At 42.5% G+C, this 216,875-nt stretch overlaps 77 protein-coding genes and 1 non-coding gene across 78 annotated transcripts; 42 read left to right on the top strand and 36 right to left on the bottom strand.

Moving 5' to 3' along the window:
• Positions 1–3,929: 3,929 nt before the first annotated feature.
• BDB00DRAFT_836322 (acyl-CoA N-acyltransferase) lies at positions 3,930–4,552 on the bottom strand. Its single transcript, XM_053124478.1, has one exon. The coding sequence runs from the start codon at positions 4,488–4,490 to the stop codon at positions 4,005–4,007; it is 486 nt and encodes a 161-aa protein (XP_052977113.1). The 5' UTR covers positions 4,491–4,552; the 3' UTR covers positions 3,930–4,004.
• Positions 4,473–5,930, top strand: BDB00DRAFT_836320 (ATP adenylyltransferase-domain-containing protein). Its single transcript, XM_053124477.1, has 4 exons — positions 4,473–4,492; positions 4,602–4,796; positions 4,900–5,092; positions 5,189–5,930. Exons 2-4 carry the CDS (start codon positions 4,689–4,691, stop codon positions 5,839–5,841), a joined length of 954 nt encoding a protein of 317 aa, XP_052977112.1. The 5' UTR covers positions 4,473–4,492; positions 4,602–4,688; the 3' UTR covers positions 5,842–5,930.
• Positions 5,926–6,561, bottom strand: BDB00DRAFT_915573 (uncharacterized protein; the record flags this gene model as incomplete). The annotated part of the gene is made up of 3 exons (XM_053128702.1): positions 5,926–6,176; positions 6,247–6,371; positions 6,452–6,561. 3 exons carry the CDS (start codon positions 6,559–6,561, stop codon positions 5,926–5,928), a joined length of 486 nt encoding a protein of 161 aa, XP_052977111.1.
• Positions 6,562–7,440: 879 nt separating this feature from the next.
• BDB00DRAFT_960582 (heme peroxidase) lies at positions 7,441–8,659 on the bottom strand (the record flags this gene model as incomplete). Its single annotated transcript, XM_053129714.1, has 5 exons — positions 8,514–8,659; positions 8,233–8,421; positions 7,867–8,101; positions 7,736–7,785; positions 7,441–7,678 (listed from the first exon to the last, which is right to left on the bottom strand). Exons 1-5 carry the CDS (start codon positions 8,618–8,620, stop codon positions 7,441–7,443), a joined length of 819 nt encoding a protein of 272 aa, XP_052977110.1. The 5' UTR covers positions 8,621–8,659.
• A 3,755-nt stretch (positions 8,660–12,414) lies between these two features.
• BDB00DRAFT_930978 (uncharacterized protein) lies at positions 12,415–14,147 on the top strand. Its single transcript, XM_053129025.1, has 4 exons — positions 12,415–12,601; positions 12,720–12,770; positions 12,845–13,809; positions 13,917–14,147. The coding sequence occupies exons 1-4, from the start codon at positions 12,499–12,501 to the stop codon at positions 13,989–13,991; spliced, it is 1,194 nt and encodes a 397-aa protein (XP_052977109.1). The 5' UTR covers positions 12,415–12,498; the 3' UTR covers positions 13,992–14,147.
• Positions 14,148–15,149: 1,002 nt separating this feature from the next.
• Positions 15,150–16,037, bottom strand: BDB00DRAFT_836315 (uncharacterized protein). Its single transcript, XM_053124476.1, has one exon. It carries the CDS (start codon positions 15,912–15,914, stop codon positions 15,357–15,359), a length of 558 nt encoding a protein of 185 aa, XP_052977108.1. The 5' UTR covers positions 15,915–16,037; the 3' UTR covers positions 15,150–15,356.
• A 187-nt stretch (positions 16,038–16,224) lies between these two features.
• Positions 16,225–17,825, top strand: BDB00DRAFT_836313 (uncharacterized protein). Its single transcript, XM_053124475.1, has 3 exons — positions 16,225–16,327; positions 16,414–16,961; positions 17,057–17,825. Exons 1-3 carry the CDS (start codon positions 16,270–16,272, stop codon positions 17,735–17,737), a joined length of 1,287 nt encoding a protein of 428 aa, XP_052977107.1. The 5' UTR covers positions 16,225–16,269; the 3' UTR covers positions 17,738–17,825.
• A 1-nt stretch (position 17,826) lies between these two features.
• On the bottom strand, positions 17,827–19,299 carry BDB00DRAFT_940772 (P-loop containing nucleoside triphosphate hydrolase protein). Its single transcript, XM_053129355.1, has 7 exons — positions 19,231–19,299; positions 19,008–19,146; positions 18,783–18,905; positions 18,597–18,694; positions 18,394–18,520; positions 18,227–18,312; positions 17,827–18,149 (listed from the first exon to the last, which is right to left on the bottom strand). Exons 1-7 carry the CDS (start codon positions 19,285–19,287, stop codon positions 17,892–17,894), a joined length of 888 nt encoding a protein of 295 aa, XP_052977106.1. The 5' UTR covers positions 19,288–19,299; the 3' UTR covers positions 17,827–17,891.
• Positions 19,300–19,395: 96 nt separating this feature from the next.
• BDB00DRAFT_836309 (uncharacterized protein) lies at positions 19,396–20,355 on the bottom strand. The gene is made up of 3 exons (XM_053124474.1): positions 20,161–20,355; positions 19,981–20,069; positions 19,396–19,919 (listed from the first exon to the last, which is right to left on the bottom strand). The coding sequence occupies exons 1-3, from the start codon at positions 20,212–20,214 to the stop codon at positions 19,574–19,576; spliced, it is 489 nt and encodes a 162-aa protein (XP_052977105.1). The 5' UTR covers positions 20,215–20,355; the 3' UTR covers positions 19,396–19,573.
• Positions 20,356–20,381: 26 nt separating this feature from the next.
• BDB00DRAFT_836307 (armadillo-type protein) lies at positions 20,382–25,037 on the top strand. Its single transcript, XM_053124473.1, has 11 exons — positions 20,382–20,745; positions 21,112–21,439; positions 21,519–21,667; positions 21,761–22,312; positions 22,393–23,094; positions 23,175–23,453; positions 23,542–23,649; positions 23,713–23,850; positions 23,914–23,979; positions 24,067–24,421; positions 24,494–25,037. The coding sequence occupies exons 1-11, from the start codon at positions 20,662–20,664 to the stop codon at positions 24,703–24,705; spliced, it is 2,973 nt and encodes a 990-aa protein (XP_052977104.1). The 5' UTR covers positions 20,382–20,661; the 3' UTR covers positions 24,706–25,037.
• Positions 25,038–25,482: 445 nt separating this feature from the next.
• Positions 25,483–29,005, top strand: BDB00DRAFT_836305 (kinase-like domain-containing protein). The gene is made up of 15 exons (XM_053124472.1): positions 25,483–25,612; positions 25,709–25,850; positions 25,991–26,081; positions 26,181–26,263; positions 26,354–26,371; positions 26,529–26,640; positions 26,725–26,744; positions 26,822–26,940; positions 27,076–27,181; positions 27,292–27,403; positions 27,485–27,596; positions 27,688–27,755; positions 27,839–27,941; positions 28,020–28,321; positions 28,400–29,005. Exons 1-15 carry the CDS (start codon positions 25,540–25,542, stop codon positions 28,880–28,882), a joined length of 1,944 nt encoding a protein of 647 aa, XP_052977103.1. The 5' UTR covers positions 25,483–25,539; the 3' UTR covers positions 28,883–29,005.
• BDB00DRAFT_836285 (uncharacterized protein) lies at positions 28,992–30,035 on the top strand. The gene has a single exon (XM_053124471.1). It carries the CDS (start codon positions 29,258–29,260, stop codon positions 29,735–29,737), a length of 480 nt encoding a protein of 159 aa, XP_052977102.1. The 5' UTR covers positions 28,992–29,257; the 3' UTR covers positions 29,738–30,035.
• On the bottom strand, positions 30,036–32,542 carry BDB00DRAFT_768242 (uncharacterized protein; the record flags this gene model as incomplete). Its single annotated transcript, XM_053119723.1, has 8 exons — positions 30,036–30,104; positions 30,183–30,276; positions 30,595–30,734; positions 30,943–31,293; positions 31,388–31,656; positions 31,730–31,840; positions 31,994–32,057; positions 32,174–32,542. The coding sequence occupies 8 exons, from the start codon at positions 32,540–32,542 to the stop codon at positions 30,036–30,038; spliced, it is 1,467 nt and encodes a 488-aa protein (XP_052977101.1).
• A 4,990-nt stretch (positions 32,543–37,532) lies between these two features.
• On the top strand, positions 37,533–38,590 carry BDB00DRAFT_531050 (uncharacterized protein). The gene is made up of 2 exons (XM_053117751.1): positions 37,533–38,218; positions 38,327–38,590. Exons 1-2 carry the CDS (start codon positions 37,616–37,618, stop codon positions 38,441–38,443), a joined length of 720 nt encoding a protein of 239 aa, XP_052977100.1. The 5' UTR covers positions 37,533–37,615; the 3' UTR covers positions 38,444–38,590.
• A 459-nt stretch (positions 38,591–39,049) lies between these two features.
• Positions 39,050–40,305, top strand: BDB00DRAFT_531037 (Orotidine 5'-phosphate decarboxylase). The gene is made up of 3 exons (XM_053117750.1): positions 39,050–39,323; positions 39,425–39,536; positions 39,628–40,305. The coding sequence occupies exons 1-3, from the start codon at positions 39,144–39,146 to the stop codon at positions 40,128–40,130; spliced, it is 795 nt and encodes a 264-aa protein (XP_052977099.1). The 5' UTR covers positions 39,050–39,143; the 3' UTR covers positions 40,131–40,305.
• An 808-nt stretch (positions 40,306–41,113) lies between these two features.
• On the top strand, positions 41,114–43,381 carry BDB00DRAFT_875002 (uncharacterized protein; the record flags this gene model as incomplete). Its single annotated transcript, XM_053127287.1, has 11 exons — positions 41,114–41,303; positions 41,550–41,635; positions 41,832–41,927; positions 42,010–42,147; positions 42,244–42,338; positions 42,425–42,529; positions 42,610–42,889; positions 42,962–43,022; positions 43,124–43,188; positions 43,266–43,286; positions 43,358–43,381. The coding sequence occupies 11 exons, from the start codon at positions 41,114–41,116 to the stop codon at positions 43,379–43,381; spliced, it is 1,161 nt and encodes a 386-aa protein (XP_052977098.1).
• Positions 43,382–46,463: 3,082 nt separating this feature from the next.
• Positions 46,464–47,012, bottom strand: BDB00DRAFT_768221 (uncharacterized protein; the record flags this gene model as incomplete). The annotated part of the gene is made up of 1 exon (XM_053119720.1): positions 46,464–47,012. One exon carries the CDS (start codon positions 47,010–47,012, stop codon positions 46,464–46,466), a length of 549 nt encoding a protein of 182 aa, XP_052977097.1.
• A 224-nt stretch (positions 47,013–47,236) lies between these two features.
• BDB00DRAFT_734334 (uncharacterized protein) lies at positions 47,237–47,719 on the bottom strand (the record flags this gene model as incomplete). The annotated part of the gene is made up of 1 exon (XM_053118361.1): positions 47,237–47,719. A coding segment is annotated over one exon (483 nt), but the record flags the coding sequence as incomplete, so codon positions are not given.
• A 1,379-nt stretch (positions 47,720–49,098) lies between these two features.
• BDB00DRAFT_530946 (uncharacterized protein) lies at positions 49,099–50,049 on the top strand. The gene is made up of 4 exons (XM_053117749.1): positions 49,099–49,214; positions 49,285–49,378; positions 49,454–49,570; positions 49,671–50,049. The coding sequence occupies exons 1-4, from the start codon at positions 49,179–49,181 to the stop codon at positions 49,934–49,936; spliced, it is 513 nt and encodes a 170-aa protein (XP_052977095.1). The 5' UTR covers positions 49,099–49,178; the 3' UTR covers positions 49,937–50,049.
• A 121-nt stretch (positions 50,050–50,170) lies between these two features.
• On the bottom strand, positions 50,171–51,510 carry BDB00DRAFT_874998 (S-formylglutathione hydrolase; the record flags this gene model as incomplete). The annotated part of the gene is made up of 7 exons (XM_053127286.1): positions 50,171–50,356; positions 50,435–50,599; positions 50,672–50,722; positions 50,793–50,828; positions 50,898–51,007; positions 51,108–51,155; positions 51,252–51,510. 7 exons carry the CDS (start codon positions 51,508–51,510, stop codon positions 50,171–50,173), a joined length of 855 nt encoding a protein of 284 aa, XP_052977094.1.
• Positions 51,511–52,109: 599 nt separating this feature from the next.
• BDB00DRAFT_790066 (uncharacterized protein) lies at positions 52,110–53,562 on the top strand (the record flags this gene model as incomplete). The annotated part of the gene is made up of 3 exons (XM_053120921.1): positions 52,110–52,243; positions 52,311–52,482; positions 52,564–53,562. The coding sequence occupies 3 exons, from the start codon at positions 52,110–52,112 to the stop codon at positions 53,560–53,562; spliced, it is 1,305 nt and encodes a 434-aa protein (XP_052977093.1).
• A 184-nt stretch (positions 53,563–53,746) lies between these two features.
• Positions 53,747–55,917, top strand: BDB00DRAFT_874996 (M28 family peptidase; the record flags this gene model as incomplete). Its single annotated transcript, XM_053127285.1, has 8 exons — positions 53,747–53,996; positions 54,116–54,582; positions 54,711–54,883; positions 54,974–54,985; positions 55,062–55,162; positions 55,266–55,277; positions 55,356–55,492; positions 55,582–55,917. 8 exons carry the CDS (start codon positions 53,747–53,749, stop codon positions 55,915–55,917), a joined length of 1,488 nt encoding a protein of 495 aa, XP_052977092.1.
• Positions 55,918–56,904: 987 nt separating this feature from the next.
• Positions 56,905–58,730, top strand: BDB00DRAFT_836266 (histidinol-phosphate aminotransferase). Its single transcript, XM_053124470.1, has 3 exons — positions 56,905–57,682; positions 57,776–58,035; positions 58,141–58,730. Exons 1-3 carry the CDS (start codon positions 57,182–57,184, stop codon positions 58,592–58,594), a joined length of 1,215 nt encoding a protein of 404 aa, XP_052977091.1. The 5' UTR covers positions 56,905–57,181; the 3' UTR covers positions 58,595–58,730.
• Positions 58,731–60,388: 1,658 nt separating this feature from the next.
• BDB00DRAFT_836265 (cytochrome P450) lies at positions 60,389–63,088 on the top strand. The gene is made up of 9 exons (XM_053124469.1): positions 60,389–60,750; positions 60,836–60,909; positions 61,000–61,083; positions 61,170–61,365; positions 61,504–61,819; positions 61,920–62,125; positions 62,249–62,513; positions 62,593–62,688; positions 62,758–63,088. Exons 1-9 carry the CDS (start codon positions 60,497–60,499, stop codon positions 62,815–62,817), a joined length of 1,551 nt encoding a protein of 516 aa, XP_052977090.1. The 5' UTR covers positions 60,389–60,496; the 3' UTR covers positions 62,818–63,088.
• A 1,201-nt stretch (positions 63,089–64,289) lies between these two features.
• BDB00DRAFT_836262 (carbon-nitrogen hydrolase) lies at positions 64,290–65,848 on the bottom strand. Its single transcript, XM_053124468.1, has 6 exons — positions 65,649–65,848; positions 65,479–65,579; positions 65,156–65,391; positions 65,030–65,077; positions 64,868–64,954; positions 64,290–64,765 (listed from the first exon to the last, which is right to left on the bottom strand). Exons 1-6 carry the CDS (start codon positions 65,832–65,834, stop codon positions 64,386–64,388), a joined length of 1,038 nt encoding a protein of 345 aa, XP_052977089.1. The 5' UTR covers positions 65,835–65,848; the 3' UTR covers positions 64,290–64,385.
• Positions 65,849–65,869: 21 nt separating this feature from the next.
• BDB00DRAFT_960543 (protein-tyrosine phosphatase-like protein) lies at positions 65,870–66,977 on the bottom strand. The gene is made up of 2 exons (XM_053129713.1): positions 66,627–66,977; positions 65,870–66,519 (listed from the first exon to the last, which is right to left on the bottom strand). Exons 1-2 carry the CDS (start codon positions 66,927–66,929, stop codon positions 66,130–66,132), a joined length of 693 nt encoding a protein of 230 aa, XP_052977088.1. The 5' UTR covers positions 66,930–66,977; the 3' UTR covers positions 65,870–66,129.
• Positions 66,978–68,725: 1,748 nt separating this feature from the next.
• On the top strand, positions 68,726–70,251 carry BDB00DRAFT_729516 (P-loop containing nucleoside triphosphate hydrolase protein; the record flags this gene model as incomplete). Its single annotated transcript, XM_053118289.1, has 8 exons — positions 68,726–68,827; positions 68,965–69,166; positions 69,256–69,383; positions 69,423–69,533; positions 69,669–69,791; positions 69,851–69,998; positions 70,064–70,125; positions 70,207–70,251. Coding segments are annotated over 8 exons (921 nt in total), but the record flags the coding sequence as incomplete, so codon positions are not given.
• Positions 70,252–71,834: 1,583 nt separating this feature from the next.
• Positions 71,835–72,745, bottom strand: BDB00DRAFT_930960 (uncharacterized protein; the record flags this gene model as incomplete). The annotated part of the gene is made up of 4 exons (XM_053129024.1): positions 72,352–72,745; positions 72,025–72,273; positions 71,932–71,949; positions 71,835–71,860 (listed from the first exon to the last, which is right to left on the bottom strand). Exons 1-4 carry the CDS (start codon positions 72,548–72,550, stop codon positions 71,835–71,837), a joined length of 492 nt encoding a protein of 163 aa, XP_052977086.1. The 5' UTR covers positions 72,551–72,745.
• A 1,729-nt stretch (positions 72,746–74,474) lies between these two features.
• On the top strand, positions 74,475–76,020 carry BDB00DRAFT_836251 (snare associated Golgi protein-domain-containing protein). The gene is made up of 5 exons (XM_053124467.1): positions 74,475–74,917; positions 75,015–75,143; positions 75,253–75,346; positions 75,446–75,689; positions 75,827–76,020. The coding sequence occupies exons 1-5, from the start codon at positions 74,634–74,636 to the stop codon at positions 75,991–75,993; spliced, it is 918 nt and encodes a 305-aa protein (XP_052977085.1). The 5' UTR covers positions 74,475–74,633; the 3' UTR covers positions 75,994–76,020.
• On the bottom strand, positions 75,993–77,783 carry BDB00DRAFT_836250 (uncharacterized protein). The gene is made up of 4 exons (XM_053124466.1): positions 77,660–77,783; positions 77,344–77,582; positions 76,841–77,236; positions 75,993–76,750 (listed from the first exon to the last, which is right to left on the bottom strand). The coding sequence occupies exons 1-4, from the start codon at positions 77,720–77,722 to the stop codon at positions 76,192–76,194; spliced, it is 1,257 nt and encodes a 418-aa protein (XP_052977084.1). The 5' UTR covers positions 77,723–77,783; the 3' UTR covers positions 75,993–76,191.
• A 332-nt stretch (positions 77,784–78,115) lies between these two features.
• On the bottom strand, positions 78,116–79,425 carry BDB00DRAFT_874987 (uncharacterized protein; the record flags this gene model as incomplete). Its single annotated transcript, XM_053127284.1, has 6 exons — positions 78,116–78,322; positions 78,399–78,467; positions 78,541–78,649; positions 78,734–78,891; positions 78,984–79,200; positions 79,400–79,425. The coding sequence occupies 6 exons, from the start codon at positions 79,423–79,425 to the stop codon at positions 78,116–78,118; spliced, it is 786 nt and encodes a 261-aa protein (XP_052977083.1).
• Positions 79,426–80,317: 892 nt separating this feature from the next.
• Positions 80,318–82,010, top strand: BDB00DRAFT_836230 (uncharacterized protein). Its single transcript, XM_053124465.1, has 3 exons — positions 80,318–80,491; positions 80,614–80,673; positions 80,763–82,010. Exons 1-3 carry the CDS (start codon positions 80,389–80,391, stop codon positions 81,827–81,829), a joined length of 1,230 nt encoding a protein of 409 aa, XP_052977082.1. The 5' UTR covers positions 80,318–80,388; the 3' UTR covers positions 81,830–82,010.
• Positions 82,011–84,939: 2,929 nt separating this feature from the next.
• BDB00DRAFT_836226 (uncharacterized protein) lies at positions 84,940–85,869 on the bottom strand (the record flags this gene model as incomplete). Its single annotated transcript, XM_053124464.1, has 1 exon — positions 84,940–85,869. A coding segment is annotated over one exon (465 nt), but the record flags the coding sequence as incomplete, so codon positions are not given.
• A 155-nt stretch (positions 85,870–86,024) lies between these two features.
• Positions 86,025–86,268, top strand: BDB00DRAFT_836225 (uncharacterized protein). Its single transcript, XM_053124463.1, has one exon. The coding sequence runs from the start codon at positions 86,043–86,045 to the stop codon at positions 86,259–86,261; it is 219 nt and encodes a 72-aa protein (XP_052977080.1). The 5' UTR covers positions 86,025–86,042; the 3' UTR covers positions 86,262–86,268.
• Positions 86,269–91,505: 5,237 nt separating this feature from the next.
• BDB00DRAFT_874984 (uncharacterized protein) lies at positions 91,506–93,124 on the bottom strand (the record flags this gene model as incomplete). Its single annotated transcript, XM_053127283.1, has 4 exons — positions 91,506–91,801; positions 92,491–92,609; positions 92,680–92,895; positions 92,958–93,124. The coding sequence occupies 4 exons, from the start codon at positions 93,122–93,124 to the stop codon at positions 91,506–91,508; spliced, it is 798 nt and encodes a 265-aa protein (XP_052977079.1).
• Positions 93,125–100,275: 7,151 nt separating this feature from the next.
• Positions 100,276–100,348, top strand: BDB00DRAFT_t80. Its single transcript has one exon. It is a non-coding gene; the product is annotated as a tRNA-Arg (tRNA).
• Positions 100,349–101,874: 1,526 nt separating this feature from the next.
• On the bottom strand, positions 101,875–103,670 carry BDB00DRAFT_960537 (aspartic peptidase domain-containing protein; the record flags this gene model as incomplete). Its single annotated transcript, XM_053129712.1, has 2 exons — positions 101,875–103,375; positions 103,492–103,670. The coding sequence occupies 2 exons, from the start codon at positions 103,668–103,670 to the stop codon at positions 102,214–102,216; spliced, it is 1,341 nt and encodes a 446-aa protein (XP_052977078.1). The 3' UTR covers positions 101,875–102,213.
• Positions 103,671–104,070: 400 nt separating this feature from the next.
• Positions 104,071–105,063, bottom strand: BDB00DRAFT_768262 (uncharacterized protein; the record flags this gene model as incomplete). Its single annotated transcript, XM_053119726.1, has 3 exons — positions 104,071–104,580; positions 104,653–104,756; positions 104,925–105,063. 3 exons carry the CDS (start codon positions 105,061–105,063, stop codon positions 104,071–104,073), a joined length of 753 nt encoding a protein of 250 aa, XP_052977077.1.
• A 1,035-nt stretch (positions 105,064–106,098) lies between these two features.
• Positions 106,099–108,333, top strand: BDB00DRAFT_979235 (carotenoid oxygenase). Its single transcript, XM_053129960.1, has 3 exons — positions 106,099–106,390; positions 106,504–106,941; positions 107,060–108,333. The coding sequence occupies exons 1-3, from the start codon at positions 106,237–106,239 to the stop codon at positions 108,211–108,213; spliced, it is 1,746 nt and encodes a 581-aa protein (XP_052977076.1). The 5' UTR covers positions 106,099–106,236; the 3' UTR covers positions 108,214–108,333.
• A 454-nt stretch (positions 108,334–108,787) lies between these two features.
• On the top strand, positions 108,788–111,220 carry BDB00DRAFT_979233 (cytochrome P450). Its single transcript, XM_053129959.1, has 8 exons — positions 108,788–109,004; positions 109,080–109,142; positions 109,230–109,430; positions 109,541–109,999; positions 110,090–110,600; positions 110,682–110,706; positions 110,798–110,996; positions 111,072–111,220. The coding sequence occupies exons 1-7, from the start codon at positions 108,836–108,838 to the stop codon at positions 110,978–110,980; spliced, it is 1,611 nt and encodes a 536-aa protein (XP_052977075.1). The 5' UTR covers positions 108,788–108,835; the 3' UTR covers positions 110,981–110,996; positions 111,072–111,220.
• A 2,739-nt stretch (positions 111,221–113,959) lies between these two features.
• On the top strand, positions 113,960–115,108 carry BDB00DRAFT_768112 (kinase-like domain-containing protein; the record flags this gene model as incomplete). Its single annotated transcript, XM_053119712.1, has 1 exon — positions 113,960–115,108. One exon carries the CDS (start codon positions 113,960–113,962, stop codon positions 115,106–115,108), a length of 1,149 nt encoding a protein of 382 aa, XP_052977074.1.
• A 351-nt stretch (positions 115,109–115,459) lies between these two features.
• On the bottom strand, positions 115,460–116,500 carry BDB00DRAFT_884046 (peptidase M50B-like-domain-containing protein; the record flags this gene model as incomplete). The annotated part of the gene is made up of 4 exons (XM_053128294.1): positions 115,460–115,506; positions 115,570–116,020; positions 116,138–116,248; positions 116,333–116,500. 4 exons carry the CDS (start codon positions 116,498–116,500, stop codon positions 115,460–115,462), a joined length of 777 nt encoding a protein of 258 aa, XP_052977073.1.
• A 294-nt stretch (positions 116,501–116,794) lies between these two features.
• Positions 116,795–117,309, top strand: BDB00DRAFT_836201 (uncharacterized protein). Its single transcript, XM_053124462.1, has one exon. It carries the CDS (start codon positions 116,837–116,839, stop codon positions 117,254–117,256), a length of 420 nt encoding a protein of 139 aa, XP_052977072.1. The 5' UTR covers positions 116,795–116,836; the 3' UTR covers positions 117,257–117,309.
• A 112-nt stretch (positions 117,310–117,421) lies between these two features.
• On the top strand, positions 117,422–119,056 carry BDB00DRAFT_836199 (uncharacterized protein). Its single transcript, XM_053124461.1, has 5 exons — positions 117,422–118,069; positions 118,142–118,323; positions 118,413–118,563; positions 118,625–118,717; positions 118,785–119,056. The coding sequence occupies exons 1-5, from the start codon at positions 117,479–117,481 to the stop codon at positions 119,016–119,018; spliced, it is 1,251 nt and encodes a 416-aa protein (XP_052977071.1). The 5' UTR covers positions 117,422–117,478; the 3' UTR covers positions 119,019–119,056.
• A 37-nt stretch (positions 119,057–119,093) lies between these two features.
• On the top strand, positions 119,094–119,714 carry BDB00DRAFT_884045 (uncharacterized protein; the record flags this gene model as incomplete). The annotated part of the gene is made up of 3 exons (XM_053128293.1): positions 119,094–119,131; positions 119,235–119,368; positions 119,434–119,714. The coding sequence occupies 3 exons, from the start codon at positions 119,094–119,096 to the stop codon at positions 119,712–119,714; spliced, it is 453 nt and encodes a 150-aa protein (XP_052977070.1).
• A 1,366-nt stretch (positions 119,715–121,080) lies between these two features.
• On the bottom strand, positions 121,081–121,707 carry BDB00DRAFT_790047 (uncharacterized protein; the record flags this gene model as incomplete). Its single annotated transcript, XM_053120920.1, has 1 exon — positions 121,081–121,707. One exon carries the CDS (start codon positions 121,705–121,707, stop codon positions 121,081–121,083), a length of 627 nt encoding a protein of 208 aa, XP_052977069.1.
• A 648-nt stretch (positions 121,708–122,355) lies between these two features.
• Positions 122,356–123,282, bottom strand: BDB00DRAFT_836195 (uncharacterized protein). Its single transcript, XM_053124460.1, has one exon. The coding sequence runs from the start codon at positions 123,224–123,226 to the stop codon at positions 122,516–122,518; it is 711 nt and encodes a 236-aa protein (XP_052977068.1). The 5' UTR covers positions 123,227–123,282; the 3' UTR covers positions 122,356–122,515.
• Positions 123,283–124,410: 1,128 nt separating this feature from the next.
• BDB00DRAFT_915496 (alkaline-phosphatase-like protein) lies at positions 124,411–127,271 on the top strand (the record flags this gene model as incomplete). The annotated part of the gene is made up of 7 exons (XM_053128701.1): positions 124,411–124,583; positions 124,654–125,029; positions 125,143–125,208; positions 125,287–125,891; positions 125,985–126,264; positions 126,360–126,409; positions 126,492–127,271. The coding sequence occupies 7 exons, from the start codon at positions 124,411–124,413 to the stop codon at positions 127,015–127,017; spliced, it is 2,076 nt and encodes a 691-aa protein (XP_052977067.1). The 3' UTR covers positions 127,018–127,271.
• On the bottom strand, positions 127,126–130,324 carry BDB00DRAFT_530151 (uncharacterized protein). Its single transcript, XM_053117748.1, has 3 exons — positions 129,980–130,324; positions 129,393–129,906; positions 127,126–129,312 (listed from the first exon to the last, which is right to left on the bottom strand). The coding sequence occupies exons 2-3, from the start codon at positions 129,846–129,848 to the stop codon at positions 127,234–127,236; spliced, it is 2,535 nt and encodes an 844-aa protein (XP_052977066.1). The 5' UTR covers positions 129,849–129,906; positions 129,980–130,324; the 3' UTR covers positions 127,126–127,233.
• Positions 130,325–131,416: 1,092 nt separating this feature from the next.
• Positions 131,417–134,250, bottom strand: BDB00DRAFT_836188 (beta-lactamase-like protein). The gene is made up of 7 exons (XM_053124459.1): positions 133,748–134,250; positions 133,389–133,584; positions 133,039–133,288; positions 132,765–132,942; positions 132,429–132,658; positions 132,056–132,345; positions 131,417–131,938 (listed from the first exon to the last, which is right to left on the bottom strand). The coding sequence occupies exons 1-7, from the start codon at positions 134,179–134,181 to the stop codon at positions 131,768–131,770; spliced, it is 1,749 nt and encodes a 582-aa protein (XP_052977065.1). The 5' UTR covers positions 134,182–134,250; the 3' UTR covers positions 131,417–131,767.
• Positions 134,251–134,375: 125 nt separating this feature from the next.
• On the top strand, positions 134,376–134,669 carry BDB00DRAFT_768156 (H/ACA ribonucleoprotein complex subunit 3; the record flags this gene model as incomplete). The annotated part of the gene is made up of 2 exons (XM_053119715.1): positions 134,376–134,429; positions 134,529–134,669. 2 exons carry the CDS (start codon positions 134,376–134,378, stop codon positions 134,667–134,669), a joined length of 195 nt encoding a protein of 64 aa, XP_052977064.1.
• A 392-nt stretch (positions 134,670–135,061) lies between these two features.
• BDB00DRAFT_530039 (tRNA-histidine guanylyltransferase 1) lies at positions 135,062–136,619 on the top strand. The gene is made up of 6 exons (XM_053117747.1): positions 135,062–135,467; positions 135,549–135,680; positions 135,809–136,023; positions 136,087–136,172; positions 136,259–136,366; positions 136,442–136,619. The coding sequence occupies exons 1-6, from the start codon at positions 135,364–135,366 to the stop codon at positions 136,568–136,570; spliced, it is 774 nt and encodes a 257-aa protein (XP_052977063.1). The 5' UTR covers positions 135,062–135,363; the 3' UTR covers positions 136,571–136,619.
• On the bottom strand, positions 136,618–138,431 carry BDB00DRAFT_768162 (cytochrome P450; the record flags this gene model as incomplete). The annotated part of the gene is made up of 3 exons (XM_053119716.1): positions 136,618–137,547; positions 137,660–137,908; positions 137,994–138,431. 3 exons carry the CDS (start codon positions 138,429–138,431, stop codon positions 136,618–136,620), a joined length of 1,617 nt encoding a protein of 538 aa, XP_052977062.1.
• A 553-nt stretch (positions 138,432–138,984) lies between these two features.
• On the top strand, positions 138,985–139,765 carry BDB00DRAFT_940742 (uncharacterized protein). The gene is made up of 2 exons (XM_053129354.1): positions 138,985–139,291; positions 139,583–139,765. Exons 1-2 carry the CDS (start codon positions 139,007–139,009, stop codon positions 139,748–139,750), a joined length of 453 nt encoding a protein of 150 aa, XP_052977061.1. The 5' UTR covers positions 138,985–139,006; the 3' UTR covers positions 139,751–139,765.
• Positions 139,766–143,077: 3,312 nt separating this feature from the next.
• BDB00DRAFT_836177 (uncharacterized protein) lies at positions 143,078–144,708 on the bottom strand. The gene has a single exon (XM_053124458.1). The coding sequence runs from the start codon at positions 144,576–144,578 to the stop codon at positions 143,535–143,537; it is 1,044 nt and encodes a 347-aa protein (XP_052977060.1). The 5' UTR covers positions 144,579–144,708; the 3' UTR covers positions 143,078–143,534.
• Positions 144,709–150,239: 5,531 nt separating this feature from the next.
• BDB00DRAFT_836171 (asparagine synthase) lies at positions 150,240–152,679 on the top strand. Its single transcript, XM_053124457.1, has 8 exons — positions 150,240–150,386; positions 150,463–150,551; positions 150,630–150,686; positions 150,772–150,866; positions 150,944–151,056; positions 151,148–151,309; positions 151,407–151,624; positions 151,749–152,679. Exons 1-8 carry the CDS (start codon positions 150,307–150,309, stop codon positions 152,621–152,623), a joined length of 1,689 nt encoding a protein of 562 aa, XP_052977059.1. The 5' UTR covers positions 150,240–150,306; the 3' UTR covers positions 152,624–152,679.
• On the bottom strand, positions 152,680–154,437 carry BDB00DRAFT_836166 (uncharacterized protein). The gene has a single exon (XM_053124456.1). It carries the CDS (start codon positions 154,259–154,261, stop codon positions 153,029–153,031), a length of 1,233 nt encoding a protein of 410 aa, XP_052977058.1. The 5' UTR covers positions 154,262–154,437; the 3' UTR covers positions 152,680–153,028.
• A 3,004-nt stretch (positions 154,438–157,441) lies between these two features.
• BDB00DRAFT_836155 (uncharacterized protein) lies at positions 157,442–158,526 on the top strand. Its single transcript, XM_053124455.1, has 3 exons — positions 157,442–157,540; positions 157,606–157,793; positions 157,854–158,526. Exons 2-3 carry the CDS (start codon positions 157,635–157,637, stop codon positions 158,205–158,207), a joined length of 513 nt encoding a protein of 170 aa, XP_052977057.1. The 5' UTR covers positions 157,442–157,540; positions 157,606–157,634; the 3' UTR covers positions 158,208–158,526.
• Positions 158,527–159,187: 661 nt separating this feature from the next.
• BDB00DRAFT_768201 (uncharacterized protein) lies at positions 159,188–159,463 on the bottom strand (the record flags this gene model as incomplete). The annotated part of the gene is made up of 1 exon (XM_053119718.1): positions 159,188–159,463. A coding segment is annotated over one exon (276 nt), but the record flags the coding sequence as incomplete, so codon positions are not given.
• Positions 159,464–159,652: 189 nt separating this feature from the next.
• BDB00DRAFT_836151 (uncharacterized protein) lies at positions 159,653–160,912 on the top strand. Its single transcript, XM_053124454.1, has 3 exons — positions 159,653–160,102; positions 160,189–160,431; positions 160,512–160,912. Exons 1-3 carry the CDS (start codon positions 159,769–159,771, stop codon positions 160,883–160,885), a joined length of 951 nt encoding a protein of 316 aa, XP_052977055.1. The 5' UTR covers positions 159,653–159,768; the 3' UTR covers positions 160,886–160,912.
• Positions 160,913–163,053, bottom strand: BDB00DRAFT_836149 (P-loop containing nucleoside triphosphate hydrolase protein). Its single transcript, XM_053124453.1, has 5 exons — positions 162,638–163,053; positions 162,216–162,553; positions 162,048–162,108; positions 161,862–161,984; positions 160,913–161,751 (listed from the first exon to the last, which is right to left on the bottom strand). Exons 1-5 carry the CDS (start codon positions 163,023–163,025, stop codon positions 161,099–161,101), a joined length of 1,563 nt encoding a protein of 520 aa, XP_052977054.1. The 5' UTR covers positions 163,026–163,053; the 3' UTR covers positions 160,913–161,098.
• Positions 163,054–165,770, bottom strand: BDB00DRAFT_836139 (uncharacterized protein). The gene is made up of 9 exons (XM_053124452.1): positions 165,413–165,770; positions 165,304–165,322; positions 165,139–165,230; positions 164,737–165,057; positions 164,214–164,615; positions 163,865–164,109; positions 163,593–163,778; positions 163,464–163,480; positions 163,054–163,287 (listed from the first exon to the last, which is right to left on the bottom strand). The coding sequence occupies exons 1-9, from the start codon at positions 165,539–165,541 to the stop codon at positions 163,283–163,285; spliced, it is 1,416 nt and encodes a 471-aa protein (XP_052977053.1). The 5' UTR covers positions 165,542–165,770; the 3' UTR covers positions 163,054–163,282.
• A 2,155-nt stretch (positions 165,771–167,925) lies between these two features.
• Positions 167,926–169,854, top strand: BDB00DRAFT_836126 (mitochondrial carrier domain-containing protein). The gene is made up of 7 exons (XM_053124451.1): positions 167,926–168,066; positions 168,176–168,279; positions 168,368–168,426; positions 168,515–168,555; positions 168,648–168,799; positions 168,964–169,244; positions 169,331–169,854. The coding sequence occupies exons 1-7, from the start codon at positions 168,036–168,038 to the stop codon at positions 169,581–169,583; spliced, it is 921 nt and encodes a 306-aa protein (XP_052977052.1). The 5' UTR covers positions 167,926–168,035; the 3' UTR covers positions 169,584–169,854.
• A 1,137-nt stretch (positions 169,855–170,991) lies between these two features.
• Positions 170,992–172,054, top strand: BDB00DRAFT_884036 (proteasome subunit beta type-6; the record flags this gene model as incomplete). The annotated part of the gene is made up of 6 exons (XM_053128292.1): positions 170,992–171,018; positions 171,116–171,315; positions 171,416–171,600; positions 171,678–171,767; positions 171,847–171,957; positions 172,038–172,054. The coding sequence occupies 6 exons, from the start codon at positions 170,992–170,994 to the stop codon at positions 172,052–172,054; spliced, it is 630 nt and encodes a 209-aa protein (XP_052977051.1).
• A 730-nt stretch (positions 172,055–172,784) lies between these two features.
• BDB00DRAFT_836119 (WD40-repeat-containing domain protein) lies at positions 172,785–175,678 on the top strand. Its single transcript, XM_053124450.1, has 9 exons — positions 172,785–173,403; positions 173,508–173,604; positions 173,704–174,006; positions 174,143–174,265; positions 174,371–174,446; positions 174,544–174,854; positions 174,950–175,093; positions 175,218–175,336; positions 175,425–175,678. Exons 1-9 carry the CDS (start codon positions 173,056–173,058, stop codon positions 175,542–175,544), a joined length of 1,641 nt encoding a protein of 546 aa, XP_052977050.1. The 5' UTR covers positions 172,785–173,055; the 3' UTR covers positions 175,545–175,678.
• Positions 175,679–175,811: 133 nt separating this feature from the next.
• Positions 175,812–178,030, bottom strand: BDB00DRAFT_874957 (uncharacterized protein; the record flags this gene model as incomplete). Its single annotated transcript, XM_053127282.1, has 5 exons — positions 175,812–176,101; positions 176,166–176,487; positions 176,596–176,631; positions 176,727–177,491; positions 177,572–178,030. The coding sequence occupies 5 exons, from the start codon at positions 178,028–178,030 to the stop codon at positions 175,812–175,814; spliced, it is 1,872 nt and encodes a 623-aa protein (XP_052977114.1).
• Positions 178,031–181,054: 3,024 nt separating this feature from the next.
• BDB00DRAFT_874956 (S-adenosyl-L-methionine-dependent methyltransferase) lies at positions 181,055–183,007 on the top strand (the record flags this gene model as incomplete). The annotated part of the gene is made up of 7 exons (XM_053127281.1): positions 181,055–181,516; positions 181,603–181,634; positions 181,718–181,802; positions 182,049–182,330; positions 182,435–182,474; positions 182,561–182,677; positions 182,805–183,007. The coding sequence occupies 7 exons, from the start codon at positions 181,055–181,057 to the stop codon at positions 183,005–183,007; spliced, it is 1,221 nt and encodes a 406-aa protein (XP_052977049.1).
• A 1,268-nt stretch (positions 183,008–184,275) lies between these two features.
• BDB00DRAFT_836112 (transmembrane amino acid transporter protein-domain-containing protein) lies at positions 184,276–187,046 on the top strand. The gene is made up of 4 exons (XM_053124449.1): positions 184,276–184,912; positions 185,110–185,210; positions 185,313–185,770; positions 185,861–187,046. Exons 1-4 carry the CDS (start codon positions 184,513–184,515, stop codon positions 186,579–186,581), a joined length of 1,680 nt encoding a protein of 559 aa, XP_052977048.1. The 5' UTR covers positions 184,276–184,512; the 3' UTR covers positions 186,582–187,046.
• A 158-nt stretch (positions 187,047–187,204) lies between these two features.
• On the bottom strand, positions 187,205–188,832 carry BDB00DRAFT_768211 (Mov34/MPN/PAD-1 family protein; the record flags this gene model as incomplete). Its single annotated transcript, XM_053119719.1, has 7 exons — positions 187,205–187,429; positions 187,547–187,740; positions 187,830–188,055; positions 188,136–188,224; positions 188,297–188,425; positions 188,504–188,580; positions 188,732–188,832. The coding sequence occupies 7 exons, from the start codon at positions 188,830–188,832 to the stop codon at positions 187,205–187,207; spliced, it is 1,041 nt and encodes a 346-aa protein (XP_052977047.1).
• A 946-nt stretch (positions 188,833–189,778) lies between these two features.
• BDB00DRAFT_836104 (caffeine-induced death protein 2) lies at positions 189,779–190,616 on the top strand. The gene is made up of 4 exons (XM_053124448.1): positions 189,779–189,895; positions 189,990–190,141; positions 190,242–190,337; positions 190,430–190,616. Exons 1-4 carry the CDS (start codon positions 189,841–189,843, stop codon positions 190,544–190,546), a joined length of 420 nt encoding a protein of 139 aa, XP_052977046.1. The 5' UTR covers positions 189,779–189,840; the 3' UTR covers positions 190,547–190,616.
• Positions 190,617–190,808: 192 nt separating this feature from the next.
• Positions 190,809–192,777, bottom strand: BDB00DRAFT_768227 (ATP synthase subunit alpha; the record flags this gene model as incomplete). The annotated part of the gene is made up of 4 exons (XM_053119722.1): positions 190,809–191,358; positions 191,435–192,234; positions 192,328–192,561; positions 192,712–192,777. The coding sequence occupies 4 exons, from the start codon at positions 192,775–192,777 to the stop codon at positions 190,809–190,811; spliced, it is 1,650 nt and encodes a 549-aa protein (XP_052977045.1).
• Positions 192,778–193,705: 928 nt separating this feature from the next.
• On the top strand, positions 193,706–195,197 carry BDB00DRAFT_768176 (CRAL-TRIO domain-containing protein; the record flags this gene model as incomplete). Its single annotated transcript, XM_053119717.1, has 5 exons — positions 193,706–194,011; positions 194,216–194,302; positions 194,410–194,683; positions 194,799–194,819; positions 194,917–195,197. The coding sequence occupies 5 exons, from the start codon at positions 193,706–193,708 to the stop codon at positions 195,195–195,197; spliced, it is 969 nt and encodes a 322-aa protein (XP_052977044.1).
• A 1,481-nt stretch (positions 195,198–196,678) lies between these two features.
• BDB00DRAFT_768114 (uncharacterized protein) lies at positions 196,679–198,168 on the bottom strand (the record flags this gene model as incomplete). Its single annotated transcript, XM_053119713.1, has 3 exons — positions 196,679–197,116; positions 197,261–197,350; positions 197,431–198,168. 3 exons carry the CDS (start codon positions 198,166–198,168, stop codon positions 196,679–196,681), a joined length of 1,266 nt encoding a protein of 421 aa, XP_052977043.1.
• Positions 198,169–199,381: 1,213 nt separating this feature from the next.
• BDB00DRAFT_930923 (rho guanine nucleotide exchange factor) lies at positions 199,382–202,201 on the bottom strand (the record flags this gene model as incomplete). The annotated part of the gene is made up of 7 exons (XM_053129023.1): positions 199,382–200,265; positions 200,376–200,621; positions 200,719–200,880; positions 200,980–201,075; positions 201,163–201,300; positions 201,383–201,562; positions 201,668–202,201. The coding sequence occupies 7 exons, from the start codon at positions 202,199–202,201 to the stop codon at positions 199,432–199,434; spliced, it is 2,190 nt and encodes a 729-aa protein (XP_052977042.1). The 3' UTR covers positions 199,382–199,431.
• A 3,879-nt stretch (positions 202,202–206,080) lies between these two features.
• Positions 206,081–206,838, top strand: BDB00DRAFT_874948 (uncharacterized protein; the record flags this gene model as incomplete). The annotated part of the gene is made up of 3 exons (XM_053127280.1): positions 206,081–206,242; positions 206,332–206,546; positions 206,637–206,838. The coding sequence occupies 3 exons, from the start codon at positions 206,081–206,083 to the stop codon at positions 206,836–206,838; spliced, it is 579 nt and encodes a 192-aa protein (XP_052977041.1).
• Positions 206,712–207,872, bottom strand: BDB00DRAFT_528225 (HIT-like domain-containing protein). The gene is made up of 5 exons (XM_053117746.1): positions 207,737–207,872; positions 207,619–207,623; positions 207,451–207,509; positions 207,172–207,282; positions 206,712–207,065 (listed from the first exon to the last, which is right to left on the bottom strand). Exons 1-5 carry the CDS (start codon positions 207,841–207,843, stop codon positions 206,874–206,876), a joined length of 474 nt encoding a protein of 157 aa, XP_052977040.1. The 5' UTR covers positions 207,844–207,872; the 3' UTR covers positions 206,712–206,873.
• A 72-nt stretch (positions 207,873–207,944) lies between these two features.
• BDB00DRAFT_836074 (uncharacterized protein) lies at positions 207,945–209,641 on the top strand. Its single transcript, XM_053124447.1, has 9 exons — positions 207,945–208,128; positions 208,236–208,425; positions 208,624–208,727; positions 208,801–208,877; positions 208,951–208,981; positions 209,065–209,132; positions 209,213–209,263; positions 209,342–209,405; positions 209,482–209,641. The coding sequence occupies exons 1-9, from the start codon at positions 208,016–208,018 to the stop codon at positions 209,552–209,554; spliced, it is 771 nt and encodes a 256-aa protein (XP_052977039.1). The 5' UTR covers positions 207,945–208,015; the 3' UTR covers positions 209,555–209,641.
• An 823-nt stretch (positions 209,642–210,464) lies between these two features.
• On the top strand, positions 210,465–213,212 carry BDB00DRAFT_790018 (uncharacterized protein; the record flags this gene model as incomplete). The annotated part of the gene is made up of 7 exons (XM_053120919.1): positions 210,465–210,673; positions 210,869–210,941; positions 211,083–211,170; positions 211,686–211,917; positions 212,059–212,721; positions 212,807–212,850; positions 213,091–213,212. 7 exons carry the CDS (start codon positions 210,465–210,467, stop codon positions 213,210–213,212), a joined length of 1,431 nt encoding a protein of 476 aa, XP_052977038.1.
• Positions 213,213–216,875: the final 3,663 nt, after the last annotated feature.

Raw genomic sequence — 216,875 nt, 5'->3', positions numbered from 1 at the left:
TAGACCCCAACTAAATATACTGTCTTTCTCTTCTCTTTTAGAAAATAAGTTTTCGAACAGCAGTCGCACTATGATCACGCACTGTTACATTTTGTTTATGCAAGACTGGACGACAGATTTTTGACTGGTGGCACAGTACAAGCTATCTTTTTTGTGGCGTTTGAAGGGGCCGTTGTTTGTTTATCAAGTGCAAGTACGGTAAATACTTGGCATCGATTGTTGTCACGCGTCATAAATAATATAGTACCACACACATAGTGTCATAGATAACCGATGATATGTTGCTGTTCTTGTTACGAAAGATGGGCCCTTTTAGGTTTCGATGAAAATGCCGCAATCTATCAGAGACAATGACTCAGCGTTTACATCCTAAATTACCATGTCTTCTCTGTTCTCCGTTTATCTTTCTTTTTACATTCGTCACCATTCTTTCGTACTGTTTTCTTTTCATCCTTCACAATCATCGTAGGGTCAGATCTTTTTGACACTCGATGAGTGAAAAACCCGCTCTATACGACGCTCAGTTGTCATCACATCAAACGACTGTCCGTACACACCCTAAGCCGACCAGCACCAGCGTCGTCAACCATGTACTGTGATAGTCAACCAATTTAAGGTGTGTTCGAGCTTTTTTGGGCCCCTTGTTGTGGATGTGCTCACTGAGACATTGATAGCAAAATGACGAAGATTCGGCCACTCACTGTTGTTGATATAGATTCACGGTCCTTCATATTACATGCCAACAGCGGTTCTCAGATCTTCCAGCTGGCATATCTATCTAATTACAGTCATGCAGTAGGGTCGTCGGTATGGCGCAGGTAAACAGACTACATTGCTGCTTGGATTCGATGTTCTGTTCAGCCGCAATGACATTTAACGCGTCACCATTCAAGTATGACTTGTATTGATATGCATCATTAGTTGGGTTGGTTTAAAAATGAATTTGAGCGCTACATAATTGGTGGTTTACTCACAAGTTTGTGTACATCAAGGACCAACTCTGTACCAAAGTCTCTATATCCGTTGTGAATTCAAAGTAGATGTCGTTCTGCACTTGCACCCAGTACCTTCGACTAGGGTGCACTGACCTTGATCGGATAACTTGATTACTGTTTCTATGTTATAAGTACTCATGCTTATCGGGTTGTCACGGTGCCTATGCTGTCATGGACACACAGCTGTTGCTGGCCAGTTCCCTGTCGCTCGCCTTTACGATGGTCAATGTAAGCTCGTTGCTGGGCTTCCGTTTTTTATGTCTCGTGACGATACCATGGATGCGCCATTGGTATCTCTGCTTTAGCTGGCTTCTTTCTGTTCATGTCGCTTTCTGGCCTTATTTGCTTGTAGATTTTGATTTGTCCATAGTTGTCTTCTTTCTTTTCATGAATAAAAATATAATTTCACTCGTCGTACAATAATATTTTTTTGTGTCTGTCCCATAATCTTGTACACGTTGTTGGCCTCTATCATAGACATCAATGCCATTTCTCAATCATTGCGCCTTTGCTCTCTTCTTCCACCCAACCTGTTTATAATCACAATACAGTATACCCCCTTTCATTGCACATCCGTTAACAAAATTTTGGGAATGGAAAAAATAACATGGTAACTTTCAAACCCCCGTTTATTTCATTTTCAATGTATCATCCAGGGATGATCGGGTTATAATACAAAGTGCTCCTCCATATATACTTTAAAGAAATTAAGCACTGCACATTATTAATTTCGGTTGACTTTCGGCGAATATTATAATAAACAAAAAAGAAAGCTATCTAAAGAGCTTTGTCTAGCAAACAGTTTTTCTTGAAGCTTGCCGCGTAACTCTCGTAGTTTAGAAGGGAGACTAGGTATAATCTCTTCATCTCCATCGGAGGTCAAGAATCCAAAAAGTTAGTTTGATTTTTATGAACAAGATATCATTATATTTATAGAATATTTCAATAGAAAACAAATATTCACCCATCTCCTTATGACTTCAAGTTCTTTTATATGATAGAATACTCAAAAGGATATAAGTAACAGAGATATGGCAATCCTTGTATATAACTTTTTTTCTGATTTTCAGTGATACTACTGAGCGGCAAGCAGTCGCTGTTTTACTGAATGCTTCTTGGTCTCCAATTGTCTCTTCTCTTGGTGTATATTTTACATATTACGTATGTGGAAACAAGGTCAATCCAGCTAGAAAATGTATTGGGTACTAGGCTAATGTGGATTACGGTTTCTAAATAGTGACAACTTCTTGAGCGTTGGTAATCTATGTAGCATTAAGATGCGTCTTGATAAAGAATATCCGTACACAGATATTGGGTCCTAGCATCCGTTATATTTCACAATCCATCATTTAGGAATTTCAAGTTGGAAATTAACGGGTGTCCTGATATCTCGTTCCTATATTGTTTCCGCTACATGCTACATATCCTCTTATCGCCCTGTCAGCTCCTCATCATACACATTCACGCTCTCGAAATAAAAGCTCCCGTTGCCTTTCTTCATAACTCTCGCTACAAACACTATCTCTTTTGTTTGCCATACGCCGAACCTCTGCCGCTTCGTCCTGACCACCGCCTATAACGTCATCCCCCCCCCCCAATTCTTTTCACTTAGTGCCTCCACTCAACTTCCCAAACTTCCTAAGTCAACTTTGCTCTGCTCTTCTTGTACTTCATTTTCATCTTAGTAACTTATCCAACCTCATTTTTTTCTAAAACCACAAGAAAATCGGCTAAGATATTGAACATTTTCCTTTCATAGTAATCATCTCGACCATTCTCTTGTTTATGTTTATCCATCCTTCCAAAACAATTTCGCTTCTACTGTTTTTCCACTGCTTCAACACTTTTGCCGATTTGCTAGTTGGGGGACCACTAGTGTGTCTCAAACATTAAAATTTTCAAAAATCTGAAGATATCTGCCAGAGTTCCGATATCTGCAGGGAAGGAATCTGATTGGTTTGAAAATCCACAAATATTCAAATATCCTGATGTAGATCACGATCTTTTGACGAACAGATCAATTTTTTTCGCTTACAAAAGAGAAAGAAAGATGCGTCTGTTTAGACCGTTTTATAACTTGAATTGGATATATGTTTTTACAAGTATTACATTACAGTAGTTGAGAAGTTTAGTAAAGTGTCTCAGGCGATTTCGTTCCCTATTGGCTACTTTCGAAATCCGCTCAGATCTGTTCATCAGATATCTGATGTTTGAGACACACTACTATGCCTTGACCTGATGAACTTCCTAGTCGATTAAATAAGATTAGTGATACGGCTAATTTCTTACTCGTATACTCATATAGTATGTATAGAGAGCGCTGCTGTAAAATATCTATGTGTCACCACTGCGAAGAATATTTTATTGCAACGACCATTTTACTGCAACGAATAATACTGCAAAAGTGCAGTACGGCAAATTACTTTTTGAGGCAATTGACAGTACGATATTTACTAAGTGGGTCCGGGGAAACGCGCGGCATTTGTTCGATATCATAGAGTCCGGCAAATACTGCAAAATTACCCAAGCCCGCTATATGAGATCTAACAACGCAACCACTTTGAAACGCTACTTAGAAATCTCGTACCTGTAGCACTTCTCTTGAAAGATATGATAACTCCATCGATACACCGAAGCGAGGTACTGATTTTAAATTACCGTTATATGTAACGATAACTGTCGCATACGCGCCAGATGCTTATTTGTTATGCTAAATCATTGTCAGCAGCAGCAACTTCAAGTATCCACTTGCGAAATGAAGTGATTGCAAATAGTGTACGTGGATACATGTTCCGCCATGGCCTCCGACATGACTCAACTTCCTTAAATTTCTATTTTCGGTTAATATCATATTTTTCTGGCTACCTTACCCAACCCCACAAAATGACATGCCCTTTTCGATCCAATAACCAGTACTTCATACAAATATGTACACGGGCATTCTAGCTACTAAGTAGTAAATTTATTCTTAAACTTAAATTACATATACAAAATGAACATCCATTAATTTTACATGGAAGCAAGATCATCCAAAGACTTGCCCTCGGCTCTATAAATGATCCATTCTTTTTGAGGCTTTGCACCCATTGCCTCATAGAACTTTCTTGATGGCTCGTTCCAATCCAAGACAACCCATTCGTATCTACCGCATTCGCGTTCCTTGGCAATATGAGCAAGCTGAATCAACAGCTTCTTGCCGATGCCGAGGCCTCGGAATTCAGGGCGCACGAACAAATCTTCCAAGTACAAACCTGGTCGACCTGTCCAGGTGCTAAAGTTGTGGAAAAACAACGCAAAACCAGCAGCCTTGTCCTCGACATACGCCAGGATCACTTCGGCATAGGGGCGCTCGCCAAACAAGTTCTTGCGCAAGAGTTCTTCTGTAGCAACGACAGCTTCAGGTGCCTTTTCGTACAGGGCCAAGTCCTTGATAAACTGAAGAATGAGAGGAATGTCGTTGGGTGTGGCAGGGCGAATGTCAACGGCAGCAACCATGGCTTTTTTTTTAAATGGGCGACGAGGAAGAACGAGAGATAAGAGGGGACGACGAGTTTGTGAGAAAGAAAGAGAGAGAGAGAAAAAACTTGACAGACCCAGCACACTTGCCACTTTGAACATTGATCGGAGAAAACTTCAATCTCCCCCGTCTCTCGTCCGGTTGTTGGTTGCTTTGTTCCTTCCACCTGAAAAAAAATGACTTTGCACAACCAAATTCAAGAAAAGTACGACGCGGCATTGAACAGCAAAGAATTGCTCTTTTTTGAAACCACCAAAGTTCTTAAGGAAGTCGATGGGCTCAAGGTAAATTGCAAGTCGTTTGAACATGGAGTTGTAGCAGCAGTAACAGGAGCTTGTGGTGTACTGAATTCCCCGAAATGGTGTTTCGTAAACGCGTATGGAATAGTTTGAAATCACGTACGCACCGTCGCTCGCCAAGAAACCGAGCAGCGACCCCACAATGGAAGAAAAAAAAAAGATCAAAGTGAACCCTTTTCTGCCGCCAAACCCAGCACTTTTTGTGCAAGACCTTGACGAGCATTCTGTTGTTCTCAACAAGTTTTGCATTGTACCTCATCATATCATCGTCGTCACCAAAGGTATCATATAACGTGGATACAAGAATGAAAATGAGAATGCGCTAATGTGGCGTGTGTGTATCAAAAGCTGAAAGAAGACGCACGTTATTCTTGCAGAATTCAAAAGCCAATCGCAGCCCTTGTTTCCTTCGGATCTGCTTGCCGCTTGGCAATGCATGATGACTGCATTTGGTACCACTCCGGCGCTGGCATTCTACAACTGCGGCCCATTTTCAGGTGCCAGCCAGCCCCACAAACACATGCAGATTCTTCCTCTGCAAGGCCAACAGCCACAGCCGCCTATCAAGGCCCTCTTTAACCAGATCCAAGACCGAAAAGCCGGCCAGATCTATGTCATGGATAAGCTGCCATTCGTCCATGTTATCACGCCACTCGATCGCAACTTTATCGACTCTAGCACAGACAACGAAGAATTGGGCGACTATCTGGCACAAATGTTCTTTGGCTTGTTGGATGCCATGTTCCAGCAACTGCGTAAGCACGCCACACCCGATCGCGAAATCTCATACAACTTTATCATGACGGATCAGTTCATGATGCTTGTGCCCCGCTCGAGAGAATTGGCCACCTTAGTCCAAGAAAATCTTCAGGTGTCGATCAATTCGCTTGGATTTGCGGGTATGCTGTTAGTAAAGACGCCCGAGGAGTTGGCGGCATTAGAGAATCATCCGGATTTGATGCAGGTGCTCAAGGATGTGGCATATGCATGGAATCCGAATGCTGACGTGGAGGACCCTATGGAGCAATAGTAGCTTAATGAAGAATTATCCGACATAGTAATAGAAATGATGAATCCAAGGCAGTTATTATATAATAGACAGGTTGAAGTTTTATTATTCATCACCAAGTCGCACTCCTTGGCCGGGAAAGCCACCAGAAACATTCACATTATGGGATGCTGGTGTGCTACTGTTGCTAATGTGGCTGCTACTCGTGTTGTGGATGGGTAAATAAGCCTCGGTAGCTGAGTCCACGGAAACGTATCGGGAGTTGTTAGTGACGCGTTCCAGCCACGGCCGACTCTCATAGTGTTTGTAGAAATCACTGGATGGCAGTATTCTGGGCGGTATCTTGTTTTTCATAACTGGAAAAGGACGTTGTTTACATAGTTAAAAAAAGGGACCGCACTGTCAATCTTAAAAGAACATCCTTACAGAGATATGCAGTTCCAGCAGCGAGTAGATGAAGTACCAGCGACGTGTCGGGTACGAGAAAGAAATAAAATCCAATGATCATGTACGGCATAACCCGACCTGGGATCCGAATCACGCCAAACAGCCTAAAATCAAAGCATGATGACAGGATATAAATTATCAGAAGGACGCTCTAGCTCTCCTTGATCTGCTTCCCAAAACCTACATCCGATCATTCGTTTGTCCTTCGGCTTCTTCTTCCATAGCAGACCATGCAGACAATGCGACTACCCAACCCGATAAACCGGCACAGACAGTCGTTTCTGCTGTCAACATATGCGGTCTGAAGATCGCCAGGAGAAGCACATAGAGAAAGCCAATTCCACACGTGTAGAAGCTTGTCAAGAGCCATGCCAGTTTCAAGCTACCGTGCTTCCGTTCCATTGCAGCCATGTATGGCAGTGCCAATAGAGTATTTGTGAATAATAAAGAGAGTTCAGGTGATGCGAGTGGGTAGAGCAAAAGACGGTGTCCTAAATAATGATAATAATTGGTCGAGTCTCAGTCAGTTCACTATCCATCCCGTAGTGTATGCGTACGCCCACTTGGTCGGAAACCACTCTCAGAAAAGTTCTGTGTCTATCTTTTTACCTTGCCAGTGATACACTACTTTGGAAACGCTGAGGTACAACCACCGGCTGACAAAAGGCTGGTGCGATTGATTTATGCGGCCCGGGGCATCTGCCAAAGCGATCAGCCAAGAGATGCCAATGACAGACAGTGTGAATAACGGTAACGATGCAAGGTACTGTTTGACATGGGAGAAAAAGATACGAGTGCTTTCGCCTGCTCGATCTGTATAAGCTGCTGCTTGTCCCGCGTTGCTGTTATTGCTGTTGTTATTATTGCCAGACTCCATTTGTATTATTCTGTTCGTGAGATAGAACAAGGAAGAGGAGCAAAAAATAAAAGCCAAGCAAAGAATTTGAAGATCAAGCAGGAACACGCGCGCCCAGGCTTCCATGCAAAGACACGTGACACGACGTAGTATGTTTACATAACTCGAATAAGTTGGAAACGAATTCTAAGGCTTTATTTTGTGATCTATTATAAGTATGAGGGAATATATATGATAGTAATGATGGTCGAAAGAAAAGAGAGAGAGAGAGGTATGACACACAAAGAAAAAGAGGGATGGATTTTTAGGAACATTATTTACAACTTTCCTCTCTTGCTGAAGCCCAATTCGACCAACTTTAAGAAGGAAGCGGAGAAGTCATCAAAGAACTTTTGCTTGTCCTTGGCGTACAATTCAACGTACTGGCGGAAGGGTTCTTCCAAAAGAGCCATGTCGGTAGGCAGCATCATCAGTTCGCCATCCTCGGCGTCGACAAACTGTCTGGGACCGTCCCACTTCTTCTCGACCCATTCGTTGTTCAAGAGTTGCTTGTAGCTATTGTTTAAATTAGTCTCAAACTGGAGCAACGAACTCAATAGTGGTTCCACTTACAATTGGTTAGAGAAACGGGTGGGAGTTTCAGTCCATGGCCCTTCAAAACCCTAATTCACATCAAAAAGGTCAGGTCATGTCAGTATCAGCAAAATCGCGTATAGTCTACTAGAGCAGAAGCAACGACTTACGGAGCGGTTGGAATGGCAACGACCCACAGTATGAGCACCAATCAAGGCAACGGTTTCCTGGACAGTGAAGCCCATACGGCCAACGAACAGATCCAAAATGTGATCCTTGCCCAAAGCACCGTCGGGAAGACGGTTAATAGGTGGGTTCTCAGACTCAACCTGCTTATCGCGACGACCGCCAGTCCATTCAATGTGGGGACCGCCCATGTGTTCAACGGCAACACAGCCTGCAAGGCTACATGACATTCGATGGGCGAGTCCTTTGTTAAGATCTGTTTCACCCGCTTTTTGTTTTCTCCATTCCAAATCAACGGATTCAACTGCATTTTTTTTCTTCAGTTCAGGATCAAAAGATCATCAACTTACGTCCACAGATCAGCGTAGGTGATCCAAGGGTGCTTGGCCTTAATCGGTTCAAGGAACTCACGAGCTACTTCCAAACCGGCGTTGGCACCATCCGAAGCTTCGGTCTTGAAGCGCATGGTAGCACCGTCACTGCCACCGTCCTTCTTGTGTTTGTCGTACGTACCGCTGGCGTGCCAGGCGAGACGCAAGCTATCGTTGTTTTGTGTTTGTCGATAAGTTTTATCGTTCTGGGCCCGAATGCATATCCTAACAACAGATAAAAAAAAACAACTATTGCTTACACAACGGGGGCAAAGGAACCATCGTCGTAGTCTTCGTCAGGGAATGCCTTGATAATGTCCTTGCGGACTGCATCGTACTTATCAACAGAAGCTTCAGTGCTTGACATAGTTAAAAAAAAAGAAAAAGAGTAGGGAGTATGGAAGAGAAAGAGAAGGGAGAACTGAAAAGAAGGAAAGAGAAACCAGAGGTTCTTTACGATTATAATTGTGTGTGTTATGTGGGTGCGTTGCTGCTTATGCCATTCGAATTCACATGTAGGGCCGATGGCGATAAAGAGTCCGATTTCGTTATCCGCGAAAAAGAGCCAATCAATCCCCGGCACAAACGTTTCTCCACTTCTTGTAAATAACATTACACAGCAAAAAAAGGTTCGCCTTCCGTCAGATTTTACGCGATCACATAAGAATCGTGCCTATGTGCCTCTCACATCCATCACAAAGAGGTTTGATTTGGCAGGTGCGTAGCTCGCCTATCAAAAACGGCTCAGTTTGTGAATATCTCATGAGCCCGCCTCTGACCTGTCATTTTGCCTGCAGTTTATGGGCGATGTGGGAAGTTCCCTGCACCTTTTCACATGAAGAAAAACAGATCAGCCTCCTTGCTTGTAAGCAGAAAAACTAAATTGCCGAATTTTTCACATGGCCGCTTCAGCATCTTTCCACTCTTCCTTATTTGTATATGAGCCGACGACTTATCTCTCTCTTTCTCTCGCTCTGCCATCATCATCACCTGCTCGTGATCGTTTCCAGTGTTATGGAGTCACCCTGTTCTGGCGCGTCTGTCATACAGGGCGCTGTCCACACATAACTCGCATAATGTTGGCCGATAACGATGATGCTTTCTGGCGTCGTTCTTCCTGTATTAAATGTCCTTTTCTCCGGAAATAAGGGTTTAGCTTGGTGGCGGCTCAGGTCGGATAATAGACTACCCCACACTACGGGTGAGCTCAACATCGGACAGAACTTCTCGAGCCAATCAACTACCTACAATCAATGGATCTTCTACAAACTTAATACGCCCCTATGATATGGTACATTTACACTGTATCATCATTAGGATTATCGTTTCTCCATGTGTGCTAGTAGCATAATATATTACTTTCTTATAGATGACGAATAAATGATATGTTCAAGCCGATCATCATCATGATATCAGTAGAGCGCGGATGGTTTTGTGTACCTTCGGCCTTACAGCTGTAAAAGCAAACGGTGGAATATGATATGTTGTGACGTATAACTTGCATACATACATTTACACAAAATATCGAGCAAAAGTAATATGCATACTTGGTTGACTGGAAAAAAAGAAAGCATCCGTTATTTATTGCTAATCTGATCCAATGTCAGTATACAACAACCACAAAAAAAGGTACATATTTATCTGATCCGTTCTTCAAGTATGACAGTAAAAACAGCACCCGTTTGCCATCGAACTAAGAGGCTGTTCTCATGAACCCTGTAGCTTATTAACAGCCAATGATGGCATGCTTGTGTATCAATTGAATGTAACTCTGTATTATTTGATTTTCCCATAGGCTTATTTTTTAAAAAATATACCCAAGCTTCCGAAAACATAAAGCGTATAAACATTTGTTGCTGCTAATTCATGGAAAATTGTAAGCGAATTAGGCCCACGGCCTGATTATTTTTAAAGTGCTACATATAACTAGTAGAATGGCTACATATGCTATTTTAGAAATGTTTCTGCTGCTGTTGTTGTTGTACAGTTAAAGTCCAAGATGGTATCAACAAAGATACTCTTTTCTTTATTTACTGTAACAAATGGTTCACCACCTCGGGTGTATGTTTATTGCAAACTGACGTTGCTTCCGTTTCCTCCCCTCTATTCTCCTGATCCAAAAACGTTCCATGGTAAAAGCATAATGACCATCATGTAGTTTATGCTAATTCAGATGATGATACATATCTATGTTCGGTTTCACCATCCCCAATTATTATCATTGAAAAATATGATATCCATTTATAAGATTGGCATGAAGACAACCATAATCATGGGGCTGAAGGTAAGTTATTTTGATCACAATGCGCAGTTCATCATAGTATATGATAGTTCCAAGCGATAAATTACCATAGCCTTATCATTACTTTAAGTACGAAACGAATCGTTCCCAGCATATACGTATGTAAATTGTAGACGCATACTATCATACATAGATGTGTTGCGTTCCTTGTAAACTTTTGCATCAGAGGAAAGCACATTCTATCAAATATTTGCACTGTTATAATAATTTAGTTACATATAAAGATTAGGTTTGATGGTGGAATGTAGTAATAGTTTTAATGATGGAAGTTGTATAATACTCATATCGTCGTGTGTTATACGGGGTCGGTATGTTACTAGGGAGTCATAATATGAAACACTGCACTTTGGAAGCGACGTTTAACTTTTTTATGAAAAAATATAGTGTACATAAGTGAATTTTCTTTATTCAAGACGAAGTGTATATCATAGCGAAGAAGAAAACGATTTGCTGTGCTGTTCCATTGGTTATAAAAACCGACTGGAACATATGATGAGTATGGATTAACCACTTTGCGTTTAGCTTTTGCTCTACTTGATGTATTTCTGGACGGCAACCGTTTGCCGTTTATTCAAGAAGCGGATAGCCTTTTGCTTAACGTTGACAGAGAAAAACGAGGATAAAGAAGACGTTTCTAACTTTGCAAAAAAGAAGCCCACGAGAAAGTTTGAATATCTTTTCTTAAATTAAACATTTTGTATGTGTGTATTTATGTATAAAGTATTGAAATAATCGAAAGAAGCTAACGTTTGGAAGTGTTAGAAAAAAGACTTGCTTTCGATCCATCCATTCAAAACAAATCATCGATAATTTCTCCTTAATTTAGTTTTCTTTATACATCGGTTACTACAGTCATTTGCTGTTGACATAGCAGCTCAACGTGACTTCTCTTGACGGGACATCAGGATCATACGTCTTTAAAACACTATAGATAAACAGCAAAGAGCCACATATCAGCTACGTTAGCGCCTTGTGTACGATTTTGAAACAAATAATTTCTTGATTTCAAGACCATATGAGCACAGTGCGTGCAAATTCTTAAACAAGGAAAAATATGCACGGTAGGTATCATATAAATGTAACGAAAAGACACAGTGTATGTAAGATGGAGGCAATCGGCAATGTTATCAAAGATATATTGGTAAATATATTTGAAAGAAAAACGAGCAAATTAATCAAACCATCATACTCTAGCTTCAAGAATAAAAAAAGGCATACAATTGAACTTGGCAGCTATATCATAATTCCTAAGCGCTTTGAAGTGGGCACACGCCGCTTGGCCATGTGCCTTGTAGGAAAAAGAAGAAAAGTGTAGTTCGGAATAGAAATATAGATAAGTAGCTGCTTCGCTCCCCTTTTCTCATTGATTCGATCTAAGCGCACCAAACGCGCATAGTCGAAATCGAACGCGTAGCATACATCGTGCACATTAATATCACTACGTAGGAAACTCTTTGCATTACGAATTTTAAAGATTCAGCGTGCTTTATTTGCCTACCTTTTATTTTTCCATTTTATACCTTTTTGTTTCATACTTTACACATAGCACATTATTCGTGCCATATTTTGGTAAATACGGAGTATCTCACCTGCAATCAAGGAGCAACGCTGAGCATTACGATAGTTGCTGCTTATAAACGTGCTCTTATCAAATCAAAATGATGCATGTGCCCATTTATCTACTCACGATAAAATGCATACATGAAAAAGCACAAACGTGTAACAGTTGCACAGAAAATTTCTTTTCGCTTCCAAGTATGGTGATTCTTTGTGCGTAGTAACAATCATTAAAAAAATGGAATACAGTAAGCGTACGAGTCTTCTGTGATGTGTTTAATTTCAAAATGCTCACCACAAAGCCACAGTTTACAGCTCCTTTTTCTTTTTTACTTTCTCCCATTCTCACTTGTCTAATTCAATTTTGCAAAACGTTTGCACAAGCGATGGAACCAGAAGCTCGACATAGACGCTCTGCTCTTCACGAACAGACAATGATTGATGAGATATCATCCGAGCCAAAAAGCGATTATGACAAGCGTCTGTACGGTGAGTCAACTACATAATCTTTTGCTGCTACGAACAAAACAGAGCATTATCATCAATGATAAATGCATATTCCTATCCTGAATATGCTTTTTCGGGCTACTTATTTTATATAATTTAGGACGCCTTTATCCGAACACATTGCGTGATCCTCGCAAACTGCTAGCTGAAGGTATTTACCATCCACAGTAATACTCTTTCCCTTAGCATATTCCCTGGTAAACTAATTGTGCACCTTCAACGAAGAACCATTGTACAAACACTACGGTCTATTTGTCTCGCAAATTCTCAGGCCAACATCCATCTTAAGACTACTTGGTCAAGAAGGAGATCGAATTGTGCAAAGGCTTTCCAATCAGTTTCCGGCAACACTATGCGCCCCTACTATCATTATAATCAACATTATCTACCTTGCACTTGCTTTTGTATTCATAATTCTACTGGCGCGTAAGATTGAGTCTGATACAAAGATTACGGTGATAGCAACAGTGTCATCATCCGCACCAAGTTGGACAGCGGTTGGCGTACCTCTTTGGATAGCAAACGTTTTAATGCTTCTCATTACCGCACCGTTCACACTCCGACACGTCGAGACATCGTTTTCTGGGACCCATATCCATGTCGTCAGCGTGAGGGCAATGTGTCGGTATATCATGTTTACACTGTTTATCACCTTTCTTAGTGTAAAAGTAATGGGCCAAGTTGATTGGGCAGCTCGCGTCATATGTGTACCGTACTTTGTTGGTGAAGGGGTCTTTCACTTACCGCACGTCTTGATGGCTGAATGCGATACTGTGACGTATCCAGAAAGAAATGGTGTATACATGCCGCTTGTCAATTTTCTAACAGTATCTCAATACCGTATCATACTATGGAAAATTATCGACCCTTCATGGGTTACTCTCATGACGACGCCGTTGCCGATCTTGCGAATTGCCTTTGTCGCTCTTGCTGCATTAAAAGTGGATGGTGTTCTTGGTGATGACAAAGACTGGCGATACATTTTTATTCCTATGTTCATCTATGGTGCATTGCGATCTTATTCACCACGTTTGGGTTGGTTTTACGACAAGAAATTACGTGCCTTTGATATTCCTGCAATTGTGCGAGTGGTGCTGTTTTATCTCTTTATTGCCTTACTCGTACTGCGATTGAATGGTATCACACAGATTCCGATGCTGGTGATTTTCATACCTGTGTTGGTCATCTTGGTATGTATTTTGTATATCCCATCTAACACTTTTTAATTTATATTAAATCGTCTCTCAATAATGATATTAAAGACCTTCTATTAATCATGTACATTCCATCCATATAGGTCATTTACTCTTTGGCTACTCTTTTCTGCATTCCTTATGTATGGTCTATTCTGTATCATAACAATGATTTTTAAAATAAGGCAATGTCAATATTGATTACTTGATTACTTGACATAATTCATTTAAGTGCAGAGGATATACATATGTGATTTATCTTCCTCCTCACTTCGCATCATGTACGCAATTGGTTTTTTCCAATATTGATAATCAGCCGAAGTTTCTTTTTTTTGACAGCATCACTAAATATAAATGTTACTATCGTTGTAAACTTATGAAATACACTAGCCTTTTTTTTGGCTGCATGTATATGTTCGCTGATTTCTATTGGTAACATTTGTTTGATGTATGTAACCAGCTCGGGCCCCTTACATGTTGTGACACCATTGACGACAAAATCTATAAGCAATTGTGGGAGATCTTCATCTTTCGTTAATGAGATCATTTAAATTGTTTTAAGTATACATGCGAAACAGTATCCTATTGGCTCATTAGCTTATTATGGCTTACTTATTATCTACGTATGTTTATCAGGTTGTATACATACAGGAATCAGAATGACTTATCAATATTACTGTCCTGCACTCAACAAAAACATGATTATGTGGCTACAATTCAATATATGATGCATTCAGCACACAGTGAAAAGGATCTCCTCATTTACCATAGAGTAATCTTTTCGTGCTAGATATGTAAAAATGTATCTGACACTGTTGTACTAACCCCAGATTGGGGCATGGAAAGGTAACACTCGCCCGAGTAGGGTCACCGGGCCAAAAAGAAGATTGAAACGACGCTCTTTTGTTCTATACTACAAAAAGGCTAATCACATTCAACTGCTTAGATTACTAGCAAATTTAAAGAGAAAAGATAATTCAGGCTAGTTTATTGACGATCAGTATCGTCACTGGTAATTATTGTATTTCTTGTACGGGAAAAGCAACAACAGGCGCTTTTGAAGAAAGGACCATTCCGGCCAACAAGACTGGCCCCCGGTTGGTTTGTTTCTTTTGTCTGGTGACAATGTGAAAGACATTCTTTGGCAAGAGCCACAAACATAGTACACTCATACTACAAGTTTCATCACCATACTTATCAGCCCACTTGATGCTCATATCAGTGAGCGGCAACCAGTTATAGCAACCAGCACATCACCAAATGAATGAACTCTCATTGTACATTTAAGCATGTAACAAACAAATCATTTGATCACGGTGTAAGGAAAACGGTAGCAATAAGAAAACTTAACTACACACACTTATTGTGTATTGAATTTTATTAAAGGTATACAGGAAGAATACATTTTCACAGTGGTAGTAGCAGTGGCAGTTATGAAATGATGACAATGAAACGCGTGCGTTGCACACATGTGAAAAGGCATGATTTCTCTACTGCTTGACGCGCTGGTAGTAGAAGGAAGAGAAGGTAATTAGTTTTGCATTTTACCAAATAAATCTTTTCTTCTTTGGAGGGAATCTTTTCTTTTTTGGAGGAGTTGTGGGTTTTTTTTTCTGATCACTAATGCTATTCTTTTCATCAATAGTCTGCTTTACCAGAGGAGCCACGACTGGTTTTACCAAAGCGGGTTCGGCAGCAGGAGCTGGCTTGTTTACTAGAAGAGCGGCTGGCTCTTGAACAAAAGGCTGACCGTTCTCATAGAGAATAACCAGTTGTGGTTCGTGCGTTGACACACCGAATTCATTCTGTTTCATCAGATCGTCTTGGTTATCAAGGAGTTCGTCAATACTATCATCGTCATCGGAGCCGCTGTTTTCAGGAGTCAAGCGGATAAACCCATCATCGCCGTTACGGGCATTTTGAAGCAACTCGGCCGTGGAAATACCTGGCTCAAAGTAGAGCAGGTCGACCGATTCGTGTGTAGACCAGTCGCAGCCATGCCAACGACGCTCCATATCTTCATGCATCATGGAATGGTCGTGCTCATGTTCAGGAACATGGTGTTCCGAGGTAAGTGAGAGGAAGACGCTTGGTTCCATCATTTTTTTTCTTTGTTGATTTTCTGTTTGGTATATGGTAGAGAAATGAAGAACAAGGAAGGAAATAACAAAAGGTAGAGAAAGAAGGAGAAGAATACAAAGTTCCCGGTCAATTTTTATATTTCGTAACAAACAAGGTGCTTTTCTTTTTATTATGGGACGGAACTCACCACATGATCCCATATTGTTTGCTCGGAATAACCTATGTGCAAGCTGCTTGGTTCCGTTTACAATTTTGGAGGGAATTATAAGGTATATATATAAACGTCTGCCTGGTATTGGAAGGAAATACATTTCCTTTCTACTGCTACCTCTTATCCTTAGCCCGCTCTCTCTAATTACACTATAATCTCTAAAGATGGTTGCCAAGGTTTCTGCCATGGTGCTTATTTCCATGGCCATCATGGCCGCTCAAGGTAAAGTTGCATCAAAGAGAAATAAAGTTTCCGCCTTGTGTCACCTTGCGTTTTGATGTGCTAAATCCATTCATTGTATAAAATAGCACAACAACCAGCACAGCAGCAGCCAAAGAGTGTCTGTAACCAGGATATCACTGGCACTGGTCAGGGTGATTTGGATGCTATCAGAGGCTGCAAGCAATTCTATGGATCCATCACCATGGATAGTCCACCTGTGGATCGACTGACACTGGACGGCGTCGAGCAGATCACTGGCAATGTTTTGATCAAAGGAAGCAGCTCGCTTAGAAGCTTCAGTGCACCCAACTTGAAATCTGTCCAAGGCGCCTTGACGATCCGTGAGCACACAGCTTTGCAGCAGCTGGATCTGCCTGTACTTCAAGAAGCCACAAGCCTGACGCTGGGCGTCTTGCCAGAGCTCGAAAAGATTGATTTCCCTGCCGGTCTTAGCAAGGTTCAAGACTTGACCATCGAAGATACGCGCGCATCTGTCATTGGTGGTCTCAAGCTTGACTCGTTGAATAAGTTTACGCTTACCGAAAACAACTTGATGAACTCGTTTGATTTCCCAGTTAAGGAGGTGACTGGTGAGCTTTATGTGGTTGGCAATGGCAATAATATGGAGTTCAAGGCAAGTATATCCAGCGTCTGATGCTTAAAAGAGCACGTTTGTTTTAAAAATTTGACTAATTTCTTGAATCGAACCATGCGTTTACATACCTTTAGGCCTCAGAACTCGCCAGTCTCCAGACGGGTACATTCCGCAATTTGGGTACAATCAACCTGTCCGGCCTCAGCCACGTGGTCTCTGATATCTCGTTCCATCAAAATGAGTTTACCTCACTTCATCTGGACAACTTGCAAGACATTGGCGGTACGGTGACGATTGCCAACAACAACAAGTTGAGCGAGACTTCAATGAAGCAGCTGAGCCTGATCGGTGGCGCCTTGTCTGTTGGTAACAACACTCAGCTGACATCCATTAGCGGCTATCCGAAACTTTCTGCTGTACATGGTACGGTCGATCTCGCTGGCGGGTTCGATACCTACGAGCTGCCTGCATTGCAAGACGTCCGTGGTGGTATGCGTATTCAAACCACCAGCGCCAAGTTCCCATGCCCGGATGCTGAGAAGAAGTTCAAGGCCAGCAGTGTTGTCAAGGGTAGTATCTGGGGCTGCAAGTCCAATATGGATGCCAATAACATGGATCCTACCATCGGCCAAGGCGGCGGTGGGTCTGCAGGTGGCCCTACTGGGGGCATGACCAACAAGAAGCAAAATGGAAAGTCTGGATCATCTGATTCTACCATTGCCCAGTCTGGCGCTACCACTACTGCTACGGTATCCATGATCCAGGGTGCTTATTTGGCCGTGGCCGCTGGTTTGGCTTTCACTTTCGGCCTTTAACTGTTTTTCCCACTATAAAAATCAACCTATGCCTTTTTAAACAATGTTCAACTCTATGTTTACCTATAGAACAATGGATATATCGATCTATTTTTTTTTCTGCTTTCTTTTTATTACTTGATAAATAATAATTATATGCCAAAACAAATATACATTAAGAATTGAGTTTCTCAAGGATTTTCGAGGCTATGTTTCGATAATGACCGGCAAATGCGCTTTCCGGTTGTGATACAACAATGGGTTTGCCAGCATCGGATAATTGACAGATGTCAGCATGGAGCGGGACCTCGCCCAAAAAGGGTATGTCCATCTTTTTTGCCATATCTACCGCCCCGTCATTACCAAAGATGTGTGTCTCATGATTACAGTTGGGGCAGACAAACAGCGACATGTTTTGCACCATACCAAGAATCTAGTGGTGAAGGGATGCGTTTAGTTTGTCAGTGTGCCCCTCCTTGTGATTGTGACAACTAGGTTTTATATACTTACTGGTATATTCACTTTTCGGAACATGTTGGTTCCTTTAACAGCATCAATTAAGGCGATATCCTGAGGCGTAGAAATAATAACAGCGCCTGGTAGAACGCATCATCAGTACCTTGCTCTTTTTCTTCCTACTCTTCATCTACAAACTCGGCACTAAAGGAGCACCTTACCATTTAATTCAACTTGTTGACTGATAGTCAATTGTACGTCACCCGTGCCTGGTGGCATATCAATCACGAGTAAATCCAAATGTCCCCAATCTACTTCATGTAGCAGTTGTTGCAATGCTTTCATCACCTAATTGAAGGATATCAAACAACTGTTGTTATAATGCACACACGTGTACTTCCATCTTCTACATATGAGCACTAACCATTAATCCTCGCCAAACAACAGGCGCTTCTTTATCTACGAGGAACCCCATCGACATGCACTTGACACCGTAGTTTGTCAGTGGCAATAGTCTGTCACCTAGTGGTTTTTTTGTATACCATTAGATTTGTCACGTTCAATGAGGATCAAATATACCATTCTCAATTCTCATCCTCCTTTAGCTTACCTTTTTCCGTCACTTCCGGCTCGCCCTTTAGATTCATTAGCGAGGGGATTGAAGGGCCAAAGATATCAGCATCCAAAATACCCACACGCTTTTTTAATCCAGCCGCCGCAAGTGCAATGTTCACTATGTAAAACGAAAATGTCGGCGTGTCACATAAACCCGTCAGCAAATGTATCTTGACTAAACCCCACAATCTCTAAAAGGTTTATTGTCCTCGACGATTACCTGCTGTGGTAGACTTTCCAACACCTCCCTTTCCTGATGCGACAGCCACGACGTTCTTCACGCCAGCGATCGGCATCTTTTTTGGTAATCCTCGCTGAGCGCGTGGAATCTTAGGTGCTTTATTGTGATTGGGTAGACCCTGTATGTAGAAACTTTATAATGAGACTCAATGAGCAGCAAATGAAGGGAACGAATCAGTAGAGAGACTCGGTCGAAGTGTTACCAGTGGATTCTCATGGGCAAGAACACGACATGTTGAAAACAATCGACGTTGGAGCATTTTTGTGAGTATTTTAAGAAAGAACTAAAATGTGGTCAGCTGAAGGTCCGGCAAGTTTTGTCAGATTTACGGTGACACAAGGACACCGTGATTATTGCTATGCTACATGTTTCATTGTTGCGTACACATTTATTTGTTTGGAATGATATTTATGGTGACAATGGTTGATGTATGGTATAAGCTGATATCGGACGGAAGATCGCAGAGAGCCAGTATGTACAATTATGGAGAGAATATACAAGAAATGTTTTATAGACGCGAGGAGAACAAGAGGAGCATACTGCCCTCACATGAAACCAGGTGTAAGTTTCTTTTTCTTCTTTTTCTTGTCCTTGTCCCTGTCCTTTTTCTTTTTACGCGGCTCGTCTCCTGTTGGTTGGGAAGCAAAGACAGTTGGCGGTACAATATCCTCTTCAGGTTCGTCGTTGATTGCTGCTGGTGCTGATGCTGTTTGCGACGGCAGCTGGCTTGTGTAGAAATCCCAATGCTTGGATGACAGTTTGGATGCTTCAGTGTGTCCTTTCTCGGCACGAAGTTTGCTCAGGTTTTGAGTGGCCTCTTTGAGAAACGTGTCATAATCATTATATGGCTCCGTTGCGCTAGGAAACATGGCCCGTGCCAGATCGTAGATCCTAACGTATCCAGGTTTTCGGTTAGAGATACTGATATGATAGGTAAAAATCATAAACGTACGGGTTACTATCAGCATCTGCTTCTTCAGCAGATATTTGTGTGTTTATATGCGTTTCTTGAGAGTCCACATCATATGAAGAGGGTAGCACCTTATGTTTTGACATTGTTGTCAGTCTAACGATCGTATCCAAGGTTACTACTCTGAATCTAACTTTCCCGTTAAACTGTTGGTGAAATTACCTGCAATGACGAGAGTTGTGAATTTGAGGGATCGGACGGTGAGGCACTCCTCATTTGAGAGAAGTGATTAGCTGTAAACCAAAACAGTGAAATGAAGAGGATAGGAAAGGCGCGTGCACTTTTTTTTTCTCTTTGCTGCAATATAATGAAATATGAAATAGGAGAACGGGGAGCAAGCGTCAAATTCAAATAGCCAAGTCACAAGCACTGTGTGGTAGGTCAAAACGAAACCTTTCAAGAGCCCGTCGGGTTCAGTCTAGCCAAGTTTTTTTTTTTTCCTTACTGGTTTCCCATTCCCAGCAACAACGCTTTTGACTTTGAGCTTCTATCTCTGTGGCACCCCTCTCTTAACGCATTCGTAGCCTTTTGAGATTGGAGATAGACAAAAGCAATAGCAATAGCAACAAAGCAACCCCCTCACCCTCCAAAAAAGCTACGGTTCTGTAGTCTTTCTTTTTTCCCTTTTTTTTTCCCGCAATCCATCTCCTAAAGTAACTGCAGATGTTGCCACGCCAATCCTTGTCGCCGAACGCGCAGAAATCCGATTTGCACCAGCCCAAGGCCAAAAACCAACCCCAGGGTCAGGTATGCAACTTTCTTGTTACATTCTATTGGAGGGATATAATAAAGGAAGAGAACCGCATTCGCTTCTTTTTTCCTGGGCGCACGTACCCACATGCACATATACGGGATTGTTCCAATGCGCAGGGTTACTTGTTCTTTTGGGCCCATGTGGGTGGGATAAGGAAAAAGAAGTAGGAGGGAGGAAGGAGGGTTCTATATAGTATGTGTGAATTTGCGTGTGTGTGTGTGTATATGCGTCTGCGTGATGTTGTTAAGCGTTTTATGTGTATTTGTCTCCTTGGGAACCGAGACAGGTTTCAACCAAAGCTGTGTAACAGCCTCACTATACTGCACTTAATTAACCATGGTCGGCTATCTCTGTTATAGCTGGCTGCGCTTTTACACGGCAAGTTGGATTACGAGTACGATATGATGGGATCACCGAGCAGCGGTGCAGCAGGAGGACCAAGTCGCACGGGTTTGTTTCCTGATGATCAGTACTACAATCGGTCAAGTAGCGCTCCACCGACACAAGTGCTGGCACAACGTGCAAACAACAACTCCAGCACGTCCATGGATGGCTTTGCGAACCCGGCAGACCCACGGCACGATCCGGAATATTTGAAATATTACCATGAGCATTCGAGACTTGATCCACGCCTACCTCCGCCCGCCTATGAACCGGGCCAGTCGTGGCAGCTTTGGAAGGATAGTGGTATGTTATTCTTAATGTAGCAGTACCAGTATTAGGACCAGTAAGCCATGCATCACTTACCCATACAATAATTATCCAGAAATGTCCGCCTCTCATCAGCAAGGCTATGGCAGTAATGGAAAGCATTTTCGAGCAGCTGATACAAATGATATCAGCGCATCAGCAACAGCAGGACCTTCATCCGGTGCTAGTCGACGCAACAGAAATCTTGTAGATCTGATTCAAGAGGTATGCCTTCCTTTTCGTATGTAGAAATAAAACCTCCTGCATCCGTGTGTTTGCTGATCATTCTTTTTCTGGTGCACCTGTACAACATAACAGGATTTCCCGCGTACTCCATCCCCTATGTATGCACTTCAACAGCAACAACAACAGCAGCAGCAACATCAAGCACGACTACGCAATGCCGCCACGGGATCGACGACACCCCTCGATGCGGACGAAAGTAGCAACGATATGGACAATATGTTGCACCTGAATGGTATGAGTGGTTATGATGGTTTGTTCTCAGGGCAAAATCGGGATCCATCGTATACCACGTTGTCACCATTTCAACAACAGCGACCAGTGATGGAGGATAACATGAACGATCACATACCGTCAACGCTTCAAATGTCTATGGATGATGGCTCTGGGCACCATCATCAGCAACAGCATCACCATCGTGGAGGACCTAGTGGGGCACGTGTTCATGCATTACGTGCTATTTCCCCGCCGCTGCAGAGCAAATTCTCCACACCACCACCTGCTCGTTCGAACTCTACGCCTCCCGGTCGTCATCTCGGCAAGTACGATGAGCTAGACTATGCCAATATGGGTTCTGATGAGGAACTTATGGCTAGACAATTTGCCGCATTTGGTTTGCGGGATAAGGTATGTACTGGCAGTTGGTATGATATAAGATCCGAGTCTTATTCAAAGAGGTTCTCATACAATATCCGCTTTTTTTATAGCCTGACGACGCGAATGTAATGGAGCAAGCACGTTTTCTGCAACAACAAGCTGTTCAACTGCAACAACAACAACATCAGCAGCATCAACAAACTGGATACTACGATGAAGCACTATATAACGATACTGCTCAAATATATCAGCAACTTCAGCAATTACAACAATTCTCAAGACCGTCTTCTGCACACGATCATACGAGCGAGTCATCAGATACCAGAGATAGTTTGGGCGGAACGCCCGTATTTGACCCTAATTATTCACGTTGGCCAGCCACGAGTAGTGGTGGCAGCAGCAGCGGCAGCAACAGACCAGCACCCGGTGTACCATCTTCGAGATTTGGCGGTAACCCGAATAGCGGAGGAATGATGGATATGGGTTTCAATGATCCGGCTTTGCCAGACATGACGGACAAGAAGCTGCGTGCTCTTCAGATGCAGCAACAACAGATTCTTATCCAGCAACAGCAACAGCAACTCCTGGCTGCTAGACAACAGCTATTGCTACAGCAACAAATGCAGAATTTCGGTGCTCATCAACATGCCGGACGCTCAAGAGCTGCAGCAGCAGCAGCAGCAGCAGCGGCACTTGCGCAACAGGATACTTTACGACCAGCACAACCCACACCGCAAGATATGACTTTGAGTATCCGCAGTCCTTTGCTTGAAGAATTCAGAAATTCCAAGAGCAAAAAGTATGAACTCAAGGTAAATATCACAAATTCTAGGTCTCTAATATTATTGAAAAAGACAAAACTTACAATTTGCTTTGCTATCCATTATTTTAGGATATTGCTGGCCATATTGTCGAATTTAGCGGTGATCAGCATGGATCTAGGTTCATCCAGCAAAAATTGGAAACGGCCAACAGCGAAGAAAAGCAAATGGTGTTTGAAGAAGTCTTACCAAATGCGCTTCAACTGATGACAGATGTCTTTGGCAACTATGTGCTGCAAAAGTTCTTTGAGCATGGCAATCAAGCCCAAAAGACAATTCTGGCCAAGCAAATGGAAGGTCATGTGGTTTCACTGTCGCTGCAAATGTATGGTTGCAGAGTTGTACAAAAGGTAAAAAGTGGTCTCTTACAAATAGGAAGCAATAATAGTTTGTATACTTACATTGTTTTTCTTTTTTCTTAAATGTACATTTGTTCAGGCTTTGGAACATGTTTTGACGGAACAACAAGCACGCCTTGTCAGTGAACTTAACGGATGCGTGCTGAAATGTATCAAGGACCAAAACGGTAACCATGTCATACAAAAGGTGAGTAAAGAAACTCTTATATTATTAAAAGTAAAGTTACTGACTGGAACACGAAACCAATAGGCAATAGAGCGTGTGCCTGCTAAGCATATTCAATTCATTATTGACGGATTCCATGGCCAAGTATATAACCTGGCGACGCACCCCTACGGATGCCGCGTGATCCAACGCATGTTTGAACATTGTACAGAAAATCAAACTGTAAGTATTGCTATGCTCAAATGGCGTTGAATCATATTCAATAACACAAGATGCAATATATAGAGTCCTCTCCTCGATGAACTTGACCGATGTACTGGTCAGCTTGTGCAAGACCAATATGGAAACTATGTAAATGATTCCTCTGATATGATCCTGTACGAGGGAAAACATACTGGATGTCTTGTTAGCTGAGTCTAACATGAAATTGTACTTTAGGTTATCCAACATATACTCGAACGCGGCAAGCCTGACGACAAGGCCTCTATTATTAATAAGATTCGTGGCCAAGTGCTGCACCTCAGCAAACACAAGTTTGCCAGCAATGTCGTGGAGAAATGCGTTGATTATGGCTCCAAGGAGGAGCGCCAAGCACTGATCGAAGAGGTTTTGCAGAACCGCCCGGATGGCTCGTGCCCTCTCGTTATTATGATGAAGGACCAGTACGCCAACTATGTTGTACAGAAAATGCTAGATGTCGTCGACGACGGCCAGCGCGGATTATTGGTGAGCAAGATCAAGCCGCATATGCAATCCTTGAAGCGCTATACATATGGACGTCACCTTCTTTTGAGTAAGTACTCGTATCAACATATACCCTGATGAAGGTAATACTGATCCACCATTCTTTCTTGTAATATTACAGAGGTTGAAAAGATATTACCACTTGTCGAACAAGACAACGGCAGCAACGGTGTTAGTGGTGGTGATGAGGCAGCTACTACCACTACTTTTACCACTATTACTACTACTGATGCGGATACAGATGCGGATGCGGATGCGGATGCAGCCAGTACCGCTGCAACTGTTCATACTATTGCTCGTAGTACTACTACTACCAGTACCGAGACTGCCTAAGAGAATCGTGGACATAATGCTGATTAGGGTCATTGGCCTTGTTATCATTTTTGTATATAGATATAGGCCTTTCTTTGAAAGGATGTACATACAAAATTGGCCTTATATTTTTTCTTTCTTATTTCTTAAAAAAACATGAACAAACGCACACATAAACCCAAAGAGTACATTTAATCCCCTCCCCCACCTCAGCCTTTTGTAGTTCTGTTTCAACGCAGAATCAACAGAAAAGATGTTTATATATTCTTCCCATGATATTGACATGGTTTTCGTTTTATGTCGATAATAAAAAAAGCCCAAAACCCCCCGTAACCAGTGAATATAGCTTTTAATAATAATATGAAATAGCTAGCATTCATGTATTTAGTATGGTTGTTGCTGTCCGGCCTGTAAACTGTTATTCATGGGTTGTCACCTAGTGGGTTTTATCACGTTTTCTTCCCACACTTGCTGTAAACTCCTTTTCATACCGTTGGTCGATGCGTAGGTCACATCTAGAAAAGCTTATCTGCTTTTGATATGCACGGACTGCAATCTCTTTTTGTCCGCAGTGCCTGCAAAGGTACTTTATATATACTTTCCAAGCTCGAATAAGCTTGGAATATATATGCGGCTTATTATATAGTGAGTAACCTGGAACCTGGGCCTCTTGTTCACCAAGACTTGCAGATGGGAACGAACTGGATGTTGATGCAAGTGATATACTCAAACAATATCACGAGGGAGTTTCAAAAAGTCCAAATTGAGTTTTTGATTTACGCCCCCATCATCTTTCTTCATCAGCTGCTTGGTTCAACTTGTCTTCATACAACATAAACTAGCTACACCACTACAATGTCCAACATTAAGCTAGGACAGTACACCATCATTAAAACCATTGGCACTGGCTCATTCGGCAAAGTCAAACGTAATTTGTCCTACCTTTGAATATGTTTTATCATTCGGTGGCTGTTATTATTCTTATTAATAATATCCCTTAACTTACCTTTATGCATCTCTCTAGTGGCTGTCCATGGCATTACAGGTCAAAAAGTAGCACTTAAATTTATCAATAAGAAAAAGATTGCGAGTATGGATCTCGGCGGACGAGTCAAACGTGAAATTCAATATTTAAAACTATTGCGGCATCCACATATCATCAAGCTGTAAGTAGTGTTAACAGCTTCTTGAGCCTGGGCTCGGAAAAACTTCTCACACCACCTGCAGAATATGTTGCCACGCAGTGTTAGTCTTTCGCTTTATCCTTTTAACTAACAGCAAAAGGACATTACTATGTTATTTACAGATATGAAGTTATCTCCACGCCAACGGATATCATCATGGTCATTGAATATGCGGGAGGAGAGTTGTTTAACTACATTGTGGAAAAAGGCCGGGTATGTTAGAAGAGTGAGATAAGATAGCGGTTAGTTGCCGATGGGTTTGATTGGCTGATTGATGATTTCTTCTTTTCGTGATGACAAATATTATGTTAGATGGCTGAAGATGATGCACGTCGATTCTTTCAACAAATTATATGTGCCGTGGAGTACTGTCATCGACACAAAATTGTCCACCGGTAAGTGAAGCGATTAAAAGATCGATTTAGGTCGTAGTTATTCATATTAACTTTTGTATCTTTGATATGTGTATGCTTATGCGACCATAGAGATCTTAAGCCGGAAAAGTAAGTTTTGGGACAAAGATTGGGGAAATGGGGGAAGGGGGAGGGGTCGTTGCGCAGAAAGAATGCACCAGGTGCAACAACCTATTTACTTACACAAACAGGAGGAAGGGATGGGAAAGACTTATTAACTTTTGGTTCATGGATATTTAACGCTTAGTTTGCTTTTGGACGCCAACAACAATGTAAAAATTGCAGATTTTGGTCTATCGAATATCATGACGGATGGTGACTTTTTGAAAACGAGCTGTGGCAGCCCGAATTATGCTGCGGTAAGCTAAACGAAAGATTATTTGGTCTTGATGCCGCTTATTTATCGTTATACTAACTGCTCCATGCTTATTGTCATTATTCAGCCAGAAGTGATTTCTGGGCGGTAAGCAAAAATTGGATTAATAATGTAGATCTTAATTTAGTAACAACTTCTAATTTAATATTTTGCATGTTTAATAGCTTGTATGCAGGTCCGGAAGTGGATGTATGGAGTTGTGGCGTGATTCTCTATGTAATGCTATGTGGACGATTACCATTTGATGACGAGTACATTCCAACGTTATTTAAAAAGATCAATGGTAAGGTTTCGGTTGGAGTCGGATGACGCGAAGGAAAGGGAAGAAGTTTGATACTCGGTTTTTCGTTGGGAAATGAGAATTGTGATTAGACCTAAAAACTAAATGTTTTCCTTTTTCCTCTCTAAAAATCAACAGGTGGTATCTATACTATGCCTTCGTTTTTGAGTCCAGAGACAAAGTATCTTTTGACATCCATGCTAGTCGTGGATCCGATGAAGCGAATCACTATTCAGGAAATAAGGTATAGTATACCAATTCTTGATTGTCCCATTGATGGTACTGGGGGCTGAAAGAGTATAAGTGGGGGAAAGGGATCCTCCAAACCTTAGAAGCTAAATGCTTATCAAATAGACAAAATCCGTGGTTCAATGCCAACTTGCCTGCATATCTATGTCCGCTTCCACATACCGAAGAAGAGCTGTGTCATCCTATTGATGATAGAATAGCTCAGGAGCTGGCTGAGGTACGTTCATGGTTTAAACAATGTGGTTACTTCCAAATGGGTCCTCTAACGTTGTAGAAACCCATTTTTCTTTCTAAATAGAAAATGGGATATCCGGATGAGAAAATACATCAAGCATTGGAAGCACCTGGAAACAATCAGTTCAAGGTCGCATACCAGCTTGTCATTGATCATAAAAGAATGCTTAAGGATTGTAAGTACAGGCTCTAAGTTTTTCCGGTTTTTTGTTCGACCAAGTAGAGCAGTGCTTGAGATATAAACACTTGTATTGTTTCCTTCGATAGCAGCGGAGCATAGTAATATTCAAAGCTTCTTCGCAACATCTCCACCGCCATGGAACACCACATTTAATGTAAGTTTGTCATTTTTTATGCTAAGCTTCCTAAATCGAGACTTTAAGAGACGCTTAACAATGATGTTTTGTTGATCCTACAGCAGGACGACCTAGATAGGCGAAATACGGATGGTGCAGAGGATGCCGCATCATCTATCTCAGTACTCAGCTCAAGTTTACCAAAATACGAAGAAAGCATGTCAAGTAAGCAAAGCTCGCGCTAATGCCAAATCAAGCTGTAGTAACTAGACATGTGTACAATCTTTCTGTCACAAAAAATAGCACGTCCACGCTCATCTTCACGAGCATCCATGATGGCAGGAGGACAGCCTATCGCGCCAATAGTGGGTACGCCACCACCAGGAGCGATGGCACCTGTTTCCCCGGCACCGCGAGACTTTGGATCTGGACGAAGACCATCACAACATCGACTATCAGCACAACAACAGCAGAATATGCTTCCAGGCAGCAGCAATCGAAGGTCACACAAGCCCCGATCCAAATGGCATTTTGGCATTCGAAGCAGATGTCCTGTTTGGGAAGTGATGCTGGAAATATATCGCTCACTACAGAACGTAGGCATTGTAAGTTTCGAAGAATTTGCTCCCATTCTTTTCCTCTTAGTGCATACTCATTCATGTACCAAAACTTAATCACATCAGGAATGGCGCGTCATTGATTTATACCATACCCGTTGCCGGTACCGATACGAGTCAGTAGGCCTTGTTGTCAAGTTTGATCTGCAGCTATACAAACTCGGTAACAACAGCTTCTTAGTGGATTTCAAGAACGTGGCTACAACATCATTGAACGGAGACAAACAACAAAAATCATCACCCTCACAAGAACAGCCGATACAACAAAGTCGTAACAGCAGTAACAGCAGCAATGATAACATCAGTAATATGAGTCCAATATCAGCGGAACACGGCGACCCATTTGGAGTACTGCAGGGCGAATTGGCGCAAAATTTGGACAAACTCCAATTGAATGAAAACGAACAAGCAGATCTGTCAAGTTGGCAAAATAATGTCAATGTTGCCAAGATAAATGAAGAGGTGGCGCAAGCAGCATCACGAGAGAGTATTTTGAGCGTGTATCCTTTCCTTGATATATGCAGTAAAGTGATCACCGATATTGTGTAGTCCAAGCTGTATTATTAACTTTATCCGTCTCCAACCTTTACTTATTGGCAATAAATAAGCTTCTGTAAATATAAAAATGCAGTTGTTTGTGTGTGTGTGTATATCATTGCTCTTGTACTGCTGTCATTCACAGAAGAGAATCGCTTACATAATTTGCTTGCATCGTGTAATTTAACCGATATATACGGCTTAGTATAAATAGCAAGAATATACTCACTATCGGATAGCATTGACAACTTCAAGCGTTGTTATATGAACAAATAATTTTGGAACACGTGACATTGATGATTTTTACGTGTGCCTGTGAAATTTAACTTTGGCCTCTGGATTCTTCTTCTTCCTCTTTTGATACACTTAGACGCGACTTCTTTTCCTATGGAAACCACAACCATTAGCAACGCCAGCTTTGTCGCCTTCGAGTCAATTGGCAAAATCTATGTCTTTTGCTACGAGCAATTGCGGCATGTAAACGTTCCCGTTCCTCCACCCGAGTATGTTCAGCAAATGTTTTTCAACATGGTTGGAACAGCTTACAATTACGCGCCTCCAGCCTTACAACAATTCTTCTCAACACTCGCACAGTTGCCCATCCAAGCCAATATTGTGCCGGTCCTCTTGGCATTGGCCGTTCTTTACGTTGCTTATAGTGTCGTTGCAGCCTTGGTTCGCTCGGTGGTTCGGGTTGTGATTGGGTTTATCCGCTTCTCGTTGATCGTCGCTGCGTTTGCATCTGTACTCATTCTGCTGCAACAATACTACGATATTCCGTTTTTGCAGAACGTTAACGAATACGTGCAACAGCACCAGCATCAGGATTATCAACAGCAACAGCAACAGTTCACCTATCATGCTTAAGAATTGTAAAGTGTATATTCGGGCCCCCCTCTTTTCTGCTTTCCTTTCCTGCTTTTATCAGTATTACTTGTAGTGCACACATGTTGTCAATTGTATATCTCCTTACTTAAATGTCCCCATTCCTTCTCTGCTTTTCACATGATGTTTTTACTTGTATTCGAATAACTCATCATCTAGCGAGCTCTCATATTCTAATGACTTTTTTATGTAAAAACACATGTACCTAGAAAAGAACGAAAGCATGCTGAATCAATACCATCCTTGTCATTGCCTTGTCTATTATACTGTAAAACTCTACTTACGCTTTGCTGTCCAATACATCTTTCTGGAATGCCGTGGTAACATTGTGATCTTCAAACTTGAACCACTGTTTTTTATTATTGCGAAATAATACAATGAGGAGACAGGGTCAAGCATGTATGTTGGTCTTCATTCCGTTACTTACCTCGCCCCGATGCTTCGAGAACATTGTGTAATGGCCCGTGTCTATTTTACCTTGGTGGTTGATCACAGCAAACAAGGTGTACAGATTCGAGTGGCTATGATTGGTACTACTGTTGATATATGAACAAGTCAGTGAATGCAACAGTCAGTTTCTTATGCGTTCTTACCTGGAGTTCTTTGCTTTTTGCTGCTGTTTGCCATGCGAGGTATACGGCGTCATGTCCAGTTCCACAGGAAATTTAATTTTGGCTTCAATTTTGCTAGCTGATATTCCGTGTTCAAATCTTTTCAGTTGGAAGCTGAGAACGGGTGGCAGTTTTTTCACTGATAGCTGCTTTGTCGCTTCCTAAACGATAGGTGGGTTAGAGCGTCATGGTCATACATACATCCGATACTAGAGAAAGACAACATACTTGGAAGGTGTTGCCGCATTTGCTGCAACTGTACTCCTTGGGACCCAGCTTTTCGGGATGCGTATACCTTTTTTGTGTGTATGTGTAATGCGCATGCGCTCTAGCTTTTTCTTTCTTTTTGTCTTTCCATTTTCCTTCCCCTAAAAGCTTCCATCCTTTCTGTTTCTTGCTCGTGATATCTAACAGAGAAATAAAAGAATTTTACCTGTCTAAACAGTCCATCAAAGTCCCCTGCTTAGTTACCCGACGATTGATAGAAGCAGGATTATTCCTGTTGTTAGTATGTTGCTGGATAGTAGTACTAATAGCATTGTTGTCTTCGCTGCTCCTGTTGCTGCTGCCTTTTACTGCTGCTGTATCCGCTACCTTGTTATTCGACATAGGCGACCCCTTCTTCTTCTTATCGACAGATCGTAAGCTCAAACTGATGTCCAGCATTGGATCGACCGTGCTTGTCACGTTGCCGCATTTTAAACAGGTCACGTTGGATTGCAAAAGACCGGCAAATGTCCTGTGCACTATACATGTGCAGTTCGTCGACAACGAGTGACCCTCGCATCCGGCATGGATATTGTTCAACGCACTAATGAAGAATTCATGCGCATCTTGTTGGGCATAGCCTGCAAGCTCTTTCAGGCTCATCCACATGGATTGCAAGAACGTGCACGGACCATATGGTTCTTTTTTTCCAGAATAGACCTGTTTACATACCTACATGAGTCCCATTTTTCTACATCGCCAAGTGAAAAAGAGCCGTGGGGGTTGGGGAAGGGGAGAAATTCAGCTCACTGACCTGAGCAAAGAGATTGTCCATTTCGCAGCAGAGGCAGAATTTGTTGTTACACCGGCTAGGATTATGCTGATCGCTTAAAAAATACGCCTTCAATAGCGGATTGTGGATAAAACTTTGGAGGATGACGTTCATGAAGCAAGTGTTTCCCATATTGCACAAACCCCGGATGCCTCTGCATGACGGCACTGTCGAGTTCTTAACGATCGCACTGATATCCTGACTTGTAGGCTCCCAGCTTGTGTTTGCTGTACGTGCTCGTTTCCGTCGTCCTGACAAAAGACAGTCTTTTTAAACTTTGCTCACCATGGCAGCCTGTAAAAAAAGGATAGAAATGGTATTTACGTGTTTCGCTTTGGATCGTTTCCTGTCGTACAATAACGTCGCTCAGTTCGTTGTCGTAAACGTAGTCGTCGCACTCATTACAGTAAAGCGTTCTGTGGCCAAAATCCATGGCTAGCAGTAGTTTTTTATATCGGATGAGGAACAGAACCCTGTTAAGGCATGATGCAACTTTCGTGTATTATCCACTATATTTACCAAAGACATGGTGCTTGTCTCGCATGTGATCTTGAATGTGTCCTTTGCGCCAGCACCCCATGAATACACAATGCAAACAGACATGTAATCGGGATAAGGGGTCGTGACAGGTTGAGCATTGCGGTAGTGGAAGCTTTTGGTCATGCCGTTGCCATAGAAAACAATTGATCCTTTTAATATGAGATATTTCCATGCAAAGAAGAACTTTAATGGAGCATCCGTAGAGAAAGATGAAGTCGCTAAGATTACCTCTTTGTACTGTTTTCGCTTTCTGTCACTTGTATTACTGTTGTGCAAATGTTTTCGGCTTTTATGCCACGCAAGGGAATACCGCACAAGTGACCGATAACTATTGAATAGATCCCATCGATCGTCATCATCAACAACGACTTCGTCCTCCAAGGATCGCCGTCGCTGCTTTTTGAAGTGTGCCAAATGACTGCAGCCGGATGTGACAAGCGAATGCTGTTGTTCTTTATGGTCTTTGCTGCTGTAAAACTCGGACGGGGTGTTAGAACTATGCAGTATATCGTAAACGGTCGTTTGAGGGTTGCGATTTGACGACGATGGAAAGTTGTCCGGGAAACTAGGCGATGACGGTGAGGAGAGGGAGGACATTGGTGAATCGGTCAGGCCGAGTGATTGTTGATGGGGTGACAGACTCGACATGAGGATATACAAACGCAAAGAAAAGAGGAAACCGAAGAATGAGAAAAGAAGAAATGTTTTTTTTTTCTAGTGTGCTTGTAGGAGTCCAAGGTGATTGATTACACTAACGGCCTCCTTCATCACACTGCACTGTTGTACATTTCAGATGCCGCATACATGAACGTTGTTCGTGTCAAGTAGGGATAGTTGGGAACTGACGAGAGTGCCTAGCAGTGGCCATCTATTTCATGTTATGAATTTACAACAACCTTACTATTACTATTAATATGACAAATTAATCAGCTACTATGTTTTTAAATCCAAAGTATACCTGTCACCCAATATGATGGAAACGATCAAATGCTCTTGCTTACGCGGCCAGTGCGCTTGGACTTCTCGAACTCCGTTTGCACCCATCGACCATCTTGTCACACACTGCTGTCATCTACTCAAAGAAGAAAATCTGCATAGATCATCCATAACACCGATCTTTTTTTTTTGTTTAGCCTTAAACTTACATACGCTCTAAAGTGCTAGCAGCTCTAAAAATCCCTTTTCATCATGAATGTATAACACTAGCAAAATCCCAGATAGAATATAATTTATCGTTTGCGCGTCATAATAGTAGTGCGAGGTTTGGGTTAGATATTATTACCATTGATATCAAAGTACAGTAGGCATGTCCAAAAGCAACATAATGCTGGCAGCTTATATTTCATCCTGACGTGCGACACGACATCCTCGTAACTGGCATTATCAGCTCCACTAGCCATTCACGTAAATCATAACTCTCAAATCCTTCTTGGTTTCAGTCTGATTACAGTGCTGTTTGCACTGATAGCCAGCAACGAAAACGAGGTCAACAACGGAAACAGACACAAGCGCCGAAAACTTCTGATTACGAAGGACATCCGTGGTATTTTGACAGTAATCCTAAGGAAAGATGTTGAAGTGTGTCATCATTATGGCTTACCCGTAAAACAAGGCATATAGCATCGAGTTCAGATAAACAGGGTGAGCTGGCGCATCAATCTATGATAAAAGATTGGCACACCCCAACTGAGCACATTGATCTTCATCTTCCGAGTGATAACGAGCTGCCACTTTGATAAAACTTCATCAAGCTCTAACAAAAGTATGGGCTTCAACAAAGTGGCAAAGAACAAGATGATGATTTTGGAGAACATGTGATACTGTTGCCGTCCAAAGCTGGTGCACTTTTCTCAAGAAATAAGTAATGGCAAGGCGATTCTCTTCGGTATGGGTGGAAGTCTGTTTATATACATTATATTTTCCACTCTCTGCCGATAAGACCGTCGGATCCGTGCGACACGAAGGATTACGCGATTGTCGGATGCTATGATAAAGGTTCCCTGTAGCTCTGGCCACTACTACAGAACAAGCCTTGAGAGAAGTGAATTAAATCATTGAAGCCGTGAATGCTATGGTAATTATCATAGCAATTCGGTATCACTGATCAATAATAGGAAGAATAAATATCAATATAACCAACATACTCACCTTTTTATCATCGACTATACAATACCTTATCCGAAGATCATATCAAGTTTTTCACATACTATGACCTTCTGCATGTTGCCGGATGGACTCCGATTTGCCGTGCTTGCCCACGAAATACAGCAATCGTCAAAATCCTTCGCGCCCGGGAAAACTTGCGCGGAACTGCGGCCATTTTCAAAACTTCTACAGTACTGTAATACAACTATATCGGACAACATGGTACATTTGACGTAAGCGCTTTTACTGCAGTAATTGCATGAGCACGGCAGCATATTTTCTTGGTAATGAAAACAATAGCCAAAGAGTTCAAAACCGCGCCAGTAAAACACTTATTCGTCGATCGACTGAACAGCGTATATAACCTCAGTAAAACCTATAGGTTAGATGCTTGTGCAGAACTATCTAATTTATCTTCCTTGGGCTGAACGGGCTGTATATTTTGCAGACCTTGGAGTGGTACCCAAACATTGGAGAACGCTCGAGGTAAGCTGTATCGTGAGTTTGGTTTACCCTCTATCTGGTGTATTACGGACAAGCAGTACTGATACTAACTCGTTCTTTATTGACGCAATAATCTTTTCTTTTTCTCTGGATCTAGATCTTTATCGTTACAAGTAGCAAAATGCTGACTTTTAAATGCGAAGGAAGGCACAAAAAGGGTACGTTGCCTGTTACTTCTCTTATTATAGAAGATTACTCTCTTAGTAGGGCTGAACAAAAAACAATCGAATTATCATATAGATATCCATATCGTTCTATAATGCTCTCGATGCTTGCGGTCACTGTCTTAACGAAGGAAACTGAACGATCAATTTAAAGCTGAACGGAACAATCTGGACTCTGGTCCGTAGACTCCACCAATAAGGAATCAGGGGATGCGCTATATAATAGTTTCATTATCATCAACATTCAATGGATGATCAAACGAAACCGAACAAACTCCGTTATTTAATAAACAGCTTAACCCAACACATTTCCTGATGTACTATTCAGTGTAACCGGTATATACGCTATCAATGAAGTACCGACCACGGCCACAACATCAAAGTTTATTATTAAATGATCAATGTCAACCTTGATTCGCTGCTCGCTGGTCACTGTTCTTCCCCAGAATAATCTTTAGCATCCCATAATGTTTCGAATTGCTCATAACGTCACGCTTCCAAATAGTAGTACCTAATTAATTATAATCAGATCAAGAGGAATGCCGCTTGAGTATTGAATAAGAAAAAAAAACAATAGCTCCAGTTCCCTCACATGCCTACAATTGGAAAGCATAAAGAAAAGGGGGTACAGTAGTAGCTTGGCTATCGTAACAAAGTGATCGAGAAAACAAGTAATGGGCATTTTTGCAATTGCAATCAGCTATTTCGATCATGTCCTGTTTTACAACATTTGTTGAGTAGGTTGCTTCGTTCTAAAATAGTGTTTATCGGTTATTGTGCCAATCTTCCGTGTGCGCCTCGCATGTTGTTTTAACCGAATTTCTTGTTGATGTGTATAACAGAAACTGTAATCGTGTGTTTCACTGGACATATAAAATCAAAACAAATTCTTCTGAGTCCTGTGATATTTCATACTATCGATGCTGACGAAGTTTTACGTACGCTGTCGTACATCAATTTTAAATAACCTCTGCATACAGCCATTGTTACTTATTGAAAAACACAGTTGCAGAAGTAAACATATTAGGAGGTCAATTTCTGAAACTCTTATGTTATTACGCTGCATATACTGTTTTCTTGACACACGTTCAGATGTTCTATGCTTTATGAGATGCAATCGTAGTAATGTCCAACCTCATTTGCAGTAATGTAGTAGGGCTATGCTAATAGTGCAGTTGCTTAAAGAAACGACTGTTTATTTTTGAAAAGCTCCATCCCCACTTTCCTCGCTCATATCATAGCATTAGTTCTGCTTTGAAATCTACGCGCACCTAAAGCGAAAAGAAGTAGAGTAGAAGAACTAGGAATAGTGTTTTGTCGTATTTCCGGATATACTTCTTTTCCTCGATTATTGTACGACGATTTGCTTTATTCAATCATTACTAATTTGAGGGGCACTGTATCGCAAAACACCTTTTGCACCAAGCGTTCGGGTCATCTCGACATATATGGTTATAACCCAGGATCTCGATTAGCGGCTCAAATATTACATGTGCCTTGTAACCCCAAAAAGTGGTTCATCCTCATGTTTTAAAGTAACGAAAATTCTTCATTTATAGCAAGGCCTTAGTAACGTCTACTCTTTACATAAATACACTGCCAGAAACGAAAGTCGACTATACGATAAAGAATTTTGGACTCATGCTGACAGTAAAGGGCGAGAAGCGTCGACAATTGCATGTGAAAATCACCGTTCATTCTAGAACGGCCGGGACGGAATCAAAGCTTCCCGTATATACTCAAATCGAACATATTGCCTAGTTTGGAAAGTTTACTCATCACCGCAACCAAACCGTACACCAATGGTAGGCAAGTTTTACTACGATTACATCTTCAATCATTTAGTGCTATGGTTTCAGGTCAAAAACCCTTTCTGTGATGCTTACGAAAGTAGGCAGTTATTCCTTTAGTAGCATTGCAGCATATGGTATACCGGCCACAAAGAAGAGATTCTCGCAATTAGGTTTGGACAACAGCAATTGCATCAGTTTCACACGCTTGTTGATCTATTTAATATGTTTATGGCAATGCGTACCGCAACCAAGGGAAGCGGAGATTAAACAGGACGTTTGGACTGTGGAAAAGCTCTTAAACTTGAAAAGGAAATTTTTCTAGAACATTTCACGTTGCCGAATAGAGGACCACTGGTTGTGGCTGGCAACCTTTTTGAGCGCACTCTGGACCCTCTGACTTATATTAGCAGGACCCAAAAAGTCCATACAGCAGGCGGCCGGCAACCACCGACCCTACTGGCCCTTAACCAATCGAAGCATTACTGATGTGTAAAAGGATAAAGGGGGAAAGAAAGAAGTAGCAACTAAAAGAGGGGACTTTTATACGTATGGAGCGTCATGAAAAGCGTCTACAAAATGCAACATGGAAGTTTGGGGAAGTTCTTATGGACGCGAAAGGAAGGTAGCCTTGTGTAACCGAAACATGGGGTATGGAATATAAGGTTGTTCGAAAATCATGGAAAGAATATCATTTTAGGGGCTGCCGTCTCTTCGTCTGACAGACCAGAGCCACACCATACCCGCCTTCTTTCCAGGCTCTTTTTCTTTTCTTTTCAATTCCTGTACTCCTTTTCTTCCGCGTATTTCCTACTTTACTATTCTTCGCATAACCTTGTTGTAAACACACTTGTATGTCATCGAGTGAATCACCAGCATCATCTCCGTCAACCGATCTGAAGCGAGCGATCTCCTCGGGCAACTTTATCAGCAAGCTATGGATGTAGGGCATCGTTCATCGACATGTGGGGACGAGGAGAGCCGATCAAAACAGTCCAGCCTACGTAGCGCACTAAACTGACACGAATCGTCGCCACTGTGATTTTCTTTTTTCTTTTTCTCTTAGTATGCTGAACGAAGCCGATACAAACAATCTGATCCGATGGTCTGACGATGGACGTGCTATTTGCATCCCTGACGTTGCCACGTTTTCGAAAGATATATTATCACAGTATTTCAAGCATAGCAACTGGCCAAGCTTCATCCGCCAACTGAATCGTACGCTATCATGCTCACGACCATTAATATTGATGTCGTCTAACCTTCTAACTGATATATTCGTCTCTCCAGTTTATGGATTCCGCCGTGTCAATTTGCCAGATCCCTCAGCCGGAAACGAGCCACGGCAAACGTACTACTTCATGAACGAAAACTTTATACGGGACGAGAGCGAGCTCTTGCGTCGAATCAAACGACGGTCAAGCGTCAGAGTTCCTCCCGATGAAAGATCACCAGAAAACCGACAGAGACGCCGGTCGCCATCGTCATCCCGTAGAGGATCCGATGACAGGGAACATAGCAACGATTATGTCGAGTTTGCAAGTAATGCGGACGCAGCGGAAGCAAGGATCCTGCAACTCGATCAAATGGTCAAATTCACTGAAGAGCAATGCTCAAATCTTGCAAGCAAAGCCGTAGAGCTGCGTTCGGTATACAACAAGCAACAAGAGGTACGTGTATACTATTTTAAGAAAGACGTGCTGTATCAGCCTCATGTCGAGCCACAGAAAAACAGCATAATAAATATAAAAATCACAATCATCTATGATAAATCATAGCTGCTGTCGACGCTTTTGGAGTCTGTGCAAACATTGTCCTCCATTGTCAACCCCAATTCAGGTATAACAGAGATATTTTTTTGTGTTGTAAAAGATTGGCCTGGCCTGGTCAAATAAGGCTGTCCATATTTATATCTTTTTCCAGAACATACCGACCTTTTGGTTCAGGCAGTTCGGCAACAGAATCAGGTTATCAACATAAGCAATAGCAGTAGCGGTAGTGGTAATATTGATGGTAATCGCGGCTTTGTACCGCTGTCAGTAACATCAGCGGCTCCAGTATCATCAGCAGCAGAGCCCATTTCTACAATAACCAGTACTCCCGACATCACCTCGTTGTCAGGGAATACACATAACAGCAACAACAGCGACACGACCTTTCATGCTAGCTATGATGGTTTGTCGGTATCTATGGACATTGCAAACCTCCAGACACGGCAACTGGTATCGACTGAACATCGACAGCAGCCTTTCGCTAAACCACCTTTTGAACAACATCAACAACAACGTCCTCCTCCTCATATTGTCGAAGCAAAATTAAAAGCTCAAGGCCAGCTCTCGCCTATGTTGGACTCCATGATGGTCACCGGTGATGATGAAGTCACTCTCCCCCCTTTAAAAAAAGCCCGTGAATAAAGCAAAATGTAATAATGCTTACACTCTTCTTGATTATACCATCCGGATTGTATGCAAAAGAATTAATAAAGTCGCCTCACGGCATGAGTTGGTTTCAGTCCCAGCTGTTAAGGCAAGCAAAAAAAAATCTTTTCTTTCATTGTTGTCAAAGAACACCCTCCCCAAATTAACGCTACCGATCATGAACACCTACAAAACGTACGCTGAACGCGCTGCACGACACCCCAATGCATGTGCACGATCGTTGTTCGAACTTATGGAACGTAAAAAAACTAATTTGTCGGTAGCCGCTGATGTCACCACCAAGAAGGAACTTTTGGCCATTGCCGACGCGGTTGGACCTTATGTTTGTGTTTTGAAGGTATGCACATTAAGGCTCTAGAAGAACTCTAGAGATTCCATGCGAAAGAAATGCTAGTGAATGAAGGAGAAAGCTCAATAAGCATAATTTAATTTGACTAGACCCATATCGATATCGTTGAAGATTTCGACCAAGACCTCGCGGATCAGCTTGTCGAACTTGCAAAGAAGCACGATTTCCTTTTGTTCGAGGATCGCAAATTTGCTGACATTGGCAAGTTGCTCGATTTATGCTCAACAAACTTTCTATTCTGGGAGTTAATGAAAGAAAAAGCTAACGCGACCAACGATATACATGTATACAGGTAACACCGTGAAGCATCAATATGGCAAGGGTGTATACAAGATCGCGTCATGGTCGCACATCACCAACGCTCACACTGTTCCCGGTGAAGGCATCATCTCGGGTCTGCGTGAAGTCGGCTTGCCTTTGGGTCGTGGTCTCTTGTTGTTGGCCGAGATGTCATCCAAGGGAGCATTGACCCAAGGATCCTACACAACCGAGTCTGTTGCCATGGCACGTCGTAACCAGGACTTCGTGTTTGGCTTTATTGCCCAGCACAAGATGAACGAGAGTGACGACGAGGATTTCGTTGTCATGGCCCCCGGCGTTGGATTGGATGTTACTGGTGATTCACTGGGCCAGCAATACCGTACTCCTTATCAGGTCATTGTTGAAAGCGGATGTGATGTCATTATTGTCGGACGCGGTGTCTATGGTAAGCCAGATCAGGTTGAAGCCCAAGCTACGCGGTATCGCGAGGCAGGTTGGAACGCATACCTTGAACGCGTTCGTCAACATCAGTAAAAGATGATAAGCACCCTTGTCCTTTGTACCAATATTTCAACATGTCCATTTTGTTTCTCGCATTCCTTGTCTTTTCATTAAAGCATCCCATCACATTGTATATTCTCGCCATCTTAATGCATCGCTTTTAAAAAAGGAAGGTTGGAGTTTGTGTTGCAGTGGCTTCTACGTTTCGTAATGCATCCTAGAAATCAGTGCTTAAAGCTTATTTGTTCGTTGGGGTCCACTGATCCTGTAGCTTCTTTTCAAAAAATTACTGATGGTCATAGGATGGTCGCTCTCTCTCTCTCTCTCTCTGTGTGTGTGTGTGTCCGTCTATCTTTTTATCGAATCTAGAGAAGTATCTAAGTATACAGACAGTACCAAAAAATACTTCTACCTACATTTAACTGTGATGAATCTGTGTAGTTGAGAGGCGATGTTGCTGACTTGCTGTTAGCGTGAATGACAATACATTGGGCAGATCTAAACCTTAGGTACGCGTTTATGCAAGAAAAGTTCTTTGAGCAATTATTTGTAAACTGTTTGAGAAAGGGCCGATATAAAGCAGCATTTTCTTAAACTGTCTTTCTATTCTTGCAGGATGTACTCTTCACATAACCATAATTGTTATCGCTGACTCCACATGCTTATTTTCTCTTTCTTTCTCTCTTTTCCTTTTGCTTCTCGAGCTTTATACTGTGAATCTCCTACATATTGTGCTTTTAAAACGTTGCTTTGCATATCACATTTATCATGTAGTTCGAGAGAAAGCCTCGTTATGAGCATGTATGCTGAGCGTGTAAGTCGCAGCAGCAGCGATGGTCGTCGCTATCGAAAAATGAAATAACACATTAATGAATGATCATCATTAATGCAAATTTTCATAAGCAGCCTGTTGATCGGTGCGCCTCAAGGAGTCGGAAAAAGGACTCCAAAAAAGCTCATTCAACTCACAATTATGCTTGCAAAAAGTGCATTTTAAATCACATTATCAAGAATAAATGGCTAACAACAATAGTAGTATCAAAAGCAATCCTGTATCCACCGTTGTCCTCGATAGCTTTGCTACAATGACCCGCCACAATAGCTCCAGCAATGAAATTGTTAGAAACAGTATCCGACTAGCTAGCGTCTTCACTGATCCGATGCTTCCAGAAAAGCCTCGGCCACCACATTCCAATTTTGTGAAACGTAGCGTTGACACGGTTATGCGGGGCACGGATCTACGATTAGACAAAAATGCTACATATGCCTCGATTAGCCATTTTAATGGGAAGAGATAATTCATTTGCACAAAGCGGGACATAATGTCGTTCTTTATATAACCAAACATTTATCTTCGGCGTGAGCTTTTACTGACGTATATGATCGCTGTACTGTAGGAGTGCTATGCTTACGTTCAAAATGTAAAACGCATTTATTATTAAATACTGCAAGTTAACGTGGAGTACCGTTCCAAACAAAAGTTCAACCGACAAAATGAATTCAAGCTCAAGAAGTGGATGGTCGAAAAGCAACGCACGGTAACAATAATATCTACACTTTTTTTAGTGCCATATGATTAATGTTGCTACTATGTGATGAAACAAGCTATAGCGATAAGACTTGTGTATTGGATCCATCTGTGGATGACATGGATCAATATGTCAATATCATGGATGGTTGGATAGGACTTGGTTAAGTTTTAAAAAGGATCCAGCGAATTATTTTTGCTTACAGCTGCCAAACAGATACAAGCGATGCGCCCAGCTTGAAAACAACGACGGACTTAGCGACACGGAAAGTGTCGAGAATTGTACAGGCGAAGAAAATGAGGTAGAGCAGTGATTAATTGTGTCGATTGAAGAGTATGTAATACATGCTATAGTAGAAAATGTTTCGTTGTTTGTTATCGCAGTGGGAAAACGGCATGCAGCACGCCAAAAAGCCGAGGAAAACAATTGACGAGACAGAGGAGCATCCGACGTTAAGAATATCGAAGTCGATCTTGAAGAATCAAGCGATGAAGAGGCAACACCTTCCTAGACACAGTCTGGTTCTTAGAAAGAGGTCAGCACGGAGAGAAACAAAAAAGAATACTTCGACGCGCGCACGTGTCCATTAAAACCTTAAAATATGTGTTATATCGTAGGTGATCCTGTCGGCAGGCACTGATTCCCGTGTTGAAGTTGTAATTTTGACGTGTCATAAGTTTCTCCGTATCGATCTTGGCCAAAGATCAACTTTGTCATTGGGGCATAACGGAGATATGTAGTCAAGAGCGGCACTATATCCCTTGTTTTTACTTATTGATATTAAGTATATATAAAAAGGCGGCAAAAGTGTCATTTAACAACGATTACGGTTGCCTTGGGAGCAAAGGCTAACTCGACAAACCGTGCCAAGAAGCTGGGCTCGTTGATTCGTGAGGGTGTTGAGTAAGTTATCATATTGTTGCAATGATATGAATGGCATGCGTTGTCTATCTGAAAGTGACTAATCAGAGTTTGTCTGCTAGCGCAGCTATGGTGACAGTGCACATCACCAACAAAGGTCACGACGCTAACCGACAAGACATTTACGGTGATACCATCACTATCGAACGTAAAATTTTGAAAGATGGTGTCGGCCACTACCGCATCAAAAGCTCTACAAACAAGATCATCTCGAGCAAGCGAAAAGAATTGACAGCCATCTTGGATCCCATGGTCAATTTAAGGGATAATCCACTCACTATCCTCTCGCAAGATATGGCACGCGAATCCTTGAATTTAAGCTCGTCGAGCGAAAAATACTCGGTACATAATGCGCGAGTTGCTTACATATTGATATAGTCAGGTAAAAAGAAAACTAACCCCTCGCTTATATAGCTTTTTATGCGCGGCACGCAACTGGTACAACATTCTCAAGACTACGCCGTTTTACGAGAAAGTATTGATGCCATGGCGACAACTCTGAAACGCAAAAGCTATTGTCTACAGACTTGCAAAAACGTGCAAAAGATGCAGAACTAAAATGCAAACAACTCTTAGCCCTAGAAGATACATCACATGAAGAAAAAATCAAAGTGCTCAGCAACGAGCTAGCATGGGCACAGGTCATTACAAAAGAAAATGAAGCACAAAAACAAGAACTCTGATAGCTGAATCTGCAGATAACGTCGCCGCTGCCTAGGAAAGCCTTGCAGACGCCAAGGTAAAAATACACAACATCATCACTGCACTTCCGGTTGAAAATGAATCTGATATTTCACCATCTTCATATAGGAAGCGGTTGGTCAAACCAACTGAAATAACGGAGGAAATGAATACTCACGGATCCTCTTTTGCGGCGAACGCTGCAGCAAAGCAGGCATTTGAGAACGAAAAGATAGGAACAGAACGTAACCTTAATAATATCAAGGTAAACTTGCTTAAGTGGAGCAATCTCAATAAATTCTTGATAGTCTACCAACATGACAATCTTGCTTGCCATATAGGATGACATTTAAAAAGTCAACTCTCATGTTCGAGGTGGAGTGAGCCAATTTATCAATGCTTGTCCAGGAGTTGGATCTTCGTATTGTTGTTGGTTGCTATCTGGATGTTGGTGTGCGTCAAGTTCCGCTAGAATTTGGCAGAGTGTTGGCCAAATTTTGGTGAGAGACTGTATGCGGTTGGACGATCGTGGTTTTGATCTCGGTAATTCGTTGAAGATCCAGCTAATGGGATCCTGGTGTAGTTGTGCAGATACATTTAGCCGCTGATGCATGCGCAAACAGTATATGGCATGTTGTTTGGTGTAATCTGGCACGTGACAGCTTTTGCAGGCTTTCTTACGTCCACCTGGCAGCCATCCAATCCGCCATGTATACAGCGACTTCTTTCCTTGCGAGTCATGGGTAGCCACATAACCGAATCGATGCCAAGTGTTGGACGACAACATTTGAGGAGTTTGGTGCGCGTTGGCGACAAACGGAGTGTATCAAGATTGTTTCTGAGGTATTGTCGCATGAGTTGTTTCAGGGCCGTACGGGAGAGATCCGGGAAAGGTTCAGTGCATAGAGGGATGATTGGTGATTTTCGCTTTAATTTGCTCCAGTAGCTACTCGCTTGTGCCTCCAGTGCTAATAGGAGTGTTGGAAGAAGTGCGTCCTCTGGTAGATAGGTTGCCCGATGTATGAATTTTGCTTGGAGGATTGCTATGCGTTCTGTCATACTGGGTAAGTTGGCGAGGTGACGCATGATCTTCGTTTCTGAGTTGGGGTGTGCGCCATATATCAGACGGAGGCATGTATTCTGTGCCTTTTCTAGGGTATCTTGTTGTTTTTTTGTGAAAGGGGTGATCGCTAGACCGTATTCCAATTTCGGTCGTATAAATTGAGCGTACAGTCGGCTGGCCAACAGACGCGATAGGCCAGACGGTTTGAGGCCTATGTTGTTGAGGATTCGCATACTGGTGATTCCTGATGCGGTATTGTGTTCGATAAGCTCTTGTCCATCAAGAGAACCGCGGTTGTTGATTGGGACTCCGAGATATTTAGTGTATCAAATAGTTGAAATGTGGTAGTTGAGTGTGTTGTTGGTTGTACAATCACACATTTTGTCGGGCTCCAACGGTATCCTGAATCGAGACTGTGTTGCTCACAAAGATTCAGTAGGTGTTGCATGTTGTCGTCTGAGCTGATAAGTACTACGTCGTCAGCATATAGTAAACATGGTAGATTTGGTAATGAGCTGTTGAGCTGCTGGGTTGAAGGGCGTCCTCGGCGTCTTGGTGCTGGTGGTGGTGTCTGGAAATCATCGTCATCTTGGTGGTTTAATGATGGTGTAGGTGGTGTCAATTGGCTCACTCCTCCGCCGCTAAGCAATGGTGGTAGGCTATTGATGTATAAGGAATATAGGAAAGGGGATAAAATGGATCCTTGTAGGACCCCAGTAGTAGGTGAGAAACGGGGTGACGCAGCATTGGAGATCACAACTTCGATAAGCACATCGTTGAATAGATTTTGTATCAATAAAAGGAGGGGTCGGGGGATATTGTCTTTTAATACTTCCCAGATAATCGTGCGATCAACGGTATTATATGCCGATTTGATATCAAGGAAGGCTAATGTAGGTGTTACGCCAGTGGTAGCTTTATGGATTCGACAAAGTTCTTGGAGGCAGAATGCTTGGTCGAGTGCACCGCGTGCTTGTCTGAATCCTCCTTGGGCTATATCCAGGGGGGGCTATATTGCTGTAGAGGCTCTTAGAGGCAATATTCCAGGATTTTCCTTAGTACAGATGTAAGACTTATTGGGCGGAAATTCGCCGGGTCATCGGGTGTGCCCTTCTTGTATATGGGTAGTACTTGTGCTACACGCCATGCCTCCGGGGTATACGATCCCATCCAACATAATTGGAAGAGATGACATAAGAAAGGTGCAAGTGTCGCGGCGATAGGCTTTAGCATTTCACTTCGTACATGGTCGATTCCTGGGGCTTTCCTAGACGGTAGTCGTGCAATAGCAAGGGCGACGACGGCAGGCGTGATAGGACAATCGACTGTTGTCGGTGTTGATGTTGTATGGTTGTTAGATGTTGACCTTGTGTGATCATTTATGATTAGGTGACCGTCATAAACTGATGTAAGGTGTTGGGCCATAAGATTAGCTGCCTGTTGTGGTCCGTCTTGATGACTGAATGTCGGTTGTACTGTGCGGCGATGCCGGATTTTTTTTGATTATTGCAGTTGTTTTGCTGTACTCCTCGGTCTCTAGTCGAGAGCAGAAAGTGCGCCATCTTTGCCTGCTTCGCTTTGTCATAGCTTTGCGTGCTCTTGCAGCTGCCTGTTGGTGTTTGAGCCACCATGTCAGTTTATTCATACCATATGCACGTCTCCACTTCCGGTAACACAGTTCTCGGTGCTCGACGAGGCGCTGAAGTTCTACAGTCCAGAATTCAGTGCTCGCTTGTCGTCCTCCAGTTGTTGCACCTAAGGTCGTATCTAGGGTCTCGTATAGTGTGTCATAAAATCGATCCGAGATGTCGTCGATGATAGTTGGCAGTTCTATACGTTGCGAGGTTTGGTGGGTGGCGCGTTCAATGCAGTTTTGCAGGTCGTTGTTGAGTGGTTGTAGCTGTTGTGCAAATGTTGTGGTGTAAGTTCGTCGAAAATCAGCGTCTGCAAGTTTACTGAGTCGCCATAATCTTCGATGATTCGCAGTTTGTTGAGTTGAATCCCTTGTGGTGAGGCGGTCAGTCTCATAGCTGAACTGAATCATTTTGTGGTACGAGTCTAATGAGAGATCGTCGAAGATAGTCATTTGTGGATTTGTGCAGTTTTGTATACTTATGAATAGATCGATAATACTACTACCCGGGTGGCGGATTAATGTCGGCTTCCCGTGTGTCAATGCCGCATTCCAGAGCTTAAGATGATGGTCTTGAAGCCAGTGCTGCATTTGGGTGCCACGTGCATTGAAGCTGTGTCTCCAGTAATCGTACTAAATCTGGCATTGAAATCACCACAAATAATATTATTGTCAGTGTTGGGGTGATGTAAGGGAAGTGAGTCTAAAATTGCTAATGCGGTATCGTTTGACATAGAAGGTGCTGGGGGGAGGTATACGCAATGGATCAGGGTGTTGGCCACTATACATGAGAGGTGATAATCTGGATATGATGATGCTGTATTTGGGAGGATGTGTACGTGATAGGGGCAGGTAGGGTTAATGAGTAGAGATATTCCTAGGTGACCACGCGTGGCCGTCGGTGTGGGGCGGTTACCATAAACATGATATTGTTTCCATGAAGTATAGTAGCGATTAGGGGATAAGAGCCAAGTTTCTACAAGGAAGAGAAGATGGGTATCGGGTATGTGATGTAAGATAGAATCAATTGCCTGGCGACGCAGGCCAGTTGTGTTAAATATGTTTAGGATGATATTGTTATGGCTCATATTAATTAATCCTTTTTTTTGTTGGTTTTCTCTTTTTTCTTCTCTTTTTTTTTAATATGGGGGTTGTGGGTTTAGTTGGATCTTCCTGACACGCTGTCAGAGTCACCAAGTTTGCGTTTCCGGTTGTCGTCACCTACTTCTGCGTCCTCCATGAAGTCGTCGTCGTCTGTCTGGTCCTCGAAGCGATAATTTGCTGCGGCTTCTTCGGGATCATCGCGATGAGGTCGTCGCTTTGCTAGGATTTCTTTCAAATCTTCAGTAGCTATCCAGCCGCAGTCGTGGAAGGCTCGAGCTACTGCGTATTTCACGGGCTCTCGGATGTACTGTAGCGAGCGTAAAGCTCGTTGATACTGTAGTTCAAGTGCTATTTGGGCTTTTGTGTCTCTTGATTCATCTTTGTATTTTGGGTCGTGGATGTTCTTAGGATCGAGGGGGTCGAAGGTAGTTGTTTTGATGTTGATGGACTGTAGTTTTTCTTTAACCGTTGGTGCATAGTCGTTATGGACTAGAATTCCGACCAGTTGTCGGGCCGGATATTGGATGTCGAGCACTCGGCTGTTGCCAATACCAAAGCGACGGAGATTGGCTCTGATTTGTCCTGCTGGTTGGCGGGCACGCGACGGGACATGGATATATTGGAAGCCGTGGGTTTCCGATGGAAGTTGAAAGCTGCGTGCGGCTGCTGCAAGCCGGCGTTGTTGCCTTTGGGGGGAAACAATGGGTTGACGTGGGTGGGCGCGTAGTGGATGTGCCCAGTCACTTGCAAGGCTGTTTGTAGGTGCTTCTGTTTGCTGTTTGTTGTTCGAGAGTGGAGGGAAGTCCTGGTTGTTGGCTTGGGGTGATTGTTGGGATAGCTGGTGACGGCGGTGCTGGTTTGTTGATTCGAGCTGCGCTATTTGTGCATTAGCTGCATTAAGTTCGTGTTTCAACCTCTGTATCTCTTCGCACATGGTCTCATGGCGTTCCAAGCGTTCTCTTTGTGCTGTTAGTTCATTCATGATTTGGGTCATCAGATCTGTATTTTGGGAGGGGGTATCTTCAAGCTGCATTAGCCCTTGGGTATTACTGGGGTAGGGTAGGGTGTTGTTACCGTAGTCTTCGAGCTGCCGGAGGACTTGTTACATTTCCGATGCGGTAAAGGTCCTGGTACAGGTGCGACAACGAAATTTCGTTTGTGGTGGAGTCGTGTTCTTTACAGTTCCTTGGCGCTGGGCAAAATTGGACCGTATCCAGCAAAATTGGACCGTATCCCAAAATTAAGGACCGCATCCGGACCGCATCCAGCAAAAATTGGACCGTATCCAGCAAAATTGGACCGTATCCCAAAATTGAAGGACCGTATCCGGCCCGCATCCAGCAAAATTTATTGCTGGTCGTTCCTACAGCAATTGTTGGTGCCTCCGGTTCAGTCTCCGTAGTAGTGGTTATTGGCTCTTTCAGCCGCGCTTTATTTTCCGTCTATTAGTTCAAATTTTTTCATTGCTGTTATAATTCTCTAGTTCTTTCTAAGCCGCGCATCGTGGTACATGGATTTAAATTAAACAATTAATGACGATCTCTGGGATTTTTGGCAGTGGCCATTGTTGCAGTTAATCGATTGTTTCTTTTTGTCGAAGAGTTTGTCGAGAGATTTCAGTTCCTCTGTTGTAAACATGGTAACTTGTGTGGACTGGGTCGTGTTGCCAGACAACATTTTGGTCGTCTTATTCAAGGACGTTCGAGACGTTGCTGTGGACAGACGGGTGGCTGATTTTATAGGGGTGGTAGTTTCTTGGTTTTGTTAAAATATCTGAAATATTGAAGTGGTGATATAGCTTAACTTTTACACACTATTGGAGAAAGTGATGAATAGCGGAAAAAGCCTTGTTTAAGAATAATACAGTTTATGCATGGCATATCTCAGAGTGAGTGTAATGATCTAGCACTGGCGACTGTGGACGCAAATAACATGGAGCTACGTCCCTATGTAAAAGTGTATCGACTGGATGATCCGAAAACTCAAGCTAAATAGCCATGAACACAGATCGTCCATGTATACCTTGTACACAATCGTCGTGATAAAAACAATAGGATCCGAATCCTCAACAGCAAAGTTTAATTTCAGACATATCCGACTTCTCTTTTATTTTTGTTCTTTTTCGTGTGGTATCATACCAACCAAGCATAATGAGCGACAATAGTGACGATGAATACGAGGAGGAGGTAACAACCGAATATTTGCTAACAGATCACTTTGTTATTTACAATAAAACTAATTCGGTTGCAATTCAAGACTGTCCACATGGTGGTTGATCTAGGCTCGGAAATTGCACCTGAGCTTCTGGAACGCCTTGCGCGAGAAAATTCTGAAATGACATATTTGGCAAGTTTTTTTTTTATTTTCGATCGTAGCTCTGCATTTAAGAGACGAACATACTAATAAAATACAACAATATAGGGAGCAGAGGACGGTGAACAATTTATTCAGCTGGGTGGAATCACCTTTCGTGGTCAACTGAACGAAACAGTGTGCACTAACCTGCTTTTTGAAGTTCACGAGCGGAAACGCGAAGGCTCTGGTAAGATTGTTAGATGGCCTATCCGGAAAATTGGACTACATATGCGACAGATAAAAAAACGAACATTAAGATATCTAACTAATGCGAATATGATAACTAGGTCTTTTGCCGATTTTGTCTTCGATAAAAAAGGAAGGTGAAGAGAACGACGAGACACGAGCACGGCGGCAGCAACTACCATCGCATTCTGAGTTAACTTTGTCTGTCATGACGGATAACGTTACCATGTGCGAGCGAGTGACGCTTCTAGAAAAAAAAGGAAAACAAAATACAAGTGTTGATACAACTAATACACCGTCAGCCACACCACCACAACCTGGCAAAGCAGAAAACTACGGTGTTCTTTTAGCAGAACATACCGATTAATACCACATGCCCTTCAATTCTACATATGCAACCTGCCTCCTTTTAACGTACATCCATCCTCAACTGATTCTTATAACTGCATCAAGTCATATCTTTACATTTTATTTTTCTTATATACACGATGAATATATAGCATTCTTAGTCCAAAATTCCACACTTCTTACATTTTGAAATGTCCAAAGAAACAAAATAATTAGTATATATTTTATTTTATTTCAGACCACAATGCAGTTTTCAAGCTTTCAAAGACTTGACGTGGTGGTTGATGTGATCAGCAATAAAGGTCGAAATGAAAAAGTAGCTGTGGTCATAGCCATCTTGGAAACGTATATTCCACTCAGAATCACGGCCGAGTTCATGGACGGCCTGTTGCAAAGCGGTGACCTTCAATTGGTTTTCTAGGAATCCATCAGCAGTACCCTATAAAATGAATAATTGACAAATGTCAGCAAACCTTACAAAGACTGATGATAATCCAGTAACAATAGCAAAGCATACCACATCCACCAGCACATCGAGTTTTTCGTTCATGTGAGACTTGATCAGCTCAATAGTATCGTACTGCTTCCATGTGGACTCATCCTTGCCCAAATAGTTGCTAAAAGCCTTTTGGCCCCAAGGGCAATTGATGGGGTTGGCAATGGGCGAAAATGCAGATACAGTCTAGATCATTTGAAGTTTTTTAGAAGTCGAAATCGGATAGATGTTTAGTTCTGAGGGACTTGTGATTTTTACCTTGTACTTGGTGGGGTTTCTCATATAGATCGTTAGAGCACCATGACCACCCTATATTAAGTTCGATATTAGAACAGTAAGAAGGAAAAGATTCCGTACAATAGTTTCACAATTATCTTACCATTGAGTGACCCATAATAGAAATGCGCGATTCGTCCTGTCCAACAACCGGCTTAGTAAGCATGCTAACTCACTTAGACATCGAATCAATAACACGAAAACTCACAATAGGCAGCTGGTTATGCACCAAAGAAGGTAATTCCTCGACAATATAGGAGTACATGCGATAATGCTTGGCCCATTTTGGCTCCGTAGCATCGAGATAGAATCCGGCACCTAAGAATTAAGATCAATACATAGGCCCCTCTTTACATGTGTGCATACACACACATGCACATTCAAATACGCATAATCTGATCCTTTTTAAAATGCATACCAGTGCCGAAATCCCACGAATCGTTATCGCCTTCGATTGAGACACCACCTTTATAGAAAAAAGCAAAACCCATGCGTTGAGTAAGTGTACCATATGTGTTCGTGGGAAAAGAAGGCAATCGATAATATCTTCAGAAACACTTACGAGGAGAGGTATCTGGGGCAATCAAAGCAACACCATGCTTGGCAGCTTCAGCCAAAGCACCGCTCTTTTGGATAAAGTTGTCCTCAGTGCAAGTCAAGCCTGACAAAAAGTAGATACCCGGAACAGCTTGACCCTCGGCAGATTCCTTGGGCAAAAAAACATTGAACTTCATGTCGCACTGAAGTTCTTCAGACGAGTGCTGGTACTTGACCAAATGACCCCCAAAGGCCTTGTTGCGCGAAATCTCGGTGAATGCCATGACGAAGGATGGCGAAGAACGTACAGAATACTGGAACAAGCGCGTTGCCACCATCATTTATATAGTCAGTCGGTCGGGAATAGCTGAGTTTGCGCTTGTCTCTGTACGTGAGCGTTTATGGATGTGTACAACAAAAAACACTATCCAGTTATCTTTGATTTGATAAGTGTGCTAATATGACACACCCTACCGTGGGACGCGTGTGCTCATGTCAAAGATCCGAAAATCTTAAAGTGCGAACCGTCGTATCGGTTTACCATTATTCCGGCTCATATATAGACGTAAATGATTTTGAACACCCACGGATCGACAAACATGTTAACTTTGTTAGCTCATATTATACTCGCGTATAGCATATGTATCCGTCGAGCCTGCTTTTCAGTATACAAAAATGAATGCAATTGAATGAGGACTGACTGTTGCCATACAACACGCGAAAGGTTACTTTTCATGCTTTGCTGTCAGGCAACTGTGCTCAAAAAGAGGTAAGCAGTGCCAAACGAAATTTCGGTTGGCATTATAGAAGCCCGCTTGAGATTTTTTTCCTAAAAAACATATGCCGCAGTTTCTCTCTCTCCTTATCACCACTACATATCACCATGGCTATTTGTAAATTCTTCCAAGAAGGACGATGCAATCGAGGCAATGCCTGTAATTTTGACCACGTCCGACCGAATCAGCAATCCTGGGGCAGAGGAGGACAAGCAAATGCCGGGACACCAGATAAATACAAGTACGTGTATATAAGATTACGGTTTTTGGAATCTTTCTGTTTAGCTTAACTGTAAAATTGTTACTAGTGAAAGCTCCTTAAAAGTTGGTTTAAAAGAAGAAAGACCACTGTGGCAATTGAGTGTCTTTGGACCAGCAAAAGAAGAACCCAATATGGTGGTAGGCACTGATTACAGTCCAGAAGAAGATCGGTTGCAGTATTATTCTAGCATGCAATTGTCAGGCAACCCCAATCAATATGTACGTGAGCGAACAATACGTTGTAGTGTAGATAGTATACGCATTCATACTTAACATATACTTTCTCTTACGCATAAATAGCTTTCACAGCACGAGCAAAAGCTCAAAGAAATGTCGAACCAGGTGGACGCAATCCTGGGAAACACACGTGCAGCACTACAGCATTACGAAAAAGAAAAGACCAACAGTACCAGCGCTTTTGGTGGATCCGATTCAAATAAGCAATTTGCACCGTTTCGAGGCACAGGTGGTGCGTTTGGAGGAGCAAGTGGTGGCGGGTTTGGTGGCGCTGGTTTCGGCGCTGGTGGATCAGCTTTTGGTCAGCAGAACAGTGCATTTGGTGCGAAACCCTCAGCTTTTGGATCTACTACTACATCTTCAGCGCCTGCGTTTGGAAGCACATCAACATTCGGTAATACATCAGCGTTTGGCAGTACATCCACACTAGGCGCCAGCGCACCAGCTTTCGGAAACTCTGCATTTGGAAGCACATCGACATTAGGAGCTAGCGGTTCTACGCCTGCCTTTGGTAGCACTTCAGGGTTGGGATCGACTTCAGGCGCACCTGCTTTTGGAAGCGCGTCGGCACTTGGATCTTCTGGCGCAACAGCATTTGGGAGCACATCAGCATTGGGTGGCGGTGGTGGGGCGCCGGCTTTTGGAAGCACATCAGCACTAGGGTCTGGTGGCAGTGCACCTGCGTTTGGAAGCACTTCTGCACTTGGGTCGGGTGGATCAGCATTCGGTAGCACGTCATCTTTGGGCAGTGGAGTTGGAGCATCAGCATTTGGCAGTACTTCAGCATTGGGCGCTGGCGGGCCAGCGTTCGGTGGCACATCAGCATTGGGTGCAAACAATACCAAGCCAGCCTTTGGAAACACATCTGCATTAGGAGGATCAGCACCGGCATTTGGCGGCGGTCCAGCATTTGGCTCAAGCACGACAACACCAGCATCTACTGCTGATAATACAGCATCATTGTTATCAAATATATCAGCAGAGGACAATGCAGCCTTTGCACAAGAGAAGTTTACATACATGAAGATTCCCGAAGTTGTGCCTCCTCCCCAACTCCACTAATTAAACATCTCTTAGTTTCGGAATAAAGTTCCTGAAACTGCCAAATACGGGCTTCTTGCCGTGTACTTTAAAAGAGCCGGAGATATCTTGCTGACTCTTCTCTTTTATTCATTTCTTCTTTTTCTTTATGCGGAAAACTCTTTTTACTATAACTGCTGCAGCGTTGCTCTTGTGCACCGAGGCCATGCCTGCTTCGGTGACAGTAGAGTTACAGACCGCATTCATGCCGGACTCTAAGACGTCGTCATTGTCCTTGACTGATCAGCTCCAAGACAGCTTGACCGTTGACGGCCTCTTGCGTCATTCTCGAAAACTTCAAGCCATTGCTAATGAGAATGGTGGCACTCGTGTTTTCAGCTCAAGCGGTCATAACGCGACTTTACATTATATTGCCGAGTCCGTTCTTCAGGATGGGTATCACACTTGGCTGGAACGTAAGTCCTTTATTTTACTTGCCAGAGTTTGGAGCCATAAGAAGGGCGAAGAATCTTCCTTTCCCTTAGCAACGCGAAAATTGTAATAACTAATATTGACATGATATTTCCTACAATAGCCATGTATTTGAATTATACTGAAAAGGTCAAACAAGAGGTGACGCTCGTCAGTCCTTTTGAGCAAGAAATACCCGTGGGTCTGATGACCTTCACCGAGAGTACGCCCTTGGATGGAGTTACGGCCGAGCTCGCGTTGGTGCCTGGCTTTGGTTGCGAGGCATCCGACTATCCAGATGTGAACCACAAGATTGTCCTTTTATCTAGAGGCTCATGTGCATTCGGCCAGAAGGCATACGCTGCTGGGCAAGCAGGTGCAAGCGCATTGCTCATCCACAACAATGAGAAGGGCTCCTTATCAGGAACACTGGGTCAGGATTTCCCACCCGGTGCGCCGACTGGCGGAATTTCCGACGAAGATGGCGCAAAATTGATCCAGCTGCTGGAGCAAGGCATTGTTGAGCTGCAGGTTGCTATCGTCGAAAAGCGCGAAGAACGCCTCACATACAACGTCATTGCGGAAACCAAGGTACAAGGACATTTAACCAAAACGTTGCTTCTGTCAACTGTTTCCATGAGAGTAGCTGCTATAAAGCTGTTAAATGTGTTTATTGACTGTGAATGTTCGCGTTCTGCATGCCGTGTTTTAAAAAATAGGGCGGCGATAAGTCGAACCTGATTGTCATTGGTGGCCACTCTGATTCAGTAGTTGCTGGTCCAGGTATCAACGATAATGGATCTGGTACTGCTGCATTGTTAGAGCTGTCGCATTTGTTTCGGGATGTCGAACCTGTCAACGCTGTTCGCTTCTGCTGGTGGACCGCAGAAGAGTATGTTGATCAATAAGATAATAGCTAATTCGCTTTCGCTCAACATTACTAACGGAATCTCGGTTGGCTTTTTTTCCTTCTACTATCTAGATATGGTTTATTGTAAGTACTAGAGCACCGTCAAATATTCTGAAGTATATAACCGTTGTCTAAAATATCGTTCGCGTACATACGAAAGAGGAGCAAAACATCACGTTGATAACTTGTCCGAAAAGGAGCGTCACTATATCGCTCTCTATCTTAACTTTGACATGATAGGTAGCCCCAATGCAGTCAACGGTATGTGTTTACAAGACCTGAGATATCTGACTATCTACAGAAGAAAACTTTACATACCGATTATATCACTAAACGACTAACTGACTGGTTCAACAATTACTAGGTATCTACGATGGTAAGTTTCATGATATACTGTTGTCAGCATATGGATCTCTAATAGAAGCAATGTGATCTCTAACACTATCATTAAAAGGCGATGGATCTGACAGCAAGCTCGCTGGTCCACCTGGTTCGGCTGCTATTGAAAAATTGTTCCAAGATTTCTTTGCTGACAAGAAAGAACCCTATGATCCCTCTGAATTCGATGGAAGAAGTGATTATGGCCCGTTCGTGAGTCTACTGCTTCGTTTAGTTAGCTCTTGACATTCATCAAGTACGTTTTATTTACCTGTCTGTTCATTTTCCTCTTTATTTGATAGATCCAAGTTGGTATCCCATCTGGCGGTCTTTTCACCGGCGCAGAAGTTCCCATGACCGAGGATCAGGCTAAACGGTATGGCCGTAAGGCTGGCCTCGCCTATGATCAATGCTACCACCAAGCCTGTGATACCATCGATAACTTGAACCATGATGCCTTCTTGCTCAACGCCCGCGGTGTTGCCCATGCACTTGCTACATTTTCGCAATCCACTGCGCTTGTCGACAAGCAGCGCGAAAAGTTCCGCACTTCTTTAAAGGAAGAAGAGCAACAATCAAAGATTGACATCGAGTCTATTTGGCCTTCTGGAGCTGAAAAGCATGCTCATTCTATTTAAGAATATTGTAAAGTAAATAACACACATGTATATTTTCGGTAGCTTGTAGGCGGAAAATAAACATTGAAGATAAACGACCAAGAGCGACTACATTGTTTCTTACATTAAATAGTGGTATACGCGTTGTTGTTGTTTTTGTCATCGGCGGCCCCACGATAGTATCATATGAAAAGCACGACAGGTATTTTATATATGTGACTATATGAATATACATATATCATCAGACACTTAATTGCAGCACAGCACTAAGTTTGAATGCCCGTGTACGACGAGGTTTTAAATGTCTATGTTTTCTTTGCGTATCTTACTCAACTCTTTACTCCAAAAATATACATAGTAATTTTCTAATAGATTGGTCACATATTGTTGCGTTCAACGCATAAAGCGCTATGCAAAGCAGCTTTTCCCAACCTCGAGTTGCCTCTCAGTCGCAGAAGCAGGATGGATAGTGCAGTCAATGAGGTTCCCTTCAAGCGGCATGTTCAGTGATACACCGGAACACGGTGGCCAAATATACATACGCCTTGCGGATCGCCAACTGCGGAGACATCAAGCTGTATACTTGCTTCGAAGATATCACTTTAAAGCCTCTATTGGTTAAATTGCACTGCAGATTTGCATTTCTCACGACATCAATTGAGTAGGCTACGGTTATTTAAGCGAGTAGCACATACACGAAGAGACAAAAAATGTAGAATTCGCATCACCGTACGCATAATAATATGCATCGGGGACACGCACCTTTAACAGCTGCTGAAAATGTACTAGTTTGACATTACTTTGGGAATTAGACTGGCCCGTGCAGCAGTATTCATCCGTGTGTTATAAGTCGAGCATGCGCTTTTGCAAGCCTAGGTTCAACAAGTAATACAGCTAAGAGCAAAGATTTTTCTTCACCTATATCACTACAGTAACACATGACTTAAAGTTTGTAAATGACAATGACATGAGGTATCTAACGATAGCTGTGTCCTTATCAAATATTTTTCTAAATCTGAGAAGGATTTGTGTTGTGAAACAACCTCAGAGTCTCATAGATACGGGATATATAACATTGATACAACGGGATGTAGATGACAGCAACAAGAGGATCGAGAGGTATAGCATCAAGAATTAAACGAGATCATGTATATTAAATTTGATAACCTTCAATCCATGTACAGAACTGGTGGCAGTTGGCAGTAAGTATGAGTAATGCGTGGAGGATGCACTACAGCTTTTTGGACAGCTCGTGAGTCACGACCGGATTTCGGGGTGCGTAAAAATGAAACCAGCATCAGTCCGAAGGATTCCTTCTAACATACACTGTATACTGCCAACACAACAAAAAAATAACAATATGCCATTCTCCCTCGAAAAAGTTATCCGTCCCAACATTTTGGCCCTGACACCATACCGATGCGCTCGTGACGATTACAATGCAGGCATTCTTCTGGATGCCAACGAAAATGCCTATGGCCCTTCTCTTGTCAAAGACCTTGAAGGCGACCTCAACCGATACCCCGATCCTTACCATGTCCGTGTCAAGGAACGACTTGTCAAGTTTCGCCAACTCCAATCTACCAATAACTTGTTTTTGGGTGTCGGCTCCGACGAAGTGATCGATCTCCTTATCCGAATTTGTTGCGTACCCGGCAAGGACAAGATCCTGATCACTCCTCCTACATATGGCATGTACTCCGTCTGCGCTCAAATTAACGACGTTCAAGTAGTCAAGAGCAACCTCAATGTCGAAAATGGTGTTTTCCAATTGCGCACAGACGATGTAATTTTTTTATTCTCTACAAATGATATGACAACAGCAGCAGTAGAAAGGATATGGAGGATAGGATAGCACTGACAAAAGAAGCATATTTAGATTGCCGCATGTGTTAAAGCCAACCCAGACATCAAGATCATCTTTTTGTGCTCGCCCGGTAACCCTACTGGCACTTGCTTGAAACACGATAGCATCCGTGAGGTGCTCGAATCTGGCTACGAGGGTATCGTTGTTGTGGATGAGGCCTACGTCGACTTCGTCGCTGGCGAGAACGGATCTGTTGGTACCTGGGTCGACAAGTATCCCAACCTTGTTGTTATGCAGACACTTAGCAAGAGCTTTGGTTTGGCTGGTATTAGGTAAGAAGAGAAAGAAGAAGGGGAGATAGTTAATCTAAAAAATAATCCACACCACAGTACTATATGTAAGCACGTAGAACTGACCACTGCTTAATATAATGTTAGATTGGGTATTGCTATTGCAAACCCAGATCTCATCCAGATTTTGAACAACACCAAAGCACCTTATAACATCGGTACTCCCAGTGCCCAAATCGCCTATGACGCATTATCGCCTGAAGGTCTCGCTAAAATGGAAGAATACAAGTCGAGATTGCTGGCACAACGCAACGTCTTGTTGGAAAAATTACAAAACTTTCCTGTCGCTGGCGTTGGCAAAATCCTTGGCACAAATGATTCCAACTTTATCATGGTTCAGATCCTCAACGGTCAAAGCGAGCCCTGCAACGTTCGTGCTGATAAGGTATACAAGTTGTTGGCTGAAACACGGGACGTCGTTGTTCGCTTCAGAGGCAAGGAATATGGCTGCACTGGCTGTTTGCGTATTACCGTTGGTACTGAGCAGGAGAACGAGACATTGCTTGCTAAATTGGAGGAGGTCTTGAAGGAGTCTGCTTAAAGAGCTTGCTGTACAGTTTTTACGTTTTTCTTTATCTCTGTTGAACGTTAGAGGCCTAGAAGCATAAAAAGTCCAAGGATTTATTCGTGATGATAAAAAAGCTGTCATTATGCAGTCTTCATATGTATATCAAAGCTACGATTGCTTTTTTGCCAAATATTTGAACATTTTTAAGATGATGAAGATTAGGAACGAACGGGTAAGTGGGATGGTGTATACACTGGTATACGTCACAATTACGACACGAAGCTCTACAAAGATGAATATTACATAGTTGATGGTATCAAGAGGAAACCACACAAGGATTCGCGCTCTCTGTATTCATGCTAAATAAGGGTTGTCAGCGTGGGGGATGCTAGGAAATTGGATCAGTTAATAAACTGCCACTGTTACCGTTACTGTAGCTCTCATTAACAAACAACATTTCTGTTTCAAAAAGGATTTTGCGTTAACAAAATGCTGCCGGTAATTGCTGGGCTAAATTGTCAAGGGAAGCATCCGCATGAGGGCGGTAATCGTCACGTGTTTTCTCCCACTTCATCACGCTGTCAATATCGTCTACAAAACAACAGACTCTTGTGACGATATTGCTTATATACTTTTTTCAGTATTGTGACAAGGAGCCCTCCCTCTTGTATTCTTTATCAGCCCTTCTGATAAATTGCCAAAAAAAAACACCCTTTGTATGGAACATGTGAAAGATGGTCGTTGTCAACTTAGCTGCGTGATGGAATGGGGATATGCAGTCTGACAAAGCACCATGAGCATAACGAGAAAGTTCGGTATGAAACTCGGTAAAAACTAAAGACTAAACAGCGAGATGATGGTGCTCTGTTGCACACAGAAGCATACATGAGATGCACTGTACACGCAAGCAAACCACATAAGCGTATTTTTATATTTTCTTCGCCAATAAACGGTTATGTGATCATTCATGCTGTTGTCGTAGAAACACCATGATGTTCCGAACCAAAAAGAACTCCTCGGAGATGATACCGAAGCCCCTGACTCAATATATGTTCATTTACGGTGCTCTCTGCATTTTATCTTTGCTAGAAACGCAAGTTGGGAGCTATAAGATGGAACAAGCCCCGCGTAGATATACGGATGTTGGGCTTGAAACACATTAGGACAAAATCAAGAAATGGATGGGGCAAACAATTGTGCTTCTTCTTTCTGGCTGGGGATCTGAGCTATAGCATGCGTTTATGCTTTATTTCATACCGAATACACTGATACTTGCTTTTTAGTTAAAAAGTGATTTTGTAAGCGGGAAGGGAGGAGCTATTATTTCATGATCGCGGCTTTTTAGAAAGCATGCGGGGTCTCCTGTCAGTCAGGAATAAGGGAAACGGGCAAACCGAGTTTCTATGCGCACATGCATTAAAAAAGATGTTCCTCTGATTAGGTGCCAACCCGAATCTGTTTACCGCATTAGCAATGAAATTTATTCCAAAACGGTAACTTTAACGCTTATTCAGTCAAAAATAAGAAAGAATTTCTTTACTTTGTTGACGAATAATGCAACAAGCTCTTTTTTAATTTAGCAAGAAAGCACTGTTGTGATGACAACAGATTGATAGGGCTGCTCTTACCAAATACTCGCGTCTATAGCATATAGGATAGATCGGCTACTTCATTTCTATACGTTTGGCGATTGTTAACGCAATCTATGAAAAAGGCGGGGTAAAATTTCGTGTAACGTTCTGGCAGTACATAACATGCGTGATCACCGATAGGTAAGTTTATAAAAGCACAGAGAAACTTTCTTCTTTATTTTTCAATTTTGATCGTGTTGCTGTTACTTTACATCTCTTGCCAGACCTTCCTTCTTTGACAACAGGTTACAGCCATAACTACTTCCCACCATCCGACGTCAAACAACGATAACAACAACAAACGATGTCAGCTTTCGGTGATAGAAAAAATAACGCAATACTACAAAAGATTGGGGTGGTCGGTGGTGCGACGGCTGCTGTGCTCGGTTTATTAGCCTTAAAGTACCCTGATCGAGCTATCTTTGACGAACACCGTGAAGGCATTGTAAGACAACCTGGCTGGCCGCTGGTTGGCGGCTTGCCTAGCATTGTTGGCAACAAGGAACAGATGCACGAGCTGTTTATGGCAGGATTCGAAAATACGGGTGCTTTGACAACGTATGATAAAATATTATCCAATCTATTACTTGTCAAAAAGTATCAAACCGGATATTAATCTTTCCTGCGCCATTATATGATGTAGTACGACCTCAGCATTGGGCATCCCTCGTACTATTATAACCATCAACCCCAAAAACGTCGAACATATACTTAAAGGTAAAAAGTTACACTACACTGCTCTCTAGCAAAACAGCTACCAGTTCTTCTTAATGAAAACTAAGTATGCATTATTTAACTTTGTGCCAGATAATTTTGAAAATTACGTCAAGGGTCCGCAATTCCATGGTGCTACAACAGACCTATTTGGCCATGGTATTTTTAATGCTAATGGTACGTATAGAAGACAAAACAAAGCATAACGAATATACAAGAAGTCACCATGCTCATTGTATTATATTATCTCTTTAACTAATTAGGCGAGCAATGGAAGTATCAAAGAAAGACAGCTAGTCTTGTTTTCAACGTCAAGAATTTCCGTGATGAATTCACGAAAGTCTTCGTCGAAGAAATCGACTACATGAACGAGCATATATTCAACAAAGCATGCGAAAGCGGTCAGCCTGTTGATTTTCACGACATTATGTTCAAATTTACTTTGGACTCATTCATTCTGTAAGTGCAACTGCAAAGTGCTTGTAATACTGGTTCTGTTGTTGCCATCATCGTTTCAGCATTCAAAACCGCATGAATTATGAGAAGATAAATTATCTAACGAACTATATCGTTGTGTACGTCTAAATTTGATATTAGATTGGGCTTTGGTGCACAATTAAATGCCTTGGACAGCGAAGATAAAGTACCGTTTGCTGCCAGTTTTGATGTCTGCCAAGCAAATTCATTCCAACGTTTTGTCAATCCTGTTTGGCGTATTACTGAAACCGTGCAAAGCATCTTGCAGCCATGGAAGATGTCCATCTCGGATCATCTTAAGGTAGTCGACTCCTTTGCAGATGACGTTATTGATCGTCGACGTGCTCAAATTGCCAACGGTGAGACTCACAGGGACTTGCTGTCCCGCTTTATGAGTGCAAGTAACCAGTTTGGTGAACCCTTGAGCAACAGAGAGGTAAGCAGCTATTCATATCGGAATTATGTTCTTTATTTTCGGTTTTTACAGGGTTGTTTCTTTAAAGATATTTAAGATGCCTTAACCATTACATCATTAGCTTCGCGACATCATTTTGAACTTTGTCATTGCCGGTCGTGACACTACCGCTCAAGCCCTTTCATGGACGTTCTATAACTTGTGCAACCATCCCCGTATCGAGAACAAGCTGCTGGACGAAATAAATGAATATATTACGCCTGAAATGGAACGCGATCCTGTTGCTCTTTACGAAGCTATCAAAAATATGAAATATGCTCATGCAGTGTACGTTTACTTCCGCTCCTTTTTTACAATTACTTATGGCACAGAAATTGTATTATTGGGACTTAGTACTCTTATATACCAGCAAAAAAAGCTAACGAAAATTCTATTTACAACGAAAATTAGGTTCTATGAAGTACTTCGTCTTCATCCTTCTGTCCCTAGCAATCAAAAGTACGCGTTGAAAGACGATATCTGGCCTGATGGCACTCAGATTAAGAAGGGAGATTATGTAATGTGGTCGCCATGGGCACAAGGCCGCAACGAGCAGATCTGGAAGGACGCTAAGCAGTTTAACCCTGAACGTTGGATTTCACCTCAGGGTGAACTTCGTCGTGAAAGTCAAGGTCAATGGCCAGCTTTTCATGCAGGACCAAGAATTTGTCTGGGAGTAAGCTACTTTATAGAAATTTTGGCAGTTTTCCGCTACTTAGTGATGCATCATAACTGATATTACGTACATCTTAAAGCAAAACTTAGCAACACTTGAAGCAATTGTAGCCATCGTTTTCCTCGTGAAACGCTATGAGTTCACCATTGTTCCTGGACAGAACATAACTTACCAGGTTAGTACAAAAACAAAAGCGGTGCATTTTCATTGAAAGCTAACAATCATAATGATGGTACGTTTCTAGGTTTCTTTAACGTTGCCCATGAAGTATGGAATGAAGGTCTATGTCAACAAGCGCCAGTAAACAGACAACAATAGTTCATGACAAACCTGTTTTTCTTTTCATTATCATGTTAATTCAATCAACAATCACATATGTAGAGCTTTTCTGGTTCATTTTACTTTTTGTTTGCCTTTTATGTATTCGCATATGCCCCTGTACATTTTCCATATACTTCACATAAAGTTTCACTAGCTTTTTTTGTTTAAAATCTACTATTCGCTGACATTAAGATGTCATGCCCGATGGCTACAAAGTAACTTTTTACCCTAACAGTACTTTATATTTAATAAACAAGAAATGTCGTATTCAATTCAAAAAGTGTCAAATTGCTTACATGTGCCTAAGCTTATCAAATTGATGATCTCGGTGAAAGTGGTTTAACTTTTGTAATTTCTGTATAAAGTAATCTTGCGGTGAGACGGGTCAAAGAAAATAATGCACTGCTGTCGATGCAAAGGCAACAGATTAAGCTTTAGTATGATATTCTGGATTGGTTGGCCGCAAATCAAAAGCAGGCACTGTGAGGCTACAACAGGGCGCTGTAATTGATATCTACGCCCTGCAAAACCGTCATTGTACATTGAGGCTGTGTACAACTGACAACAAGATAAGAAGCTAGCTGCGGTATAAGAAGCCCCACACTTTTCAAGTCGGCCGTTACCCTTACACGTTCATTAATAATCTACTGTCTCCCAACATGTTTGCTTCAATAAAAGAAAACTAATTAGCACTATCACAAGTACAGGGCATTGGAATTTTTAACAAGAAAATACAAGATATATAAGGAATGCAGGAATGGTGAACGAGCTCGCAAGCTGAATATTCTAGTTTGTTTGGTTTTCTTCCTTTGGTAAGGTACAATAAAATTAGTATAGGTGTGGCATGTCGGCTAAGAACACACCAAACTGTCATTTGTCTTTTCTATGAACTATTGTCCTCTACAGTATATTTTCTAAATAAAGATGCATTGATTTCTTGTCATTCTTACTTATAATCTTGCATTCTTTGTTGCACGTTTTCTAATTTGTCGGTGGGTCGTGGTGGTGATATGGAGCTATATGTGATCTTACTGGCATCATCCATCTGTTTGAAATTTACCTAGTGATAGCTGCATGCAATCATCGTACTATAGATTTTTGTATAGCAGGATTAAACAGAAAAATGTCGAATTTTTGAATCTGTTGATTCATTCATGAACTTCTGCTTACCTTTTCATTGAATAACCTCAACGCTAATCCTTCAACACCACAACAACCATACTCACTCTCCTAAAAAAATTTGGCCCTTATCATGATACCAAGCAAGGATTGCGTCGTCTCATCATCACTGCTTGAGCTTATAAGAGTGAAAACATGCGATAACCGTTTGATTCATCGAAAAGCCAGGAAGTTCGGTGCATCTACAATTATAGCATGATGTTATCCGACGATGCAAACTTAGGGAGGTACTACAGAAGCTGGAAATGATGTATCAGAAGTGTATAATATACACAATTGCTTTATATTGATTACCATCATTTATTAACAGAAATAGGTACATATCCTCTTCGTATTCAAATATAATTATTATGCATCTATTCACATGCAACTTTAGGGAATGATTGTCTCAACCTCATCCTTGGATTTGCCACCAAATATGTAGCCCTCGGCCCAATCCTTTCGGATTTTATAATTAGCTTCTGCATCGGCTGTCAGCTCGTGCACATCAATATCAGCAATGATCATCTCCTCTGTGCGATTTTTGCAATGGGCCACACAGCCTTTGAAAGGAACTGTAATCTGTGTACAACCTGCCAGGGCACCCGATGGCGGTTTTTTCTGACCCTCCGCGGCATCCGCTGCATTACAAAATACCATGCAAATTTCGTTTTCAAAGGCCCGAGCCGTACATACAGAATCAAGAAACTTGACCTCACTGAGCGGGTCATATTTCAAGCTTTTCGGTCCAGCGTCTTCTAACACCCAGTACGCTTATTGCAGATAAAAAGAACGATAAAGATTCAGTGTAATAAATATATACATGACCTTCTCAACACTTTACAAATGAGGACTTTTTGCCATGAGAAATTTACCTGGTGCAATAATAAGCTGAGCATTATTTTCCATGGCCATGTGCCGGAAAATTTCAGGGAAAGCAATATCCCAACAGATTGCCAAACCTTTTGAGCAAGTATAACATCGTTAGCAGAGATGGCGTGTTTGCTAGTACAACTACTTAATTACTGTCACCTTACCGACAGTGATACCAAACCGATTCTTTACAGTACCGAATCCACGGTTTCCTAGTTGCTCGCTTTTTTTATAAGCATTACCAACAAAAAGAGCAATATAATTTATGTTATAAGCATATATCTCCTTACCTCGACGCACATGGTCTCGCTCAGGATGCCATAGATGAACCTTGCGATATTCCATTAACACAGTACCATCGTTACTGATATAATAGCAGCAATTATAGATTTGTCCATCGTCTGGATCACGCTCAACGATGGTGCCTGCGACAATATCAAGGTTATGTGTAAGGGCAAGTTGGCAGTATCGTTCGCACGCGCTCTTGTCCAAAGCCAACATAGGAACTGGGCCGCCAATTGAATATCTTTTTTACTTGAATAGTCAATGATTTCATCTTACTCTTTCCCTCCCTCCCTCTATCAACCTTGTGAATTACCAATTGTCAACTTACTCAGGGAATACTAACAAGTCCACGCCCTCTTTGGCTGCCTCTTCAACAAATGCAGTGATGCGATCCCAGTTGGAAAACCTGTCTTCGTGATTAACGTAATACTACAAATGGCGTTGAGTTCTTTTTATCACTGCAAAGAATCGTTCTGCCCGTCGACAACCGAATCTTACTTGAACAGCAGCGATTTTCATTCCAGCCACAAAAAAATGAGAAATGACGAGCGAGGGAAAGGATAAAGCGGGGGTGAGATCACCGGTCACCAGCGCCACCTTCATATATGCACAATGTATTATCAGGGGTGGTGAAAAAGTAGGTAGGTGGTGGCTGTCAGCCTGGTCTCGTGAGAAAACACTCATATAAACATAAAAACGAAAATGGCGATGTGCTGCTGCTTAGACATGTAGTGCTTGTTTCTTTTCATGCGTGGAGGTCAAAGGTTCTCTCCCACTTATGCTTATTTCCTTCCGATTAGCACGCTTTGCTTAACCACAAAGTTTTCCTTGCGAAGAGGAGATATCCCACCTTATATATAAAATATCTCTATCAATGTTTTGATATTTACAAAGGAAGAAGGCAAAAGAAGATAACTACATCTACAGAAAGATAATGAATGTAAAAAAAAAATCATATGTAGTAGCGAGAAAGGTTTTTCTAAACCGTAGGCACTGTGTTTTCCACATATTCTCCTTCGTGCCCAACGTGTGCCGCGTCAATCGGGTGTTGCTGATGGTACGCCACATACGCCGGATGATAAGGATCAAAGGTGTAATCCATTTCCCGGTATAGCCGTAGTTGATTCATGAAGCCTTGATTAGGGTTTACAAATGGACGTGTCTGCTTGATGATAGCTAATGCTGCTTTGGGATGCAGTTTACGCTTGTTCATTAAATACGCCGAAACAATTGTTGGACTTCGCGACACTCCTGCCAAACAATGCACCAATATCCGTTTTCCTGACTCAAATGCCTCTTCTATAAAGTTATTTGTAATGGGAAAGAATTGGATAATGTTCGCCTCTCGGTTGTCGGCAATGGGTATGATCTATCGATTTTTGATATCAATGTCTGTACTGCTACTAACAAGTGTACACTTTTTGTCAACACCCGCCCTCACACACATAGTAATATATCCAGAAAAATAAAACTTACCTCATGCTTAAACTCTTCGGGCGGGTACTGTTGCTTAAAATGTCCAAGGGTCAGAATTGCTTCGATCTTGTTTTTGCGTAAGAATGCACGATCTTCAAAAGCCTTGTAGCCACCGATCCAAAGCCCAGGAATGACCTGTTGTCCAAGACTTGTTATAAGAATTCCACCAGGTTGGCCGTCCGGCCCACATTCCAGAGTCTGATAGAGTGAAGATTCGGGCATTAATAGAGTGGTTGGCTTCTCCTTCACTTGATGACCAGTTTTGGACACATCGTCAGTACTCGTTTCGGCATCGAGGCCCATAGCAAACCGGTTTTTTTATGCATACACGAAGCTACGGAGAATGTTCCGAATACAGCTTGCCCGCGTTGCGGAGATGGAGGGGTTTTGTCCTGTATGTATCAGGACACTAAGCCTAAGCCAATAAGACTCGAAAACTCGCACTTTGATGGTAATAGCAACAAATGGCACAGATATACACATTATACAAGTAGATGTATTATTTGCTAGAGGATTACATATTAATGCTAAAAATATAAACTTGAAGTCAGCCATGCGATATATACCCTGTGGGAAGTACTTGTTCATACTGCTCATAAATTCTATAAACAACACTATCTGAGTGCTTTCAGTAAATGGCACAGTTTCTGGTGCTAATGATGACACCTAACCTCATGTTGTAAGATTAAAATGGGTATCACTTTATGCGCACAAGAAGTCATGCTTTCAATTAATCGTGTTCATGATGGCTGGTGTGAGTTATGTATCAGCTATATTCTATTGCATCACAATTCGACATACTCTTTCCTCTTCCCACTCGATATCCAAAAGCTGACAAACTGATGCACTTTTTTCTTCTTTTCTGTCTTTCTTGCTTTCTCTTATACTCCTCTTTCTTCAGCTCCAACAGTATGGTTAGCTGCGGATGCAATAAGCCTGCGCGGCATCTTGTGAGCAAGAAACATAACCATAATCATGGTCGCTGGTTCTACAACGTATGCGCATCTCAGTATTTATTCTCATCTCCATCTTGTCATATTTTACTCAACAAATAAAACGGCAGAATACTATTCGTTTTGATATCTAACTGACAAGTACCTACATTATATATACCATTATACTAACATTAGTGCTCAAGCAGCAAATGCGGTTTCTTTCTTTGGGATGACGAGACTCCGCGTCAGCCTCAACCAGAGCCTTCGAGCACCAAAAACACTCGACAAGGTGCAGTCGCGTCTGATCCGTATCCTACTACTGATGGTGCTAGTACTCGCGGACGTCGTGATGCTGGCACCAGTGACTCCGAGCCGACAGTGGTTCAATTTTCTGTCACTTCAGCGACACAAATCACGATGGATATCCTGGGACACAACCAACAGGTCTCAAATCTTGCACGCACTTTTGCCACATTCAAGGACAATGCGTTGGTGATTGCAGCCACCAAGAAAGCATACAGCTACGCGATCCAAGTTTTGAACAGCGAACAGTCGCTGGGCTCCTCGTTTACCATCAAACCACTGCCAAACTGGGCGGCTGACAACCTTCTTCTTAATGATGACGATGCTTGTACTACTACTATTACTCATGCTGACAAGAATATTCGAGAAAAACAGTGCGATGACAAGGGCAAAGCGAAAAAAGCTGTCAAGATCAAAGAGGAGCAACATATACCAGATAAAAAGATCAACAACGATGACGACAACGACAGCCCCAGTGAATGTTTACAGCGTCTCCAAGACTGTCAAATTTGGAGACATCTCAGATTGTTCCAGCGGGAAAGCGTCACTGAAGCTATCAATCGAAAGGGCCGCATACTGCTGGGTGACGATATGGGACTCGGCAAGACTATACAGGCAATCGCCATCGCGCATGCATACACGGATAATTGGCCGGTCCTCATTGTTTGCCCAGCCTCACTTCGATCAATGTGGAAGAACGAGCTCATGCGCTGGACCGATCTTGAAGAACATGAAATTGGCGTGATAACCAAGGGAACACAAACAATCTTTCTCCCCAAGCCCTCCTACTTTCATGGCGACGAGCATCATGATAGACGGCGCAAAATATATGACTCGACTTACGACGATGTCAAGTTTTGGATTACGAGTTATGATCTAGTCACACGGAATATCGAGCATATTGTTAAGGCTGATTTTGATTTCGTCATTTGCGACGAGAGTCACTACTTGAAAAATATGACGGTACGCAATAGGATTTTGCAACAAGGAGGTTCGATATATACACTAGAGAGTTGTGTATATATTCGATTGAGCAATGTATAATGAGCTCATCACACTACTATAATTGTGTGTTGTTTATATATATTCTTTGTATGCAGGCTAAACGGACCAAGTCTCTTTTACCTGTTTTGAAAGAAAGTAAACGCGCCCTGCTTCTTACTGGAACACCTATGTTATCCAGGCCAATTGAACTCTTTACCCAAATCAGCGCGATCCGCCCAGACCTGTTTAATTCCGAAGAAGAGTTTGGCGAACGTTACTGCTCACCGACAATGACACCGTGGGGTAAAAAGTATCTTGGTATGTATTACTCTTCTTAAAGATATATAGGAATGTACCAGCTTTTATGCACAGCTGCGGCAAAATAAAATCAAAGTATAACAACGAAGGTTTTTCGACATGTATAGGTGCACAAAATCTGGACGAACTCCATTTGCTCTTGAGAAAGACTGTTTTAGTACGTCGACTCAAAGATGAAGTTGACGAGAAACTCCCTACCAAGTCCCGCCAAATTGTGGTCATGAATGTGGAAACTCCCGATATGAAAGCGACAAAGAAAAGATTGCACGAGATACAAGAGAAATTTCTTCAACAAAGAACTGACAAACTTGATAAGAAGGATCAAAGTGAATTAAATGCTGAATACCGAAACACAATGTTTAACTGGGTAAGAGCAGTTGTTGTTGTTGTTGTCTTTTCGCGCATTTTATACAGATTGTACAAAGAATACGGTTGGCACGGTGTTTATTACTACTCATGATTGACTTGTATGCATTTGTAGTATCCGGACACTGCTTTTGAGAAAATACCAGTCATACAGGAGTATATCAAGCGCACAATCGCAACCACTGACAAAAAGATGATCATTTTCGCTTATCACCATTCGATGCTCATTGCCATTGAAGCATGCGTTTCCGAGCAAAAGGTACTACATTGTATGACTGTATCTCTCTTTGGATAACGTTCCAACAACACAATATAAAGATTAGATATATACGCATTGATGGAACCACCAACCCGGCGACGCGTCAAATATTGTGTGACGACTTCCAATCGGATAAAACAGACATACAAATTGTCATATTAAGCCTTTCCATCAGTTTCGGATTGACATTAAGCGCAGCTGATATGGGTAATCAACGCTATCAACTGTGTATTTCTCTTTTTGTGTTATTTAAAAGTGGTATTCTTTATAAGTTTTGTTTGCAGAGCTATACTGGAATCCCTCTCATCTATTGCAAGCAGAAGATCGGGCTCATGTAAATATATCTTCTTTTAGCGATACTACCTGTTCATTATGCTGTGCTCTCTAAAGAACATTTCATGCATTACACTTGTAGCGGATTGGAAGAATTGGCCCTGTGCACATTGTGTATCTTCTCTCCATGGATACAATTGGTGATTAATACTGTTTTCTTTTTCCGTTGCATGTTGCTCTCCAGTTGTATGTACGTGGTATTTACTAATTGACTATTCACTGCCAAAGCAGATGGTTATATTTGGCCACTTGTAAAAGAGAAGCTAAAAATTGTTGAAGCAGCAATTGGTAAGATATCTAACTGCAAAGGCATAATAATATGCTACTACTACGCCCATCATGTTATACTTTTAATTAATCTCATGGTATACTAATACAAACTAATACGACAAATTCACTACTATATTGGTTACTAGACGGATCTTCTACTCGACTGACCATCGATGAACAATCGTCATCGATCCCCGAATGGTTTGAAAGAGACAAGTTCTTTGCAGACTTGGCTAAAAAGGAAGAAGAAAAGCTTTCGGAAAAAGCCTAGTGGAAGAAAGGATGTTTTTGCACATTGCCACTCGTTTGCTTACGCCTTCTCACGTTTACCCACTCCTATCAAATTTTGCAATACTCTTATTTTTGAATCTCATATTTCAGCTCATTTTATATTTACCATTATGTACCGCTTTTTATCATCTCTCACATTAGCAATATCGATTACCCATTAATGCATAACAAATATGCGCTATGCGCTTCAGTGATCATTTTACCGTGAATTTTCATACACAAATGTGGTTACTTGCTCCCCCTCCCCCCATTTTTTTTGCATGTGATAGTTGTTTAATGATACGGTATCCTTCAAAGTTGTCAGCCATTCTCTTTTTGTTATCACTGAATCCAGTGTCCATTTAAAAGAAGAGCTTTGTCCAAAAATTCGCCACTTTTACTGCTACAGTTGACCGTAAAGCATTTTGCGAAAAGAAAAATTACGTCGTCATTGTGAAAAAACATACGAGGATCTCGATAGTAGGATGCGTATACTAATTGAATGGTAGTAGACAACAACTCCCATTGCAAGAGCGTTGCGCGTAGAATGCACTTTTGCATTAAAATTCAGGTCACAAATTTAAATCACTCGTTCATCAAGCTTTAAAATGAAGGATACCATAATCGAGTCGTATATTTTCTCCAAAATCGCACGCTCATCTTATTACATGTATCTGACGTTCTGTGCTCCTTGTCAGACGTTGGATCTCCGCGGCCTCGGATTCTCCATATGTGTTTGCGTCGTTAAAGATGACGCCACACACTTCTGGAATGAACAATACATTAAGAGAAGGTGTTGTTGTCAGTTTATATGACCAGGCATACAAGTGATGGTAATGATGATTATGTACGGCATCGCTCAGAAGGGAGTACAGTTAGATTTTTGTTCATCGCTAAATGAGTTTTTCTCGCTTTCATTTTTATGACATTTCTTAAGCTATTTTCTGGTATTGTAACTACTTATAACCGCGTTATCCATTGTCAGAAAAGCTATATCTTCTGGTCTCACCTTCAAAATTAAGTTTTTTTCCGAGAGTTTATTGACAGGAGAATACTCATGGCATCCGCGAAGGAATGGAAATTTGGGATCGTGGTCATTGCGAATATGGCTGTAGACAAGGCCGGGAGTGCGTAAACTTACACGGTAATTGCATAATATGCAAGTAAGTATCAAATGCGTGTAGCTGTAGGTTTGTCTGTGGTTATTAGATATGCGTATGCAGTCATGTAAAATAAACATCGTGAATACCACATGCTCACATATTACCTGCTGTTGATCCCAAACCTGTTAAAACGTATCTTGTTATTAGTATAAATGCACATTCCTTCTACACCCCCCCCCATCAAAAAGCCAACTTACTGCGCTTGATTACTGTGGGCTTGGTAATCATTCCGGAACCCATCCGTTTTGCAACTGCAAGCTTCGATCGAGTTCCCGTATGCAAGGTCCGACGCTTGTCATCGAGCTTCTGCGGGGTAGTATCGGACGACGCATGGTAAATTTGATTTTCTTCTTTGTCGTCTTCTAAGATGATCACTGTCTCCTTTTCGGTCGTGCACGCAGATGGTTCAGCTATAACTACAGTGCTGGCTTCGTCATCATGGCGATCTACATGGATTTTGCGTTTGTTAATAGAAACTGAATATTGACTCATGTACTGACAACAGCAGATTATTTAGCAATAACCTTCATCACCCTTGTCTTCACCGTTCACATCAAGGACAATGACAACGTGTGATAATATGCAGTCTTCCTGGATTTGGCTGTTGCGTATGGTAACGTCGTCACCATCCTCCAAAACTTGCTTCGTAAGAGTTGACGGCTTTTCGTCGTCGTCGTCAATCGTATCAGTATCAGATATTTCAAAGTGGTCTATCCTTTTCATTTGTTTGTCGTCAGAATTTACTTCAAAAAAACTGCATGATGTGAGAAAAAGGGACGTTTGATTCCCGAGACAGTAAAAATAATTTATACAAACGAGTCGGGGTGATCATTTACCTCACATGTGTCATACTTACTGCTATCCAGTGTATTACGTATGCTAAGAAATATCTCTCAAATCATGGCAGTGGCAATGTTTTCTTATTGTACTAAAACAAACAACGATCATGTTGGTGATTTGTTTGATCGCTATACTTCTTTGTAAACATTTGACTTTCTTAAACGCTTATAGTCCTTCTAGCAGCGATAATCGACAATATATGAACCCCACTTTAACAGTATAAGGTAATCCGGTATTTAGGAGTGGAAAGGAAGAGAGGATGCTTCCTGTGCTGCAACAATATTATGCTTGAGTTCAACAATAGCAGTAAGATTTCACTTGATCTGTACTTCTGTACGATGATTGTTTCCTTACTAGAAATTGAAAGCATCTACTCCAAGCGCAGTCGTTATCCGGTCTACTTATTTCCACTACTTGTGCAAAATGGCTCTTTTTTGTTCATCAAGATGTGCTTTAATCACCGGTTTCGATTGAGTTGTTGACCCATGACTGGAAGAATAAAACGCCTGTTACTTTTTTGGAATGCACCATGCATATTACACACCACAGAGAATAGAAAAGGATATGGATAGCGACAGTTTGTAATACATCTTTTTCCCGACGAGCAGATTTCTGATACGCCAAAAGTACTCTCTTTATCCAGTTGTGTCGGCAATTCCGGTATCATTCCGAACTAGGTCGGCATGTTTCCTGCTATGGTAATCCATCACGATGCTTGTGATAGCAAGCCTCTGCTGATATGTTACCATTGCAACGACGAGGTCCTAGTTTTACTACCTTAAATCTAGAGGAAACGTGATGTCGTAGAATTCCACCAACCACGTAGCCTAATTCATTGATAAATTTGTGGGCCCCAAAATAATGAAAGAGAAGACTTCTTTTCTTTTTCTTGTTCGTGGTCACATGCGCGCACAGACTTTTCCTCTCAGCTTTCTAGCACTGAGACCATCTGATAGCTCTGGTGGATATCGATTAAGATCACAGACTAATGTATATGCTCTTTGACGTATTCACTATTCATGCGCGTCAGCAACAACGTGGGATTTAGGTTATATTTCGCATGAATTTAATTGTTTTGTACGCCGCTATCTCAAAAAAGATTATCAGAAAGCCACAAGGAAGATCTCGTTACAAGTTACTAGGTAGAGAGAGTTATATGAAGTTGAAGGCAATTCTGCTGCTACATCAATGACATTGCTGATGACGATTTCGCGATATATTGCAAAATCGGGTTTTCTATAAAAATGACGCTAAATATATGACCAAAGCACCGCTCGAGTAACTTGAAAGTAAAACAGCTTGTACGACTATTCAGACTCTGTTTAATAACAATAGCAACAATAAGTAATGATACAGGCTCGAAAGAGCTGTTGGATTGAAGCAAAGGTTGGGAACGTGATATTTAAGCGATGTTCGTAGCACAAGAAATGAGGCAGCTGAGCCTTGGACCTCTCCCAATTGCTCCTCTGAGTGAACATCACATGCACCAGCTCTCGCTTGAATCCAGCCCCTGCTAACACGGCGATGAGGTATGCGTAATTCAACCATGAATTCAAGGCATCGTAATATGCCAAGGAAACTTAAAACAGACGTGGATGAATAATTTACCGGCTAGACTGCCGCCCTCTCTTTCAATTGCTGCCAAATGCTTGCATAAGCTTCTAAGAGCATGCACAGAGATCGCTCTTCAATGTCGCTTAGATACATTTGGTAAGAGGTACCAATGAGGATACTTTGTTGAGGGTTTACTTTTGACGGAGAAACCCTGGTCCATTCACGGAAAAGAGAAGCATAGCGTAGCAAAGGCGGAGAGTCGGCCCGGCGCTAATGAATCTCCGGAAGTGTTAATTACTTTCTCTCTTTCGCTTGCAGTAATCCTGTTACCTTGCATTCGGCTTTTCTCCCTTTCTTTCCCTTTTTCCTTTTTTTACCTTTTTTGCTCAACTTCTCACACAACAAGCTCGGAATGGCAAGCGATCGCACTCCCCTTCTAGGCACATCACCTCAGGAAGAACAGCGGATTCAGTCCTACGTCACCGCTACTACAACAACACAAACCACTGACGACAATGGCGACATACAAAAGACGGTGGACGAAGAAGAAGTAGTAGTGCAACATTCGAGAAGAGGCTGGCGATCTTGGCGAAGTGATTCCTACCTGCGATCGATAGTCATGCTTGTTGTGATTTTTGTCATATTTACAGGCTTGGAAATTGCACTGTTAAAGCTCAATTTGCCAGCTGTGGGCCCGTATGTTGTTTGCGTCTTTCTTTTCAAAGTGGGGTATTGTTTGTTTGCTCTACATTGCCTTTTGACTAATGATCATTTGCATAATATGGATTATTAGAGAGGACGAAGATGCATTAAAATTTCCCAAGAATCTTAAAGAACTGCGACGTCTGAACGAAATTCTATCCAAATATATCGACAACCATTTCGTGAACGTATACGTCACATACTTTGCAACCTACGTGTAGTAAGTCTTCTGCTGTCTCTGCTGTTGCGTGCACGAAGTTTGCGACAAGGAGGAAAGACAAGAAGAAAAGGGAGGCGAGTCAGCTAATAACCTTGATACACACTACTAGTCTTCAAAGCTTCTCAGTTCCAGGCTCCATGTGGCTCTCCATTCTAGGCGGTGCGTTATTCAACTTTTGGCTGACCTTATTTACTGTTTCCATTGTAAAGTATCATGGCCGATTTTCTATTGTTTTGCTTTCATGCAGGAAAAGGGATGATCTACTGACAAACAACAACAACAACAACAATTGCGCCTTGTAGTGCTCTGCAATCGGCTCAACAGTAGCATACCTTATCTCGGCCAGTCTGGGCTCTGTGGCGGTGGTACGCCTTATTGGCGATAGAATTGCAAAGTGGAATGAGCAGCTTGTGAACCACAAACAGCACATGCTCAATTACATGATCGTTCTGCGCATTGCGCCGCTTCCGCCCAATTGGACAATCAATTTGGGGGCGCCCCATCTTGAAGTTCCGCTCGGGGCGTTCTTTTGGGGAACGTTCATTGGTGAGTTGGATTTGGTTTTTTTTTAAGCTATGCGAAGCTTACTACCCCATAGCAACGCTTTTAATGCTCTCCATGGAAACGCAACTAAAACTGACTCAACAAAATGTGTTTGTGTGTGTGTGTGCGTATTTCTTTAGGAGTCGCGCCTCCCTCATTCATCCACGTGCAAGCAGGTGCTGCCTTGGATAGACTATCGTCATCTGACGAACTACAGCTTGTCACTCCAACAAACGTTGCCTGTCTCGTCGCAGTAGCCATTGTGGCCCTTATTCCCGTCTTTGTAAGACGACATTACAAACTGTGATATATATATATATATATATATATATATTGGGTCTGTGTAGTGTAAATAGAATAAACAAATTTATGAAAAAGAATTACAGGAAATATGATAAGAGTGTCGTGAGAGTGAGAGTGAGAGTTGGAGAGCGAAGGGGAGAAGAGTGAGAGATATGGAATCTAGTAGTGTATTGAAGTTGCATGAATATTATATGGAATTTGTTTATACAGATTTGGTGGATGATTCAAGAGCAGCAGCGGCCTTGTCTACTGCTGGGATGCCTTGCTTTTTGTTCTTGAGCATGTTGCTGATGTAGAACTCGCCAGCCTTGTAACTAGACCGTACAAGGGGACCACTGGCGACATACTTGAAGCCCAATTCCATACCCTTCGTTTCCCAGTGCTTGAACTTTTCTGGTGACACATATTCGTGCACCTTCATGTGTCGCTTTGTAGGCCGCATGTACTGGCCGAGTGTCACCACATCCACACCTGCCTTGCGCAACTCCTCTAATGCATGAAGCACTTCCTCGTCCGTTTCGCCGCATCCAAGCATGATCGACGACTTTGTGAGCAGCTCGGGCTGCACTTCCTTGGCACGCTTTAATACGCTCAGAGACTGGCGGAATCCGGCACGGCGGTCGCGGACATAGGGCGTCAAGGCTTCGACCGTCTCGATGTTGTGTGCATAAACGTCTAATCCGGATTTGGCGACAGTCTCGACACAGTCCAATGAGCCACCAAAATCACCAGTAAGACATTCGACCAAGATATGCGGTGCCCTAGAGTTTTTTTTTATTTGAGAAGAGTTTTAGTAAAAGCCTACACACTCTGCTTATGGATTGCTGATGCAGCAGAAAGAGAAAACATACTTTGCTTTGATCTTTCGGATCGTTTCTGCAAAGTGGCTCGAGCCACCATCGACGAGATCGTCTCTGTCCACACTGGTAAGCACAACGTAATCAAGACCCCACCGTCGAATTGCCTCGGAGGTATGTTCAGGTTCATGTGGATCCAATGCTTGCGGCTTGCGGTTCGTCTTTACAGAGCAGAAGCGACAGCCTCGAGTACATTCGTCACCCATCAACATGATCGTTGCCGTTGCCGTCTGATGCTCTCCACCACCCCAACAGTCGCCAATATTTGGACACCGGGCCTCTTCGCACACGGTGTGCAACTTCAAACCACGCAGATCCTTCTTGATACGAGAGAAATTTTGTCCAGCAGGAATGTCCGTCTTTAACCATTCTGGCAGGCGAGGTTGCTTCCTAATGATTGACAAGTTTGACAGCCACAAGCACAACAAAGAAAAAATTAGTCTCTTTTTAAATATTTAACAAACACTTTTTCTCTCCAATGACGCTAGTTAACTCACAATTTGGTCGTCTTGACTTTTTTACCGGCTTCAACAACCGTTTCCTTCAACTCCAGAGCTTCTTGTGGTGTCAGTTTGCCCGCATAGCCCGGGTTCACAAACTCGTCTAACCCGGCTTTGGCATCCTCAGTGGCCAGACGTTCTCGAAGTTTTGAAAGCTTAGACTTTGATGATTGCGACGATGAGGGAGGTGAGGGTGAATCGGAAACTGCTGTAGCGTGTGTTCGCAATTGGTGGAACTGGTTGCATAATATAGTTTTCTCGTTAATAAATATTCCAGCTTCTTTGGTAGCTACAGTGTTCGTTCGTTTTTTACCAAGGCTGGCGCAGCTCGTCGAGCTACAGGTGACCGAGTGTATATTTGGGGCACTTTAAGCATATTGCGAGCGTGTATGTGTGTGTGTGTGTATGTATGGAAAGGGAGAAAAGGACGGAGACGGATGCAACCGGCGGAATTTTCCAGGATAAGGATGGGATGAAATAGCGCGGGAGCAACAGTCACACGCCATTTCACCGTGTAAACCCTCCACCGAGTTCTTTCACCGTGTCAAGAAAAAAAATTAAAGGGTGGGAACCAATGCGGATGTACCCTATAAGAAGCGGAACACTTCTTCTTTGGACAAATATAGCTCTACTCTTTCAGCTTTGATCCTTATTCTCTCACTCCTTCTATAACCTTTAGCTGTTTCTCATCTTTTTCCATCAAGACATAGTCCTTAGCGAACATTCTGATATCCCAAACAATAAAATGCGCGATCGATAGTATATTCTTTTAAAGATACAGTCGGTTTACAGCACCAGATTGCTCCGTCTTCAACAACGCCTGCATGTCGGCCGTCTGATACACCAGCTTGTCCAAACCAATCTTCTTCAATGCAGGGATATATGCTTCAACGGTTTCGAGGGTAACAATCGGCTTACCGAGATAGTACTCTTGCATAGTAACCAATGTGTAACATGGGACATTCCGCACTTCGCACTGTTCCAGATGATGGCGAGGGTTGATTAGGGTTGACCACCTTTTTCTCCGTAATCCCAATAAATAGTTAACCTACCAAGGACGTGAATGCAGCTGATAATCCTTTGAGCATGTTGGGTACCTCCAATGATTCAAGACCAGGCACCTAGTGAAATGAAAATGGTTCTTTTACTTTAGTTCTTTTGCAACAACACAATGGGTCATCGTTTGAAACTTACAGATGAGGCAGCAGATGACTGTAATATCCGAAGACATGGTGGAAGGAGATCATCACGATCACCGGTATGGAGATACTCGGCACTTGGAAGAGCATCCAGCACAACGACGCTGCAACAGATGGATTTTTAGTAACGTACATCTCTTCATGGGTTGCAGCTGCTGTCAAAGAAAGAAATCTTATCGTCGTCGTACCTTTTTACTCGATCCCCGACCAACTCAAAGATAGGTTTCACCACTGCATACACTTGATCATTCTCCACAACATCTTGGAACGAGACGCCAAGTACATCTGGTGATAAAAGGAAGATGGGATGTTCCTTTGTTTGTGTAGGCTTATCTTTTTCTTCTGTCTACAGAACAAAATCATTATATCAGTTACGCCTACCCGAAACTTTTGACGCGTAACCCCTCTCTCTCTCTCTCTCTCTCCCTCGTATTATACCTTGATCGAAACTGTGCCTGCAGCACTCACGCCGTTTTTTAACGCTTTGACATATAGGCTACCGGGTCCTTTTAAGCCAATGACCAAAGTGCATTTCTCTGAGGGGATCGGTGTGGTCAGACCAATGTCAACGGATACTGCTTTGTTGCTGCTAGTAGTAGAAACTTCGGCTTCGGAATCGCTTTCGTCATCGTCAAAGGCGTAACGCACTGGAGCACTTGGAAAACTTGAGTCAAAGTCCTTTTTTCCAATACAGTACAAAGGTTGTTTAATTCAACGGCATGACTGATTCCCATTGTAAGTGGGTTTTCTTCGTTAATGGTAGTAAAGAGTTGCTCACCATAATGTACAAAAGGAGATCTTATATGTTGGAAAGTGTAGGTTAAAGCTGGCGCGCTCCTGTCCTTTTTTTTTACCCCGCTGCTTGAATTTCCCAATCCATTGCCCGCGACGCGCAACACCACTCACGCCTTGTGCCTACGCAATGTCGTTCTTTGTAGTCGTCAATAAGCCATAATTTCGGTAGGCTTGTGGATACATCCTATTTGAGCATCCACCCAAAGGTACAGAAAGGGGAGGCTCTTTTGAATCAACTCTGTCTTCCTGTGGAAAAGGCTTGTAATTGCTCATCATACGGAAGTCTACAATATTACCGCTAGCCTACAGCCTGGATTCAAGTACAGCTAGACAATACAGAGGGTTGACCTTCTTCTCTATATAGTAGCATTCACTTATATATCCCTCGACTGTGCTCTGGTAGTGAGCTTATACGCTATGCAGAATTTAGAGTTTTTTAAAGACGAGGTTGAGACAACGATTATATGACATCATATCCAAAATTAGGAACAAAATATAGAGAAGATCAGGAAAACCTTACGTGAATGTTCAATTTTCAAAGCTATAGCTATAAATAAGCTCGCATGCTCAGCATTATCATACATTTTTGGGTAGATAAAATATTGATGATCGACTATAGATCGCTGGACAAGGAAGCGATGCAAAATATTCGATGGCTCAGCTATAAAAGCTGTATGCTTTAAACTACTTGCCAAAGTATCTCTTAGACTATATGCCGTAGATTTCAGTAGTAGGTAGTTCACATTTCTTAATGATCACTTACTGCCAGTAGCAGCAAATAGCCGCAGTAAGAGTATCATCTCCCAATGAGTACCTAATAAGTGTATAGGTGAGGCGCTATCGAAAGAAGGCATCACGCATTAATGGCTCTAAAGTGAACTTGAGAAGTTGCGACTTCCGTGTTACCGTTTACAAAAAAGGTAATTGCTGCAAAGAATAAAAGCTCTTGTTCCTTTAATCCGGTTGCACAGCCGCCTCTCTCTCTTTCTCTTCTTTCTTTTCTTTAACCACTTTACAGCACACTACAGATAGCTTATTTATCAGCCAAATGGTGTTGATACGATGCGCTATAGAAGAGGAACGTGTTATAGAAAGATTATCATACCAGCCAGTGAATGGAAAAGCATTTTCTAGAAACTCAACAGCAAAAGGTAAACACAATCAGAACTTGAACTGGAAGGAGACTTAATATGATTACTTTTGTGTATTTGAACAGAAAAAAATCTAAAAAAAAGACCATGACTTTTTTGCATGCGTGTGTGTAATTATGTAGCAGTAGAAGAATACTACAAGTTTCTTCACACCAGTGCTCCTACCTTGGCAAACGAAGGAGGCATGATTCCATTGTTCATAATAGCCATGCCCTGGCTCATACAAGTAACCGCGTCATTCTAACAACCCATACCTGTGCTGGAAATGTAGATTATCTGTATAAAGAGTATGGACTCGCCGTGTCCCAACTGTTGAAAAGCACCAGCGTTCTCAAATATTTTGGAAGCGAAGGCGACAATACCATCAAGTTTCTTGCCAACACATTCCCAAAATCCAGCGGACCATTACTCTTGCTCATCAACGTCGTTTTGCTCGGAATGCTGTCTGCGTTTTTTATATTGTTTGCCACGGCAGTCGATCACTTGGAAAATGAAAACGCCAACAACGAAACCCAGCAAGCAGAAATTATTTGGAATACGACTGCGACAGCTTCTGGAATATGTTTATGGGTCCTCGGTGGCCTCTTGCTCTGTTCAGCTGTCTGGCTCAGCACTAAACGTGACGCCAGCTGGGATCGCATTGTTGGACGACTAGCACTCGCTCGATTCGCACTCGTCATTCTATTTTTCCTGTTTCTCAGCCTGCGCGTGTTAGGGATCATCGAGTGGGGCGTTGGCCTCGTCTGCATTCCGTATTTTTTCGCAGACATGGGCTTTGCTATTCTATACACTATCAAAGACAGACGTCTAGAGTACTATAATCCACAATATAAGGAGCATGTCTATAGACCAGTGGTGAACAAACTGTTTCTATACTATCGTGTCATCGTTTCGGAATTTGGTGGACCCAACATCCTCTCACGGATCCTGTCCCCCTTTCTGCGTACCGTCTTTGTCTCCCTGGTAGCTGCCAAACTGGACGGCACGCTTAGACCTGATGACTCGCCATGGCGTCTGGTCTTTGTCGTCGTGTTTATGTATGGGTTCTTTCGTTCATGGACGACTTCAGGATTTATATATGACATGAGCATACGAGCAATTGATATAGCGGGTCTCGTTTGGTTTCTGTTGTTCTACGCATTTACCATTTCGTTAGCAATGCGGCTCGAAGGTTACAATATTCCAATGATGTATATCTTCATACCTTTTTACATATCTCTGGTAAGATATCAAAGCTTTCTATTTGATGTTTGCAGTCAAAGAACGAAAAGGCTGGTCAAATTAAAAGAAATCACTCATTCCAATATAAACTTGTACGATAGGCCTATTACTGTTTAGCTACACTTTTTTGCATTCCATTTGTATGTTCAGTTCTCATAAACAAAAAGATAAAGTAGAAAAACCATGCAGCTCTGCATTTCTTATGATACGACGTATTATCATTGAATGTTTTTGCGCGTAGCTTAAAATCAACCGGCAGGTCCGGTTTAAACTGATTGAGTAGACCCGTGGAGTGGGTACTTTTTCGCCCGACCCCTAGCCCACTGATGGACCGAACACTGTATGTGAAGAGCCTATATAACGTGCACCAGATCCCCGCTATTCATAGTTGAAAAATCATGTTTTAGTTTTATGCAAGACTAGTTGACCTGTGTCTGCGGTTCCTTCCTTTTGGTAGTAGTTGTTTAATGGTACAAAAACGCGGCATCTGGTGCCATCACTGAAAAACCCCCAGTGGGAAAAAAGTGTAACCGGAGAAGAGAAGTGAAGGTGTATATGACTAATATAAATGTGGGTTTAGAGAGGCAGAGGAAGAAGTTATATGATGAGGTACTGGATGCGAACACGCTGCATCGGGAATATCATAATGGCTGTTTTGAGAACAAGCTGGTGGTGACAGATCGCTTGAGAGAGCATCCTCATTTAGAAGTGATTTCTAAGGTATAGATACTTTATATTATTGGGACAATGAGCCCTTGACTATAATCTGTGTTACTTTTGTGACAATGATGTCAACCAGTCTTTGTATATATACTCTTGATGCCCAAGTGGACTTCACATAAAATACAATGTATGCACCAAAAGAGATTTATACTGCGTACGACATACTCACTGTTTTCCTGAATGCATAGTTCCTTTGACACGACGTACATTGACCTGCTGAGCTGCTGTATCAAACAGATCGGATTGGGCTAAGCATTCATTAGGTGACAGCGTGTTCATGACCCAGATACTTGAATTACATTTACATTTCCAAATTGGTATATTACAGCTGCTTGTGTGTATTGTACACAGCAGTACATGTAATCACACTGATTCTCTTCTTGTTTCAATATCTTGATGTGATAGGAATGATTCTGCTGTTTACTAGCAGTGCCCCTTTCATTTGGCACAATCGAATTGTAACAACCTGAGTAAGAGAAAAAATCAATAGACTCCACACCAAACTATACTCTACAGTGATGCTACCTTATCTGTTGCTGTTGGTCGTTCCTACATACAGCGATTGTCGGTGCTTCCGCTCCAGTCAGCAAAGTATGGTTTTGTGGACAATTCGCTGTTTCGCCTAGCATTATTCTACTCGACACGAGTGTAAAACATTACGATTTAAGCGGCGATCATGACACGGCTGCATATCAGCATGTCAAAAAACACATTGAGCATCCATGTGTAAATGTATGCTCATAAACTACAGTGCTACCATATGTCATGCTGGCTCTAATAGTTTTAAGCGACGAGCGGCGAAATGCTTGAGTGTGTTCCACGATCAATGTGTGTATGATCGATCGAACAAACGAATGGAAAGAAACAGCTCATCCATAAAGGACGATTAATAATGACACGCTTGTTTGAAGCACTGCTGCAAGGCTGTTATTTTTAAATTCGAATTGCGGGAGGCAATCGAGTGTGATCAGCGTCATTCGTTTCGAATTGCTGTCATGCGGCAACATCGACTCAGGTTGTGTCTCTCTCCACAAGCACTGACGACACCCACAACTACTGCTTTTTTTATATCATTTTCTTTGTTTTTAAATTGTGTCCCCAATGACAATGCGCTTCTTTTGAAAAGAAAAACACACGTCATTAGGAATGAAAGTGGTGAGATCTTGCCCCCAAGGGCTTATTGAGGAGAGATATGGTTTTTCACACACACAAACGTGTATCTGCTTGCTTCACTCGCGCCGGAGGGGGACCATCCAGGGGCTTTCGGGGTGCCCCAGAGTAGAGTAAAAAAGGAACTGTTAGTAGCCGGGTACTTTCTATCCTAATTACAAAAAGAGTGACAATGAACGATAAAGAAAAGGGAAAAAAGGCGGACAAGACAGGGTGCGGGAAAGGCAACGAGTCGGCGTAGTGGAGGTATAGTTTTTATTAGCAGTTGTTCTTCTAGCTACTTTGTGGGAGCCGGTTATACTCGCATATGCAAAAGGCGCAACACTGCACTGCCAATAGCCAACCCTACCAACCTGCTCCTTTTCTCTTCCCCCAAAGAAGCAGTCGTAGGCGTCCCCTGAAGGATGGTTGAGGGAATCTAGGGGATTGGGCGAGAGTGAGCAAGCAGCCGTTTGTGTGTGTGAAAAAAAGTTGGAGAGGAAAGGGAAAGGAAAGGAAAAGAGTGAGATAAGAAAAAAAAGGACCTGGACCAGTTCTTTTATCTTTGGTTTTTTTAGCCCCCGCCCAACCGCCGCAGCATGCTCATCACATGGCTTTCTCTTTCAAAGCGTAGTCATAAAGGGCAGTGACTTGCATGAGATGGTGATGGTTGGTGTTGCCTATGAGCACGGCTCACTGCGATACTGGAAGTGTGTGCACCTTATGCTGCTCATTGTTCTCTCTAGATTCTTTTTAAGACACCGCCATGTCAATGCGACGCGACCTTTGTTGCCTGTCAGTGTTCGGGCAGCATATCCAAATGAGTATTTACGCTGATGTCGATTGGTTTTATACAGACTGCCCGTACTGGGAAATAATATCGACTATGGTTTTGCCCTACTTGTTCTCCGCTGTTGCGATAGTTCTGTCCAATAAAGAGCCTAAATCTTTCATGTGAAGATATGTACTTGTGTATTTTTTGATCCGCTACTGTCCAAATTGTCACTGGCTGCATTTCCAAGTCAAGAAGCAGTTGTCGATGGGAGCAGCACACTGCGTACGTTGACAGGCGGTCGACCTTGTTTCAGCATGTAATGGTTTATTAAATTACGACGCATTGCTTTTTGAAGCTTCAACGGAAGTTTCGATCAATAGACGCGCCACCCAAACGGATACCTGATATGATTGATGAGTAGCTTACAGAGCATGTACCAGCAAAAAATTTCTTTTCTTAAAGTTGCCAAATGGCTATCAAGTATGCGTGGCTGGGAACGATGTGTGTCGAGTAAAGCGCCTCGCGAATAAAGGCTCGATGGCATCGATAATGATTGCTGTCGATTTTTCCAAAAGAATGGCTCTGATATGCAGTATCGCATGTGATTGTCACGGGTGTAATTAACCAATGTTTATTGATAGATACTGCTCTGATAAGAAATAGGGGCTGTACTACTGATTGGGGGGAGATGGGAGAGATGGAAGGGGGAGCTGCGACTATTACATCACAATTGCGGATATCATAGCTAGTCTAGCTTTTACAAAAGAAAGGTCTTGTCTTGCCTTGGGTGCGCGCATCGTGAGATGCAGAAAACCGCTCACTGACCTTTTTGCTCGTTATTTCTGTATGCAAGGTGAACGCGGTCAGCCTTTTTGAAGCTCTACTGAAAGAGAGAAAGAGAGAAAGAGAGAGAGAAAGCAAGAGAAGGAGAGCCACCACTAGTTCAGCGATTCAGTTCCCAACAGCTTCAACATTAGGGTGTATGCTAATTAGCTATATCGTCGTCTTCAAGCTATGTCTCAAGTGATTTACATCGATTTCCCTATCATAGTCCCCAGGTGAACTTGCCGGCAGCCTCCTCCGGAAATCTTTGTACCGTTGTCGAGATCATATTGTAGATGCGGCTGGCATCGAAAGGTGTGTCATCAAATATATATCGCCAATGTGATGCCCAAATGAGGTGGACGGCGATGATGATCGTGTGTGGTGGGATCGTGGCGGTGGTCTTGGACCGAGGTGGATCGAGCGTGTGGCAATAAGCATTGAGCTCTTGAAAATTATAGGAGCAATGATGGTGTCGGAGCATGCGTTGCCAAAGCGGTTGTTTGGAGGGACAAGTAAAGAAAAAATGGTCTACTACCGTCTCGGTGACATGCTGGCAGAGGCGGCGTCGCGCGTCGTCGAACCGGTCAGGCATGTGTCGATGCGCAGAATAAGCAGGCGCCACCACGTCGTCCGTGCATAGTGAGGTAGTTGCATCGCCCAGAAACGCCTCCACGGGATAGAAGCGCTGAGGGTGGGGGAATGATGGTGTGTGGAGACGGTTTCGCGGAGGATAGAAGTTGTGAGGTTGTTTAGTGAATGATTGTTGACCAATGGAATTAGGGAGATAAGAGGCCCCTCATTAATGACCGTGGTCGGTCCGAAGCTCAATACTGTGCAAACGTTTGCTTAAAATTCAACATGGAGCTTGGTGGTTTGAATGCTTGTTTGCCAGCAGAGCAAACCCCTTTCGTCTCCCAGCGACCGACAATCGTATTTGGCGCCGATGTGACACATCCATCACCTGGTAACATGAACCAAGCCTCTATTGCCGCCTTGGCGGCTTGCATGGATATGCGAGCCACGCGATACTCGAGTGCCATCAGAATGCAAGCTATAAAACACGGGAATTACAAGTGATTCGAAGGGTATGGTCAAAATGCTTCAAAAGACGCTTCATCAATCATGCGGTCAGAAGCCGCTACGGGTGTTATTTATTCATGACAGAGTCGCCGACAGTCAGGTTGAGACTGTTCGAATTGAAGAGATTCGGGTAATCCACAGTGTATGTGAGGAGCTTGACTACGGGTACAAAACCACAGTGACATTTGTGGTGGCTCAAAAGCGACATCATGTCCGTTTGCCGCTGCCGGTGCACTTTTGACTCGATCAACGTCCGTACCGCTTTGCTCCATAAAAAAATATGAAATCTCGAGCCCGCTCTTGTGTTAATAAATTGAAAAAGGATTAAGACTGCTTTCAGAGAAAAGAATATATAAAATTAACAAATGTAAAAGGGTGTAAGCTGTAAAAATACTGATAAACAACAGCTGTGTGCGTGAATTATACAAGAAGAACGGGAAATTCAAAAGAGGCTATACATTACGTGCTTTTAGAAAAAGTAGAACGCGGTTTCCAAATGTGTTGGATTGCCCGTCGAGAGCGACTGGCTTCTTTCAAAGTTCGAACAGCGATAGCCAATATGCAAAATTTGCTTAGCAAACATTGTAGCCATTCCCGAATACGTGCCCTTCTTCATCATAGCAATTAAAGTGTCAAGTGTAGAACATGCAGTAACGCTTTCAGGAGACATGATTGAACTCTAAATATTCTTAAATAAAGGATATGCAAGTTGGGAAAACCTGAAGGATACCCGTGATAAAATTGATGATGCTGTGTACCAGTTGATACATAATAGATCAAGCGGGTCGTTTCAAGTCTTGACTTCATCTCTTGCTGGAAAACGCTCTTCTTTATCCCGTTCTCATTATCTTTATTTTGAATCGACGACAATCAAAAAGTTTTACGAGAATGTCACTGGCCTTGACTGATCTTGGCAATGCGTAGAGCTGATGCTGGCAGCCACGGAACATCTAGACACCTACACACATATTCGTTTACTGTACAATGCTCTCGTTTCTCTCTGACAACATCCATATACCATTATGATATTACGGTTGGCCCAGTGGATAAAGCATCATACATGTTTACAAGCAGCATTCCACCAGCCATAAACCGTAAAGGTTCGAAAACATTTGTGGACATTGGGGGACTAATGTTTCCTGAACAAACACGTCCAATTTACGATGGCCGTAAGAATGTATTCACTGCCGCCCCACTACGGCTCGGCGGTCCAAAAGAAGGTTTCGTTTCTGTTGTTCTACGCATTTACCATTTTGTTAGCAATGCGGCCCGAAGGCTACAACATTCCAATGATGTATATTCTCATACCTTTTACATATCTCTGGTAAGATATTAAAGCTTTCTACTTGATGTTTGCAGTCAAAGAAAGAAAAGGCTGGTTAAATTAATAGAAGTAATAACTCATTCCAATATAAACCTTATACTATAAGCCTATTACTGTTTAGCTACATCTTTTTGCAGCTCAGTTCTCATAAACAAAAAGATAAAGTGGGAAAACCATGTAGCTCTGCATTTCTTCTGATACGACATATTATCGTTGACTGTTTTTGCACGTATGTAGCTTACAATCAACCGGAGGTCCGGTGTAAACTGTGGGCTGGGTTACGGATTGAGTAGACCCATGAGGTGGGTACTTTTTCACCCGACCCCTAGCCCACCGATGGACCGACCACTGTATGTGAAGAGCTTATATATTGTGCACCAGATCCCCGCTGTTGATAGTTAAAAAAATCATGTGAAATTCTAGTTGACCTGTGCCATGGGCATGCGGTCGCTTCCTTTCGATACTAGTTGTTCAAGGGTAGAAAAACGCTGAATGTGGTGCCATCACTGATAATTCCCCAGGGGGAAAAAAGTGTGGCCGGAGAAGAGAAGTGGTGGTGTTATATGACATAAAGGTAGGTTTAGAGTGGCAGAGGAAGAAGTTATATGATGAGGTAACGGATGCTAACATACTGCATCGAGAATTTTAATGGCTGTCTTGAGAAGAAGCTGGTGGTGACAATTTGCTTGAGAGAGCACCCTCATATAGAAGTGATTTCTAAGGTATAGATACTTTATATTATATGCAACAATGAGCCCTTGATTATAAGTCTGTGTTACTTTTTTGTGAAAAGGACATGTCAACCAGTCTTTGTATATATACTCTTGATGCCCAAGTGGACTTCACATAAAATACAATGTATGCACCAAAAGAGATTTATACTGCGTATGACATACTGTTCTCCTGGATACATAGTTCCTTTGACACGACGTACATTGACCCGCCGTACCAAATAGATCGGATTAGACTAAGCATTAATTAGGCGGCAGCGTGTACATAGACCAGATACTTGACAGCTGCTTGTATGTATAGTACACAGCAGTATATGTAATCGCACTGATTCTCTTCTTGTTTCAATATCTTGATGTGATAGGAATGATTCTGCTGTTTACTAGCAGTGCCCCTTTCATTTGGCACAATCGAATTGTAACAAGCTGAGTAAGAGAAAAAATCAATAGACTCCACACCAAACTATACTCTACAGTGATGCTACCTTATCTGTTGCTGTTGGTCGTTCCTACATACAGCGATTGCCGGTGCTTCCGCTCCAGTCAGCAAAGTATGGTTCTGTGGACAATTCGCTGTTTCGCCTAGCCTTATTCTACTCGACACGAGTGTATTGCATTACGATTTAGGCGGCGATCATGACACGGCTGCATATCAGCATGTCAAAAAACACATTGAGCATCTATGTATATATGCGTGCTCACAAACTACAGTGCTACCATATGTCATGCTGACTCTAATAGTTTTAAGCGACAAGCGGCGAAATGCTTGAGTGTGTTCCACGATCAATGTGTGTATGATCGATCGAACAAACGAATGGAAAGGAACAGCTCATCCATAAAGGACGATTAAAATGACACGCTTGTTTGAAGCACTGCTGCAAGGCTGTTATTTTTAAATTCGAATTGCGGGAGGCAATCGAGTGTGATCAGCGTCATTCGTTTCGAATTGCTGTCATGCGGCAACATCGACTCAGGTTGTGTCTCTCTCCACAAGCACTGACGACACCCACAACTACTGCTTTTTTTATATCATTTTCTTTGTTTTTAAATTGTGTCCCCAATGACAATGCGCTTCTTTTGAAAAGAAAAACACACGTCATTAGGAATGAAAGTGGTGAGATCTTGCCCCCAAGGGCTTATTGAGGAGAGATATGGTTTTTCACACACACAAACGTGTATCTGCTTGCTTCACTCGCGCCGGAGGGGGACCATCCAGGGGCTTTCGGGGTGCCCCAGAGTAGAGTAAAAAAGGAACTGTTAGTAGCCGGGTACTTTCTATCCTAATTACAAAAAGAGTGACAATGAACGATAAAGAAAAGGGAAAAAAGGCGGACAAGACAGGGTGCGGGAAAGGCAACGAGTCGGCGTAGTGGAGGTATAGTTTTTATTAGCAGTTGTTCTTCTAGCTACTTTGTGGGAGCCGGTTATACTCGCATATGCAAAAGGCGCAACACTGCACTGCCAATAGCCAACCCTACCAACCTGCTCCTTTTCTCTTCCCCCAAAGAAGCAGTCGTAGGCGTCCCCTGAAGGATGGTTGAGGGAATCTAGGGGATTGGGCGAGAGTGAGCAAGCAGCCGTTTGTGTGTGTGAAAAAAAGTTGGAGAGGAAAGGGAAAGGAAAGGAAAAGAGTGAGATAAGAAAAAAAAGGACCTGGACCAGTTCTTTTATCTTTGGTTTTTTTAGCCCCCGCCCAACCGCCGCAGCATGCTCATCACATGGCTTTCTCTTTCAAAGCGTAGTCATAAAGGGCAGTGACTTGCATGAGATGGTGATGGTTGGTGTTGCCTATGAGCACGGCTCACTGCGATACTGGAAGTGTGTGCACCTTATGCTGCTCATTGTTCTCTCTAGATTCTTTTTAAGACACCGCCATGTCAATGCGACGCGACCTTTGTTGCCTGTCAGTGTTCGGGCAGCATATCCAAATGAGTATTTACGCTGATGTCGATTGGTTTTATACAGACTGCCCGTACTGGGAAATAATATCGACTATGTTTTTGCCCTACTTGTTCTCCGCTGTTGCGATAGTTATGTCCAATAAAGAGCCTAATTCTTTCATGTGAAGATATGTACTTGTGTATTTTTTGATCCGCTACTGTCCAAATTGTCACTGGCTGCATTTCCAAGTCAAGAAGCAGTTGTCGATGGGAGCAGCACACTGCGTACGTTGACAGGCGGTCGACCTTGTTTCAGCATGTAATGGTTTATTAAATTACGACGCATTGCTTTTTGAAGCTTCAACGGAAGTTTCGATCAATAGACGCGCCACCCAAACGGATACCTGATATGATTGATGAGTAGCTTACAGAGCATGTACCAGCAAAAAATTTCTTTTCTTAAAGTTGCCAAATGGCTATCAAGTATGCGTGGCTGGGAACGATGTGTGTCGAGTAAAGCGCCTCGCGAATAAAGGCTCGATGGCATCGATAATGATTGCTGTCGATTTTTCCAAAAGAATGGCTCTGATATGCAGTATCGCATGTGATTGTCACGGGTGTAATTAACCAATGTTTATTGATAGATACTGCTATGATAAGAAATAGGGGGGAATGTGGGAGATGGGAGGGAGCTACGATTATTACATCGCAATTGCTAGTCTAGCTTTTACAAACAAAAGGTCTTTTCTTGCTTTGGGGTGCGCGCATCGTGAGAGCCATCCACTCAGCGATACAGTTCCCAATAGCTTCAACATCAGGATGTATGCTAATTAGCTATATCGTCGTCTTCAAGCTATGTCTCAAGTGATTAACATCGATTTCCCTACTATATGCTATTATGATGCGGTCGTCGTCATCGGCAGGGCTACGCCAAACGCCTGTACTTCTATTGAATTTTCTGTATTGAAATGATATCAAGCAAACCCCCCACGTACACCAGGCGCTGAAGAGCTTGACAAGGCATTTGTCAAAGCACTTTTGAAGCTCGAGGAAGCGGGACATAACTGGAAGAAAAACTAGTCGAGTCACCGCAAGCTGCAATGCGTTAAAGATCGATCAGTAAGTCAAACATGTAAGAAATTCTAATTGATTAGTTATCATACGACTACAGACTTTAGGGGACGACTCAGCCTTGATGTTAAGCGACTTGTCACCACCAGCTTCTTCTCGATGCGTTGTGTTTGTATCCATTCCCTCATTATATATCTCCTTGCTCTCCCGCTTCAAACCTACCTGTGAGATACGCTATCTATAATGAAGCACTGCTGTCTGCCCATCGCTCAGTTGGCCATACAGCACGTGTCATGACATACGGAAAAGTATTGTCCGATGAGGACCGCGAAACCTGGCTTCTTGAGCTAACGCGGTCCAAATATGCCACGGTTTCGAACGGATATACATACAGCCCTTCTTCGACAGTTGCAAGCTGAAAAAGTTCAGTCCTGTTGAAGAGTAGTCGTTGATGGAGCTTGAATACTCTAGAACGGTGCAAGAGCCCGACAGGATACAACGACGATTCTTGGATGTAAGGCCCTGATCGCATAGCTGCGGCAAAACAAAAGAGTAAGCACGGACCATCCGGGCAGGTCACACAACTGATCATATTGTGTATCAAAGCAACATTGCCGAAGAACATGGGGAATCTGCGGCAGACTGTTTTGCAGATTATTTGAGAATAAACATAATATAGATGTGGATGTCAACGGTAAAGCACGATGTGTAAAGGTCAACATTGATGGCATCTTCGATTGATGGTTAAAAAGGAGCTGCAATGATTCCTCAGCCAGCGCTACGTTTTGTTTATATTACAATTTTTTTCAATACCTTCTCGCTTGAAAAATTACAAACGCTACAAGCATCGAACTTTTTTTAAAAGCCAAAACAGATTGTTAAAGCGATCGCACAGTGTTTCGATGGTGAGGTTCGAGTAGTCTTTTACATGGGTAAAAGTCTTCAGGTACGCGTCTAGCACTTTATTAAAATAAAAGCACAAGAATAAATTGCAGCAATCAAACTATTGTGACATTGTATTCATTGAGATTAACATTCTAATAGATAAAAGCATTAGTTTGACAAGTTTGGCAGCTGATTAAAAAATTAGGAATATATGAAGGAAGGCCCGGGGTTCCATTACTCTGTACAATGATGGAGCGAAGATAGGATCGTTGGTGCTGTTCTGTGAGCGTTCATTTGCTTTTGCGCTAGATATCATATAAAAAATCGGCTGCTGCAACCTTGGTTGGCCTTGTCAATGACCATATTAAAATCCAAATCCATGTCAGTGACCGGAAGGACGTTCTGCTGGTTGGGTTCACTATTGGGTGGCGACCGAGGTTGCGGACTGAGCCCTTTCCTGTTCCAATTGGGCACGTCGTTGCTTCAGTTCATATCGTTTTTATCTTTCTTGCTTGCGCTCGAGATACCCTTTGTACTCGTTACCATCTACACGAATTCGGCCGCAAAACCAGCAGCGTTCTTCATCGACTTTGGTTCCGGCCCGTTCCTTACCTTTGTCTCTCTTTTGAGAAAAGGACTCGGGCTTGCTCGAGAAACATTGACCATTGGTGTGGTTAGATGTGGGGTGGCGACGGCACTGGTCGACTCGCGACTCTTGCTTTCTTGGCAGGTCTGCGGTCGTTCTGATCACCATCATCGTCTGAATACGAGAAAAGGTTAACGTCTTGGCCCGGCATCTTTGTACCCATCGTACACAGTGCTCAGCAGTTCGGTCGCCTTCGCAACATTGAGAGGCTGGTCTTTGGCTGAGGCAGCGCTAGCTACCTTCACAGCCATTTGAAGCTCTGGAGTGAGCGAGCGGACAAAGATTTGACTCCAAGTCTTGCTGTCCTCCTCCTCGGCATCGTGCATGAGCTTGTTGTACTGTCAGTGTACTTGATCAAGCTCTCTCTCGGTTTAAGTTTCATTGCATGCAACTGGTCTGAGATGGCTGCTTGCGAAGCACCACTATATTTCAGGTTGAATGCTTTCTTGGCTTGCGACCAAGACAGACGTTTTTCGGACAAGTGACGTTGAAACCAAGACAATTTCTCAGTCGACAATGTTGGCAGCATGGTGGTTTCCCAGCAATCCTCTGGCGAGGCATTGTGGTGGCGAGCTACGATCTCGAATTTGGTGAGAAATTTGTTGACAAACGAGAACACTTCTTTGGCTTTATCTCATTACTGTTCTTAATTTGAGAATGGGAAGTGTAGTGTACGTACGATGGATAAAAGCAATAAACACTCATTCAATCATAAAACAGCTGTCCATCTATCCTATGTGATTACCACCTTTTTATATTGTTTCTTTTATTATTTAATTGTGTCTGATGTGACCGATAGTTTTATGATTTGATCCAAGATATTCTAGGTACGTTGTTGACATTCCGTTGTCAAGAATGACGTTATTTAAACTTGAACTGTTATCCTTTTCTTTCATCATAAGACTTAGCTATATATCAGACGCGCCAGGAAGGTCCTGCAAAGGAATTTTGGTGGTGGCATTCCGTGGCTTGATACACTCCATGATGGCACCAACATCTTTATACACATGGGCTCAGTCAGTGACAGCGGCAACAAGTCATTGATGGTATGCCTTTTGCTCAGCAGGTGCTTTCGCAACCTCGAGGCAAGGTGCTTCCAACACAAGTTGCTCCGATCGAGCCATATAGACTTCAGAAAATTTTTAAAGCTACAACCTATGGGTCAGCATGCTTGGACTCTAAACCTCGTAACATGACTGCGGTGCTGGATGCTACAGGCGGTTGAGAGTGAATGTCTTTTTCCAACATTAACAATAGTGCAGGAGCCTTGGGACGAATCGGCCACTTCCTCTATGGTGATGTCCTTGGTAACTGGAATCTTCTTACTGAGATCGATAGTGGTGTGCTTGCTCGTAGTGAGTAGGACAAATAACAAAGCTCGAAGAATAAAATGTAACAAAAAGAGAATTACTACGCGCGCTGCAAAATCGGACAAAATACGCTGCAGAAATTTCGTCTTTTTAGCAGCGTTTGTAGCCAGGGTATTACTTGAGCTTTAGGCAGCATTATACATCAAGGACGATCAACTGATAGAAGTATATTCAAAAGCTTTAAATAAAAACGATTATCGCAAATAAGAAGAAATCTATGTGGGAAGAAGGCGGAAGCGAGTGTAAAAAACATGATCGAACAAGGTTTAAGAGGAAAATGTAAGATAAATATGAGATAGAATTTTCAAAGAAAAAAGATAAAGAACTACTCATTGCTATCACCATTTTTACTTTAGTCCGTAGGAGAAAGTACCATCCTAAACTCTACTGTCATCTAGTACTTATATGCTCTAGTATAGGATACATCAAGGTCTTGTTAAATAAGACGCGCAGCCACTTCGGGAACAAGGACTTGTTGATTGAAATGGATTGGTTGTATTAGATGCGCGTGCTGTACATAGAGTAAGTTGGCCTATCATTGCAAGCTCGATAATCATGACATTAAGGATCATGGTCGCCCCTTTGGCGCCATAATAGTCAGTCTGATTACCATAATCTTCATCAATAATTGTCAATGCAAAATACGTTAATATCTGTATTATAGTTTATATATATTGTAACGCCCTTTCCCCTTCCCACTCATACACACACACACTCACACAATTCCCTTTAATCTAATATTATTATTATTATTATCAGTATCAATGCAGTATCAATATCAACCTTTATAAATATATCTCCTTATTCCTCTCATATACTCAACAGTAACAAGTTCAATGACATGAAGACCGGTGTAACCAAAACCAGAGAACAAGCATCATTTTAAGTTAACTTAAAGGTTTATTCGACCAATCAGATTGCCCTAAAACGGTCGAGCTTGCACGAATGCAAGATTGCTTGTAGCTTCTCACGATACCTTGTGCTAATGCCCGAATCCCTGTATACCTGTATGATTCCTCGTATACTTGTATGATTCCCTGTATCCTCACAACGATTCTTGTATCCCTACATTGATTCATGCAACTCTACATAGTTGAATTTAGTATAAATAGAGGATCATCAATCTTTAATAAAGATCAGACAATAAGACTTTTGCTCTCACATATTTCTCTCAGGCTTATTTCGCCTTTTCGGACTAGTTAGTCTCAGCCTATCTAAGGACATTCTTGTCTCTTTACCCTTCAGGATTTGTTCCTTCTATAAGATCCGTGTGATCTCCTTTTACTCTAAATCCACTTGGATTTTGTATCTCTCCATATATTGGAACTGAACCTTTTCGCCTATCTGGCTTATTCATTGATCTTCTTTTCATAAGACTACTCATTTATCTTCTCCTCTTTATTTCGTTACGCCAACAAGACAGGCCGTAGCAATATATTGACGTTACATGATTTTTGGTAAAGTAACCCATGATAGAATGTGCTTGCTCAAAGCTATGCTTTTGAAAGAATCTTTCTTCAAAAGATCGAAAATAACTTGTTTTGGATCCTTGTATGAAACTAAGTATGTCGGGGAAAATGTTTGCAATATCGTGTTCGTAGTAACCCTTGACTCTCCCTTCTGACTTAGCCACCAACTCTTTACGATGGATTCGAGAGAATAGAAGTTGATTCTTGAATGGGACACAGCGGTTTGAAATGTGTAAAGCGGCTAGGACATCTATTTGTTTGTTCTATACGTTTCGTCTCGCGGCGTTCGTGTTGTTGTTCTTTTGTGGTATTGTTTTCGAACAGCAAGAGCCAAAAAATGCTTCACAAAAAGAGCACCGTGCCAGCACCTTCTATAACATTGTGAATCATATAGTCGAGAGAGTATTTAGCGTTGAATGTTTATTTGTAGGCCTAATTTTACTACTCGTGATACAATATTTTATTTCACTTATCTAGGTTTCCTCGCTAACAGAAGCATCAAGTGTATGCAGTCGTCCTTTTGTATTTTTTTCTGGTGTCAGTTGAGGCAGGATCAAATATAATGGGAATACTCTCAAATGTGTCACCATGGCTTTTTCATATGCAGATAAATCCAATGACGCTTGTATCCCGCTGCAACACCGAGTTTTCCCCACTGCTATCTATGATTCATCGGGATATAAGGCCGTTCCATTCAGATCGATGTTTTACTGATGTCGCCTCTTAATAGCTTCCTCGTACGAACGAAATACTTGATGACTGGCTGATATTGCTTAGCATAGACTGCGTGAGGGAGATGTACGACCGATTCGTATGTGGCAGGCTTAATACCCTACCCTGATGAATAACAAGCAATAGGTCTTCTCAAGAACGTATTTGCGGCTGCTTGTATGTCGACACCATCATCAAACCAGAGCGATCTCAGCATTTGTAGTCGATGATACATCATAATCCATTCGCTTGACCAGTTTCTTGTATACTAATTTATGACCATTTCAGATGATATAGGTCATGGGCTTAAGACGTGGCTATGGTAAGCTTACAATTTGTGACAATATAGTAGATTGTAATCCACACAAATGACACAGCAGGCACAGCTCTAGATTAAATAGGCATTAGATCTAGTATCGATCAGCATGACTTTTGGGGATTGTTGGCTTGTAGCTAGCTCACTACATCATTGGTGGGAGATCACTACTCACTTTGTAGCCTCTGTTTTATATATCTACTTCATGGCAGCGTATAGTATATATCTATGATGAAAAAAAAACTGCATGATCAACCCCAATTTCTCCATAACTATGTCGTTGTAATATACTTCTTAGTAATGTTGTTGAACATTATATATATCTTTGATTAAATACTTATTTGCTCTACATGTGTTTCCAAAAATATGTAATAGCTCTATAAACTATAATTGTCTTCTTGATGCTATACCTGCTGGCTGCTGCTATCTATATAAACAACTAGCCCTTTTTTGTCTATTCATTTAGTAGTATATATAGTATATTTTCTATTAGAGCTCATTAGGATGAGTGTGGCTTCAATTAATAGCCAACATGATGCGTCGTATCTTTCAGAAATAATCAACTCTAGTCTTTTGGAAATGTAAATCTTCCAAGGTAAAATTATATAATAAAACAAATCTTATTATATATGTATATTCTGATTTTTTCTTATAAATAACTTTCTTAAATTACTAGTCTAATATTGAATGGCTGCTAAAAGTTCAGTACTAAGATTTGCAAACATTCAGTTATTTATTTATGTTACTACTACTATTTTTCATAAGATTTATTTTGAAACATATTTAATAAAAATATTAATACAATCCACTGGGAAAAAGGGTGTGTGTTAAACGTTTAAAAGTGGTTGAATATCAGTCGAATATTAGCTAATATTCAACTAGTATTCAACTGATATTCACCAAAAACACAAGCAAATATTCTACCGATATTCAACCTTACTTTGCTCCGACATTCACCTAGTATTCACCTAATATTACACTGATATTCAACCATCATTTTGTGCCGACGTTTACCTAGTGTTACCCTACTTTCATCCCAATCGTCATCATCGTTACTTCCGACACCAACCTAGTGTTACCCAATGCTTTGGTTCCAACATTAACCCAGTTGTATCCTACTATTCTGTATCCTCCATTCTTCCATCAATGATCCGATTCTGTTGCTCCAATTGCTTTCATTCTTACTACCCAATCGATTCGCTCATTACAAGCACGTTTACGATGTAGATAGTACAAAAAAACCTTTTTATTGGTTTAAAAAGATGCTCACTTATATACATCATCTATACTAATTGACGATCTAAACATTTCAATGGAACCAAAGCAAAGCGCATTTGTTCTATTATTGCAAGCAAAACCTATCAGATGAAGAAAGTTAATGAGAATCTTTATCCATACACATACACGAACGGGAGAAATCATTAATTATACTTACATGTGTGATGGGAGTATGGTAAGCGCCTATATAAGAAAAAGAATGAGATGCTACTACACTACCACTTCCGACTATTCCTCATCTCGCCCACTGTCAGTCAGTCAGTAGTAGTAAACAGCACTATCTTCAAACCAGCTCAGTAATAACTGTGGTAAACTAAGATCCGGTACAGACAGATGTCTTGATAGAATGTTTCTCTTTACCACACCGGGATCCAATAAGGGACACGGTTGCGCACATGCACCTAGCTGGATTGAAATGTGAATCCTTTATATAACTCAGTAAAGAAACCAAGTATGAAACAACCGTCTAAGAACACATCTCAAACCATCATAAAAGTTTTTATTCGTTCTTACAGCAAAGCACCAGTAAGGTCCTTGCTGACAAAGAAGTTGATAAGCTTTCCACCTTCAGATCTGTTTCTCCGTTAAGACCGAGTTCTCAAACAATGTTTGAAAGTTAGATATAAAAGAAGATAGTTTCTATAGCTGATATTGTACTTGGTTCAATCTTTTGAATATAATCCATTCTCAAACGACTTATTTGTCTTTGTTTTTTTCGATTTACCACAATAACGCTACATACCATATCCTGGCGTGTTCCTCAGTGATGGCTTCAATTGTCTGAATCATCACGTCATATTTAGGAGCACGCTTTTACCCCTCTGAACATTTCTTACTGGTATTGCATCCATAGCGAGTAGGTGCGATGATAGTAAATGAAACAATGGAAGAAGTGGGGGCTTACTGAGGCATTGGTATTATAGCATCCATGTTATCACTGTTTAAAACAAAGGTATAAGGCGATGATGATATGAGTACATGTGACATGATGACATATGTAGAGATAAAGAGGCATATATGTGTTGCTTACCATTGGCAACCATCGTATTGGGATTGTATAAAAAAAGCTTACTACATTCGTTAAATGAATTGCAAATTTGGTCTTTTTGAATCTTGTCCGAATTATATATTGTTGCTTGACCGCCCTTGAAATCGAATAAAGGAGCTTGGGAGATTGCAAAAGGATATAAGACCACATTGTACCTTACAAATTGCTAATTCGTACAACTTGTTTTTCTTACGTTATGAATGAAAAATGAGCATCAGTTAGAATCTTTGAAAGTAAATGACGTTATGGGATGGTCCAGTGAAAAAAAAAACAGAACTGAAAGAGAGAGGTACAACGAGCACAAAGTGAAAACGAACTACTGAATGCACGAAAAATTGAATCTCTTACTGTCGTGTCTTCAAATTCATCTTTGCTGCAGATAAGGTTTTTTGGCTGTCACTATATAGTTTATGTAGTGTTCATCCACATAAAAGTATTACTGCCTTCTTCCTCTTGTCGCCTTGTGAGAAGAAAAGTAAAAATAGAAAGAACAACATTTGATCAATGTATATGCTGCCTAAACGTTAATGATGTTATAGCGTTATATTATAAAGCTTGAGGTGCTCAACTAGCTCTTGGTCGTTCTTGAATGAACCTTTTTGGAGCACTCGCCTGAGCTAAAATGTGGTCATACCACAAAGAGGCTTGATGATTGCCTGTGTACTATAGAGAATGAAGTCCTATTATGTTATAGAAGATCTTATGTTTTACAGGCGGCGGCTATCTTAAATTGTAGCCTCTCTATCGTCTCTTGAATCTCCTCTTCTTTTTTGCTCTCACAGTCGATTGTGCAATGGCAACAGCAATCTTTAGAATTTGACATTATGGAATTGAGTTTTTTATTTAAGGGGAGGCATGAATAAAACATTGCTTTAGGCACGGTGGTGAAACTGAGTTGCTCTAACACAGAACATTGAGAAACAGCACGACCATCCTCATATGCAGTATGGTTGAAGTCCGATGATAGTTTAATCGGCAAACTTATTCATGATGGTGGGTAAGCAGATTTGCTGTTAAACGGGTTGAACAATAATTACACTAGGTGAATACGTAAAGAGTTGAATATTAGTTGAATATCAGTTGAATATTAGTTGAATATCAGTGTAACACGAACATAGTCGAATATTAGTTGATTATCAGTTGAATACGTGCTGATATTAAACGTGTAAAAATGGTTGAATATTAGTTTAATACACGCCGTTTTTTCCAGTAATCATAATTAAAAAAAAAATACTTTGTAATTTAATGCTTTATATAACGCCGCAATTTACAAGAGACATCAGCAGGTTTCGTGGCCTAATGGATAAGGCGTCTGACTTCGAATCAGGAGATTGTGGGTTCGAGTCCCATCGAAATCGGATTGAGTTCTTCTTTTCATATTCTAAAGAATTATATTTTTCCTCTTTTTTTGTCTTCTTCTTCAGGAGGACTCGTTTTAATTTATTTTACTAATACGCGCATATTGCGAATACCATCTACTAGCTTTCAATCCTCTGCCGCTTATCATTTCTGATAATAGTGCTCTTGAACGCTCTGTCACACTATTGATATAAAAGAAATATAAATATTTTTGCTAAACGTCTAGTATAGTGGCTGACTATTACTATTGCCTACATATAGTACACAAAGCTTTTGTCTATGAGCTAGGATATACATCTGTAGGAGGATCCACTACTACGACAGCTTTGTTGCTAGTTAGGTAAAGAGACTCAGACAAGTTAGAGAGACAAAGTATTGCTGGTGCCAGTATTATAGTAACAATTTCTAGATACTGCTACTGCATATATTATGTCTTGATTTCTAAGATTACTTCAGCATATGATACCGACTCTATTAAAGTGTTGATGACGACGATGATTAGTAAAGAGCTGTACCAGATTATGTTTAGTGCAGCTTGTGATATTCTAGGTATAGTATTTTGTGCTTTTTTAAGGAAAAATAAACAAGACAGTATAGCCAGATCCTCGACGATATGGCTTAAGAATACTGTGGTATTATTTTCAATAAGCACAATAAAAAAGTTTTAACGCAAGAATCATTAATCGACAGTAATTCTGCTGATACAGCATACCAATACAGCTATCATGATAATTAATGCTACTGTACTTATCGATCAAACAGCATAACACAAAGTATAATTCGTCGGGTTCTTGTTGTAAGCATCGAAATTAAAGATACGGCCTCATTTGCAGAGTATTTCTCTCAATGGCCGAAGCAGCTTTGGACTTTAGACGTAGCTGCTGAGAAAATGTTTCTGCCTTCATCATAAAAGGAAACGAGCAGCAGCATACCGTTGGTGGCAAAATCACTCATTGGGTATAGATGAAACTGTCATAAACGGTGATGAAACGGAATCAAAAGGAGATGTGAACTAGACGACGAATTCAGTAAAAGAGGAGGAAGAAGTAGACGCATTTTTGCTTGTATCATCGTGCTTGTTTTAAAAGGACGTGCGTTTGATCGACGCAATGGTCTAAATACCAGTATGCGCGAAATTAAGCTTAAACTTGAAAAATGTAATGAAGAACGCAGAGAACTGTGGCGATGAAGCGGATGCTAAATGGTAATGCGCAGCCAAAGTTTCTAGTATACCCCTGTAACCGATGTCTTTACCAATGGGAGGGGTGTATAACTGCCTGTGAGAGTACCACACAGCTCTAACAAGTAGTACGGTTAATTGCGCTTTGTTGTACGAGCAATTATCCGCTTGATCATTTGGCATATTTAATTCTGCGCATCACTTTGTTGCCCTATAGCATCGCTACTGGTGGGTAGCTTCTTTTTAACCGGGCCATCGGTATGATAGATGCATGGTTAGAAGAATGCTGTTGAATATGCTAAAGCAAAAAAGGACATATACCAAACGGTGTATAGAAAAGTGGTTGTGGCATGGAAGGTCATCAGACCATTTTGTTGCAGGTGCACGGGCCTTTTACTGTGTTTTGTTCGTAGCCAATCGCGAGCATAACCATACATAATCGTTGCGACAGAAAAAGTGACAGTGTCCATCATTTACAGAAAAAAGATTCTTATACTGGATTGTAAGTTTGAAAAGGTTACAAAAAAAAAGATGACAGCGAGATAACTCACAAGTAGCATTATTAATAATAGTATAAGATATACAGTAAAAGGTAATATATGTAGAGTATGTAAAACAAAGTAAGAAAAAAAAATAACAACAATAATAATGTTATAGAAGCATCAGAAAGGAACGCTTTTTTTTTTAGAATAGCATCAGATTCGCGCTAGTGGTGATGGCGACAACCACAGCCACCGATCCCAATGACCGAATAAGGCTAAGGCCAGCAGCGGCGCTGCCATTGGAACCATTGTCCTCATTGGCTGAGTCGTTATTATCACCACTTGGTATAGAAGAAGCAATTCCAATACGACGCAGGCCCATATCATGAACGGTGTAGAAAGAACGTAGAACGGACTCTCCGAGGATAAAGTTGATGGGGGAATCGGTCAACGATTGACTAGGGAACGGCGCAATACCAAAGGCACATTGGCTGGCTTCTTCTGGCGTACTTGCGTCGTCAAGTGGGATAATCAACTCCCGAAGGGGCACCGTCAGATTCAGCGGATTACTGGTGGGGGATTGGAACGATGTAGCGACCGTAAACTCGACGTACTGGTCTGCTTGAGACGCCATTGAGCAATCCACACGATAGACGCCATTAAAGACATCATAGATGGTCTGTGGATCCTGTTGGGTGATGTGCTGGATCAAATCATTCGCGACCGTATCTGGAACGTACGTCAGCGTAGTGCCCGTGTCCAGAACAAACGCTTGCACCGATTCGAAGTTTCCGTTGTAGCCTGCTGAGGACCGGATGCCCAGACCAGCAACGGTCCAGTAAAGGTATGCGCTTTCAATCACTTGGCCCGCATTGTCAGCAACTGTAAACGGTAAGACTGGGGCGTATTGGATCTCGCCAGAATATTTTGAATTGTCGATACCGCCAAACATGATCTCGCCCGAATAGCCGTAGTGAAACTGACTGTTGAGATAGATCGAAAAAATTGCTTCAGGGATCAGGTTGTTGTTGGCCAAATTGAATACAAAGGGCACGTCTTCGCTGTTGCCGCGCAGTGAGTTCATTTGAGGGAACGCAAAGCCCATGATGCCGTTGCTGTAGCCTTCCGAAAAGCTGCCAAGTATATCCTCGGTCTCGTTGGCCAAACCAATGGCCTGCTCTTGGACGGTCAGGCCTCCGACACTGACAGTATCCATGGCATACGTGCCGTTGGCCATGCCTATGCCGTACTCGACCTGCAATGCTGTGCCGGTCAGCTGTAATGTCGATGAGGCTGATGCGTTGTATCGTTCGTGAGGACAGGTTAGCATGGAGCAGTTGGTGGAAGGTACCCATAGTGTTGCACTACATACACACAGACAGGCAGATGAATGTGCATGTAGTAGAGTGGAAGGTTGCTCAGCAAACAGCACTGCTTACTTTCTTTTCTTTTTTTGTATAACACTAAATGTCGCTTATACCTTCCTGTATCCAAGGTAACATTGAACCGCTGCGCAGGTGTTCCTATAGCAACCTCTATCAAAAACTCACGACCAGCAGAGTTGAAAAGTCGTTCAGTATGCTCTTGTCGCTTTTCTTTTACGGATCTCCTGATTCGAGCAAGCTGGCCTGCTTGATTTCGCACTAAAGGAACGGTCATTGGTTTGATCTCCGAGGCTGCAGCTGTTATTGCTGCGATTAGCACAAGTCCGATGGGCGGTAATAGTAGCATGAGGACAATGAAAAAAGGAGAAAGGAATGTGGATGGGTGCTTAGTCGATGTTTGAAGAGCTGGAGCTTTGCCGCAGAAAGAGAAGAGTGGAAAGGAAAACAGAGAAAATACAGAAACAGAAAGAGAAAAGAGCAATTAAATAATTGCACCGTGTTACAGTATCGAAGACGAAGAAAGTAAAGCGACCCTTCGGAGTTACAATAGTTACAATAACATAGAATCCTTGTGTACGGATTTCCTACCCAAGGATCTTTGTTTGCTTGCTGATGGGCACACAAGAGGTTCCTGCTTTTATTTTTCGATATGAGAGAGACTGAAATAGTGGTAGTTATACATCTCCGTCTTCCTCCACAACCGCAAAACCAATTTCGCTTGCAACGGAAGTCTCCAACAGTTTATCGGCCAACTCCACATTAGCGCCCATGATTCCCTGATCCGACTCTTTCAACCGCGCTTGGTTGAAAGAACTGCGCCTCCGTCTTGTAATTACCCAAAGCAGCCTTGGCACAAAAGGCCGCAGCTTGCGCACAATGTCTTCTCCATCATCCAGCTCCCAGCCGCCTTCAATATGGACAGCAGGTTCGATGTGTCGAATCATGTGGATTTTTCCTTCCTCGGTTGAGCACCAGAGGATCTTGCGGGTATCGAGCACGCCCTTTTCCAGCAATCCTGCGTTCTGTAATAGTTGGTTGATTTGGTCCTTTTCGTCATCGGAGCTCACGTGGATAATGACATGCACATCAAACAGTTGTGTCAAGCGGTTCAGGAAAATGGCAGCGTTTTCGTGGAATGCATGATTTGGTGTGTCAACATCCGAAGATGGGTTCCATAGCACAGTCTACCAGTCGCGCGTCATTGACGATTAGCACTTGTATATGTCACCATCGAGCATATAGGAATAGATACATACATTCTTCAATGAAAGTGTCAAGACACGCTTCTTTCTGCTACTGGCAACACCTCCTAAAAGTCGAGTACCCCAACCAGCGCTGCTATTACTTGCTGTCGTCGGTCCTGCCGATCGAGACTGGAATATAATAACCATTTCCACGGTTGGAAAAAAAAGTTCAGTCTCAAGTTGCTATTCCTAATTACTAATCTTAGTTTTCCGCCCGGAACAAATGTATACCTGTTGCTGATTACGTCCTTGCACAGTAGGACGATTAGAGCGACGTGCGCCACCAGAAGAAGGAGGGAAGCGTTTGTACCAATAGACGATGAGACTAAGGATAGCTGCAGCCAATGACGAATATCCAAGGAGGCGAACGATCCAACGTGGTAATAACGATGTTTGCTTTTGTACAATTGCGTTTGTAGCCATCAAGTTCTTTTTTTTTCCCTTTTGTAGTTTCAAAAGATTATTTTAAATTAGAAAGAAGTATAAAGATAATAAGAAGAATGAGGTGGTATAAGAGTAAAGAAAGGAAAACAAGTCTATAAACAAGAGAGAGTAGTATACGGTATAACAGCGTCAGAAGGATAAGGAGGCCGCCGCACAGCTTAGTTAATCATATGAAAATTACGGCTAAACTTTGGATTCCCCAATCAACCCCGTGGGGTTTCTTTCAAAGGTTGTGTGTCATGTGTGGCAGCATCAACTTGGCTCGCATTATGCACGATAAATAAGGATTTGCCCCGCCCATCCAATAGGCAGCTCACTCAATGAGTCGCTTATTCGACTTTGTCGTATGTACAGCTCACTACTTGTATTTCGTTTGTTTTTCCTAGCTGATGATGAAAGAAACCAAAAGCCATGGTTACATGTGTGCATGGGAACGGTTTGGTCAAGAAGCATTCTGTACTTGCATGATGCTTCAGTCGATGCTATAAAGCTATGACTTTTTCTCCAGCAAGATCCCTTCTATTAACAACGAGGTATAAATGATCAGTATTTGCTGTCATTTGTATTATCCTGTACATCTGCAGTACGTCTGATACAGTAGTAGTGTTGTAGTACAACAGCACAGTATACTTCGTTATGTGAGCGTGTGTATTCACTTTGAAGGCTGTTTTGATGTCCAATCCTGCACCATTTGTAACAAGAATGTGCAGTTCTTGGGGAAACACCACGCATAAGAGTATCTAAACGATATATCTAGCATGTAGCGAAAAAAACGCCTATTTTCTCTTCTCGTATGGGAGCTTGTATTAAGCGAGCATTTTGATTTATAAGCATTGGCTGCGGTAGCCAAGATTAAAAAACATTATAATGAACCGGCATAAGTGAGAAGGCAGTAGTAGCAGTAGCTATCTCAGTGTGTTTGTTTGGTCAAGGGATAATGCGTCAGCCCACTTCTTTCCATGTATAGATATAACTAGCCGGTACTCTTTACCTTTTATGGGGGAAACTCCCCAGCACACGTTAATGCGAACTGTTTCTTTCACTGCCAGCCACATTCTCCCAAAAAATCAAAAAGATTCATAACAGTACATAAAGAGTGAAGCTTCTCCTTTTAACTTGACTTGACTCACGGCGAAAAACAACTTGCAGACTATGGGTTTTATCGAATACATTAACTTGAGCAGCAGAATTCGCGCTTTGCAATCACTCAACAAGTTTCCCAACACAACTGAGGTTGCCAATCCCATATGGTGTCCCATCGAAGGTTCAATTCCTCCTTGGGTCAACGGTATTTTGTACCGTACAGGTAATTTCTTCAAGTAGATGACAGTACAGCTCGAATAGTTGGTCTTATAGTTGAGAACTTCGCACCACAAACAATATATCTTGTTATACGGATGCTAAGATTGCCATGTGTAGGGCCCGGCAAATACAATCTGGGAGATGACAAGAAGAAGCAGTATGTTATTCAGCACGCATTCGATGGGTTGCCCTTTGTTCACCGCTTCGAACTCTCATCCGAGAGACAAGCGGTGCGCTATAACAATCGGCTCATTTCAGACGCTGTGGAGCGTCGATTGGTCGCCGATCCCAATGCAAACGAGATATTTTTTGGCCACATACCCAACCTGTCCACTTGGCGCAGCTTTACCAATTTGCTTGGCCGTATTGCTGGGATGGCCACTTCCACACGAAAGAGTGAAATGGACCCTTCTGATGACACGGTGGGTGTTACGGTCACACCGAATTTCCCGTTGCCTTCCAAATTTGGTTCAGTAGCCAACAGCGACAACGATCATGTCCTGGTAACCAAGACGGATGCCAATATCTTGCAGCAGGTCCATTCAAACACTTTGGGTAAAGTATATCGGCAGATGACAGTACTTTATTAAAGCATGTGATGGCGAAAAAAATACATGGTTAAAAACGTGTTTACTAAATAAATGCTGTTGTATTATCACTTGTTTTGTGCTAGAACCCAAACGTCTCTTTGATTATGGCGAGTACGACGAAAGGCTAGATGGCATACTTTCAGCAGCACATCATCAAAGAGATCCCAAGACGGAAGACATCTTTAATTTCTCGATCAACTTCGGGCGGAATCCAGCCATGAAAGTGTTTAGGATTGACAGCACTGGAAAAGAGACTCAAGTTCTTGCCACCATTAGAGAACGTCTCTTGCCGGAAGGTCAAAGATCCACTTATCTTCCCGCTTACGTGCACTCGTTCTGGCTCACCGAAAATTATGTAATCATCCCAGAGTCCCCGCTACATTATGCCAACAACGGTGTCGATGTCCTGGTCCACGGTGCAGTAGCTACAGCAATGGCGTGGAAAGAGGACAGCCCAGCCTATCTACACATTATCAGCCGCGATCCAAGTATTGGCCATGTCGTGTCATTACCTGTCGATCCCTTCTTCACGTTCCATACTGGCAATGCCTGGGACTCACTGGACAGTGACGGTAACCCGGTAATTGATATGGACTGCTGCGCGTTCAGCAACGGCGACATCTTGTACCAAATAAACCGCTATGGCGACATGGAACGCTTTGCTGGCGAATACAAAAAAGCACACAATGGCTCTTATCCAAATGGTGCTGGTAAACAGCGCAATATCTCGCTTGCTGGTGGTCCGTTTCAGTTTGGTGACCTTCGTCGCTATCGTGCCACATGGAGCAAAAACACCGGTAAAGCGACGTGCCGAGTCATTGCCAAGAACATGGAGTTCCCACGGTTTGCGCCCCAGTTGGCTTGCCAAAAGACACGATACCTTTGGGGATGTCAGCATGAGGACGCCACAGCAACACACAGCGAGCGATTCAGTCTGATTAAGGTTGACACAGAGACTGGTGACGTTATCAAGTATGACCGTGAGTCGACCATGTTCTCGGAGCCAGTGTTTGTGCCGAACCCACGTAGCAAGACCGGCGACGAAGATGATGGCGCGTTATTGAGCTTTGCAAATGTCTTTGATCCTAGGGGTCCCAGCTACGATCGCTGTATCCTATCCATTGTAAACGCAAGCACAATGCAAGAAATAGGTCGCTGTAATATTGGACAGTTCGTAACTAACACCTTCCATGGATCATATGTTGACGTTGACTTTGTTAGCGTCGCTATTAACTAGTAAATGATGCTGTAGTAATTCAATTTATACACTATATGTAGCAGAATTTACAAGTAGCATCAGGTATTGTCGATAACCTTTTTGAGTTCAAGTAATAAATTTGCATACTTACATAACCTGTACACTCTATTTTTACCAGCCTTACATTTTCATAGAATCAAAGAAACTGTAGTGCTGTGGTGACATATCGATCAGCAGCCTTTATGTTCCACTCTAATTTCAAAAAAGAGTATTAAATAAAGCGCCAGAATTCTCTGCATATTATGCCATACGCAGAGAGCGTATAGGAAGAAGTACCTTTTCCATAACAATTATCTGTTGCTAATAGAGGGGACGGTCTTGTAAAAATAACGAGGCTACCTACCATTCAATTTTGAGGCTTACGTGAGCTTACCGTAGCTTTCTCTTTCAACAATGCTCAAAAGAGAAAGTTAATTCATCACCATAGGGTATGAAAGAGGTCACGCTGTCGCTCATACTGTGCACCAAGATTTTCCTTTTCTGTGAGAAGGGTTCTAGGATAAAAAACACAGGAACGGGTGGTTGGATGCAGGTTGAAAAACAAATATGCCGCCTAAAAACAAAAAAACCCAGTTTCTTTTTCTTTCTTCGTTTTAGCTCAATGACTTTTTTCCCCTTGAATAATGACCGGTCGCTTTTTATAACACTGGCCCTTACGGGCGGTGGGCTAGCAGCTTATTACTATTTTATGCGCACTGTAGCAAATCCAGACAGCAAACAGCGACCGTTGGAGAATATACCTGTTCCCAAAGGAGGTGTCCCGTATTTTGGTATGGGAATCTCTTAGTTATCAGATATTTGAATAGCGTTTCCTGAACACAATTTATACACAAAAACCTGTTTAGGACATTTGTTCGCATTGACAAGCTCGCCTTCAAGTCAAATAGCTAAATGGCAAAAGGAACTTGGTAAGAAACTAGAACACCAATGAAGCAACGTGGCGTATACTTGAAAAGAATTTTTCGATGTTTGACGATGCATGGTATATTTATTAGGCCTGATAATGTGTGTGAACATGGGCGTCAAACCATGGATCTTTCTGAGTGACCCTGATCTGGCACATGACTTGTTTTGTAAGAACGGTAGCGCTACTTCAAACCGTCCATTCCAAACATTTACGCATCACTATCATTCGAAGAATCGGGGAATCGCATTTAACAACCCTTCTTCTCAGTGGAATAAGACACGTGCAGCAGGTATTGAGCAAGTGTATTATTTTCTTCTTCTTTCAGCGATTTCCTCTATTGTTCTTGGCCGTATAATGTCATCTGGCTCATGATCCATCACTAATTCTTCTTTTGGATAGTATCACAATACATCTCATCCAAGACCGTTTCCGGCTTGTCCCATGTTCTTGAACTGGAAGCGGATGCGCTTGTACAGCGGCTATTGGATACTTCAGCCAAAGACGGCCAAGTTGATATCGTGGAACCATTGCAGCTTGCTGCCATGAACGGTATTTTGACGATTGGATTCGGAAAGCGTGCATCATCCATTAATGATCCACTCTTTCAAGCGGTGATGGGTAATTTAAACGAAGCTATCCGGCATGCTAATATGGTGCGGGACATGCGAGTATTTTTGCCGGCATTCTCCTTATTCGATTATCTCTTTCGGCCGGGAATGCACGGATTTGTCGAGAAGGATACCAATCCTTTGTATCGTCGGTTGATCAAGGAAGGACTTGAAAGTAACGCGGATTGTCTCGTGAAGCGATTAAGCCAGCTCGACTATTTAGATGAAAAGGCACTGATCGTCACAATGAGTTAAGTAGTGGTTCTACCTTTTTTTTTATTTGACTATGCATTTGCACACTTGCACAATAGCTAATAATCTTCTTTTTTTACAAAGACAGACGATGTCATTGCTGGAGGAAGTGACACGGTAGCAATAACAGCAGCATGGGCCATGGTCATACTATGTCGCCACCAAGAAACACAGCGAGCAGTAAGAAAAGAAGTGGATGAATTCATTGCTATGCACAAGCGCATTCCGACATTCGCGGATAGAGATCAACTGCCGCTTTTGGTTTCAGTGCAAAAAGAATGCATGCGTTATCGAGTGACCAGCGCGTTTGGAAGGATTGTAAGTATGAATTTGCTGGTTGTGGCAGTGATAGTGGCGGTGCTGGTTTTTTTAATTAAACATTTACGATGCCATCTTTTGACAGTGACATGTCGCGGGTACTTTATACCAAAGGGGACTACTCTCGTGAGCAACATGCGCGCAATTCATATGAACCCTGACGTGTACGACGATCCTGAGAAATTTATACCTGACCGGTTCATCAATCGATCAAAGCCAATGTACGCATGTGCAAATATGAATGTTCAGGAGCGAGATCACTTTGTGTTTGGATGGGGCAGGTAATATAACAGCAATGTCGAGTACCATTAATAGTTTAATGCTCTTGATTTAATCATTAACAAATGATGACCATCATGTAGGCGAACGTGTCCCGGGGTCTACATGGTAAGTGCATCGCGGCAAGAACTGGATAAAACAAATGACTTTCCTATCAGAAAACCAAACAGTTTTCTTCCTTCTTTTCAATGTGAAATAGGCTGAAGTAGAAATATACAACATTCTCGTACGGCTACTGGCAAAATCAATCATTGCACCGCCATTTAGCCCAGACGGGAAGCTGATATATCCTGATCTGGACAAACTGGATGATGTTGGCGTTGTCATCTTGCCAAAGGACCGAATTCTTCGCATTATTGCGCGGAGTGATACTCTTATCTGATAACCTAAATGCGCTGGTATATATTCTTGTTGTTCTTGTTGTTAAATATTACGAATGAGAAGGAACCTGATCAATCTGTTAATATTCTAAGAAAATATGCCCATCCCGATAGAGAATTAAGACTCGGTTATCTTATCTAAAAATTATATATTGTCCGTTTGCTCCTCATTATCTATCTCTACATAAAGAAGCGAGATCAAACATTTATATGCACGGTCTCAAATAGTTTGACAAGCAGGAAATGTGCTTTTTCGTTTTCCGTACCTTGGATTGGCATTTTGGTCTTTCATATGCAGATATGTAGATATGTGTTAAGGAACCATACCATGTTGGTTAATTTACTAGTTACCGCTTAAAGAAAAGCCACATATTATAGCTACTGTTTGTGTGTCTTGGTCGCGCGTTCCTCGTACTCGATTATCTAATAAAAAGAGACGGGGGCACGACGATCTTTAGTAATAATAAATTAATTGGAAGAATGAAGAACCAAATAGAACAAAAGAAAGGCGCGATAAATTTGTAAAGGGAGTCTGTAATCTAAATTTTTAGCTCGCATTATTCAGGGAAATCATATGAAGAACGTTCTAAGCGGTTCCGTAATATAAATTTGTGACGTAAAATACGGGGTGGGACAGAAATTTGAAGGAGCAATTGGAGCACAAATTAAACTGAACAATGTGTAAAAAGAGCATTGGGAGATAGAGTCATCGCAAGGGAATTTGTCAGTGAAAAGAAACAATTTATTGGCGACTGGTACCAAAATAGTTGACACATTTAGCGCATTCCGGAACGCGTGGCCCCATCTTCTTGCGGTCGCAGTAACGATTTTCCGCTGATCGGAGCACATCTATTGCTGCGAGCAGCGTATCGCTGCGTGTGAGACAGATCTACTAAGCCAACTTCATTGTCAGGCATCAACAGACGCAGCAACTGACAGCCAATGTGAGTCAGGGATCGATAAGTGGCCCGCAGCACCAGCAGCAACAACAGCACCAAAGAGGCTAAAAGATTGTGTTTGATTTCGCACTGAGATGTCTGGTTTTCTATCCATTGCTCATGAAGAGGGTCATCATATCTTGTACTTGGTTGTCCGCTTGGTTCAAATAAATAAACAGTATCGGTAAAACATTTCAATCCGAACTGATACGGAGGAATGCAACAATTAGCAACTACGGAACTGCAACGTTGTCGTGGGTTAGCATTTGAATAACTTTTCTCCTTTACGACAAGATGATCAAGATGACAAGAAAACCCTGCTTCGTTTGGAGATAAGGATGTGCAATGTAGCAACAAAAGGTACTTTGTATAATGGCTTGAGGTGCTTCTTGTGCTTGTTGTTGTTGCGATAAGGGCGTCGTATATGGATCCGAAATCACGGTAACGTTGCGCGGCATTTAATGTAGTCAGAAAGAAATGTTCATGCAGATTAGATAGTCTATAATACTTTCCGAGTTTGTTGGATGTGTAAACAAACCTGCATGTTTACGTAGCATAACACGTTCTTCTGCGTGTCTGTTACTTACTATATAGATGAGCTATATGAGCAAGCCTTTTCCCCACATATAAGCAGCAATACTACTAGCTAATTTTGCTACTTCTGTCACCGCCACATGCAATGTGGATGATAGTAGTAGTGAGTTACTTTAACATCCCTTGTCCCTCGCCCTCCCCCCCCCCTTGTTCTTACATCATCCTGCACCGTGTGTGCATAACCATCGAAAGCGCGGTTTGCAGTGGCATTTTTTGTCCTGGCTGTGACAGAATGTATCAGATTAGGGAAGAATGAAACGCCATTGCATAACTCCAAAACGGACCGTGTTTTACCGCGCTTTGCAAAGCCGTGGCATCAGCAAAAATCGAGTTGTTACTAAGAAAAAACTGACAAATCAATGTGAGACATTTTGGGGCAAACACCATACAAGAAGCATCAGATTTAGTCAACCGCGGAAAGACCGCCGCGGGCCACTAAAACAACAAAACTCGGCAGCTACCACCACCGTATAACTTATACTCTGTGTGTGAGGGCGGTCATGATTTTAGCCTGACCAATCACGACATGCCATTTGGAGATGATGTTTTCCCATGACCCGTTTGAGTCATCCGTAAATGGCAAGCGGCGTGGACCAATCCAATCACGTCATTTCCCCGCCTGAGAAGGAGCATCGTATCAAGATGAAAGAAGCTCTGGTTGATAAGCTTCAGCAAGTTGATAAGAAGACGGTGGAAAAGCTTCGTGTGTGATCGTGTAGAAAGAGCTGCCCAGTGGCCGTGGCAGCGCTGTCACGGGCTAACAATTTCCTTCGTTCATGCTTTCTAACTTTCTATGGAGAAATTTTTGGGGCTAAAAAAAAGAGGTGCAGGAGGGCACTGTTCATTGCGTCATTTTTAGCAAGAAGCAGCGAGAATCTACAAGAATCAGTGGATAAAAAGTCCGCTCATACCTATAAAAAGAATGCAAAGTCCCCATCACCCCACGTCTTCTTCTTCCTCTTGTTCTTTTGCTATCGTTCAACAACGCAATCTTGCTCCATCTTAATTAATTATCTTTACAAAACCTCTTTTAAACTCTTTTCTTTTCTATATATCCCTTCTTCTCCCCCACACTATTCGTTTTTTCAAGATGGCTGCTACTACCATTTTTTGCTAATTCGAGCAATTGAACTACCTTACTTTATATTATTTATATATTTCTTTTCCCACAAAAAACACATACAAAAGAGCTTCTTTTGAGCCTTTAACTGTTATTTATCATGCTTGATCAATACCGCACTCGCACTCGCACAAGTATCATTATCGGACCAACGGTTCCTATTTCCATACACCTTTCCACAATCGTATCGACTTCCTGAAAACACCAGAACAACAAGAACAACATTATCACACCATCCAACAGCGATTTTACAAGTAAAAGTTACGCAAACCATGTCAAACTCCAAACAAGAAACCAACAGCGATTACTGGTCCCAGCTTTCGGCCGCCATGGTCGATCAAGTCATCGGTGACTACCAGCTCCTCGAAGAACTCGGCCACGGTTCGTACGGCTCGCTCTTTCTCGGCCAATCACTCAAGGACGGCGGCTATGTAGCTGTCAAGATCCTCAGCAAGTCCGGTTTGGACCACGAGCAACTCAAACTCCAACAACTCGAAGCCGACATCCAGTCCGAACTCAAGCACGCCAACATTCTGGCGCTCCATTCCGTCATTCAAACCCAAGACCACATCTTTATGGTGATGGAACTATGCGATCAAGGCGATCTTTTTGACTTTGTCGTCCGCGACGACCCCTTACGCGACGAACAGCTCGTCAAGACCATGTTCATCCAGATCCTGGATGCAGTGGAACATATGCACGCTAACGGTGTCTATCATCGCGACATCAAGCTCGAAAACATTCTTTTGAAATCCGAACAAGACGACGAAAGCGACTTGGTGTGCAAGGTCGCCGACTTTGGCCTGGCGACGCGCGAGCGTCTCTCGATGGAGTTTGGCTGTGGCTCGAGCACCTACTTGGCTCCTGAACACTTTGATGACTCTGCCGATCACGAAGTCGTCTCTAACATGAACAAGAACGATATGGTTCCTTACGACGCTGCCATGTCCGATGTCTGGAGCTTGGGTGTTTTGTTGTTGGCCCTGTTGTTCGGCCGCAACCCTTGGCAAGAGGCCACTTCCTTGGACCCTGCCTTTGCCGAGTTCAAGCGCAACCCTGTCATGCTCAAGAACCAGCTCTTTGAGCAAATGTCGGTGCCTTGCTTCAATTTTTTAAAGTCGTGTCTCAGCTTGGATGCTGCTGATCGCCCTTCTGTCGCTGACATGAAGGCCCAGTTCTTGGCCATTCCGTCTCTGGTCGAAGACTCGCCCCAGCCTCTCGAGCAAAACCCCATGGATATCCCAGTCTCGACCAAGCCAACCGAGCGCGCAAGCTTCGACTCTGCCATCTTCAGCGCCACTGCCCCCGCTGGTGCTTCCTGGTCGGATATGGTTGAAGAAGACGAGATGCTCGAAACTTGCTATGATTACAATAACACTGGTCTCCCATCGCCTCCCTGCTCTTTGGAGGCCGTCGATGAGGACGATGACACCGATATGTTCGTGCACAGCGATGAGAAAGAATCGTGGTGGCTCTAAAAAACACATTTCTTTTTATGTATGCTCCTCTCCTCTCTTTTTGTACATCTTCTTTCTCCCCCGATATATATCAAACTTCATAGTACTTTTTAGCCCTTCCTATCATTTAATAAAAACAAAAGTTCTTGCTTTTCTCCTCCAAAAACTCGATCCTTGTATGTTGCTATTCCATCTGTGAGAATAAATTTACTTGGTATAATTAACACGATCGCAGTATTTCATATAGCACTACGACATAGTGATATCATATTGTGTGTAACGTGATGAATGTATTGAGAGTGTTTGAAGTAGTAATGTAGTGTTAAATGCAGTGAATAAACAATGTTCCAAATTGAGTAAGAGCTCCTTCCCTCACCATCCAAATCCTTCTGCCTGCCGCTCCTGCGTTTCACGGTCCTCTAATTTAATTGTATTCGTTAGTACCGTCTCGCTTTTTAGACGTTGGCAGAACTAGCAATTACCTTTAAATGCAACTAGGCCGACTATGATGCCTGCAGCAAAGAACAGGACGCTGATCAGAAACCAGATGACGCCCCACGCTCGGCTTGACAAGCCATACAGCTCGGCAAACTTGGATGCATCTGATTCATATGCTTTACGAAACACCAAGTCGTCCAATATATCCCATAAGCAATAGAGACACGACATGACGCCCATGAACAAAACAAAGTATTTCAAGCCGACGCCGTGCGCAATGTACCAAAGCAACAGCATGACGCCAATAAAGGCAATCCCGATGCCGCGTGTGAGCCAGTTCTTCGCCCACCACAGTGTTAATAAAAGACAGGTGCCAAGAAAGATGGATGCGATTTTGGACGCCAAGATGTTGAATCCACACATGACAAGGATCGCCCCGATAGCGGATGATCCCAAGTAACCTGCAGGCAGTGTGCACATGGCATTGCCGCCTTGCTAACAATATACGATGATGATCTTCAGTATCGATAATAGCAGTAGTAGCAGGGTAACCGCTGCTTTAATTACATGTAATCGCTCCATTTCGATATGCAAACCACTCATTATCCGTACCATTCTCGTAGCGCCACCTTCGTCAGGGTCAATTTCTATGGATTCGATCCGTGCACACGTCAAACAGCCAACAAACGCATGCGAGAATTCATGTAATCCAACCGTTAGCAGCTAAAAAAAGTTCAACGGAGTGTGTGTGAGGGAGGTTAAAAACCAGCTACTATCGACTTTTAAATCCTACATTTTACGATGAACCTTGAACGGTGCAAGGATGATCTTGACAATAGGCATATTCCATAATAGCAGGATGGCGCCTGTGTACCCAGCTATAATAATCAAGATTATTTTCTGATCCTCGGTTGGAGTGAATGCATCGCGTATAGTGTCGTTTTCTGTCTGTCGAGCTATCAAGAAGGGTGCCATCGAGCCGTCGTGTGTGTGTAGAGTGTATGGTGATTAGTATATGTATAAGCTGTGCTATGTGTATATACAGTATGCTATATGTACAGATAAGAAATAACAGAAAGAGAAAGGAGTGAGTAGAAAAGAAGCTCGTTGACGATGGGCTTTTCGTAGCTCTACTACCATTACATCCATTTTGGGGTCTTGTTGTTTTGCTTTATGTTTTAGGTACCCAATCCCTGAATTTACGGGTTGGATGCCGCATAGCAAGGCAGCAGCTTCTTTTCCCTCCGCCCCAGTCTTAAACCCACCAACACAAACACACACACACACACACACGCGTGCCGAACCCTAAAAATGTCACTAAAATCCTACAATGAATTAAAACAAGACGTACGCAAAGCCGATCACGAATTAGAACTGTTAGATCAAGAACTAAGCAACACCAAAGACGAGATCACGCTCGAATCCACCAAACAACAAAAGCTAACCAAGGCGTTAACTGATCATCACAACAAACTTATTGATCTGACGCACCGTATTAAAGATATGGCCAAAACAAAAATGGACTCACAACTACAAGAGACGGAGGCACAGACACGTCTGAAAGAACTAGAAGGACTGGTTGCAGAGTGTGGTGCGTCACTCGAGGAGCAAGAGCAAGAGGATCAGAAGCAGCAGGAACAGCTGGAAAAGTTAAGGCAAGAGCTGGCTCGCGTCACTGAAACTGTCAAAGAACTTGAACAGCGCGCTACTGACAAACAGCAACAGCAATAAAGGAAAGACAAATCCATCCAATGTATAATCGCAATAGTAGAATAATAAAGACATATTGTATATATGGTTTTCGCATTCATCTGTAAACTGAACGTATCGTGTACGGTTGGATTTTTTTTTTGCTCCGGTTTCTTTACTTTTCTTACCCTATTTCCAGTAAATAACCCCACACCCCCCCCCCCACTCTTTGTTTTCTTATATCACAAAGCACAGCTGAAACTCATGCGTCTTGCAACAGTAATAACACAACGAACGATTCAATACTGCGTTCGACGATCGCTTTGGACTAGCGCCACAGCAACAGCTCGCACAACAGAGGAATGCATCCAACAAGCAGCCAGCAAGTTGTCCATGAAGGATCCCAACGTGTGCGTCGCGCTTGTGTCGAAAACATTCCCCGATTACCGCGCGGTGACCAAACAACTCGCTGCCCATTTCAATGCAAAGTACACGATTGGATGCGTTGTAGACCATGTGCCCGGCGTCAAGCACGGCATTAGTCTCTTGTTGGGTGACACGGACTGTGTGCCGTTCCATATCCCTGACAGCCAACAGCGCGAGAAAGTGCGGACTATCAGTGTGGGTCGCTGGGGCCGTGTCGAGGATTTTGACAGATTGCGGTTTCAGGGAAATAAACTCAATGACGACGGCTGGGACGCCTTTAATACTATCAGTCGTCCTGCACACCAAGTGGCTTTACCATCCACCTTACAGACGCGATCTGAAACACCGTCGTTTGTGTTTATGGCTTCAGATAATGAGCCTGATCAGTTATTGCACGCACTTGACCATCATTTCCCAGATATACCCAAGGTAAAAAAAAGAACGTAGATCTTGAACTTAAATGACATATTGTTCGCTAAAGCCACGCACATGTATGCATAGATCGGCGTGATCGGTGCATCCACTCCATTCATTACCGGTGAACCCTATGCATTGTTTTGTAACCAAGAACTGCTGGGCGGCGGTATTGTTGGATTTGCTTCTTACAACGACCAGCCGATCAGCGAGATTCAAGTGGAGCATTCTGCTTTGGAACCTTTGGGAGAACCTTTGACTATCACACGGTAAAAACTGGCGGTGGAATTAGAAAAAGCTTGCAATTGAAACAAAACGAAAACTTACAATCTTTCTCTCTCTTCCTCCTTCTTGCTAGATGCCGCGGTAACATCATTTTGGATTTGGATCAGGCGGGTGCAACAGGATTGTTATTAGCCTTGATCCAGCAAGGACAAAGTGCTCGGATAGCCAAGGATCAAGAGTTCTACTTGGGTGTCTATCCACCGTGTAGTGATGATTCAAGCAAGGTATAGTAATGCGTTTCGTCATGTCTTGATTTACTGGGTAACTAAAATCTATGGGTTACAGATGGCAGTGAATCGTATTACAAGCGGTGATCCATCACGCGGCAATATGTCCGTAGATACCACAGCTGATCTACAAGTTGGACAGAGGGTTCAGGTAATTACCAGGATATGTACTGGAAAAAGACAGTTAGGTTCAGTAAAAGTAACAGCAGCAAAACTAGTTTATGAAACGTCGGCCTTGTGATGTCAAACATGTAGCAGCAGAGAAACTGGCGTTTGGTGTAGTGGATCAGGACCATACCATTGATGCCAAACCGCTCCAAATTTCTGATACACCCAAGGTCCTGTCTGATGTTTTTGGAGCAGCAAGCGAGAACGGAGTCATAGTAGGACGACCAGGACTGTCAAGTCAGATTCTCGATGTACCTTATTCTGTAGTTAAACTCCACAACTAGTGCTATGTACAGCAGTAGAAAATTATTATTCTCCTTTCCCTTGTATACATAACTATCCAAAAATTTATTATAATAATGACACAAAGTTTAATAACACCCGAGACTCGTATCAAGTGTGTGTTTGACTATGTATCTATTTTATTCAACATATGTTCCGTATAGTGGGCAAGGAAGCTGATTGCACATTCCTCACTGTAATGATTCTTTTCCTTACAGAGTTACTTCAGTTCTCAATCGCGACACAGCGACTTTTGGCAAACAGCACCTGATTGACGGCAGCGAAGAAACATGTTGGAATTCTGAACAGGTAATATACAGCCTTTCGATCGTACAATATACAATAATCTCACGTATAATGGGCAGTGGGTTAATTTTCGTCTTTATCTTTAGGGCCTACCACAACATATTCTTTTAGACTTTGGAAGTGAGCCTGTCACGGTTGAAGCGATCCTATTCACGTTCCAGGGCGGATTCGTAGGCAAAAAATGTCTCGCACTTGCCAGTTTACCTGACACACCGAACGATTACAGCATCGATCTTGGCGCCTTTTATCCAGAGGATATCAACTCGACACAAAAGTTTCCCTTAAGCTCAGTCGATAGCAAGATCCAGCGACTCAAGATCGTGTTTGAAGAAAGCACAGATTTCTATGGACGCATCACGGTTTATAAAATGGATATTCTTGGTCATCATTAAATGTGCCTCATCGGATATGTATTGTAACAAATTTTTTTCCCGCATGATATCTTGTGGTGGATGGGATGGCCAGTAAATGTGTGTGGGTATACGTCGAGATGAGACTATGTAAGAATACTCCACCAGGTGGGTAAGGGGTTGAATAGAAAAGCAGCTTCACTAGCTTTATGAAGTTTCATCGATGGATAACGCTCTATGATACATAGATATACAAATGAACGTTCAGACGGCATAACAAGTGTTTATTTTAAAAATAATAAAAGTACAAAGAATGAAAGGGTATATAAACAACAACAGTGAATGAATAACAATGATACTTGGTGACGGGTGGGCAATTTTTACCAACGAGGACGATGATGTTTGCCGTTGGTTATACGTAGAACCGCAGGGTGTACAGCATCATATACAGATGTCAAGAATGAAATTGTTTCAAGGATGTTGGGTCCGTGTTTTTCTACAAAGCCCAAACTTTTGCGCCATCCGCGTCGGAATGGATTCATGCTGATATTGTTGGCAGAGGGTACGACCTTCAACTCGACCGCTTCATCTTGATTTAAAATATGAGCAATGTCGTGGTCGCCAGACATGCTGATCCATCGTGTAACTACGGCTGACTGTTGCAGGGCTTCTCGGTCATCATGCCCAGCTTCTACTGTTTGCTGATCACAGCGCATTGGATACGCGAGATCAAAGCTTTGTTCTAGCCCAAAACCTTTCCGTACCTTGATAGAAAAAATACACGTTTTATGAGTGATACCCAGAGACTCACTGCTGGTATTCTTGGTGCTGTCCTTCACTTTTGTCTGGCTTGGAAGTATAGCGAGAAATATCATTGATTATCAGATGTGCGTACCTGACGATGTAACCGTTTATATTTAGTCCGTCGGTTGATTGGGAAACGTCGCGTTTCTGTTTGCAGTCCTCGTCCCTCAGGTTGTTCATAATAACTGATCAAAACCATACGATCACAATTTTCGGGTGGTGCCATGGAGATTAATTGACGGGATCGCTTCTTGGCTGCTGCTGCTGCTATAAGTAACGAAGAAAGAAAGAAAGAAGAGCAACGCCGCCTTGTGTGGCGTGCATTCCGGAACACCCAACAAACTTGTGTGCTGGAACCCGGGACTGACAACGCAACTGTAATCCAGCCACATGATCAGTGGTTGCACAAGAGTGGCTGCCAAGAACATTCTTTTTAGCAAATGGGTTACTCGCCATCTTGCCCATTTTTGTGAATCTACATGATGATAGTAGGAACAGCAGATGCTGTATTGCCGTCGTAAAAGAGAAATAATGTACATGATAGAGGGGTAGTATATAGTAAGTATATTTACATAGTAGTATGTATCCGTGGGGTGGGGACGTCTCAGGCTAACGATGCCGAGGATGTAGTAAGTTGACGCTGCTCCTGCTGCTGCTCTTGCTCCTGCGACAAGGAGGAGGATGACGACTGCTGTGATGCAGTAGTGATGGCAGTAGCTGCAGCTGCAATCGCTGCAATTGCAGCCACTTGTGGTACAGGTAATAGCGGAATCAATGGAGCAACGAGTGTAATGACCGATGCTGCTGTTATTAGAACGACACGGCCCCCCTTGGCAACCCATCGAACGGCCTTCATGATCCATCGTTCTCCCAGATTATGCGAAGGTACAATCACCATCCATACCAGCGGCTCGCCACGATTATGATGCTCTTGCTCCGGCTGGTTGTGGCAAGTGCTGTTTAACTGAAACTCGCGCTGCGATCGCTCTGTCACATGCCGCATATCTTGATCGTCAGTCATGGTGATTGTTGTATTGTGCTCGTCGAATGCCAGGTCAAATCCGCTGGTTAGACCAAATGCTTTGCGCACGCGTCGATGAAGTTTTCGGTAGCTGATGCCTTCCAACACTTCAAAACGTCGTATTTCTTCGGCACCGTGAAGTTCGGGTCGTGGTCGTTTGATCATGAAAATGATGCTTCGTTTCTCTTCAACAGGGGTCTCTTTAGCCATGGTGATAAATAAACAGAAAAGGTACTGTCTGTTGGAGAGAGGGCAAAATCAAAAGATACAGGCCAGACCGAGGGAAACAAAGGCAGAAGAAATGGTTGAAAAAGTCACAGCCAGGTTCTTGGCTTTTGCATCAAGTCTAAACAATTCTGCAACTTGATGACTATCACCACCAGTGCCCCCATTTTCTCGTGAAACGTTGCAGAGTATTTCCGGATGGATGTCCGAAAAACAATGTGATTAGTGTTGTTGCGCCCAAAGAACATACTCCTTAGAATAGCGTAGGTTGATGAAGCATCGAGAATCCGTTATAACGTTAGCAAAATTAGCAGGTTGCAGCGATAAAATAAAGCTTTCGTGATCAACAAAAAAGTGTGTTTGATGATAATCAATGCGTCAGGTTCCCGACCCATCTGCAAGCAACAAAAATAGTGTCCCGGACTTTTGAGTGCCGCACTAATTCACTCATTCATCCCAGTGCTACGCGATGATTACCTTAATAATAATAGTAATGTAGCGGCACGATGAAATGATCAGACTGTATTTACAGGATACATATAATCGACCAATATCACAGTGACACTATCGTATAATCGAAAATGCTTTTTAATGATAGTAGTAGAATGAGAGGATATAAGATATAGACAAGGCATACATATATATATATATATATATATATATATAAGAGGCAACGGGTTGGGGCACGTTTGATGAGAAATGTATGAATGCAAGGAGCATGGATGGTTGTGGAAGAAAGAAAATATGTGCAAGTCCAGCACAGCAACATGGTTGTGTCTACACTATAAATATATCATTGCTGCTGCTCGCCTGCTGCGGATGATGTTTTTTGTTCTTGATGATGCGACAGACGGTTTGGCTTTGTTCTCGATAAAGTAGAAGTAGTAGTGGCAAATGCAGCACCAGCTGCTAATAATGCTTGTGAGAACGGATGACCTAGTAATTCTGGCATCTTTCGCGCAGCAGCTGTGGCAGCCAGCACAATCTGTGCATACGGTGGTGGCAGTCGCTCTGCCAAAGCTGGTCCAAAGACATGTAGAATCGGTACAGCGACAATCATGATCACCCTGCCTGCACTAACAATCCATCGAGCTGCTTTAAGGTACCACTCTTCTTCTTTTTCTTGGGTTCTACTATCATCATCATCATCGTTCTCCGCTGACAGAATAACAATCTTCATCCAGACAACGGGATCGGCTTGATCTTTATTGATGACAAAACCCGTCTGTTGTTGTTGTTGCTGCACCAGATATTTAAGATCATTTGTATCTGTCATGGTAATTGTCGTATTATGCTTGTCAAACGTGAGGTTGAATCTGACCCTGAGCCCAAAGGTATCTTTGACTCGTCGGTGAAGTTCGTCATAGGTGATATGGTCTGTAGCGACCTCGAATCGGCGGGTCTCTTCTGGTGAGCCGTCTAAGGCTGGTTTGAGAATAAAGAAAACCAGCGTTGGCTCCGACTTATGGTTCTGGTTCGTCGGTTGTTGTGCTGCTGCTTCCATATCGAGCACAAGAAATGGAAAAGATGAAAAAAAAAAGAGGGCAAGGGCTTGGCAAGAGAGGAAAAAACGAAGGAATTGCACTGTTAGTGTGCCCACATCGGAGCTGTTCCAAGTCACAAGGGGTTGTTACACAGATCTACGGACAAACGCTTTGCCCCAATGCCGGTGCATTAAGGATGCACTGAGTGCAGAAGCAGCTCCAAAAGCCTTAAGAGTGAAGACCGCTAAGTTTGAATACATCTTTTGAGAACCGTGCTCAGCTATGTAAGCTGCACGAATACCGTTTAGTATGGTTTATATCAACGGAAGCGGTGGACAGACAGTTTATACTCAATTCGTATTTTTCAATTTAGAAAGTCTGATTCATGCATCAAGAATGCAGTCAACAGCTTTCATCCATCACTGAAAGCAAGCGAAGCAAGGGGACAGTATGATGGCTGCTATTATCACATTTTCTACAAGATAAAAGAGAATTGAGTTACCAGCGTATTCGCCCCTGTATATAACAATGTAGCAGTTGTAAGTTACTGGATTATAGAATCGCGACCCTTTTCGAGATTAAAGCTACCTTGACAATTCTGTGTTCTCGAACTTTTTAAACACGAATATAACTTTCAAGGGAGAAGAATCCAGGTTAGTCATATTGTTTGCCATCATCTCCACATGTGACGCAGTAATCAATGCTGTACTGATGTTGTGCTTCTGTTGCTGATGAAGGGATGCGTAATAGCTTAGGTGCATCCTGCGCTGTAGTATTAGATTATACAGACTGTTTTTCAGCACCAGTTACTAGCTATTACGCATCTGTTCTTAAGTGAATGGTTATATTAATCAAAACCATTAACAAGCGGCTAGAAATTTAAATTTATTGTTTACTGTGGTTACTAATATTATTTAAGGAACTAGTGAGCTTTCACTATCGACTACATGCTTTAAGCCGTATCTCAGTGTTACTGTATAATACCAGCAGTCTTCCAAAAGAGTATTTACCATGCACAAGCTGTTTGCTAATTTTGTAAGACTCTCTACAGCACAGGTATTAGTATCTGTAATATACAGATAATATGCACCCCCTACCATGAAAATGCAGATCCTTCAATCAATCAAAAATGACACAGATTTTTCGTGCATGCTTACTCTTTTTTGTTGCTTCTTGATCTTGTCATTCCACATATCTTACTGACATGAAAAAAGTAGGAGCTTTCTTCTTGTCTCTGACAGTAATATCCATTACTACTATCAGCAACGTTCTAGCTGGCCGGCCTGGTATTTATCAACGTCTTCCTGACCCTGAGGGCCAATTTCCTCGCCTTGGAGCCTGTCCAGATGATCACGCATGCATTTTCCCACCGGATGTGTAAGCTACTATTTTATCTGGCTTCATTTGAGATCATCTAATGATAATGGTAATGACCCTCTACTACTAGTTCGCAATTTCTTCCAGGTGCCTATTTTGATCTGAGGGTAGAACTTCATGCGTACGACAGAAACACATCCAATCCGGCACCAGAGCCTTATACGCAATTCAAAACTACCGTACGCAAAGACGATGGGCCATGGACCGATGCAAATGAGTTTTTTGCTACCCCAGATATACCAGCCCTCGAGTACTGGAATTTCACTTGGGCATATTCCGCTGAAGCACATTATTCCAAGGAGGAAGGTGGTGGTAAAAAGCCAATCGATGTTAATGTATCATCCCGAGTATGGCGTAAATTGAAATTCGATGAACCAGGAAGGTACGATGTGTCAGTCCAGTACAGTCCCAAGGAAGCATACACAGTTCGCTACACTGTTATCGAGGTTCGCATAATTGTTGAGCAGATCAAAAAAAAGATAAATCATGTAGCTTGTTGGAGAATGCAGGAGACGCTGATATATTTCGGCTGGCGCAATGTGCGTGCTTTTTTTATTAGCCCCGTAAGCCTGAACGAAAAGCAAAAAACGCCATTCTTTTTATAGCAGATGGCTGCAACATTGGTGTAAAGAACTCTTTTTTTTATACAAAGATGCTGTAAGGTATATATGTTAGCACCTAAACATATGTGTGTCTCGTGTAGATGATCACAGCTGCTCGTGCAGTTGCACGTAAAACAACCTCGGGAAAATTCGTCAACGGCCTATTATCCTTTGAAGATTTTGACGAGCTTGGTCATATCATCACACATTCAGTGGACGGTCTTGTGACGGACTCTTCCAATTCTGCATCATCCTATGCAACAGGCCATAAAGCCAGCGTCCAAGCCCTCGGAGTGTATGGTGATTCTTCGCCATCCCAATTCGACGACCCCAAAGTCGAATTAGTTACGGAATTAATCCGTCGACGACAGCCAGGCAAAGCGGTTGGCATAGTGACTACTGCTTTTGTCCAGGATGCAACACCCGGTGCATTTTATTCGCATACGCGAAGACGTGGAACTTTGGCTGAAATCACTGATCAATTGGTCCATGGCGTCCCAGATTGGTTAGCTGCAGTCGAGCCTGATGTATTGATGGGCGGTGGAGCCGAATACTTTAAGGGAGAACAGGCCGTCAATGAGACTGATTATTACGCACTTTTGCAAGACAAGTATGGCTATCAAGTCGTTATGAATAAGCAGACTTTGAATGCGTACAATGGCCAGAACAAGCTTTTGGGTATTTTCCGAAAAGACGTTATGGATGTGTAAGTCCTTGCACTAAAAAGAGAACAGTTAGATGAGCTATTGCATTTATGATTAGGAGTTATAGTATTGACGGTATTTTGGCAAACATTCAGCTGGCTTGAGCGAAACATTTTCATCAATAATACAGCCGATAATGCAGCTGCCCCTGATTTGAGTGGCGATAGCGCTTTAGGTTCCGACCAGCCCGGATTAGATGACATGACACTCAAGGCTTTAGAAGTCTTGAAGAAACGGGGTGGTGATGATGGTTTCTTTTTGATGTCAGAGGCCGCATCAGTCGATAAAAGGCTCCACCAATTAGACTTTCCGCGTGCATGGGCTGATCTTATCGAGTTGGATGTGACAATCAAGAAAACAATCGAATGGCTCAAGGTACACTCCTCATAAGTCTATCTATTGCATGCGTCTTTACCAATGGACTAGATGACCATAGCTATCACTAACTGTTTATAAAATTCCGGATATAGAAAAACGGCGAATACGAAGATACGCTTATACTCGTGACAGCCGATCACAGGTACCTATATTAACTATTTTTTTTATTTGTTGCTGTAGTTACATAAAATTAATTTTTCTATATGACATATTTATGCATATAGTCACTCCTATGATGTATTTGGTACTGTTGACCAGCAGTTTTTGGACTCTCAAACATCTCACCGGAATATGCGTAATGCCGTCGGTATTTATGATAAGTCTGGATGGCCCGGATTTTCTGACGAAGATCAGGATGGCTTTCCGGACAACTGGGATCCTCGTATTACCTTGGCTTCTGGCTCAACAAACGGGCCCGATCATTTTGAAGCTTGGAAGCTTTCATCGAACGGTTATCGTAACCCGTTTATCATGCAAGAAGAAGAAGGATATGGCAAGCTTTATGTCGAAAACCCTGAAGATCCATCTGGAAGCTATGCTGCTGGTCTCAGATGGAATGGAAATATACCAGTCCACATGGAATCGGAAGTCCATTCAATGGCAGACGTCGCAATCTATTCCAATGGTCCTGGATCCCATTTATTCAAGAAAACTATGGAGAACTGGAGTCTGTTCTTTCGATTGACGGAAGCGTTGGATCTGCAGCATCCAACCATTAATTACACAGACCACAAACAAGAATTGGAATAAAAAATAGCTTTGATATATCTATTGACATGCTAGTAAGAGTAAATGATGAGCTATAACAAATTAAACTAAGTAAAGAGACTATGAACTACTAAATGTACAATATGTTGTTATGGGTGAGATATAGGATAGACGAATGGGAAGCGGATAAATGTTCGATGAAGGTGATAAAAACGAAAACAATAAAAAGAAACTTCTATATAGCGAAAATAACAAATATTACATAGTGGTGGCATTGGATGGAGGAGGATAAGCGACGAAACTAGTTTGTACAGCAGTGCTCACTGTATCCCATCGCTTCATCTCTAATTCGTGCTTCATATTACGCATGTCACTTTCCACCTGTCGTCGCTTTTCCATTTCCTTCTCAATTGCCTGCTCATGTTCAGCCTTGACTGTCGCCATCAACTGCCGGAACTCCTTGCGCAAAGTCATTGTTTGACCATCCTTGCCGATACCGTCCTTGACCTTGTAATCCGCTAGTTGTTTGTCCAGTAGATGTTTTTCGCGCATCAGGGCCTGCACTTGCTGATCGTACTTTTTGCGTTCGTAATTAAAGTCTGCAATGTTGCGTGTAAGCTTGTCATATTCTTTGAAGATAGCACCCAATTCTGCTTCAACGCTGGCCGATTGGAGCATGAGTGCTGCTTCTCTCCGGGTATATTCTTCTTGCGCTTCTTTGAATGCTGCGCGAAGATTATCCAGTGCTTGCTGTTGGTTGCTGCTCTCCCTCGAAGCCGGCCTTGCTGATGATTGTCGTTGTTGCTGTTGTTCTATCAATTTGTCTACCATGGCATCCAAAGATGGCATCGATGTACTAGTAAGTGCCTGTTTCACTTGAGCGTTTAAAGCATCCAAACGACTCCGTGCCTCAGTTTCTTGTTGCCGCGAAATCTCCAACTCAGCTTGGATAGCATGTCTTTCTTGTTTGAATTTATGCAGCATAGACTGCTCCGAGTTTCGCTGTCTTGATGCATGCTCATTGTGCAAATTTGTCGTCGTTTCTTCGAGTCGTTGAACTCGCTGTACCAGCTCACGCTCGCGCTGGTTGGCCTGCAGTAACGCTTGGTTGAGCTCGTATATCTTGGCAGATTCACGGCTACTCTGTTCAAGACTTTGCTGCTCTGTTGCTAATTTCAATGTCTGTTCAAGCTCTTGTATCCGGTCCTGCAACACGGTCTGTTCTTCTTGTAGTCTCGACTCATGGTGTTTGGCTTGGGATAATGCCTGGTTAAGCTCTTGACACTGCTGGGCTTGGTCGCGTTGGCTGTCCTCTAGCTGTCGCTGTATCTCAGCTTGGTGGTGGTCCGCATGCCGTAATGCTTCTTCTAATCGTCTCCGTGATTCCTCTAGAGATTTGCGGTCTTCAATTTCACGTGCTACTTGCTGCTCTAGCTTTTGCTGTATTGCGGATGATGAAGATTGGTCATTTTGCTGCTGCGTTGCTTGCATTAATTGCCGTTCCCATTCTAACCGCTGTCGAGAGAACTCGGACGACTGGGTATCCAGACGATGCTGCATTTCTGCTTCTCGCTTTCGTAAGCGCACTAGCTCCTCTTGGAGGTCGGCATTGTTACTGTCAGTGCTAACACCAGCCGAAGTGCTCTTGTCGCCAGCAACGTGAGCACCATTACCACCATATACGGATAGCTGTTTCTCGATGATATCTAGGAGAGCATGTGCTTGTTGATGATCATCAAAACTGGTCATGCTGGTGCGTACAGATGCAAGAAACATTGAGTCATCCGAAAGATTTCCGTCATCGCTCATATTATCGGTGTTACGGCGGGTAGTAGTAGTGCTTTTCGTTTTGCGTTTTAAAATGTCTTGCTGATATTGCTGTGACATATTTGTCGTAAGTGAGGACGAGCATCTTTTTGCGATTTTCTCGAGCCGCAAAACTACATCCGGGTATTCTTCTCGCCGTTTTTTGTTGGATGCTGGTGACGACGATAGCGTTGTAGTTGCAGTTGCTGCAGTGGATGGTGGTTCAGCAGCAGTAGCAGCAAAGGATGTGCTTCGCCATAATCGCTCGTCGCTTTGGATTGTTACTGCCAACGTGCCTGCAAGATGGTGTAGATAGCGTTCCTGCGAATCACAGACGTGTGAAAAGGTATAATAAAGCTCCTGAGTGAGTTGGTCAATATTGCTTGTACGCGCTTGTAGGTCCTTAATAAGTAGTCTGCTATGGCGATCTACGGCGAGTTTAAGCATGGATGCGTACGTGCGTTGGATACGCGTCTCCAATAAAACTCGATCGCGTATGGTATCCACGCTGGATTTAGCATTTGTATATTTCTACAGAATTTAAGCGAAATTAAAAGTTGATTGGATTAATTTCATGTTGTCCAACTTAGTAATGCTGTATGTGTGTTTACCCTTTGCCACTTCTCTGCATCCAAAACACTGGACAAGGTTGAAAAATCCATGGCAGTGAGAACCGCGTGGGATACAGCTAGCTGACGTCCAATTTCGGCAGGATCAGCCATCATGATCTTGCCATTGCCTTGTTCTGGGATTAGCGGTGCATGGTCATGAGCATACTGATACCATGGAAGAACAATTCCAAAAGCGGTCGCGGGGCTGGAGGCTGCTATTGGTGTTGTAGCAGTAGCAGATGTAGGTTTTGAAGGAGCCAGTGTATTAGAAGAAGTATTTGTACTCAATGTTGTTGCCGTGGTTCCCTCTTGAGCGTCATCGTCATCGTCGTGGCCGTTGTCTTCGTTATAACTACTGCTACTGGTGCTATCACTGTCGCTCAAACTCTGGATACTTGAGATGCTGAGGTCGGTATTTGCGCTCATGGGTCGTAAGGCATCGAGTGCTGTCTCCATTAATGCTACTTTTGCTGCTGGTTGATTTGCCGCCTCCTTCTCCTCTACCTCATACTTTGTGGTCGTCAAATAGCTCTCTGCCTGTTTCTCAGGTTCTTGCTGTACCGCTTTAATCTCATCTGTAGCTGCATCCGGTCGCGTTGCTAATGTTGGCTCAGTTTTGATGCTACGTCCCTGAACCAGAGACCTATCTGTAGCAGGAGAGGGGCTAATGCTCTCGTCTACCATACCGCTGGTGGCCATTTTAGCTTTATCGATTCCAGAATCATTAGCGGTGCTGTTGGTACTTGCGATGCTTCTTTCTTCCGTAATAGTCGGAGCTGCTGTTTTTGCATTGATATTTGATTCATGCAGCTTTTGTGTCGATACTGCTGGTGTATCTTTTAGGGATGAAGTAGCCCCAATTGATTTAGGCGATTTTTGGATCGATGCATTTGTAGATAAGCTCTTATTGTCAGCAGCTGGAATATTGCTTTTTTCAATTAAAGGTGAATTCGGTGCTGTAGTGGTGGATGTCATAAGCTCTTTTTGCTCCTCTTTGGTAATAGCAGCTGTCTTTGCTAAATTGACCTTTTGGAACGATTCTGTTGATGCAGTAGTAGAAGACGAAGTCGACTTTGACGGTGATGGTGACGGTAATGAGGGCATAATATTCTTCTTTTTCTTCGCTGAGTCGTCGTCCTTTTGTTGCTTTTGCTGCTGCTGCTGCTGCTGCTGTGCTCCACCTCTAGTCACTGTTGTCGGCGTCGGGGCCTTTTGAACGGCACTCTTGACAGTAGTAGTAGTCGACAACGGTTGTTTTTCAGTCGCCGCCGTAGGAGGTTTGCTAACCGTCGTGGAGGTAGTTGTGGTACCTGCGTGTTGTTGCTTTTTCGCAGCAATGGCACCTGGCTTCATCATTTTAGCCTTCCACGGGTTCGCAGAGACAGTGCTGGAAGCAGCCATTTTTTGCACGGATGCACGGACATGTTTCCGAGACTCTGCAGTTGGTGTGGTCGAGTCGCCAGAGGCTGGCTTGGGTAATTTTGACGTTTGTGTTACGGGGCTCTTATTAATTTTTGCCAAAGGTGGTTTCGCGTCTTTTTCCTCTGGGTTACGATTTGCAGCGAAAAAGGGATTGTCTTTGAGCTTATAATTAACGGCAGGTCGTTTGGCAGCGGGAGGTGTTTTTGCTGGTGAATTTGGCTAAATTGTTTGGGACTAATTAGCACACATTGGGCTCGGGCAAACCACATTCCACGCATGCAGTTCAGCCACACAAACACACACACAGAGACGCTTGTTGGTGGGGTACCTGACTCATTGTAGCATGACTTTTCTTATTGCTAAACGAATGTAGAGGGAACAATAAGTATTATAAAGGAGAGAATAAGATAGACGAGGAAAAGAGTGAACGTTGGGATAAGAGAAACGAGAGAAAGGGAGAGTGGGTGCGGTGAAGGTGAGATAGAGAAAAAGGAAGGAATTAAGGAGAGAAGACAGAGTGGGCTGCTTTTTGTTTTGGTTCGCACGTCGGCAGACGTCTTGGTTTCCTTTGCTATGGAAACCAATGGGTTTGCCTTATTTGGCCCGGCAACATATGGGTGGGGTGATGTTTGACCTGGTGTCTTATTTGGGGGCTGTGTTTCTTTAGGAAGTCGTAACAGCTCATCCTATCAAAGGGATACGATGACATTTACCTTCTCAATTTTACACTGGTCCCCCTCGCACATCGGAAGATCCTCTTTTTTCTCAAACTCTATGTGGCACTGGATCCCTACCAAGCAACGCACTGTCCACTTTTCTACGGTTGGTGTCCAGATGAAGACTTCTTGTCTTTCTCACTGTCTTTTCAAATTACACGTGCCAACAGGAGACGTATTACACCGCTTAGGTGTCTTTTCTCTTCTTGAACTCCGATTTTTATTGTGAGTTTTACATTAGGAAGCAGCAGGATGGTGGTTTGGATTAAGCAAGTATTCGTCACAAAGGTCTGTTATCGGCTGTAGTTCGTAATTGTTGTTGTACATGGCAAGCGATCCAGTGACAGGCGCAATTGCATAAAACACGCCGTCTTTGTGAGCTGCTTGGGGAGCTAACCTTGCTGCCAACTACGAAGAAGAAAGGAGATTGCATTGATAGATAATATGTGGGTTAGTGAATTTAATTAAAAGAAAGACAGGTAAAGAATATTCGATACGAAAGACGTATAGATGTATTTTTCTTACCTCTTCCGAGATGACGATCATTTCCATCTTATTAGTGAATTCAATTGAAACAGATTCCCCTGGATTGATAGTATGCAACTGAGTGGCTCCTGGATGCTCCATTTCCCACCTCTCCTTAAAACGGTCAGATCCCAGCATATCGGGAATGATGATGTGCGGTGGTGGGGTGATGCGACAAGCCGTGCCCAGGATTGATCCAACTTCCCAGAGTGACACCCGAGTATTCAGTATCAGTGGTACCATTTTCATCCGAGAGGATGGGAGGTCTTGCGATGCGAGGGTTTCCGGATCTAAAATACTTGTTTAATGCGCTAAACCAATCTAGCTATCTTTTTGCCGCTACTGCGCTACATGCTAAGAAAAGCAGCTTTACCTGTGATGATGCAGATATTTCGCTGATCTCCACCCCAATGTTCCACCGCCGATACAACAGGTCCCTTACGCAGGCAGGTGTGATCGCCCGTGAATAAGACGCAGGGTTCCTTGATATCGTTGGCATCTTGCAATGAGTCGTATGCAAATAGCTCTTTTTCCTGCTGGAGTTGCCCATGCTCCAATGGTTTTTGTGCTGTGTTGACGGTATCCTGATGGCCTGCTGTCATCCTAATCAAAAGCACAAAGAATTAAAAAGGAAGGTTTGTGCGTCTCTAGTAGAACGTGGCATGTCTATATTCTGCTAGGTTGGACAAAGCTAAAAAAGCGGACTTACCATTCGCCCAGAATATTTGCATATTCCAGACTTGTGCGGGCAACAGGACTTACAACGTAGAATGACACCGGCATGTTAAGGGCCTTTAGATGTCTTGCTAGGTCCCCGATCAAATCAAATATATTGCCGATCATGGATATTGGAAAAAGTACATTCTTTTGACTCTGTAAGGTCATAGCTAGAAACAATTACAGGTATAAGTGAGCTATTTTCCATAAACCAGCGCCGTAATCTTGAGCATAGGTGCCTAAAGCATGTATATCTATTTTCTTACCAACATGCCCCAATATTCTTTTCCGAATGTGATCCGTGTCGTTTTGATCACCAGTTCGTACATCGCTTACCAGCACCACATCGGCTTTCTCCATAATAGACATGTCGAATAGAGCAGGATGTCGATTGGATACGATACTTGATGTAGACATGAGCACTACTTTCCGATCCGTTGCCTCCAAGCACCAATTTGCTGATCCCAGAGAATATCCCGAACTGTAAGGAACAAGTGTGGTAGTTTCATAAAGAGACTAACATAGGTATATATATACGTATACATGAGTTATTGTAGTAATAGGAGTTGTAGCAGGTAATAGAGAAGACCTCTTTCATTTCCCTCCAGTATATTACCAGGTGTTCATTGAATCTGACAGGTTTAATTTTTTGCATGCATAGCTTGATATCTCGAAGGGTATAAAGTGATCGCCATTGTTCATCCACGCATTGTCGGTTCATGCTCCCGACCTGAGAGAAATGGATGGCTGATCCGGGAGAAATAAACGAGCCCTGCCGGCCATGATATGCTACTAGCTCTTCCATACGTTGCCTTAGGTAATTTCATACACGCGCATAAAGATAGAAAGAATGCATAATTGACAATTAGATATAGCTCCATCAAATACACACACTCACAACGCTTTATCTCTCCCCTCTGTCGATTTTTTTTAAAAAACATAAAAAAAACTCTCATTAAATGTGATAATGCACACCTCGCAAATTCAATTGTTGGTTCTGTAGCAATGATTTTGCCCTTATAGCCCAAATATTCGGTTAAGAAGGGCAAGCCAAGCATCATCTCACTATTGGCAACGAGCACAACGTCAATCTGGTTCAAGTCGACTAGACTAAAGTTCACAGTACGAAAAACACAGCCGTCGTCACACAAATCGAGAAGCGAACCATCTTGAATGCTTTTGGTATTGTTAACGATCCGTGACAGCAGCGTGTCAAGGTGGTTGAAGCCACCACCGCTGCTCAATGATTGCTGTTGTTGCTGTGGTGGTGGTGAAGCATCGTCGATACCCGTAAGTTTGCTGAGCGATTTAACTTCTAATGGGCAATTATATAATATCGTGTTTCCTTTAAATTCAATTAGAAAAGTGGTAGGTCGTGCGCCGGAATGGTCTAGACATTCGATCCTCATTTTTTTGTTTCGTGTCGTGTAATTGGTGTGTTGCTGCGTATTAATACGAATTGAAGGAGTCAAATGACGGGGGAAACGTGCATTATATAAGTCGGTGGCTTATTTGTGGGCTGCACGAACGAATTTTGCTGATTCTGACTAATTTTTCGTCCTTCTGGCCTTTCATAACCTATCTACAAAATAAGTTTCCCGCCATGTACTTGATGTATTATCTGAATCCCAAGGGTGAGCGTGTTTACACTCTCAAGGTATGCTTCATCTCGAATTACTTGACGCTGTAACCGAATATAAGAAACGGATTTGCTCATTTCTTATTGTTGAAATTCTACTTTGACACATTGATATAGAAAACCGATCCTACTGGCGCTCCCACCTTTTCTGCACATCCCGCACGATTCTCACCTGACGATAAATTCTCTCGTCAGCGCATTACCATCAAGAAGAGATACAAGGTTCTGCTTACCCAGACTCCTGCTCGTCCTCTGTAAATCTTGTTTTTTCCTTTCAGCATAAGCATATAACGACAACCAATTTTCTCGCTCGCTCGCTCGCTCTCTTTTTCTTTATTGTTTCTCATACGACTGTAAACATCTTCTTTTTCAACATGTACACACACATATCATTTGACGCATTCACTGTAAAGCAGCTTTTATTGCAGTGTTAAAGGGGACGAAAAATATATTAATTTTTCAAATCAATTGTCGCATTGCATATCAACATGGGGAGAAGAGGGCTAGATTCATAGTAACATTGCTACTGCTGTTGAGAGAGACTATTAACTTTGCACAAAGCAAACTGTAAAATGACGGGTTAGTCAGAGGATCTATCGCATTTATATATCGATCCTCGACTACTACTACTACTACTAGTGGCGGTAATGGTAGTGGTAGTAAGGTTATCCGCGAATGATATGTATCTTTTGTACGTTACCTAGCTACTATGACAACGATCACGCTAGCAACGATCACCATAGCAATAACGAATTTAGAGAAAGCTAGAGCGACTAGTTATACGTTATGTAGAACTGACTCACGACAACCCACCAATATCTTGCTGGCTGGCAATTATATTTTGACAGCTTTTTAAGAGGAAGCTGTGTTACCTGAAGCTGCGTTTCCCGAACTTTTTTTTTTTCTTTAAAAAAGAAAAAAGGCGATCTCAAAAGCCCAACCATTGCTTACTATGGCCAATTCCAAATACGAGTATACGCGTCATTTTGAAACGGTAGACAAGGTATTACCCAACACTTGGATGGTTGTCCGCATTGACGGTCGAGGATTCCATAGGTAAAAAAAAATACGTCTCAAACTAGAGAGATCATTTTGGTAATTCTTGAAATATTCATTTATTGTTGTTCTGCTCTTAAGATTTTCTCAAGAACACGAATTCGCTAAACCCAACGATCGTCGCGCTATTGATCTCATGAATCGTTGTGCTGTTGAAGTTATGATGGATATCAAAGATATTACCATTGGATATGGTCAAAGTGATGAATATAGGTACATGGTGCATAGCTTTTTCTCTTCTTAAAGTGGAGGGTATTGGTCTGAGGCATCCATTTTGATGGTGGGTCAGAAAAAAAAAGTTATCTTGTCTCAAGCTAATCTCAACGCGGGGTGAATAACAGTTTTGTACTGCCAAAATCATGCAACTTATACTCGAGACGTGCAAGTAAAATTTCTTCGACGATCGTAAGCTTATTTGCAGCCAATTACACGATGCGATGGAACGAATACTTTCCTACTGTCAAGTTAAAATACCCGCCCTGTTTCGACTCTCGCGTTGTGTGTTACCCATCGGATCAAAACTTACGTGATTACTTAAGCTGGCGACAAGTGGATTGTAAGTTGTCTGTACCATCTAGAATAGGTCTTCTTTTACTGACCGAATCGTTCCCAATCATAGGCCACATCAACAACTTATATAACACAACTTTTTGGGCCATCGTTCATTCTGGAAAGACAGAAACAGCAGCAGAGGAGGAGTTACGGGTAAGATCTTATTGGAACGAGGACAGAGAAACAGGTATATGGGCAACAATGAAGTGTCTCACACAAAATTTATGCGTCGTCATCAGGGGACATTTTCTAAGGATAAGCATGAGATTCTGTTTTCGAAGCACAATATCAATTACAACACCATAGAAGAGATCTACAAGAAAGGATCTGTAATTATCCGTCAAAAGGTAACAAGGTTTCATAATGACATGGATAGTATATATTATTCTTTTCGCTAACAGGAGTCTTCAATTCACTTGTAGACGAAAGTGACATCTATTTCACCAAATACCGGCGAACCCGTAGAACGCATCAAACTTGTACCAACACCATTGCATGTTGACATTATTGGCCAACCTTTTTGGGGCGAACACCCACAATTACTCAAATAATATTAATGATAATAATGTATCTTCTCTAGTGTATTGATTTCAAATAATTATGACCGCTTCTTGAAATGCACCCATACACCATCTCTCGGCTTCGTGGTCAACACAATTTTCGTATTGATATTGTTGCCAGGTTTGAGAGACAATGAATACTGGTTTACAGTACATGCAATGACCGTGCGCAACTCTAAAATCGCCAAATTCTTGCCCAGGCATGAATGCTGACCCAGAGTGAACGAAAGATCTGGAAAGTTGTATTGATGATCGGCATCCACGATCGTATGACTGGAGGAGGAGGTCACCATGCGATCAAATCCGTCGTCTGTTTCAGCTCCAGCGGGTTTAAGCCAGCGGGAGGGATCAAACTTTTCTGGATTGGGGAACATGGCAGGATTCATCTGTAGACCACGCAAATTGCACCAGATTTCCGCACCGCCAGGAACAACCGTGCCATCCACAGGCGTATCATGATTGACATGAACAGGGATAAAGGCCACAGCCGGATACTTGCGCATCGTCTCGCGGTATACAGCAGTGACATAGGGCATCTGGGCTAGTTTCTCGGCAGTGATGGAGGCTGGATCCACAGGAGGTGGGCCAAGGACCTGACGGACTTGTTTAACAATCTTGTCTTGAATTTCGGGATGTCGAGCCAGCTCAGAAAAGCAAAATGCCAGTGTATGTGCAGTTGTGTCATATCCAGCAAAAGTGAGAGACAAAAAGTCGTTGATTAGGTCAAACCGTTCTGGATCATTGTAGTTGCCACTGGCCACGGCTGCTGCTGCGACGGAATGGAAGACACCGTCGCCTTTTTTGCTCTCTTTATCAGCCAATGCACGGTCTAACGAGTCGTTGATGAAATCTTTTAGCAGTGCGCGAGGCCCTTGAAAATTGCGCTGTGCCCAGTCTGTCTTGTTGAGGCCAAAGGGTAGCCATGCTTCGACCGACATGAAGCCCATACCAAGATGATGGTGCACATTCTACGTATATGTATGTATGCATAGCCGATATAAGCAAATCAAGCTCACGCATATCTCTTCCATAAAAAACCGCAATGGATGGATGAGTTCCAACTCCATATATAAATATTACCTTGAGATTTGTACGTCCACCAACCATTTCATAATTCAAGTCGCTTCGACCATAAAGATAATAATTGATGACATCCATCGTCAGATTCATAAAGACCTCGTCGAGCTCTACTGCTGTATTCTGCTCCGCATGTTTCTCAAAAAGATCCAATAGCTGTTTGGCACGGTTGGATACGTATGGCAACAAATTCGGTACCAGTTGTCGCGGTTGGAAGGGTGGCAGCAATACATGACGACGCCAGCGCCAGTCCTTTTTTAAAGCAGGTATTGTTTTTAGAATGTGCATCTTGTCTCCAAACCAGTTCATTTACATCTAGCTGTAGTGGTAGCCTTACTTCGCCAACCGTGTTGTTGATACTTGGACCACCAAAGACCAAGTTTTGGATAAGCCGAATAAAGTCACCACGTTGAACATTAGTAGGAGGACCCGTCAAATTCTTGCCCTTGCGTTTTGCCTGGCCGTCGATTAACACATCCTTGATACCTTGCAATGTATTTACTAACACGGTTGGTGTACCCATGACGGACCAGACAACGCTAACAGGGATTTGTTGCTGATCCTGGCCGACTTTGATCAGAAATTCCGAAAGCTTGTCCTCCGTATCGCTTGGAGGCGGCACCAGCCCAAAATTAGCGAGCCAAAAGTTGTTTGTTTCTGCTAGTGGTGCCTTGGCGAGTGGTGAAGTATAGCGTCGGTAAAAGTAGCGTAGAACAAGTACAATCGCAACAGCCGCTGAAAGCCCGCTCGTCGTGAGCCCAGAGCTCAAGGGCATTTTAGACAGCATAATAATAACAATAGTAAATTATGGACATCCTGTTACAACTTGCACATACACAAGCCGCTATATATACGCTCTTTTGATGAGCACTGATTACGCGTTGGCTCCATTGGGGTACGAAACGTATACGTCTTATGCAAATTGACCGTTTTCCATTGACGCGAATAGGCCAATCACAGATGTGAATTAATACCAGCCAACCATTTGGTCAATGGAGAAAAAAGGGGGGAACCAGGAGTTTGATTTTGTTGTCAAGCCGGGAAAGCACCTTTTTTGGCTTCTTGCACCCTGCTCTCCTGAGCAAAGTAGGATGGATCATTATTATCATAGCGGAAGTCCCCCTTGAAGCATTCGAAAACGAAAAATCGGTGTCAAATATTGGGTATTTTGCTGGATTGAGTTTAAGACCAAGGGCACAACATATACGTGGATGTGATGCTTGGACGAATCCTTCATCGGGAAAATAGCCAGATTTTATCATTCCAATGTAAAACTGCAAAAAAGAAAAAAATTCCTATCAAAAGGACTCTCTTCATCTTTTCTTGCTCTTTTATATACATTATCGCCAAATGGTTCGACTCGGTTCTTTCGTTGGTGCCTTGACCCTATCGTTTGTCGTTGCACAAGCAGCACCGATCCAAAACGAGGTGGCAGGTTTGATCCATGCTCAAAGCTTCTCGGAATTGAAACACGAGGCCTTTGTGCCAATGCAAAAGCTCGGACAAAACGGTATGCCGGTCAAGAACAAGAACCCTGCACCAGTCGTAGCAGCAACAGCAGAAGATGCAGCAGCAGAAGACCATCGTGTTATTTCGGCTGCAGCTATTGATATGCCTTTCCGACCCATCATGGTGGTTCCATTACCATCCTCTATGACCGAACAACAACAACAACAGCAGCAGCAGCAAAACCAGCGCTTGTCGGCGGCCTTCAACAACAATAACAACGATGCAAAGATGGATGTCAATGATGATGATACCCAACCTATGGCTGCTGTCATAAGCGGCAGTAGCAGTAGCAGCAGCAGCAACAACCATAAGCTTGTGGGATTGGACAATCAAGGCCAATTCAAGACTGTGCAGCTGCCAGCAACAATGGTCGCGTCAGCGGCAGTTCCTTTAACAACACCATCGGTTGTTATCAAGAATCGAAAAAATTTGGTCGGCATGGATGATATGGGCAAAGTTCAGACATTGGCAGTCCCTATGACGGTAATTGGCGGTGGTAATGATGCTGCGGATGCGGCTACCGCATCCGTCGCTGCTCCATCAGCAGCATCGTCGGTGATTGCATCCATGCCAAAATATCATTGAATAATTAACAATAGCACGTGATGAGATCATACTTGCTTCATAAAAGCTGTGTCATAAAGGTTAATACACTCTAAAGAATGGTTTTATTTTTATGTCTTTTGCAAACACGGCGTCCTTACTGGACACTTTCGTTCGAGACAGCTTGGGGAAGTAGTGTAAATAATCGAATATCTTTCTGCGATGGAAAAGACGAAATAAGATCATGGGGAAGAGGATACAATTTAGTACAGAAGTACAGATTCAAAGTTAGTACTCCATCCAAAATGTCTTTAAAAGGCACATCGATGGTTTCGATGCAAGGACAATGGTCGAGCATAGTTAGAAGCGCGGTAGGATTATTCCAAAGAACTCGAGTAAAGGTAGGCATATGCAGCTGTGTCGTGTAAAGTGATGGAAAGAATAGCGCCCAATCGGAACCACGAAAACATTGATTGTCGAAACATTAAAGACGCAGGTATTCCAACGTGTGCTAGTGCTTGGCCGAGAATCATGTTATTTGATTGCGATGGGCGTGATCCTCGCATCATTGCGTTATCGTCGTCGTATCTGTGAATATTTTCCGTCATTGCTTTGTTGGATGCTGTCCTTGATGATGCCATAGCTTTCTGAGTAGCTACCGCTATCCATTAAATACTCGAATCTGGGACACCATGAGAGTAATGATAAGATCCGTAATAACAAAGCTTAGCATGGTAGTCCCTTCATACTTGAAGTAAATGTGGACACTTACAGCGAGAAGATATCGTAAATGAGTAACATTGGTCCCATCCTCCGCTTGTCCATAGGAGTGTCCATGAATAAGCAGATGGTATTGTTGCATTGAATCGCCCGTCGTTGTCGTCGTCGTCCCTGTGATGGTTGTGGATAGCAGATGGAGGTAACTCATAAGCAAACACCCCTTTCCAACCGAGCTTCTTCATCTAATCGGTATATAAAAGCGAGCAAGCAAAGTTTGAGCCAGACTGATGATTCAATTGTCGTAACTGAGTAAAAATGAGTTTATCTTGATTATCTGCAGTGCACTCGATGAGCTTCATGGAAAGTAACCAATGAGCAATGTGTACATAGTACGCTAGATGAACATATCACACCTTTTTAGCCTCTCATCCCAGCAATCCTTCTTATCGAATGCTTCACACACGGTATTATTAACACGATTTTCTAGGCGCACGTGATGATTGTTGCTGTTGCCTTTACAAAAATTGCGTGCTGTAAGTCTATTTGCTTTCCAGATGACGTCTCTGGCACGACGCGGCACCTAGATGTACCATTTGCGACTCTTAACCATTCTAGTAAGCCAATCTCCCCTGTTGAGGTACGAAACGGTGCTGTTGTTATTGTCGAACGGAGGTATGTCAAGGGATCCAGTGTAACAACCTTTGCCTTGGGAGTCGAATGGTATTGGCTGGCCCTGACTTTATCATCAGTGATCATGTTGCAGCGTCAACTTTTTCTTTTGCGTGCTCTCATGGAAACAGAAAACAACTTGTGTGCTGCGATTTATTTAATGCGGAACAAGTAGGAAAGCCATACAGAAGAAGCGTCAAGCTGAACCACGCACTTTATCCTTTTTGAAGTGTCTCTTTCTGTTCTCATGCCTACTTATAAGATTCTTTCAAAAAAAGGACAGCAGTCCGCGAGTGCACGCTGGTTGGTGCAAAAGACGTTGTCAGTGCTAAGAGCATGTGCTATCAGTTTATCTAATCGGTGGTGGCCAGTGCGACTGTCGTAACCACCGATAGCGATAGGCGGCTATAAGACGAGAAAAATGAGTTGGACACGGTGAGCCTGATATATAAAGATCAACCTACACGCATAGATCAGCACTTCTCAATACACTCTTTTTCTTGCCTTTTTTTGTAAGAAATAAGCAGTGAAGAACCGGCACAAATGAAAGTTGGCGGCGATCGCGTAACGGTTTATGTGTATGTTATGTAGTGAGCACCCGTAATAACATCGTTTATTACAGACGAGTTGTGTATAGATATGAGTGTAAAGTAAGATAAAAATGTGTATGGGCTATGTTCAAGGTTGTAAATAGTAGTGAGCTGTATCTTGATTAAGCTCAGTGAGTAGAAATAAGGATCAGGAATGTTACGTCTGGTCTTAATAGAAGAGTTTATTTAGGTTCAGTTATGAGCAATAGACAAAATGTAAGATAAAACAAGCCGTGTTTAGGTCTTGAGTGATTGAAAACAACACTTGAAAAGTTAAGTAGAAAGTGAGAGGTAGAAATTCAATGTCTTTAATCAAGTAAAAATAATATCTTTCTGGTTGTTTAATAATGTCTAGGATAACTCATGCTGCGGTAACTTGCTGTTACTGTAAATACTGCGGCAGTTTGCTGTTACTGCGGATGCTGCGGTAGTTATGTATTGTATTCTGATTGCCGCTTGGTGTGTGGTTCTTTTGTACACTCTTTCCGGAAAGAGTGTATGTTTGGTTTATTTGTTATAGGTGGTTCTCGGGGTAACAATATGATAAATTCAGTTTCCGTGATACTACAGTAGAATACGCACATGGATGCTTAAGTGAGTTAAATAGCTTAGCATTTTTGTAATAACACAACATGGTGGAATCAGTGCCGTTACTAGTGGACATATTTTGTGGTGATCATTTTACACCCACAAGTCGCACATTGAAACTCAATTTACAGCTTATAATGTTTGGCGACATAGAGGGTTAAATCGACATGCACTTCGGTGCCTCTGTCACATTATAAAATTGGAACGATACAGAGAAGATTAGCATGGCCCCTGCACAAGGATGACACTAATCGCCGAGTTGGATACGCTCTACGGAGCAACTTTTTTTTCTATATCCTCACACCTTGTTGAATTGTTGATTGAATTCGTGAAAACCAAGATGTATGCACTTCTTTACCCAAGTATCTTCCGTTCGGTGATCCATTGACAAAGTAATGATTTATTTTGATTATTTCCATCGAGCTTGTAATACCTCATTTGCGTATACGCGTTTTTCTTTCCCCTTAAAATGTTTATCTGCGAAGCAACCCGTTACATGTAATAAGGCTCGACTATCTCAAGTAAATCGACGTTATCCCTCCGTATGTAGATCATACAGTGCTGTTGGTGAAGGCGAAGCCAAGCAACTAGCCGCAGCACTTGAGTTACGTGATGGCACTTCAGGTTCTTCATGCTATGTGTGTCAGAACAATAACAATGCGTGGTAGAGTTCTTAGTGCTGCAATTCAAACTGTTGGGGTTGGACATCCCATTTGCTTTTGCAATGACCTCATAATATTATCATCACTTGAAAGATTACACTTGTACACTGTGTATTTTTTTGGGAAGCACTATATTGAGACGGTATTCCATATATAGCACTGCCCCTTGTCCAAGCACTTATAAATCATACTATTTCTGGGGTATATGTCATAGAAGCCATTTATATATAGATTGGTATATTAGCGTTTGGAAAAAGATTAATATACAAAACGATGATGCAATGGAAAAAAACACAGGCAAGAAAAGAATATATGGGTAAAGCAAGAGAAACAAAGTACAAGATGCGAAAGAAAGAAAATGACTAGTTACAGGATTTCAGAATGACATAAGTGGCAAGCGTTGGGTGCATGAGTATGTAGTAGAGAGTATTATGGCGAAAAGGGAAATGAAAGCGATAGAATGATGGATGGGAAGAATGATGTGAAAATGATAATTGGAATCGTATATAGAGAGTGTTTGTGACAAGTGAAAAGAGCTCATATCAGCATGAATCGTAAAGAGAGAGGGAGAGAGAGAGAGAGTGAGGAAGAAGAAACTCATAGCATGATTCCTTGAGCACACGCCCAAGCAGTGGCCATATCGGTGAGCACCTGCGCCATATCGTCTGGGATGTCGCAGTAAACCATCCGCTGTATTACCCTTTGTTTACGATCCTCCCATTCTGTCTCAAGGTCCGGACTACCATCTGCAAACAGCAGCTCCGGGTCACTCAGCTCCATTGCTAAGCGTTCGTAGCACAGTGTCAATTCGGGGGATAATTCCTCTGTCAGTGGCGCATTCGCGAGGGATTGGAACGTAACCGCAACTTCGGGTGCAAACACAAACAAGCCTGTACGCGTCTCGTTGGGGCGGATGGGCATCTGCTTGGCACACTCAGATAGGAAGAGTGTCTGGCACCACAGTGGGAGTCGCCCGCGAATCAAAACATCACTTGCGTAGCCAAGCGCGTCGGCGAACCGTACGCCGAATGTGTAGCAGTAAGGGACGAAGGTGTTTTGCTGGATGGGTAACTGGAGCGAGTACAACAGCCTCTCGAATTCATCTGCTGACTGCGACTGTGGTGACGGCATAAACGTGGGCTGCAGTGGCTGTGACGACTGCCATTCAGTACGGATATACATGCCCTTGCCGAGGGGGATGATGGTGGACTTGTCCAGCTCAAAGTGGTTACAGTGAAACATTCGAAAGACCAAATTGTCAGATCGATGTTGGCGGTATGTGCCAATATCTGAGACGCTGGTGTTGAGATTGACTTCCCGAATCGCAATATCTCGGCCAAGACAGTCGGCACCGCGTGGCGGTAGCAAATTCATTTGCTCAAAGTAGATGGCTGGTGAAGGTACGGCAACGCTGGTGGTGCTGTACATTTGCTGACGAACGTGTAAAAGTGCCTTTTTCCAATCCTCTGAGTCCAGACCATGGCATTGATCGTCGGCAGTCATATCATCGTCGCTGGTACTGCTGTTGCTGGTACTGCTGTAGCTGCTCGAGAATGTAAAGTTGTCATTGTGGAATTGCGCTGAAGACGAGTCAGAACTCCACGACGTGCTTGACCAGGGAGTGAACGTAGCCGCAGACATTTTCGTTTTACTTGAGTTTTGTCGAAGGAATAGAGAGAAAAAAAGCAGTAAAGCAAAGTTTCAAAGGAGTTGGGGTTGAAGGAGCAGGGTCCGCTTAAATAGGTTTTGCGTTTTTTTATATTCCGCAGCGTTGTGCGTGCGTTTGATGAATAATCAATTCATGAGGGAAAACTGCCCGAACGAAAATTTCTAATAATTTCTTTCACATCTGATTAGCCTTCCTTGCTCCTCTCTTGCTTGCAAATTTCTCACATGCACATCACGCACACACGCTCGCTATCAGATCCACTCTCCCGCTCGATGTCTCTTCTAACGAACAGCATGCTGATGAGAAACTGGGCACAGATCACATAACTATACTCAAGAAAATTAGAAACGATCGGCGCTGAGACCGATATGCACAGCGGCCGAACGTCCGCACCTACCGCCGTTACACATGGTGCCAGCAAGAGGAAATTTGAGACGCGTAGACACGCTTTCCAAAAGAGGCATCGCCCCTTATTGCTGCGGTGACCCACCATGCATGATATTACGAATACTGTACTCGTTCCATTTAAAGAAGAAAAGGAAATACAGGGACACGCCATCCTGACACGATTGATCTGGCTGTCGTCGTCGTGTGTGCGATCAGATAAGGCGCAGCAGCAGCAACAATAACAAGCAATACTACTAAGCATACAGGAGAAGAAGAGCAGTTCTTCATGGAAAAACGGTTTTTCCCACACGTGGCAATTAGCCATGGCCTGCTAATAACAGGAGCTGTCTGTGTGTGAGACAGAGAGACGAGTATAAGCCAGCTTTGACTCACATCGGAAACTGCCTCCTATTCTGTTTATGCTCAGCTCTTGTATCTGTTATCTCCACTTCTTCTTCTTCCTCCTCCCCTGAATCCCTTTTGACCCACTCGTCATTCCCGTCGGAAAAGTCGCCGGAAATCCCCACAGCTGTTCCACCTTCACCGAAAAATTACCAAATGGGGTATAACACGCCGAAACAAACAACACACCCGCACTGTCGTCTTCGCCTCGATTGAATTTGACACATTCAATCATTTTTGCGTACGCATCAAAACCACCCTGAATTTTTCGACGTCCACTCAAGTTGAGCAACGTGTCGCTTGTGCCACTGCTTACCTAAGAAAGTAATCTTATTTCATTCAGATTCGATTGCACAATTTTTTTTCACCAGCTGATGCCTCAAAAAAAATATTCAAATGCATCCGCGCCAACCATTTCGCTCGCTAAAATTTTTTGCCAATTTTTGTGTAATCAAACAAAAAGGCCGTCTGCTGCTGACTGCAGAAACTTCAAATATGATGTACCTTGTGATATTGCTAAGTCTACGATTTATCGGATGATCTGCTTGCTTTGTCTATAGCTTTCAAAATTGTGTTGCTACGTCAAGCTTGTTACTAGGCAAAAACTGTCTCCAAGCAACGAACGATTAAAGAAGCGTGTATCTTCTTTTTTATCATTTAAATATAATATATCAAAGTACACACGATAAAGCATTAGACCTTTCTGGTTTTCTAAAGCTTCAATAACCATCAACCAATCGAAAAGAAGTAGATTCTCACAAGTTGACTCCGGCACTTTGAATGAGCTGATTGCTACGACATAGAACCCTAGCATCGATTTAATGAGCTGCCATACTATCTTCCTTTCATGGATAATGGCAGAATCCGTCAACTGTCAGCTATTGAGCTCGTCAAGGCGTCGAAATTTCGGAAGGTTTATTCTTCGGCAGTCAAGGATAGGATTTTGGCGAGCTCACTATTATTTATGCTAATCAGTACACGGCGCATGTGCACAAGGATCCGACGTACATGACAAGCTTTTTTTCGGCCAATCTGTTTGCCAACGTCCTCCCACAAGTATCAGGGTTATTTCATTGTGGATGATTGCTGTGCGCCTGTCACAGAAACAGTTTCAAAAGTCAGCACAATCGAAGCCACTAGTGGTGTATTAATGTCGCTTATTAGAGCTCTAAAATATGCTTTCGCCATGACCGAATTTGACAACAACTATATTGGCGAGCATATTCGTGCCGAATCAGCATATCCCGGTTTTGAGCATTACGATCAGGCTATAACAATTTGCGATGCCATCATAAAGAACAGTGGCGATAACGCTAGCGACGTATCCACTACCAGCATCATCGTCACCAAAGCCACTTTCACCAGGCCTCTCAACTTTACGATCATTGCCACAAAACGGGTAGATAATCAGTTGTGTGATGAAAAACGAAAAGTCACTTTACTCGAGCACTTACCACTTGAGCTATGTATATTACGTCATCTTTCTTTGCCGGGATTCGCGCCTGTGTCTATGTCAAACCTATTCTACGTACAATTTTGATGAACGGCATCTGGAACAAACGATCCAAAACATTTTTTCGGCCCATACTTTAAAAACATTGACGCCCGAAGAGTGACAGCCATTAGAAAGATGATTGCGTGGTGAGAATAAGAAAGTACTGGTCGTTCGGTGATCCGCCTGGACTACAAACGTTCTCTACCCGTGTAAAGATTCTATCAGTACTATTAAGTCTTTACGAATTTGACTGACTTTGACTTCGATTGCATTTTCGTTTCAGACACTCCAGCAGCAATTAGGAGCAGTAACTATCATACGCTAATCACTTAAGAAATTATATCAATTGTGCGTCATCATACCATCTGTCTTCTTGTATCAGATAATTGATTGGCAAATTGATACAGTCAAAAGAATTGAACAACACTCATCATAAACTTAAGTGATCGTCGACCTTTTCTTCTTTTCTTCTTTACATCGCACCAGCTCACTACCCCACCATGAATCCAACGTACGCCGTGTCTCCACTTACTGCAATGACGGAGCAAAAACAGCAAGAGCAACAGCAGCAGTCAAGTCAATTACCGTTCGATCCACAAATAGTACCACAACAGCATGAAAACAGAAATAGGAGGATCGACTTTATCAAAGTGTCACTTTTTTCTGTCGAATTGCTACTCGAGATATTCAAGCGCCTTGATTTTTGGGATTTCGTGCGGTGCACCAGAGTTGGGACCTCATGGCGTATGGTTTTAATGCATCAAATTTGGCCAAGCTTCGCTCCCACGTTTTATTTGTGTGAATATCCATTGTGCATATTATCAACTCCACAACAAAGACAATCAGTGAAATCGATTCTGTGTGGGGACGCACGCTCTTTGCCTCTCGAATTTCGCGATCCGCGATACCGGCGAAGTGGCATGATGCAGTCATCTGCAATTCACGTCAATAATAGCTCTGGTGTATATTCTATCGGTAATTAATACATACACAGTTTGTATTTCTGTGAGAATACCGGATAAATATGTAAAAAAAGTCCTTGTTTGATCTTTAGAGGGCACTGGAAGAGAAAACACAACTCTGTAGCTTTAGGACTAACTCTTGTCCATATTTCAGACTACAGCTACCCCTTCTCGAGGAAAATCATTGTTCTCATACAAGCAAATGCCAAGATACTCATGTACAGACATTAACAATCAACATGAACACTGGTCTCTCTTCTCTCCGTGAAATTGGAGCTATTGAGGTTACAAATCAATCTTTGATCAATGTTACTATCAATCATCGGCATGAAGAGCAAACAAGGGCCCAACGTCAGCGAGTCAAACTAGCCAAGTTTTTCTTAAAAAGATGTCTACAGTTGCAATCATTCGTTATCAAGCTTTCTGAAATAAACACGACCGGTAGCAGCAACGTTGTTCCATTCCCCAAACGAGGTGAACTCAGAAGAAAATACGCCCCCCCTTCCCTACGAAAATTTATATGCTAGTTTAGCGAGCAATCCGAGTTTGTACCTTCAATTTACTGAAAGTTTTACTACATATTCATCCACTCACAATAAAAGACTATTGCGTTTATACAGTACAGCATTGTGTGGTTAATACAGTTGTTAAAGCATAAAATAAGTAGCCACATTTTCCAGCGATTAATATGATACTGAGTTGTGACAATAAAAGAAAAAGAAAAGAAACAACGCAGATCGTCGTACTACATTGTGGTTTTATATATAGTATTGTTTTGTCCGTGTTTAGATTCGCCACCACGTTTGATGTTCTTTTTGAGAAATTGATTATATTTAATCGTCCCAGGCTTCTTTATCACCAAAGTAAAAACGTCGGATATATCTTTCCTGCTACCGACATAGGATGATAGGATCGAACGAGATTTTGATGCATGACGAAAAAATGTCGTCACATTTTCGATAAGCTGATAAGCTTCCTAACAAGATGGCTCGTATCTGTTCTACGTGTAATAACTACATGACACTCACACCTTGTTTACGCATTTTTGCTTGTCATATGGCATCAAAATATATCTGCTGGCTGTCTTATTAGCTATCTCATAGTATTTGTCAATGTTACGCCTTATAGTTTGAGAGCTTAAAGTATAGATTTGAGCTTTTCCTTACTATGTGTAAAATGATAGCCGCTACTGTACTAGTAGCACTAGTTATTTGCAGAAGTGGCTATTGATAACAATTAATAGCAAATTTGCATCTTTTTCGTATTGTAATTCAGAAGTTCTAATATCTAATCTATGTCGGGTGGACAAAACATATTGATCTCGATATTTTTGATGGAATTGGGTTTTTTGACGAAAAAATCTCATCTGTATGTTTATATAATAAGTACGAAAATAGGTTCTAGAGATTGTAACTATATAGCTTTTCCCGATGTTTGGTAGGATTATAACACAAGACGCAGTACTATAACCTGCATGGTGCATCATCATCTTGATCAACCTGTAATTATGTCACCAGCTGTGATGGACAAATTTTAGGTGCTCGAGTGATAGGAGGGGCATTAATTTTTCTCACACTGCTTGTTTCTTTCATTACCTCCGATATTCACGCACACATGAAATCAACCTTCTCTTGCCAATCGAATATTCCCTTGACAACAACAGTATTTCTTTTTGTAACGATAGAGACTACACCCTGTGTGTGATTGGTCAGTAGCTTAAACAGTCCCTTACCTACCCCCTTGTTTCTTTAAATTACCCTTAAACATTTACCCTCGAAAGGGGGAAGGGGAGGGGAGTAATTATTTATTGTAGTAGCAAGCTTACATCGCACAGACTTTTTTCCCAAGTTGATAAGAAGTGACCAAATAGATAAGATAAGCGTGATGTGAAATTATATTAATTGGTTGATACGATCATCAATTCGTGCACGGCACATAATCCCTTATGCACACCCCACCAGAAAAAATTGTTACTCATTCTCTCTAAGGCAGGGGGTTCATTTTTTTACAACGAATAGTGGTAATAGTAGATGGATGGTCCCAACGGACCCATACGATTTTGTAAAATACCAATACTGAAAGAAAAGACGGTTTCAAAGGAGATGATGGTCACATACATTAATGTGCGCCCAAATATAGGTCTCTTGGCGCAACAACAATTGATAATCTCGCTGTTTAATCAATGATGATTGGATACCTCAATCTTTTAGTGTTCCCACATCAACATTACTTACATGCATGAACATATAGCAGTAATAATGATAACAACGCAACAAGTAGCAGTGTGTTGGATTGGGGGCGAGAGGAGAACGAGTGGGGAGCATGGAATTCAGCGCTATAAATTAGACAGGGATTTTTCTCGGATTTATCTCTTCCTTGTCACTGAGAACTTTCACGAATATTCTCTTCCACGTAAAAACGCAAAAAGGAAAAAGAAGAAGAGCAGAATACAATATGTGTGGTATCTTTGCTATATACAGCTATGATGGTGATGTCGAGAACTACCGTCAACGGGCACTCTTTCTCTCTAAAAGGTAATATTCATTACTTCCATTATTTGTGTCCTTTACTTTCAAATTCTGTCTGTGTCAACTCGTTGGTCCTTTTTAGAATACGCCACCGAGGCCCAGACTGGTCTGGCTGCTATACCATCAAAAATCATATCCTAGCGCATGAACGTCTTGCCATTGTTGGTATTGGTAAGGCTCTCATTTTTCTTTCCTTTCCATCGTATCATAGCAAGTCCTTCATGCGTGCGCTTTTTTTCTTTGTAAAAGATTCTGGAGCACAGCCGATTGTTAGCGACGACGAATCGTTGGTGCTTTGTGTGAACGGTAAAAAAAACATGAGCTTTATGCAAAAAGAAAAAAGGAAAGGAAGACGCCAGACAGCTTATATTGTTGTTGGTGTTGTCTACAGGTGAAATCTATAACCACAAGCAGTTGCGGGCTCAACTTGAACAAAAGAACCATGTCTTCAAGACCCACTCCGACTGTGAGGTCATTATGCACATGGTAAAAGAAGGCTCTTTTCTTTGTTATGGAAAACTGTATGTAATAATAGTGATACATGTTAACCTAGCCACCACTAGTACAAAGAGTTGGGCACAGAACTCGTGCATCATTTGGACGGCATCTTTTCCTTTGTGTTGCTTGATGTCAAGAGAAACCGAATTATCGCGGCTCGCGATCCTATCGGTGTCACGTATGTATTATTAGTTATAAAGGAGTTATATAAGTCAGTAAGTCAATGTATAAGTGTAATGCAAGATAACATTGGGTTTTATCGCATATAGAACACTTTACTATGGATGGCGTTCGGATATGCCGGGTACTGTTTACTTTGCATCCGAGCTCAAGTCATTGAACGAAGACTGCGATAAGATATTAGCATTCCCCCCTGGTCATGTCTATGATTCGGACACTGGAAAAACCACACGCTGGTTCCATCCTTCCTGGTAAAATTACTGGAGAGAATTATTCTAATAGTGGCTGCAAACGAGAAAAAAGGGGGCTGTCTGTAAAGAAATTAACAGGGAAAGTAAAATATCACAGGTGGGATGGTGACAAGACCGCCGAGAAGCCAGTGGATTTGAAGGTATTGCGACACACGTTGGAAGCATCTGTCCGCAAGCGACTTATGGCTGAAGTTCCCTACGGCGTACTTTTATCAGGTGGTTTGGATTCCAGCCTAATTGCTTCGATTGCTGTGCGCGAAACACAAAAGATTGCATCGGGGGCCATCAAAGATCACGAGCCGCGGTTCGATGAAAGTAAGTTGTTTACAAAGCAATACTCCAAATAAGGCAAAGAGGGAATTCTAGCCATAGTGAGGAATTTCGACGTTGTTGTTGCTGTTATTACTCATGCAAGATTAAAATTGTACAATAACCCCAGATGGGCCAAATATGTGGCCTGGTATGCACTCATTTTCAATTGGTCTGGAAGGGTCACCTGACCTACTTGCTGCACGCAAAGTTGCGGACCACTTGAACACCATCCACCACGAATACACTTTTACGATACAAGAAGCGTTGGATGCCGTGGGCGACGTGGTCTACCACTTGGAAACATACGACGTAACAACCATCCGTGCGTCGACGCCCATGTATCTGCTTTCTCGCAAGATTAAGGCCATGGGCGTCAAGATGGTCTTGTCAGGCGAAGGCGCCGACGAAGTGTTTGGTGGCTATTTGTACTTCCACAATGCTCCCGATGACAAATCGTTCCACGCAGAAACCGTCACCCGTGTCAAGAATCTCCACTATGCCGACTGCTTGCGCGCCAACAAATCAACGATGGCATGGGGCCTTGAAGCACGTGTGCCTTTCCTTGACCTGAACTTTTTGGATTTGAGCATGCACATCCGTCCCGAGGACAAACGGCCTGGTCAAGATCGGATGGAAAAGTACATTGTTCGCAAAGCCTTTGATACATCGGATGAGCCGGGTGTCAAGCCTTATCTTCCCGATAGCATTCTTTGGCGCCAAAAGGAACAGTTTTCGGATGGCGTCGGGTATGGCTGGATCGACGCTCTCAAAGACGTCAGCGAGGTCAAGGTCTCTGATCAAGCGTTTGCCAAGGCTGCAGAACGATGGCCAAAGGACACGCCATCAACCAAAGAGGCGTATATGTATCGAGTCTTGTTTGACCAATGGTTCCCTCAAGAAGCGTGCACTGCCAGTGTGGTGAGATGGGTCCCTCGCAAAGACTGGGGCTGCAGTGAGGATCCCTCTGGCAGAGCGCAAAAGGCGCACCAGGCTGCATACTGAGAAGATGGATGATACACAGAACACATAGCGGACTAATAACAAATAAAAAGTTTGTGTTGTTTGTTTTTGCTTTAAGTCATTATTATTATGATTGTTGTTATTATTGTTATTATCGAAAAAACAAGAAATAAGAGAAGAGTATGAACAAAAATGATGAGGAAGCTTATACAGAAATAGAGAAGAGTTACATGAGTGTAGTAGCGAGAGCAAGCAAGCAAGGAGGGGGGGAATAACGTGATGCTGGAGAAGATGATGATGATATGAGAATGATAAATGATTATGATAAGGCTTAAAGACAAAAATTTACATTAATGAGAAAAAGGTATATTATGAGTGTGGTGAGTGGGGTGTAGTCCGAAAGATAGAGGAAAAGAATGTGTTGTGCTTATATGTTTGTTGTTATCGTCACTGATGATAAGGTGACGCTGGGGTGGGTAATGCGATGGGTGGTAAATGAGGACGCTCTTGATGGACATGAAGTACTGGTGCTGCTGCTGTTGGTGGTGGTGGTGATTTAGAGGCTGTGCAAGAAGCCAATGATAAAAGAGATCGAGCGATTTCGTGGTCCTGATGATCAGAAGGTGGACAGATAGGGCAATGGTTCTTTGTGGGCTCGGCAAGTGCTGCGTCGATTTTTGATAAAGTGGAGACGGTTTCAGAGAGCAGGGCAGAGAGTCTGGTCACTCTATTTTGCAATTCCTGACGTTGAGTACGCAGGTCATCTGTGGTCTTGTTGCATAGATGGTGGAACCGCAACCGTGGTAAGGTTGTGTGCACTTTGTACTCATTGGCAGAATGCTGCTGGTGATGATTATGGTGATGGTGGTGGTCGGGGGCGTGAATAGGCGGTAACACAACGCTTCCTACTCCTGGCGGCGAAGCAGGCGGTGTGCACGATGAAGAGTTTGTCGATGTTGCAGGCGGAGATTGTGGCTGCCATGGCGGTGGAGGAGACGCCGTAGATGCCCGCGAGGATGTTGCTAATGATTCCACATCTTCACCCACCATAGGTATCGTGGTATGAGGAGGCGAGGGTGCCTGCTGCACTGGGGATTGCTGCGGTTGCTGTTGGTGCTTCTCTTGTTGCTGTTGATGCTGCGTTTTGGACCGCTTACGGAAAGCAGATTTGTTCTGCTGCTTTTCAGTCGAAGATGCACAGCGCTTTCGTCGCTTGATCACCGTGCGCATCATTGTTGCTGGACGATGGACATGATGGAGCTTGTAATACAAGCCACATGCATTACATATCGTCTTACCACTCGCATCACGACGCCAGAGCGGGGTGGTTGTTGTTTGGCAATTAGCGCACACCGCATCCTGCTGAGGCTGCGACGATTGTTGTTGAGAGGATGGCTTCTTGTCGTCCTCACTGGTATAAACGCGCATCAGACGTTGTTGTTGCGGTTGTGGAGGTGGTGGAGGTACCTTTTGTTCTTGTGATTGTGGCGGCTGTTCTTGTTCCTGCTTCTGCTCCACCTTATCAGTACTTGTAGTAATAGCAGTGGGAGTAGCATCAGCATCAGCATCAGCTGCAGAGCACGAGTTGCAGGGCTGATCCTCGTAGCAATCCGCACAGTTATCATGCTGGACGGGCGAACGCTTGCGTAGCTTTGGCACAGCTTGTGTTGAAAGAGCCATGACGAGCGATAAGAACGATAGTCAAGAAAGAAAGTATGTGTGTTAGTGTGTGGAGGAAAGAGAGATGCAGAGAGTAAGAAAGAAAGAAAGATAAGGAAGAAGAAATGGGAAGAGAGGGCCGGCAAAAAGATTCGATTTTTTGATCTTTTTTATCTCGGCCAATGAAGTTGCATCATCAGATCGAATTTCCCACACTCTGCACGGAGCCCCAGCCAGTAAGGGGGCAGTGGGGGGAGTGAAGTAAAAGCAAATATAGTGTGCTGTGTGCTATTGCGCGAAAGCGAATCTAATGTGTGAGTGTCTATCATCCGACATGATAACAGCCATTTTTCCCTCCCCCCTTCACGTTTCGTCTTACTCTCTCTCTCCCCAACACGCATACATACACACCCTTTCGCTCGCAAGATAATTAATCGCACTCCCTTGTTGCGCGTAAACATCCCCCACACCCGTATTCCCTAATTCTGAACCATAAAAAAGATCATTTATATCGCTGTCCAATGGCGATCCACCTTGCAATTTATCAGATACGGATCTTGAAATCTATCACACCATCCCTTTCTTTCGCTCGCTCCTCCTTTTTTTGTGTGTGGTTGAACATGTTTGATGGAAAGATTTTATACTAGCCCCAGTTTAGCGCATGTCTGTTAAAGAGAAGAGATGCTGTCTGTAAACCTAGATGTTGTATAACTACTATACAGCCGTGTACGTGTGTGGGGTACCGACATCAAAACAAACAAAAGGCAGGATGCGATAACAGCGAAAATTGATAATAGCCAACCAGTCCAGCAGGCCAGCTCGGTTGCCCGGGTTAAAACCAAAATTGGAACGGAACCATGAACTTTGTTTTTCAGATCGCAAAGTCCGGCAGGTTACACACGCACCTTTGTAACGTCATTCTTTCCATGACTTTCGAGACTGGGGGGAGGAAGAGAGGAAGTTTGTAGGATATACGAAAAACGGAAAAAAAGGTTACCCAGTTCAAAGATTCACAGATCCCTGTTTATAACATGGCAGACTCAATCTCTGTTGCATTCAATGCCTTCCTTCCTTGTTCTCTCTCCCTTGCAATACATTTTGACAACAACATATTTTCTCTCTCCTGAAGAGAAAAAACTCTTGCTTCGTCTAGTTCAATCGCCACAATAAGCTTTTCGTTATCTCTAGATTGTCATCGTTACCATGACAACCCTTATCGCCAACTCGGTCTCCTTGGAAACCAGGAACCGGTTGCCATGGTGCTAACCCTGACAGCTGCAAGTACTATCACGATAATACAAATAATTATTTGCACACGGCAGATAGTCATGCAGATGAAAAAAATTCGTGGTAAAGAGATAAGTGTTATCACCTTTTTAAAGAGTTGAGCCCGGCATTCCGCGGGTATCAAAGGGAACTTGTTGACAATGTCGACTCAACCTAAACCCCCAATCTATCCTTAAATGACTAACTGATCCTGGGCCCAACTCTTGTATATTTTTAATCAATCAGTGCATTACTTATTATTCTCTGATAAATGTTATGTTTGCGCACGAATTATGTGTGTGAATGGTGGAAAACTATTACTAGTGACCGGCGGTTTATAACACTCGAAACACTCGCATGAACTCAAACTGCAGCATCCTTTTATTGTTTTGAAGTGCGTATGATATCCAAGTAATGCGATAAAGTTTCCACAAGAACTGATAAAGTGACCAAGAGCTCTTAAGGAGAGACTATATTTCAAACTATGTAGCCCTTCACTAGTACTCGCATACATGTATACAATCTCACTCTCCTAGTCCTAGTAGCGTATTCGCTTCTCTAATCTGAGCAGCGAAACTCTTGTTTGCTTCCTCATGTTCCAACCCCTTTGACCATCGTTGTACCTTTTAACTCCCCTTTATTATTTTAAACTAATTTTAACAAACAGCGAAAAAAGCGGGAAATGTGGTCTGGCATTGAATGGGAGGAGTTGGGAGGTGGGGTGGGTTCGCAACAGTAAACAACTACACTATACTAAATACTTACACTACATCAGGGAGTTTCAATGTTGGTCTAAATATACCCGCAACTAGTGAAACGCTTCTTGTTATAGGTTATTTATGATTGATTTGTTGTAAGCCATGTATTTGCTTCTGTTTGTCATTATATAGCATTTTTATCAGACAACATGATGTAATAATAGTAGCTCCCTCCTTCTTATCATTTATTATGTCACCATGAGCAACTTGTCTTGCGCAAGAGCAAAATGAAATTATGTGCCGTTTAGAAAAATGATAATCCTGTCTGGGATTGTAATCTGATACTATTATGAGTTACATAGGAAACACGTTGTGCGGGTTCCTGCTCAGAGATTTCCTCGGAACCGTATTTATGGTGACACCTTCCTTTATGGCAGCTCTGGATTTGACCTTATGGCATTTTTTATCAATGCATCAAGCATGACGGCATAACATTTACTTCATTACAAGGCAGTAAGTTGTTATCCAGATGGGGCTAAAATACAAACGCGGCGATGGTTGATGACATTTCTGACCTTCTTCTGTGATACCGCTGCATAGATTATGATGTCCCTTAGAGAAAATTAAATCGAGATAGGGGAAATACATACCAGATTTTGTGTTATCTAAAGCACATGTATATCAGGTACGAAGATCTGCATTGTCGCTCCGTCCAGCAACAAGGGAAAACGAAGCAGGTATAATATGGATAGCATGTACGGAAGACCCGGAGACCGAGCGAGAGTATAATCAAGTAAAAGAAAAAAGTGGTTTTGGAATCTTGATAATCACCCATCACAGTCAGCTGTTGCTCTTCTTTCCGGTAATAGGTTATTGCGTTTCAAACCTCTGTAAACCCCAGTGCTGTACAAAAATATCACCTGTCAACTTATTTTTTTACAACAAGCCTTTTACAACAAGCCTTTTCCAACAAATGCGCTTCCTGTAGCCAACTGCTTAAGGAAATCTGAACCTTTTATGGTAATCCTCAGAGGTTTAAAAAATCTCTTGTGCGCCAGGACATGCATCGTCTCCAGCTTCTGTAGTACCTCCCCCGTGACTTTCCCGCAAAGTTTGCATGATCGGATAACAACATGCTATTAACATGGAAGCACCGATATTCCTGGCATTTCGGCGAATCAAGCGATTACCGCATGTTTTCACTCTTATAAGCTCAAGAAGTTGAGACAACTCTATCCTTGCTTGGTACGACGAAAAGGGTAGGTGTTTTTCAAAAGTGAGTGTGGTTGCTGCGGTGTCGAAAGATCAGCATTGAGGTTATTCATTGAAAGGATAGGTAAATTTCACGATTGAATTAAAGGACTCATGAAAGCTTCGATATTTTTCTGAATATGCATGCAGCTGGCAGTAGGTAAATTTCAAACAGATGGATGATACCAGTGAGATCATATATAATTTCATATCACCGCCTCGGCCCACCGACAAAAACAGCTCAAGTAAAAGGGAGAGAATGGTTTGATCAGAAAACGCGCAACAAAGGATGTATCAATAGGAGCAAGGATGGCAAGAAAACAATGAATCTTTGTTTGGTAAATATAGATGATAATAGTTCATAGAAAAAGCCAGATAACACTTTGGTGTGTTCTTAGCCGGCATGCCACATGGAAAAAGTAGCATCCGTTTCCAGGATGCGCCAACGAGGAAGGCGACACCTTAGCATCTCATCCGTGCCCTCGTTCCACCTAGACTCGCTGCAGCGGGGCGTGCACTGCAACTCGAACGGATTACCACCCATCCACATCAAATACCTATGCCTACATACGAGTAACTTGATGACACACGAGAGTAGTAAGGAAGCTGAGACAGCGACCAAAGAAAGTGGGACGAGCAGAAGGAAGGAAGAGTGGAAGAGCTCAAATGAAATCAAACGCGTTGATTGCCGTCAAATCTGCCTGCCAAATCTGCCGCCAGCTGCCATACAAAGTGCAAATGACACTGGTTAGCCTTTTAAATGCTATGCAACTGAGCAGTGAATAAGCGGTTTACAAAAAGTAGAAAGGATAAAAAAACTGAGATTATCAACTCGCAATGCGGGTTAGCACACTCCATTCCTGCACCCTTTGAACATCTCGCTTTTTCTTGTTGAGAAGTCCAATGTCCTGTCGTGGTGATAGTGCTGTTCAATTGTTCTGTTTTCGAAGCGAAGACGTTGCTACGAACGTGAATGGCTACCGTTTGATTTAAATATTGTGGGGCTTCTTATAACGCAACTGGACTCTTGTCTCGTTGGTCAAATGTGCACGACCTCTGTGAACGATGCGGGAATGCAGGACGTAGACATCCTGTTCTGGCCTCACAATGCCTGCTTTTTAATTTGCCGGTTAAACCGGCTCTTAATACCACATTTTTTCAGTCATTATATTGTTGAAGCTTTACTCGCTGCCCATACCTCGATAGCCAGTGCGTTTGCATCTATGACTCGTCGCACAGCAAGAGAGATCACAAAACTCAAACCACTTTTACTGAGATCATCATTCATTTAGTTTAGGCATATAGAAAAACAATTTGGCTATGAATTTTATATTCTTACGCGTATACGATGATGCGACTTTTACAATTGCTTGTCGCTCCAATGGCTACAGACTAACTTTTTGTCCTAACGGTAGCTTATAGTTTTATAGACGACAAATATGTATTCTATCAAAATCAGCATCAGGACTCGCACTACAGCTGCTGCTCCGAGGCATTAAACTTGCCCGTGCAGCGGTGCTCATCCGTGCTATAAGGCGAGCATACGTTTTTGCAAGCCTTGCCTCCCAGTTCCCCATCATTAGCAACCACGTTGCTGCCATCGACAAAAATTATGCTCGTTAACAACTTCAAATCCAGGCGGACATAAAGGCAAGGCAGGGCAACCCGGTCGAATACAATGATGCTCTTTATGTTGGAATAGGATTGACAGGCTCGATAGCAAGGGGTATATTTATCCGTCGACAAAGGAAATGTCGTAATAATCGAGATTCTCATTGTCGTCGTGAAATAAAAATTCGGCAAGTGATGCCGGTGCACCCAAACCTGCATAATTGCATTTGCGGCCTTGACAGCTCGTTCGAGCGCAGACGCGACTTTTCCAGTGTGGTGACAGCGTAGATGTATGTGTCCTCTGCAGCTTGACCGCAATGGATGTGCCTGTCAGTTGTCCGCTTTCAGATCTGCCGATCGTGAGAACGCTAGGGCAATTGTTGTGAACGGTGATCGTGCAGTATTATTTTTTGCGATAATTGCAGCGATAATAACAAGAGGAAACAGCACGGTGATGTGTGTACTATGATGCATGATCATAGAAAAAGAAAAGTAAGAGATAGATTGACGAAATAGCATAAAGAAAGGAGTCTATAAAGAGCAAAAGAAGTTATCGGCGTGAATTTTCTCTTAAAAGTGTTTTTGCCAGCTTAGTCAATCAAGTCTGGAGTGTGGGTAGTGCTGGCTTTAATAAGGTTTTTTGTGCATATACACGAACGAAAACGCCCCTTCCTTATACACGAAGTGCAGCTCACTTTCTCAATGACGACTGCTGTATTACTATTACCACTTCCATCACTCGAGCCAATCGATGCTTCGCGCCAATCCCTTGTCAAGCAAGCTGTCCAGGAATCACTGCGGCAAAAAGTCGGAAAACTCCTCATCCTGGTACGATTTCCAGACACGTCGTCGTTCACCATAGACGGACAATGGCATCAGTTACAGGCGCTCCTGTGCTCGTTATATGTAACGCAGCTCAATGTCACATATGCAGCCAATGCTCCTTTATTCGATTGTACGATTGTCTTCGACGGTTGGTGCAACTACTCAGTAGGACTCGAGTGTGCAGTGACGCTGGCGTTCACAACTGAACAAGGTACCTTTTTTTCTATCATGTCCCCCTTGACGTATCAATGATCTTATATATCAAATCCATTAAATATATTTTGTATTTTAACAAAGACGTATCCGAAGTCAATGCATGGAATCAACAAAGAAACATTGCTATTGCTGTTCATAAGCTTATTCTCGACAATCCAGTAAATCCGAAACAACAAGCAACAAATAATAGCAGCAATGACAATAATCAGATATTCGATCACACCGTAGTTGGTGGCACTTTCGATCACATCCATGCCGGCCACAAAATCTTGCTCACCATGACGGCACTTTTGGCAAAGAAGAGCATTACTGTTGGCGTCACTGGTAATGCATATAATATATGAAGCAAGAGCCGATGCACGTATCGTTGAGATATATGACTGATAATACGATTGTATCGGTAGATGACTCCATGCTCGTATCCAAAAAGCACCGCGAACTTATTGCATCGACTGAATCTCGTATTGAGAATGTAAAGCGGTTCCTGCATGTTATCCGTCGCGGTATTGAATACGTTGTCGTGCCAATTTCAGACCCATACGGGCCGACGATCACCGATCCAAAACTCCAGGCAATAGTAGTCTCCAAAGAAACAGAAAAGGGTGGTGACGCTGTTAATGTGGAACGTGCAAAGCGAGACTACTCTCAATTAGCATTAAAGATTATTGATGTTATTTCCTCAGACAATGCTTCGGTCAATGGACAGGATATGGGTGCATTAAAAATTAGCTCGACGTGGATACGAGAATATATTGCACAACAGCAACAACAACAGTAGATTAAACATATAAAACAACAGTAAAATAATCAATAAAATATGTTAATAATATGTTAATAATATGTATGTATGTACGTACTTATGAAGTTTGATTTTGCCACGGGTAGGGAACAATAAGAAGAAGAATGCAGAATGTACAAAGAGGGCGAGGAAGGCAAAAATATGGAGGGGGTGATGGAGGTGAAATGGCATGAAGGCCCTATTTTCGAATCTTTAGCCACGCTCTACATCATAATCCCAGCCAGGAAAATCTTCTCTGCCGCGTTCAAACAGATCCAAAAGTCGCTGGTTCATATGTCGAAAAACTTTTTGCATTCGGTACCGCGTTCCTAGATCCAAGATAGGGATATCCGAAGGCGATTTAACAAAGTTCGGCAAGTCATCGTAGTCAAATGAATCCTCAACGCCATCCTTGCTTGCTTCACCGAATCCATCCTCCAAAGCGAGCGCGCTGATTTTTTCATGTTGTTGTTGTTGTTGTTGTGATGGCAAATGATGATGGCGAAGTCCGTTATTATTTGCTTGATAATATGGAGGAGGTGGCGGCACAGTATCTTTGCCAAACAGCATTGATTCCGTCAAGCCATAATGCTTGTAAAAATTGCGTTCAGAGAAATAGGTTGGATCGATGCCAAGGAAACGGGCTAATAGTTGGAACGACGCGGATGGGTTGGTCAGAAAGTCTTCGGTGCGTTTGACAAAGATTTGGGATGCCGGGAATTCATCGAGAAACGGCAGCAAGGCAGTATAGTACATGCCTCGTGCAAGCGAGTCGAGACCTGCTTTTTCATCAGCACTGCTTGTTGTGATATCGCATTCCTCGGTGCAATTGGTTGCATCGCTGTTAAAGGACGAATCGCGTGCAACTAGAGTGATTGGGGCGTATAACGTATGTGTGTGTGTATAAATCTATAATTAGCCAGAAACGACCAAATTCTGGCATTTCTAACGATTTAGATTAATAAGAGAAACATACCACGGATTTCATTGCTTTCATGGCACCGAACGAATCCTTCCCATCCAGTCGTTGTATGCCCGCATTGTCGTAATATATCAAGCTCGGTCTCCATCAGTGTTTCGAATGAGGCCGTTTCGAAATCTAAGTATATGTTAGGAATCGAATAGAATATTGAATTCTTTGACTTCTCTGATTTTTCCTTACCAGCACCGGTGAAATACTGGGAATAGGCTCGATCGATTGGGTCACGTAAAATGAACACAAGCTACACATGATTTTAGTTTCGAGATCATCAATAGCCCTATACATTTTATCACTAATCACCACGAAATAAAAAAAAGTTTCAATTTCAATTTTGACTATCAAACTTACTTTGACATGTGGCAACAGTTCGCGTAACCGCCGTGCAGCAATATGGCTTCGATACAGGTATTGGGGAGCATGTTCGCCGGCCACAACGATCTCATCCAACGGAATCTCTTCTTGTAAGGTGGGGAATTGCGAAAGATATGCCTCGAACAATGCCTCGTCGTCAGAATCAAACAAGGTGCCTGAGTTTTGATGGTCTACTGTGCCAATCACTTGCGGATGTGTCTGTAAGGTACTAAAGATGTATGTTGTGCCTGAAAGCTCACTTCCAGCAAATATAAACGATGGAACGAGTTTGGCGCATGATCGATTGTTAGTAGGACATTGTCGAGGGTAATAAACTATATCTCGAGAAATAAAATTAGTCGACCGTTCTTTTTATCTAAATATAAAAAAAGCTTTGAAAGAAGAAAAAAGGTCTTTACGTTTGGGATGATTCGGTGATGCTAATGTTTTGCGGTTCAAATATCCTCGCCATTTGGACGCTACTCGACGATTGGTGATGGAAGCAAACACTGAGTCGTAATCTCGAATGGCAATGGGTGAGTGGGTTGGTGAAGTGAGAATGATAATGGCTGCAATACAAATGGCGATCAAAAGAACGAATCCGGCTCGCCAATGAATGTAGACTCGGCTACGCAAAAGAAGGGAGAAGAATATCCAGCTGTTGCTATTGCCGCTGTTGTTACTGTTATAGAAGGTACGTTTTGATTTATGGTCGACCATGTTGTTCATGGTAGAAGCATGATGGTGTATGCTGTGTTGATGGTTATGATTACTGTTGTTACTGCTGCACCGGTGATATGGCTCCATGCATCGTTCAAATGAGCGAGACCGAGGCCCTGCGACTCCGCTTTTGCGTCGATCTCTTTTCTGAGGTTTCACAAACTCAAGCATGCCTTATAATAACGCACGGTACCACCCTACATATTACCCTATCCATTTGAGTCCGTATCTACGTGTTTGATATACATTTACTTATTAACGAGTCTTATGGCTATTTATTAGACACTGTATGCAACATAGAAAAGTATGTGACAAACTCCATAAACACACTCGACAAACCTACATTAACGTATGTTACCCTAATTACTGCTTTTAAAGCATAAGCTTTCCGCTGAGACTCCTACGCACATCAATCCATTATACTACATTCAAAGTGATCATTTTTCGGGAGAGTAAGCATACAGACGTGTATATTTATTGCCTTTTTTTTCTGTGCAACTTTTATTTGTGATAACTCTATGTTAGAAACGATCTTGGTTGGGGTAATGTATATATTTTACAAATTGGAAACAAAAATTCTAATCATCTTTCTTTTTCTTATCGTCATCCTCGTGCGCGAACTTATCTTTAAACTTGTCAAACGCGCTCTTGAAGAAGCCTTCCTTATGTTCGTCACTAGATCCATCATCACTTGGTGGAGGAGATGGAGGCGGTGTGTTGGGCGTGTTGTTGTTGTTATTACTATCGACAGGAGGAGCTGGAGGGTCTTCCTTGCGGTATTCAGGATCAACCAAACTAGCATACTTTTCAATAATCTCTCGCTGAACTCCACGTAGCGATCTACACATATGTCATATAACACGGTTAAATCCTTTTTCATATCCTGTCCCAGATGATTCTTTTCATCTACAAAGAAAAAGACATACCGTGGCAATTCCACCTTAAGTGTGACAATCTGATCACCTCTCGAGGAGCCGCGCAAACGCTGGATACCTCTACCGCGCAACGCGACGTTATCGCCTGGCTGTGATCCAGAGGGGATCTTCAATTCAACATCGCCATCAACCGTAGGAATTCGGACGCGTCCACCCAGCATGGCTTTATAAAATGGAATCTTGGCATCGACAAAAATATCATAGTTTTGTCGTCGGAACACAGATGATGGTATGATCTATAGGGTTAACCATTTTTTGTTGAGAAGAGGTGTATGTACGGTGCTATTAGTAACTACAGATATGAAAAATACATTTATTGTTAACTATTGCGGTAACTTACATTCAGGCTGACAAAAAGATCACCGCTAGGCCCTTGACCCTTGATGGGTGCATCGCCTTCGCCTTGTACGCGAATTCGCGAGTTTTGATCCACACCTGGCGGTACATTAACTTGCACCGTTTTACGTTCTCGTACTTTACCTACGCTGTCGCATGTTCGGCAGCCGGCACCTGGAGGGATACTTGAGCCAGTACCACCACAGGATGTACAAGTTGTTTGCATATGGAAACCGCCCATGCTCACAGCCTGAACGCCAGAACCACGGCAAACGCCGCACGTTTCCTTCTGCTTGCCTGTTTGCATACCGCTGCCATGACATGTTGTGCACTTGGTAACTCGATCGACAGTAACGTACTTGGTAATACCCTTGACAGCTTCCATGAATGTGATTGTCAAAGGAGTCTGGTTTCCCCCACAAACACGGTCATTTAAATATATGGTTAGTATGCATGCTTATATCCAGCAGCAATCACTTTAAATTGATCCAGAAATAAATATGAATCTAATTTCCCTATTAGAGTACCTGAATATCTTCGCCTGGTACATTACGGAAAGGATCACCTCCCATACCGCCAGTCGCGCCGTTAAATCCTCCGCCAAAACCTCCACCGAAAAACTGACTGAAGATGTCATTTGGATCGAATCCGCCGGGGAATCCTTGTCCTCCTCCAAATCCACCAGGTCCTGCACCTGCACCTGCAGCGCCTTCAAACCCGAATCCGAATTGATCATATTGCTTGCGTTTCTGTTCGTCCGACAAGATCTCATAAGCTTCTTGGATCTGCACAAACTTTTCGCGAGCATCTTTTTCCTTGTTGGTATCCGGATGATACTTTTTTGCAAGCTAAAAAAATTCAATGGTATATTATGTAAGTAAACAGCTTACATATAGAATGTGTATAAGGACAACGCCAATAATACGAACCGCATAATACGACTTTTTAATTTCACCTTGCGATGCCGTTTTGCTTATGCCCAAAACTTCATACGGATCGCGCTTGGCTGCAGCTTGTGGAGCTTTTTTACATATATATTCAACAGTCAATATATTTTGTTTTTCGTACAAACACAGTGATCGTCAAACTCTTACCTGAAGCATGGAAACAACGCTATTATTTTTTATGTATTACTCATAAGCAAAGGTATTATAATAACCCGAAACTCCTTTTGTGTATATAAAAGATATATAGATCTCTTACCTTCTGACGCTCAACGCTAGGAATGGTACCGCATACCTCTTTGGTACCTACACAATGTAACCAGATCGAGTTCTTTTTAATACTTTGCAATGCACACAAATAGTAGAATCGCGGAGGTCGATCGAACATGTATGTGTAATATGTAATTTACCTCGAACTGTATAGAAAAACCGACGCGTTGCGGGTCGTTTAACATGAGCAGCCATGTTCGACTTTAAGCTGCCATGAACGGCTTCAATCGTAGCGGCATGAATGCCTGCTGTTCTCCAAGCTGCCCGTGACAGCACCATAGTGTATGTAATACAAGTTTATGTTGTTGCTGCCTAAAGGCTGTCTTTTCGCTTTGCTTTGTTGCTTCCCTTCTCCGAAATGGATGCTTCTGGCAATCCCGTTTTAAAAAACGTGACTTCGTTAGCCAGATTTGGTAACATGAGTCAAATGAAGCCGATGTGTTCCGTTGGCTAACCGACAGATACTCTGTACACTGTGTGCGTGTGTTTATGATTTATGTAAATCGCATATAATACGCTCACAATATTATATCCTAATGTAAAAGGAATATGGCGGATGAAGCTGCCGCCTCCGGTTAAGCAAGGGGCTGTTATAGTGGCTAGTTCATGCGAAGCTGATTATACTGTGCGGGGAAATTATTGATGTGTATATGATATTAAGCATCTTGAAATAAGTCGTTGCTGTTGTAAAGCCATCTAAAAAGCAATTACCTACCGTTACCATTGAACAGAACTGCTAACATTGGATGTAAGTAAACAACATACTCGTGAGCTACCATGGGCATATCACTTGTTGTCACTCGTCGGATATTGAGTATGTATCATCCGCTTGTAGAGCTTGATAAACATAACATTATAAGAACCAGAAGAACCATATAGTATATGATACTTTTACTAATTTATCAGCTCTCGATAATTAGTAAGCGAGATGTGTGGTTTTTGAAAATTTGCCAGCAGCCGGAGAGTTCAGGACCAACAAAATGAGTTTACTGTGAATATAGCCGCATCGCTAATATAGTAAATCACGATCCCCTGTTTACATGAGTATTAGCATGAAGCTCTCATAAGTAAGAAAGGCTTACACTGTATGATGGAAGTTATGCGTATGAATGCCGTTCCGATACATCGTCGATTGCACTTTTCTTACACATACTTTACCTGAAGCTTTAGAAGAGCTGCTTTTGTAGAGAGGTCATATAAAAGCAGAGAACTTGTCGATCTTGTTCTCAAGTCCAACAGTAATGTAGCTGTTATCGAGAGGACAAATGCTATTGTGTACATCCTCCCATTTGAGACCTCTTCGATTTGTTTGATACACGACTGTCTACGTTAGTGAAATTTGCTGGAAAGTGCACATTTGCTATTCTCTCAAACTGGGTAATTCAACCCTGATTCAAGCTGTAGCTCTTTCCGACAATGCACTAACCTCTCTTACAAATAAAGTGGTGGTATGTTACAGGATGTGCGCACTAGTATAGGTATAAAGAAAGCTTGTTTTGCTTTTCTGTTTCCCTCTGAACATTCATTCGTCCGCCACATCTGTGAGCGCTTCGCAGGGTATGCTCCCTAATCCAACAAGAAGTGGTTTGCAAAATGCAGTATGATTGTTGCTCATTATACTGATCGATACGTTTTTTTACCTCTAGTTAGAAAAATCATACCAACAGATGAAAATAAAGATATCTCTTTCCTCTTTTCCAGCCAGGTGTATATAATAAAATGTAAAGCTGAAATTAATACCTGGAATCTTACCAATATACAGTTACTAGAGAGCCTAATGAAGGATCGACCAATCCAGCTACTAATAGCTACGTTAGCTTGATCAGTCTTTCTACGAATAAAAAAAAACAACCTGTTCACAATCAAGCAGTTTATAAGGTTTTAAAAGAAAACTGTGGAGTAAGAAAAAAAAAATGTGGGGTCACGCACAGACTCATTTGGGATAGATAACAAATGGGCCCCGAGCTGATTTCCTCCGCTCACCTGACAACCGCTGTGTGTATTTGTTATTACACATCTCAACGTGCTTTTTCTTCCTCCATTATTTGATCGGAAACCTTCGAGACCCATACTATTTGTGAAACAAGACATGAAAGTATAATAGCGCAACAATTACATTACCTGCGTTTTCTTCGATGCCTTGTCGTGTTGTTGTTGGCAGCACTGCTAATAATGACAACTGTCATCGTTAGGGCAATATGGATATCGATTAGTTAACGTTGACAGGTAGCATGTAGCACTCTATGACCTTAGAAAGCTGACGCTTGTCAAAAAGGGATCACGCGATTACCCTAAAGGTGGTGTTTCTGTGAGCCTAGTATGCTATGCACCGGTGGTGTATATTCAGCGCCCTCGGGAACATCACCAGCGTATTATCGCTCGGCGGGATGGAAAATCATCTTTGCGTTTTGTCAGCATGATTCGCCTCCGGAACTTTGATCTCCTCCTGTGGAACTACCTCTCCCCGTATCACATGCGAATGTGTCACGGCTAAAGCGTCACGCTCACCAATTCTCATTTACACTTCTTTTTTCGCTGTCTTTTCATACCACCTCTTTTCCTTTTACTCTCCCTTTTTACTTGACACAAAGCACTCTCTTCATTTACAAACAATGTCTGACAACGTTGCTCATGCTCTCTCTGGTAACTAAATGAAGCCTCGTAAACTTTTTATTGCTTCGAACAAAAGCTGCGGTATTCCCTATTGTCAGTGTTTGATTTGCTCATGAACAAAGTGATTAATGTCGACTAGGTGCCGGTGGTGGCATTGTCTCCATGGCATTGACCTACCCCTTGGTCTCGATTAGCAGCCGTCTCCAAGTGCAAAAGAATGACGATAGCAAGGATGCCTACAAGGTATTTTGAAGATTGACGCTCGACCGTTGTCTGTTCCTGCAAGATACACATATCGACTGACTAATACGCTATCTTACTCCTTTCTCAGAACACTGCCGATGCCTTTGTCAAGATTCTTGCCAAGGAAGGTCCTCGCGGCCTTTACTCGTAAGTTTTTCTCCTCCTCCTTCTGGATCCTCTCCCTCTTTACGCCTTTGAGCTGACAACCTAACTTTAAAACTTTCTAAACCTGTAGTGGTTTGAGCTCGGGTGTCTTTGGCATTGCTGTCACCAACGGTAAATCTTTAGATAATAATTGCGGGGAAACTGTTGATTACACAGACACTCATTAGACTATTCTCGCTATCTTCATTTTTTATATATATCAGGCGTCTACTACTACTGCTATGAAGCCGTCAAGGCCATCTTTGAAAAGGCCAAGGGTCAAGGCAAGCCCATGTCCACTGGTGAATCCATGCTTTCTGGTGCTATTGCTGGATCAGCTGTCGTCCTTGCTACTCATCCCATTTGGACTGTCAACGTAAGTTTAAAATTATTTGTCAACGCGGCGCGTGGGGATGGGGGAAGAGGCAAGGATATGGTTTTGGTCGTGGCGGCTCTGGCGTGCTGGATGGCTGTTTGAAATTAAGGAGACCAAAAAGAGAACTTATTTCAAACCTTGTTTTTTATTGTGCGTGTCAATAGACCCGTCTTACTGTCCGCAAGGGTGTTGATGGTGACAGCAAGGCCAAGAAGCCCAATGCTATCGCTGTTGCTATGAGCATTTTGAAGAACGAAGGTCTTGCCGGCCTCTACTCTGGTGTCATGGCCGCTTTGGTCCTTGTCATCAACCCCATCATCCAATACACTGTCTTTGAGCAGGTCAAGAACAAGGTCTCCAAGATGAAGCAGTTGAGCAACCTTGATTTCTTCTTGTTGGGTGCTTTCAGCAAGCTCTGCGCTACCGGCATCACCTATCCCTACATGTGAGTTTCCAAAAGCAAGCCAGAAAAAAAATAGCGTGTGCTTGGCCCAATATGGCAAATGGTTTACGTTTTCTTTACGTGTGTAGTGTTGTCAAGTCTCGTATGCAGGTCAGCCAAAACAATGATGAACGTTACACTTCGATCTGGGATGGCTTCTCCAAGATTATCGCCTCTGAAGGTGTCGGTGGTTTGTACAAGGGTATCAGCTCCAAGATCGTCCAGAGTGTCTTGACTGCCGCCTTCCTTTTCATGGCCAAGGAGATGCTCTTTGACTGGGCTGTCTGGGCTCTTGTCCTCGCTGGTGCCCGCAAGGCCAAGGTTGCCGCTGGCAAGGCATAGATCAATTACCAGAGAACTTTATCAACCATCATTCTTTTCTCTCGTTTCTCTTTTACGCCCACCCACCCTCCCAACCTATCAACACCCTCTGTTCACCTATATCACCTGTTCTTTTCTCCACTTCTCTTATATTAGCAAAGCTCTTAAAAACGATACAAAATTGTATGTATATATAAATATGATCTCTAGAATATAAAAAAATGGCTTAGATCATTTCTGATGCTAGATAGTAAGATAAAAAATATTAGTAATGATGTCTTTTGCTTCCTAGTGTACCTTATTCCTATTGCACCCGTTTTTATGTGATACACTTGTGTCAGTTGCGTATCACCGTCAAGATTGATTACATGTCACGTGCAGATATGTGAAAAGAGTAACGTGACCAACCGCACCTTTCTACCTTGTTAAAATCACATGCCATCACTGGATCAACAATCATACAAAATGAACAATAGTGAGTAGATGATAGAAAACGGCACGCAGTAACAGTTTCACTGGAGCCCTCGATAAACCAATTAGACAAAAAAGCCCAAGACAAAGCACAAAATCTAAATGTTCCTCGAAAAAAAACGTGTATCATCTTTACAGAACAAGAAGTATATATCCATGCTGAAGGAATGGGAATATTAATAACTAAGCAAAGTCTTATAGTATATATGACGCATAAGTCAAGAAAAAATCAAAATTAACAAAAAGTAGATGATACGAACATAACACTATGAACACGTTAACATAGATCAGCGGTGTCACGCAGCACGGGTCATACTAAAGGTTATTAACTTACTTTATACTTTCTACATAAAATGTAAAGCTCAGTAAACAAGACACAAATCAATCACAGCACGAGTTACTCACATATAATCTATAATAATTGGAAACTCTTGCAACTTTATACACTGTGCTATGATTTTTGAGAGATGTTTTAGAACATATAAGTCTTTCTTAGAGACTCGAATCCGTCGAGTCTCGAGCGATTACTCATTACATGACAGTTGTTATGTTGACTTGGTCTTTCTTGATTAACCTTGTAGCGTTGAAACTGTGACGAGCCACGGCGGCGGTTTATATACATCATCAAAAAGTCGCCTTCAAAGTGCTACATATACTTTTCTAATACCTGTGGTGTTATACCTCGTATCTTAACGCCTATATTGAGGTTATAGCCCTGTAACTATTAATTAAAGTTACTACATTGCTCATGGTATAGTAGATACTATTAATGACTGTTCGTCATATATGTTGCAGCATTGAGACATTACTATCCATCAACCTGTCTGACCCTGATTGCCTAAATTTGGCAGCGTTATAGTAACTCCGCACTTTGCAGCTTCGTCAGTCAGTTCGAGAAGCGCTGACGCGTTTACTTGTTATATTCTGCACCTGATTAAAACCACAAAAACTAACAAAAATGAAGAACGGAGAAGTCAATTTGGGTGTAAGTACCTCTTCATAAGAGAGTAGAAGAAAAGAGGCAAACACAATAAAAAAGCTTAAAACTGATTCAGTCAAAATGCTGACATGAAACTTTACAGACGTCCATTATGGCCGTTGCCTTTGCTGATGGCGTCGTTATTGGTGCTGATTCGCGTACAACCACTGGTGCTTACATTGCCAATCGAGTAACGGATAAATTGACCAAAGTCCACGATCGAATTTACTGCTGCCGATCTGGATCTGCCGCCGATACCCAAGCAGTAGCCGACATTGTGCACTATTACTTGCAATTATACAGGTAACACGCATACGCATACCATTACAAATTTGAGTTTGGGGGTTTCTCGAGGGGTCCAGGAGCATAAATATTAAAATCAGAATAATATATGCTGTACTAGCGTTCAAGAAAACCAAATGCCTTCTGTGCGTACGGCTTCGGCCTTGTTCCAGGAGCTTTGTTATCAGAACAAGGATATGTTGACAGCGGGCATTATTGTCGCTGGCTGGGATGAAAAGAACGGCCCTGCAGTATACAACGTGCCTTTGGGTGGTTCTTTGCATAAGCAGCCTTTCGCCATTGGAGGTAATGAATCTCTAGATTTTGTACGAACTGTTGGGGGAATGCCAGAAACATCAAGGATACTTACTATGTATATGTAGGCTCCGGATCGACATACATTTACGGTTACTGCGATTCAAAGTTCAAAGAAAACATGGCTCAGGATGAATGTGTCGAATTCGTAAAGAACTGTAAGCTTCATCTGGCTCTTAAATTGATGGAGGGTAGCGGGAGGTTGCATGCACTACTAACAATTGGCTCGGGTTATAGCATTATCGTTGGCAATGTCGCGAGATGGTTCATCAGGCGGTGTGATTCGTTTGGCTGTGATTACAAAGGATGGTGTGGAACGAATGTTTGTTCCCGGCAATGAATTACCAGGTAAGATATTAGACAGGAAGGAACAATTTTGTTTCGTTCGATTACTGATGGCTATATCAAACATATAACATTTCATCTAGTCCATTGGGAAGGATAAAAGAGATGCATATCTGACATGACCACCATTATTATAACTCTCTGTGTTTCTCTCTCTCTCTTTTCTTTCGACTTTCCAATGAACATACTGTGTTTCTTGATATAACCTTTGCAAATTTTTATTTTGTGGTGTTACGACGAAAAATATCGATTTATGAAAAGTTACCTCTACGGAAAACAATAGCAAAATGATCCTAACAGCGTGGTAAAGTCGAGTGCAGCAACAACCTACCGCTATCGACGAATATTTATACTGGGATAATGTGACACTAGTGAAGGTGATGTTCAGAAAAAGGTTCATGTACTATGACTTAATATGTAGTTTATTGCCCGCGCGTAATACTACTTCACTTATGGGGCTACTTTCTGTATAAATTTGCTCAGCATTTCCAAGATGGCCCTATTACTGTATCCGTCCTCACGTTCTATTTATGACCATTATACATCCGTAACCCCAATACATGACTATCGAATTTAGCATTATACTCACCTTGTACTGTAGCGCGTGTTCTCTGTCCAATCCATGCATGTAAAACAGAATCTATGAGTGTAATATGTCGATATCCTTGTTAATGTGTTGGGCAATGGTCATGCTCAAATCTAGTACGTCCGTCGGTGATAGCTGTTTCGACAACAGCATCCTGTCAGCTGTCAGATACCCGCCCTACTAAACAAGCCCGCCCGATCCACCGCTGCCGTCGTACCTCTTTAATTTTTTTTCTGCATTGATTCAGCAACAGGCGGTCCAAAGCCACTTCTTTAATCTTCACAACAACAATATCCATTATGGGTTATAGATATACCAGTTTATTAATGGGTGCGAGTAGCGCCAACAAACCAACAAATTCAAAACCTGCTGCACCCAGGAAGAAAAAGGTACTATCGTGTGACCTTTTATCATTTTGTGATACCTCCCTCCATACAGAACACAACACACCAAACACGCTAACACCTTCAAAACCTTATTCATAACAGGAACCTACCACAAAACCTAAGAACGATATGAGGAATAAAAAGACTTTAATCCCTACTCCTAGTGGCACTGCCGTTATGTCCAATGCTACCTCTAAACCTCCTGCTAAACGAGGGCGACCGAAAAAGACAGAGCAATCGCCAAAAGCGCCAACGCTAGTATCGCCCATTATCAACACAAACAACGCGACCATTTTAAGGAAGCCGACGGACGAGACAGCAACAATAGCAACTGCAAAAAAACGCAAGTCAGCAACAGATTCAGTGGATACAGACAAAAAGCGAAAAGTTGATTTAAATGGCACAGCTGATGACTCGACTGGGATCGTCAAAAAGACATTCAAGCGAAGAAACGAAAAGACTACAACTACGACAAGTGTAGGTTTACAACAACAAGAAAAAAAGAGAACACGCATTCATTTTTTTTTAAAAAAAAGAAGCAGGAACGATTTAACAAAAGTCTATTGTTATTACGCACATAGACCCAATCTTCTTCTTCTACTACTTCTACTCCCAACAGCACCCGCAATACCAAAATCTTTAAAAGACGGAAACCAGCAGAACCATTACCTTTACTGCGTAAGTGCTTATAAACCATATAGCTATATGGGGTTTTGGGGCGGAATAAATGGCTAGCTCGAAATACTCTGACGCATATACATGTATATCGATTGTTAGATCGACCCTATAAACTCGACCGTATACTGAAAGGCCACGCAGCAGACGATGACGATAGTACTCAAATGAACTTATGGGCATGCGAATTCGAACCCAATACTACTACCGGCACAGTTGCATTATGCGGCTCCAATAACATCCTATTTCTGGATACGCATTTGGGTCGATACACAAAAAAATACACACACATTGAACCGAACGAGGAGTTTTTGTGTTTAGCATGGACAGCGCTCGTTGGACCTAAAGACCTTCTGGATGAAGATGCAGCTGAAGATGCTCAATGCAATATTTTGGCTGCTGCAGGTATGCAATCTAAACAAACAAAGGAGAAGAGAGAGAGAGAGAGAGAGAGAGCAGGATGGCATCTATACAGTCAGTGGAGAGAAATTCACGTTACATGTTCCAACACATTTTTGTCATTGTGCGTGTGTTCGCAAAGGCCAATTGGGTTCTATCAAGTTATTCAATACATTGCAAAACGAATGTTTTCGATATCTGTTTGGACATACGAAACAAGTGCGCAAACTTCAATTCTCGAAGTCAAAACCACGATGGCTTTTCAGTAAGTTTTTCTATAATGATCCATTACTGCTCATAGACATGAATCACAGTATACTAAAGAGCTACTGTGTGCTGTCTTTATCTTACATGTTTCTGTTTGTTCTAGGTTGTTCTGATGATATGACTGTACGATTATGGGATATCGGACCACCCAACGTAAAGCATCAAGAAAATTCATCCATGTAAGTAAATGTGCAGCAGTATGTCTTATTCTCTCAAACAGAATGCTCAATTCATATTGGCGATTGTGGGGGTACTCTTTTCCATTTCCTGACTTAGGTGTTTGGCAAAGTTCTCACTACCTACTCAAGCTTCGGAGCCGTCCGCTCTTTGCATCGCGCCTGATCTGACCAAGATTATGGTGGGTTGTGTACAAGGTGACTTGGTTCGATTCGAGATGAAACCCACCGACATTCAAAAGCTAGAACGTGAACCGAGCGACAGTGATCAGCCCAAGAATTTTAGACACAAAGCATTGTTTCCTGCTGGAGACGAATGGCATGAAGGATATATTGATGATATATTCATTCTTGGTCAACAACGGCAGAGTAATACCAGTGTTAAACCACATGGATTAGATGGATGGATAGGTAAATAATATTAAATCAGCGGGCCTGTGAGTGTAGCATTCATATATATAAGCGTAAAGATGGAAAGGAGTGCTGACTTTATGACATCTTGTCAGTTTCTCGTGGATCTGATGATTACGAAACCTTGATATGGAATCCAAAAACTAGTACAAAAACCGATGCAGATATTTCCATTTCACTTGGATGGCCTGATTCGAACGATCATGCCGGTCTGCGGTTCAAAGTAGTTGAGAAGCAAGGTAAAGAAAGATAAAGAAATGTTATGAAGCGTGTGTGTGACCTGTGGTGAGGTTGACTCAGTAAGTGAAATGTATGAGGAAAAGAAGCGAAAAGAACTGACGCATGCATATATTGGGTAATTAGGTGATAAGGTGCTTTTGGCAGGTGATTATGAAGGTCAGATCCGTATCTTCAATATTGGTGATGGTCGGAAGAGCCGTACTTTAGAGGATGGAACCAAGGAAATGTTTAAGCCCACCAAGGTAATTATGCTAAACGTTATTGACTGACTAGAGCACGACATGTATCATACATATATGGCTGTGAATTACTAAAATTGTGAGTATCTAGGTGCTGTCTCATGCCATGTCATCTGATGTGGTTCGTGATCTGTGTATATCGGATGATACCAAAAAAATCATTGCTGTAGATTCAGCAAACAATGTATTCATTTGGAATTGTAGCGGTTAAATAATAAAAAAAGGAGTTTAGTTATGTACAAATGAAAGGTTGTGTGTGTGTGTGTGTGTTTTGTTGTATGGAATTTGTTTTCCTTCTAATGGATTACATAAGTATGTGGTGTGTGTGGTTGATAGTAGGTGGTTCCGGGTTGGAAAGATGGGGAAAAAGAGAAAGTAGATGTGGTGTGTGATTTGCTGCTTTCAACTTTACGTGACAATGAAGAAAGCAAGAGATAAAGAGAGAAAAGAAGGGCAGTGAAAGGTTCTTTTACAGGTATCATGAGTGTGTGAGCGTATTAGATCGAGATAGAGGGGTTACACTGACATTAGGTTGTTTGCCTTTTAACATATTTTTCATTGTTCGAGCCGCAAATACAGTCAAGCCAAGACCAGCCCAATCTTCATCATGGAGATCGCGTAGATCGCCGACCGTCATAACATCCTGATTGTGCAGTTTGTTTATCCACTCTTGAGCTTTTTCGGCATTTCGGTGCGTCGCTGAGGCCAGATCTCGTACAAATGTTACAACATCAGTGTCGTCCGAATACTCTACTGTTGTCGTTGTTACTGTATCAGTTTACAAATTTTGTGACAGTAAAAACAAAGAAAAAGGATAAGCATTCTATCTTACCAGTTGGAGGTATAGATGAGGAATCTGGAGTTCCGTTTGCTTTCAAATCTTGCATTAAACGAGCAATCTCTTGATACCGCTCGTCCGCTACACGTAATCGATTCTCATATTCTTCACATTCGGCTTCCTTTTCATGCACTATCTCCTCCTCATGCTGTAACTCATGTTTTACTTCTTCTAACTCTTCGCTGTAGTTTTCGCTTTCGCGACGCCATATAGACGGGTGTACATTGTCTGCCTCCTTGTCCAAGTCGCGTAATAGACGCGCCATTTCCTTAGTGATATGCTGTTGATATTGTCTAGGCAGAATATTTTCTTCAATCTATAAAACGGATGGTAGATATAGTTAGTATATTTACAAACGTAAGCGAACCTCTCATTTGTTACTTGTTTTCAGCCCTCTCCCTCCAATTTTGTTTTTGTTTTTTACCATTTCATGAACTACTTCAGCTGCAGTATCCGTATCCTATTATTACAGCACAAAACGTACTTGAGTCAACCTATTTTCAATCATCTTTTTTTCCGTGAATAGATCTAGAGAGAGAGAGAAAAGAGACATACCACATTAAAGTCAAACTTAACGGATCGCTTATCGACACCTTTGAATACGACTTGCAGAGTTAAATGCACGTTATTATCATCCGTTGCAAGTAGCACGACCTCAGGCTCGACAGCAAAGAAGGTATGTTCCAAAATCTCCTGTGCCGACATGCGATCATCCTCTGGACCCAAGCAATTATCAATTACGGTAAGGACTTCCTCATTTTGGACCTTGGCCAAAGAGGCAGGTTTTGTACCAGCCATGACCTTTTTGTAGATCTGGGCCGGATTCGTGCATTCGCCATAAGGATATTCACCGGTTGCCATCTCCAACAGACACATGCCAAATGCATAAATGTCGACTTTTTCACTGTACCCCATCTCCTCGTACATTTCAGGCGCCATAAACTCGGGTGTGCCAATAACCGTATATTTCTTGCCCATTTTCATCTCTGCTGTGCCCATATCACCGATCTTGACCTCGCCATAAGCACCGTTGATGAAAATGTTATCGCACTTGATATCACGGTGAATGATGGGCGGGTTGTGTCCATGCAGATAAACCAATCCCTTGAGAATCTGACGTGACCAACGTTTGACAATTTTGATATTTGGTAAGCTCAGTTTTCGAATGTATTCGCGTAGGGTGCCGGATGTCATTAGTTCGGTGATAAACACAAATTCGTTGTCGGTATGCCATGCTTCGTGAAACGCAATAATGTTAGGGTGACGAACGGATTTGAGGATTTGGATCTCGTGTTCAAGTTCTTTGACATTATTGAGCGACTACATATGGTTTATTATTTTGTGAAGGTTAGCAACTTTAAGACAACGTCATGCAATGGATATTGATAAAAATCACTCACCTGCATGGCATTCCATGCCACTTCATAGCCTTCTTGACGATCAATGGCCTTGTAGACGACTTTATAAGCGCCTTTGCCAAGCAGGGTATTGAGGCGCAAATAGCGACCGGGTTCGGGCGATGCTTCAACGACCTTTTCGGTATCATGCGATTTCGACTGGTCAATAATCTCGTTGTTAGTGCCATACAGACCACCGATGGATCGTTTTGTTGGATAATTAATATACAATGAATTCAAAGAGTCGGTGAGTTCGGGTGACGGGTAGGATTCCGACGATGACGCTGATGCTGCTCGTGCACGATGTTGCTGTAATTGTTGCTGTTGTTGTTCGGTCAAGCTGTTGCCACTGTCTTGCGATAAAGAAGCATAGTAGTTTCGAAACCGGTCACGATCGTAGCCATCCTCTTTGACCGTCGGGACAAAGCTGACATGATGCTGCTGTTGATGAAAATCGGACATGGTTCTCCTTGGTATTATGATTATTACTGCTGCTTACTGCAAATGATGACAGAAAGCAAAAAAAGAAATAGAGAGGTGCTGGTATGTAAGTATGAAGGGGAGTGTACGGGATAAAAGTATACCGGATCTTTTTTGTTTTCTTTTAATAGCAATAATGGTAATAATATCAAGTAGCCTTTAAAAAGACGGGGGGTAAGGGAATTAATGAGGGAAAAAAAAGAAGTCAAAAGAGGAGAAGGGTGGTATTGAAGGGAGGTGGGCTTATGTTCAAAAAGAACCTTTTTTTATCTTTAGCCCGTATCGAAGCTGGAGTGCGAGTGTGTTGTTGGCGCGTGAGAGAGCAAAGAGAAAGAGGAGCGAGAGGGTAGAAATCTGGTTTCCCAGCACACGGGTGACCCCTTCCAAAAACTCACTCCCCGCTAAATACATGGCCGGCGCCCGCTCAAACCAACCGGTCTATCAAACACTTGTTGGACATTTTTGTATCTATTGCTGTGTGCATAGACTTTTGATAAGCCTCAGAAACATAAGATTCTGGTTAACTGATATTACAATGTTAGCCAGCCACTCGCTGGAAGCTTATCAATCCTATAGAATATACCAGCAAAAACCAGCGTCGAAAACGAATGCCGTGTTTCCATTTTGTGCTACCTTGACTGGAAGAACATGATAACAAACAAATGCACTATGATCAAACAAACGTAGACAAACAAGCATGTACTAGAGCAACAATGCTGTACATTGATTAATGTTTCCGGCACTGCTTATTGATAAAGCAAAATGTTTATAAATACCACTTGGCATAGTACAGCACTACTATACCGTAATCACGAACCAGAAGCACCACCAGTGGTATATGCTACTACTACTCATTATACGCACATCTCTTCTCGGTCGGAAGAATATCCTCTCTCTTTTCGGTTGTTCAGCATGCACATGCTTCAATGCATGCAACGGATCCTAGACAGAAAGCACAAAAGAAACGCAGCGAACAAAATTTGCCGTGGTTATGTCTGCTATTGACTACCTGATCCACAAAATTATAGACAGGAGCATTAGCGTGTTCGGGTCTATGGACTCTCTAAACGTCTAAAGAGAATAACAGGAAGACGATGTCTGGTGTGAGAAGATGTGTCATCTGGTTCATAGTTTTACCAATTTTAGGCAGGGGTGGCTCCCATGCGCACAGTGGAAACACATTTGACATTTTTCGTCCAACGCCAGGCGCGGGGGTGATTCATGAAGTCAGTCAGTGAGCAATTGATTTATTGAGAAAACTGTGCCTGATTTCTTTTTCTACCAAAAGAGAAAAGGAATCCAGTTTCAAAAAGGGCAATTCGTTTAATTGTCAAATGGATAGAGTAGAAAACATTAGAAAGAATAGCCACTGAGCGTGTGATCTGTAACACTGCACTGCTGTTTGTGTCCCGGTTTCTCGGATATATTTTATGTAGCTTATTATGCTATCAATTGATTACACACATTTGATCAGCAGTGGTAGCTTTGGGTAACATTAACCAAGCAAGCATCGACATTTAGACCCGTTTTCCAATCATTCCGGATGTTTCTCGATTAAGATTGGTTACTGGGTCACTGACGCTTTACTAAATACAGCCGAAAGATACCAATTACCGTTGGCTGCCGTAAGTTGCCGTTTGTAGCCTTTGGACTCCAAAAACGACCTTCTAAGACCCTGTAAGCTCTCAAATGGCCCAAACGGTAATCTGAGACTTTGGATGATGTATACGATCAGCACTGTTGTTTTCACACATTTGTTTTAACAACACAACGCGTCTTTCACAATGGTACCCATTTACATATTAGTGAAATTCAACGGCGGTTATAGTCGAAAAGATAAACACGTGGGGGGCGAAAGTCGCTATGAGTATATGCAGAATCAAAAATCAAAAGTCGAGGTAGGCAAGCATGGTTGTATCTGTCATACATAGCTTCATTTAAATCTTTATTTCAATGTCAATCATACAGCAGCGCAGACGGTTTCTGTTGCTGATTTCCAATTTTCGAAAGCTACGCATTCAATTGATTTAGTGGTCTTGCTGAAAGCAAACGACCTGTACAGATTCAATATTGCAGCAATGAAAAGCCCTACACAAGATTGCCAACTTACAGTACACACGTGCAAGGTTCCCGTTTGCTCTAAAAGCTTTTAACATATATTGCATTGACTATGGTGTTATTTGATGCCATTTTGTTCTTGCGGAAGATGCTGGTGCATTCTCATTCAGCGCGATCAATATCAATCTTTATGCACTGTAGCATCCCAGCAATAAAAACAGCTGTACATTTTGTGCGTTCGACAAGTTATACTCTCTGATTATAATATGGATAGATATACCTACGTATGAGGTAACACATTCGTGGAGAGGTAGTGTGAGGGGTTCTCCTTATAATATACTCGTTATTTTATCTTGTAGAGCAATTATTGTATGTTGATCTTGTAACATGATCAGTGATAATGGTGTATTTATTGAAAGTAAACCGTCGATTTGATATATACACAGCTCTGGTTTCGCTACCCGGCGTCCATGTAAAGAAGACACGTGTAGGATTGCTCTAATCGATGAACGGGTGTCTAATCATCCCAACGTGTGTCCATATACTCGTGTAATCTACTCCGATATAGCCACATCATTAACATAAGGCCCAATTGGCTGTATCACACACGCAGACGCAGGACGTAATTAAGATTCTTCAGTGTATTACAATGCGTATCCACGGTATGCTACTTCCTGTGTCTCTCTTACATACTACATCCCCCGCCCGCCTGATGGTACTAGTATTAGTAGTTTACAGCTCCGGTTCTAGACTGACTCCACTTTTGTTGCTAGAAATCAACAATGATAATATGCATATACGTGATCTTTCGCGCCCTTTTCTCTTCTCTTTTCTCTTTCACAAAACTCTACTCACATATACTTACTTCTATAATTACTACTACAACACTGCTTCCTTACCCTGCTTTCCTGTATTTGATAATCACGTAGCGCAGCAGCAACAATAACAATGGGTGTCGCTCAGTCAAAACGGAAAACTCGGCTAAGCGAGGACGTCACTTTCAGGAAAAATCATCGGTCCATGTTTGCCGAGAAAGCATCAACGACTTCATCGTCTTCATCAAGACGTAGTCATCAAAACACTTTGCCTCGCTCTTCAGCAAAATCGGCAATACATCAGCACTCATCCGGTGATGCATCACTGATGGTGCACCCTCGCTCTGCACTATCCAGCATAAGTCTTCCCCAGGAACAACAGCAACAGCAACAGAGACAGCAGCAGCAGCAGCAGCAGCAACATAATTACTATCATCAACAAGGAGGAGGAGAACTAGAGTCACGTCACCATACTTATCAGGCGCAGCACCATCAGCCTCAAAAGGATAGTGATCTCGGTAAAAATTATGTCGGCCTTGAATTCAGTAGTCGCTTCTTGCCGGATGACTGGGATTCGCAAGACCGAGGGCTTACCGTAAGAGAGACATTAGTTACATCCTAATGTATGACAGAGAGAGACCAACATCACCAAATTTTTGTTGAATGCTTTTTTTTAAATAGCTCCATTTTGCCCTTAAAAGAATTTTTGGCGGGTAAAGTGCACACACCACCTGGTTGGACTATGATGCGCGAGCAGCGATATCAGCATAGTTATTAATACTTTTCGTCTGTTTAGTAATGTGCTGCCGCCAGTCCTATCATGGTTCAGCAGCAATGCTCGCGTGGTAGATATCGGGTGTGTCAATGGTGCATGGTTGATGGTACGCTGTTTTCATTTTTTCATGTCGTTGATTTCTATGTTTCTCGTTGCCATAGCTGTAGCACACCACTTTGCTTTTTATTTTCTGCAAAGAGAGAAAAAGTTGGTAGTAGCTATTAGTAATACTGAATTGTGTATTCCTACGAACCTTAACTCATCTATTACTATAATCTTCTCACGCTTAATGAATCGTTTGTCTGTATTTATTATACGTCTGCTTTCTTGCCAAATATTCGCGTTGCAATAGGACATGGCAGTTCAGTTTCCAAAATGCCAATTTTTTGGGATAGAAACCGCATTATCACCTACCACAGTGATTCCACAAGTCCTGTCAATGCATAATGTGAGGTTTGAAAGCGTCGACTGGGAAGCACGCCGAATTCCGCTGCCAGATGCAAGTGTGGATATCTGCCACATGCGTGCACAGAGCTTAAATTTCGAACAACGCCGATGGTTAGACTTGCTGAGTGAGGCATACCGTATCCTCAAACCTGGTGGCGTTGTTCAAATCACCGATTTTCATTACGCAGTAGGTTTTTTTTTTGGGGGGGAAGGGGGGTGTGGGGAGGAGGAAGAAGAGTGAAAGGAGCCATCATACTCATTGTATCAATATATGGAATGCTCATTCAACAGATGACAGGCACCGTCCTGATAGAGTCGTTTATTGACACGGGTAAGAGATGAAAACAAGTAGTACAGTGTTAATATTTACTGTTACTTACCACGTATGAGCACGCGCTGCTTATTCTTCCTGTAAAGTACGAAACATCCTAAACACTGTGGACACGGATATCGATATTGCACTAAAGTTGGACATGATGCTAAGAGGGGCCGGGTTCCAAGTCATCGAGTCAAAACGAACCAAGGTCAACTTTGGTGAGTGCGAAAGCGCAGTTCCGACATACCGTGATGTTTGATGCTGGGTTATCTCATTCTGTACTGAACCTTGTTATTTCCGTTCTTTTCTCGGTTGGTTTGTTATTGGTGCGATGTCTCTACTCAGCTTCGCATGGTCAGCTTGGTGAAGACTTTATGGCAGCCACGCTCAACGCTTTCGAAGAAGCTCAGGAACTGTTGGCACCCAAGATGGGGCTGGATGAGGATGAATATCGACAACGCGTGGAAATGATATGTGCACAATGCGTTCAACAAGATACACATATCAACTGGTATGCAGTCGTTGGCCGGAAACCGATCAGTAGTTAAAAAGGCGCAAGGAGCGGATGCATGCTGAGGGGCGGAGGGATGCTGCATATAACACGCAGAAGCAAGAAGGGAACGTCATGATAGGTTGCCGCTCCCTGTTTGAACACGGTATAGTTCAAAAAAGGGAATTTATGTCTATTCATTATTCTCTGTTTTCTTCACTATACTACATACTACTTATTACACATACACCCAGCTCATCATCGTCATCTACTACCACTCAATATCATCATCCACCCTGCAGGATACCAACCTATGACACCATCTCCATCAATTTCATCACGATATTCACTGTAAACACGGGTTTCCTGTCAATCACCTGCCGTTTTTCTTGCCTATCGTCCTCCTCCTCCTCCTCCTCCCCCTGGCTCTCTGTCTCTCTAACTCTCTCTCTCTTCTCACAGCCCCCCTTACACAACATTCCTTGTCGTTCTTTTTACTCAAATGTATATCTCGTATTCTGCCCCTTTCTCTTTCTCTTATCTCTAGACTGTAATCTTCCGTTATTGCCGTTCGCCGCCGACCTTTGCCGCCGCTCGAGGGAGGTTGCTACTGCAGTTGACAATGCCATGCCCTTATAGACGCACCCTCCTCTCTCCACATTCTTGTTCCTTTATCGTAGATAATATATGTATATAAACTTTGTATACGACGACCCTGACATGTAGAATCTTGCATAAAAGCATAAACAAAACAAACAAGAAACCAATGTGCAGCAGCACCAAGTGAGCAGCAGCAACAACATAGCAGTGTGGACTACAATTTTAGTCGTCATGATGTGTAACAATGGATGTGCTGACGCGCATCCATTTCCGGAAGCCATTGTTGTTTGTCACGAACCAATCGCATCAAAGTGCTACAGCCGAGAGTTATACGAGAGTACAGCACCTCATCAGACTCAATCACCGGCATCCCCAGCTTATATATTACGAGGGCACGTGGCACACCACTCACTATTACACACAGCAATCTATACACAAAAAAGTATGATCACGTCGAATGATGGCGATATGCGTGTGTGTAGGTAAACACACCACTGTTAAAAACGAAAAGAGCGATTTGTACAGATCTCAACTTTCTCTTATTTCACGATGCCGATCAACTCCAAGAATTTCCTTTTAAGAATGAAAAGCTGTCTTCTTAACAAGGCAACTGACCGTACATGGCCCCGACATCATCTTCATCATCATCAGCAGCAGCAGCAGCATAATTATCTATTATTCCGCCTCACATTTTCTATCCACCCCCCTTATCAACCAATTGAACTCCAACAAGATCCGAAATTTATATAAAAAGAAACATTTACTCATAAATTTCGCATTTCCATCATTTCGTCTCTCCACTTTTTCTTTCTCTCCTCTTCGCTCTCGCTCTTTTTTTTTTATTCATTATAAATTGTTCTTGCACCTCCTTTTTTCCATATCGTTTAAATATCTTCCTTTCCACATATACAAACTGTCAATAGAAACAAGCGGCAAACGTCTATATCTCATATATACAACATAATGACGGATTACGGCAGTATACACAAACCACTGTTACAGCAGCCTCATGTACCGCTTTCAAATTCAGAACGTGATTTACTACAAGCAGATCGGCCCGGCTACGGCACACGCAAACGATATGAAGTTGCTTTTAACCTGGTCAATGCCACCGTTGGTGCAGGCATCATGGGCTTGCCATACGCTGTATCGCATGCGGGCTTTGTCACGGGTATAGTCGCATCCGTGTGGGTCGCCTGTTTGTCACAGCTCGGCTTATACATGCTGATTCTTGCGGGGAAGCGTGCGGGCATTTACAAGTACGCCGTGCTGGTCGAACATGTGATGGGCAGGTTCGGCTATCACTTTCTGAACTTCATGATTGTGGTTCAGGCCGGGGGTGGATGTATCAGCTACTTTATTCGTAAGCATTTATTTCAATCGTCCACACAAACACTTCAATACTGCTTCTGCTGTGCTGTCGCAAGCAAACAGAACAAAAATTTGCATGCAGTCGGAACTACTTGTAGTAATGCTAGTAGTAGTAGCACTAGTAATAAGTAGTAATAGATACCACTTAGTTTCAGATGGAGCAAGATCTAATGATGCAATCAAACTTAGTGTTGGGCGATACCATTCCTGTGCTACTGGATAGATACCTTCCGCAATACCCTATCCTGTCCAATCGAGCGTTCTTCGTCACCGCCATTAGCATGATTTGTGTAAGTGTCCAGAGAAGCAAAGTTCTCTTCTTTATCTCCACACTTTTTTTTTCTCACACGATTCTAACCATTGATATCCCCCCCCCAAAAAAAAATGTACAGATTCTACCACTCAATATGCGACGATCGATTGGTTCCCTCGCACGGTGGTCCATTGTGTCAGTAATGTGTTTACCTATCATCATCGTGACCATCCTTATCCGTGCACCTGCCTATTACGACCCATCCTCCCGGCACCATGACTATAACAGCAATGACCCGACTTGGGTCGGAAAAGACGTTTTTGGTGCCATGGGTATCATGGCCTTTGCGTTCACCTGTGCTCAAGTGGCATTCAACAATTTCTTGACCTTGAAGGACCAATCACACAACGCCTGGCGCCACTCTACCATTATGTCGACTTCCATGAGCTGGACTGTCTCGATGGTCTTTGCTGTTGTTGGCTACGTATGCTTTGGCACCGATGTAAAGTCCAACCTGTTCCAGAATTTTGCTGAGGACGACGTGCTTATCAACATTGGCCGCTTTGCACTTGGCTTCAGCATGATTTTCACTATCCCGTATGTGTTTTGTCTTTACAGAATAACTCGCTCGGTCCGGGAAAAAATTACCCCAGAAAGCTGATCCTAACATGCTTCTTGTATAATTAGAATGTGCTTTTACCCTACACGTGAAGCTGTTCAGAAATCGCTAGGCTTTGAAACGGCCACGAAACAACCCACGCAAGTACAGCATTATATCGTCACGGTTGTAGTTTTCGTTATCCTCATGGCAACCGGCATTACCGTCAATTCTCTTGGCAAAGTATATTCGCTTGCAGGTGGATTTGCTGCAACAACGCTCTCAAACATCTTACCCGCAGCTGCACACTTGGTCACACGGTATCGACGACGACAACCTGCTGCTGCTGCTTCTGCTGCTGATTGCTCGCCTACGTTGACCACGGCACCAACATTGACCGTTGCTCCAACACTTTCCACGAATACCAACAATTACAAGATATTAGATGATAAAACCACACTATCACTGCCAGCACCTATTGTCGGCTCTGATGTTCAGTCGTCATGCTCATCGTCACCGCGGGTCTTACCAGTCAACTACAACCATGACAATGGCCGCGGCACCCCTCCACCAACATACAACTACACCTATTATCCATATGACGAAGAAGATGTATCGACCGTCGATGGTGCAGAAATGCTTGCTGATGATTCCGATAGCTTGAGCAGTTATGCCTCAGCAGAGGAGCCACTAGAACAGCCTCAACAACGTCCACGCCTGCAGTTCCTCGATATCATTGCCGTGGTCCTTATCTTTTGGGGCCTCTTGGTCATGTTTCTATCTGTGAGCAGTGTCCTGACAGAGTCGTGATCCTGCTGCTGCCCCTTGTAAACTTTTCCATAAACATCCTCATCTCTTTCCGATATAATACCTTCATCCACCCATACTATACCACACGATATCACGCATCCATCACACACAACACACACACTCACACGCACACACCACGTATTATATATACTTCATATACATATTACCTCACACACATAATATTATCTCAACATATACCATACACCGTTTCTCTAACCCCGCCACTTCCCCAAACTTCTCTTGCGCTTTTTTCTCCACAAACTGCAACAACCACAACAGATACGCATGCATATGTACGTCTGCGAACGTACTTGATGGCGTAATACATCACTTCCTGTCCCGCCCTCTTTTTGTCATCCCACCCCGACTTTTTTTTTTGCGTCCGCATACATATTATACAATACATGTAGATATGCCCAACAACCTTTTGACCGTGGACCCAATACCATATTTGTCATTTTCTGCTGTTTATATTGTTTTGCATATTACCAATACACAATGGGTGTTCTTTTTTCTTTTCCATTCGCTTTTCGCTATGTTTCCTTTTAGCTGTTATGGCGCGGGTTGAGCATTTTCTATATCAAGAAGCATCAGTGATCTTTGTCTCGGTTCGCTTCCATGCATTATGAACTGTTGATATACAACACAGAATTTACCATCATCCTTCTTCTTCCACCTGCAGGCGAAGCCAAACCAGCCTTTCCAGGCATCATTCCGGCTTGATCTCTCGTTCCTGTGCTTTGTATGGTCCCATGTGCAAGGTTGAACTTATCGATCAGATCGTTCATTGTGTTCATGCCCTTAGTAATGGTCGTCAGATAGGCTACTAACAAGACGTCATCCAACTCCTATATACAGTAGTATTGTATGTATGCATTTATCAAAAGATTGATTGGTAGATAGTTAGCAAAGATTCAAGGGACAGCGATTAAATGACTGTGTAAGTTAGTAAAAGGTATACTGACCACAGAGAGCTGTTCATCAAATGCATTACTGTTCATCAACGGTGACCGTTGACATACACTCGATATTTGCCGCACAATATCGTGGTCTAAGGGTATCTTTCCTTCCTTTGCATCTTTAAGATACTGGTGTAAAAATTGAATACGAGCATGCAACATGGCAATTGCATTGCGTTGTGTAGTCAAGTGCGATATCACTAGTTACACAGTAGACAGCTAAAATGAGATGATCTAATAGTGGATAGTGATAAAACAAACCGATTTTACTTACGAGCATTGCTAAGACTGGCTTCTCGGCTTGAGGTGCTTGGTTTAGCGACGTGATCAACAGCAACTCGCTCGGCTTCATTGGTTTCAATCTTATATGGAGCTTTGACGAACACAAGACGCGCCTGTTCATCAATCATGTCCATAGTCGACTCGTAGATTTTCACCGGAAACTCCTTAGTTCCGCCAGCTATACCTGCTGGATCCAATTGTAAATAAATGGAAGATTCGTTGACTTGAAGAAGCTGGAATAAAAAAGAGGTTACATCCTTTCCCCACCAGTATTTCTTTCCTTTTCGCTTTCATGATTTTTCTCCTTCTTTACCTGTTCATGTATTTTTAAATCAGATTCGCTTGGCATGTTTCCGAGGGAGTACCAACCCATAAAATCGAGATGTGGGAACACTTGTTTCACTGTATAATGTCATAATGGCTCAGTACTCTCCTCTTTTAATACTGTCCCCAACACAACTTACATTCACTTACGCTGTTCCTGCTTCATTGCCAAGTAATCCAAATCCACCTTATCTTGTTGTGGCATAGGCAGCTCAAATGAATTGATGATATCAATATCGCGTCCAGACTGCTGCGCCAAAATAGCACCATAGATTCGACCTATCATTCAAAAGACACACACAGATATTTTGATAAGTACCAGTTGCTGCCGATGACTGACTACTCTGCATTTTCTACCAGCTTCTGCAATGGCGGGATCTTGTAATTTTAAACGCGTGTAGTGATCCGAGATGTTTAACAGTACAAGAGGGTGGCTACATTGCAATGTAACAAAAGGAAGATAAGAGGAAGGGAGTAGGTGTTATTTTTTTTGTCAAAGTTTCAGGTTATATACGTATACACGCACGTTAAAGTTCCCCTATGAGCATGTATACGTGTACGTGCTTAGCACTTTAGATAGTTTACATTGATATAGAAAGTCCTGAACTAGCTTGCGCAGCCGAGACAATAACAGGTGTCGACGATCCAGTGGTCTCGGCTGGGCGTTGATCTTCTTCAATGTCCATGGCGCTCATTATTTCGTCGTCGTTGTGGTCGTCCTCGTCGTCGGTTTTTTGTAAAAAGTGGTTAAAGCAAGAGAAGCAGGAGCAGCAGCCGCGTAAAAATCGGACATCCAACCATTCTAAACGCATTACCGCAGCCTTAATGCTATGCGTTATCTTTGGTGCTAGTGATGGATAAAGCAATACTACTACTCGGTGTGATGGGTCTGAGTGAGCTTTTTGAGAAAGCAGAATTTAGCCTCTCTTTGGTAAGTGATAAACGACATACATTATATACCTATCACTGCTGTAATCCAAGCTCATTTAATTGGTTGACGATATTCTTTGTTACATTTTGATAAATCATTCGCACTATAATGCCACATTGCTAAAATAGCTACAGACCGTGATATACATCGCATGTGTATGTTTTGAAGGCCAAGTGCGACCGTGAGTCAGCCATCATGATACAATTATGTCAGCTGCAACAGAATAGTAGGATCTTCAGAGTGCACAGATCGATCGTTTTCAAGGATATAGTTGGCATTAGAAGAAAGTAACATACTTTGTTTGTATATCACCCCAGAGTTATTACTTCACGTTCGGTACGCTATGTGAGAGTGCATATATTGTAATTTAATTATGAATACTTCTTGGAACAGGACGTTTGATGCATATAAAGTATCACGGTATCGTCAGCATCATCAATATTATTAGTAACCAGCGCAATGCTAAACATCTTATACTTGGCTTATCTATGTATACAAAACCGTGGTATATTCACTTACAATGAGGAAGGCCTTGTTTTGTGGTCATGGACACGAGAGCAAAAAGCAACGTATAGAGTGAAAAGTATCTTTTCGAATCAACGCTCTTTTTCCTATTGCTTTATATGTATATTTTTTTGACGGCGGCGTGACTATTTGGCGGGCATGTAAAGCAAGGTTGCAAATGGTGGTTCGAGAGCATTCCTTGCGCGGGGGTGAACTGTGGTTTCCTCAGCTGCCAACAACTCGAACAAACGACAACAAAATGGCTGAAAAGCAGTTGAATCCAAGCACATGCTACAACCTTTCCTTCTTTAAGGGTATGGTTTTTATTGGACACGTCGTATTTCGGAGGTTACAGTGCTTGCGTTCACTGTATACATGTACTCATTATGCAAGGGGTGTTGTTACTAGAAATCATGAAGGAGTTACGCCGCGTCGACGACAACATCATTCCTCGAATGAACTCGACTGACACGCATTCCGAAAAGGCTTGCGGCGAGTTCTTTAGTCAACTTGCACAGTCGTATCGTAAACGCGAAAACGCCGTGGACTATTGTCTCAAGGTAAAATAGGCAAAAACAGGAGTGGGGGTTTGTCCTGCTCGAATTATTGGCTATAGAAATTCGGTGAAAATATTGACATGATTCCCTTTGTTGATATCAGGTCATGGACGAGCAAATAGAGAAGAAGACCAAACTGTTAGAGGAGGACCCCGATGATTACGAGACGAAGTCAAGTTTGTTTAGTGACGAGACCAAGGTGAAGATTTCATATAGAGCTGGGGCGGGAGACAAGGGACGCATTAAACAAGTGGTCGAGTATTTGCTAATTCTGAATAATGACATGCACAGCGTCGTATGATCGCCAATGAACTTGTGGTCGAGGATATCGTACGCGCACGGTCCCTGCAAGTGTTTAAGACAAAGTGTAAAGTATTCGACACCTCCTCACTTGAAGTCAAGCCATAGAACAGAGAATTTGAATAAACCAATTCTTTTTTGTAAGAATAAAAAGAAGAGAAAAAGCAACAGTAATTGTAGATACAAACTTGGAACAAAAAATATTTATTTTTACACTGATGACAATTATTCAAAAAGTCATGGCTTTTGGGGTTGTTGCTAAATGCTTGCAGTTGATATGCGTTGCGATTTTTTTGTAATTGTTACGATATAAGATTCGGTGGAGGGATTTGGTGTATGTGGATTTATGATTGTGCGCATTTGTTACAGTTTACACGAAGGCCTTGACGTGGTTCTCGCAAACGTCACGGAGCTTGGCCTCAAGGTCCTTAGAGAGGACACCCTGGGTACGGATTTCGTCAAGAACAGCCTTGTGCTCAGATTGGCAGTGGCGAATGAAGTCCTTTTCCCATTCGACGACCTTGTTGACGGGGATCTTATCCAAGAAACCGTTGACACCGGCGAAGACGATGGGGACCTGGACCTCGATTGACAAGGGGGAGTATTGGGGCTGCTTCAACAATTCGGTAAGACGGGCACCACGGTTCAACAAGAACTGGGTAGAGGAATCCAAATCGGAACCAAACTGGGCGAAGGCGGCGACTTCACGGTACTGGGCCAAGAAAAGCTTGAGCGAACCAGCGACCTGCTTCATGGCCTTGGTCTGGGCAGCGGAACCGACACGCGAGACGGACAAACCGACGTTAATGGCGGGACGGATACCCTTGAAGAAGAGTTCGGCTTCCAAGAAGATCTGACCGTCAGTGATGGAAATGACGTTGGTAGGAATGTAAGCGGACACATCACCACCCTGGGTTTCACTAGATGATTGCTTAGGAATTAGTGACCCAAATATCTTCTTATTTTTTGGTAATTATGCAATAGATTTATGCTTACATGATGGGCAAGGCGGTCATGGAGCCGTAGCCGAAACTCTTGTTCATCTTGGCGGCACGCTCTAAAAGACGGGAGTGGAGGTAGAAGACATCACCAGGGTAAGCTTCACGACCAGGAGGACGACGAAGCAAAAGGGACATCTGACGGTAGGCAACAGCCTGCTTGGACAAATCGTCGTAGATGATCAAAGAGTGGCGGCCGTTGTCACGGAACCATTCACCAAAGGCGGCACCGGAGAAAGGAGCCAAGTACTGAAGGGGAGCGGCTTCAGAGGCGGTGGCAGCAACGACGACGGTGTACTTCATGGCATCGTTCTCCTCAAGGGTGCTGACGAGCTGAGCAACAGTCGAACGCTTCTGACCAACGGCAACGTAGATACAGTAGAGCTTCTTGGCCTCATCGCTGCCGTTGTTCCAGTTCTTCTGGTTAAGGATGGCTTCCAAAGCGACGGCGGTCTTACCGGTCTGACGATCACCAATGATCAATTCACGCTGACCACGACCGATGGGGACCATGGAGTCGACAGACTTGATACCAGTCTGCATGGGCTCGTTGACAGAGTGACGGGGCAAAATGCCAGGAGCCTTGACCTGGACACGCGAACGGCCAACGGTATCCAAAGGACCCTTACCGTCAATGGGGTTACCGAGGGCATCGACAACACGGCCCAAGACGCCAGGGCCGACAGGAACGTCGACAATGGCACCAGTACGCTTGACGGTGTCACCTTCCTTGATCAAACGATCGTTACCGAAAACGACAATACCGACGTTGTCGGCTTCCAAGTTGAGGGCCATACCCTAGTATCATTCAAACCGCACCCAATGTTTAGTTTTGCTGGCAATTTATATTCTTGCATCCCCATGCCATATACATAACAAGACGAGGCCTACCTTCAAACCGCTGGAGAATTCAACCATTTCTTCGGCCTGGCAGTTCTTCAAACCATAGACACGGGCAATACCGTCACCAATCGACAAGACACGGCCAGTTTCCTGGAGGTCGGCTTCAGCAGAGGCACCGAGAATACGTTGCTCGAGGACAGACGACACTTCGGAGGTGGAGGGCTTGGCAGTAGCATAGCTTCTCCAGGCAGCAACACCAACGGCGTTAGCATTGACGCGAACCTGGCGTAATAATACAAAAAGTCAGTCCAAGTTGTCATGTAAGACGCGCGCGCATTGGATAGATTTCCAATGGAAAACCGGGTTATAATTGCTCGAGAGAACGCGCGATGGTTGTATATCAACGTAGACAGAAGGGAAAACACTACTCACAGCGGGCGAGGACTTGGCAAAGGCAGCGAGAGTAGGACGTGCCACACGAACAGCGTTTCTCAACATGTTAAATTAGGAGGGGGGTGGACAGATGAGAGGGTGGAGGAGTTTCTGTAGGTGGCAAAAACAAAATTCGAAATTAAGCCCAGTGACTGTTCGAGGTTTGCCAGGCCGGGGTTGAATGGTTGCCCTGGTCTCAAAATGCTGCTGCCTTCAACCGACAAATTGTCGTTCATTATTTATTTTTTCTGCCTTTTTTAAGTTACACGTATCATGGAACTATTTGGCTATACAGATGATACAAAGTCCATGGTTTTCTTTTCCTCTTCGTTCATGGACATAGCACACTGAATGAGCTACGCTGTACGAGATGGTAGTCGCACGTGGAAAAGCATAAAAGGATAATTGACTGCAGCTTTTATTGTAGATGCAGACGGCATACGGATGTTATTACTGCATAAAAGATAAGCCGGAATTATAGCTTCACATTTGCTTATTCCTATTTTCCTCTTCTACATAGCAACCACCGTAGCAACCACCGTAGCAACTACCAGAATTGTCCTTCCTTCTGTGTCCCTTATTGGAAGCACACATACATTACTCCTTGCGTTGCTATGGTGAAACTTTGTCTAAACAAAGATGTCTGTTGTTTTTGTTCATGTTGGGCAGCAGACGATAGGCGAAAGGGAAAAAAGAAGGTTTCTCGTGTTCGTTTGCCGTATTCCAACGTCCGCTCAAAGCAGGGTCGGATAATTCAGGGCCGAAGAGTGACCATTCGTCACACGTAGATCCTTGCTTCTCAATTTTTTTTTCATGTATTAGCAAGATTAGCGCCGAACCAAACCGAATCTTTTATAGAACAGCTCTTTAAACTATTTTACTGCTTTTTTTTTCTCCCGCTGACTTACATTTTCCCTCTTCTTTTTTTTTTCCCTATTCCTATTCCTCTTCCTCTTTTTTTTTTAGTGAATCAGAAAAGTCAAGCAAAGCAGCAATGAACGTGTTCCGACTGAAATCAAGTGCCAACTCAAATAAAACCAACGGTACGCAGTCGAAGGCGTCGAGTATCTCGGAGAGTGTGCCGGTCACCCACGAGCCGTTGCTGTCACCGCCAGCCGATTATTCACCCAGCTTGCAGCCTGCGCTGGACGAGTCGCAGCAGGACAAACTTGAAAAGCTACGAACGTATATTCAGAGTATCATGCTGCCAGAGGACCACGAATACTATGCTAGCGAGAAGGGTTTTGTCACCGATGGCACGTTGAAGCGATATTTGCGTGCTCGTAAATGGGAATATGAGGTTTGTTATAATAGCCGGGGTGTGTGTTGCGTGTATTGCTTGCCTTGGTGATAGCTGGAGGGAGGGGAGTGGGGAAACGGCGGGGAGATTTTTTTTCCCTTTTCTTCATGTAACGTTGTTAACTTTACTTTCTGTATTCCCGTCTTCTCTAAAATTTGTTTTCTTTACTATTTACTATTTGTTTATTATTGCATCTAATGGTAGGCCTCTAAAACCATGTTGGAGAACACTGTTCGATGGCGCCGTGATTACCGGCCCGACGAGTTAGACCCGGACTATATTAAGCCTGAGGTAATTTCGAAAAACCAGTCAAAAGAGGAGATAAGGGTTATAGCTATCGAAGAAACAAAAAGAATGTCGCTTAATTCCTTATAATTTGGGTTTTCGCATCTCTTTAGGCTGAAACGGGTAAGATGTATTTCGATGGTTTCGATAACGCTGGTCGACCCATCTGGATCATGCGACCTAGACAACAAAACTCCAAAGATGCCGACCGCCAGGTCAAGCATATCGTGTTTTGTCTGGAACGCGGTATTCGTCTTATGCCGGCCAAGGTCGAAAACATTGCGATCATTGTGGACTTTAAAGACTCTGCTTACGCGCACAATCCCAGTATTGCCACTTGCAAAAAGTTCTTGGATATTTTGAGCAACCATTATCCTGAAAGACTCGGTACGTAGCTTTTTTTATATATAGGGAGGTCTCTGTAGGGGTTTAGACAGAGAAAAGGAGGTGGTTATGGGGACATATCATGACACCTGACTCTTTGAAATTCGCTGTTCTGTAGGTATTGCATTTGTTGTCAAGTGTAAGTAAACGATTGGATGAATTATGGGGAGTGCACAAAATATACGATTGGAGCTGGCAATGATGATAACACAATTATGTAATACGTTTGTTTGCAGCGCCATGGTTTTTCTTCACGACATTCAAGATGATTTCACCCTTTATGGATCCCGTGACCAAGGCTAAAATCAAATTTGTTCACGATGAGGACAAGAAAGGTGGCAAGGAAGATACCAAGGGGATGAGCAACGAATGGGTGAATTTGAAGGATTATGTCCCCAAGGACATGCTCGAATGCGAATACGGCGGAACATACAACTTTTCGTACGACGTCGACTCGTACTGGAATGCTCTCTTGGAGCATACGGGCAAACCATACAAGGTTATAGATTACATGTAAACTAATATTTACGACTCATCCTATTTCTCTTTCTCACAACACATACAAATTCTCTATTTTTGTCCCACTGTTTTCTTCTTCTTCTTCTTTGAACTCCTCCCTCTCTATCTTTATATTTTCTTTCTGACTGTTCCACACACACACACACACACACCACTCTCTCTCTTTATATCTCATCCTCTTTTTTTTTTCCAAAATTTTGCATGCAACAATACGCACAACCACATAACAATCCACACAAAATATATATACTACACAATAGAGTCTTTATGTTCAAACTATTGTTTACTATAGTGACATAAGCAGCAAAGGTTGGATATTGATATCTTTAGGAAAACATGCAAATGCGCTTATTTTTATGCACGATCGGGAATTCTTCGTACAATAAGTTGTCCAAGATTTCTATTACGCGTGACGCTGTGTGCTCCATGCTAGCATTCGCTGAACATACAAAAATTATTTTAAGGACAAGAGGAATAAGCTGCTCGTTAAGAAAGTGAGGAGGCATGTCTATCATCGATTAAGATGAAAGGTAATTAAAAAACCAAATAACTTTACTAGTGATTAAAAGTACTTTCTACGTCTGACGAACGACGCTAAGCAATGCAGAGGGAGGATGCATGTTACAGAGACTTTTGAAAAGGACCTAGCAATGGGCCGGGCTTTTTCATAGGTTCTTGTCTGTATTATCCGAAGGTTATCATTGGTACATTTTGGCACCTTTGACCACGTCAATTTCTATTGCACCTATGTAAAGCATATATTGAGCAATAACAACAATACGGATGTAGGTTACTACAATACTTTACTATCGGACATTGGTCCAAGAGCTTGACCTTCTACTTGTAAAAAAGTGAACAATTTGAAGCGGCCAAATATTAGATAGCTTATCAAAAGCAGGGCGGATTATGTCAGGTCCAGGTGCTCTTCTTTGCTTCACGGAATAGTGCGCGTACGTCACCAACACTTCCGCTGTTATAACCGCTTCAGATCAATCCATCTTTACAGTGCATAAATATAATCCAGGAAGAATGTATGTTACAGTACAAAGCGAATAGAGAATTGCATATGTAGCAGACTGGGATCTAGAGAGCCAAGAAGCATAACACTCAATGTGTATGTTTGCTATGCGTGAGCCTACTATGTAATGTTAGAAAACTGAAGCACGTGAAAGCATTGTCATCCTTCGTACATGAAGCACCAGGAGTGTCTTTAGTACGGAAGTATAGTTTTTAGTACATGTTTTGCAACTTAGATTTTTATTTTTGCAAAACTTTAAGAAAGAGACATAGAAGCAGCGGATCAATATAACTTTTCTGATAGCAAAACAAGATGAAGGAAATAAAATAGTTACAGTACACAGAAAGAACGATGGGCAGTAGCAAATTGAATTTGACTGATATTTTATGACGGGCTTATATAAAATTAAGAGAGACTACAACTACAGACTTTAATATAAATTATTTTCTTGTAAACTAGTTTTACAACAAGAGATGAGCAAGAGCAGCGACAAGGGTCACCACGAATGCATTGTTGGGAGTGAAGATGCCAGCAGCGGACTCGTCAGTGCTATCAGACTGAGCAGAGACGCCGGAGCTAGCAGAAGCCGAAGCAGATGCACTAGCACTGCCAGAGGACTGAGCAGCAGTGCTACCAGTAGCATTAGCAAAGCTCGGGAAGGAAACAGTCTTTTCCATGTAAGGGTAGGTGATGTTCTGGCAAGTAGCAATATCCAAGACGTGCTTGTAGGATTTTTGGATGCGAGGAAGATAGTTGAGAGCAAGGGTCATGGTGGTGTTATCAATTTCGTGCTGCAAAACAATGTTGCCAGAGTTCTTGTAGGTGCCATTGGTTCCCATAGCAATGAAATCTTCATAGTGCTTCTGGACAGTTTCCATGGTTTCAACGGTACCAGCAGCCTATAAACATCAATGAAATTGCCATTATAGCAGATGGTTGAAGATATAGGGTGAGTGGTTCGGTTATATACTTTACGGCTGTGTGTTATTCTGTATTTTTCGCTTTATACATTAGCAGCTGCTATACGTATAATTTATCCATACCCAGTCATCGGTATCCAAGTCCCAGAGAATAGTGGTAAGACCAAGCTGAGTGGCAATCCAACGGACACGATCATCAACATCACCAAAGGCCTATAACAACGAGAGACATTAACTTGTGTAAGTATTTTATTGGCTTGTAAGGGACTCATTAGGAAATGTAGAATACTTACAGGGCGCCAGTGACGAGGAGTAACACCAGTAACCATCTTAATAGCCTTCTGGGTATAGTACAGTTCGGCAAGGACTTCCTTGTCGGTCAAGGTAGTCATCATGGTGTGACTCCAGGTGTGCTGGGCAATGTGGTGACCATCCTTAACACCACGCATGGCACCATAGGGCCAGCCGACGACGTTGGAACCAATGTAGAACATGGAAGCCTTCAACTTCTGCTCTTCCAAATAGTCGTAGAAAGCATTGTGCGAGCAGTTGGGACCATCGTCAAAATTCAAACCCCAAGTCTCAGGCTCAGGGCAGCTGTAGATATCGGCATTGGTGTTCTCGTGCTTGGGGATAGTACAGGTCGTGGCGGTCCACCAGCAATCGGGATCAGCAGCAGCGTCATAATCAGATGTATCAACCACACCGTCGACCATTTTGCGGACGGGAATGTTTTTTGGTGCTGAGTCCCAGTTGATGGAGTTGTAGACCTTCAAGAACTCGGCGGACTCGTTCATTCCATTCGACGTTGCAAGCTCCCAGGCTGTGGGCCATTCGGCGGCATTGTACGTGAAATGGGATGGAGGCTCGTAGTATTGGCATTGCGTAGCAGGATCGAGCGAAGTCGTTTGAGGAATATCAGGGATGGTAAGTTTGGTGGGATCAGCAGTTGAATTGAAAAGCTCCCAGTATTCCGCAGCGCGGGCGACCTGAGAAAGGACAAGCGAGATTGCAATTGGCTTCAAGAACATCGCTTAATTGATATCTGAGAGAGATGACGAGTAACGGTGTGAGGGGGCAGCAGAGAAGCGCGTGGTATTAGAAAGGGAAGGTGATGAGAGGGAGGTTGACAAAGAAAAAAAAAGGAACGGTGTCTTGTGAAAAGGAAAGAATATGGGAGGGAAGTCAAAGGAAGAAATAGAAAATGTGGGTGCGTTTCTCATGGCGTCTCTTTTATTGCCAAGGTGAGATGCGGTGTTTGTGGGCGGTTGTGATGGATAAACTTCTGTGCGACCATTTCAGAGAATTTCGCCATGTACAGTACTTGATTATTTCCTCTTCAGACACGTTTTACATGCTTTTTTCTAAATCCATACATCCCCGAAACGGTATTTTGTCTTTTTTAGTTCTTTACGTCGCACAGGTTGAACCCCGGTAAAGTGCAACGGAAATCAGAGAAAGATCATTGAAGCCCCGGTATGCTTACGGCGGTTGCCGACATAATGTGGTAAAACGTATAAGCAAATGGGCCTGTGTGTTTTGCTGTCTTGCTCCTCCTCGGCATGAATTGTATGCAATGCATCAGGTAAAGTATGGATTTGCTGCATCCAACGCCAAAGAGTAAAAACGCGTTAGCGCGAGGGTGCTAGCTTGCTGGATTCAGGTAATACTAACAGAGATTTTACTAACATCGTTTTACCGCACTTTTGTTACCAGGGCGCGCGCGCGGACTTGTGGGAACAAGAGAGGGCTCCATTGCTATCTTTGTGCAGGGACGCTGAGATTGTTCTTAATTGCCGTGCGCACGAATTATTGCGGTACGGTTATGGGTTTATGCTATAGCAATGGAAGAACGGAATAATAATAAAAAGGCTAAATATAACTTTGCGTTTTCTATATGTTGCGAATATATACTTTTACACCACTTACAGTAGTAAAATAAAGAGAAACTTCTGTTTTGTCAATTTAGGCTTTTTCAGTACGACAGTTCCTTAATAACAGGCCTTGCACGAAGCACGAGCACATGTTGTGCAATCGGAGAATCTATCTATTTTTTCCTTATCAGGACTACTTTATTGATTGCTGTCATCCGTTTACTAGTCATTTTCAGAGAACTGTGATGCATATGTTCTGTTTTATTAATGGAGTAAATGGCCATCATTAGGCGATTTTACATATGTTACATGTAGTTTTTTGTCAGACAAACATAAAGTCATCTCAAGTAGTAATAGCAAAGGTGACAGTGGCAGTGATAGCTTCGAAAGTTAATAACTATAGTGCTTTTTCCAGCTTGTTCAACAGTCGATTTTCGGTTGTGGCTGGCTGCTAATACTGAACGCTTCCGTACTAAATATTGACGATTGGAGACTTTTGTCAAGTCCTCCTTCTTCGAATAGGCTCGAATAAACGCTGGAAAACTCGTCGCTGTCTTCGTCGTCATCATCATCGTCGTCGTCATTTCCAAATAATTGCCCGGCCATCAAACTGCGCAATCTATTTTCAGAAAACCAGCTGGTATTGAACACTTCCGTGGCCTGACCATTACTATTAGCCGCATCCACCGTTGTGTTCTTTGACTCTGCAGCTAATGATCGCTGCGGCTTGTCGCTTCTCTTGTCAAATCCGCTGTATTGCTTACTGCTGGTACTGTCATCTTCTGTGCTATTTCCGGTACCGCTACGTTGACAATGTTCATCTCGCACGCTGTCGATACTGTTGCACCATAATTGCTTTTCCTCTGTTGTCTTTGCTTCCAGAAGCATACTGACAATGTTTCTGCTTGCAATCGAGCAAGTAAACTGAAGTGGGTTTACATTCTGCTCTGGATTTTGTTGCTGAGGTAAGTTCTGGTGATAAGAGCGGGATAACATTGAGCTACCATTACTGCGGCTTGTCGCCGTCGTAGAAGTGCCATTACGGCAAAAGCTTCCGAACCAGGCGGATCGATTGTTCGTCCCATTACTTGAAGCTGATTCTTGTTGCAGCACAATACGGTCGAGATGTGTTATTTGTCCAGGTACGGTCGCGAGCTTGAATAAAGCATCGGGCGCTGGGCCGTATAACTTCCTTCCTCCGCTCATGTTGGTTCTGAGTTCGCTTTCGGCTTGGCTTATTCGCTTTGTGCGTATCTAGTAAAAAGATCAATCATTTACCACATTGCACACATTAATATATCGCAGCAACAGTATGTCATGCCGGCCGTTACACATGTTCTAAACAATTGTTCGCTTTGGCATACCTTTGTAAAGAGTATAAGGTCGTTGAATAAAAACACATAAACATGTTGTTTCTTTTGTTTCGAAAACAATTGCTTGGAACTTTCGGAAAACGAACGCTGCGGAGCAAGATACGCCGCCGCTTTCCCCGATGAGGATGAAGTAGGCGACGACGACGACGACGAAGATGATGATAATGACGGAACAAGTATCAGTGGCCCTTCATGCACGAGCCGTCGGTGTGGTTGATTTAATTGTATGCCGATTTCCTATAATAAACCGGACATGTGTACTTGCAGTCAGAATATGCTCTTACTTTTACTACTACTACTACTACTACTACCCCGCTTTTTGTTGAAAATTAACCTTCAGATTTCGGATACGTTCTCCTAAATCTGATAACCGCAATGACTGTTCGGCTTGAATTTTATACTCCTCAATACTTCTTATAGCAGCATCCATTTCGCTCATGCATTGAACGTGTTGATGGATTGCCCCGTCGTTTTCCTCAAAGCACCCAATTTGGCTCTAACCCGACACGGACCATAACGATAAAAGGTGAATGTCTCAGTCAGGCTTTCTTGTCAAATTTTAAATCTGATGTAGCATATATAACTTTAGATTTACCTTTAAAAATAATGGGTATTTCATCAAACGTTGGACGGGTTTCAAAAGGAAAGATTGTAATGTAAGAGACCGGCATTCTGGATACAAACATCGTTCCTAGAATGCAACATATTAATATCATTACTATGTCTGTTTAGTTCGATGGGGACAGTGACAGCCAAAAAACCAGTGCATGTGCTTTACCTGGACGTACTGACCGAGCGCTTTAAGGGAAGCATTTTGTGGGTTGGATAAAGACTTGGCAATCAAATCGTTGGCAGATTCAAAGTTGGCAAAATACTCTTTGTAAACGTTAAAGATATGTGGGATCTTGTAGATTTCCTTTGGATTAGCTATATTTATCTAATACAAAGCGAGAGAGAGGCATTGCTCTTCAGGCTTTTAGCTTTTCCTTCTTGCTTACATAGTTTCTGAATCGTTCAACGACGTCGCCAACGATAAGTGGCGGCTGCGCACTCTGACACTCGCGCAAATTAGCCACTACCGCAGTGTGAAATTCGATAATGACATGCAAGCTCTCGAAAGTTCGTTGAATCGGTTCCGGGAGGTTGTTCCATGAAGGTTGTAGGTCCGTCACAAAAACCTAGACATGGCCACTCTTTTCTGTCAATTATTTTACAACTGTAGCCAAGAACCATTCTCTTTTGTTCCCACTGCTAGGATAGTTCTTCTCTGATTTTCTATTTACCTGTGTTACAAGCTGAAGATCAGAAAGGTATGTCTCTTCGGTCATGACGAACTCGTGTAAAAGTTCCTGGTATTGGATTTGTTTAGAAGAAAGCGAAGACACGAGCTCGTTATCCTCGGGTCCTAATGTGGCTCGCCATGTGAGCGTTGTTGCAGCACTGCTATTGCTCATGACACTGTCGGAATCACGGCTGGTCCTAGAATTGTTGCTGTTGTTGTGATGAAAATGCACAATGATCGGTGGCATTTCCTCTGAAGGACTGCTATTTTTGACGTGCTTGAGAGTCAAGTTGGCCAATTTACGCTGTAGATAGTCGCTGGTATGTTTGGCAATTTTCGATTGCTTAATTTTTTTATGCAGCCCACCATGGTGCTGTTGCTGCTGATAATTTGATGATGCATGAGTAGTACGCGAAGAAGAAGAGGCAGAATGATGACTCAGCAGCTCTTTGGTGTCTTCTCCTTCAAATATCGTGTGCCCTTGTTGTACAGTATTGTAGCTGTTACTTTGATGATCGCGGTTCAATTTGCCCATGGTATTAGAAAGAGTGCTTTTTGGATTACCAAAAAAAAAAGAAAAGGATGTATAATTAATTGCCGATCTATGTACAAGAAAACCGAAAGGAAAACGAAAAACGAAAAAAACGAAAAAAAGAAAAAATTTCAGCCTTGCTCGTTCCAACACAAACGGCAGTAAAGAACGCGGTCCGGTTTGCAAGACCGAGCAAATAAATGAACTGTTGTAAAACACAATGGCCCGCGACGACGCAATAGATAAATAATACACTTATGAGAACAGCCCAATTGGCTGCGATCCTCAATAGGCATCTAAGAAAAAGAGTAGAGAAGCTTGGCTTGATTCCATCCACTGCTTTTTATGGACGGGTTTCAGTTGCCAAATAAACTCATCTTTAATATATTGTTACATAGTGAGGAATCGAGTGGATTCAAAATCTAAATGCTTATAGGACGCAGCACCCAGTTAGTTACAAAGTACATTGGAGGTGAAACAAAGATATACATAGCATGTTTATCGATTATCGTCATAAAGTTTTTACCCTGGTTGCAAAGAAGCTGTCATATACTTGATCCAATCACGACACAAAACGCCAGTGTGTTGATGATACAAGTGTTGACATGCTGTGGTCATCATGCATTGCGCCACGTCACCTCCTTCTACTCTGCTAAAGAACATATCCATCAAAAGTAAAGAAAATACAATCAATTTCAGCTGGAGAACGTTCTGCTTTTACAAGTGGTGGGACGCGATCGGATCTCTTCAAGGTGGACCCGTCCTTTTAGATCATGTAATTGGGTCCCTGTTGTACCTTTCTTATTTTATTTGCTGCCCCGTTTCTGTGTTACAGTCTTAAGGACACAGCATTAGCCAAACTACTGCGATATTGTGCATACCGAAATATCAACTACAAAAAAAAACGACACTGTGCTGCTTGTATACATTCTCATTGGGGGGGGGGGTGGTCTTTTTAGTCTTATTGCCGTCGTTTTTATGTAGTTGTGTCACTGCGTACTATATGCACGACATCATTTTACATATCCACAATCACGAGTTACCCGTTTTTGCGTACAAAGAAAACTTGGTTTTCTATCATCACCTTTTCGTATTTAATAGCGTTTGTAAGGGTCGGGGCCAAAACTTCGATAAGCTTGCATAATTCATACGCTTTTGCTGCTCATTGAACCATTAACTTCCCCCGGTGTTTAGCAGGCATAGTGATCAATGAAGGCTCTATATAAAAAAGTATCAATGCGTATTTTAAGCTCAAATCAACAACCGAACGATATACACGGAAGATAGTAACGGTAACACGAATAAATCCTCAATATCGGTACTGCACTTAGTGGAGGTGTTGTACGGCGCTATTGTGACAAGACTGTGTTCTTTGTCATATTTGCGGCATCTTGCAACGATCGTCCACTCAAACTTCAGCGTTGAAAAGTCAACAACAAACAAAAGAAATGGATGATGGAGATAGCAGTCATGATGGGCAATATGTGGCTCATGTTGTAAGTAATGTCACCAAAAATCGCTAGCTTATCAGTACGAGGTACGAAGCCATTGAAAATCAGTTTGGACTATTTACCAGTTTCGTGTGATTAGCATGTTGTACGAGTCGATCATACTTGTAAATAAGCGTTGCTGTTAGTAGATGTCTTTTCTGAATAGGTGCCACGAAAAGGGGACATGTAGTACCATGTATTCTCAGTTGTCGTCCTCCACCCCCCATTACATTATTTGCGCTGAATTTAGGTGCGATCGAGCTATGACAACACTAACTCTTAATAGATCTAGTAGTAATCATCAAGGCTCACAAACAGCAGTAACTGACTATTCAGTAATTAACCATGCAACTTAAAAAGCAAATTCACCTCAAGGGTTTATGCTCTAGATATAGGGTAAAAAGACCAACGGCTGATGTAACTTTTACTGTTACAAGATATATTGAGTATAAACTAGTGAAACAGTAACTGCTGCCATGTCAGAATTGATAACTAGGTAATCAATTTGAAAAAGGACTATCATAGCAGATATATAGCTTTATGCATGCGTAATTGCAAGCCATCAATCAACGATAGCTTTTACTTGCTCATGGGCCTCGCTTCTCTCTCTACTAAATACACGTCGAAATTGCACAATCACAAATAGTGCTGGTTGTGGTAGTTAAATAAAAAGAATTCCCACATACACACACACGACAACGTACTCCTTATCACTGTTTGATTATGATAAGTACGATACAAAAGTTGTACATATATTGTTAACAGTAGTTAGTTTCTCTTATTAAATCTACACGCACGTTGCAAGTAGATTTTGAGAGTCTTTTCGCGAAGCAACGGAGTAAAAACGCCATAAATGTCCTGCAAAAACAAGTTTTTCGCCCTTCCTTTCGCAACAATAGCATAATAGATATATAGTATAAATAAGCACTGGCATGACTAAGTTCTAAGTGTTCCGTCAGTGTAACAGGCTTTTGTCCCCGATTCATAACGGCGCGGAAATCAAACGCGAGAATATGCAAAGGTTTGGGGGAGATATCTTGAGTGAGAGTTTCCGCGGTTTTGTTAATCTTTTTATGCTCAGGACAAGTATCTAATGCCAAAAAGTGAACAGAAAGCATTAGTAGCAGACATCGAATCAAAATGTCATCGTTGATAAGCAAATCTTTTACTCTTGAATCGTTCATCATCTACTGCAAATACGGAAGAACATCAACAAATAGACGACTATCATTAAAGTGTGTCTGTACAAGGATATAATTGCGCTGCTCTGGCTGTTGCTGCTACCTTGCTGACTACAGCATAATACCAGAATTGACGAGTTACACATCCGCTCATTCATAGTGAAAAAAAATTCTGAGAGGAAAGGCGGCAGAAGGTTAGAAGAACGGTGGCACCAAATGGCAAAGCATGATTATAAACGGGATGATACAGTTGCGCTTTTATGATGTTACTACTTTGGAAGCTGTATTCAAAAGGTGTATGTATATTAGGTATTTGTGTCAATAGTGTTATGTTTCAAGACGTCTGTGTATCCACGGCTATAGGTTGCAGTTTGCCGTACGCAGTGTCCCCTCTCCACTCATTTTCCTTTTGCATCCAGCGATATTACACTCTGTATGTACACATCCGAGGAACTGGCGAAAAACGAGTCCTGCAGTATATAGAAGTTTATGAATACAGTAGTAGTACATGATAAGTAATACATAAGAACTGCTGGAACATATGACAACTCTATAGTATACCTCCGACGAGATGAATAGCAAACTCTCATACACATAAAGCACATATACAATACCATCTTATATTTTTAGGGGAGCAGTCGTAAAAGTACCGCGGATTCTCAGCTATTGCTAACAGCAGCTTTTTAGCAACGGGGTCTTTTTCTTCTTTCGAATAATATGGCCCCATTATATATTTCTACCGAGCCTCACAGGAGGTTTTTTTTTCAGCTTGTCAAACACAAAAGAAAAAGTTCCCACAACCTGGTTTTCAGAATAGAAAAAAAAAATCTGGTCTGATGCTTTAATCCAAAAAAAAAAGCTTAAAAGTGTGTTTTGAGAGAGAAAGGGTAAGCTGTCTATGATAACTTTACATCAAAGGTACTTGACGAATCTAAAAGGAAAGGCTACTACAGAACCTTTTGATATAAATGCCAATGTAAACTATAATTGGAGCGCTTATTATTTTTCCATTGAAACGATAAGCGGAGCAATTTGAATCAAACCACCTTGTTCCTGAACGCGCGCATAACGTTTTTCGTGCGAACGACTCTTCTCCATAGGTAAATAGGAATAGACGGATCGGATTAGAGCAGGGACAGAATGGAACAAAAAGGAATGTCTGAAAATGCTCATGTATAATTACAGAACTAGTTTGAAAAAGTGCAGATACCATGGATTTAAATAAGATCACGGATAACGTTCCGAAATCGACACCACCACCACCACCATTACAACAACAGCAAGAGATATCAGATCGTTCAATATCTCCAATAGTACATCATGACCAGCAGCAGCAATCAAAAAACATTGTAGTCAGCAATGTTAAACAAGAGGTAACGATCGATAAAGCAAAAAGGTGTGTGTGCACGAAACACTTCTCAACTGATCCACTGACATTTGTAGTTTTAAACAATTAAAACAGGTAGACGAGGGATCTTCATCAGCAACTACACCAACAGCAACCGGTAGATCTTTGCAGACACCCTTTTCAGAGTTAGCCAGTCAATTGCAGTACCAACAACCACAACAAAGCGGACAACGACGAGCTACTACTGACGGGCTTTCGCCGCGTACATATCTCGATTCGACGGTTGTACCGACGTTACTAGAAGGACTCAAACTCGCGGTATTAGAACGGTAAAAAATAATAGAAGTGATGTTGGATCAATGATTTGAAGAGTATACTAAAAGTGATGCTTTTTCTACGTCTTTTTCAAACAAACAAAGACCATCAGATCCACTGGCATTTCTTGGACAATATTTATTGGATTGTTCTGCCAATCTTAAAGCAGAAAACAACAAAAACCCGACACGGCCGCCCCAATCTCAAGAGATATCTCATCCACCATTAGCATCCAATACAGCAACAACACAACCGTCATTGCCTACCTCATCATCATCCACGTTTGTTAAAAGAGAATCTCAATAAGTCAAAACCGCATATATAGAATTATCTTTAATCTGTTAAGTATTGTTGTCCTCAAAGAATGGGCGAAGCATGTCGGCCTCTTGTTTCATTTCCTGCTCACTACGCGGCATACGCTCTTCGTTATCGACCCGGATTTTGTTTTTTTCTGCAAGCTCATCATAAATATCATCATTGTTCGCCCAGTCACCCACTTTACGCGGTATTACATGCATATGCACATGTGGGACCTGTTATGGAGTGATTCAATATGTGATTTTTTCCTCCTTGTGAGTGACGATTGTTGCATGGTGTCGCTGTATCTATTGTGGAAAGAAGGAATCGAGATGATTTTACCGTTTGGCCAGCTTGAGGACCGTCCTGAATGACATTTGTAAGTGAAGTACACTGGTATTGCTTTTCGACTACGTTGCCAATCTTTTGTGCGCTTAGCATCATATCCGTTGCCTGAGCAAAGAAGAAAACAAAAACTCTATATCAACTCTATGTCGACTTTTTCATCTTGTTTCCCCCCCCCTTGTTCATTATAAAGAGGCCCATCATCCCTCTTGTGATTGTGTATATATCACATATGCAATGCTACATGCGCTTTAATTGTGAGAAACATATCATTACCTCTTCTGTATTCAGATCTCTAAGCCGAGGTACAACTCGACGGGATATTACAAGCACATCTAAAAAGAGTAGTAAACAAGAAACACATTTATCATTAATGCAACACTCTTCAGACAAGGTCAACGTGTCTCAGAAAGCAAAGAAAATTGCATTCGTATATCAACGTACGGCCACTATAGATGTTATTGTAATTTATACAGATAATATCGCGTAAGTTTGGAAAATAAAAAAAAAGCTTTCCCTTATTTTCCAAGTCGCGTTATAAATGGAGCTCTTTTATACATACGGTGTAATGGGCTTCAAATTCACTAAGCCAAGACTATATTTGGATTTGAAGAACACTTGGGATTCAGTGATTGTGTGTGGGCCAAATTGGTACATTCTTGATAGCATAGCAACACGAAAAGAAGAAAACGTTAAGGGAACTATTCTGCGCTTCGGTATGACACATCAATTAAAAAAAAGCCCCGCCAGGGTTAACTAATCGTGTGCTTTTTCAAGTGTAAAACCTGACATTTAAAAAACACATCTTTGTTCTTTTGATTCGTTGTTTATTAACAAGAGAATGACTCGATTCAACGGCTGTATTGATTTGCACAGCGGCAAAGTGAAGCAAATCGTGGGTGGATCATTAAGCGATAATGCTCCAAGTGAACTCAAGACGAACTTTGTTTCAAAGTAATACACACATTTGCAAATGTCTTGAATTCAATGAGCCAGCAACGAAACGTTTAGACAGGACAAATATTAAAACGCGTGCGAACTGACTGTTTTCCTTTCTGTAGAGAGAAGCCAAAATATTATGCTGAACTGTATAAAAAGTTTGGCGTGACGCGTTGCCATGTTATTAAACTTGGACCTAACAACGACGAAGCTGCCATAGAAGCGCTTGCAGCATGGCCACAAGGTTTGCAGGTCGGTGGTGGTATTACATCGGACAATGCACTTAAATGGATCGAATATGGTGCAGCCAAGGTAAACTTACCGAAGCCCAGGGGGTGGGGGGTCAGGAGAATAATGAGGGCAAGGGAACAAGCAAAGAGAGGGATCAGTGATATACGGGCGCGCTCGCGCGAGATTGCGGATGCGGGGAGAGGGTGTCCCGAACATAGGGGTTTTTTTCACAAAGCCCATCAAAGTTGTTCACACGGGAGAGAAAATAAACTTTCGTAGGTGATTGTCACAAGCTATCTATTTCCGGATGCACGGTTTTCCAAAGAAAGATTGGTGGATCTTTGTCAGCAAGTAGGCAAAGACAAGCTGGTGGTTGATGTGAGGTAACGCTTGTAATAACGACGACAAACGAAATGATAACCTAAAATTAATGACTGTGTACACAAAATAACAAAGTTGCCGCAAACGTGATAACAAATGGGTCGTTGCAATGAACAAATGGCAGACAATGACCGATATGGAAGTGAACAAAGGTTAGAAAAATTAGACGGATGTCGAATTTACAAGTTTCACTATTAACTTGCTTGACATGGGGTGACTCTGTAGAAACGTTGGACATGCTTTCAGAATACTGCAGGTAAAGGATAAACAAGCAGTGATGGTGAAAAAGATGGCTGGCTAACTTGAGGCATAAATGTTGGGGTAACCCGGTTCATTTAGCGAATTCCTTGTCCATGCGGCTGATGTCGAAGGCTTGTGCAAAGGCATCGATCAAGAATTAGTAGAGAGTAAATGTCTGGAAACATAATGAACACACACGGAGGAACAACAGCTGCAGACACGGACATGACTAAAGTATGGTATTTAGAGTTAGGCGAGTGGGTCACAATACCGACTACGTATGCGGGAGGAGGAAAATGTAAGTTGTATTACCTTGCGGCATTGGTTGTCGGTAATTCCGAACTAAGACTGATTCTGTCTCTTTGTTCTGGTTTAGCCATCGAAGACTTGGCGTTAGTGGACAGCTTATCGAAGGGCAAGGTGGACCTTACTTATGGAAGGCAAGTGTTACTGTAGTATTTGTGGGTGGTACAGAGAGTAACTGACTTGGGGGTTGGGGTTGGTTGGTGTTAATAGCGCACTAGATGTATTCGGAGGAAATGGAGTGCTTTTCGATGACTGTGTTGCATGGAACAAGGAGCACCCATAACGATCACACACACACACACACACATACATATACACACGCACATAGAGAGACATACATCCTGGTGTAATAAACTTTTTTCAATCAATCCATGATATCACCCAACACTCTCCTCCTCGGCTCGTCTCCCCTACCCCAATAAACCCGCGTTGCCCCTGAGTATATCGTGTTCCCTGCATGAAAGACAAGAAAATCGAGTCCGTGGTTGGGGAGATTTCGGGGCTAAGCAAGCAGCAAGCAACAGCAGTAAGCCGCGTTTAAGAAAGAAACGAATTTTCGCGAATCCGATTCACACATTTCGAAGCGGCGCGTTGTATCCGAGAAACAAAAAAAACCCAAAACCGACGGTGATCACTGTGCAACCAAGGATAAGGATTCTTTGCTCCCCCCGAAAAAAATTCTTCTTGTCACCCTTGTGCAACGGAAAAGAAGCTTCCGGATCCGAATATCACAAGTCTGGAACCGCAAATTCCAAGGAGCCTCGCATACACCAGTAGAAAAACTACCACAGCAGCTTGTCTGCATGATATCGGCTTGGGTTAGCGTCTGTGGGAGAACGGCCCTTGCCTCGAAGTTTGGTTTCGATCGTGTTGAATCGGATGCGAAATGAAATGGAACAGGGGAAGAAGGCAAAGGAATGAAAGTGTGTGTGTGTGTGTGTGTGTGTGTGTGCCCTGCAAGTGATCGGGTTCGCTGGAAGAACTTTGATATGGCAAAGATGTTACACTGTCAACAGAGAAACGTTGATCGATGCGTCCGAGCATCTGAGATTTTTAAAGAGTGCCCGGCCATTTGGAACGTGTCATCGATCTACCTTCCCTTTCTCTTTCCAATATCCATCACACATAGAACGTACACACACGTCCTCCACCTTATACACAACACCTACACACATTCGCTCATTTTCCTTTTAATGACCTACATCCACCCGTGTTCCTGGTCATTACTTGACAATGACACCTTCAACGTCCTCTATCTCTCGCGTACCCTTCCAGACGACATTCGCTCGACCGTCATGGGCCGATCGCTGTTCAATTTTATGCATCCCGATGAAGTGGATCTCGCACAAATGGACCTGAAACGCTTCGTAACCGCCAGGACACTCAGCGGATCTGTGACTAGGTGAGAATAACATCCATTCTTCTTTTCTATCGGTCGTTCGTTCGTTCGTTCTCTTTGCTTGCCATTAGGAGCCTGTGGTGGGTCGGGGTGGCCCGTGTACTGGGATAGAAAAAAGAGAATTAGGCCACCTCGGTTCTCTCTCCACTTCACATTCACACGGAACGCTTATCACAAACCTTAACAAACAACGCATAGATGTCGTCTGCGGAACTTGGTAGGATACGCCCCATCTTCCGACGCGTCCGCTGCTGCTGGTGCTGGTGCTGCTGTAGGTTAATTTTGTTCTTGCTGGGTTCTTCTCAAGTCTAATAATATGCACCATCTCTCTTGCAACCTCTCTACCCACACGCTGCATATCTCAAGCTGATTTGTTTGTGCTTTGTTTATTCTGTATATATTCTTTCCCCAGATGTCGGATGCTGACTGGCTCGTTGTCGACGTGATCCTCTACGCTGCTACAGATCAACTGCTCCTTGCATTCTTTCATGTGGATCCAGGTACGGCAGGATAATAAATTAAGGTGTTCCGTCGGTCAGTCAAATTGATTGGCCCACTCATATATTCTCCTTTTCTTAATTCTTCTCCCATCCACCCACACAAAAAAAAACAGGGTCGCTCACCTCTCGGCACACAGTCGCATGTGGCGAACAGCTTTTTGACGGCGCGGTATGATGCATTACATTATTATTATTATTATTTGGGGGGGAGGGGTGGAGGGCGTGGCTATTTTTCTATGGGCTTTTTTAATATCTAGCTCCTAAAAAAAACTCCTTGCTATGATAACTCATGCATTCCACGCTTGGCTCTTATTTGATCCTGTTTAAATAGCACGACAATGATCATGTTCAGACCCTGCTCAATGGGCGATCTGGCGTGAGCACCTGCCCCTCCTCGTCCTCTAATGGTCACCAGCAGCAGCGATACCTCCACATATTCGATAGTCGTACGAAGACGGCTTTGCTTTCATGGCCCGAACGCTATCATCACGAGAGCAGTCTGACCGCACTTCTAGATGTTCAATTTGGTGCTTCCTCGTGCTTCAGCTGCTCGCGTCACTCGTCCCGCGACGTTTCACCATACGGCACGCTAGCAGTCGCGGACCATATCATCATTCCGTACGGTTGTATCACCTTTGCCATGACGCGCCGAAGCTCAGTGCCCGCAGCACAAGCCATTCCAGCTCATATTGCCGTACAACAAGGACAGCAACAGCGCCTGGTCCCTGTTCCACACAGTGTTGATGAGTAAGTGTACTTTTGCTTTATTGATAGGGCTCACATATTAATCATTACCATCCCATTATGCTGGAAAAAAAAACGTGAAAATTCAAGAAGCTTTTTCTGTACATTGACCGGCCCCTTGTTTTCTTCATTTTATAACCATAGCAACGCCGGTAGCAACATTAAAGAAATTAGCAATAATAGGTTACCCAGTCTACATGACTTGCCACACTTGGCAGAAGAATCCTTTTTTGGTCCTCATCAGACACAACAAGTCCATATTGGTCCAAACACCGCTAGGCCAGAGACTTCTTCTTTGCCCGAGGCATCATCATCACCATCGACCTCGTCAGTATTTACCGGCAAGAGACTTCGCCACGACGACTCTTTCAGTTCGCTCGGATTGCCTCCGATCGTGGATGTTGCCACCAAGCCATTTATACCTTATGCCCGTCGCAACGTCTCCGCCTCTTCCGCTACTGCTTTGTCCACTCGTGTGGTAGCTCAGCAACAACAACAACAACAACAACAAAAACAACATGTTCCCCACACTACTGTTCAGTCCCAACAACACTATCCCCAAGCGCCATCATCCGCTACGATGCAGCTGCCGCCGACAACAAGCAGCCTTACAACTTCCCATGCGCACGTTCGCAACAAACGGCGCCATTCGTCCTCCGCCAAAGCCCATCAAGCCTCGACGACGAATAAATTCCACCCTAGTAATGCTTCTGCTTCGTCTTCTCCCATCGCACACAGCAACCGTTGCGAAAGCTGTGGTACAGACTCCAGTCCAGAATGGCGCAAAGGGCCCTCGGGCCACAAAACGTAAGCCAAAAATAAGCATTGAAGGAACGAGAAAAACAAATAAAAACAAAATAAGAAGCATTGACCCACGATCGTATTAAATTAGCCTTTGTAACGCATGCGGTCTTCGGTATTCGCGTTCTGTCGCACGTAAGGAAAAAATGGCTCAGCAACAACAACAACAACAACTTTATCACCAGCCATACAGTAATGCTGGCGGTACTACCAGCCCCATCAGTACTACTACTACTACTACTACTACTACTACTACTACGGGTGCACGTTACTCAGCGCCATCATCGCCGGTGTCTTCGTGTTCCTCATCCTCGTCCTCTTCAGCATCATCTTCGCCGACCTCAATCTCGGGTCCAATAATCCCTCATTATCCAGCCTCTTCTTCTACTACTTCGTATATCAAACCATTCAACGATATCCCACCTCAATATCAACATCAACAGCACCATCACCATCACCATAACCGTTATGATCCCATTCTCCGTTGTTCTCAGTAATAACAACGAACAAACGAACGAACGAAAAACAACAACAACAGCAAGCTTCAAATTCCTACTTTTCCTTTCAACCTACTACTATATATAACTTTAACGCTGACAACAGCAGCAACAGCAATAACAGAACGCAAAACCGTCGACACACAATTATTTTCTCTTTTTTTCTTTATTTGTTTTCTAATCTACTTAGGCATACCCTGATTTTATTTAAAATTTTCTCTCTTTCTCTCTCATATGTACATGTACACACACCCACACACACACACACAGCACGCACCGTAACCCTAATTCTTTTTGTTTTGCTTCCCCTCCCAAAAGAACTCTTCCTTATTTCAATTTGTATCAATGATTGATTACCCTTCTCTTTCTGCTCGCCTTTGCTTATTCTCCTCCCCCCTCCCTTTCTCTGCAGCTCTGCTTGTCAACGCCCTACAAAGTCTCCCCTTCTTACTTCCTATATACCTTTTTGCGCTTCTCGCGCCATCTTACAATTTCTTTTCTTTTCAACAATCAAACAACCAAAGAAAAACCGATCCTCCCCCTCCCCAGTGATATATTCAGCAACCTATTCCCCCTTTGTTTCCTTCTTCCCTTCAAAAGAAACACCCCCCCCCCCGTTCCAGGAGAGAGAAAAAAAAATCCCATTTATACTCATGAATCTATATAGCAACTTATTATACAAATTCTTTTTCTTATATAGCAACTTTTTGCAAATATACACATGGCACTGCTTTACTGCTTTTCTTATTACTATCTCAATCAATCAAAACTCTTCCACGTCATCATCAAGAAAAATCGCGCAAGGAGATTGTCTTTTTTTTTGTTCTAATAGGTACATTACTGAAACAAATTCGTAATGTTGCAGAAGAACTATAGCGACTGAACAAGTGGATATGTACGTTGCATGAAGCTCACAATAGTAAGTAGCTGGTTGTAGTAAAGTGATAGGTTAGGTGACATCTGATGTAGTGATAATACAATCCCAAAAGGCATATGGCAGCGGGCTGTATTCAATCAATGATTTTTTAAAACAGCCAAATTTATTGAACCCGCGTTCTAGAATGCGAAAGGAAACGCTTACAATAGAGACAAAATTATCCGTGTTGACTATATACTCAATACTCAATAAAAAATTGCTACTGATATACAGTTGTACCCCGGTTTTTGCAACCCCTGGTTTTGCAATTCCTCGTATATCTGCAACTTTTTTTGAAAAATCCAAAAAAAACTTAGTAGTTTCGCAAATTTGTAACTTGCAAATGAGTTTATACGATTTGCATGTTATCGGGGTGAAAACAGCTTCAATTTTTGCAATATCAACTGAAAGAAGCATCTGTTGCGGATTATGAGGAATAAAATGATGCGGTTAGATGTATTTATTGTCGAAATACATAAAAATTATTATTTGGTAGTTGAGCCAGTAGAATCGGGACACATATATAGCACTGATTGGATTGAATCCACAAAAGAAATGGTGAAGATACTGTATAAGAAAAAGGGAACACACTACATATAGATATAGAAATAAAATGTTTGCTCAAAGGAGCTTTTAACTACATATCGAAGAAGTCATCAAGGGATGATTGTCGGGAGATTGATTGCTGCCTGAGACTCTCTGGAATCCTACGCAAAGACTTCTTTAAGTCGTAGTTATCGATATTATCCAAAAAGCTCAAAACTCCTGCAATTGCAACCTGTTTTTCCTTCGACGTTGGCCCTGGAATAGGCGAATCAGCGCTTTGGTCCACCGCCCGCTCAAGTGCTCGTCGTACGTTCGATCCTCTTGCTTGGATGTGAACTTGTGGAACGATTTTGTCATGCTTAAAATAGCTAATAATTATCAAACCACTAGACAGCTTCAATGAGAGAACGGTTTTTAATATATGCAAGTAGTAACATCTAGAGCTGTATGAATATTCCCAAAGAACGTATCGTACATCATATCTGACAGATAAACAATGGGCTAGTGTTAATAGGATGACTTATCCAGTGTATACTTAAAGCAGTATTGTTTACCCCGTTACTTGCAAATCCTCACTTTTTGCAAAAAAAAATCGGAAAACCCTCGGTTGCAAAAACCGGGGTACAACTGTAACCATGTATGATATCATGCAAAATGATGTGGTAGTTACTAAGAGCTGAAGACGGTAATATGTACTATTAGCTTCAAATTTTGACGCTGACTACTCCTAAATTTGTATATGAGCCCATCACTTACTTTGTACACATTATACTTCTCTATTCAACATCGGTCCAACTCAACTCCTTTCCTCAAGCATATAAGCCTAAATGTCCAAAGCCGACAGGATACATCGGCTTCTTCTGATTTACCCCTTGGCCTCCTTCCTTTCTTTTCGAGTATATACAGTACTATGATGTATTATCCTTTTCCCCCTAATAAGCAGGTCGGGTCATTTAATAACACTATACATTATATACTATCTTGCAATATGCATTGAAATATCCTATTACAGGTCTGTATCAATTGCGATCGATGCGATGCATTGCATAGGTGGATTATACGAAAAACATCCTCACGAGCACCGTAAACACGTCATACCTATACTCAATCAATCTATATAGCACGCTGTCTCAGCCTATTATCCGTTGTATCCGGCGGTTGCGCCCAATGTTATTTTTATCGATATAGGCCTTCACTAACATGACTAACACCACCACCCTGCATCTGGTGGTGGGATTGCATACATAGTAATACAGTACTAGAGTTATCGGACATAGACGTAGGACAAAGTGCCTTTTTACGTTTAAAACTTGCTAGTTCATCACCAACTCAATATGACAGCAGCCAAATCAATTGTCACCGATACTGCTGGTATTGCAGCTGATTATCCCGAGAAAATGGACCGTCATGTGGAGCGACCTTTTCTTACAAGGAGCAAATGGGTGCTGGTGATAACGATGGCGACAAAAAGACTGAGTGTCCTTTCAAGGCGAATATCTATGGAAACGAAAAAGACGTTGATCACTAGTTAATGGTTGAGAAGCAGCATATCCGGTCAGAAAAAGAGCCTTCTTTTATTTACTAAACAATTACTAGGCTTGAAATGTTCTCTCAGATCGTTGGTAACGAAGTACTTCACAGGAAATGTGATATCAAGATAATGCTTATCTTTTGCGCATGGGATATGTGTGCTGATATGAATGGGTGAGCTAAGTTACTATTATTACTTCCCTTGTTTAGTAATGACCTTATATATCAAAGAGCGAAACCATTACTGTTGCTGCACTAACAATAGAAGCTTCTTTTTGCTAGCGGAAACATTCTATCACAAGCAAAATTAGGAGGCCTTATGACAGATCTTAGCTCAACCGAAGCACAGTATGTATCGCTGGTGCTTGACCTTACCATTTCCAAGAATTACTAGTACCAAGTAGCCTATCAATTAATCTTTTTATGAAATTGGCGCCCATGCTATGTAATGGGAACACTGGCCCTGTTAGTAGTATATTTATTCAGGCTTACAATACCAGAAAAATACGCGTCATTATATTTACGCTGACTACATAAGGGCAATGTGACAATGTCGAGTGCCGGCGTAGCGAATATCGAAGGAATATACTATTACGCCAGTTGTTTAAGGCATCGCCGCGGCTGATACATACTTTATGTTTATATAATAGACCTTTTACTAAACAACACAA

Source organism: Zychaea mexicana (assembly GCF_025766255.1).
Source record: "Zychaea mexicana strain RSA 1403 chromosome Unknown BDB00scaffold_66, whole genome shotgun sequence".
In the NCBI taxonomy this organism is placed as follows: Eukaryota; Fungi; Mucoromycota; class Mucoromycetes; order Mucorales; family Lichtheimiaceae; genus Zychaea; species Zychaea mexicana.
This window is presented reverse-complemented; position numbering and strand designations above follow the sequence as displayed.

Coding starts and splice junctions, on each gene's coding strand:
- BDB00DRAFT_836322 (XM_053124478.1), bottom strand. CDS start 4,490: ATGGTTGCTGCCGTTGACATTCGCCCTGCCACACCCAACGACATTCCT.
- BDB00DRAFT_836320 (XM_053124477.1), top strand. CDS start 4,689: ATGACTTTGCACAACCAAATTCAAGAAAAGTACGACGCGGCATTGAAC. Junction 4,797..4,899: donor AGGAAGTCGATGGGCTCAAG/GTAAATTGCAAG, acceptor CGTATGGAATAG/TTTGAAATCACGTACGCACC. Junction 5,093..5,188: donor TATCATCGTCGTCACCAAAG/GTATCATATAAC, acceptor TTATTCTTGCAG/AATTCAAAAGCCAATCGCAG.
- BDB00DRAFT_930978 (XM_053129025.1), top strand. CDS start 12,499: ATGGAACCAGAAGCTCGACATAGACGCTCTGCTCTTCACGAACAGACA. Junction 12,602..12,719: donor TTATGACAAGCGTCTGTACG/GTGAGTCAACTA, acceptor TATATAATTTAG/GACGCCTTTATCCGAACACA. Junction 12,771..12,844: donor TCGCAAACTGCTAGCTGAAG/GTATTTACCATC, acceptor CCTTCAACGAAG/AACCATTGTACAAACACTAC.
- BDB00DRAFT_836315 (XM_053124476.1), bottom strand. CDS start 15,914: ATGATGGAACCAAGCGTCTTCCTCTCACTTACCTCGGAACACCATGTT.
- BDB00DRAFT_836313 (XM_053124475.1), top strand. CDS start 16,270: ATGGTTGCCAAGGTTTCTGCCATGGTGCTTATTTCCATGGCCATCATG. Junction 16,328..16,413: donor GGCCATCATGGCCGCTCAAG/GTAAAGTTGCAT, acceptor TGTATAAAATAG/CACAACAACCAGCACAGCAG. Junction 16,962..17,056: donor GCAATAATATGGAGTTCAAG/GCAAGTATATCC, acceptor ACATACCTTTAG/GCCTCAGAACTCGCCAGTCT.
- BDB00DRAFT_940772 (XM_053129355.1), bottom strand. CDS start 19,287: ATGCTCCAACGTCGATTGTTTTCAACATGTCGTGTTCTTGCCCATGAG. Junction 18,906..19,007: donor TGGAAAGTCTACCACAGCAG/GTAATCGTCGAG, acceptor CGTTTTACATAG/TGAACATTGCACTTGCGGCG. Junction 18,695..18,782: donor GCCGGAAGTGACGGAAAAAG/GTAAGCTAAAGG, acceptor AAAAACCACTAG/GTGACAGACTATTGCCACTG.
- BDB00DRAFT_836309 (XM_053124474.1), bottom strand. CDS start 20,214: ATGAGGAGTGCCTCACCGTCCGATCCCTCAAATTCACAACTCTCGTCA. Junction 20,070..20,160: donor CACAACTCTCGTCATTGCAG/GTAATTTCACCA, acceptor TCAAAACATAAG/GTGCTACCCTCTTCATATGA. Junction 19,920..19,980: donor GCAGATGCTGATAGTAACCC/GTACGTTTATGA, acceptor TGGATACGTTAG/GATCTACGATCTGGCACGGG.
- BDB00DRAFT_836307 (XM_053124473.1), top strand. CDS start 20,662: ATGTTGCCACGCCAATCCTTGTCGCCGAACGCGCAGAAATCCGATTTG. Junction 23,851..23,913: donor ATTGTACAGAAAATCAAACT/GTAAGTATTGCT, acceptor TGCAATATATAG/AGTCCTCTCCTCGATGAACT. Junction 23,980..24,066: donor AAGACCAATATGGAAACTAT/GTAAATGATTCC, acceptor ATTGTACTTTAG/GTTATCCAACATATACTCGA.
- BDB00DRAFT_836305 (XM_053124472.1), top strand. CDS start 25,540: ATGTCCAACATTAAGCTAGGACAGTACACCATCATTAAAACCATTGGC. Junction 26,745..26,821: donor CCAGAAGTGATTTCTGGGCG/GTAAGCAAAAAT, acceptor CATGTTTAATAG/CTTGTATGCAGGTCCGGAAG. Junction 28,322..28,399: donor CACTACAGAACGTAGGCATT/GTAAGTTTCGAA, acceptor TAATCACATCAG/GAATGGCGCGTCATTGATTT.
- BDB00DRAFT_836285 (XM_053124471.1), top strand. CDS start 29,258: ATGGAAACCACAACCATTAGCAACGCCAGCTTTGTCGCCTTCGAGTCA.
- BDB00DRAFT_531050 (XM_053117751.1), top strand. CDS start 37,616: ATGCTGAACGAAGCCGATACAAACAATCTGATCCGATGGTCTGACGAT. Junction 38,219..38,326: donor TATACAACAAGCAACAAGAG/GTACGTGTATAC, acceptor GATAAATCATAG/CTGCTGTCGACGCTTTTGGA.
- BDB00DRAFT_531037 (XM_053117750.1), top strand. CDS start 39,144: ATGAACACCTACAAAACGTACGCTGAACGCGCTGCACGACACCCCAAT. Junction 39,324..39,424: donor CTTATGTTTGTGTTTTGAAG/GTATGCACATTA, acceptor TAATTTGACTAG/ACCCATATCGATATCGTTGA. Junction 39,537..39,627: donor TCGCAAATTTGCTGACATTG/GCAAGTTGCTCG, acceptor ACATGTATACAG/GTAACACCGTGAAGCATCAA.
- BDB00DRAFT_530946 (XM_053117749.1), top strand. CDS start 49,179: ATGAGCGACAATAGTGACGATGAATACGAGGAGGAG. Junction 49,215..49,284: donor ACGATGAATACGAGGAGGAG/GTAACAACCGAA, acceptor TTGCAATTCAAG/ACTGTCCACATGGTGGTTGA. Junction 49,571..49,670: donor GCGGAAACGCGAAGGCTCTG/GTAAGATTGTTA, acceptor TATGATAACTAG/GTCTTTTGCCGATTTTGTCT.
- BDB00DRAFT_836266 (XM_053124470.1), top strand. CDS start 57,182: ATGAAACCAGCATCAGTCCGAAGGATTCCTTCTAACATACACTGTATA. Junction 57,683..57,775: donor TCCAATTGCGCACAGACGAT/GTAATTTTTTTA, acceptor AAGCATATTTAG/ATTGCCGCATGTGTTAAAGC. Junction 58,036..58,140: donor TTTGGTTTGGCTGGTATTAG/GTAAGAAGAGAA, acceptor ATATAATGTTAG/ATTGGGTATTGCTATTGCAA.
- BDB00DRAFT_836265 (XM_053124469.1), top strand. CDS start 60,497: ATGTCAGCTTTCGGTGATAGAAAAAATAACGCAATACTACAAAAGATT. Junction 61,820..61,919: donor AACCCTTGAGCAACAGAGAG/GTAAGCAGCTAT, acceptor TTACATCATTAG/CTTCGCGACATCATTTTGAA. Junction 62,126..62,248: donor ATGAAATATGCTCATGCAGT/GTACGTTTACTT, acceptor AACGAAAATTAG/GTTCTATGAAGTACTTCGTC.
- BDB00DRAFT_836262 (XM_053124468.1), bottom strand. CDS start 65,834: ATGAGTGTTTTCTCACGAGACCAGGCTGACAGCCACCACCTACCTACT. Junction 65,078..65,155: donor GCGAGACCATGTGCGTCGAG/GTAAGGAGATAT, acceptor GCGAGCAACTAG/GAAACCGTGGATTCGGTACT. Junction 64,766..64,867: donor TCAGCTTATTATTGCACCAG/GTAAATTTCTCA, acceptor ATCTGCAATAAG/CGTACTGGGTGTTAGAAGAC.
- BDB00DRAFT_960543 (XM_053129713.1), bottom strand. CDS start 66,929: ATGGGCCTCGATGCCGAAACGAGTACTGACGATGTGTCCAAAACTGGT. Junction 66,520..66,626: donor CCGAAGAGTTTAAGCATGAG/GTAAGTTTTATT, acceptor AAAAATCGATAG/ATCATACCCATTGCCGACAA.
- BDB00DRAFT_836251 (XM_053124467.1), top strand. CDS start 74,634: ATGGCAAGCGATCGCACTCCCCTTCTAGGCACATCACCTCAGGAAGAA. Junction 75,347..75,445: donor CCTTATTTACTGTTTCCATT/GTAAAGTATCAT, acceptor TGCGCCTTGTAG/TGCTCTGCAATCGGCTCAAC. Junction 75,690..75,826: donor CTTTTGGGGAACGTTCATTG/GTGAGTTGGATT, acceptor GTATTTCTTTAG/GAGTCGCGCCTCCCTCATTC.
- BDB00DRAFT_836250 (XM_053124466.1), bottom strand. CDS start 77,722: ATGCTTAAAGTGCCCCAAATATACACTCGGTCACCTGTAGCTCGACGA. Junction 77,237..77,343: donor AAAGTCAAGACGACCAAATT/GTGAGTTAACTA, acceptor GTCAATCATTAG/GAAGCAACCTCGCCTGCCAG. Junction 76,751..76,840: donor ATCCGAAAGATCAAAGCAAA/GTATGTTTTCTC, acceptor AAAAAACTCTAG/GGCACCGCATATCTTGGTCG.
- BDB00DRAFT_836230 (XM_053124465.1), top strand. CDS start 80,389: ATGGTGTTGATACGATGCGCTATAGAAGAGGAACGTGTTATAGAAAGA. Junction 80,492..80,613: donor TAGAAACTCAACAGCAAAAG/GTAAACACAATC, acceptor GTAATTATGTAG/CAGTAGAAGAATACTACAAG. Junction 80,674..80,762: donor TACCTTGGCAAACGAAGGAG/GCATGATTCCAT, acceptor CTGGAAATGTAG/ATTATCTGTATAAAGAGTAT.
- BDB00DRAFT_836225 (XM_053124463.1), top strand. CDS start 86,043: ATGGAGCTTGGTGGTTTGAATGCTTGTTTGCCAGCAGAGCAAACCCCT.
- BDB00DRAFT_979235 (XM_053129960.1), top strand. CDS start 106,237: ATGGGTTTTATCGAATACATTAACTTGAGCAGCAGAATTCGCGCTTTG. Junction 106,391..106,503: donor CGGTATTTTGTACCGTACAG/GTAATTTCTTCA, acceptor TGCCATGTGTAG/GGCCCGGCAAATACAATCTG. Junction 106,942..107,059: donor GGTCCATTCAAACACTTTGG/GTAAAGTATATC, acceptor GTTTTGTGCTAG/AACCCAAACGTCTCTTTGAT.
- BDB00DRAFT_979233 (XM_053129959.1), top strand. CDS start 108,836: ATGACTTTTTTCCCCTTGAATAATGACCGGTCGCTTTTTATAACACTG. Junction 109,005..109,079: donor AGGAGGTGTCCCGTATTTTG/GTATGGGAATCT, acceptor AAACCTGTTTAG/GACATTTGTTCGCATTGACA. Junction 109,431..109,540: donor GAATAAGACACGTGCAGCAG/GTATTGAGCAAG, acceptor TCTTTTGGATAG/TATCACAATACATCTCATCC.
- BDB00DRAFT_836201 (XM_053124462.1), top strand. CDS start 116,837: ATGTCACTAAAATCCTACAATGAATTAAAACAAGACGTACGCAAAGCC.
- BDB00DRAFT_836199 (XM_053124461.1), top strand. CDS start 117,479: ATGCGTCTTGCAACAGTAATAACACAACGAACGATTCAATACTGCGTT. Junction 118,070..118,141: donor ATTTCCCAGATATACCCAAG/GTAAAAAAAAGA, acceptor ATGTATGCATAG/ATCGGCGTGATCGGTGCATC. Junction 118,324..118,412: donor GAACCTTTGACTATCACACG/GTAAAAACTGGC, acceptor CCTTCTTGCTAG/ATGCCGCGGTAACATCATTT.
- BDB00DRAFT_836195 (XM_053124460.1), bottom strand. CDS start 123,226: ATGGAAGCAGCAGCACAACAACCGACGAACCAGAACCATAAGTCGGAG.
- BDB00DRAFT_530151 (XM_053117748.1), bottom strand. CDS start 129,848: ATGGAGACAGCACTCGATGCCTTACGACCCATGAGCGCAAATACCGAC. Junction 129,313..129,392: donor ATGCAGAGAAGTGGCAAAGG/GTAAACACACAT, acceptor TAAATTCTGTAG/AAATATACAAATGCTAAATC.
- BDB00DRAFT_836188 (XM_053124459.1), bottom strand. CDS start 134,181: ATGAGGATCGAATGTCTAGACCATTCCGGCGCACGACCTACCACTTTT. Junction 133,585..133,747: donor CCAACAATTGAATTTGCGAG/GTGTGCATTATC, acceptor AAATTACCTAAG/GCAACGTATGGAAGAGCTAG. Junction 133,289..133,388: donor TCAGATTCAATGAACACCTG/GTAATATACTGG, acceptor TACCTATGTTAG/TCTCTTTATGAAACTACCAC.
- BDB00DRAFT_530039 (XM_053117747.1), top strand. CDS start 135,364: ATGGCCAATTCCAAATACGAGTATACGCGTCATTTTGAAACGGTAGAC. Junction 135,468..135,548: donor GACGGTCGAGGATTCCATAG/GTAAAAAAAAAT, acceptor TCTGCTCTTAAG/ATTTTCTCAAGAACACGAAT. Junction 136,024..136,086: donor AAGCTGGCGACAAGTGGATT/GTAAGTTGTCTG, acceptor TCCCAATCATAG/GCCACATCAACAACTTATAT.
- BDB00DRAFT_940742 (XM_053129354.1), top strand. CDS start 139,007: ATGGTTCGACTCGGTTCTTTCGTTGGTGCCTTGACCCTATCGTTTGTC. Junction 139,292..139,582: donor CTTTCCGACCCATCATGGTG/GTTCCATTACCA, acceptor GTTGTTATCAAG/AATCGAAAAAATTTGGTCGG.
- BDB00DRAFT_836177 (XM_053124458.1), bottom strand. CDS start 144,578: ATGTCTGCGGCTACGTTCACTCCCTGGTCAAGCACGTCGTGGAGTTCT.
- BDB00DRAFT_836171 (XM_053124457.1), top strand. CDS start 150,307: ATGTGTGGTATCTTTGCTATATACAGCTATGATGGTGATGTCGAGAAC. Junction 151,057..151,147: donor CGCGATCCTATCGGTGTCAC/GTATGTATTATT, acceptor TATCGCATATAG/AACACTTTACTATGGATGGC. Junction 151,310..151,406: donor CGCTGGTTCCATCCTTCCTG/GTAAAATTACTG, acceptor AAAATATCACAG/GTGGGATGGTGACAAGACCG.
- BDB00DRAFT_836166 (XM_053124456.1), bottom strand. CDS start 154,261: ATGGCTCTTTCAACACAAGCTGTGCCAAAGCTACGCAAGCGTTCGCCC.
- BDB00DRAFT_836155 (XM_053124455.1), top strand. CDS start 157,635: ATGATACCAGTGAGATCATATATAATTTCATATCACCGCCTCGGCCCA. Junction 157,794..157,853: donor AAACAATGAATCTTTGTTTG/GTAAATATAGAT, acceptor GTGTGTTCTTAG/CCGGCATGCCACATGGAAAA.
- BDB00DRAFT_836151 (XM_053124454.1), top strand. CDS start 159,769: ATGACGACTGCTGTATTACTATTACCACTTCCATCACTCGAGCCAATC. Junction 160,103..160,188: donor GGCGTTCACAACTGAACAAG/GTACCTTTTTTT, acceptor ATTTTAACAAAG/ACGTATCCGAAGTCAATGCA. Junction 160,432..160,511: donor CATTACTGTTGGCGTCACTG/GTAATGCATATA, acceptor TTGTATCGGTAG/ATGACTCCATGCTCGTATCC.
- BDB00DRAFT_836149 (XM_053124453.1), bottom strand. CDS start 163,025: ATGGAGCCATATCACCGGTGCAGCAGTAACAACAGTAATCATAACCAT. Junction 162,554..162,637: donor ATCACCGAATCATCCCAAAC/GTAAAGACCTTT, acceptor CTCGAGATATAG/TTTATTACCCTCGACAATGT. Junction 161,752..161,861: donor TGAAAGCAATGAAATCCGTG/GTATGTTTCTCT, acceptor CAATCACTCTAG/TTGCACGCGATTCGTCCTTT.
- BDB00DRAFT_836139 (XM_053124452.1), bottom strand. CDS start 165,541: ATGTTCGATCGACCTCCGCGATTCTACTATTTGTGTGCATTGCAAAGT. Junction 165,058..165,138: donor TTAAAAAGTCGTATTATGCG/GTTCGTATTATT, acceptor GAATTTTTTTAG/CTTGCAAAAAAGTATCATCC. Junction 164,110..164,213: donor ATCTTTTTGTCAGCCTGAAT/GTAAGTTACCGC, acceptor TTAACCCTATAG/ATCATACCATCATCTGTGTT.
- BDB00DRAFT_836126 (XM_053124451.1), top strand. CDS start 168,036: ATGTCTGACAACGTTGCTCATGCTCTCTCTG. Junction 168,800..168,963: donor ATCCCATTTGGACTGTCAAC/GTAAGTTTAAAA, acceptor GCGTGTCAATAG/ACCCGTCTTACTGTCCGCAA. Junction 169,245..169,330: donor GGCATCACCTATCCCTACAT/GTGAGTTTCCAA, acceptor TTACGTGTGTAG/TGTTGTCAAGTCTCGTATGC.
- BDB00DRAFT_836119 (XM_053124450.1), top strand. CDS start 173,056: ATGAGGAATAAAAAGACTTTAATCCCTACTCCTAGTGGCACTGCCGTT. Junction 174,266..174,370: donor AAAACCACGATGGCTTTTCA/GTAAGTTTTTCT, acceptor TGTTTGTTCTAG/GTTGTTCTGATGATATGACT. Junction 174,447..174,543: donor CATCAAGAAAATTCATCCAT/GTAAGTAAATGT, acceptor TTCCTGACTTAG/GTGTTTGGCAAAGTTCTCAC.
- BDB00DRAFT_836112 (XM_053124449.1), top strand. CDS start 184,513: ATGACGGATTACGGCAGTATACACAAACCACTGTTACAGCAGCCTCAT. Junction 184,913..185,109: donor ATGTATCAGCTACTTTATTC/GTAAGCATTTAT, acceptor AATCAAACTTAG/TGTTGGGCGATACCATTCCT. Junction 185,211..185,312: donor CCGCCATTAGCATGATTTGT/GTAAGTGTCCAG, acceptor AAAAATGTACAG/ATTCTACCACTCAATATGCG.
- BDB00DRAFT_836104 (XM_053124448.1), top strand. CDS start 189,841: ATGGCTGAAAAGCAGTTGAATCCAAGCACATGCTACAACCTTTCCTTC. Junction 189,896..189,989: donor CAACCTTTCCTTCTTTAAGG/GTATGGTTTTTA, acceptor TGTTGTTACTAG/AAATCATGAAGGAGTTACGC. Junction 190,338..190,429: donor TGTTTAGTGACGAGACCAAG/GTGAAGATTTCA, acceptor TGACATGCACAG/CGTCGTATGATCGCCAATGA.
- BDB00DRAFT_528225 (XM_053117746.1), bottom strand. CDS start 207,843: ATGCTATCAAGAATGTACCAATTTGGCCCACACACAATCACTGAATCC. Junction 207,283..207,450: donor GAGATCTGAATACAGAAGAG/GTAATGATATGT, acceptor TTCTTTGCTCAG/GCAACGGATATGATGCTAAG. Junction 207,066..207,171: donor GTCCTCAAGCTGGCCAAACG/GTAAAATCATCT, acceptor ACTCCATAACAG/GTCCCACATGTGCATATGCA.
- BDB00DRAFT_836074 (XM_053124447.1), top strand. CDS start 208,016: ATGACTCGATTCAACGGCTGTATTGATTTGCACAGCGGCAAAGTGAAG. Junction 208,129..208,235: donor AAGACGAACTTTGTTTCAAA/GTAATACACACA, acceptor TCCTTTCTGTAG/AGAGAAGCCAAAATATTATG. Junction 209,264..209,341: donor GTATGCGGGAGGAGGAAAAT/GTAAGTTGTATT, acceptor GTTCTGGTTTAG/CCATCGAAGACTTGGCGTTA.